The following is a 284923-nucleotide window of genomic DNA, read 5'->3' on the forward strand; positions in this document are numbered from 1 at the left end:
CTCATGTCACATAAATCTTACGTTAAATAAATGTGTGCTTTTCTAAACCACAATCTAATGCAAAAGAGAAAGTAAGCAATTCCTAAGAAAGTAAGGAAACCCAAGTCCTTTGAGTAAAGGCTTACCCATACACTGTTTTCCTTAAAGTTAAATTCTAACATCTAAAGAGATACACTACCCATATCTGTAGCAACCAAAGCAACAACTTTCAGTTTACATTGGCCTTTGGAATTCTCACATAAATAATCCTAAAAATTATAATAGCTTAAATGATTCAGATGCTAGCCCAATTATTATATTGACTAAGCCATTTGATTTTGATTGATTCTAAACCACATCTTTTTAGAGAACATGGATTTTGTTTTGAAACATTGGTATAAGAGAACCCTTAAAATTATTCGCTGCCTACAGTCAAAAAGACCTTCAGAGTCTGCTAAACTTACTGTAATATGCTATAGTTGTGATCAGTTAGATAATTTTTTTATGTATTTATTCATCTCATCCATCAAATACATATATTATCAGAATTTATTTTTTAGCATTAGAAGCAGTAATGTTGCTCGAAAGCTTTAAAAAGTAGCAGTAGAGTACTGAAGAACAACATAAATGGAGGTACATCTTTCTGAATACCAGGAAAACAATAAATATTAATTGCCTTTTTTAAAAAGTGTGTTTTTCTCCTGTTAATCTGTCTTTGTTAATCCTCAGGCCCAGATGAAATTTTTGCCTCCCCTGCATGAATCCAATAAGATAACAATGTATCTGAAACATACATGTGCAGAAGAAATGTTTACTATTATCTCCCAAACATGAGCACATTTATGGATATACATACAAAACAAATGATCTGAAAGGTAGCACACAAAACTAGAAATAGTGGTTATTCTAGGGAAGTGAGATTTTGGGGGAGGAGTCCAGAATGGTGGGTGACTTTCACCATTTACTCTGTGTGTTTCTGAATTTTAGGGTTTTTTGTGAGAATGTATTTATCAACTAATTATTTGTGGAGCTTTAAAAGTGATGTGCACGTATGAATGGTCTTTGAAGCACTGCTAGAAAACATCACATCGTATACTAAAAATACCCATCACTTCATTACATAATACAGGCTTTGTATTTTCTAAAATCACCTGAAAATATCTAGAAAAAATAAAAATGTGATTTAAAATCATATTGATTTTACCATCAGGGATTTTTGCTTTAGGACACCTAAAGCAGTGTCATAGAGACCCACGTTAATGTGCTCAAATCACATCATTTCAGAAATCTCATGTAGTGTAATTATAATGGAAGTCAAGTGCATGACGGTGTTATCCGTTTTCATTACCATGCTACAGAATAGCATGGTTACAGCCTTTATTCTGCCACAGTCATACCACGTATATTTGAGTTTCCACATCATAAACTTATATTCATATTACACAAACTGTTCTAGATATGTCATTATTTCACTGGGGCCACTGCTGTGAATTGTTATGTAGGACATTATCTTTTTATTTTATTTTTTTAAGATTTTATTTATTTATTTGAGAGAGAGTGAGCACAAGCAGGGGGTGCAGCAGGCAGAAGAAGAAGCAGATTCCCTGCTGAGCAGAGAGCCAGATGCAATGCTGGACCCAATCCCAGGATGCTGGGATCACAACCTGAACCCAAGGGAGATGCTTAACCAACTGGCCACCCAGATGCCCCTCTAAGACATTATCTATAAATAATAAAAGAAAGTTTCAACAAAAGTAAAACTTTTTAATTTAGAGCCAATGTTCTGCCCGTTACACAAAAATTTTTTGTGACTCTTGTGATTTTGTGACTCTTGTGTATTTGTGAATATTAGTAAGAACAATAATTTAACTCCTTCATCTCAAGGGCCCAAATGTAACTTAAGAAGTAAACTGGAAGAGATGCTTCTGGAGTCTCCCATTCAACAGATGGCATCTGAATGTTCCAACAGAGGTCTCTGTTGGCATCTCTTCTCCATCTTCTAGTGCATCAAGAAACTGCTGGGAGATTTTGGGTTCCACAGCTGGCAAAATTGAGTTTAAGATAACCGTTAAGACTTCTTCAGTATGGTAAGCCATTTACAGTATTCCAAAGGAAATAACGCCATTTCCAGAGGAATTTGAAGGGCAAGAAGGTGGGGGTGGGGCTAGAGGAATGGTTAAGAAGAAGAGGTAGAGGAGAGGGGGAGTGCTAAGCCAAAAGAAGGGGAAGCCTTTCCAGAACCAGACTAGGCAGAAGCTCCTGCCATTACAAGATATAACCATCAGGTGGAGCCTAGTGACGCATCAAATCCTGCCCTTAGGGAACTACGGGCTTGGACTAAAGCCCACCGGCCCACCAGGTTCATACCTGTAATCACATAAGGTAGGCTCTATTACCTGCTGCAGCAAATATAACTATAAACCTTGGGAACCGAGCAGTATCTAGATAAGAGGGAATTAGGAGGGGCTTATATTAGGATTAGGACTTCTGTTAGATAAAATGGGGGATGGTTCGGTAGAGGGAAGATTGCTCTGGATTTGGTGCTGTCAGAAAGTGGGGGTTCTTTGGTGATTGAGTATCTTGCTTTTTATCGAGGAGGTGGCAGGGGTCGGATCAGGCTAGCATTGTGTCGTTGATAAAGAAGTAGCAGTTGCACATAATGGCCAGGAGAGGGAGCTGTTTAGTCGTTTCTGAGGTTCACACCAGGATTTTGCTTTTGTGCTAAAGGCACGATTGGGGAGCGTGCTATTTTTTGTCTCAATTCATGGCAGTCACAGAGGGACCTTACTAGACAGGCTGCTGCACGAAATGGTTTGGGTTTGCTACGTGTTAAACCAGTTCCCACCTGTTAATGCCAGTCTAGTTCCCAACTTACTGGGACTCGTTTATCTTTTTACATGCTTCCTATCCACAGATAGGAAGACGCCAAGCGCCAGAAGGAGCAGCCGCACGAAGCTATTCCTGAGGAAAGCCCAAGGCTTGGGGGCTAAATTCCAAGCGGTAGCCTTGGACGGACTTGTGTCCCAGCTCTGCCACTCACTGGCTGTGTAAGCTTGAGTAGGTTATTTAACAGTTCTCTGTCTGCTTCCACTTTTGTAAAGCTGAACTAAAAATAATACCTAGCTCTAATGGAACTGGGGGGAATTGAATGAGATAATACATATAAGCACTATAACAGTGCCCAGCACATGATAAGCATTTAACTTATTTACCCTTTCCATCATTTGTGAGAGTCACCTTCTGTTGGTAAGCTGCAATCACGGTGGAAATCCATTCAGGGGACGAGAGAATCAAAGAATATTCGGTTTCTATAAACTTCTATAGATAGAAGGAACTCAGAAAAGGAGCTGATGGGTTGTCTTCCATTTCTGATTTGACAAAGAAAGAAAAAAAAAGTCCAGACTTAGTAGATACTTGTATTTAAAACGATTATTCCAAGAGGGGAGGGGGGCAGGGACTATTGCAGTAAGAGAATTCTATGACCATAACGTCTGCAAGGAGCATAAGGGTCAGGTAAAAGGAGTTTTTCTGTTACAGAGAAGAGTGAGCAAGGCTAGAAAGATGGGGACAGGGGATGAAACAGTGGCGAGGAAAGGGGATGAAAGAGACTGGCTAGGTCAGAGAACTTTGAACCTGAGGCCTGCCCACTCTCACAGGGAGCTACATGCCGGCCTCAAGGTGGGCCAAAGTTCAAAGACTTGAAGGTGGAGAAGTTTAAGCAAAATTTGGTTAACAGCATTTTGTTGCAATCGGGTCGATGGGGTCAAGCAGTTCAGCTAATCATTTATGAAGCAAACAAAGGGAATTTTGAGTTTGTGTCCAGCCTGGTCACAGGTAAACAAGGGGACATAAGTTGTAAATCATTTGGGGAAGGGTGGTTCTTTGCTGTAAGCCCTTTTCCAGAACACAAAGCATTGGGGATTTCTTAATCCCTGTTACTCTTTTCCAGGAACTCAGGAACTCAAATTCAACACGTTTCCTGTTTCTCTAATTGTTCTATTTCAGATAAAGGACAAAACTGGGGCTTTCAAATGACCTGAGAGAATCTAGATCCTTCCCCAGAGGCACAGGTCTGTAAGGGAGAGGGTTGGGGAGAGGGCTTGATAATTTGTAATGCCCTTGGCAAACCAACTGTTCCGAACATTCTCGTTTGCAGCACAGTGTGTGTGGCTCTTGAATTTCTTCTGATCCACTAGAGGATGAATGAGAAATAAAAAAAGGAGGCAACGTCCTCAAACGCTGAAACTGCTCTTTAGTTCAACCCATACTGAAGCAACAGCTCTTTCTCCGGGCGCTTTGGCCCTGCTCTGCCTTCAGCTCAGCATTGACAAGCCGCTCACCTGCCTGGTGGCTCACTTACCCTGCAGAGCTCCCCCTGCCTCATATGACTGAAGGGTCCTTCTGCTGCCTACTTCACTTCCCTTGGAGGAAGGCAAAAGTCTCACTTTGCAACATCTCCCGTCTCCTTCTCTTTTCATGGGCTTTTGTTTGCCATAAGGTGGCTTGAGGGCTGATCTTCCATTCCACAGTAGAGCTGGGCCATCTTGCAATTTCTACGACTTGCTGTGTGTTTGTGGAAGCCCGCCTGGATGGAAGGAGACCCTGAGAGATGGCTGGGGACCCTCAAGCCCGCCCCCAGCCCCAAGGAACATCTTTATTAAGTGTTCCTGCCAGGTTCTGAGCAGTCAAGCCCTGATTTACTTTAAGAGCCAAGGGAATAAAGCTGCCAAGCTCCTGCTGATGATGTGAACTAATTCTGAGGATTTGTGGAAATGCTCCCAGTCCACGCAGGAGCGAGGAGCAGCAGCCTGACACCCACAATTGGAATGGGGGCGGCGGGGGGTGGGGCAGTGTGCCTTTCTGCCTCCACTCACCCTTCTCTTCCTGCCCCTCCCATCTCTGCTGAAGACACTCCCTCCACCCCACCAGCCAGCTTCGAGAGCCAATGCCCTCTTCTCCTTCTTAAAAAGTGCCTCAACTGCCTGTTCTGGAAGAAAGGCGGTGAATCATAGACTCCTATACTGAGAAGGAGAGGTCTAAGGAGTGGTCTAACCCAACTCCACATTTTTGTATAAACAGTTGTCACTCCACATTCAGAAAGCTAGCTCCACCCTCTTCCCTCACATCTTGGAAAATTCTAATTATGCATTTTCCTAGGAGCAGAAGGAAAGAAGTAGCCTTTCATCTGCTGCCTTCCTTCCTTCCCCGGAGGCTGCTTCTCCTAAGAAAGAAGGGTATTTTGTGGCACCTCAAAGGAGAAATGACTAAACGTTTAGAAATGTCCTTGCATCCAGTGCACTAAAACAAAGCGGAGGTGGAGAGAACCGGGGGTGCAGAGATGACACTCCTAGAAAGGGGCACTGATTAAACAGGGGGAGGGGGAGCCCCAAATTTAGTCAAACACAGTTGTGAACTACTACTCTCTGTGACACCGTGCTGGCTGCAGAAAATTCCTGCATGGGAGTAGAGACAGCCGGATGTTCGGGTGTTCGCAGCGGTATCTGGGACAGCATCCGCCTACTGCCCCCTCCCTGGCTCTCAGGGCCTAGGATCTGGAAGAGGCGGACTCAGCGCCAGGATGGAACACAGGGTCCAGCCTCAGCCAATTGGCGTATCCTCCCCTCCCCCACTCCTGCTCCGGGCCATGGTGGCTGCTTCAGGAAGGGGCCCGAGGTCTGAGATGTTACAATCCTTGAATGCCAAGGCTTGTGCCCAGCACCACGGAAGAATCTCTCTCTTTCATTGAACTGGAACCCAAGAGGCTGTGAGGCTGGCGCTGCTGCTTCCACCAACTACTCAGAGCCTGAGAAAAGAGCCAGCAAGCTGAGGGGAGCAGAGTCAGCCAAAAATGGTGAAATCTGTTCCTGCTTCATGTTGTTTGAGACCTCCGGCAGTCTTCACCTGAAACCCATCCCCAATTGCACGTGCGAGTGAATTCCCTTTCCCGCAATCTGATTTCAGTGAGTTTCTACCACTAGAGACTCAGTCCTACCCAAGAGAATCCATATGCTTAGCACATAGTAGGGGCTCCGGAAGGTTTTGGAATGAATTTGTGAATCAAGCATATGTTTATCTTTACCAGACAGGTAGCCGCACACACTTCAGCCCTTCTCAGTTCCTTTTTTGGAGGAATTTCACATAGCTTCATATGTTTTAGTTCAAAGCAAGTGAATGGCAGGTATTATTTTTGTTTGAGGATGACCAGAACTTAAAATTGCCCCCGGGGGAGGGGGGGGGGCGGGGTGCGGGGACCAGAAGGAAGAAAGACATAAACCAGAGATGGTGAGGGTGAGAAAAGTGGAGGACTTCCCAAGTGAGAACAGAATCAAAGCAAAACTGAAATCCCCTCCAAAGAGTTGGACGCTGTTGCTCTCCCTTAAACGAAGCAATTCAGAAACAGTCCAGACAGCAAAATCCTTCTAAGGCATGCACCTCGAAAAGCACAGACTTTTTAAGGCACTGCAAATTGTACAAACTGGTCGAGTCGTGTTAGAAATGTTTTGCCAGCATTTGAGAAAAATTTTTTAATCTTTTGACCCATGTCAGGAAGAATTTCCTCTGCCCTTCAAGGTCCTTCTAGCTGGACTAAGAATTAAATTGATGTGAAACAGGGGAGCCTGGGTGGCTCAGTCTTTTGAGTCTGCCTTTGGCTCAGGTCATGATCCCAGGGTTCTGAAATCAAGTCCTACATGGGGCTCTGGGGCTCCCGCCACTCATGCGGAACAGCTCTCTCTCTCTCTCTCAAATAAATAAAATCTTTTTAAAAATTGACATGCGACAGATTAATGGGGAAAAAAATAAAATTTCATTTCCTGTGTAGGAGGAATCTACCCAGAAGACAGGCAAAATTAGGTCTGCAAGTCATTCTGAAATCAGGGCAAGTGGGTAGCGGTCTGGGTCTGCAAAGGGAAGGAATACAATTCAAGGGAAGTAGAAACAGAGTAAATGTTTGGCAAACAAATATTTACTGGCCCCAAAAGACCCAGTGGGATATAAGGGGTTTTGATCAAACTGGCCTTGCTAGGTTCCTCCCAGTCTACCGTACCTAGGTCCTCTCAAAATGTAGTTATCTATGGTGATAGCTCTCTTCCTATATCGGGTTGCCTCTCTAAATTCTTTTAAGGCAATTGAAGGGGAAGTAAAGAGTTTTCCTGATTCTGCTGGATTTTGATTACTTTTTAACTCAAAATAATCACACCAAAGTGGTCCGTCTTAGGACAGCCTGCCTTTGGTCCCTCCACTCATGCCTCAAACACCTATGACTAGGTAGCCATCACCAAACTTAGTGGCTTAATGCAACCATTTATTTTGCATGCAGTTCTGTTGGAAGGGCTCTGCTGGGCAGTTTCTCTGCCTGGCTTCATGTCGGATTGCAAGGTCTAAACGATACGTTTCCAAGGTGGTGTATTTGTTCGCATTTCCTATGTCTCGCTGCTGCTGTGCCTTTCTTGTTGTCCACTTGGCATCTCAGACCCCAGGGCTTCTTCATGGGGCTTGGGCCTCTCACATGGTGGTAATCTCAGGATAGCTGCACTTTCTAAAAGCAGGAAACAGATGTTATGAGGCCAATTAAGAGCTACACTTGAAACAAGTGTAGTGCCCCTATTGCCACTTTCTGTAGGTCAAAACAGTCACAGAGCTCACCCATGTTCAAGGGGGAGTCTCAAGGTCACACTGCAGAAGAGCAATGGGATTGGGAGGTGTTATTGTGGCCATCGTTAGAACATACACTCTGCCACAACTCATAATCTTAGGAATTTATCACATGGAAATTATGCCAAAGAGGTTATAAAAACAGAGATGTTCATTACAACTTCCATAGCCAAAGAAAAGAAAAAATGGAAACAGCCTTCATGTCTACTGAAAGACAAATGACTAGTTATCACACACCAACTGATAGGAATATGAAGCTATAATAATTAAGAGGATTATGAAACACCATCAACGAATGTTGTTTGTGATTTTTTTTTAAGTTTTTATTTATTTATTATTTATTTATTTATTTGATAGCGAGAGAGCACAAGCAGGGGGAGCAGCAAGCAAAGGGAGAAGCAGGCTCCCACTGAGCAGAGAGACCAGGACCCTGGGATCATGACCTGAGCTGAATGGGCTGAAGGCAGACACTTACCAACTGAGCCACCCAAGAGCTCCTAAAGAACATGAATAAAACGTTGCTATAAAAGGTGAAAGGTAAAATTGAAAAGCATGTGCACTGTGATGCTAATTATATAAAAACCTGTATACATCTGGACAAAGTCTGGAAGAAAATATGTAGAAATAAAGATAATTGCATTGAGGTGGTAAAATTACACATGCCTTCCATTTTCCCCTTTATTGTTATTAGTGGCACAAAAAAATGAAATTAGAAGAAAAGAGAAGGAAATCTTTGTTAGTGCTCAGTATTTGGCAGGTACATGTATACAAGAGGGACAGAGAAGACAACGGGAGCCCACTGACTCCCTATAATTTATTCGGATTCAGACAAACAGCCAGTCCAGAGGATCCACACATATTCTTATTTATAATTAACCTTCCACACTGACAGCCCCCCTCATCTTTGGAATGTTGATTGTCATGGAAGCAATAACTATTATATTAATCTTGTTATGTTTCTGAAGCTGTTCATGATATAAGACTGAAAACACCTAAGGGACACCTGGGTGGCTCAGTCAGTTGAGTGACTGACTCTTGATTTCAGCTCAGGTTGTGATCCTCCAGTGGTGAGATAGAGCCTGGCATGGGGCTCCCTCTTCAGAGCGGAGTCTGCTAAAGGTTCTCCCTCTCTCTCTGCCCCTCCCCTTGCTTTTTCTCTCTTTTCTCAAATAAAGAAATAAATCTTGAAAAAAAAAAAAAAGACAAAACCCTTTAAAAAGCCACTATGACACACAAACAGAGGTGATATTTCATTTTTTTCACAAGGAATCCATCTTACCCAGGCTTTCTAAAATTGTCAGTGGCAACTTGGCCGGCAAATTTACCCTGGAATGCTCCGGTGAGAACTAGATTAACTCGAGTCCCTCTTTTTACAGCTTTTGTTTCCCCAGGGACTCCAAGTTTTGTAGAGGAAGAGGCTGCGGGAGTCTGGAGTAGTCTATTGCTAATGAAGCTGTGAGCGAACTTCCTGGAGTGGCGGTGACCAGCCCTCTGGGGACTGTGACACTCACAGCTCTGAGTGACCTCCAACCCTGCACCATCAAACCCAACCTTTGAACAAGAATTGCTTTCTAATATTACTTTAACTTGCCAGTCATTATTGTGTCTTTTTTTTTTAAGGCTTTTCAAGGGAGCCATTAAGGAGGGTGAAAGAAAATGCAATAAAGGTCAAAGTCTTAAAATCAGATGAAGTAATTGCAAAAACAAATTTTAAAAAAACGCTATCTGATTAGCTGGAATGACCACTAGTTGTGTTTGTATAAGTTAATGATTGGAGAAAACTTGGAGGATGGGATGCCTGGGTGGCTCAATTGTTAAGCATCTGCCTTTGGCTCAGGTCATGGGATTGAGTCCCGCATTGGTTTCCCTGCTCACTGGGGGGCCTGCTTCTCCCTCTCCCACTCCCCTTGCTGGTGTTGCCTCTCTCACTGTCTCTCTCTTTGTCAAATAAATAAATGTAATCTTAAAAACAACAACAACTTGGAGGAGGGTAGGGTTTAGATTACATCCTGGTAAATTATTTTGATTTAGTTCAATTAACTTTTTGCAAGTTTAAAAAAAAAGGGTTATCTACTGTTTGAGAAATGTAACTACTGACATTGTTTGACTTAACGTTTCAGTATTTTTTCCTGAAATTTGTGCTTCATTTAACAAATGTTTACATACCAGTTACTATGTGGCATTATCCTGTACTTAATAGATACTAACCAAGTTTATTCTCAATAACCCACAATGTAGTTACCATTATTGCCCTTCTCATTTTACAGATGAGGAGACTGAAGCATGAAGAGGTTAAGCAAATCATACAAGATCACCAGCTAGTAAGCTCTCAAACCCAGGCCATCAGGCTCCAGAGTCCTGTGCTGTAACTATTATGCTATGCTGCCTGGGTAAGGTTTCCATCAGAATTCCATTTTAACAAATGTTGCTACAGAAATTCTTTAATAACATGTCCATCTCCAGGCATATGCTTTCTGATCAAGTTGCACCAAAGACTCCTATACTCAATCAGATTTCTCTTATTCTTGTTCATACAGCTCTGCATTAAGAAAGAGGCTCCAATGTGCAGTACAGCCAGCTCTTTGAGGAATTTCCTTCTCCAGCCACCAGATAATTTTAATAACAATGAGTAATATATACGAAGCCTTTGCATTGTGTGCTTGCCAATTTCATTGGTTCACTGCTCCCCCTCCCCCACCGCCCAGCACCTAACCATCTCTATGAAACACTCCTGGTACTCATGTCCTTGTGGAGTCCCTTGAATCTTGGCTGGCCTTGTTGACCCTATTAACCAACAGACTATGGTAGAAGGGATGCTGTGATAGTTTCAGGCTTAAGTCTTAAAAGGACCGCAGCTTCCATCTTTTCCCTCTTGGGAACCCCGAACTCCTGTGTAAGAAATCCAGCTACCTTGCTGTAGAGATCATATGCAGAGGCCATGTGGTGAGGGAGGGGGAGGTCCCACTGAGGCCAAGCCTCCAGTCACAAGGGACACCTGGCAAGACCAACAGAAAAATCACCCACCTGAGCCTTGTCGAAACCCTTGTTGCAGATCACTGTGTTTGGGGATAGCTTGTAGCAGAGCGATCACCCAGGGCCTTTTATTGCACTCATACCAAAATATTTATTGAATCTCTAGGAACTCAATGTAATGGTGGAAATTAACATAATGGCGGAAATTAATAGTTAAGCAGATAAGTAAAAAAGCAAGTACTCAATAAAATAGAGTCAGATAAAGGGATAAAGGGTGATTGGTGTGGATCATTATTTTAGATGGGGAGGCCAAGGAAGGCTGTTCTGAGGACGTTACTTTCAAGTAAAGATCTGAATGTAAATTAGAAGGGCCAAGGGCACAAAGATTAGTAGGAAGCAAGTTCCAGAAGAAGGGGATAAATTAAAGGGCACTGCGGTGGGAGAGGCTTGGCGTGTTTGAAAAGCAGAAGTCCCGGGGCTGGCCCACAGTGAGTGAGGGTGGAGAGGCGAGGAGAGGTAGTCAAAGAGGTAAGGAGGGACTAGATCATGTTCAAACCCTGGTAGAGTTTGGATTTTATTCTATGTGCGATGAAAGGCCATTGCAGGCTTTTACACAGTAAGGCAATGTGCTCTAATGTGAATTCTTAGCAAAATGGCAGTGGTAGTTATATGGAATGAAGCTTCAAGGGCACCAGGGTGAAACCAGGGAAGTCAGTTAGGTAAGTCTTGCAATAGTCCAGACAGTGAAAGTAGCTTAGACTAGGGAAGTGGTTCTCAAAATGTGCCTTCTCCATTTTGGTGGTTCCTCAAAGTAAGGTGTCCAGTTTCCATATGACCTAGCAGCTCTGCCCCTCAGTACATACCCAAGAGAATTGAAAACCTGTCCACGCAAACGGTTGTACACCAATATTCATAGTGACATTCCTGAGGATAGCCAAAAAGGAGAAGCTACCCAAGTGTCCATTAACTGATGAATAATTAAAATGTGATCCATCCACAGAATGGAATATTACTCAGCCTCAAAAAGAAATGAAGTATGATACACACTATAACATGAATGAGATTTGAAAATATTATGCTAAGTAAAAGAAGCCAGAAAGAAAAGATCGTATAGTGTATGGATTCACAACTTTCATGAAGTGTCTAGAATTAGCAAATTCATAGAAAAAGAAAGATTAGTGGTTATCAGGTGATGCCAGGGGATGATATGAGGGGGTGCTAATGGGAAGATGAAAATGTTTTGGGTTAGCTCATAGTGATTGTTGCACAACTTTGTAAATATGCTGAAAACCACTAAACTGTATAGCTTATGAGGGTGAAGTTTATGGTAGGTAACTCCTTTTTTTTAAGACTTTTAAATTATTTATTTGACAGACAGAGATCACAGGTAGGCAGAGAGACAAAGAGGAGGAAGCAGGATCCCCGCTGAGCAGAGAGCCTGATGCAGGGCTGGATCTCAGGACCCTGGGATCATGACCTGAGCGGAAGACAGAGGCTTTAACCCACTGAGCCACCCAGGCGCCCCTATGGTAGGTAACTTCTATCTCAGGTTAAGAAGAACACTAAGAAGTGTGGCCTGCGGACCTCTAGGAATCCCTAGGACATACTAGTAGGTCTGCAAGGTCAAAACTATTTTCTTTTTTTTTTTTTTTTTTTTTAAAGATTTTATTTATTTATCTGCCAGAGAGAAAGATCACAAGTAGGCAGAGAGGCAGGCAGAGAGAGAGGAAGCAGGCTCCCCACTGAGCAGAGAGCCCACTGCAGGGCTCAATCCCAGGACCCTGAGACCATGACCTGAGCCGAAGGCAGAGGCTTAACCCACTGAGCCACCCAGGTGCCCCAAAACTATTTTCATAATAACACTGAGACATTATTTGCCTTTCCTATCCTCATTCTTTCATGAGTATAGAGTTTTCCAGAGGCTACATGACATATGATACATTGAAGCAGAAGTTATTAATGGAGAAGTAGATACGAAAATCTACACTTTTTTTTAAAGCCAGACATTAAAGAGATTGGCAAAAAACCTAAATCAATGCCATTCTTCTCACTAACTTTTTTGGGAACATATAGGTACTTAAAATATACATATGTATATGTGTATATGTCTGGATATATGTATCTATATTTTTTATATTAATATGGTATGGACTTAATTATTTTTGGACTTAATATTTTTAATGAATACATATTTTACACTTGTTGCAGGTTTGAGTTCTAATAAAGATGATAAATATTAATATAACCCATATAAATAAAGGCTTTTGGAGTCCATAATAGTTTCCAAGAGTGGAAAGGGATTCTGAGACGGAAAAGTTTGAGGATTAATAAAGTTAGGATGATAGCAATGTAGGTCATACAAAATGGTCAGATTTAAGATATATATGAAGGCACACCCCAATACTGTGAGAATGTTAGTGGTGAGGGAAAGAAAAGAATAGAGAACGACTTCAGGTTTGGGGCCTAAGCAAATGTGGACGGTGGTGTCATGGGCTGAAGTAGGACAAACTCTCTGAGGAGCTTTGGTAGAGAGATAAAGTTGTGTATTGGAAATTTGCACCTTCGGACCTTGAAGGATGATCTTACTTAATCCTACCACCAATCTGATGAGTTAGATATTATTATTATCTCCATTTTGTAGATGCGAAGATTGTGACTCAGAGTTTGCCTAGAACACAGGTGATGGATTCTGATCTGAAGCAGGTCTGACTTGGAAATCCACACCAATCTCAGTTGCCCTAATTAAATTCATCTAAACCCCCAAACAAGAGAAAATAATAAAGGGATTTAGATAAAAGTGATACTTCAGATATGTAATAACGAGCTTGTTACCCTGAAGTTTGAAACAGAAGGTATACCTGTGAGATGGAAAGCTGGCAAACCAGGGTGGAGGGGACCAAATGGGCACCAAAGATCGCCTGCTCAAGTCACTCTGCAGAGGCCAGACCTGCTCTAGCTCCAAGCCAGAGAAGCCAGGGGTTGAATAGGAGAGAGAAGGAGGGTGAAAGTGGGTAGTAGTACCCACTTTTTCAGAGGAATTTTCGGGTTGTGTTTTCTGAGTGCAACACAGTAGTGTAAACAAGCTGAAAGTTAGCTATAGCATGAAAGAGGATATCTGAGTGGCTCAGTTAGGCATCTGCCTTAGGCCCTGGTCAAGATCCCAAGGTCCAGGGATCAAGCCCTGTATCTGCCTCTTTGCTTGGCAGGGAGCCTGTTTCTCCCTCTCCTTCTCCCTCTGCTGCTCCCCCTGCTTGGGCTCTCTCTCTCTATCAAATAAATAAGATCTTTCAAAAAAATAATGATCAACTTGTTCCATGTCTAGTCCTTAGATAAAATAAATCAACCAAATGACCTATTGAGTATAGGAATGTGATTTGTAAGATGTATTCTTTTTAACATAATTTCAACACAACAGAACAGTGCAAGTATTGCATAAAAATACTTTAACTCAAAAATTCAGATTCCTGTAAGGTTCAGTCTGAAAAAAAATGTTAAAAAATACTAAAATTATCTAAAAAATGTTAAAAAATGCTAAATATTATCTAAACTAGATGGCTATAAGTAAGACTTTTAATGTTACTGACTGTATATGATTTATATTAGGTGTTCATTTTTTTAAGTTTGAAAGTGGCCTCATGATTATACTTTAAAAAAAAGTCTTAATATCCTAGATAAACAGACCACAGTATTTTCTGGTGAAATAATACGATATCTGACAGTTTGTTTTATTTTATTGTTGAGGGTTTTCTTAATTCATTTTTTATTTAAATTCAATTAATTAACATATAGCATGTTAATTAACATATAATATATAGCATATTATTAGTTTCAGAGGTAGAGTTCAGTGATTCATCAGTCTGATAAAACACCTCATTTCATCGTGTGCCCTCTTTAATGCCTGTCACCCAGTTATCCCATCCTCTGACCCCCAGAGAGTTTTGGTTTTTTTTTAATTGAAATATATTTGGCACACATTAACTTCAGGTCTGACAGCTGGTTTTAGATCTAGTATGGTTGAGGTCAGGAGACAGGTTATAAACAAGATTGGTCATATGTTGGTAAATGTTGAACGCAGGTAATAGAGACATGAGGACTCATTATTCTATTCTTTCTACTCTGTGTATGTTTGGAAATTTCCATAACAAAAAGTTTAAGAAAAGAGTTCAATATTTATCCAATGTTTGGAGACTATGGCTGCTGTTCAAAAAAACACACAAGCTCCAAGACTGTAAATTGTTCTATATTTTACTCACTTTAGGTTTTTTTTTTCTTGAAAGGATTTTGTGCAATTGTACATTTCAAGATGAATATAAAAAGTAGTGTGTATTTATCCATAACCTCCTTTACAGTAGCTTCTAGGTACCTCCTATACACTTCCAATCATAGCAATGAGAGTAAATAATTCCCCCTAATTTGGTCTTAATGTTCAACTGCTGTCACATTAATTGCTACTTTTGTGTAGCTACTGCCTGCCTGTAGCCAGTGATAACATTTTAAAATACATCACTAGACAAGACAGACATTTTTACTGTCTAAATTCAGATACTATCTTTGCAAGCTTTCCATTTTTCAGTAATTTTTTTTAGGTTGGAATTTTTAATTTGTCCTTGACTTATTTATTATAAACCAACCATAATTTTGCCTTAGAGTAGTCTCCAAACTCACTTTTTACCTAACAATGCTGAAAAGGTCATCCAAAATATTTTAACATTTCTAGCTATAAGCTATATGATATTCATAGATATCAGTCACTAAATAAGGTATTCTGAACCCTTTTCACTGCTTCTCCAACTACTTTTGAGGACATACTGCAAAGATGGCTGCCTGCACACCAGGAAGAGGGCTCTTTCCAGACATCCAATCTGCTGGCGTTAATCTTAGGGCTCCCAGACTTCAGAACTCTGAGAAATAAATTTCTATTATGTAAGCTACCCCGTCTATGGTAATTTGTTGTAGCAGCCTGAGCTAAAACAAAGAGTTTGTGTTCTGATAATCTTGATAGTCAACAGTTTTGTGTAGTGATAAAGGGGTGAGCAAACTGAACCAAATTTAAGGATAGACCAGCTAAATACCAGGAGTTGAAGTTATTTAATCCGACTCAAACCTTGAAGAAATGAGAGTATAAATTTTCAAAGGTTGTTTCAAGCTCTTGACTCTTCACTACTAGATAATGCTCTTTCCTACTCTTAGTTAATAACATGCATGTCTAAAATTAAGCCTCTTGTGTTGCCTTGGATTCTGTTACTTTAAATAGTCACCCACCAGATTATAATTTTTACTTGTTTGAAGATTGTGGGAGTCTAATATTAATTCTTTTCCTGCCAAAAAAAAATCACAATGGGCAAGCTGGAAGTCAGAAACAATTATTCAGGCTAGTACAATTAAATTGGCTTTTCTCCCAGCATCTTTCTTGCTACCTTTAATTATTGTTTGAGTCTGCAGTTCAAGGAAATCGTCATAGCAGAAGAATTCTTTTAAAAAAAAGAGAGAGAGAGAAAGAAAGATTCCATAGTCTTCCTAAAACAAGATAGGTAATTTCCACAGTGTGTTCCAAAAACTATTATGTAAGCTAAAATTGCTCCCTAGAAATGATGCCTAACAAGGGGGCTATAAGTTTGAAGGATAATAGTTGCTTAGAAGCAAGCTAAAGTGAATAAACATCCTGAAATTTGTCTCTATGATCTGAAGCCTAATTCAATGATGGGATTAGGTCTAAATTGCTAAGCTTAAAATAATTACCTCATGAATAGTCATATTGATTATGACTGAAAACCACAGAAGATCTGCCTTCTATTTTTAGTTTAAATGTACATTCTTTGCTGAGGAAGCTGAAGGATGCATTTAGTCAATCAAATTTCTGAAAGCATGAACTGTGATGTATGATTGTGATGAAAGAGAAAACAGTTCCTGACCTCCAGAAGCTCTCAGCTGCACAAGCTGAAAAGGAAATATATCTGAATTAATTAATATTGCAATACTCGGGGCACCTGGGGGCGCAGTCAGTTAAGTATCTGACTCTTGATCTCAGCTCAGGTCTCAATTTCAGGGTTGTGAGTTCAAGCCCCAAGTTGGGCTCCATGGCATGGAACCTACTTAAAAAAAAGAAAAAGAAAAAGAAATTGTATGTCAAGTCTGGAACTGAGAACTCAAGTTTAAATTCTAGCATGCAGTAAGGGTCTAAAGATGTTGCACCCAAAATATACTTATTGGGCTATCCAGTTCAGTGCTTTCAACTATGAAGTTTATAAATGAAATTGCAAAATGTTACCAATTTATAACACGAAGTCCAGTTCATCACTGATTAACCAAATCAAATGTCTTTGATGACTGAAAATTATACATATATAAACATATATGGTTTTTGCTTCATGACAATATTCACTTCATTCTTAGTGTCTGACTCTTGATTTCTGCTCAGGTCATGATCTCAGGGTCGTGAGATGGAGCCCTGCACTGGGCTCTGCACTAGGCATGGAGCCTGCTAAAGATTCTCTCTCTCCCTCTTCCTTTGCCCAAGCCCCCCACGGCAAACTGCTCCCACATTCTCACACTCTCTCTCTCAAAAAAAAAAAAAATTTACTTACATTCTTGAGACTATTTTGGATCTATATATGTGCAGTACACTATATCTCTAGGACTTTTACTCATTGACATATGCCTAGAACACTGCCTGATTAATAGTAAGCACACAATAAGAATTGTTGAATAATGAATAATCATATGTATATATGCATACATGAATATATGTACAGTCATTTGAATTAGTCTCAATAAGTCATTAAAATAGTTACAAATTTATTTACATAATCGTAACCATGCCATGAGTCACAATGTTGATAATCTTTTCTCACAGAAAGATACATATCCACACTTAAAAAAGAAAGGTTTTTAATTACAAAAGCAATAGAGGCCTATTGTTCTATTTTTCACAATATAGAAACATGAAAAATAAAAGATAGAAGCCTTTCATTTTTTTTAAGCACAAACATGTAAAGAGTTTATGTTGGATACAATATGATCATACCATATGTTTTTATTTCTTGATTTTTCCATCCAATTATATATTAGATAATTGTTTCCTACCAGTGCAACCTCATTCTTCACATTGCATTGTACAGATATACCAGAATTTATACAATCATTTCCTCCTGGGGGAAATAAGAGTGCCTCCCCCTTTTTAATATCATGAACAATGTTTCAGGGAGCATCGTTGCACATATATCCTTTGCTTGTGTGTTTTTTTAAATACAATTTTTAAAAAAGATTTTATTTATTTATTTGACAGAGATCACAAGTAGGCAGAGAAGCAGGCAGAGAGAGAGGAGGAGCAGGCTCCACACTGAGCAGAGAGCCCGATGCAGGGCTCGATCCCAGGACCCTAGGATCATGACATGAGCTGAAGGCAAAGGCTTTAACCCACTGAGCCACCAAGGCACCCCTGCTTGTGTGTTTTCATAGAAGAGATTCTGAGAAGCAGAACTGAATCAAAGGGTATGAATGTTCTAAATTTTGTTAGAAAGTACACATTTTAATTAATATTCTTGTATTCTCGACCTTGGTTTGGTAAAAAGGAACCCAGCCAACCAAGGAAAATGTTTTCTATAGAGTATCTTACTTATCCTATGGGTCCTTAGCTGCCTAAGGCTTTAGTGGCATAATATTGTCACCTCCTTAAGAAGAAATGGCCCATGGGGTGCCTGAGTGGCTCTGTAGGTTAAGCCTCTGCCTTTGGCTCAGGTCATGATCTCAGGGGTCCTGGCATCAAGCCCCACGTTGGGCTTTCTGCTTAGCAGGAAGCCTGCTTTCCCCTCTCTCTCTCTGCCTGCCTCTGCTTACTTGTGATCTCTGTCAAATAAATAAATAAAATCTTTAAAAAAATTTTTTAATTAAAAAAAAAAGAGAGGTCCCTGGGATTTTTTCCCCAGAATATGTAATTATATATTTCTTTCCTATTAAATTTAGGATATAATTTTTTTAAATGAAAGAGAACTTAAAGATCAACCCCCTTATTTTGGGTGGGGAGGGGCATACTTTTACCTCCAAGTAAAAGAAGCAAGTCCTACTGGCTGAAACCATAGAAGGAACGTATTGGCTTACATTAACTGACAAATGATAGATATTGGGCAGGCTTCTTGTGTGATTTGATCCAGAGTTCATGATATACTCTGCTATGTATTGATTTGTTTATTTATGATTTTATTTATTTACTGGAGAACGGGGAGGGGGGGGATGCAGAGGGAGAAGCAGGCTCCCCACTGAGTAAGGAGCTGGATGCAGGGCTGATCCCCGGATCTGGAGGCAGCCACTTATCCAACTGAGCCACCCAGGTGCGCCATATGCTCTGCTTTTTAGAGTTTCTCTTGGCTCTGCCCTGTTCTGCATGTTGGCTTCATCCTTGGCCTGGCTTTCCTTATAGGGCTACCGGCAATTCTAGGGACTGAATACTTCCTTTTTATATCCAAGGCAAAAAGAGGGTATTCCTTGTTCCAGCTATCAAACAAAAGTCTGGAACTTCATACTAATTAGACCAACCTAGGATAACTGTCCATTCCTGAATCAATTCCTCTTACAAGTGACATAGGTTCACAAAGTGTCAGCCTAGAGCTAAGAATAAGGCCAGTCCCAATCAAACAGTATGAATACTACACAAGAGGGAGATGGGGAATGGATTCTGATTAAACAGCCACCTCTTAGGGAGGAACTTCCTTTCCTCTGGCCTCCTGTTTCCATAGGGAGGGACTTCTAAAGAAGTAACCCCCTACTTCCTCCTCTCCTGACTGGTGGATTCCAAACTCTGACATTCATGCTCATTTCTCCACTGGATGGAGCTAATCTAATTAAAGGTTGCAAGCACTGGAAATTTCGCTATTTTCTTTCTGCCTGGAGATTAAATGGGACAGCAAAACTAGGATAAATATAGATATTCTGTAGGTTCAAATATTCCCTATTGTGTGCCGTGCGAGGGTCTGGCCTAAGGGAAGAGGAGGTTGGAGGGACAAGGAGTAATATGACAAGTATTTCTTTTTTAAATTTTTATTTATTTGAGAGAGAGAGAGCACAAGCAGGGGTAGGGAAGGAGTAGAGAGAGAGAGAGAAGCAGGCTCCACAATGAGCAGGGAGCCAATGCAGGGATCCATCCCAGGACCCTGGGATCATGACCTGAGCTGAAGGCAGACACCAACTGACTGAGCCACCCAGGCTTATTTTCAAATTAAAATTTGTCCCTGCATTTTCTATTTAGAATTTGTTATTGTGCTTATGTTATTAGAATTAGACTCCTATCTTACATGCAAATCAGTCTCCCTTGATGAGCCCCCAGTCAGATGTAGCTTGCATCCAACTTTGGTAACCTAGGTCCCCAGTTCCTTTTTCAGACCCGGCCTTTGCCAGTTTCCTTCTGTGTTGATTTCCTAGGGCTGCTGCAACAAGTTACCACAAACTTGGGGGCCTGGAACAACAGAAATAGATGTCCTCAGTTCTGGAGGCCAGAAGATCAAAATTAAGGTACTGGCAGTGTTGGTTTCTTCTGGAGGCTGTGAGGGAGAATTCGTTCCATGGCTCTCTTTCCTGGCTTCAGGGATCTCCAGGCAAAACTCAGCATTCTTTGGCTGGTGGCAATGTCACTTCAACTTCTGCCTCTGTCTTCACATGGCCTCCCTCTTTATGTGTCTCCATATCCTACATCTTCCTTTCTCTTCTAAGGACATCAGAATTCAGTTAAGGAACCACCTTAGATCCAGAGGCCCTCATCTTGAGATCTTTAACTTAATTATACCGTCAATGACCCTACCTCCAAATAAAGTTGCATTCACAAGTAATAGGGATCAAGACTTGGACATATCTTTGGGGAAGACATGATTCAACCCATATACACTCTTCACTTCTTGCTTAGTCCAACTCTAGAGAATGTGACTCATATGACTTCTTGAGGCTCACTTCTTGCCCAGACTTTGGAATGCTACCTGTATTGGAGCCTCCCTTCTGCCCCCCTTTTCAAAACCTAAATCTTACGACCACTTTTGTTTATTGTCTAGACACCATCTAGAGGTGTGGCCCACCTTGGATCCCAAGTTTGTTGTTATCTGAGCAGGGACTCAGGGTTCTCCGAGTGTCCTTGTTCTCCATTGTTCATTGGACATCACTGAGTAAGGCCAGGTCTAGTGTCTGATGTCCCCACTGGCTGTGTGTGACTACAATTGGTCATGCCCCACTATATTCTGGGGTGCCACCTAAGAACCACTGGACCACCTAGAATTTTCATTAAGAATTTCAAATATTTAGGGGCACCTGGGTGGCTCAGGGGGTTAAAGTCTCTGCCTTTGGCTCAGGTCATGATCCCAGGGTCCTGGGATCCAGCCCCACATCAGGCTCTCTGCTGAGCAGAGAGCCTGCTTCCTCCTCTCTCTCTGCCTGCCTCTCTGCCTGCTTGTGATCTCTCTCAAATAAATAAATAAACAAACAAACAAATAAATAAATAAAATCTTAAAAAAAAAATTCAAATATTTATGGGTGCCTGGGTGGTTCAGTCAGTTAAGTGTCTGACTCTTGATTTTGGCTCAGGTCATTATCTCAGGGTTATGAGATGGAGCCTGTGTTGGGCTCCAGGCTGGGGGTGTGGAACCTGCTTAAGATTCTCCCTCTGACTCTTAATCTCACAAAACAAACTGAGGGTTGTCAGGATGGGGGGCAGAGGGGGGTAGAGGGGGTAGGGGGAGGGTTGTGGTGTTATGGACATTGGGGAAGGTATGTGCTATGGTGAATGCTGTGAAATGTATAAACAGACCTGTACCCCTGAAGCTAATAATACATTATATGTTAATTAAAAAAATTTTTAAAAATTTGCTGGCAAAAAAATAAAGATTCTCCCTCTGCCTCTTTCTCTCCACCCCTTCCCATTTTTAAAAAAGAAAAAGAAAGACAAGAATTTCAAATATTTATAATAATATCCAAACACTGGTTTTCTGATGCCATAACTCCTGTTAACAGTCAAATAATGAGATATTGTATGTTAAAATATTTACCTCAATGCCTGGCACATAGAAACAATATGTTCCATGTACTTTATACTTTCTGTGTACCAGGAACTAGACTAAGCACTCTATACCTATTACCTCCTTTGGACTTTATACTAACACTTTTTTTTTTTTAAGATTTTATTTATTTATTTATTTGACAGAGAGAGAGAGATCACAAGTAGGCAGGACCCTGGGATCATGACCTGAGCTGAAGGCAGATGCCCAATGACTTAGCCACCCAGGCACCCCCTATACCAACCCTGTTTTGATCCCTATTGTACAAATAAGGAAATTAAAGCTTAGTAACCTTAAATAAATTGTCTTATAGGTAAGGAAGAAGTGAGATCTGAGGACAGGCAGTGTGCCTCTGGAGGCCATCCCCATCACCAGCATACCTAACTACCTCAAAAAATGCCAGCTGGACATGAAAATTGAACAAGACTTTTGTAAGAATTTAAATCAGTTCTCATTAATCAACTAAAATAATTGAAACTTTAGAACTGCAAAGTTTTGAAATATAGAATGCAATTAAAAACCACCACACGTCTTTTGCCTTTTTTTTTCTTTTTAAATAGATTTTATTGAAGTATAATTGAAGTATAATTTATATATATTAAAATATATATATATTAAAATATATATAAATTATACTTCAATAAAATCTATTTTTAATAAAATACAGGATGTATTTTAATACATCCATTTTGAGAGGACAATTCAATGGGTTTTGACAAATGTATGTCACTGTGACATGCCACCATAATCAAGATATCAGATTTTTTTCATACTCTAGAAACTTCCCTTGTTGTCAGTTCCATATCCCACCCAACCTCTGGCCCCAGGCTGCCATTGATCTGCTTTCTGCCATTTTAGAACATCATATAAGTGCGCTAATACACCATGGACTCTTCTGCCTGTGGCGCATTTTGTTCAGCATATTTTTGACAGTCATCACCTGGTTGCATAAGTCAGTAGTTCATTCCTCTTTACTACTAATGAGTAGTAGCTCGTGGAATAAGTATACCAATCCACTTACACAGTTATCTGATGATAGCCATCTGGGTTGTACCTCTGTCAAAAGACAGGAACCCGGGGGACCCGGGAGGCTCAGTCATGAAGCATCTGCCTTCGGCTCAGGTCATGATCTCAGGGTCCCCTGATCAGAATCCCACATTGGGCTCCCTGCTTAGCGGGAAGCCTGCTTCTCCCTCTGCCTCTGCCTGCCACTCCCCCTGCTTGTGCTCTCTCTCTCTCCCTTTCTGCCAAATAAATAAATAAAATCTATAAAAGAAAACAAAGGACAGAAACCGCTCATTTGAACAGGAGAATTTAATATAATAAAGGTTGTTAATGACTTAAAGGGATACAAGAGGAACTAGAAATAGTAAGCAGGATGAAGGGGAGCAGACTCAGGAGGAAAGAAGGACTTAGAAAAGGATTCCTTGCCCCCCACAAGGCTTTGGTACTGACCTCTTTTTTTTTTTTTTTTTTCCTTTTTAAGATTCTATTTATTAGAGAGAGAGAACACAAGCAGGGGGAGTGCCAGGCAGAGGGAGAAGCAGGCTCCCCACTGAGCAAGAAGCCTGATGTGGGACTGGATCCCGGGACCCTGGGATCATGACCTAAGCATTGAGTTAGGTCCTCAGGACCTGACTGAGCCACCCAGGTATCCCTGATTCTAACCTCTTTGAAAAGAGTGTGGCCATCATAGGAATGGACAGCCTGCTTGTCAGTTGTGAAGAAACTTTCAAGGGACATGGGCTGGAGCTGCCCCCCTCAGTGGGCTGCAGATACAAGATGGTGCAGGTGGCCAGCAGCAGATCTGTAATAGCAGTCTGAGAAGGCAAAGAACAGGACCTGAGATTGTGGCTAGAACTAGGACTCAGAGGTGAGTGCTACCAAGTGTTAGCACCTATTCTAAATAAAAATATGGAAAAAAAGGAACCACAAACCAGAAGTTAAGTGCCTTCCTGCTGATACATTTCTTGTGGAGTCCCTCCAGTGCCCTCAATTTGACAAAAGCTGTCAGTTGGCAGAGGACAAATGCTTATAAGTTCCTGCTCTAATATCACAAACCAGGGTGAAGAAGGATGGATTCAAACCTGAGAGACAATAAATTGATAGTTAGCATCATTTTTTTTTCTAGTTTGGGACTAAAATGAATAATGCTGCTATGGACATTTGTAAGAACCAACCTTTGTGATCATATGTTTTCATTTTTTGGGGGGGAAGTCCATAGGAATGAATTTTTCCTGGACATATGCTAACTGTTTGCTTAACTTAATAAGAAGTGTTTGTTTAACTTGATTAGAAGCTACCACATGACAGCATTTTGCACACCCACTAACAATACCCACATCTTTCCCAGCACTTGGTATTGTCAGTCTTTTAAATTTTAGCCATTCTAGTGCATATGAAGGGCTATCTTTTTGTGGTTTTGTCATCCCTGATGTAATTTAGTCGTTCTTTTCATCTCTACATGTTGAAATAGGGATGTTGGGCCTTTTCTCCCTGTGCTTATGGGTCATTTGCATATTTTCTGTTGTGAAATGTTTGTTCAAATATTTTGCCAACTTGAAGAATGGACTTTTCTTACTTTTGAGTTGTAAGAATACTTTAAACATTCTGAATTAAAGTTCTTTGTCAGATAAATGCACTGCAAACATTGTAATATTGAGATTTTTGGTCACAAAATATGATCTACCAAAAAGAGGAAAAAATAAGCTTATAGTATTTTTAATATAAGTTTGCTATCACTTCAAAAAATAGATAAGGTACCATTAGTTTTTATAAGTTTATGTATTTAAATTCATGGAGAGACCTTGAAAATATAGTACAGTAATTACAGCTTCTCTTAAGTTTTTTGAATTTGGGTGGGGTGAATGTTTAGAGTGGTCTTATACATTTTAGCAGGGGGTAGCCTGAAGGTTTTGCCTGATTCTTCCTATTGATAATGTTCAAATCACACTTACATGTGTGCTCTTTTGGCTGCAAGTGCCAGAATTCCAATTTAAATTGGCTTAGGCAAAAAAGTTAAACTCGTGATCACAGTACAGGATGCTTGCTCTGTTTGTCTCTCTGTTCTGACCATCAGCCTCATTCTTCCTTCTCACTCTTTCTCTGTATATTAGAAGTGTGACTACTGATACCTAAGCTCTTCAGCTTGTATCGTTGGCTACCTGCAGAGAAACCATCTCAACTCTTGAGCCCTAAGTCCAAGACCAATGGGAAAGGGCTCATTGGCTCAGCCTGGGTCATAAGCCTTCTTCTAGATCAGTCAACTGAATAGAGAGGAGGGAGAAATAGGTGTGAAGTTGTATCATATCACTGTAGCTCCTGAGTGAACAATTTAGATAGAATGAAGGAAAGGGGTTCTCAGAAGGAGGAGGGAGTCCTAAGAAATGAATGGAATCTACGATAATATTATTGGGGAAAAAAATATGAGACCAAGACTAGATGATGAATGAAGACTAATTTTGACATTTTATGTGAGGTAAAGAGAGAATAAAAGGTCTAGGGATTTCATTGAGAAAGTAAGGAGACATTTATATGAAACTTCAGATAAACAGGCATAATCAAAATGTCGACAAATATGCCTCACTTTCAAATACTTCAGTAAAAAAACAAATAGATGAAACAAAAATGGCACAATGTAAAATATTAAAACTAGGTAATGGGTATATAGAGGTTCAGTATTCTAGTCTTTAATTTGAAATTTTTTCATCATAAAATGAAAAAATAATAATCAAATTCCAAAGGGATTACTAAAAAGACGTAAGCAGCATATAGGAGAAAGATTAGTCAACTCAGATAAAGAGATTTCATAGACTTACAGATATTAAAAATGAGAAGGCCTTTAAGATTGATCTGACAACGCTCCTTCCCCCTTATCTCTGCCTACCTGTGATCTCTGTCAAATAAATAAATAAAATCTTAAAAAAAAAAAAAAAGATCCTACAATGCTCACTACAATGCAATCTTTTAAACTTTGCTCCTGGGTCTGCCACTAACAATGTGTGTTTGGGTAAATCACCAAAATTCTGTGAGACTTAGATAATTTTATGCATAAAATGAGAAGACTGGTTTGGCTGATCTCAAATATTTTGTGTCAAACTTACTCAAAGCTAGCATTCAGGCATCAAATCCCTCAAGTGAGAAAAGAGTATAAAAAGGTGAGTCAGCCCTACTCGCCTGCTGTTCAAGACTCTTTCTGCTCTGGCTCCAACTGAATTACTGTTCTCTACACACTTTTTTTTATCTCCCTCTACACACTTTTCACCCCAGTCACTTCTTCTGTGCCTGGAATATCTCTCCTCCCATCTCTAACTCATGAATTCCTATTGCTCTTGTAAAGGCCCATTCCGAAAGTTATCACTTTCATACTATCTTACTGAATTCCATAGGAAGATTTGACATCTCTCCTCACTAAATCCTATATTGCTTTTTGAACTTGTCATGTGGAATATACCAGATTTTACTTCTTATTATCTCTTTTTGGTCTTTTAATTATCTTCAAGAAATATTTGCCTTTCTACTAGGCTATAAACTTCTGAAGAGATGGAGATTTTTTTTTTGAATGAAATATGAAATTTTTAAACTTCATATTCTCAAAGCATTAGCACAATAACTTACATAAAGGAGACTCTTAATAATATTGGATTCATTGTAAAAAGGTAGGAACAAGTTTAGGCAAAACTGTGAGTCAGCTATTTTGCTACCAAATTCTTATTGGCATAAATTAACCTTTTTTCCTGAAACTATAATGACAGAATATGATAATCAACTCTCCAAATAAACTTTTGTTGTGATAAGATTTTTCCCAGAAAGCTAAAACCCTGGCAGAAGAGAATGTCCCTCAGGATTTCCTTTTGTTGGAATCGTGATTATTTGGCACGTTTTGTGCTGTTTAGAAGTTAAAGTTAGGATTAGTACCTTGTCTGCATGTTCTCAATTCAGGCAGCAAACATACGAGGAACAACAGCAGAATGGAAGGCAATGCTCTAAATCTGAGCAATGATTTGCTACCTCTGAAGGACTCTGGTCAGTCCTCAAATGGAGGGCATGATTTAAGCTTGGAGTAGCTGAGCCTCTCTAGGGTCTGCTGTCTAAGGGAAGCTGAAGAATGAGTCCTTGACTGAGCAGTGCTCACCTAATGGCATATAGTGATCTGACTGTTAGTGAAGTGTGGTCCAATGAATGTCTGGGGATCCGAAGTTACTTTAGCAATTCCTTCGCTCTGGGTTTTGTGTATGTGTGGGTGTCCTGGTGGAGGTGAAGAATGGTATTGACAAGGGCTGTCTTAGCATGGGAAGAGGCATATGATCTCTCTCCTCCTTGACACAATTTAAATATTTTGGACAATTTATTTCAAGTCATTTTTTGTTTGCTTAGCTAAATTATTTCTACGTCATTATTTTAGAGGGAAAAATGTTTGCGATGATATATAGTTAATTCTTGATTATCCTTTTATTTCACTGCAATTTAATGCAGAATATACCTATACAGCATCCTTCTGAAGTGATCATTAGGAATGTACCCAGGTATTTTCAAGTTAAGTTTAATTTTATAATGTGTAACTATTCTCTTGAAAGCTTTAGGAAAGATTTTGGAGATTTTCTCTATTTTGATGAGATTTACACTCATAATTGAATGTATTCCGGGTTTCTTTCAATTTTTTCAGCTTAACATTAATGTAGGGCTTACAAACTCATAAATCAGTTGTTTTCTTTCTTTCTTTTTTTTCTTTTTAAGATTTTATTTATTTATTTAAGTGGAATGGGGGCCAAGAGTACAAGCAGGGGCAGGGGTAGAGGTAGAGGGAAAAGCAAACTCCCCACTGAACAGAGAAGCCTGACTTGGGGCTTGATCCCAGAACCCTGAGTTCATGATCTGAGCTAAAGGCAGACTGAGCCACCTAGGCACCCCTCAGTTGCTTTTCAAGTGAACAAGTGAACAAAAAATGACACGTCTCATGGTTAGTTCAGAGGTAAATTTTTTCCTTTGTTTGTTAGTCTAGAATCTAACAAACATCTTGTAAGAAGCAATCACCAAAAATAGTTAGGAGAAACACATACTCATGGCAGTCACTCCCTCTCCTCCTTATCAGTGAAATTGTGGTATGTATTTCAGTACCCTCTACAGGAGGAAAAACAATACTTGTACAACACCAAGTTAGCATATTTTCATGTTCATTAATACAGATATTAAAGTTTGTATATTTCCTAGAAGCATCAACAACTTTTTACTGCCTGGATAACCTTTCTTTCATTTAATAAAAATAAATTGAAGGGCTCAGTGGGACCAGGGTTCTGCTAGATACTAGAAATGAGACACAGAGCATGACTTCTGCTCTGTGGAGCTTACAATCCAGCTAAGACAAACAGAAAAAGTCATTACAAGTGCTTTGAAGAAAGAGGACAGGGTGCAGTAGGAGCAAAAGGTCAATTACCCAGGCTGTCCTTCACCCTGATTTCTTGATTCTTCTTACATTTCAAAATTGAGGAAAGAGAGAAAGGATAGAAGGTATAGTAAATGATGGTATGCACACGTACCTATCTTCCAGGCGGAACATTATTCAGTCAGAATAATAGTTTCTCAGTCCACGTGCCTGGAGGTTTGTGTGACTACCGGTGGTATTCGTGACGCCCCCCACCTACCCACCCACCCACATTATACCCAAATCCAAAATGAGTAGGGAATGGTGCTGAAGGCATGACAATGTGGAAATTGATCTATTCGATTTTTTATCTTTCAAAGACATAAAACCTGGTTGGTGAACTCCTGTAGAATGGAATCTCAGAGGGAAGAGCAGAGTCAGAAAGCCATGGCTTTGTGAGGAGCAGAGTTCAGGGTCTAATTCCTGTTGCCTTATCAGCCTCCAATTGTACCTGTAGGGAGAGCTGATAATATCAACTGAGTACAGAACTGGGGAACTGGAGTGCCTTGGCTACTTTACACTGACCTGAAAAGTGTCAGGATAAATTACAGAAAGGGAGGGGATGCGGGGGGATAGGCAATTGTCCTTTTAGAAGTCTCAACCCTTTGTGGTCATTGAGTTGACACGAATTCACTGAGTAAGGATGGCTCGTAGATGGGGGTGAGGGCTGAGAGAAAGATTCAAAGACTAAGATCTTAAAACGAGACAGGCATTTGCACATGTCACGGTTCAAAAGATGTTGATGGTCCAGGCCGTGATGGTAAACGATCTCAGACTTCCCCAAAGCTGCATTTTTTTTTTTTTTTTAAATTAGGATAGGTAGCATCTTCTTTGGAAGCCAGAATCCTGCGCCGCGGCTAACCCTCTCGGCTGGCAGAGGCCAGGAGGCGTGTGTGCGACCGCCCCTGCGCCGCGGCCCCGGCTGCCTAGCACTAATCCTGCCCGCGCTAGGCGCTCCCTCGCAGCCCGCGGGGCGCGCGCGCGCACACGGCCGGAGAGCGCGCTCCCGCCCCTCGCGAGCGCGCCCTCCTTTCAGCCCCCTCCCACCCTACGCGCTGGTCCTCAGCGCCCCCGCCCTCCCAGCGCTCCCACAGCCCGAGCGCCGCTCAGCTGACCCGCGGGCGCCAGACGCCGCGGCTTCCAGTTCGCGAGCGCAGCTGCGGCGGCGCGAGTCTCTCACGCCGACACTCCCCCTGCGCGCCCCTCCCCCACCCGGGACCGGGACTGGGACTGACTGGGCGCGAGCTCGCGGCCGCTTCTCCGGTGCCGAGCGGGGAGCGAGGCTGCGGTGACGAGCGGCGGCTGCGCGGCCATGGGCGCGCCGGTGTCGCCCTAGGACAGACGCGCGGGGACCGCAGGCGTAGCGGCGAGCCTTCCCGAGAGGCGGCGGCGGCAGGAGCAGCGCGGCGGGGATGAGCGGGAGCGGCGCGGCGCCCGGCCCGGGCTCGGGCTCCTCCCCGGCCGCCTGCCGCTTCGCGCACTACTTCGTGCTGTGCGGGATCGACGCAGACAGCGGGCTGGAGCCCGACGAGCTGGCGGGTAAGGCCAGGCCCCGGCGGCGCCGGGGGTCTCCTCAGGGACGCGAGGGACGCTGCGGGGACGCGCGGGAGGCGGGTTCTAGACAAAGTCGGCTCCCGGCGGCGCCCGCTCTCCATCCGGACCGGCGCCCGGGCGGCGATTTAATGACATTGTTATTTATTCCGCGTGCAGGGTGCGCTGCTGAGCCTGCGGGCGTCGCGCCGCTGAGGGCGCCAGCCTCAGGCTTTTGCCTCCCAGGCGCGGGGTTATTAATAACGGGGACGGGGGCGGCCTCCAGGGCACGGCCCCCACCCGGCACGCTGTCCCTCTCGCCCGCAGCTGCACGCGGAGGCGTCCGGTGAGTCACCGGGCGCGCTAACTCCCCGGCCTTGCCGCGATCCCGTGCATCCCACCCCCCCTCCACCCCCCGCCCGACTGCGAAGTTTCAGCCCTGGCACGTGACGCGGCGCTCTGGCCCCCTCGGGGGAGGCGGTGACAGACCCCGCTGGGCCGCGGGGGTGGCGTCCACCGCGGCGGTGACGGCCTGCAGGGCGAGTGCAGGCTGGTGGCTGGTCGGACTTCATCCTTGACTGTTCCGGGTCCGCGCTGCTTCCCGCCTCGCGTTCGGCGATGACGGTCGTCACCTTTTGGAATCCTGTCTATTTGGCGGTGTCACGGGACTAGGGAGGACCTTTGATCGCTTGGGACTTGGCACGACGCTTTGTTGGCACTGCCTACACTTTCTGAGTTTAATTGTTGGACGTTCTCCCCGCACTTGGGAGCACCGTGTGTTACTGTCGGGCTTTTCCTGGAGGGGCACCGGTCCCTCCTCTTCACCCATTTGATGGCGCACTGCAGGGCCGAGCTGGGAACCGATGCTGGCAAAACGGGCGGTTGAAGGATGATGGGGGGGGGGGGCGGTACGGAGTGCGCAGCGCCGGGATGAGGCCGGGGAGAAAGGACCGATTTCATTTATTCACGCCTCTTTCTGCTTACCTTCTTGGGATCTGAATCTTTATTTTTGTTGTTGTTAATGGGTGAGACAAGTGACATCTATCGCCTGAACTTTATCTGTGTCAGTGTTGAACACTTAGGTCATAGCTTTCCAGAACAGCTTGCTTTGGACATAGCATGCCTGATTGCTTGCACCAATGTGTATTTTTGTTTTCTCTTTTACTCTTTTGGGGGGTAATAGAGGGGACTGGGAGCGATGTGTTAAATAATAAACAATAGGAAAAGAATGTGTTCGACTGTAAGATACAGTACTGATCCACCCGTGTCTTAGCTAAGCAAGTATCTTTTTAAGCCAGGTTCACAGCAGAACATTTTCAACAAAAATTCTAAGTCTAGTTTTAGTTAAAGGTTTTTAGAAAAGAAGCATGAGTACCAGATTTTTCTGTATGTGTAGTTATATAGTCATGTTATTTCTTCAGTTAAGATTTCCTGTACATATTAAGAATCGCTTTGTTCGGTGGGGCGCCTGGGTGGCTCGGTGGGTTGAGGCCTCTGCCTTCAGCTCGGGTCATGATCTCAGGGTCCTGGGATTGAGCCCAACGTCGGGCTCTGTGCTCGGCAGGGAGCCTGCTTGCCCCTCTCTGTCTGCCTGCCTCTCTGCCTACTTGTGGTGTCTCTCTCTCTCTCTCTCTCAAATAAATAAATAAAATCTTTAAAAAAAAAAAAAAGAATCACTTTGTTAAGGGATATGAAGTTAGAAAACATGCCTTCAGAGAGATCTGGAGAGATTCCTCTTTGGGGATTGAAGGGATTATTTTTATTTTTCTAGAGTCCTTTCTCCCCTGAACATCCTAATCATTTGTAGTAAGGGTTCTCTTTGAGGCCTTTTGTTAGTAGTGACTGATGAAAGGAAAAAGCCTGTATTTTTTTCTGTCTGAAGTCTGTATGCTTAGTAAAACTAAAACAACACCGGTAGGTGTGGCCTGGGACTCTTAAGGCAAGTGCAGATGGCTTTAACAAAACTAAGCAGTAAAAAATTAATTTCTAATTCATTTTAAATTTCTAACTGGCTTCTCCTTTTGGAACACTATGCATGAGTGTGGATGCTTGAGAGTTCTGCTTATAATTGGTGTTTTGAAGTGATATTTTTGTCTGATGATATTTAAGTATCAGTGATTCATTCAACAAATAGTTTTGAAAACCTTAAGGTGTAGATTATGTTCCAGGCACTGGGGACAGCTGTGAACAAAGTAGTCATAAATCCCTGCTATCATAGTGCTTACATTTTAGAGTGAACAAAATGAAGACACATAGTTTGTTACATGTCAGTAAGTGCTGTGAAGGAAAATAAAGCAGGGAAATGAGACTGGGGTAGTGCTGAAAGAATGGTGGGATGGTGGGGTTGCAGATTTTAAATGAGATGGCTAGGGAAGGCTTCACAGAAATGGAGACCTTAGACTAGAACCTTGATGGAGGTGAGGAAGCAAGCCACGTAGATTGTCTTGGGGAACAAAATTGCAGGCAGGGGAGACAGTTCACAGGGAGGCTGAGTTTGAAGAGTGCCTAGTTTGTGCAGGTAACAGTAAGGAGGCCAAGGTAGTTGGAGCTGAGGGAGGAAGAAGGTAGTAGATATGAGCATAGAGAAAGGGGAGGGAAGATTGTGTAGGGCCTGATAGATAATTGTTGAGCTTTTACTCTAAAGTGGTAAGCTACTGTAAGGTTTCGAGCAGTGCAATGAGACTTGATCTCTAAAAGGATTGCTGGGCTGCCTTGTTGATTAGACTGTTAGGGGCAAGGTTAGAAGCGACCAGTTAGGAGGAGGTTCTTTTTTGGTATGTGAGGTGGGAGGTGTTCCTGGCTTAGACCAAAGCAGTAGCAGTGAAGTGGTGAGAAGCTGGATTATTTTGGCGGTAGAACCAGCAGGACTTGCTGATAAGTTGGATATGGTATTCATATTCAAAGAAAGTGATCAAAGATAACTGTAAGATTTTTGGCCTAAACAATTATAAGCACCTCTGTTTACTGAAATAAGACTGAGAGAAGCAGGTGGGAAAGATGAGTTCAGTTTTGGACATGTTAAGTTTGAGATATCCGTTAGACATTCAGATGGAGATGTCATGTAGGCAAGGCATCTCTCAGGGATCAAAATTTTTATATAGATGTAAGTTGAAAGCCATGAAATTGGATGACAATACCTAGGGAGTGAATATGGATAGAAAAGAGAAGAGGCTCAAGGGTTGAGTCCTAGAGACACTCCAACATTCAAGGTGAGGAGGATGAAGAGGAAACAACTGAAGAGATTAAGAAGTATGGCCAGTAAGATCAGATGAAAACAAGAGAATGTAGCATCACATTACCAACTAACCATCTTCTTGACTGTTTCCACAGAGCTTCATTGGAGAGGAGGAAACAAGGCCAGTGAGTTAGGCAAATTAATCAGGAGGTTGTTTCTGTTTTGCTGCATTAATTTCAAAGTTAAATATAGTTAAGTTTCTATTTTACTTTTATGGAACTGATCTATTTTTATCGCACTGTTTCTTAGCAAGTTGTCACCCTGCCTGTAGAAGGTCTAAGTTCACTTCTGTTAAATGTAAGTTCTACTGATTGCTTTATAGACATTTTCTTAGCATAGTCATGCTCCTGGAATTCACACTTCACAGGTGGTGAGGCATTGAAATAAAATTAAGGACACAAGACTTATGATGAAGTAACAGTTAATAGACTAAAACCTTATAATAAAGTTATTAGGACTGTAGATTTTTTTTTAGACGTTCCTCCTAGTGAAGCTGAGTTTTACCAACAGTGGAAAAAACTTCTTTGGTATATATATATATTTATATATATATACATATATATGTATACACACACACACACACACACACACATACACCCCTTGATATATTGATATTTCCTATTATCCTTTCTTTAGTTCATCTTAACTGTTGTGCTTTTCCTACTCACTGTATATTTTTAAAATGCACTTTATCCATAAATAATGTTCCTTTAGATATTAAAGTAGAAACATTTACATTTTCTTTGTTAAATATATGAAAAAGGTTTTAAATTGATTATTGCATAAAGAAGAAAGGAGGTATAAATGGAAGTTGTTGGAATTAGTTGACATGTTGGAAGGTAGTCATCATTTGAAATTTTCTTTCATGCTTCTCATTTCCTCGAAGACCTAGCTGTAGGAATTTACATTTTTTTTTTTTTTTTTTTTTTTTTACAGCACAAATCTTCTAGGCAGTGGAGAAATTAAGGACCTTTATTTAAGTAATATAAATGTGCAAGTCTCCATAGTACCTTATACTTATTGTTTAATCAGTGAATGAGTATAAAGTTTACATAGGAGTCCACAAATTATGTGGTGGCCAGAATATTCTTAAAGCATTGCAGTGGTAGTTTGGATTTAGTTCTGCTGAAGAGTATTGAAGTATGATGGGTGCAATCCCCGTCACAGGCCCTTTTTGAAATCTCTTCCTTGGTGCCTCTATTTATTTTTAGCTTTGGTTTTCTTGGGTGTGGTTTCCAGAAGAGCTTTGGGGCAGTGAAGACCATGGTGTAAATTCAAATACATTTAACCCTTGAACAGAGATGGGGGTTAGGAGTGCTGACCTGTCCAGTACAGTTGAAAATCTGCATATAACTTTGGCTCCTCCAAAACTTTAACTACTAGCGTACTGTTGACTAGAAGCCTTACCAATAACATAAACAGTCAAATAATACACATGGTATATGTTACATATATGCTGTATTCTTTTTTTTTTTGTTTTAAGATTTTTATTTATTTATTTATTTGATAGAGAGAGAAAGATCACAAGTGGCAGAAGGCAGGCAGAGAGAGGGGGAAGCAGGCTCCCCGCTGAGCAGAGAGCCCAATGTGGGGCTCGATCCCAGGACCCTGAGACCATGACCGGAGCTGAAGGCAGAGGCTTAACCCACTGAGCCACCCAGGCGCCCCTATATGCTGTATTCTTAAAGTAAGCTAAAAGAAACTTTTTTTTGAAGATTCATTTATTAGGGAGTGCGGGCAAGTGTGGGGGGGAAGGGCAGAAAGGAGGCAAGCTGACTCCCCACTAAGCAGGGAGCCTGACATGGGGCTCGATTCCAGGACCCCGAGATCCTGACCTGAGCCAAAATGAGGAGTCTGATGCTTAATTGACTGAGCCACCCAGGTGCCCCAGAAAAAAATATTTTCTTTAAAGATTTATTTATTTATTTTAGAGAGAGAGAGGAATGCACCCATGTCTTTGGGGCAAAGGAAGAGAATCTTAAGCAGACTCCCCACTGAGCAGGAAGCCTGCCGTCTCACCACTGTGAAATCATGACCTGAGTGGAAAGGAAGAGTCAGAGGCTTAACTGACTGAGCCACCCAGGCACCCTGAAAAGAAAACATCATTAAGAAAACCACAAGGAAGGGGCGCCTGGGTGGCTCAGAGGGTTAAGCCTCTGCCTTCTGTTCAGGTCATGATCTCAGGGTCTTGGGATCGAGCCCCACATCGGGCTCTCTGTTCAATGGGGAGCCTGCTTCCTCCTCTCCCTCTGCCTGCCTCTCTGCCTACTTGTGATCTCTGTCTGTCAAATAAATAAAATATTAAAAAAAAAAAAAAGAAAAGAAAACCATAAGGAAGAGAAAGTATATTTACAGAACTGTACTGTATTTAGTTTTTAAAATCTGCATGTAAGGGGACCTGTGTAGGTTTGAACTATATTGTTCAAAGGTCACCTGTACAAAATTTGGTTGATACTGACAATATCATTCCATAATAGTTCTGAAAGGGACCTTAGACATCATTTACAATGAAGAGACCAGGCTGAAAGATGAAGGATCCTCTCAGAGAACACATATGACAAGCAGCAGACAGCAGACTAGTTGTTCCAGTATACTATACTCTGTAGTTATTTTATTTAAGCTTAGAATTGAGATGAGTTTGACTTGAGTTTAACAAGCATTTTGTGCTTGTCTTTATTCCAGACTGCATGTCCTAGTTAAGACTGCTAAAGTATGCCTTTTAAAAACTGGCCTGCTGAGGCACCTAAGTGGCTCAGTGGGTTAAAGCCTCTGCCTTCCGCTCAGGTCGTGATCCCAGGATTTGGGGATCGAGCCCCAAATTGGGCTCTCTGCTCAGCAGGGAGCCTGCTTCCCTTCCTCATTCTCTGCGTGCCTCTCTGCCTACTTGTGATCTCTGTCAAATAAATAAATAAAATCTTTAAAGAAAAAATAAAGTATTAAAAAAAAAAAAAAAAACTTGGGACGCCTGGGTGGCTCAGTTGGTTGGACGACTGCCTTCGGCTCAGGTCATGATCCTGGAGTCCTGGGATCGAGTCCCTCATCAGGCTCCCAGCTTCATGGGGAGTCTGCTTCTCTTTCTGGCCTTCTCCTCGTTAATGCTCTCTCTCACTGTCTCTCTCTCAAGTAAATAAATAAAATCTTTAAAAAAAAAAAAAACAAAACTGGCTGGCTGTACAGGCTTCATGGGTTAGAGTTGCCCTGATCCGACCACCATTTATAGTATCTTAGTTGTTAATTATCTTATCATCATTAATCTTAAAAATAAAACTGCCAAGTTATTTTACCAGGAAAAGTGGATTTATTCAAGAATAGCAAAGAATTGTGATTCAGGACATGCAAACTACAGCAAAATCTTAGGCAAGTCTGGAGAAGAAAGAGTACCCCTCTTTTTGTAGAGGAAAGAGGAGAGTCAGGAGGGACTCTTATAAACAAAAAGTCCATTGGGGTAAACTGGGAGTTCAAAATGTAGTGGCTTTTCAGTGTCATTGAGTTGTGACAGTCTCTTATTGTCTGGGCTGTTGCCAGGTAAGGAGAAAATCTTTATTTCTCCTGCTGAGGTGGTAGTTGGATTTGCAAGGTCTCTCTGTTGGTTCTGCAAATGAAGACATTGGTGGGGTATGAGAGCTCCCTCTCCTGGCCTTTGGCCTCCAATTTAGTGAGGTTTCCCTTTATGCAATTCATACCACCCTTGGCCAACAGTGGATTATGTTTGGGAGTTTAAAATGTTTGGCCTGGTACCTAGAAGGCTGGGGAAGGAGAGGTACAAGGATCAGCCTCCATTCTAATGAGACCAAAGAAGATTCAAGGTCTAGTTATTATGATATGATACTAACTTGGTTTTAATATTATTAATATTTTAATAATATTAATAATATTATTATGATATGGTGCTAACTTGGTTTTAAAAATCCACTAGAAGGGCACCTGGGTGGCTCAGTGGGTTAAAGCCTCTGCCTTCAGCTCAGGTCGTGATTCCAGGGTCCTGGGATCGAGCCCCGCATAGGGCTCTCTGCTCAGCAGGGAGCCTGCTTCCTCCTCTCTCTCTCTCTCTCTGCCTGCCTCTCTGCCTACTTGTGATCTCTCTCTGTCAAATAAATAAATAAAATCTTTAAAAAAAAATAAAATAAATACACTGGAAATAAAACTCTTTATAGTGAAATTGGGCCACTAGTGAATGCAGCTAAACTTTCAGAAATAACCCCGGGGCTCCGGCTTCTGTTCCATTGGTTAATGCAGGACCAGCCATCATAGGGAGCTTAGAATATGAGATGATGAAACGGGAAGGGAAAGGGGATGAGAGGAGGATGTAAGTATCTTTGGAGAAGAATAAAATAGTAAGAGGGAAAGAAAAAGAGATTAGGAGAGACTGAAGAGGCTGGAGGAGTACTAGTAATATCTGCTAAGGTGTTAAGACAGAGTTTTCTAAAAGTTCCTAAGTATATCCTTTTGCTTGTACTAATTCCACTGGTCACAGATACGTTTGGAGTAATAAAAGTGTCTAGAATACAGTGCATTATTAGTCATAATTTTCGTGAGATTTCATAGAGAAGAAAACATTTTCTTCTGAAATTCATTGGAGGGTAAGAGACAGTATTCCTGTGTAAGATATTTTAGGAAACAAGTGCTGTTATATCCAAACCCATTTCTGATGGTTATATCCAAACCCATTTCTGATCCATCCATTTCTGATGGATAACAACCTAAATTTTGTTTTTAGGAATGCCATAACTAGCCAGTACACTTTTTGGATTAATCATTCAGTGTTAGTTGTTTACAGTGCCAGGTTGTATATAGGTGACAGTCACCATTTTGTAAGACTCTATAATGAAATAGCAATGATAACTAATATTTCCTGCCTGCTTTCCATGTGGTAAGTACTGGTAAATGCTTCATAGTTGTTGCTTCATTTAATCCTGACAGCCACCTTAGGAGGTGGCATTATTTTCTGTTTTGCAGGTGAGGAAATGGAAAATAGGGAGTTGAAGTGCTTCACCCAGATTCATATATTAAGTGATTATATGGGAGGAGGGATGGATATAATTGTCTTCTTCTCATTTTCTGAGCTTCTATGCTGATGTGTCCTGTATTAACAAATGAACAGAAGCCTGAGCCCTGGATTGAAAAGTCTGGTGTGATTCATTCATGTCCATAACCACTGCATTTGCCACCTCCTTAATAACATGCACTGTGTCATACAGGTTATAAAATCTACCAGTGTGGGGACCACATGGATAATCTTATAATCAAATGAGATTATCTTTTTTACAGGGAAGTTATTAAGAAGGAGACTAGTGGTCTTTTTGACTTTATGAACTGACCTGCATTGTCTCTTGTTGTGGTGAGCACTGATAATGTCTCTTCCATGAATGAATTCCTTTATTCATTCATCAAAAGATTAGAAGAGTATATATATGATGTTACTTTTGTTTTTATTAATGAATATATATATAAATAAATATAAGATTTTACCATATAAATACAAGGCATTTACTACATAAATAATCTTTCATCTTTTTAAAAATCTCTGCTCTTTTTTCTGGGATTTATCATCTGTCTTTTCTTAGCATAAATTGTTATTTGTCCTTAGATGAATTTATAGTTTTTAAAAGGAGTGAGTGATTGCTTGTGAAACCATAATTAGAGCTGGATGCACAGTTAGAAGCCAGGAGTCCAGTCCTGGCCTGTGACTTAGGTCTGTGGGCTCAGTGTTCGTGAAGTGACTGATTTCTGAAAATACTACTCCTCTCTTCCATGAGTCTGAACTTGTTTTTGAGTGAAAAAATGAAATATATCTGTTTTAAAAAAAACTAATCCTAAATGACATAGTGTACAAGGACTAATACATATCACATATGCCACATGAGGACTAGTTGAGTAATTATAATTTCAGCCACAAGGAAAGGAAAAAAAAAATCAATTAGTCTTTGCAGTTCCCTTTGCAGAAAAGGTGCAGTTTTTAATAAGCTTTTTGAAATATTAATATCAATTCACGGACTCTCAATTATTATCTACATTGGCCCTTAGGGAACCAGGGACCCCTCTTTGGAATCACTGTATTAGCTAATCTTTTGAAGTCTATACTAGCAGAATGAACCAACTATCTACAAATGGGATAGGCGGTGGGAACTTAGAATAATTTTTTCCACATAAAATTTTTTAGTAGCTTCCCTTGTATTTAGATTAAGATTCAACCTCTTTACCCTGTATCTTAGTTTGTTCAGGCTACTAGAATACCATAGACTGGGTGGCTTATAAATAGCAGAAATTTATTTCTCAGAGTTCTAGAGGCTGGAAGTCAAGTTCAAGGTGCGAGCAGATACCATGTCTAGGGAGGGCCCTCTTTCTGGTTTATAGATGGCCCTCTTGTGTGGAAGGGGTGAGGGAGCGCTCTAGGATCTTTTTTAACCCCATTGAGCCACCCAGGCACCCCATCTAGGATCTCTTTTATAAGGGCATGAATCCCATTCATGAGGGCTATACACTTCCCAAGGGCGCCACTTCCAAATACCATCACATGGGAGATTAAACTTCAATTTAATGAATTTTGGGAGGGACACGTATTTAGTTTATAGCCCCCTGGTTTGCAGAGTTGTTCATGATCTGGTCTTTGCCACTTTTCCAGCCTTTTGTGATTGGATTACTCTTTCCTGCTATGTTGGTTTTCTTAAAGGTCCTTAAAAACAGGAAGCTGTTTCTTGTCTCTGGTGTATTCATCTTCTCTTCTCTCCCTGGAATCCTCTTTCTAGACCAGCATTGTCCGTTATAAATGTAATATGAGACATATACTTGGTTTTTAATTTTCTAGTAGCCACATTCAAAAAAATAAAAAGAAATAGGTGATACTAATTTTAATGATACATTTTATTTATGTATCTAGGATATTGAAATAATATTATAATCAACATGAAAATTATTTTTTTTAAAGATTTTATTTATTTATTTGAGAGAGAGACAGGGAGAGAGAGCATGAGTGAGGAGAAGGGCAGAGAGAGAAGCAGACTCCCTGTGGAGCTGGGAGCCTGATGCGGGACTCGATCCCAGGACTCCGAGATCATGACCTGAGCCGAAGGCAGTTGTCCAACCAACTGAGCCACCCAGGCGTCCCCGACATGAAAATTATTAATGAGATACTTAACTCTCTTTTTTTCTTACTAAATCTTCAAAGTCCAGTGTGTCTTTTACACTTACCTCACATCTCATTTTGAACTAGTCACGTTTCAAGTGTTTAATAGCCACATGTGACTAGTGGCTGGCCTCTTGGGTAGTGCAGCCCCACATCTTTGCAAGATTGGCCTCTTCTCATCATTTAGATCTCTGCACAAGTGTTACCTCCTCAGATTGGCCTGTTTAAAATGGTATTCTTCCTCCCCTTGCCTGCCCCACTCTTTCCAGTAATGCTACTTTATTTTCCTTATAGCACTTCAGGGCACCTGACGATATACTATATAAATGCACTTGTTGGGTGCCTGGGTGGCTCAGTTGGTTGAGCAGCTGCCTTCAGCTCAGGTCACGGTCCTGGAGTCCTGGGATTGAGTCCCGCATCGGGCTCCCAGCTCCATGGGGAGTCTGCTTCTCCCTCTGACCTTCTTGCCTCTCATGCTCTCTCTTACTCTCTCTCAAATAAATAAATAAAATCTTTTAAAAAAATGCACTTGTTTACTTTTACTTTTTAATGTCAGTCTTCCCTCTTAGATTGTTGGTTCCTAAAGGGCAAGACCTTTGTCCTTCTTGTTTATCATTGTATATACAGTTACCAAAATAGTGGACTCAAATAGATTGTTTGAATAAATGAATGAGATAATTTTGAGATAATTTGAGATGGACAAAAAAAACCTTTTCCTTTTATTACTGACAATAAAAGTCAGTATATTTGATTTATGTGTGTGTGTGTGTGTGTGTTCTTTTTTAAGATTTTTGTTTATTTATTTGACAGAGATCACAAGTACACAGAGAGGCAGTCGGAGAGAAAGAGGGGAAGCAGGCTCCCTGCTGAGCAGAGAGCCCGATGTGAGACTGGACCCCAGGACCCTGAGATCATGACCTGAGCCGAAGGCAGAGGCTTAACTTAATCACTGAGCCACCCAGGTGCCCCAGATTTGTGTGTGTGTTTTTTAACCTCTAAAATGGAAACTAGTGGTTTTTTTTTTTTTTTTTTTTTTTAATGAGAAACTGGAGATTGATGAAAAAGCAAGAGAGTAGATGAATAATCAATTTTTTTGAAAGGTGGGGCGCCTGGGTGGCTCAGTGGGTTAAAGCCTCTGCCTTCGGCTCAGGTCATGATCCCAGGGTCCTGGGATCGAGTCCCACTTTGGGCTCTCTGCTGGGCAGGGAGCCTGCTTCCCTTCCTCTCCCTCTGCCTGTCTCTGTGCCTACTTGTGATCTCTGTCTTTCAAATAAATAAAATCTTAAAAAAAAAATTTTTTTTTTGAAGGTATAGATCAGTTTTCCAATGAGCTACTATAATTTATTATTAGCCTATTCTCTCTTGAAAGAAACTATGACAAATTAATCATTTTTTAAAAAAACAACTTCATGCAAGCACGTATGCAGGTAACAGCAAGGTTTTATTTGTTTTTCTGTTTTTTGTTTTTTTTTAAGATTTTATTTACTTATTTGACAGAGATTACAAGTAGGCAGAGGCAGGCAGAGAGAGGGGGGAAAGCAGGCTCCCCACTGAACAGAGAGCCCAATGCGGGTCTTGATCCCAGGACCCCGGGATCATGACCTGAGCGAAGGCTTTAAACAAGGTTAAAGCCGAGGCTTTAACCCACTGAGCCACCCGGGAGCCCCTGTTTTTGTTTTTTAAGCATGTAACATACTTATTTATAAAGTAATGCCAGGTGATAGCACATAAATGATGGCTAGTGTTTATAAAATTTCAGAAAATGTTGTACTAAAGATTACCTATAGCTTCCGTTGTGATTTTAGAGGAGTATCTTAGGAAACTGTATTCATAGTTTCCTTCTTCATGGGCATCCCTCATCAGCTTTGGACTTGGTCAGCCGGAACAGTTCCTCTATTATTTTTTCCCATGCATATTTTGTCTTTATTGTACCTTGTATAATATTCTTTTCTGCCTAAGGTTTGTCTTATTAAAATGGTACCATGTAGGGTTTACTGGGTGGCTCATTTGGGCAAGTGTTAGACTCTTGATTTCTGCTCAGGTCGTGATCTCAAGGCTGTGAGATTGAGCTCCACATCAGGCTCTGTGCTGGGGATGGAGTCTGATTGATTCTGTCTCTGTTTCCCTCTATCCCCTTCCCCTTGCCCCCTGCTCCTGCTCTTTCTCTCAAAAAATAATAAAATAAAATGCCACTACCTAATGACCTTTTAGGTGGAGATACCAAAAATTTTTAATATGAAATTATCTTTTTCACATTACTTTTCAAACAACAAGTTTAAGAAGTTAAGAAGTGAGAATTCTAGAAAAAAAAGTGGAGGTATTTTGTATGCTGCTGAGATAGTACATCATGATAAGTTGCTTTCTCAGATCCCTGCACCTTTTCCAAGAATCTGTGATTTGTACTAATTTTATTCTAAATTAAATATTATAACTGTTTTAACTAACATGAACTTTTTGAATTAATACCTTTCTTTTTTTTTTTTAAAGATTGTATTTATTTATTTGACAGACAGAGATCACAAACAAGTAGGCAGAGAGGCAGGCAGAGAGAGAGAAGAGGAAGCAGGCTCCCTGCTGAGCAGAGAGCCCGATGCGGGGCTTGATCCCAGGACTCTGGGATCATGACCTGAGCAGAAGGCAGAGGCTTAACCCACTGAGCCACCCAGACACCCCACCTTTCATTTTTCTTTTATAAACTTGTGTACATCACTGGTACAAAGTTATTTTTGACTTAATGCTTTCTTTAAGTGACTTTCAAGGATAAGTACTAGCACTATTAAGTCCGAAGTAGCTCTAGAAGTCACCTTTATATAATGAAGCTATGAAAATAGCTAACATTTATGGAGTCATGAATTGTGGTTGGTGATTTATAAACATTATTTTTAGTCTTCACAATAACTTAGAGGTGTTATTTTCCTCATTTTATGTGAGGTGTTCCCCAAAACTCACAGTTATTAGAAGCTGGGATTACCACCCAGGCTCTCTGGCTCCAGCATCGTCCTCTTCACTGCGCCTCGCTGCCCCTCCAGATCCTCTAGACCAGCTGTCCTCAACTCGTGGGTGGTGACACATTAGTGGGCCTGCCGCTTCCGAGCTGACTCACAGTAATTATTAACAATAGTTGAAATACTAGGTTGTAAATTATACAAGTTTTAAAATAAGTGGAGTGGAATCAAGATCTTTCCTCTGTGATGCTGTTCTCACTCAGTTCCATTCTCATGTGCGTTTATTGGATGGAAGAGAAAGAGGCGACATTATATGTACCACTGTAGTAATTGTGGACAGCTGATACATAATGGGAAATTTATCTAGTTAATGCTACTGCTAAGCGACTGTTGCAGATGAGCTATGAATGGTTTTCGCATATCCATACTCTCTTAGGAATACCACTGCAAAAGTAGTCCATTTGCTTCTCTTCCCTGTAGTTTTTCTTTTTTTTAAATTTGTCCATAATCTGAGGACACACAGGGAGTATGTTTTTCAGTGCTTATGCTGATCTAGACAACTAGATACTTTTCTAGATACTTTTCTCAATTATAAAATATGGCAGTGTCTTGGAAAGAACTTTAAAGTATGGAGTGCAATAAAAATAGGTGAAAGTACAATTTTAGAGTTGTAGAATCTTTCAGCTTCAACCCTGCTGTGAGGACAGGCATGTTGAATGCTTAGATATAGGTTCTAAACTTTGAGACCCGGTTTAAAGATTTTTTTTTTTTTTTTTTAATCACAGGTAGGCAGAGAGGCAGGCAGAGAGATAGAGAGGAGGGAACAGGCTCTCTGCCAAGTAGAGAGCCCGAAGCAGGACTGGGACTCGATCCCAGGACCCAGAGATCATGACCTGAGCTAAAGGCAGAGGCTTAACCCACTGAGCCATCCAGGCGCCCCTAAAGATATTTTTAAGTTGTCTGTTTTCTAAATCCCAAAGGCCTTTCGAAGTAAATCCACCTGTTTTATGTAATTTTCTCCTGCCCAAGCCTGGAGAATCTAGGTTTCTGCTTTGAAGACCATGTTTCCTTGCCTTTTCTTCTTGTCCTCTTGTCCAGCATAGCACGTTCTTACATTTATTTAACACAGGGACTTACTGTCTAGTTTGAGGAAACAGTATAGAAGTGATACATAAATTAAGATTTTAATGGTCTTTTTTAAAAAGATTTTATTTGACAGAGTGTGTATATGCACATGCGTGCAGTGGGGAGGAGCAGAGGGAAAGGGAGAAGCCGGCTCCCTGCTGAGCAGGGAGCTGGATGACAGGCTTAACTGACTGAGCCACCCAGGCACCCACTTTTTGACAGTCTTAATTCTTCTGTGCCGTTTGGCACAAATCCCTCAGACCAGGCTTTTTGTACATTTTTTTACCCCAATCCTTTCTTCAAAGATCATCTTTACTTTTACCTTAGTCCTCATGAAGCCACTTCCTATTGCCCTGTCAGTTGTCTCTTTTCTATAAAGAAGAAGAAATACTCTTTTTATAAAAATTTCCAGTGTCATAGGTAGTGAAGAGTTTTTAATGTCTGACTCCTCCAGTTACCTTCCTCCCCAGCAGAAACTGGGCAGAGTTTCTTATTTTCATGACTTTTCAGGTTTAATACTTTGTGTTTCTAGTATACTTTCAGATTTTCTTCTTTTCTCATAGTTTTTTGAGAAAACAGGGACAATTTGCTAGATCAACAATATTCTTTCTATGTAATAAATTTATATATATATTTTTTCTTTTTGCTATAGATTGGGACTAAAATAGCAAGGAAGAATTGTTTCCTTCTAGGTAGATGAGACAGGGATTGTTTTGAAGGGGAGTGACCATCTCGGACTCTTTTATGATTCCCTGATTTTATAAGAATCGGCATCAGCATATCAGATGGAATTCCATGAGTATCAGCTACAGACTTGGATAGTAATAGTTTGAGCAGCAGAAATTTAGGGCTGATAATAGGTTTAAAGATTATGGATGATTCACTTCCAGGACCACAGTCTTTTGTTTTATTTTCTAGGTTAATTTCTCTTCATTTCAACTTCAACCCTAACCTCTAAGGAAATTTAAATGGTTGGGGTAACAAGATAACAGATTGTTCAAGAATGTTTTCTATCTCTTGTCTCAAGTGAATTCTTTTTTCTTAATAAATAAACTTTTGTCTGGATTTCAGAATATTCTGGCTCAGCTCCAGGGAAATGAGCTTTCCAGTTTGACTTCATTTGCTTTGTGCCATTGTTCATGAGAACAATGACTGTTATTTCACAGTTTATTAAAACACAAGCATTGGTACCACTGAGGTGATTATGCCAAAATAGGTTATTTTGTTTAGTTGTTCTCACTCCTGTCTGGCGGTGCTTATTTTTCCATTGGCAGCCCTAGCTACCATTTTAAATAAATATGTGAAAGCTGTGTGTGCTTAAATGTAAAATTTTGTGTGTTCCTCACAGTGAAAAATGGACAGGCCTCGTTAACCACTTGTAACCTGTCTTATCCCTGATGGAAGGGGCCAGTGGGGAGAGTGTAAAATATGGGTGTATGGAGGGTGGAAGGCAGTAGAAAGTGACACCTCTTGTTCCAAAAATCCTCTTTTCCTGATCTTACTAATCTTTCTCTCACCTTCTCTTCTACTTGGAATAGATTTTACAGTTAGAGTGTGAGAAATTGTACAGAAATATACAGACGAGTGTCCAGGACCCTGGAGCTGGAGGAGTCATTATAAAGTCTCCTGCACAAATGTTGCACCTACTAAGGTTTAACAAAATCACATTCATTCTTCCCTGGAATGAAATTTCCTCTAAGCAGGAGTAAAAATTTAGCTTTTTCTCAATGTGGCCAAGAAGTAAACCTACTTCGTTGAATCATTAGGGGGCAAAGGCCTTGATGTGAAATGTCTGTTGACTTGTATGCACATTAAGTATTTATTTCTCTGCCCCATTGAACTCTGTTGAATAGATCAGGTGACAGCTTTTAACTATCTGGAGGTCAGTCTTGGAGGGACAGCTGAAGTATTTGTGTATGTGTGAGAGAGATTGGTGTGGTGTTTTTTTTTTTTTAATGTAAGAGAAATAACTTCTTAAATTCCTTGCTTTTAAAAATAAGAAACTCTTATAAAATACAGATTCTTCTTTGGGACTTAAAGGAGAGTGTAAATGGTTTTATTACTTCAGTAAATACAACCGGATAGTTTTTGAGCGTCCTCTGAAATGAGATCTAGTTTCCTCTCAAGTGTGGGAACTGTTTTATTCCCTGTTCCCCTGTTTCCTGACCTCTGCCTTTTGACCCTGCTGCTTTGTGATGAGATTATGGGCCTTTGAGCTTTTCCCCCAATGTACCCAAGGTTTCCTTACACAGCAGCATAAAACTTTGTGCTTCCTTAAATGATATTCTTAGAATTAATGAAAACATTCTGATTTAAATGTGGACATACATTTTATAAATTTTTTTTAAGAAGTCTATTTTTTCTTAACACTTTCCAAGTATCTGTGTATTTTCTAATAGGAACTTGAAAGTTCTGTGGGTATTTGTATGACTAAATATGTTTTTTCTTTGGAGTACAACTTTGTAATGTTTCTTATTTAGGGAGAGACTAAAAATTAGAGCTTTCTGGGATAACGGAACCCAAGAAAGACCCAACTGTTTACTCCCCATTGTTGTCTATTAGGTATGAAAATTTAAAATTTGAATTTGAAGGGTGACATGTAAGAGCAATAAATAGAATATTTTCAGAGGAAATCAGTGCATTAAGTGCTTGTTTTGTAATAAATGGTTTTTTACACCTTATTAGATTCTTAAAATAGAATAGGAAGAGAATCAGGGACAAACAAAAGGCGATGAGCCCATTTGGTTTTGCTGCTTATTGGTAGTGCATGCTTATAAGAGGTTTTTTTGTGGGTTTTTTCCCCCCCAGACATTTTAGTAGGACTTTCTGAGGAATGTCTATTTTACACACTGAAATATTCCACCGGGAATGAGGTAAATAAAATAATTGGTTTGAAATAATAAAAGACAGTAAGTGCTTTTAAAAAAATTGTGACTTTTAAATTATAAAAGTAATGTATGCTCATTTTGAAAACTGGAGAATACAGGATTGCATTAAAGAAAACAATGATCACCTGTTATCCCAGAGGGGTAGAATTTAAAATAAAAATAGAAGTTCTGATTTCTAGTCACTAATTAGAAGCCAGAGTGACCATTTTACTGAAGTTGTGTGACTAAATGAGCTGAGCAGTAATCTGAGAAACACAGTAGCATTTTTTTATGTCGAAGTCATTGCCGCTGATTTAGTATATGACATCTTTAAAGATTTCTGTAAACAATTATTGATTGAAAGACTGAATAAATAAATGAAATGGAGTTGTCCATCTCAAGTGTTTAATTTGAGGAATAAAAATTTAATTTTTAGTACTTGTAACAACTTTTTTTTTTAAACCCCAAATCCTTTATATTACCAGTAATTAAGGTGAAATGGGAAAAGAAAGAACAGCTTTGAAACTGAGGGGTTTAATGCTAAAATAATCTATCACCATTTTTTTTTCCCCCATTATGGAAAAAAAGGGAAAGCACTGGTGACAAATGAGATGGGCAGACAGAGGAAAGAAGCTAGTAAGCAAAATAGGCATTTCAGTGACAAGATAAACTCTTGATCGGGCACCTGGGTGGCTCAGTGGGTTAAGCCGCTGCCTTCAGCTCAGGTCATGATCTTGGGGTCCTGGGATCGAGGCCCGCATCGGGCTCTCTGCTCAGCAGGGAGCCTGCTTCCTCTCTCTCTCTCTCTCTGCCTGCCTCTCTGCCTACTTGTGATCTCTCTCTGTCAAATAAATAAATAAAATCTTTAAAAAAAAAAAAAGATAAACTCTTGATCTCTGTCTTAGTGAGAATCTGATTTATTTGTAGTCACGGCAGAGTGGAAATTTATTTATATGTTGGTATAAGATACCTCTGATGGAAAATCCGATTGTCTCTCTTCAGGTTGCTGGAAGTGGATAATATTTTAGGAAGGCTGAATCTAAAAGCAGCAGTAGATTTGACACTTGTCCCTTACACCTCCTTTCCTGTCTCTCATTGTAGGGGCTATGTAAACATTTCATGGTTAGTGCTGGCAGTAGTAACTGTAAAGAACACAGAGGAGGTCTGCAGTTTTTTTTTTTCATGTAATGGAATAATAAGAACAAGTACAGTTTTTTATTGTCTTGCAATCTTTTGGCTGTTTGTTGGTGCTTTTAGATCCCTTCTGTAAATGACTTTACTCCTAAAACATACTTATCATGACTTTCATATGTTTAAACCAAATGAAGACTTTAAGAAAGCAAAGAAGGGATATTTGTCATAGTAATTGGAAAAACTTATACAAGGGAAGATGTGCTTAGTAATTGGAAAAACTTTTATACAAGGGAAGATGTGCTTATCTCATTTTCTTTAAATCTGTCAATTTACTGACATGAATAGGACTTTTGTTAGTAATGACAGTGCTTTCTAAAAATTTTTTGAGTAAATGAAACAAACCTTCCAAAAAAGAAAAAATACTTAAAGCACAAAAAGAAGGGGTGAGAATAAAGAACCCTAGGTAGTTTTAATCTGGAGAGATATTATTTGCATTTTTGTTTCTTTTATTTTTTAGGCTGGGCTGAATTAAGGTGAACTTTAGTTGCTCTAAGTACTGTGACTGGCATTAGTTCTTAAAACATTTTTTGGAGCGTATAATGCAATAAAGAAGATAGAGGAGCAAACTGTGGGGAAGTGGGGGCTTGTTTTTTCCCACATATATGCTCACATTTTTTTTCTAGAACCAAGTGTATATATTACACACTTAAAAGATATGTAGACTAGCTTGCTTTAAGTATTGCATGGAGTGGGAGATGATTTGGGAAGAGAGATTGAATATAGCTTTTGGAATATTTTTCTGTCACAATGCTTAAAGTGATTATAGGTTAGAAAGGACCTAAGAAATAAAAGAATTTGGCTGCTTCACATTAAGTTTTTTTAGGGGTAGGATGTTCAGGTATAATTGGAGCAGAGCTCTAACTCTGTTTCGTTGCAGTTCTTTTTTTTTTTTTTTTAAAGATTTATTTATTTATTTATTTGACAGACAGAGATCACAAGTAGGCAGAGAGACAGGCAGAGAGAGAGGAAGGGAAGCAGGCTCTCTGCTGAGCAGAAAGCCCAATGCGGGGCTCGATCCCACGACCCTGGGATCATGACCTGAGCCAAAGGCAGAGACTTTAACCCACTGAGCCACCCAGGCGCCCCTCATTGCAGTTCTTTATGCTCTGTTTGTCCTTGGTGTTGACTTCGTTTTCAGTGTGGCTTCCTTCCTTCAAGGTAATAAAATGATGGTCTTATTTAGGCTTCACATTTGCATATCACACCTTCCCTAGAAAAGATTGAACTTTCCTCCTCCATTCCCTGTTCATATCATGAAACACAAATCTAGGTCTTTGCTGTCATCAGACCACTTAAGGTCACACTTCCCAAAGGACCATCTTTAATACATCAGTCTGTCAAGGAAGATGGGATTAAACTAGAGACCAGACCCCTGGGTGGCTCCTTTGGTTGAAGGTCTGACTCTTGATTTTCAGCCCTGGTTCTGATCTTGGAGTTGTGTGATTGAATCCTGCATGAGGCTCCGTGTCCAGTGCAGAATCTTCTTGTCTGTGTCCCTCTGCCCCTTCTCCTGCTTGGCTCTCTCTCTCTAAAATAAATGAGTAAAATATATTTTTTAAAGATTTTATTTATTTATTTACAGACAGAGATCACAAGTAGGCAGAGAGGCAGGCAGCGGCAGGGGGGAAGCAGGCTCCCCACTGAGCAGAGAGCCCGATGCGGGGTTCAATCCCAGGACCCCGAGATCATGACCTGAGCCGAAAGCAGAGGCTTTCCACTGAGCCACCCAGGCGCCCCTAAAATTTTTTTTTTTAAATTTACATATTTATTTGACAGGACACAAGCAGGGGGAGTGGGAGAGGGAGAAGGAGGCTCCCTACAGAGCAGGGAGCCCGATGTGGGGCTGCATCACAGGACTCTGGGATCATGATCCAAGCCAAAGGCAGATGTTTAAGCGACTGAGCCATCCAGGTGTCCTGAAAAAAAAAAAAATCTTAAAAAAAAAAAAAAACTGATTAGAGACAGTTTGGGATGAAACTAGGGCAGCTGCACAATGGAAGGGGAAAGGAAATGGCTGTTGGCAAGCAACCTAACTGAATGCCAGACTACGATGAAGGCCCTTTGAGAGGCAGAAAAGAGCCTCTCAAAAGTTTTGAACAAGAGAATGTCATGTTCAAAGCTATGCTTTAGGAGTATTACTCTGGATGAGGGGTGTGGAACAGAATTATACTGGGGAGGAACTAAAAGTGGCGAAACCAATTAGGAAACCATTATTCTGCAACTTTACTGAATTCATTTAGCCTAATAGTTTTTTGTCGGACTCTAGGATTTTCTATGTATAATATCATGCCTTCTGCAAATATTGACAGTTTAACTTCTTCCTTACTGATTTGGATGCTTTTTATTTCTTTTTCTTGTCTAATTGCTGTGGCTAGGACTTTCAGTGTTGTGCCAAATAAAAGTGGTGAGAGTCGGCATCCTTGTTTTGTTCCCGATCCTAGAGGAAAAGCTCTTTTGTTTTTCACTGTTAAGTGTGATACTGGTTGTGAGTTCTCCATTTATGGTAGGCTTTGTTATGTTGAGGAATGTTCCCTCTAAATGTACTTTGTTTCATTTCTATCATGAACAGATGCAGAATTTTGTCAAATATAGAAAACTCTTCTATAAAACAAACTAGAGGGGAAGGGCCTGAATTAGGGAGGTGGCAGTGGGAGTAAAGAAGAGAGGATGGATATGAGAGATAGGACAGATATTAGATGAATTGATTTGACAACTTTATTGTACGTGACACATTGGACTGAGATGTTGGGTACAGACAACAGGGATATGGTAATGTCATTCATAGAAGAAAGAAACACAGGAGGAAATAAATTTTAGAGGATGTTTAGGTTAATTTTCAATTTGCGGTAGTGATAGTGCTGGTGTAACTTTATTTTCCTTTACAGCAGGGAGGATTAAAACTACTTTCATCAGATCTTACTATTATGGAACTGTTTATGTTAAAGGTTGTGTATACAAATAAGTGGTGGAGCTAGAACTTGAATTCAGGTCTTCAGACCCAGAGTTCCATGTTCTTTCCATAATGTCACACTTACCTCTGTTTGGCTTATGAATTCTTTCTCTCCTTCCTTCCTTCCTTCTCTCCTTTCCTTCTTTCCTTCCCTCCTTTCCTTCCTTCCTTCGGTTGAGGAACCAAGAATAGGTGCATGTTAATTTGAATCTGTGTTTTTAAACACAAAGTATAAAAATTCTATAATTAAGGGAAGACAGAACCAGCCAGATACAAGCTGAGACTTATTTTTGAATTAGGATAGTTAGCTGGGCATAAATCAGTAAAAAGTTTACCTGTTTTCTGCAATGCTTCAGTTTATAGCTAAAATGTAGCTGTTTTTGTGACAGGCTTTAGTAGTGCATTTAGAATTCATCTGTATTCCTCAGCTACGAGGCAGACAGTGAACCATATGCCTGCCCTTTGATGTTTTGGACTTTGTATAGCAAAAAACTGCCTAACCAGTTTGAATGTCTGCAGGTGCTTACAGTAGGTTCTAGGCATTCCCATCTGAAATGTTCAGGCCATCTGGTACTACTCTAGAACTATGTGTACCAGTTGCTGATAATGCATATATGGTGCTTGCTTTAGAGCCTGGCAGGATGTAATTGCTTGGTAGACTTTAGCTATTATTGTCATTAACATAATTGTTTGGAGTAGCTTCAGACACTTTGATGAGATTTAAGGTGTTGATGGAACTCTCCTTCAATTCCAAGACAATCCTTGGGGTTGTGTCCTTTTTTCCTACAGTAGGTTCTAGGCATTCCCATCTGAAATGTTCAGGCCATCTGGTACTACTCTAGAACTATGTGTACCAGTTGCTGATAATGCATATATGGTGCTTGCTTTAGAGCCTGGCAGGATGTAATTGCTTGGTAGACTTTAGCTATTATTGTCATTAACATAATTGTTTGGAGTAGCTTCAGACACTTTGATGAGATTTAAGGTGTTGATGGAACTCTCCTTCAATTCCAAGACAATCCTTGGGGTTGTGTCCTTTTTTCCCCCGAGGGGATAATTTATCTGTTTAAAAAAAAATAGGTATGTTCATATTGTGTCATTTTTCAGAAGATAGAAAAAATTATGTCAAAGAAATGTAACTCATCCTTTTCTCTAGCTTTCCAGTTCCTTTCCCCAGACATGGTCATGTTACCACTTTCTTGCGTATACTTCTAGAGGTATTCTCTGCATTACGTGAGATGTGTTTTAATTAATCTTAGGTTATACTCTTATCTTTGGACTTTTATATATTTCTTTAGCCCATGTTATTGCCTTTTTACCTCACTTTATTTGATAACAATGATAAAGGTATTGCTCAAATTCTGTTTTTTATTGTTTCAATCAGGTGAGATACAGTCCCTAGTTTGCAGTTTGCATTAGTGTTAGAGATGTTAAATGAATTGCCTAAGTTTACATTGCTAGTGGCAGAATTAGAACCAGAGGGAAGGTTCTTCTGAGTCCAAATCCAGGCTTCTTTCATTACACAGGAACTTAGCCATTCTCTTGTGTCAAAGAGCCCACCTCCCTAATTTTATGGAGAGCAATGCACTTATACCTAAAAAGATAGTGACTGTCAACTAATTATCACCTGATCACCAGTATTATTTCATCTTTACCCCTCCTACCCTCCTCTACCCTCCTGAGTGGCTACAGCATTATTTTGTAACAAATTCCAGATTTTATGTCATTTCATCCATAATATTTTAGAATGTGTCTCTAAAGATAAGGACTCTTATATCCACTTTAATAAAACAAATTTTGATTTTCTATTTAATCTTTAGATCTCAGTTACAATTCGTGTATTGAATAAGTACTATGAAATGCCTTAGTCTTAATAACCAAATGCGATAATTAAATCAAGAAGTAAATTTATGTGTGTTTTTAACATTTTTAAAGTAATACTGGCAGAGGTGTTGAGGAAGTAACTGCTAAAAGTTATTCTAGCTCAGAAATGTTAGGAATCTTAAAAAGGCTCTTTTAACACCATTGTTATAAATAAGCTTGTCAATATGGCTGTTTTGTTATATTAGTTAACTATTGTTGAGAGACAAGATTATCCTAAAATACAGTGCTCAATACATGTTTATTATCTTGCATACTTTCTGAGGATCAGGAATCCAGGAACAGCTTTGCTGGGTGCTGCTGGCTCAGATTCTCTTAAAAGGTTGCAGTCAGGCTATTGGCAGGAGCTGTAGTCATCTCAGCGCCTGGTCCAACTGTGCCTGAAGAAGCCACTTCTAAACTCCCTGTGTGATTGTTAGAGGCCTCTCCGTTCCTCTCCACTTGGGCCTCCCTAGGCTGCCTGTGTGTCCTAATGATGTGGCTGCTGGTTTCCTTCAGAACAAGTGATGACAGAGGGAGAGAGACTGTGATAGAAGTTGAAAATTTTTACAGCCTGCTTTCAGAGGTGATACACCATCGTTTTTGCCCTATGCTTTTGGTCACACAGACTAACCCTGTGTGATACACTGTGAGAGGGTGTTCCGTAAGGCTGTGAGTGCTGGAGGCAGGGTCATTGAGAGCCATCCGGAGGCTAGCTACCACACTGACTTGAGCAGTGTTAAAACTTTTAAACCTCTGATTTAGGACTTACAGACTTCTAGAACAGTTTTACATAGAGTATACCAAAGGGGTAGTAGTGTGCAGGATTTTAAAGTAGTCTGTATTTGAAAGAAATAATACAGATCTGCTATTTTAGAGAAGCAGTGTTGTAGAGTTTGAGCATGGGCCGGGAAGCTGGACTGCTTTGGGCAAGTTACTTAAATTCTCTTTACCTAATAGTAATAGTACTCTTAAGTCCTCTTGGGATGTGCTGGTCAAATGCATAGTTGGTACTCAAATGTTATTATTTTTATTGTTAAAAGAACTTGAGAATACAAGTGAACTCAGCTGCTTCTGTATCTGGAATATCCAGTAGAATGTTGAAAGTTGAGTTTGGAGAGATGGGCGGGACAATGTGCTCTGGGAAAGATGAGCCTTCACCTCTGATGGCTATGCAGAGTTGATTAGTATTTGTGCTGTTGCTAACCCTTAGCAATTAGTGTTTATTTTAAACTACTTTCTTTAAAAAAGAGTGGTTAGCTTTTGTAGCACTTCTTTGTCCGTTTTTGCTTTTTGCTTCTGTGGTAACACCTGCGTTTATGCTTCAGACACAGCAGTACATGGCACACAGGTGTTCTTTTCTTTTCTCTTCTTATACTTTTATGTAATAGTCCTAATTTGAAAGGGAAGTAATGGTGGTATTGCTTTTTAAAAACAGAAAAGAAAAAAAAAAAGAATGGATAGGGTTGTAGTGGAGGGGAACTAAAAAGTGCTTGATAAATTATGTAAGGAAGCATTTGGCTTTGGTCAGAATTTAGTTGTTAGCCAGCTGCAAGCAGACCCATCTGGCACACTTTTTCATTATTCTTCTGAAATATTCATGGACTCCAACAGCCCCTGCCTTGTTTCCATTAGATCCTCACATATTCTCATCTTCCGGTGGCCAATCTGGAGTTGCAGTGAGTTACCCTTGTTTTGTTTCCTTATTGCTGTGGATGTAATCGATAAAGAATAGACACTCAAAGAAAAGTTTGCATATACTCAAATCTCTTAAAAAATAAACTGTGGGACAAATGAAATAAGGTAGGATTGAGAACAGACTGACTAAAGTAATCACTACTGTTTATTATGCTTAAACATCTCTGAATTATGAATCTCTTCTGATTATTAAGCAGTGGCCTTCATTTTTATTAAAGAAATTTTATTTTGATTTAGAGAGCATGTGATTAGTAAACTTAAATTTTTTATTTATAACAGACATTTGCATGTTTCTTACTAATATTCTGGAGATCTCTTGGAATCATATAGGATGCAGATCATGGGAGATCATAAATAATCCTTTTATATTTTAAAATTTAACTTGTTTTACTTCAGATCATTTATAATAAGAATTATTATTGAGCATTCAAAAGTTCTGAAAATTGGTCTTATAAATCCCTCTCAAAGCTCATGAGACTGCTTTTTTACTCAATAGTAACTTGAGAGTCACCTGGTTATTTCTGCTTCTTTTTTTAAGAAAAAACTTTGCCACTATTTAAGAATATCTTCAGTGTACAAATATGATTTTTTTGCCGTTAGCTCCCTGTTTTACATGGGAAGAGAGCCCTCTTCTTTTTTTTTTTCTTTAAAGGAGATTTGGCAGTTTGTGTTCATACCATCTGCTGAGATTTTACCTAGTTTACTGATAAATTAAGATTTTAAAAACAGAGTGGGGTCAGTCTTTTCATTTTTGTAGGTTAACATTGTGACAGCAGTGTTGAAAAATAGGGGCTGTTTGTGTCAAATTTGTACAGCATGGACTTTAATGTTTAAATCTACTCTTACTTCGGTTTCTCTTCTTTTAGTTTTGGCACTTTTGTCTGCTCTTGCTTTGCAAGATAAAGAAACATAATGTCTTTATTGGGGTCAGTGCTTCCCAGAAACCTGGCTGACTTTAATGGTCAATAGGACCCATTTGCCACCTTTTAAACAAAAGGATGTGAAGGCCTTGCCGGCTGCCCATCTGTCTTGGGAAGCTTTGTGCAGCCAGTGTGCAAAAAGTAGTTTTACTTGGCAGAAGGAAGCCTTTTCTACATAAGTACATAGAATTCATAAGAAACAGTTTTTGGTATATACTTAAAAGTGTATTTAGTGGGGCGCCTGGGTGGCTCAGTGGGTTAAGCCTCTCCCTTTGGCTCAGGTCATGATCTCAGGGTCCTGGGATCGAGCCCCGCATCAGGCTCTCTGCTCAGCAGGGAGCCTGCTTCCTCCTCTCTCTCTGCCTGCCTCTCTGCCTACATGTAATCTGTCTGTCAAATAAATAAACAAAATCTTTAAAAAAAAAAAAAAAGTGTATTTAGTTTTGTGCTATATTACAAATCATCTGATTTTTGTCCCCATGTTTAGAAAGAGACAAGTTGGACAGAATTAGAATTCTTACCACTGAAGTAATTGAAGCTATTATGCAGCAGTTTTTGAGTAGAAAGAAGCTGAAAATTAGTTGCTTGTATCACCTATTATTTAATTTATCTTATTTTTCTTGTAAAACTATCATTTTCCAGATCATATACAACTACAAGCCATTTATTTACGAAAAGTTAAATTTGTTCTGGGGTGCCTGGGTGGCTCAGTCAGTTAAGCATCTGCCTTCAGCTCAGGTCATGATCTCAGGGTCCTGGGATCAAGCCTCGAATCTGGCTCCCTTGCTCGGTGGAGAAGCTGCTTCCCTTCTCCTGCTCTCCCTGCTTGTGCTCTCTCTTTCAAGTAAATAAATAAAATCTTAAAAAAAATAATAATATTAAATGTGTTCTTTGAGGAGTAATTCTGTAGTATAAAATGTGTTTACTCTTTACCTGTGAGTACTTAATTTGCTTTTTTTGTCAGGTAGACTTTGGGCACTAATTAGGTAGAGCTGCTTAGGTTTATTAATATTATTTCTAAGCATATCTTTCTGCCCTCTAGACTTGAAGCTACTTGAGAGAAACAGGTTAGCATGGTAGTTAAGAGCATGGGTTCTAGAGTTTAAAGGACCTGAGATTGGATCCCTGTTCAGCTACTTGCTTGTTTTGCCTCTTAAACTTTCTAGACTTGGGGCACCTGGGTGGCTCAGTGGGTTAAGCCTCTGCTCATGATCTCAGGGTCCTGAGATCCAGCCCCGCAGCGGGCTCTCTGCTCAGCAGGGAGTCTGCTCCCCTCTCCCCCTCTGCCTGCCTCTCTGCCTGCTTGTGATCTCTCTCTCTGTAAAATAAATAAATAAAATCTTTAAAAAAAATTTTTTTTCTAGACCTTGTAGTTTATTATTTCTAAAACAGGAATGTATTTAACTCAAAAAGTTGGTGGGTTGATTAGTAAGGTAGTGCACTGTGTGTGGGATACACAGGAAACAATATAACCTATTATTCATCTTTATAACCTCTTAGCATCTAGTACAATGCCATGCACATAGTAGGGGTGTTCACTACACGTTTGTTGAAATGGAAAACTTCCAGAATATGTAGCCAACATAAAAATATTTGATAAATTTATTGAAAAGGGAAAAAATGCTGTTGTGTTTAGTATTTATTTATACCTCATTTCCACTGTACTCACTGGACTTGATGCCGCATCAGCTCCTATCAGGCCTAACATTTAGGTGCTCAGTATGTGTTTGAATAAATTATTGACTTTGCATTTCCCCATTGAAATGCATTTTTTTCTGTCACTTTATTTTAAGCTAAGCTGGAGTTTCAGGTATGTTTTTTGAAAACCAAAACTATGAATTCAGGATGTTAGATGCTGGCTAATCAGATTTAAATGATGAAATTCTTTTTTTTTTTTTTTTTTTTTAAAGAAGTAAGTCTCTTAGGGACAAGTTGTTATGGTTATATGAAGCAGAAATTATTATTTATTTGCATATTCCTGGAATTGGAGTATATTTTCTTGTTGTTTCTGTATCCCATGTGTGGGTAAGGAAATGCTTTGCTGTGCTTAATTGTGTTTTGTTTTTTCCCCATGACGCGATTAACATTAGTGTGTAGCAGCTGTATATTTATGACTCAGATAGGGCCTCTGAATATATACGGATTCTTTTTTGGTAACTGACCTTTTTTCTTCATCCTTTGTATGTGGAGTTATCTTTTCAAATCCCTAAACATGAGTGCAAACTTGACAAAAGGCTCTGGCTAATCCCTTACTCCATTTTCTCATGCAAATACTTTTGTAATTCTAGTATTTTTTTCTGTAGTCTTTGCTAGGTGAGAGGAGTTCACTAAGGCTAAGTCACCCCCAACATATGCACTTTTTTTGTTGATGGGAGGGAACTGGTTGCAACTGCATGGACAGGGTAAGCCTCACTGAGAAGTGATCTTTGAACAAATACTTGAGGGAAGTAAGGAAGTTAGCCAAGTAGATATTTGAGATACATCCCTTTCAGGCTGAGGTAACAGGAAGAGCAGAGACCTTCAAAGGGGCCATGATGATTGTCTGGTGACTTCAAGGAATCTTTAGGAGGCTGGGAGAATGAACAAGAGAGAGAGAATAATAGGGCAGAAGGGTTGCAGGAGTCCAGAAAGGCCTTGTATTACTGAAAGGGCATTGGTTTTTAACTCTAAGGAAGATCTGGAGCCATTACAGGATTTGAACACAGTAGAGACCCCTGACTTAGTTTTAAAAAGATAAATCTGACAGTTGTATAAAGACTAAATTTAGGGGTATAGGGAGATGTGTTAGGAAGCTTGCAGTAATGTAGATAAGATATTATGGCAGCTCAGAACAGATGGTGGGATATGATCAGTTTCTGGATATATTTGGAAGATTAAAGCAATAGGATTTCATTACCAAGTGGTGGGGTATGAGAGAAAGGGAGCAATCAAGGGCAGCTCCAAAGATTTTGACTTGACCAACTTGAGAAACGGAGCTGCCATCAGCTTAAATGGGGAAGACTGTGCGTTGCTCGGGTTAGAAAAGAAAGGGGTAGTACACATTAGGGATTCAGTTTTAAACATGCTGAATTTGAGATGCCTGTTAGATATCTTGGTCAAGTATGCAGTAAGATATGTAAGTTTGGAGTTAGAAAAGACCGAGCTAAAATTCTAAATTACGCATGTATATAAATCCTTGAGATTAGATAAGATCACAAAGGGAGACACTTTAGATAAGAGGAAAAGGGCCAAAGACAGTTCTTGGGCAATCTAATATTAAGACTGTATTAGTAAGCACACTTAAAGCATTTAGGTACAAAATTAAGAGTATTTTTTAATGGATAGTAAAGAAGATGGCAACAGCCCTCGGAGAATCTTTTTTTCTTCCCCCTTTTCCCTCTCTTACAAGTTTCTTTCTTTTTTTTTTTTTTAAAGATTTTGGTTATTTATTTGACAGAGAATCACACGCAGGCAGAGAGGCAGGCAAAGAGAGAGAGCGGGGGAAGCAGGTTCCCTGCTGAGCAGAGAGCCCGATGCAGGACTCGATCCCAGGACCCTGAGATCATGACTTGAGCCACCCAGGTGCCCCTCTTACAAATTTCTTAAATTTTTATTTAATAGTAAGCTCAAAGTCACAGTAAACACACAGCCGACTCTTTCTGATAGATTAACATCGTTTGATTTTGTTCCTTTCACTCTTGATATTCTTAAATTTTTTAAATTAAGCCTCAAGTATTTAATTGCTAACCAGATATAAATAAATGCTGTCAGATTCTTATATTTCCATGACACTTTCATTAAGCTGGACAATGAAACAAAATACAGGCAGAGTTTCCTTACTGCTAATAATATATTCATCTATAAATTCTGAAAATGTCCAGCTATTGGACATAGTAGGTTTAAATTTTTTTCCTTGTTTTTACTTCTTGTCAGATAATTCCAAAATATTTGTGTTTTGGCAACTTTATGTGCTAAGCAGTACATCATAATGAATGATAGAAGGTAGCTGATCTAGCTGATGGAAAGTTCTTGCTGATACTTTCAATTAGATTAATGGAGCAGATTCTGAACTATAATATTGCTTAGGAGAACGTGTCCTCCTTCTCTCTTCTTGCATTATGTGTTCCCTGTTCTTAAGCTTGTCTTGGAATTTGAGTTAAGGAAAAGTACCTTAATGGAGAGTAGCTTGATTTGCCATTTCCTCTACTAATGGAAAGGTTCAAGTAAAATAGGCTGGAGACTGATTATTTTCAATTTCCTTGGTAATAAGGATTATCTGTCAATACTAGGAAGGCAGAAAGTTTGCTTTTTGTTTTTCACCTGTGATTAAAATGTTTGTTCCAAATGATGTATGTACCATTGAATTAAAGTGTGTTTGGTGATTGATATTGGAAGGGACAAGTTTATACTTTTTTCCCCCCTCCATATAAATAATGCTTAAACAATGCTGAATAAGTGGCAGTCAAAAAACTTTTTTTTTTTAAAGGTGGGATTTCTTACCCCTCTCTTTATTTTATTATTATTTTTTTTAACCAAAGAGTTTCCTGTTTATTTTTTTTTTCATTTTTTTAAAATTTTTTTATTTTTTATAAACATATATTTTTATCCCCAGGGGTACAGGTCTGTGAATCGTGGCAGTCAAAAAACTTTTAAATCAGTCCTAGTGAGGGATGAAATAGTGTTAGTTGCATTTGTTAATAAAAATCAGTATCAGACTATATTCATGAGGTTTCTAGTTTGAAGAACCATGGAGTTTCAAATACTAAAGTAAACTTTCAGTTGCTAAATGAGCACATAATCAATTCTTATTCAGTAGATTGATTTGTGTCTGGGTTTTGCTCTGTAATTAAGCCAGTCCTTTTTAAGAGGGAAGTAAATGGGAGTTGATTTAGAGCATTGTGCAAAATGTGTTTTTATCCTCAGTTGGGTATTTTTCTTGTTTTGTTCATGGAGTATGGGTTCAGAGAACTGTTAATACAATACCCAGTTTTATTTACAGGGTCAAAATAAACCTTGCAAATAAAAATTTGTGACCCCTGGGTACTAAAAGACTAGGAGTCAAGTTATTTGGATCTTAGGTCTAAATTTTAGGAGTTAAAAGAAAAAACTTTTAGACCCAGGAGGTCTACAAGTTTTCATAGATCAAAGAACTGTGGTTCACTTTTTTGCCATTCTTTTGGTTTCACTGGAATAATCTTTGATGGGAGAACTGAGAACTCACGTCAGTGTGAAATGTCACCAGTGCAATTGCCGTTTCCTCCCAGACCCAGAAAAAGAAAAAAGAGGAGCAGTAAAGCTCTGATCTGTATTGGTACATCACAAAGAAGGAAATGTAGAATTACTCTATGAGGAATTACTGAGAACAGTAAAACTCTGTGGTGTGTGATGTACTTCCATGTTACTTAACACAGGGCTCACTGAGAACAGTTAGAGATAAGTGATCATGATAGTGAGCTCCTAAGACTAGAGTCTGTGGTTGGTTTTGGGGTTGGTAGACTTAAGAGCAGCTTTTCCTTGCACTGTTCTTGATGTGGCAAAAGTTGTGAGCATCTCTGGTTTTAACAGGTTGCAGGTTGTTCCCACCCTTTCATCTTTTTCTTATTTCTGCCTTTTCCCTACTCCAAAAAACCTGAAGTGGTAGTAGTCAGTGGGTAAGGTTTTTGCTTTTGTTTATTTCCATTGCTAAACTTCCTTAGGACCCCAAGCCTTGAATGTGTACATCTACTTTCAGTTTTTTTTTCTCTTTAAAGAATATAATTTTAATTTTAAGACTGATTGTAAATATACACCATTTTGTAGAAAATTCAAGCTATCTGTGACATTATATGGAAAGTAAGAATGAGTGGCAACCCAGCTATCTCTATGGAGAGTTAACTGCTGGTATGTTTCAGTGGACACCGTAGTTCTACCTACTGTATACATGAAAATACATTTATTTAATATGTAATAGTAATATATAATACATGATTTAAGTATTTTTATTTAATATATTTTAATAATATTTAATAATGATATAATTTCACAGTACACAAACACTGTCTTAATTCCTTACCTTTTAAAATTCAGTGATATGTTTTGGAGGTGATGCCGTTTTATTTTATTTTTATTTTTAAAAACTTATTTATTATTTTAGAGAGAGTATGCAGTGTGTGGGGGGGGTGTTGGCAGAGGGGAAAGAAGGGAAGGGAGAGTCTCCAGCAGACTCCCTGCCAAGCATGGAGCCTGACGTGGGGCTGAAGTCATAAACTGAGCCAAAGTCAAGTTTTGGACACTTACCGACTAAGCCACCCAGAGGCAAGAAGATGATTCCATTTCAGATCTACTTTATCCTTTTTTTTTTAGGATTTTATTTATTTATTTGACAGAGAGAGGGATCATAAGTAGGCAGAGCAGCAGACAGAGAGAGAGGGAGAAGCAGGCTCCTTGCTGAGCAGAGAGCCCGATGCGGGGCTCAATCTTAGTACCCTGAGATCATGACCCAAGCTGAAGGCAGAGGCTTAATGCACTGAGCCACCCAGGCACCCCTACATTATCCTTTTAATGGTGAAACACCATATACTTTATAATGCACTTTTATTTACATATTACATTCCTGTAGGTTCTTAGCTCGTTTCACAATTCTTAAAAAAGATTTATTTATTTGTGAGAGAGCGAGTGAGAGAGAGTGCAAGCACGAGCAGGGGGAGGGGCAGAGGGAGCAGAAGGCTCCCCACTGAACAGGGAGCCTGATGGGGGGCTCAGGGATTGATCACCCAGTACCTCCAGGATCATGACCTGAGCTGAAGGCAGACGCTTAATTGGATGAATCACGCAGGCACCCCTCACTTTTTTTTTTTTAATATACTCAGTATTGCACACACCCTCCAGTAGGAAGATCTTTGCACACAGTTTTAATTATTTCTTTAGGTCACATTTCTGAGGGAAACTACTGAGTCAAGTGGCATGCATAATTTATTTTTTTAATGCATATTACCAAACTGTGCTCTGTAAAGGCTGTATCAATTGACTCTTCTTCCAGTATTTTTGAAGGAATAGTACTGGTTTTGACCATTTTTTACCCTCCAGTGTGTATTGTTAAGAAAACACACCCCACTGAAAGATTCAGGAGCTCCTTATTTTATAAACAATAGGCATTTTAATATTGTTCTACAGAAACCTCTGGAATTCCTAAATGTCATAAAATTCTCTTCTGAAAATTAGTAACACCTCTTTTGAAAGCCTGTATGGCTTTTAAATAATACATAGGTACCATAATTAATATCTGCTTTTAAAATAATTTTAATCTGAGAATTTATTCACAGTCTTCCTTGATAAAATCATAACTTCTTAGCATCAAAAAAAAAAAAAAAAAAGGCAGTGCCTTTTCAGTGTAACAAGATGACTTGGTTATCATTGCTGTGGAGGTAGGTGGTAACATTTTAATGCATTTCTGAATTTTCCTACTGAAGCCACATTTAGAAAATGAGCCTGGGTTTCAGTATTGTGTTTATTGATCGTATGCTAAAAGACCCAAGGCTTCAGCTACACTTGATAATATATTCTCTGCATAAGGAAACTATAGTGTACTGACCTTTGAAAAAATACATAGCCATTAATTAATTAAATTGGTCTTTTTGAAGGCACTCTTACTGAAAAGATCTGTCCTTTTACCCAAAGAAGGAAGAAGTTTGATTAATTTACAGATTCTGCTCCTGTATATAATACAGTATTTGGGAAAATGTCAGGTTCTCATGAATTTTAAAAAATATATGGGAAATTCACTTGTTAATTGAATTCATTTCCAGAAAGATGTGGTGGGAATCAGGTTTGTTTAATGGCAATGTGTTATGTAAGGAAAAAAACCAAACACACACCTGGTGTCAGAATCAGATATTCAGCTCTTGTTGGGAGAGTCACTTATCCTCTCTAGGCCTCAGTTTTCTCAAATGAGTCCAGTAGATTCAGCTGCCCTTCAAAAAGTTTAATGAGCATACCACTCTCCCTAAAGTTCTTGTTAAAATGCAGAGTCTGGTTAAGTTGGTCTGGGCCCAAGGTCCTGCATGCCTAAGAATCTCATGGGTATGCCAGTCCTATTGGCTCGAGTATCACAATTTGAAGAGCAAGAAATTACATGATTTCTAGGTTTCCTTGTAGTTCTAAAGTCTGTTTCTAACTTAAGCTATTGTAGACATTAAGTTTAGTATCTTAACATTTTAGATATTTTTAATATGGTCAGGTTTAAGTGAAGACAAAGTTTACAACTTTTAAGTTTGCTAGGAAGAATTTTTTTCTGGTCACCTCCAAGACTTGTTTTAAAATGCTTCAGCACTCACTTCTCCCCTTAAGTTGGGAGAGGAATAGATAAAACAAAAATAACAAAATACTAATATTGTTGAAGCTGGGTGACAAGTACATGGGGTTTTATTATACTTTTCCTTATTCTCTGTCCCTAGGTATGTTTGACAATGTATTTAATGAAAAAGAAAGAGTAAAATACAAAAAAAAAATGTGAATCTACCAGGATTATAGAGTGAGGTATGTATATACATATACACATATATACATACACACCCATGTGTATGTGTAGCTTCAGGCACCCAGTACTGTCTTGTGTAACAGGAAGCAACATGGCAATGACCCAAGAGAAACTCTTTGAAGCAAAAAAATATAATGGCTATTGAAGCACATTTGCTGCAAACAGAGAAAGTCAGAGCTACTCTTCTCCATGTGCGTGTCTTAGGCTGTTTTGTTTCTGTTAAACATTGCAAATGTGTCTATGCCAACTAAATTTGAATCTGTTACGGTGATATTTTTGGAAATTCACTTTGAAAACTGTAAACTCAACATAGATTTTGGTTGCCGTTGTTGAATATCAATCAGATATTTCTGTATTTTTATAGGCTGGAGATCCTTAAAATAGGATACAGGAAGTGCACATTAAGCAAATTTTTTCAGCTATTCAAAGGGTCTCTCAGACGTAGGGTTATAATGTTGCTTTTAAATCCAGAATAAGTTTACACTCTGCCATAAAATGTTGATTACTACTAAATAGGTATTTTTCAGGGAGGAGTTGAAAACAAGTAAAACGGAGACAGAATGTAAGTTGAGCTTTTTAAAGATTTAGGGAAATGATGAGAAAATGGTTATATAGAATGACACCTCTTTAGAAATAACATTTTGATATGAGATAAACAGGTATTTAATATAAAGCTAACTTGGTTAATTATTATAGGTCACATATACATTTTATGATTTGAAATTAATATTTAAAAAACATGAATTATGCAGGCTATTAAAGAGAACTAGAAAATAAAGTAAATATTTTAGAAATGTAAACCCCAGCTATAACCATTGTTAATGTTCTATTGTATTTCCTTTCATTTTCTAATGTGATCTTTTGTAATTTTTCTTCTACCTTATATATCCTTTTACCATATTTTTTCATTGAACATTATAAAATATGCACTTTTCATTATTCATTCTTCTGTAAACATTACATGAGTGAATAATTTATCTGTCGAGTCTGGGTGAAGACCTTCATGGTCCCCAAGTGGGAAGTCTAGAAATATCTTTCTACTTTGATTTATTTTAGGCTAGTACAGGTTGTCTATTATGGTGAGTAGAATGAACATAGAAAGTCATTTTCTGCTGAAGAGATCAAGGCAGTTGCATGGTCCACCTGATAGGTGAATGACTTCTAAACTGAGTAAGATGCTTCTGTGCGTCCTGAAAAAGAATATAGTCCCTGGTTGAACAGAGCCACAATAGGACCTTTAGTACAGACCTGTGATAGCTCTGATGCTGGGATTCAGGACTTCAAAGACTCTTAAGAAAATCATACTTTTGAATCAAACCCCAAAATGAACCTTCTGGAATAATTGGGATTTTATACTGGTAATTCTTTTTTTTTTTTTTTTAAAGATTTTATTTATTTATTTGACAGAGAGAAATCACAAGTAGTTGGAGAGGCAGGCAGAGAGAGAGAGAGAGGGAAGCAGGCTCCCTGCTGAGCAGAGAGCCCGATGCGGGACTCGATCCCAGGACCCTGAGATCATGACCCGAGCCGAAGGCAGCGGCCTAACCCACTGAGCCACCCAGGCGCCCCTATACTGGTAATTCTTATCAGTCCAGGGAATTTCTCAGCAAAAATCAGGTTGCCATTGGCCTTCAGGACAAAACAAAGCAAATATATTCATACATACACATGTGGATTAAGTGAGCTAATACAAATAAGGTGCTAAGAACAGTTCTTACCACATAAGAATATAAATGTTTGGTATTGTATATAGAACTGAAGAGACTTTAAGCCAGCTTTTATGTATAATGTTAAATGTATCAGGAGCTTTTTGATTCAGGAAAGTGTGAATTTCTTTCAATACTGAATAAACTGAACCAGTTTGAAAGTAATGATTAAACTTGTTTCTGCCTCTCCTTCCCTTTCACGTTTTACCCATTTAACCAAGGACCTTTCTCAGTTTTATCCATATCTCTAATTTAAAGGCCTTTTTTCAGATGCCTGGAGTAAAATAGCAGATGAATGGTGACTAATTATAAGAAGCAGGAAAAACTAGTTAATAACCTCATTGGTAACAGACAGTAACAGTTTGAATTTAAGGCCATAGGTTTGTGTTCCTCTAAAGTTTAAAGCTTTCAGAAATATAAATGTGCTGCTTCTTTTAAGGAAATTCTTTGGAGCATGTTCTCAGAGAATTTTCATCATGTTTGAATGTAGGTTGAATTTGACAAATTTCTATTCTTATATCATCAGTGTAATTGCTTCTGTTTTTGATTGATTGATTGATTTTAAATATTTATTTGTGTGTGAGAGAGAGGTAGAGACAGGGAGCACAAGCAGAGGGAGTGGCAGGCACAGGGAGAAGCAGGCTCCCTATTGAGCTAGCCTGAAGTAGGACTTGATTCCAGGACCCTGGGATCATGACCTGAGCCGAAGGCAGAGGCTTTAACTGGTTGAGCCACCCAGGCATCCCTCTAAGTTTATTTTTTGGTGGGTCAAGTCGCACTGTCCTCTGCTTATCTTAAGTTGGCATTGCTCAAATTTCAAGGATATTCTTTATTTTGTAAATGTCAGAAAGTATTTTAGTAGTTCATTGGATTGATTCATTCAACCCTAAATAAAGAATTATTGAGAGTCTGCTTCATTGCAAGTGTTCTAAGCCCCCGAAGGGAGGAGGGATAAATCAGTGAAAATAGACAAGGTCCTTCGTTTCCGTGGAGCTTCTTTTTGAGTGGGAATGATTTTGTACCAATGAAAAACTCTTCTTAGAGTCTGTCTTTATCCCAGCATTTCAGGGTTTGGTAGACAAATCCAGGTGTGCTTTGTTCATGCTGTGGCTGATTTTGTTTAACCTGGGTCCCAGCTCCTTTCAGCTTTCACCTTTTCAGACTCAAGTTTTAATCTTTAACCACCCTTTACACAGCAGCATCCTGAAATCCCTTTTAGCATCCTTGTTTCTTTTTTGGGGACTGTTGCAGCCCAAGTCCTTTTTTTCTACTGTAATTGGTACCAGTTAATCAAAAAGTCTGATAAACTATAAAGAAAAGTTGCATGCGTATTTTAAACCTTTTCTCTTAAAACCTGAGTATGTATGTTTCATCAATCTGTTTTAGGACCAAGGCTTTTCCTTTGAAGAAGGATCTTCTGACTATATGTTTTTGGAGATGTTTCTTATATAAACCCCACATATAATGAATCATGGATGATTCTTTGTTTCTTTAAAGTGGAGTGAGGATTTAAAACCATTTCAAAGAAATCTGAGTGCAAAATCCTTCTAAAGTTTTATGATTTTCTGCCCTAATCTTTGGTCTTCCTAACCTAATTAGACAGCAGTTTTGTGTTTAGCAACTTGGCTAAATGTCTATTCAGCATCAGAATCTTATTTGAATTCACTATCATGTTATATCTATATAAAGAGTTTGGAAATGGGTGTGATGAGCAAATTCAAGGAGAGGAAGCACAATTGCTACTGGCCATGAGCATTTTTGGTCTACTGGGGAAACAACCAGTACAGTCCAGGTTATTAGTTAGGACAGCTTCTACAGTATATTACGTACTCTTCCGCTTTGTTCTCCTAGCCCTCTGTAGATACCCCTTATAATGCTTATCTCACTGCTCTATAGCTTTCTACTTGTCTTCCTTATGGGATATCATATTCTTTGAAGGCAGGAGTATACTCTTGTTATTCATAGTTCCTAGTATATACTTGGCATATAATTATATACTTATTTTTTAAAAAAGATTTTATCTATTTGGGAGAGAGTTGTGTGTATGGAGAGTTGTGTGTATGAGCAGGGGGATGGCAGGGGGAGAAGCAGACTCCCTGCTGACCAGAGAGCCTGATGCAGAACTCAATCCCAAGATCCCAGGATTATGTGAGCTGAAGGCAGATGCTTTAAACTGCCTGAGTCACCCAGGCACTCCTGTGTATTCATTTAAAAAAAAGATGAATTGACTATAGACTCAGTATAACTCAACAAAATGACTATAAAAATAAGTTTAATGTGACTTCTCAGTTGCTTATTATATTATTAATGTTTAGAATAATTCCTCATACTGTGTTAATAGTAGATTTCAAGATACACATTGATTAACTGGAACATATACCCTAAAATGTTAATTTTATGACATTAGGACTATGTGTTAGTCATTGCCATATCTCTAGTACCTACAATATGGAATATTAATGCCTATCAGACAATATGTGCTCAGTGCATTTAAAAAAAAAATTATGGAATCCACAGGTAATAGAGAATAGGATGGAGAAGGTTCTTTACTGTTTGTTCAGAAATGGTAAAATGAGTACAGGGTGTGCTTCATTAGAAGAGGAAATAAATGAATCAGTCAGTTTTGAAAATTGAGTCCTGGTCATATAGAAGAAAATGTAGACCTCAGTAGGTCTGGAGAGCCAAACTGGGACTAGAGAATTATAGGAAAGTTATAGAACAGTAGATTGCATCTTAAATTTTTTTTTCTGATTTATTAAGAATTTTTGTTTAAAAAAAATAGGATATATTACTTCATGAGTTCATTTGAACAGAAGTTTAATGACTTACATCAGGGATATAAAAAAAAAAGTTTTGTATGAGATGTCAGATTGGTCTAGATAACTCTAAGTTCATCTTTTAGGCTCTGTAAACAGTAATCTCTTGCTTCAGTCTTCTGTTAACGTTAATATTCTTTATGAGAATATTATATTTGTCACATAAGTTATATAGGTCTTATAGCATTAAGAAGAAATAATGATTCCTTATCTACATTTAATTTTTCTTTTTTTAATTTAAAAAACTTTTAAAAGATTTTATTTATTCATTCGTTAGAGGGAAAGAGAGCAGAAGCAGGGTCAACAGCAGGCAGAGAGAGAAGCAGGCTCCCAGCTGAGCGAGGAGCCCAATGTGGGACTTTATCCCAGGACCCTGAGATTATAATTTAAGCCAAAGGGAGATGTTTAACCAACTGAGCCACCCAGGCATCCCATCTCTTTAGGTTTTTTTGGTGGAAAGCAGATACAGCAGATATTATATAATATTACAGAACAAAATAATTTTTAATGGCATTCTTATGGTTCAGAAGTCTTGATGTACTGGCATTTGATGGATTAGATAGATTTTGAAAAATCCCAATAGTCTGCTTCATTTGTTAGTTGTACAGACGACTGTGTATATTAATCTGGCATCAGATTGCTGATAGTACAGTAACATTTGTTGAATTTGCTGAGTATAGTAGTCATTATATTCCTGCAAATTATATATAATGAATCTGAATGTTATAATGAATAAGTTCTATAATAAGTCTCCTATTACTAGGAGATAGTACTGTAGAATTCTGGATCTTTATATCTTTGCTGCCTCCTATCTCTCATAGCACATTGCATGTCTTATTCATATAAGTATCCTATTCATATAAGCTATTCAGTAGCTTCAAAGGTGGAAAAATATCTTGAGTCTTTAAAAAAAAACCAGTCACCTTTATGAGGAATTATTTTTTGTTACACAAAAAGTTGATAAACCAAAAGTGTTTTGGTTCAAATATCGAGGTTATTAAATTACCTTGTTAATTTACTGTTGTTATATGAACAAAGCTTAGTTAATGATGTTTTATTCTTTTTTTTTTTTTTTTTTTTGAGAGAGAGAGAGAGTGTGCATGCATGCAGGGTGGGGAGGGAAGAGCACCGGAAGATGGGGAGAGAGAATCTTAAGCAAGTTCCATGCCCGTTGTAGAGCCCTCATGAGGCTGAAACTCAGGTCCCTGAGATCATGGCCTTAGCTGAAATGAAGAGTTGGTTGCTTAATAGACTGAACCCTCCAGGTGCCCCCAACCTAAACTTTAATGATACATAACTAGAAAAATAATTTTCCTTTTTGCATAACTGCCAAAAAACTTACTTGGTTATGTGCTTCCTTTGCTTTCTTCAGATCAGCTTTTTTCAGTTTTGCCATGTTAACATTTGCGGGACATTTCTTTTTGAATAGTGCCCATTCCCTTCATATCTACAATATTATCATTCTTGTAGACTCGTGTGTATGTCACCAAAAGAACAATTCTGTGTTTTCTAAAAGGACTAGAGGACATACAGCTGGTACCTTTCCTGTTTCCCTTTGTGTTGATCATTTTGACTTGGATGGGGCTTCTAGCCGATAGGATCATGCATTAGTTCTTAAATGTCAGAGGGAATCTTTTTTCCGGCTTCTTCCACTCAACAAAATGTCACTAAGATTCATCCACATTATTGCATGCACTAGTAGCTTATCCTTTTCATTACTGACTTGTGTTACATTGAATGAATATATTACAATTGGTATATCTGTTTGCTTGTTGGTGGGCATTTGAGTTCGCTTTCTAGTTCTTTTGCATTATGAGTAAAGTTGCCGTTTTGTACACAGCGTCTTGTGGGTATATGTTTTCCTAGTAGAACTGTAGGCAAATAGATAGGGCATATGTTTAATTTTATAAGATAAATTGCCCAGCAGTTTCATTTTTAAAGATTTTATTTATTTATTTGAGAGAGAGAGTGTGAGAGAGAGAATGAGCATGAGAAGTGGGAGGGTCAGAGGGAGAAGCAGACTCCCTGCCGAGCAGGGAGCCCAATATGGGTGGGACTCAATCCCGGAACTCCAGGATCATGACCTGAGCCGAAGGCAGTCGCTTAACCAACTGAGCCACCCAGCTTGCCCAGCAGTTTTCTAACATTGTTTTACCTTTTTTTTTTCTTTTTTCTTTTTTTTTTAAGATTTTATCTATTTATTTGACAGACAGAGATCACAAGTAGGCAGAGAGGCAGGCAGAGAGAGATAGGGGGAAGCAGGTTCCCCACTGAGCAGAGAGCCTGATGCGGGGCTCAATCCCAGGACCCTGGGATCATGACCTGAGCCAAAGGCAGAGGCTTTAACCCACTGAGCCACCCAGGTGCCCCTGGTTTTACCATTTTTATTTTATTTAAAAATTTTTAAAAAGTTTTTTTTCTGGGGTGCCTGGGTAGCTCAGTGGGTTAAGCCTCTGCCTTCAGCTCAGGTCATGATCTCAGGGTCCTGGGATTGAGCCCCGCATCAGGCTCTCTGCTCAGTGGGGAGCCTGCTTCCCCACCTCTCTCTCTCTGCCTGCCTCTTTGCCTACTTGTGATCTCTGTCTAATAAATAAAATCTTTAAAAAAATAATAAAATTTAAAAAATTAAAAATTTTTTCTAATTATTGTGGGAAATCTCTCAAGGGCTGGAATTTTTCTTGGCCATTTTTTGGTGACATTTTACCACAGGGGAATAGATGCTTAGAATTTACTAATAAATAATAATTTCATTTAAAATATGATAATTTATGTTATTCCTATGCTTACTGCTAAGTGTTCTTCCAGTTCTTTTTTTATTCCATGCATTTGTTTATCAGAGCTCACTGAGCTATTACAGATGTTAATTAGGATTCATTTCCTTTAATATGCTAGAAAGAATGTTATGATTCCACTTTACTGATGAACAAAATGAGCTTAATCACATCCTAAGAGCTAAGTATTCTGACATTATAATCTCTTCTCTCAGAGCAGCACATCACAGAATCACACAGATTCAAGATCTATTTCCGGACAACACTGTAGAACCCAGTGTGTTGTGTATACATATTGAAGGAATTTGTGAAAGCTCTGGTAATCCTGTACTATTCTTTTCATCATACACTTTTCCATTTTTTTAAAAGTTGATATAAAAATTTGCATAACATAAAGTTAGCCATTGATCATTTTAAAGTACATAATTTAGTGGCATGTAGTACATTTACAGTGTTGTACAATTCTTCATATACTTTTTAAAGGAAGAGTTTAGGGGCAGCTGACTGGCTCAGTTCGTAGAGCATGTGACTCTTGATCTCAGGGTCATGAGTTTCAGCCCCATGTTGGGTGTGCAATATACTTTAAAAAATAATAAAATAAAAGGCACCCAGGGGTGCCTGGGTGGCTCAGTGGGTTAAGCCTCTGCCTTCAGCTCAGGTCATGATCTCAGGGTCCTGGGACTGAGCCCTACATCAGGCTCTCTGACTGCCTCTCTGCCCACCTGTGATCTCTCTCTCTCTCTCTCTCTCTCTCTCTCTCTGTGTGTCAAATAAATAAATAAAAATCTTTAAAAAAAAAAAAAAGGCACCTGCCTGGCTCAGTCATTTGGGCATCTGATGGGATGATTCTAGGGTAGGTCATGATCTAGTGAGTCATGATCTCATGGGTCAATCTCCTGGGTGGTGGAATCGAGCCTCATATTGAGCTCTGCACTCAGCTAGGAGTCTACTGCTTCTCCCTCTCCTCCTCTTCCCCTTTCTCATCTGCACTTTCTCTTTCTCTCTCTCTCTCTCTCTCTCTCTCATAAATAAATAAATAAATAAATAGATGTTATAAAATAAAGGAAGAGTTTATTTTCAGGGAAATAAAATTATGGCAAAACAATTTGCAACAACATGGATGGAACTAGAGTGTATTATGCTAAGTGAAGAATGTCAATCAGAGAAAGACAATTACCATATGACCTCTCTAATATGAGGAGTTTGAGAGGCAGGGTGGGGGATGTGGGGGGGTTGGGAGGAATAAAAAGAAACAAGATGTCTTTTTTTTTTTTTAAGATTTTATTTATTAATTTGACTGACAGAGATCACAAGTAGGCAGAGAGGCAGGCAGAGAGAGAGGGGGAAGCAGGCTCTCTGCTGAGCAGAGAGCCCAATGGGGGGCTCGATCCCAGGACTCTGCGATCATTATCTGTGCTAAAGACAGAGGCTTTAACCCACTGAACTACCCAGGCTCTTAATCTCAGGAAACTGAGGGTTGCTGGGGGGTGGGGCGGAGGAGGGGACTGGGTGGCTGAGTGATGGACATTGGGGAGGGTATGTGCTATGGTGAATGATGTGAATTGTGTAAGACTGATGAATCACAGACCTGTACTTCTGAAACAAATAATACATTTATGTGTTGTTTAAAAAATTATGGCAAAACAGACTAATAAGGTGTCCAAACATCAACTCAAAAATAATGTTTCTTTGGTGGAATGCTGTAAGAGATATGCCAACTTACACTAGGGCCACCACATTCCCACTTAAGTGCCAGTGTCTGGACAGGAACCAGGATGGCCTAAGCAATCAGCCCTCTTTCCTGGTGCCAGCCTTCTGAATTCTCCCAAATTGCAAGAATAGATCAGTTTTATCTTAACTTCCCTCTTTTAGGGATGATAAGCATGCTCAGGGAATCCACCAAACTGGCCAGCTGTACCCTAAGACTTTGGGAGTTTCACAGAGACAGTCCAGACCTGGGAAAAGCCTTTTTTCTGGGAGTAGGGAATTCGTGCATTCCTTAACTTCTCCTGTAGAATGACACACAACTTGTCCTGAGGGCTAAAGCCATGTCTAGTCAACTGGAAGTCGTAGGGTGCCTATCCGCCCTGCTCCCTGCCTCCTAAAAATGGAGAAGTATTTAGTTATTTTTGTCATTGATGCTTTACTGGGATCAGGTAAGAAGTTATGAGAGATTTAAAGATTTTTTTTTTTTTCAAATTTTGATGTAGTCTTCCCACACCATCTTTCTTGACCTAAAAAGGAATGGAGGAATAGGAGGAGGGAGACGTCCGTGGGAAAAAAAATACTCTGCCCAGAAAAAATGATCATTTCAACATCCGTCTTAATGATGAGAATGAGAAAGAATAAAAGCAAGAAGTTGAAACCGAAAAATAACCTCCTTAGATAGTAGTATCCCAGTAATTTTTTTTTAAAGCAAGTTTTGGAAGAGCAGTGCTGATGATTATGGGTACACTAAAGATAATGTTATCAGCCTTACTATTTGAACCATCATACCAGCAATAAGCTCTTTGATACTTTCTCATCCGTGGAGTAGAGATCTGCCCTATTACCAGAGGAGGGTGCATTTAGGGCTGCAGAATATAGCAAATTTCAGTTCCCACTATGGCCATGCTTTCCTAAGAAATTTCTGAAGGTAATTTGACTTTGATTTTAGCTTTCCAGGATCCTGTTAGAGTGAGAACCTTATAAAATCTGACTCTAGTGCACATTGTGACAGATGCTGTAAAAGGGAGTTTAGAGCAATACATCTTTAACTTTCCCTAGTGGCTAAAGGGGGGAGATTTTCACTGAGAATGTAACACTGAACCAGGAGCAGATGTTTGTTAAATGTGAGGGATTGAGGTGAGGATGTCTTAAATTTAGGGAGAACATTTAAAGTCAGGAAGGAGAATATGACAGCAAGAAATTTACTATAGCCAACATGGGAGAGAAGAGTAGTAGTTAGTAGAACTGGAACGGTAGTCAGGGCCAAAATAAGTTCTATATTACAGCTAAGGAATTTAGATTTTTATCCAGCCATAAAGAACAACTGAAGGATTTTATGCAGGGCATTGTAATGATAGACTATCATATACACATATGATCATTTTTTGGCAGCAGTATAGAGGCTAGATTGACAAGGAGAGCTATTAGGAGTCTACTGGAATAATTTGGGCAAGAGATGATGAGTACTTAAGCTAAGGCAATCCCTTTCAATTAATTCAAACAATAATTTCAATAATCTAAGGCTATGCTGTTCAGTATGGAGCCACTTAGCCATGTGTGGTTTTTGAACTCTTATGTGTTGATTACTCCAAAATGAGATATGCTGTAAGAACAAAATACTCACCAGATTTTGAAGACTTAGTATCCCATTGAAATTTTTTGTATATTGATTACAAGTTGAAGCAATATTTTGGATACATTGGGTTCATATCATTACTGTTACTTTCTCCTATTTCTTTTTACTATTCTAAATATGTGGCTAGTAGAAAATTTTAAATTATATATGGCTCATGTTATATTTCTACTTTTTAAATTGCTGGCCAAAAACATTTCAATTCAGTTACCTGCTTAACTTTTATATTGTTTAAGTAGAAATTGTTTCATTTTAATTCATATAGGTGTCTGGAAACAGTGATAATGCAAAATTGTTTTCATATATTTGGGAAACAAGGTTGAAAGTTCTGTAGGACCTTATAGCTAATTTTATTATTAAGAGCCTCAACACAGAGTATCTTTGGGAAACTGGCTTTTGCAGGTGAGACAACAATGAATTTTGAAATCTTTAAGTTTGATCATGTTTATTCACTCTTCCTACAAATAAAATTTTTTTAAGACAGTTCTTAAGTTGATGAATGGATAAACTAGACTTAAAAAGTTTATGTGAAAAACATTTTTGAGACTTTTAATGTGTTATCTGAATACTCTTAAAGGGTTTTTGTTTGTTTGTTTGCCGTGTTCCAGCTGACAAAGGTCAAGAAATGCTTGTGCAGGTAATACTACTAGCAATTAGGGATGGCTGCCTTATCCAAAACTATCTACTAATGGGCATAGGATTTCTTTTTGGGGTGGTGAAATGTCGTGGTAGTGATGATACACAACTCTGTGCCTACTGTAAACCACTGAGTTGTGTGTCTTTTTTTAAGAGGTTAGTAAATCATTTATTTTACACATGATAACAGATGATACACAAGCTTTAATCCCATCTTTAATTTTATCTGATACCATAATTCAATTTAGATATATTGCATAAGATGTGGCAACAGTCCTATTAATAACCAAATAAACTACATGATTTTGCTTGTGTGACCCTTTTAATGGTGAACTCTAGGTCAAAACATGGTAACTGTCAGTTCATCCACATCAAGACAGTGATTTCTTTGCCCTGCGGGTTGCAGATAAATTTCAAATGGAACCTGACATCCCCCTGAAGAAATTCTAACTTCACACTGTTGGGGTAGTTAACTGAGATGGCTTCAGAGTAGACTAACTTTAAACAGCACATTTTAAAAAAGACACATTTTTTTCACTGCCATGATCATGCTATTACACTTAGCAGTTAAGAGCATGAGTGCAAAAAATCTATATTTTTTAATATATTTTAAATATATTTTATATTTAATATATTCATTTTTAAATTTTAATCTACGTTAAAACCCTTTGTTGGAATGCTTTACACTTTCCATAGAACGGAAACTAAAATAACCTGTTACACAGTTTGTCGCAAATACAGTCCTCAAGTTTCTTGCCCATGCACCTGAGTATTGTCTAAAACATGTCTTCTTTGTAGCAGCTAGTCCCTGCCTCCAGTATTTTTGGCTGAGTTCACAAATCTGTTGTAGCCTATAGCTTCCCTGTCACTTCTCTGGCTCTTCTCTCCTGCTAAGCTCTCTTTCCTGGCAGTAATTAAAACCTTCTGCCACTGCCGTAGCTACTGCTGCAGCTGGAACCACCACAGGGACCTTGGTTTCATGGTTTGGCAAAGTATTGGCCTCTACCGCCATAGGGGTCAGAGCTCTGCCTCCAAAATTTCCTCCTTTCATGGATCCAAAATTTAAAGATTGATTGTTGGGCCACCTGGGTGGCTCAGTGGGTTAAGCCTCTCCCTTTGGCTCAGGTCATGATCTCAGGGTCCTGGGATTGAGCCTGGCATCACCCTCTCTGCTCAGCAGGGAACCTGCTTCCCCCTCTCTCTTTGCCTGTCTCTCCACCTAGTTGTGATCTCTCTCTCTCTCTCTCTGTCAAATAAATAAATAAAATCTTTAAAAAAGATTAAAAAAAAATAAAGATTGTTATAATTGCCAAAATCATCATAACTTCTACTTCCTCCAAAATGGCTTCCCTCATTACCAAATCCATTATAACCATTCTCACTGCCACGGTATCCACCATCACCTCAACTGCCACCAAAGCCACCTCACCCACTGAAGTTCCAAACCTCCATGACCAAAGTTGTCATTCCCACCAAAACCATCTCCACGACCACCACCAGTTTCCAGAACCACTTGGACCTCGTTGGCTGAATGAAGCCCTAGCCATCTCTTGCTTCAGTGGGGCTTTCCTTATTTCACAGAATGGTATTTTTGAATGACAATCTTGTCATGGTCCTGAGATGTTAACAAAAAGCAAGGCCTCTCTTCCTGTCACTGCCTCGATAAGTCAGTTATGGTTTCAGTCACTTTAATGTTCCCTTAATGTTCAAAATGATCTCTTAGATAATATTCTTCAGTATTTTATTTAATGCCAACAACAAAAAACTTTTTCAGTTACGTGAGCATCAGGTCTTTGAAAATCTTCTCCTGAGAGTTGGTTCCATAACTCTTCGATCCACCCTGTGTGGCCTTGCATTCATGGCTGCATCCCCTCCTCCACAGTGGGATATGTGACAAACCTAAAGCCTCTGGAACACTTGGTGTTTGGATTTCTCATTACCACACAGTCCGTTAGCATTTTCCATTGCTCAGAATGGATCCTCAGACTCTTACCAGGTTTCAAAGCTCAAACCTCCAATGACGAGCTTCTGTTGCTGTTGACTCTTTGGGAAACTCTGTCTTAGATATGATGGTAGTGGCAGGAGGGGAGTCTTTAACAATAATTACTCAGTGACATCCATGGGCAAAAAAGCTGAATTGTGTACTTTAAGAGGGTGAATGTTAGGGTATATGAAATCTATCTCAGTAAAGCTATTTTTAAAAAACTCTTGCACTTACTGACTTTCCAGCCGTTTAATGAGAATTATATAAGGAGACAAGCAAAAAGCAACCTAAAAATGGTCTACCCTTTTTTGGCTCCTTACCAGCCCCACAGAGTTGGTGGTAAATATTTAGGAAAGACCAGTGTCCTATTAAATATGTGTGTAGATAACAGGATTGAAAGTCTGACTGAGTACACTTCATTCTCATTTAAGTTCTAGTACAGAACGAATCTGGTTCTCTGAAAGGTGAAGACTGAATCCCACAAGTGAGTTGAAAAAATACTCCCAATATTTGATCATTTGATGTTTATGTATTTATTCCTTAACAAATTTTTTAGTCAGATTTAGATTTGTTTGTGTCTACTCTGAATCTTATTAGGTATATCTCCTAACACAAACCTATTTTTCTTGCACGTCAGGTTCATCCTGTAGAAAACCACACCGCTTAACTCACTAGATACCCAAAGAAAAGCAATGCAGTATTTTCAACTAAGAGTGACAAAAGATGCATTTCTTTCTTTCCCATTTGCTACCACCTGAAGTAAGGAACATTTCCTGGCTAGCCACCAAGCACCCAACATCCCAGAAAGCTAGCAAGCAAGAAAGAAAATTTGGTGGATCTCTCTTCTCCTCGTATTCTCTTTCCACGTCATTTCCACGTCATTTCCACAGAAGCATGGAAAGGAAGTTGGGTCCCAGTTTTACTGTCATGACCAGAACTTTCCACATAGATTTTTCCACAGTTGCTGCATTTGTCCTCATCCCTTTCCTACAGTCTTGTTACTGCCGCCTTGCTCTAGGGCTTCTTTCAGTAACCTTTCTGACACAGGTTTAATGTTGATTAGTCCCCAAACAATTCTAGGGCAAGGCTCCCTGCCAGGATAAGGACTGAACAAAATTGGTTTGCACACAGGCCACCAGTTGCTGCAGCTAGAGCCTGTCAAATGTGGACCATTTTTTTGTTTACCGAAAAGAGGTTAAATTAGCACAGCATGAAGCAAAGGGATTTAAAAAAAAAAAACAACAACGAGCTATGCTAGTTAAATATGATACAGTGAGTATGGAATTGAAGTGATTTTAAAAATGTGTTTGAGAAGAGAAGGTAATATACAGCACTAAGAGTTTTATTAAGGGCGCCTGGGTGGCTCAGTGGGTTAAGCCGCTGCCTGAGGCTCGGGTCATGATCTCAGGGTCCTGGGATCGAGTCCCGCATCGGGCTCTCTGCTCGGCAGGGAGCCTGCTTCCCTCTCTCTCTCTCTCTGCCTGCCTCTCCATCTACTTGTGATCTCTCTCTGTCAAATAAATAAATAAAATCTTAAAAAAAAAAAAGAGTTTTATTAAAAGCTGCTTGGAAGATTTGCTTGCTCTAAATGGGGGAGAGGGTAGATGGACTGCATAATCTCTTAAAGATTATTCAAATCTGGCATGTTATGAATTATTCATTTATGCAGTATTATTTTCTAAAATATTTAAATTAGCATGTATATGTTTATAGAGCCATCTTTGGTAGAGAGACTTCCAGTCTGGACAGGGAGGTAAGATGAACCATGGAAGGAGAGAGACCAAACCCAAGAGGTTTCTGACTTTCAAGCTTCAGTTTACCAGGCTCTCTTTCCCTTCCAGTCTGGACAGGGAGGTAAGATGAACCATGGAAGGAGAGAGACCAGACCCAAAAGGTTTCTGACTTTCAAGCTTTAGTTTACCAGGCTCTCTTTCCCTACTGTCCATCTCTCTGCACGGCTCTTATTGCAGAGCCTGCCAACTGGGAACCTAGGCTTCTTGCAAGGCTGAGTTGTGGAAAGAAGTGCCCCCTTGGAGCCTGCCAGGGCAGAGCAAATAGCAGAGGTTAAAGAAGACGAGGTATAGGAAGGGGGAAAGGCAAAGAAAAGGCAAATACAGAGGAGAAAAGAGTGAAACCGGTGCTGTGAAGGATGAAGTCCATGAGATGATGCTCTGCAGTCTGCTCAGATTCCCGGGGCCTCTGTGCTTCACCTCCTAGCTCTTCCACAGCTGTGCATTCAAGACTTCCCAACTCTTACCTGTGCCTCGCTCTCCCTCTGACCCTCCCAGATCCCTGTCCTGGGTTCTTAGAAGTACCCCTGTTTTAGGGCTAGGGAGATAGACTTATTAATCACTTTGACCACTTACAACACTTACAACAATGTTCCTGTGGGGAATGAATTCTCTTCTAGACCAACCTCTAAAACAACTATCAGTGAAACTAAGGCTATTAACTTAAACTGCAGTTTGGATAGTTAGAGAGGGATCCTTCTTTTTTTTCACTGTGCACTTTTCATTCAGCGTGGTACTGTACTTTTCACTACCCTTCACCTCTGCTGATTTGGTTTTTACCTTATGTCTCAAGACCAAGGCAGTAAAAACAGTACCGAATCAGGACATAGAGAGTGTAGTTAGGGTGTTAACTAACTCACAGGCTTATTACAGAAAAAATAAAGACCTGCCTATATTAGATATAAAGTGGTTGGGGTTTAGAGAAAAGAGGAGTCACTGTGACAATGGTGGGATAGTTTATACAAGTAGGATTTAAGCTGAGCTCTGAAAGATAGGATGGACAAAGATGAGGACGGGCTGGTGTTCTGAGCGTCAAGCCTAAAGGGTTCATTGAAGGGTACAAAGAGAATTTTTGTTATATCTCTTAAAGTTTTATTTCTGTTTTTAAAAATTATAAAGCAAATATAGCACGTTAACATAAATTGAATTTGGGTGGAAGATACTTACATGCAGGTATTCATTATTTCTGTTGTACTTTTCTGTATGACTGAAATATTTTTTTTAAGATTTTATTTATTTATTTGAGACAGAGAGCACTCAGGAGCAGGGGGAGGGGCAGAAGGAGGAGCAGGCTCCATGGTGAGCAGGGAAGCAGATGCGGGACTCTATCCCAGGACTCTGGAGTCATGACCTGAGACAAAGGCAGACTCTTGACTGACTGAGCCACCCAGACAGCCCTAAGATATATTTTTAATTACAAACAGGGAAAATGGCCTTAAAGCTGAGCAGCACAAGAAGAAAAGGAGATAATTTAAATAATATACAAATTGATAGCCAGCCCTTAAGCAGACAAATGATAACGGTAGTCACTTATTTTAATCAGAGTCTTGAAGGAACACAAAAATAGTATATTTTTATGCAACGAAAGAACTGAAAAGTGACTAAGATCATACATATGAATGAATAAATTAATGGGAGAAGTGTAAAAAATAAGTAACAGGACAAAACTTCCTCTTGGGTTGGGGTTAACCTCTTTTAAGTGTGAGATATACTAATACAGAAAACAGGTTGTACATCACTAGAAAAATTTTAATGTAAATAAATGACTTATTTTAGTCATTAACACCAAAAGGAGCAAGTTCAGGAGTATTACACAAGAAATAAGGTTTATCTGTACACCTAGTTTTTATACCCTGTATCTACATGAAAAAATATAAACACTTTTTTGAAAGAGTGGCTTTAATGCATGTATTTAAGTTCTTATAAAATATACTATTACAGTCTCTCTTTTGATGTAATTGTGTTCACCAGCTTGAATTATTGCCTTCCCAAGAATTTCTTCTTATAAGCATTGAGGGAAGAACCATTATTAATAATTTTTTATATTCCTAGAATGGTTGGTTAACCTTATAGCAAGAACTGAATATATTTGTTGATTGGCAGTATAGAATTTTGAACAGTCTGTTCACCTCCAGTAAAATTGTGTTCCTAGTGAATAAATTTAATCTCAGCATAAAAAGTATTTCTATATAACATGGTTTTTCTAAACCACAGCCATTAATTATTTATATGTAATTGAAGTTCAGGTTTGTTGAGTTCTTGTTCATTCATTCATATAAAATAGAAAAGCCTTTAAAACTCATCCTACAGGGCACCTGGGTGGCTCAGTGGGTTAAAGCCTCTGCCTTCCGCTCAGGTCATGGTCCCGGGGTCCTGGGATCGAGCCCCGCATCAGGCTCTCTGCTCAGCAGGGAGCCTGCTTCCTCCTCTCTGCCTGCTTCTTTGCTTACTTGTGATCTCTGTCTGTCAAATAAATAAATAAAATCTTTAAAAAAAAAAAAAAAAACTTACCCTAAAGAGTTTAACTTACTATATTCACTCACAGAAGTATAATTTAACAAACTTAGCAGCAGTAACATTTATCTACCATTTAAGTGTGTTTGCAGAATTATAAGTATCTGGAATGGTCTTACAGGGGCACAAAGTCCGTAATGCAACTTTCCTGTTATTTCTCAGCTCTTTTTACATCATTTGTTAAAAAACAAACCATATTTTTACAATAATAGTAATGATAACTTTAAAAAATTTATTTATAGTGTTATATTAGTTTTAGGTGTACAGTATAGTGATTCAGCAGTTCTATATTACTCAGTTATTACTCAGTGCTCATCATGGTAAGTGTACTCTTACCCCCTTCACTTCTTTCACCCATTCCCCCTCCTCTCCTCTGATAACCATCACTTTGTTCTTTACTGTGTTGTTGTTGTTTTCCATATTTAAGAGTGTTTTTTTTTTTTTTTTGGTTTGTCTTTTTTCCCTCCCCATTGTTTGTTTGTTTTCTTTATTAAATTCCGTATTATCAGTGAAGTCATATGGTATATTTCTTCTTTGATGCATTTTACTTAGCATTATACTGTCTGGCTCCATCCATGTTGTTGCAAATGGCAAGATTTCATTCTTTTTTATTGTTGAATAATATTCCATTGTGTGTGTGTGTTTGTGTATGTGTGTGTATTTCATTTTCTTTACCCATTCATCTGTTGGTAGACACTTGAGCTGTTTCCATAATTTAGCTGTTGTAAATACTGCTGCAGTAGACATAGGGGTGTGTATATCCTTTTGAATTAGTGTTTTTATATTCTTTGAGTAAATATCCAGTAGTGCAAACAGTGCATCATAAGTTAGTTCTCTTTTTAATATTTTGAGGAACCTCCTGTTTTCCGCAGTGGCTGCACTGCATTTTGCATTCCTACCAATATTGTATGAGGGTTCCTTTTTCTCCACATCCTTGTCAACACTTCTTGTTGCTTTTGTGTTTGATCTTAGCCATTCTGACATGTGTATCTCATTGTAGTTTTGATTGGCATTTCCCTGATGATGAGTGATACTGAGTATCTGTCCATTTGTCTGTTGGACATCTGTCTTTTGTCTTCAGAGAAATGTCTGTTCATGTCTTGTACCCTTTTTAAATAGGATTTTTTTTTTTTGGTGGTGAGTTGTATAAGTTCTTTATATATTTTGGAGACTAGCCCCTTAGGACATATGTCATTTGCAAGTATCTTCTCCCATTCAGTAGGTTGTCTTCTAGTTTTGGTGATTATTTCTTTTGCTGTGCAGAAACTTTTTATTTTGATGCAATTCCAAGAGTTTATTTTTGCTTTTGTTTCTCTTGCCTTAAGAGACATTTCTAGAAAAATACTGTTATGGGTCATGTCAGAGAAATTACTGCCTGTGCTCTGTTCTAGGATTTTTATGGTTTCAGGCCTCACATTTAGGTCCTTATCCATTCTGAGTTAATTTTTATGTTTGGTGTAAGGAAGTGGTCCAGTTCCATTCTTTTGTGTGTGGCTGTCCAGTTTTCCCTACATCATTTGTTGAAAAGACAGTCTTCTCCCATTGCATGTTTTTTGCCTCCTTTGTCAAAGACTAATTGACCAGTATAATCTTGGCTTTGTTTTTGGGCTTTCTGTCCTGTTCTGTTATCTGTGTGTCTGTTTTATGCTGATACCATATCATTGTAATTACTACAGTTTTGTAGTATAACTTGAAATAGGAATTGTGATTTCTTCACCTTTATTTTTCAAGATGGATTTGGCTGCGTGGGGCCTTTCGTGGTTCCCTAAAAATCTCAGGATTATTTGTTCTAGTTCTCTGAGAAATGCTGTTGGTATTTTGATAGGGATTACATTAAATGACTATATTGCTTTGATTAATATGGACATTTTAACAATATTTGTTCTTCCAATCCATGAGGATATCTTTCTATTTGTTTGTGTCATCTTTTTCATCAAAGTTTTATACATTTCAGAGTACAGGTCTTTTCCCTCCTCAGTTAAGTTTACTTCTAGGTTTTTTATTATTTTTGGTACAATTATAAATGGGATTGTTTTCTTAGCTTCTCTTTCTGCTGTTTCATTGTTAGTGTATGGAAATGCAGTGGATTTCTGTACATTGTTTTTGTATCCTGCAAACTTACTAAAATCATTTATCAATTCTAGTAGTTTTTGGTGATGTCTTTTGACTTTTCTGTATATAGTATCATGTCATCTGCAAACAGTGAAAGTTTTACTTCTTAACTTAATTTGGATGCCTTTTATTCCTTTTTCTTGTCTAATTGCTATAGCTAAGACTTCCAGTACTGTGTTGAATAAAAGTGGTGAAAGTGGACATCCTTGTCTTGTTCCTGACCTTAGGGGAAAAGCTCTCAGTTTTTCACCATTGAATATCGTGTTAGCTGTGGGTTTTTCATATATGGCCTTTATTGTGTGGAGGTATATCCTTCTCAACCTACTTGTTGAGGGTTTTTATCATGAGTAGATGTAATACTTTGTCACATGCTTTTTCTGCATTTATTGAAATGACCATTTGGTTTTTAATCCTCTTATTGATGCCATGTATCACATTGATTGATTTGTGTATATTGAACCACTCTTGTATCTTGAGAATAAATTCCACTTGATCATTATTAATCATTTTCTTAAATGTATTTTGGATTCATTTTGCTAATACTATATTGAGAATTGTTGCATTTGTGTTCCTCAGAGATATTAGCCTTACATAATCCTGGCCATATAGGCTGAATTTGGAAGTTTTCCTTCCTCTTTTGTTTTTTTGGAATAGTTTGAGAAGAACATTCTTTAAATGTTTGGTAGAATTTGCCTGTGAAGGCATTTGGTACTGGACATTTTTGTTGAGACTTTGATTGCTGATTCAATTTCATTGCTGGTAATGTGTCTGTTTAAATTTCCAATTTCTTCCTGCTTCAGTTTTGGTTGGTTATATGTTTCTAAGAATTCATCCATTCCTTCTAAGTTGTCCAGTTTGTTGGCATGTAGTTTTTCATAATATACTTCTATATTTATTTTCCTTTGGTATTTGTTGTTATTACCCCTTTCATTTTTTATTTTTAGTCCTCTCTCTCTCTTTTTTTTTCTTTTTTTTTTTGGTGGGGGGATCTGGCTAAAGCTGAATCAATTTATCAATTTTATTGACATTTTCAAACAACCAGCTCCTGTTCTGTTGTTAAGTTTCTATTTCATTTTTTTTCCTGCTCTAATCTTTCTTTATTTCCTTCCCTCTACTGGTTTTGCATTTTGTTTGTTCTTTTTACTAGCTCCTTTAGGTATAAGGTTGCATTGTTTAAGATTTTTCTTTCTTCTTGAAGTAAGCCTATATTGCTATGAACTTTTGTCTTAGAACAGCCTTTGCTATGTCTCAAAGATTTTGGACTGTTGTGTTTTCATTTTCATTTATCCCCATACAAATTTTGACTTCCCCTTTGATTTCCTAGTTGACCCATTTATTGTTTAGTAGCATGTCATTTAACTTCAATGTAGTTGTGCTCTGTCCAGAGTTCTTGTGGTTGATTTCTGGTTTCATGATGTTGTAGTCAGAAAAGATGCATGGTATGACTTCAGTCATTTTGAATTTTTGAGACTTGTTTTGTGTCTTAATATTTGATCTCTTGTGGAGAATGCTCCATGTGCACTTGAAAAGAATGTGTATTCTGCTGTTTTAGGGTGGAATGTTCTGATAATATATGTTAAATCCATCTGGTCCAGTGTGTCATTCAAAGCCTTTGTTGCCTTGTTGATTTTCTGTTTGGATGATCTGTCCATTGATGTAAGTAGGGTGTTAAAGTCCCCTACTATTATTATATTACTTTTTGTTACTTCCCTTATGTTTGTTATTAACTGTTTTATGTATTTGGGTGCTCCCATATTGGGGCATAAATATTTACGATAATTATATCTTCTTGTTGGATTGTTCCATTTATGATTGTATAGTGTCCTCCTTTGTCTCTTGCTACAGTTTTGTTTTAAAGTCTGTTTTGTCCAAAGTAAGTATTGCTACCCAGCTTTCTTTTCACTTCCATTTTCATGATAAATGCTTCTCCATCCATTCACTTTCAGTCTCCGTGTGTCTTTAGGTCTGAAATGAGTTTCTTGTAGGCAGCATATAAATGGCTCTCGTTTTTGTTTGTTTGTTTGTTTTTTAAAGATTTCATTTATTTATTTGACAGAGAGAGATCACAAGTAGGCAGAGAAGCAGGCAGAGAGAGAGGAGGAAGCAGGCTCCCTGCCATTCAGAGAACCCAATGTGGGCCTTGATCCCAGGACCCTGGGATCATGACCTGAGCCGAAGGCAGAGGCTTTAACCCGCTGAACCACCCAGGTGCCCCTGTTTGGTTGTTTTTTTTTAATCCACTCTGTCACTCTGTGTCTTTGGTTGGACCATTTAGACCATTATGTTCAAAGTAGTTACTGGTAGGTATATATTTATTGACATTCTATTACTTGTTTTATGGTTGTTTTTGTAATTCTTCCCTGTACCTGTCTTCCCTTATTCTCCTTTCATGATTAGTTGGCTCTCTATAGTGATATACTTGGATTCCTTTCTCTTTATTTTTTGCTTTATTTTTCTCTTCATTTTTTTTGTATATTTATTAATGGTCTTTGATTTATGTTTAGCATTAGGTTTGTTTATGACATCTTTTTTTTTCCTTTTTATTAACATGTCGTATATTATTTGTTTCAGGGATACAGGTCTGTGAATCATCAGTCTTAACACAATTCACAGCATTCACCATAGCACATGCATATGACATCTTCTGCATATAGCAGTCCATACTAAGTTAATGGCCTCTTCAGTTTAAACCTGTTTACTCTTCTCCCACATTTTAGGTACATAGGTATATTTTACATCCTTTATTTTGTGAGTCCCTTGACTGATTTTTAGATTTTTACTGCTTTTTGCTTCCTCCTTGTTTTACTTTTGTTCTTCCCTTTCCACTCAGAGTCCCCTTTAACATTTCTCACCATGTCCTCCACTCTTTCCTCAAGTCCAGTGAGTATCTTTAGAATCATTACTTTAAATTCTCTATCAGTCATACTATATCTTTCTGTTTGCCTAGGTCTCTTGCTGTGATTTTGTTGTGTTCTTTCATTTGGGAAATGTTCTTCTGTGTCTTCATTTTTTTCTACCTCTTTGTATCTGTTTCTGTGCATTAGGAAAGTCAGCTGTGCCCCCTGCTCTTGAAAGTGTGGCCTTATGAAGCAGAGGTCCTGTAGCCCTGTAGTGCAGTATTCCCTGTTTACCAGAACCTGGTGCTTAAGGAGTGTCTCCTGTGTGTGTTGTGTGAGTGCTGGTATTGAAGCTGAGTCACTTTTTCCTTCAGTCCACTTGTCTGCAGTGGTTCTCTTTGCCTGTTATAGGCAGTGTTTGGTCTCTGTGCTGCTAGTGGGCAAGTCTGGGACTGCCATGGTTTGAATTGAATTTGCCAGAGATGACAGTAGCATCAGCTGCAGGACACTTTCCCTGTCTTGTCCCCTGAAAAACTTGTGTTGGTGGGTGGAACCTACAGTCAGACTAGATGTCTGCCTCCCATCCACTGCTAGAGCTGTAGTCTGACTGTTTATGGTTACCTTTTTCTTTCAACTGGGGCAGGAGTCACTTTGGAGTGTGGCTGGCCCCTGTCTGGCCTGCTGCACACTGCCAGGCCTGTGGTATGGCCCTGTATGGGCTCTGTCCAAGAACGTATTAGGGGAGAGGGGAAGGATCCACAAGGTGTAGTGGGGGAGGGTAGTGGTGATTGGTATAAGCAAGTTAGGTAATAAGTGGCACTGAGCTGGTTCCTGTGGCCATATGTTTATATTGGGGAGTGTGGGCAAGAAATGGCACCTCCCAGCTCCTCTGTTCTGGAGGAGTCTCTCAAGGATCTCTGCCCCTCCAGGACACCTCTGAGATGAGTAAACTACTCTTCCTTCTGTATGCCTGAGGGATTTTTCAAACTGCTGCTTCTGTGCTATATCCTCAGGGGCCGTTGTGCTATGGCCTTAAGGCTGGGACTCAATATCCTTTCACCCTCCAGGCTCTCCCAGAGCTGAAACTGCCAATTTTTTTTTTTTTTTAATTCCAGGTTTTAAGTCCCACTGGTTATAAGAACCCAACATTCAGCCCCTCTGATTTTCAAATCCTTATGGGGTTTATTTTCCCCATATAGGATTTCCTATATGAGGGTCTGTTTTTGTCCCCTCTCCATGCCCTAAGCTCCCTCCCTACCATGACTAACCCTGCAAGTCCCTTTAGCTCCCAACTGACTGTTTCCACCCTACCTACCCTTTTAAGTGTGGCCTCTTCTCTGCATTTAGTTATGGAGTCTGTTAGGCAGTGTTCAGGTCATTTTCTGGATTATTTATGCTGATAGGATTGTTATCTAGTTGTATCGGTGGGATGAGGTGAATTTAGGGTCATCTTGCCCCACTATCTCCTGGTAATAATAATTTGAATTTATAATTTCAGTACGATTATAATGACAAATCTTAAATTCTTACTAAATGACCTTTATTCTACGATAAAACTATTCTTCTAGAATTTGTGCAACCAAGATAAAAATCTTCACACAAAGTCAGTAGTATCCTCCCACGTTCATTCAGCTAGCCCATACTCTTAATTATTCATTTACTTAGCAAATGGTCCATGGATTTGTATCACATTAGACACTGTGTAGGCCCTAAGTAGTGAACAGGATACAGCTCTTATACTCAAAGATAGAGGTAAAGGCTTTTCCAGAAACAGTGCCTATAAGCTTAGAACTAAAGGGAGACCAAGAATTGGTGGGATGCAGGGGTGGGTTGGTGGGGGCAATACTGGAGGAAATATTTGTGGCAGAACAATGTAAGTAAAAGTTAGCTAATTTGAGAGAATACTGTGCATATGGTGAGCAGCTAGTAATTTCTGCATGGTTGGAATGCAGAATACAAAGGATATAGAAAATCCTGTGGAAAGGGTTAAGACATAAGCAGTCAGGTTGCGAAAAAGTTTGAAGCTATGTTAAGGAATTTGAGATTTTGAAAAATTTTGAAGGAGAACAACATCACATCTGTATTTAGAAAGATTTCTTGGCAGCATTATGGAGTAAGAGTTGGTGGGAAGTAAGCTTGGGGGCAGTTAGAACAGTGATGACGTGTAATAATTCAGATGAGAGATGAAATTAGATCAGACTACAGCAGTAGCAGTGGGGGTAGAAAGAGATAGATTTAAGAAAAATAGGAGGTTAAATTGGTAGGATGAAGTATTGGATTAGATGTGAAGAATAAGAGGGAAAGCGGAGTCAAGGATAATCAGCTGTCTGGCTTAAGCCACTGGGTCAGTGGTTATTACTCATTGACCTAGAGAAGTTAACCAGGTAGGGTTTTGGAAGTGATTCCTTCTCTGGTCTATAAAAACTCTTATTAGACCATTTTTACTGCCATTACTTAAAAGCAGAAAGAAAGTAAACATGTCATCCCCAAGATGTCCATATCCCTGGCTACTCAGAGACATCAAAATAATAGTTAAGATTCATTGTTAGAGTTCACTGGTTTATATGTTAGAATCTTGTTTTCTCTAGGCAATGTATACTTTTGTCTAGTTACATATGTAATTTCATTATATATAATCCTTTATAGTCAATATAGTCTTGTGTTAAATGACTCACAAAGTAGCTATAATGATGACAGAGCTGTTGTTGTCCAGGCTGACAACATAAATATAATATCTAACCAAATTAATACATGTTAAAAGAAAACATTTAATTTGTTGCCAATGGGAATACAACCACTTTGGAAAACAGTTTGACAGCTTCTTATAGAAGTAAACACACTTAACCATAGGATACAGAAATCATACTTCTTGATATTTACCCAAAGGAGTTGAAAACCTATACTACATAAAAACCTCACATTTATAGCAGCTCTGTTCATAATGGCCCAAACTTGAAAGCCTAGAAGGGTTGCTTCCAAGATACCCTTTAGTGCTTGCTTTGGCAGCACATATACAAAGATACCCTTTAGTAAGTGAATGGATAAGTAGACTTTAGTAGGTGAATGGATAAATAGATATGGTATAGCCATACAGTGGACTACTAGTCACTGCAAAGAGAAATGAGCTACCAAGACATGAAAAGACATGGAGTAACCTTAAATGCGTATTACTAAGTGAAAGAAGCCAATCTGGAAAGGCTATATATATATATTATATGATTCCAACTATATGACTTTATGGAAAAGGCAGAAGGATGGAGACAGCAGAAGGTAGGTGGTTGTCTCAGGCTGCGGGGAGAAAGGGGTGAATAGGCAGAGCGCAGAGGACTTTTAGGACAGAGAAACTCTTCTGTACAATACTATAAAGATAGATACCTGTCATTGCAAATTTGTTAAAACCCTGAGAATGTATATCACCAAGAGTGAACCCTAGTATAAATTGTGGACTTTAGATAATGATGTGTGGATCTTCTTTTATTCAGGGTTACCTTTTATTCAGAAACACACAGACACACATACAAAAATTTTTTCTTGGCTTTTACAGTATTTGTTGGAAATGCTGCTTACATCATTTTACATTAGTAAATGTAAGGTATTTCTTCCAACTTGAAATCAGTACTTAATAATAGATTCATTTTACTAAAGGGTTTGGGTGGGTTGTTTGTTTTTTTTTTTTAATGAAAAATTGATGCAAGCAGATGGAGAACTAACTCTGCAAGTCTAGAATGCTGTTAGGCATGCTGCTGTCATGCTTACTTTTCCTAATATTTGAAGGAGGATTTTGAAAATAGCCTTGATGATTGGTACAGCCACTGTAAAAAAAAAAAAAAAAAACAGTATGGAGTTTCCTCAAAAATAGAAATATCATTTGTTTGGGTTATTTTTTTTTAATTTTATTTATTTTTGTGAGAGAGCATGAGCATGACTTGGGGTGGGGGGCAGAGGGAGAAGCAGGCTCCCCCTGAGCAGAGAACTGATACAGGACTCAATCCCAGGACCCTGGATCATGACCTGAGCCGAAGGTGGACACTTAACCAACTGAGCCACCCAAGCGCCCTAGGTATTTACCTAAGGAAAACAAAAACACTAATTCAAAAAGATATATATTATGCAGCATTACTTAAAGAAGCCAAGATAATGAAAGCAACCTAGGTATCTGTCAATAGACAAATGGATAAGGAAGATGTGGGGTGAAAAATGATGGAATATTACACGGCCATAAAAAAGAATGAGAATATGCCATTTGCAACAATATGGATAGACCTATGGGTATTATGTTAGATGAAATAAGTCAGAGAAAGACAGATGCCATATGATTTTACTCATGTGGAATCTAAAAACAAATGAATAAATGAACAAAAGGCAAAATCAGACCTATAAATATAAAGAACAGAGTTATGGTTTCCAGAGTGAGAGGATATGGGGATGAAGGGTATTGGGAGACGCAACCTTCCAATTATGGAATGAATAAATCACAGGAATAAAAGGCACATAGGGAATACAGTCAATGATACTGTAATAGTGTTACATGGTGATGTTGGTGGCTACACTTGTGCTGAGCATAGGATAGCATATGAAGTTGTCCAATCAATATGTTGTATACCCGAAACCAATATAACACTGTAAACTATGCTCAAAATTATTTTCTTTTTTTTCAAAATTATTTTCTTAAAAAAGAATCTTTATGATAGTTACTGTTTTCATAACATAACTTCATTTATCATTGCCATTCTCCTTCCCAGAAAACAGACTAAGCAATTTACTGAAGGTCACATGTAGCTTGGTTTATATTTTATAAACTAAATATTTATATCCTATATTTATGTTCAGAAACAGAACAGCTGAAGATTCTCCATGTTATGAGGATATTGAAGCCTCTTTATTACAGAAGACACTTTGTACACTAAAAGGAATTTCTTTCATTCCATTTTATTTTCCACAGCCTTTTTTAGAGAGAAGGAGTCAGTCCCAGGTTTTGACTTTGGTGAGTCTTGGTATCAATTTTTTAAAAAGATTTTATTTATTTGAGAAAGAGCATGCATAAGTTGGGGAGTGTAGAAGGAGAGGGAGAAGCAGGGAGCCTGATGCAGGGCTTGATCCGAGGACCCCGAGATCACGACCCAAGCCAAAGTCAGACACACAAATGACTGAGCCACCCAGGCACTCTGAATCATCATTAATTGACAGAAGGAATGGAGGAAGAAGAGATAGTCTGGGAGACATATAAGGAGTGCAAGTTAGAATACATTGAATTTTAACAGCTTGTGGTAAAGATTTCTTATAGGCACTTGAAAATGTTGACCTGGATGATTAGACTACAGATACTTATTTGGAAGTCATTTAATATAGGTGGTAGTATGAGCTGTGGAGAATAGTATGTAGAGGAAGAAAAAATGAGCAAAGATAGAATCTGGTGGAAAACATGGTATGGGGAACAGCAGAAGAGAAACCCATGGAGGTAACTGATAGTAAGTTCCCTTAGCAACTGCCCAGTCCATAAGAATTGGTAGAGAAGAGAGAATACGACCTTGGATATGAGCAGCTGAACTTTCCAACCCCAAATCTTTTGGGGAATCTCACCAGTCATTGCTGCTATTACTATACTGGTCTTGTGGAGTATAGTTTTCTCTTTACTGCACTGGTCTCTCCCAAAATACTTAAGAGATGATAGAAGAAAATCATAAATGGAAAGTAACATAGCCAGTTTAGGAAAATATCTGTGTGGCTGCTCTCACTTATTATAGAATCAGTTGACCCTTTGGGGCCCTTTACAGAATTACGTTCTTTTCTAGGGCTGCCTCCTTGCTGAAGTAAAGATTTGCTTCCACATGGCAGAAATTTCCTTTTTCCCCAAAAGTGGGGAGAGTCGTTAGGCACATCTGAACTGCTTTATACTCTAGGCTCAAGGGAATAAGAGAGAAGAGTTTCTTCTTCATACCTAAGTTTGATCTTCCATGGTTTCTTTTCATGTCATGAGGTATTTTTTCCCAAGCTGTTTAATAATGGCAGTGCCCACCTCCTTCAAGTGAGAAAATACCCTTTACTTACAAGGGTATGATCTTAGTTTGTGGACCTACACAAGTAACCATCTTGGAATATATTTGTCCAACAAATGAATAAGATAAATACATACTAGAGCAAAAGACTCTTGCAATAATGATTGAATATAAAAGAACTTAGATTTGTTATCACAGAATATAGGGAGCAAGGAGATTCAAGTGTCACATGCTCTAGAAAGCCCAAGTAGGGTGAGAGCTGAAACAGTGTTTAACTTTTTAAATTATATTTGAAAGTTGGGGCACCGGTGTGGCTCTGTTGGTTAAGTATGTCTGTCTGCCTTTGGCTCTGGTCATGATACTTGGGTCCTGGTATTAAGCCCCAGGTCGGGCTCCCTGCTCAGCAGGGAGTCTGCTTCTCCCTCTCCCTTTGCCCCTCCCCACCACATGTGGTCTCTTTGTCTTTCTCTCTCTCTCTTTCAAATATATAAAATCATTTTATAAAATAATAAAATTTTATAAAATATATAAAATCTCTTTCAAATTATATGAAATCTTTTTTTAAAAGATTTAAACATGAAAGTCATTGACATGTAGGAAAAGAATTAAACATTTATCTGGTCTTCCTATACAAATGAACTCCTGGGTAATGAAATAGAATGCTAGACATTATATGCTTTCTGATGGAAGTATATAGCCACACCCTTTGCCAAGTAGTCTTGGCAAAAAAAGTTAAACTTGAATTTGGTCAAGCTTCTAGATCAGTACTATCCAATAGAAGTTTCTGTGGTCATGGAAATGTCTATACTCCCCTGTCCAATATGATAGCCTCTAGAAGTGTGTGGTATGCAGCTAAGAGCTGAATTTTAAATTTTATTTCTTTTTAAGTAATTAAAATTAAAATTTAAATAAACACTTTAGTGGCCACTTTTTTGTACAGTGCAAGTCTTTATTACCAGTTAGAAGACAGAGCATGTTAAACCATAGTATGGGGATGCAATCAGCAAAATCCAAACTGTGGAAAACTCTGTCAAGTACTTCAGCAAAGAAACCCCAACGTGGAGAAAAAGAGACATGGAGGGGATGCCCTAAGATTGAAAGAGATATGAAAGACATATCAACAAATTACAGTTTATGGATTTCAGTTGGGTCCTCATACAAACTGTTAAAGAAAATAATGACAGTTATGAGATAATTGGAAATTTGAATAATGGTTGAATGATATTAGGAAATTATTTTTTTAGGTATCGTAATGGTATTATGGTTGTCTTATTTTTTTTTTTAAGATTTTATTTATTTGTCAGAGACAGAGGGAGAGAGAGCGAGCGAGCACAGGCAGACAGAGAGGCAGGCAGAGGCAGAGGGAGAAGCAGGCTCCCTCCTGAGCAAGGAGCCTGATGTGGGACTGGATCCCACATCATGGGATCATGACCTGAGCCGAAGGCAGCTGCTTAACCAACTGAGCCACCCAGGCGTCCCTATGGTTGTCTTATAAAAGGAGGGGAGCAAGCCATTGTCTTTTAGAGAGACACATTGAAACATTTACTTTCTGTCCTCTGAAGCTATGCTTACACTTACTAACCTTAACATTAATAACCTCTTTTCTTTTGGCAATAGTGACTTTAAAAAAAACTTCTTACATGGAGAATTTTGAACACATACAGAGGTAGCTAGAGTAGTAGTATCCTGCTTCAAAAATTATCAATGCATTGTTTCTTCTACCCCCTACCCCAGTATTATTTTTAAGCAAATCCCAGCTATCATATGATTTTATTTAAAATATTTTATTATTCCCAAAAATATAGATGTAGTAGTGATCCCAGAGGGTACTTGCACCCCAATGTTAATAGCGGTAATGTCCACAATAGCCAAACTATGGAAAGAGCCTAGATGTCCATCAGCAGATGAATGGATAAAGAAGATGTGGGGTGTGTGTGTACACACACACACACACACACACACACACTCTCAATGCAATATTATTTAGCCATCAGAAAAACCAAAATCTTGCCATATGCTACATACGACATGGTTGGAACTAGAGGGTATTATGCTAAGCGAAATAAGTCAATCAGAGAAAGGCAATTATCATATGATCTCACTGATATGAGGAATTTGAGAAACAAGATGGAGGATCATAGGGGAAAGGAGGGAAAAATGAAACGACAAAATCAGAGAAGGAGACAAACCATAAGAGACTCAATCTCAGGAAACAAACTGAGGGTTGTTGGGGGTGTAGGGATAGGGTGGGGGGGTGATGGACATTGGGGAGGGTATGTGCTTTGGGGAGCTCTGTGAATTCTGTAAGACTGATGAATCACAGACCTGTACCCCTGAAACAAATAATATATGTTAATTTTAAAAAATGAAAAAAAAATTTCAGTATATATGTTTAAAAAGTAAAGCCTCAGGGTGCCTGGGTGGCTCAGTGGGTTAAAGCCTCTGCTGTCGGCTCAGGTCATGATCTCAGGGTCCTAGGATCGAGCCCCGCATCTTGTCTGCTCAGCGGAAACAAGAGCCTGCTTCTCCCTCTCTCTCTGCCTGCCTCTCTGCCTACTTGTGATCTCTGTCTGTCAAATAAATAAATAAAATCTTTTAAAAATAAAAAGTAAAAAAATAGTAAAGCCTCATTGTTTTTACATTGTCCTGAAACAATTCTTAAACCCCCTAAATTTTAAATAATTCTTTAATTTTATTAGCTTTTTACTTAATTTTGAATTCCCACTTAGGTTCATAGTTTATATCTAAATAAACAAACACAATTCTGTTTATAAACAGAGTTCAACAGTACATTTTTTTTTAAAGATTATTTATTTATTTATTTATTTGACAGAGAGAAATCACAAGTAGGCAGAGAGGCAGGCAGAGAGAGAGAGAGGAGGAAGCAGGCTCCCTGCTGAGCAGAGAGCCCGATGTGGGACTCGATCCCAGGACCCTGAGATCATGACCTGAGCCGAAGGCAGCGGCTTAACCACTGAGCCACCCAGGCGCCCATCCACAGTACATTTTATATTCACAAAGTGACAATGTAAAATGCATAGAGGTATGAATTGTGAAGAGGGATGGCATAAGAGTGCAATCTGTACACATTGTGAATTTAGCCAAAAGTAAAGTAAGGTAACATGAAATTTGTCAAGTTGATAAATGTCTGCAAAAATATTTGTAATGTAATGGGAAAACTTCTTTAAAAAAAAAAAAAAATACGATATGGGAGGAGTGCCTGGATGGCACAGTGGTTTAAGCATCTGCCTTCAGCTCAGGTCATAGTCTTGGTCCTGGGATCAAGCCTCACATCAGGTTCTCTGCTCGGTGGGGAGCCTGCTTCTCCCTCTCCCTCTGCCTGCCGCTCTGCCTGCTTGTGCTCTTTCTCTGTGTCAAATAAATAAATAAAATCTTAAAAAAAAAAAAAAGAGATGGGAGTGGAAACTACTCTAAGATCTTCTATAAAGCTTTTTAATTGAGACAACTTGAATTGTAGAGTTTGTGAGAAATTGGATATGAGCAGCCGAGCTTTCCAACCCCACATCTTTTGGGGGATCTCACCAGTATTGCTGCTATTACTATACTGGTCTTGTGGAGTATAGTTTTCTCTTTACTGCACTGGTCTCTCATTTCTTACAGCTGAAAACTACTTGTCAGCTATAAATATTTTAATGGCAGGTGCCTTTCTTTTGTTCCTGAAGGCAAAGGGTAGCTCTCTTATTGTCATTTTAGCAGAGACTAAGTTTTTAGCAGTAGGGAAAATTTGTTTTATACTGTATAACATGCAGCATCAAATAATAACATTAATATGCTTTCCCAGAAATACATTGCATAAATGATCCTCATGTAAGACAGGCAAGAGAATGAGGTAAAGTGAATAACTGCCCAAGTAATATTTACTTTGAGTGTTCTGAAAGAACATAGTGAAAAAAGACTTCCTAGGGATAGGAAATTTTTTTTTCTTTAAAATAACCTCTTATTAATAAAACATAAATTTTTAGTATTTGAAAGATTTCAAACCATCCAAAATTTTTAAAATTCTGAAAAATACAAGAATTCCACAGAAATACATACTTAGTTCTTGTCTCCTTTATCTGGGATGGATCAGATACATGGAGTCTTAACTTACCACATGTGTGCAGTGTATGGTAAAGTTTTTTGTGTTTGACAGTTGTACCTATTTTGCAACTACATTTGTACACAGAACTTAAAAAATCAGCAGATAATAAATCTCTAAAAATATACTTGGCATATGTTTTCCAAAGATCTAAACAAAAATACTAAAAACTGTATCTCCCATTGCCCTTCTAGGTTGAGAGTTGAGGTATAGAGGTAGGCTGGTAGAGTGGAGGGGAAAGGCAAAGTCATAATATGAGGCAACTACTAAAAATATTTTTTTAGAAGCCGAAAATACCTAACAAAATATTGTTATAAAGAGGTTTAAAAATTTGTTTATAAGCTAGTATTAGCAACCTTCCTTTATTTCTGAATCTTTAAGTAGAAAGTAAAAATAAATTAACCTGTAAGGCCTAGAAGCAGTGATACCTCAGTAGAAATGAGCACACCTGGAACCCAGACCTTGGTTTCTAAATCCATTCTCCATTTAAAGGATTGAGGAATCCTTGGAGAATGGTTGATTCTAGAAGGGGGCAGGAAATATATAAGATGAACCTAGAGCATATTACAGTGCTGGAAAGTAAGGAAGTGCTAAATACAAAAAACAATACGTAGATAGAGGTATGTCATAGAGACAGAGGAGCCAAATGAAAGAGTTCCCAGATGTTAAAAATGGAATGATTTGAGCAACAAGATAGAAGTATATTGGATTATGACCCAAAATACAAAATAAATATCCATAAGCCCATAATGATTTAAATAAATTGTTAAGTAACATAGTAATTGGGGAAGAGAATTGAATCTTCCTGACAGAAGAATTCCAAGTAATTTATGTAAATTCTCCACCCCAGCTTTTCCTTTTTAAGTGTGGGCTGGGTATAGTGATTTTCTTTTAAAAATTAGAGTATGGAAAAGGAAAGAAGAAGAGGAACTATACAGTAGAGAAACGCAACAAGCACTATCTCAGCCAGGTGATATAGGTGAACATCAATAATGAAAAGTCATGTTGATAGTACGTAACTTGATATGATGTGATAAAAATGGCACCTTACCTCTATGATCTTCCTCCCCTGAGCCTAATCCTTAGAAAAACATCAGACAAATTGCATTTGAGGGACATCCTATAAAATAGCTGACCAGTACTCTTTAAACTGCCAATGTCCTCTTTTTCATGGCACCTCAGAGGTGGTAGGCTGCTTTAAAATGAAGCTACTTCATTCTTTAGAATGAAGCTTTCTTCATTCTTTAGAATGAAGAAACTTACTGAAGTGGACATTGAATACAAATTTCATACCTCTTATGAGTAGCATATGGCCACAGAAGTTGCCGCTGTTGCTCTGAGTGAAGAATTGGAAGGGTTATGTGGTCCACATAACTGGTGGCAATGACAAACAAGGCTTCCACATGAAGCAAGATGTCTTGACCCATGACTGTGTCCACCACTGCTGAGTGAGGGGCATTTCTGCTACAGATCAAGGAGGATAGAGAAAGAAAGCCACAAATCTGTTCGGGGTTGCACTGTGGATGTGAGTCTCAGTGTTCTCAGCTTGGTCATTTTTAAAAGGGAGAAGGATATTTCTGGACTCACTGATACTACTGTACCTTGTCACCTCAGGCCCAAAAGAGCTAGCAGGGTCTGCAAACTTTTCTAAAGAAGATTATCTACCAGTATGTTGTGAGAAAGTCCCTAACAAAGAAGGAAAGAAACCTAGAACCGAAGCACCCAAGATTCAGTGTCTTGTTACTCCACACATCCTGCAATACAAATGTCAGCATATTGTTCTGAAGAAACAGTATACTAAAAAAAATAAGGAAGAGCTGCAGAATAGGCTAAACTTTCACCAAGAGAATGAAGGAGGCCTAAGAACAGATGGCCAAGAGATGGAGGCTGTCCTCTCTGAAGGCTTCTACCTCTAAGTAAGTCCAGTCAAAAATGAGATTTTCTAAGAAGAAATAAATAAGGTCAGACATTAGAAAACAAAACCAAAAACTGTCAAGTGTCATCTAAAACAAGGAAAGTCAGAGAAACTGTCACAGCCAGGAAGAGCTTAAGGAGACATCATGGCTGAATAGAGCGTGGTGTTTTGGATGGGATTCCGGAATGAAAAAAGGACCTGAGGTAAAAACTCAGGAAATCTGACTAAAGTATATACTTTAGTTAATAATAATGTATAAATACTGTTTCATTAATTGTAACAGATGTATTATTCTTTTTTTGTTTTAAGTAGGCTCTACACCCAGCATGGAGCCCAACTCGGGGCTTGACCTCATGACTCTGAGATCAAGACCTGAGATCAAGAGTCAGACACTTAACCTGACTGAGCCACCCAGGCACTCCACAAATGTACTATTCTAATGTGGTATGTTACTAATAGGGATTACTGCTTGGTGGGGATATAGAAACACTCTGAACTATCTTCCCAGTTTTTCTGTAGGTCCTAAAACCATTCTTCTTTTTTTTTCTTTTTAACATATAACGTATTATGGTCTTAAAACCATTCTAAAAACTAAAGTTTACTTTTTAAAAAGTTAGCCACGAAATCTAAGATTCAAAGAGAATAATAAAATTCTGATCAAGTGATACCACAGGAGACAGTCATATAATAATCATGTTTTTATGTTCTTTTCTTTGAAATAAGGTAGGTATCAGGTTCTAATTTACAGGTAATATGAATTGAAAAAGAAATAAAACACTCTAAAGAAATTGGGCTAATTTTGTTTCTTAAATTGCATTTCAGTTTTCATAAAGTACAATATAAAATGTTAAAATAAATCATTTTTATTTTAAGTATTGGTACTTAAGTAAGTCTTACAAACTCTGGAATATATGATTCAGACCAGAGAGTACAGTTTACATTCATTTGTCCACTTACTTAACAACCTTTATTGAACATGTGTAAGAATGTAAGGATGAAGAATATGTTGAAGAGCTTAAAATCTAAAGGAGGAGGTAAAATTTAACAGTTTTAATATGATATGGTAAGTAGATAGCAATATGTATAGGAATTATGAGAACACAGTTCCAAAAACTTAACACTACTATTTCCTTTTTCAAAAATGTGGAGGGGAGAACATTATTCATTCATGTATGCTAACCACGAAAAGGAGAAGTGCTTTGTCCTGAACTTTACCATCAAGGAATATTTTTATTTTAACACATCAGCTAATAAATATTTAGTACAGTGTTTATACAGCAGTGGTTCATTTAAAAATTAAGCTCATGGAATTTTAAAATGTCAGGCCATAAAAATTATCATTCTAATTTGTGGATTTTAAGTTGTATTATAGAAGAAACTCCTTACTTTTCCTTGTACATGTCAAGAAAGTTTTCCCAAAGTTTCTCCTAAGGAGAATCTTAAAGACTTGTAGGAGCCTAGCAGACAGACAAGGAGGGAGCTGTGTAGTAGGCAGAATTCTAAAAATATTCCCCCAAGATTCCTGTCTCCTCTTTATTTAGTCGACCAATATAGGTAGTGCTGTTAGCCGACCATGAAATAGAGTAGATTGGATTATCCAGGTTTCCCCAGTGTGATCCCATGAATCCTTACAAGAGAAACTCAGATTTGGCAGAAGAGATTTGGTAGAAAGGCACTCAGAGGATTCCAAGGATGAGAAGAGTTCATCGTGTCCTTGCCAGTTCAGAGATGTCAGGGCTACATGTCCGCCTGAGATGTCGGGCTACTCCCTGAGAGTAGGTGCAAGGGGCAGCCTTGCTCATAGCTAACAAGGGAATAAGGACCTTAGCCCTATAACTTCAGGGAACTGAATTCTGCCAACAACATGGGTGAACTTGGAAAGGATTCTTCCCCAGAGCCTCCAGAAAGGAAGGAAGTCCTTAACAACAGGATGGTTTCAGTACTGTGAGACCTGGAACAAAGGAACCAGCAGAGCCACTCTATGCCCAGACTTCCGACCCACAGAAACTATGAGATAATAAATGTAGGAGTTATTTTAAAGTCACCAAGTTTGTCAGAATTTATTAAGGGAATAGTAGAAAACTATCATGTCTTTAAAAGGGGGGAAGCTGTGTGGAGCAGTTGGTTGAGCATCCGACTCTTGGTTTTGGGTCAGGTTGTGATCTCTGGGTCATGAGATCAAGCCTCATGTTGGGCTCCACACTCAGATTGGGATTCTCTCTCCCTCTCCCCCTCCCACTCGTGTGTTCACACAACCCACATTCTCCCTCTCTCTCTCAAATAAATAAATCTTTAAAAAAGAAAAAAAACTATTATTTTTATCTAGGAAGGAATACATCCTCTGTATAGGAGGCCTTGCAAAGACCCAGAGAGCATGGTACTTAAAAGGGAACTGCAGGTCATCTGGCATGGCTCAAGTACAGGGTGTGTAGAGAGCAGGGGAGTCTCAGAGATTGGAGCTGGAAATGGAGGGCTGGATCATGGTGTGGTTCTCAAGTGCTGTTTCAGGAAATTGGATTCTAGGTGACAGGGGACTAAATTTTAAGATTGGTGCCTTAGTTCACTTTGATTTTCTGAGGAGATAAGATAAATTCCTTTATCTCTTTCAAATTTTGCTCAGACATCACTTTCTCAGTGAGAGACCCACTCTGACCTCCAAGTGTATTATTGCAACCTATGCTCCGTACTGCTGACCTTCCTTACTCTGTTATTTTTTAACTTTCCATTGCACTTTTTATCTTCCAACATACTATATAATTTTTTTTAAGATTTATTTATTTATTTATTTTACAGAGAGAGAGAGATCACAAGTAGGCAGAGAGGCAGGCAGAGAGAGAGGAGGAAGCAGGTTCCCCGCTGAGCAGAGAGCCCGATGTGGGTCTTGATCCCAGGACCCTGAGATCATGACCTGAGCCGAAGGCAGCGGCTTAACCCACTGAGCCACCCAGGCGCCCCCAACATACTGAGGTAAACTCCATGAAGGCAAGGATTTTTTGCCTTTCTGTTCCACTGTTTGTTCCAGTTATTTATTGTTGCTACCAAACTACCTCAGAATTACCAGGTGAAAGCATAGTCATTTATTCAGCTCACAGTTCTGCAATTTGGGCAGAGTGTGATGAGACCAATTTGTCTCTGCGTTGTTGACATAAGATGAGTAGTTTGACAGGGGTCCAGAGGACCAACTTCAATGTGGCTTACTCCCTGGCTGGCAGACAGGCTGTATTGCTTACTATTGGCTGGGACCTCAGTCTGCCTTGTGGGCTAAGACCCTCAGTTTCTGTCCTTATGGGCTTCTCCAGAGGGTGGATGGGCTTTCTGTAGCTATACTCTAAGGGCCTTTGTTCCAAGAGAGCAAGGTGGAAATGTGTGGCACTATTTATGACTGAGCCATGGAAGCCATCTGCTTAAGGCCTTTCCAGGTTTAAGGACCTGGGACAGGGACTGTACTTTCTTCCTTTCTTTTTTTAAGATTTTTATTTATTTATTTGACAGAGATCACAAGGAGAGAGGCAGGCAGTTGGGGGTGGGGGAAGCAGGCTCCCCACTTAGCGGAGAGCCTGATGTAGGGCTCCATCCCAGGACCCTGGGATCATGACCTGAGGTGAAGGCAGACGCCTTAACCCACTGAGCCACCCAGGCGCCCCGGGACTATACTTTCTGATGAAATTTTAAAAGCTCATGTAAGACAGGAGATATTGTTGTGGCTATTTTTGAAGAATGCAGTCTGCTATTCTATCTCAAGAGCCTAGAATAGTGCCTTGGCTCATAGAGCTTCAAAAATACTTGAGTGAAAGAAAAAGAAAGGGGCAGAGAGAAAAGAGACAATGAGATATGAATTAGGGGAGTTTAATGTATAGTGTATGGCAGGGAAACAAGTTAGGAAGCTGGAGCAATATTCTGAGTCTGGCTTGAGGTTCAGTTAACAGTGTAGCTATTAAAATAAAAAGGAAAGGCTGATTTGGAGGGATATTAAGGAAGTATAAATTGCAAAATATAGTGACTCTCTGAATATGGAAGGAAAGGAGATGGATTCAGGTGGGGGGAGAGGAGAAGTCCAGAATCTAAAATCTAGAAATCTAGCATGACTTCTAATTAAAGATCCTGGCTAAATACCAGATAATACTCTGAGCACTAGGGTGAAAACAGTAAATTTGAATCCCTTTTGATGGGATTACTTTTAGTGTTAACCCTTCTTTTAAAAAAATAAAATTTAAAATAAAATTTAAAAAATAACTCAGGGCTTTGAGATCATCTTGAGGGTTTTCTTCTGTGTTTGTCCTATGGTGGGAGGAAGGAAGACTTTGTTTTTCCTATAAGGAAGAGAAAAATTCTACTCTCCCCTCCCATTTTTAATCCTTGGTTTTAGTCTTCTTTTAATTTTGAAAACTTCAGAAAGTGGTTAAAATGTTTTTCCCCCCACTATAGGTGACATGACTTTTTTCTTAACTTTTTAAAATACGCTAGACAGTAACTCTGGGAATCACAGCCTTGTGTGGAACTGGGAAGTTCCTCATCATCTGACAGGTCCCACTGTCTTCCTCCGAGGATACATGGACCATGATTTTATAGGTCTGTGCTATCCCCCAATTCCATTTAAGAACTGGAATCCAAGCAGTTCATTTTAAAGCCTGAATGTTCTAGCTAACAGTCAGCATATTAGGGGAGGGCCTTCGGATAAAAGTGTGTACTGATGAAGCAACTCAGAGGCCACTTTTGCTTAGCAATAGTTACATCAGCCGCAGAAAACTTCAGGTGATTGTTGGAATAATAATGCTTCTGTTTGATTCTTAAAGGAAGAGTTTCTTTCTTGATGAATCTTACTAACATTTTTTGCCCTATTTTGCTCATATTATGATAATTCCATAGACCAGAGGTAAGGGAGCATTAGTAAAACACATGTAACCCTTGTGTATTCCTACGTTGTGATTTATATATTTTATTTAGAGAACTTTGTTGATTTCTTATGCAGGTTTTTTGTTTTATTTTGTTGAAGAGGGTAAGAGGGAAAAAGTGGCATTCTTGTATATGTCCCTTGGTATCCCTGTGTAAACTAAACTGTGTTACTTGTTTCTGACTCCTTGTAAATTTGTTTTGTTTTGTTTTTTGTTTTCTGTTTTTTTGGTGAGAGTATTGGCAGCAAAAAGTAATGAATGGAAACGAAGGGAAAAGTCTGTGTTAGCGCTGAGCAAATAACTGCTTCTTTGAGTCATACAGCAGAACTGTTTCAGTTTGAATCATCTTAGAAATCTAGCACTATAGTGTTACTTGTCAGCTATGGATATTTTAATGGCAGGTGCCTTTCTTTTGTTCCTGAAGGCAAAGGGTAGCTCTCTCTTGTTGTCATTTTAGCAGAGACTAAGTTTTTAGCAATAGGGAAGATTTTTCTTATACTGTATAACATGCAGCATCAAATAGTAACATTAATATGCTTTCCCAGAAATACATTGCATAAATGATCCTCATATAAGATAGATCTCTAATAAACTAATATGTTATTATGTAATCTGTATTTTATGTATGAGGAAACCTTTGCTCAAAGAATGTATGATTTGTCCTAAGCTACTAGAGAACCCAGGGTATTTCAACTAGAACTAGAACCTTGTTTTCTTGGCTATGCTTATTATTTGAAAATCGCTGTTACATTTTTCAGAAAACTAAAATCATTTACTAAGCACTGATAAACACATGGTACTTACTATTTACTGAAAAATTATAGACCCTTTCCTCTTAGCGGGTCTTATAAAATCAGTTACAATACTTCGATGACTTTTAAGTTTTTCTTGTTTCACATTTTACTAGAAAAGGGATAGGATGTAAAGCATGGCTTAGAAGCCAAGCTTTGTTTATTTCTCATTATCAGAGGACTGTTCATCTTGAATTCATTGCTAAGGTTATTTTTGCAAATAAATAACCTGGTACTATGTTCTATGCTTGGTGGTGGAATGCATAGTGCCTGATACGAATTTGTGTGGTCTCTGTCCAGTCCTGGCACAGAACTTCTAGAACCATGGTGATTTCTTAAGTAATAGGAGTGTTACCCTATTGTAGTAAAGATGAGCCCCTAGATAGCTTCAGGATAGGGGCTGGTTACCAGAGGGTCAGCCAGGCCTCTAGGGAAGGGAAGAGGTTATAGAGATTTGAGTTCAGTCACATGGCCAGTGATCAAATCAGTCCTGTGTATGTAGTGAACCCCATTAAAAACTCTACATATCAGAGGCTCCTGGGTAGTGCAGTCAGTTAAGCCTCTGACTTTTTGTTTCGGCTCAGGTCATGATCTCAGGGTCATGAGATGGAGCCCTAAGTCGGACTCTGCACTGACTGCTTGGGACTCTTTCTCTCTCTCACCCCTCCCCCACCTAAAGTAAATAAATAGATCTTTAAAACAAAAACCAGCTCTAGATACCAAAGATTAGTGGAGCTTCTTGGTTGATAAACACATTGTATATGTGTATGGTGGTGGCAAGTGACACACCCTGATTCCACAGGAGAGAGCAGGAAAGCACTACATTCCCTTCCAGACCTCACCCTGTGTGTGTCTTTTGTCTGGTGCTCCTGATCTGTAGCTCTTGTAATGAAACCGCAGTCAGAAGTAATAGTGCTTTCCTGAGTTCCATGAGCTGTTCTAGTGAATTATCAAACCTGATAGTCATGGAAGCTCCTAGATGTATAGCCAGCATGTCAGAAGAGCTGGTGGGCTGGGGACCTCTGAAGTCAGAGCAGTCCTTTTGGGGTCTGTGCCCTTTAACGAGTTACATCTGTCCCACCTCCAGGTGATGAGTGACAGAGTTAAATGCAGGTAAGTCAACTCTCCTTGTTAAAAACATTTTCTTTACTTGGCTTCCATGCTGCCCATGCTTCTGGTCTTTCTCTTTCCTCACTGATTGTACTTTTCATTTACTTTTTTGCCTGTTTTTCTTTCTCTTCCTATCCTCTTAATGTTTATACTTGAGCCTCCCAGGAACCTGACCCAGGCCTTTCTCTCTTTTTTTTTTCTTTTTTTAAAGATTTTATTTATTTATTTGACAGAGAGAGATCACAAGTAGGCAGAGAGAGAGGAGGAAGCAGGCTCCCTGCTGAGCAGAGAGCCCGATGCGGGACTCGATCCCAGGACCCTGAGATCATGACCTGAGCCGAAGGCAGCGGCTTAACCCACTGAGCCACCCAGGCGCCCTTCATCTACATTCATTTCCTCGGTGATCTTACCCAGCCCTGTGATGTTAAATACCATCTATTTGATGCTGAATTTTCTAATGTCCCCTGAATTTTATTTTTTTTAATGATGTATTCCTTTTTTCTTTTTATTATTATTTTTTTAAGATTTTATTTATCTATTAGAGAGAGAGCACGCACAAGCAGAGGGAGCAGTAGGCAGAAGGAGATGCAGGCTCCATCCCAGGACCCTGGATCATGACCTGAGCTGAAGGCAGACCCTTTACCAACTGAGCCACCCAGGCAACCCAGCCCCCGATTTTTAAATTCATATTTCTAAATGCTTGCTGAAAAATTTCACATGGATATCCAATACACATGACAGACTTAATGTATCCCAAAATGAATTTTTTTATTCCAGCTTCCCAGCCCTCCAGCAAAAACCCTCTCCTTGTGCCTTGTTCCTCATTTCAGTAAGTAACTACACTACTCATCCAGGTGCTCAGACTAGAAACTGTAGTACCATGATTTCCTTCTTGACTGACTACTCCTTTCTCTCACATCTAATTTGTTAGCAAATATCTCTTATGTCTTCAAAATATATTTAGAATCTTACCACTTCTCACTACCCTGACACTGTTTCCCTGATCCATACCATGATCATCTCTTGCCTAGATTATTACAGAAGTCTCCTAACTGGTCTCTCCATTTCCTTTCTTACCCTCTATAGTCTGTTCTCGCAGCTGCCAGAGTAAGCTTGTTCAAGCTTGTTCAAGTGTTTAAAACACTTCAGTTACTTCCCTTGAAGAAAGAGCTTACCATGGTCTACAAGGCTCTGTCTTATGTGGCCATGGTAACCTCTCTGATTTAATTTTCTACCACCTCACTTAAATACACTGTACTGGCCTCCTTGCTGCTTCTCTGTGGTGACAAGTTCATGGATGCCTCAGGGATTCTGTACTTGCTGTTTCCCCATCCCCAAATACCCTTTTCTGAGATGACCTCTTATGTAGAATTGAGAGCATACTCTGGAGCCAAACTGTGTAAGTTTAAATTTTAGAGTTGTCTGACCTTGGGCAAGCTATTTAACCTTTTTATGCCTCAGTTTCTACATCTGGAAAATGATAAAATAGTAACTACTTTATAGAGTAATTGTGATGATGAAATGATTTAATGTATGTAGAACACTTAGAATAACACCTGCTGTATAGTAAGCACCATGTGTTATCTGTGAGGATTATTGTTACTTCCATCAGGTCACCTTAAATGTAACCTGCTCAGAGATTATTTAAATCATGGTAGAATCATTAGAATGAATCATGAATATGCAGCCTCCTGGGGGATCTGTTTTGAAGAGGACAGCTCACTGTGATGTAGAGACAACTCATGTGTAGGAAATGTATTTCTGTGAGTGTCACAGGAAGTACACCTTCATTTTTTTTTTTTTAACTAACATGTGGGATCCCCCTGCCCCAGGTTCCCTTTCCCTAGTCAGTCTCTCTTACAGGATCCACTGTTGTCCAGTATTCCTTCTACTACTCTAGCTCATGTCAATTTAGACAGGGGTCTATGGAAACAGACAGTTGGGGACCTATAGTGATAGACATAGGAGGGAGAAAAACTACCTCACCACCACATCCTCCCTTCTTCGCCTCAGCATGGATTTCATAGGGAGCATTTATAGTTCTTCATTTCCTCCTCTCACCTTTATCAAAATACTGAGAAAAAATTATTGATTCTAAGTTTTCTGTCCACCATTATCTCTGTGCACGCACGTGTGTGTGTGTGTGTGTGTGTGTGTGTGTGTGAACTTTCCCTTTAGAGAGAAAAGGAACAAAATTTTAAAAGGACAGGACAAAAGAGATTACCTTTTAACTTCCCATCTGTTTTCATTATTCCTATCAGCAAGCTTTCTTTAAAACGTCTAGACTTCTGTGGTATCCTTCCGGGACAGGAAGATAGGGAAGTGTTGTGAGCCCTGCCCTTGTTTTGTGGAGAAAATACCTAGGTCAGACACAGGCCACAGTGGAAATGGATAATGAGGGAGGGAACTCATTGAATCCCTAGGAGCAAGGAGGTTTAGAGAAAGGGGATAATGGGACCACTCCGGCTGACAAATAGCTGCAAGGTTCACACATCTCACAAATCTTTCTCCACTTGGAACCCCACTCACAGGCTATTGAAATTCTCGCCAGTGGCTTGGAGCTTGAGGGTACCAACTCCCAGTGCCAACTGAGAGGAAGCATGGAGTCACCAAAAAAACAGATCTTATGCTCCCAGCCACGGTGAGAACTGGTGTGTTCTTGGTATTCTAACATCCTCTACAAACATAATAGCAGACTCTGTATTATAACATATTTTAGATGCTTTATGGGAGTTAAATTTTTGGAGCTCAGTCCTTCTAGAACTACCTAGTATATTAGGTAAAAATATCTGTTACATTTCTTTTTTAGTTATACATTATGTTTTTAAATATATGTGCTATACAGTGGGCTTTGAAATCCAAATTTGACCTAATGGTGATTCACGTTATAACTTTACATGAAGCAGATGCTCTTATTTCACTGGAAATTCTCTGAAATATTTAGATATCATTTATTGGACTTCGGTAATCTGGAGGCAAGGATAAAATAATTGAATATCTAAATCTACTAAAAAGATCTTTGCTTATATATAATTCTGTGTAAGTTGACCTGAACTAACTTTCATATTTTTTCCTTTTTTTTTTTTCTTTTTCTTTGGTAAAACAAGAAACGGGAGCTATGTGAAGTAATTGAACTATTGGTAAATATTCTTAGTGATACCCTAAATGCATCCAAGAGTTTCTACCTTAATCAGGGCAAAATGCCTTTAGATGAGAGCTAGATAAGATTGTTAGACCAGATAATGGATTAGTTTCCCTACTTTGTATCTCATTTTTGTGAGAGTGATATTCATTGTCAGTTGTAAAGTTGATACTTGCTTTTTTCCAGATGGGGAGATTTTTGTGTCATGGCCTAATAATTCTCCACTCTGCTACTTCTGTACTCTAATGAGTAGTTATTCCTATAAACTAGAAAGGTAAAAAATATGTATAGTATATATTGAATGAGTGAGGTCTGCTTCTCAAATTCTTCCTTACTAGACCCAGTCATAACAATTCTTTGCATCCCAGAAGTGTTCAGTATCCTAGAGGGAAGTATACTGACTTGAGTGCCCACTGGGGCACTCTCAGGCAGTGACCTTGCACACTGCTTGGGTATATGTGTGGGGGCTTTTCCAAGGTCTGTTTTGGCCCATCTATACCTGATGGTAAATGTCAGTATACTATCTGGCTGTCTGGAAAGATCCAAATAACCTCCTTGGTGATTTCAGGGTGTCTTTGGCCTTTTATAGTGGATCATTTAGTTCCTTTTTCCCTTTCAATCCAGGAGTTCCATAGGCTAACTTCCCCAGTTCTTTGTCTTTGTTGTTGTTTTGTGAAGGGAGAGTGTACATAGGTTCTGCAAACCCTGATTGGAATATAGAAATCTTAGAATATCTGTGAGCACATATCCCCCCAGAGTAGAAGTTTAGCCTTTGTCCTGAGATCATTCAGACCTTTGAGGTATAGATAGGAAGATTCCCTGACTATTAGGATCCTACATCATCATTATTTAGCTCTTTAAAGAGAATATTGGATGTCTAAAAGTTGTAGACAATTGGGTAACCTATTCGGAAGTTTTTATACTCTTCAAAATTGCAGAGTTGTAGAGAACTAGTGTGAATTTCCTTATGTCCTTACTGTGGTAAACTGCCCTCCAAGAGTTGATACTTCCTAGTCAATAACACATGAAGGTATTAAGTTGATTAAATGGAATCTCAGTACAGAGCCTGTTTCAGTTTGTGTTTGCATACAATGATTTCTAAAAAGTAGATTACTTACAAATTTGGATATAATATGATTTGTCCTTATCTTACATATTGGAACGCTTTTTTAAAAATTTATTTATTTATTTTTAAAGATTTTATTTATTTATTTGACAGCGAGAGAGAGATCACAAGTAGGGAGAGAGGCAGGCGGGGGGGCAGGGGGCAGGGGGAGCAGGCTCCCTGCTGAGCAGAGAGCCTGATACAGGCCTCGATCCCAGGACCCTGAGACCATGACCCGAGCTGAAGGCAGAGGCTTAACCCACTGAGCCACTCAGGCACCCTGGAATGCTTTTTAAAACAGAATTGACTTTTAGAGGAGTTTCAGGTTTTAGAAAAATTGAGAAGATAATGGTGTTCCCGTATACCTCATACCCTCCCCATCCACACAAACACAGTTTTTCCTGTCATTAACATCTTACCATAGTATATTTGTTAGAGTTAACAAATCAGTTGATACATAATTGTTAACTAAAGTCTATATATATCCTATTCAGATTTCCTAAGTGTTTACTTGAAGTCCTTTTTTCTGTTGGTGGCTCTCGTCCAGTATACCACATTATATTCCGGTATCATATCTCTTTAGGCCCCTCTTGGCTGTGACTGCTTCTCAGACTTCCCTTCTTTTTGAGGTCCGTGATAGTTTGGCAAGTATTCACCAGGTATATTGTAGGTTGCTTCTCTTGGGATTTGTCTGATGTTTTCCCCCAGATTAAAGTAGAGCTATGGGATCCTGTGGTAAGACTGTGCTTAGCTTTATAAGAAACTGCCACGCTGTCTTTCAAAGTGGCTGTACCAATTTGGATTCCTTGTGTTGAATGAATGAATGAGAGTTACTGTCACTTCATGTACTTGTCAGCATTTGGTGTAGTCCATTTTTTTGGACTAAAGCCATTCTGATAGGTATGTAGAAGTTGGGATGTAATTTTTAAAATTGGTCATTTTGTCTTACTATCTTATTTGACTATGGAAACATTAGCTTTCTCCTGATACTTCTCTTCAAATCATCATTGAGAAGAGTATATGTGCTTTTTTCCCATATGAATAACTGGTACAGATGTTTAAGTAGTATTTCACTTCTTACATTAAAATACAATTACCCATTCTCTATGCCTTCTTATTACTAATAGCTTATAAGCTGCATACTGTTGGTGTTAAGCTACATTCCATTGATGTTAATGCCTCATGTTTTTTGCTTTTGTTTAATTTGTTATTCTCATTTTCCATTTTTCAAAGTCATTTTGCTTTTGTGTTTGTGTTTCATTGTTTATAAAGTTTTTTGTTTCTGTTACATTATGTAGTTTTGTACCAATGGCTAGAAGCAGATCGTCATGGCAAGAGCCAAGATGCTGCAAATACGACTTCAGGTAAAAATAAAAATAAAATTAAAAATGAGGTTTAGAAATCACTATTTTAAATCATCCCAAGCCCATCATAATTGGTTTTTTCCCCCAGTTTTGTTTGGGCAAAAATAGGTATTATTTTATATTTCTTTTCTCTCATCTGCATCTTAATTTTTTTTAAGACCTTATTTGCTTCAAGCCTTGAAAAAATTATTCACTAGTCTTAAGCTCTCTTGGCAGATATATCCTATTTTCTTCAAAGGAAAGGCTGAATTGCAGCTTAAATTTAGTAGCAGATTACTTGGCAGTATTACCTGGAATTAAGTTTATATATATTTGTAATGAGGGATATTAATATTTTCCCAAGTTTATAATCTTTGTTCATTTCAGGATAGTGTTTAAGAGGTGGATTTTAAGTTGAGTAAAAAATGCTTATGTATCATATCAGTTTCCTGGGAACCCAAATTCTTAGACTGATTTCATTTCTCCTGCTACATCCTAGAGTAAATTCTAAATTAGAAGTCATTTATAATATGGGTTTAAAAAGGAGAAGACTAGGTTTTTCCCCTCACCTCTCATCTCCAAAAGGCATCATCAGGATTCTCTTCTTTGGTAATAGTAGTGATAACTATATCCACTCATGTCTAAATCCTTAACAGTGTTATCAGAATTTCTACATAATTGGTTCTTCCATGAATTTACGTCAAAACAGTATTTGCCAAGACAGCTATATATACAGCAATGACCTTTCCTCTTGCCCCCCTTTCATGGCAGTCTAGTAGGTGGTGTGTTGGCAGCAGTGGTGGTGGTTCTGTTTTTCTTAGATTCGTGTTTCTGTTTCATGAGTCTTTCCATTTTCTTGTTTTTATAAAAAAAATTTTTGTCTTTGAAAAGGGTGGTTTTCCTTCTCTATCTTCTGGGTGATTCCATTGTGCTTCAGGAGGGTGTGATGTTCTTTAGTTAACAGAATGTTATATTGAAAATGGTACTGTCATGGCTTTTCTGATTTATCCTCTGTCCCGTAAATAACTTGATATATGAATGAAGATAATGTTACTATTTTAACCAGACTTAGGCAGGACGTCATTAAAAAAAGGTAAGTGTTGGAAGGAGTTATATCTTGCATTATGTGCTGTTTCTTCTGCTATGATAGTATTTCACATTTTATTTATACTTAGATAAAAATAAACATTTCTGGTATATGTTGGTGGGTGGAGAGGCATTATTGTTTGCTGTATATTGTCTGAGGATGTCCTGTTCCTGTGTCAGTAGCAGCGTCAGCAGTATAGACCTTTAGAACCAAGTTTTGTGTTTTCTGTGACTTAAAGTGAAGTGAAAAGTGGTCTTTTTTTTTTTTTTAAAGATTTTATTTATCCATTTGAGAGAGTGTGAGAGCAGGAGAGATCACTGAGGGAGAAGAAGAGGGAGTAGCAAACTCACTGCTGAGCAGGGAGCCCGACATAGGTAGGGCTCGATCCCAGGACCCTGAGATCATGACCTAAGCTGAAGGCAGACGCTTAACCAGCTGAGCCACCCAGGTGCCCCTGGTCTTTTTCTTTTCTTTTCTTTCCTTTTCTTTTCTCTTAATGAAGAAATGAATAACCTAAAAATTCTTAGTGTTTCCCTGAGAATCTAGTGTCAGCTTAAAGAATGTAATTTGCCCTTCCTGAAGTCAGGTATTCTGAACGCTGACTCTTTCTTGAGGCACACTGACTCATGGACAGGTCCACATTTTTCCATTGACTTTGTAAGCTTACTCAAGAGGCATATTGCCAAAACTCATAAACTATCCTCAGGGATACTTTTGACAGTTTTTCTTCTAGAAGTGAAAGCTTTCTATCTATCTCTTAGAAGATAGAAATATGGAGTAGAAAGATACAGATGAAACATTTGCCTGGGTAAGTAAGAAATATCCAAAGGAAAATGGTCATTAGCCAGGGCTTAAATTAGAAACAGTACATTAGTTGCTGCAGCAAATCTATTTAAACTATGTGCCTTTATTCAGAAAAGCTTCTGTGTATTTTATATTGCAGTTTCCAACAAGATTTTAGAGTGTAACTTTTCCCTCCTTTTGTGGTCTGTTAAGTTTCGCACTAAAAGGTGTTTTATATCCATCTTTTCATATCTTTACCAAAAATGGAAACTGAGTCTGACTAGATGCCCAATTGTGATTTATAAATTTCTTGGTATTTTTACTTCTACAAATAGTGGTAAGTAGCGTTTATCTCTTGATATTAATAGTTTGTGTTTTACACTTAATTAGAACTTAAATAGAAAAAAAACACGAGGCAGAATGATATTCCAACATCTTCTAATTCTTCATTCTCAACTTTTTGGCATTGAGAATTTAAGAGCCATTAATTTTAACATATTTTATGGAACTAAGGCATTTGGGGAAAACAGGTTTCATGGGAATTAATTTGGTCAAGGAGATAAAGAACTGAGCTGACAGCTATAATTGAGGTTTTTTATATGTAATAATCAAATATAGCCTGCCTTTGTCTTTCCCAAATTTTGACAGGTGAGGAATTTGGCTTAGAATAGCTTGTTTCTTTTCATAGGTTTGGTGTTGTCTACTAAACTAGACAACTCAGTATGATGTTTCTGATTCTGTTAATTCTGTTACTTGTAAAAGCCTGGATATAATTACATTTGTTAGATTTCTATGGGAGCTCAAGCAGAATTGCCTTATGTGAACACAGCAGCATTGTGTCTGTCCAGGTACAGAATCTCAGGATCAGAAGTATGATTCAGGATGCTCAATTCAGGATGTTCTGTTAAAAAATTAGATGTTTCCAAGTAAGTTTTTTTTATCACCACCTACTGAAATGAGGACAGTAATTAGGTTACAACAAAGATTATTTGAATAGATCTTTATTTTTAGTACAGTTGTCTGGCCAAGATGTTGAAATTCAGATTCTGAAGTTTTAAATGCAGATCTTTTATTAACAGTTCCTTTTCAGTTGTCCACTGAGAATTTTTACAACTCAGACTGTTAGAGGTAGAAATTGAATCCAATTTCAGCATTATCAGTCAGTATATCTACAAAATAAAGATAAAACTACTACATGCTTTTGAAAAAATTCTAGGTATCAACTAATTAATTATTTGTTTTAGGTGAAAATTTTGACCAGAGTCCTTTGAGAAGAACATTCAAATCCAAAGTGCTGGCCCACTATCCTGAGAATATAGAATGGAACCCTTTTGATCAAGATGCAGTGAACATGGTATGTATTTTTTTTTTTTTAATCTTTAACCTTCTTTTTATTTTGTTAAGAATGACAGTGTTGGGCGCCTGGGTGGCTCAGTGGGTTAAGCCTCTGCCTTTGGCTCAGGTCATGATCTCAGGGTCCTGGGATCAAGACCCACATCAGGCTCTCTGCTCGGCAGAGAGCCTGCTTCCTCCCCCTCTCTCTGCCTGTCTCTCTGCCTACTTGTGATTGCTCTCTGTCAAATAAATAAATAAAATCTTTAAAAAAAAAAAAAAGAATGACAGTGTTTACTTTATTTCATTTAATGTTTTAAATAAACAATTCTTTAAGATCAGTAATATTTTTTTTAAGATTTTATTTATTTGACACAGAGAGAGATCACAAATAGGCAGAGAGGCAGGCAGAGAGAGGAGGAAGCAGGCTCCCCACCAAGCAGGGAGCCCAATGTGGGACTCGATCCCAGGACCCTGAGATCATGACCTGAGCCGAAGGCAGAGGCTTTAACCCACTGAGCCACCCAGGCGCCCTAAGATCAGTAATATTGTCCTTGTTTTATAGATGTGGAAAATGAAGCTCATAGAACTTAAGTTACTTTTCCCACAGTCCCCAGGGCAGATAAGTGTGTATAACGGAATCTCAAAGCCCATTTTCTTTTTTTAAAGTTTTTATTTAAATTCCAGTTAGTTAACATATAGTGTAATATTGGTTTCAAGTGTACAATATAGTGATTCAGTACTTAAATACATCACCCAGTGCTCATGACAAGTGCATTGCACTCCTTAATCCCCCTCACCTGTTTCACCCACCTCCCCTCTGGTAACCATCAGTTGGCTCTCTATAGTTAAGAGTCTGTTTCTTGGTTTATCTCTTTTTTTCCCCCTAGGCATGTTTATTTTGTTTCTTAATTCCACAGATGGGTAAAATTATATGGTTTTTGTCTTTCTGTGACTGACTTATTTCACTTAGCATAATGCTCTCTAGCTCCATCCATGTTGTTGCAAATGGCAAGATCTGTATATATATATATATATATATGTAGATCTGTGTGTATATATAAAACTTCCTTATCCATTCGTCAGTTGATGAACACATGGGCTGTTTCCATCATCTGGCTTTTGTAGATAGTGCTGCTATGAACATCTGGGTGCATGAATTCCTCAAAGCCCATTTTCTTTTCCTACTGTTAAGCTGTGTTTGTGTCCGTATTAATTCATACATAGATCATTTGATGAATGGTAATATTTGTTTGCCTGGAGAGTTGCCAGATAGAAGGAATACAGTTACAGTTTTCTTACTTCAAGGAATGTTGTATGATGGGCCTTTAATGTGTCATATTCACAAAGTAAGGAGGAAAAGGAACCTGAATTCATCATTTAGACATTCGTAGGAATTTTTTAGACATTAGTAGGGATTTATTTATAAGGAATTTGAATTAATGCAGTGAGTTACCATTGGTGGTTATAAGTCCCTTTAGAGAGTCTTAGAAATAATCATAGTTTTCAGATTATTTAAGAAGGGTCCCGCTAGATGCCTGGGTAATATTTTGGGATTCCATGAATGGAATTCTGTAATTATAAAAATCAGGGTGCTCCAAAGTGAGCAAATCAGAGATCAGGCATACTAGGCACAGAAATAATTAAAAGTGGACTGAGACACTGGTAAGTATAGTTCTTTTTTAATATTTTAAAGGTAGAGCTAAAAGATGCCATTATGATATGATACTGTAAGGGAAGGAAATTAATAGATAGTAGATACCTGCTAGGTATCTCATGTACGTTACTTCACATACATGCTGACATGCCCCCTGTAAGAGTTTTTTCTCATATTTTACAGAGATTACTAACCCAGAATTATACAGGGAGTTTCAGGTTAAATCCAGATAATTTTTACTCTGTAGCTCACTTTTCCCCATCTACATGCTGCGTCCCTCAAAGAAAAATGATGTAACTTAGTTTTGACCTATACCAAAATGATGTGGGTCACATTGGACCTTTTGTAGTATTTCTGTATCACAGTAAATTCATTCCAGTCTGAGTTTGACAAAGAGGGAGTAGCGTGGTACTTTTTCTAATAAGTACAAATGCACTCTGACTTTGATTCTTCACAGAACATAGTGTAGTTATTTCTTTAATCAGAGATGCCATTTTGCTGGAAGTTAATACTGTGGGGCCTAGCCTCATCTTTGGTGAAGACCGTACCATAAATATTAAGTGGAACACAACTGTTTGTCATATTTATGACACTTGGAGGAGCACAGGGAAGCTTCTGACTAAAATAGTCAACAAACAGCAGTGATGAAAAATAATTTATTAGCTGCTACGCCAGCAGATTAATAGAAAAATATTTTTAAAAAGAGTGAATGAAGCAAAGGAAACCTAGATAAGAATGTAAATAGATTACAACACTTGACTTCTTAAATTTGAAGATATTCAAAATACAAATTCATCTGTGACAAATTAGAATGGTTTTTACTACAGTACAAATCCATAGTCGTTTGGAACAAAATGCCACACTTAGGGTGTTTCCTTTCTGTTAATTATTTGAATGCATTAGTAGTGAGACATCCATGATAGTTTTAGCCTTGGTCTGTAAAGCATTCATCTTTAAAGCAGTTACCAGCTTCCTTAATCTGTTTTTGTTATTTTCTTTCTTCTTGCCTCTGGGATTATTTTATGTAGGCAGCCAGAGTCTCCTATGAAGAATAAACACATAGGCTTGTGTTTTGACAGTTAAGCATCACATAGCATTTTGGTTATTGCTGCAGATTTAAAAGGATTTGCTGACATTCCATGAAAATCTCTGAAAAACATCCCATTAAACTAGTCTGCATTTGGGTCATAGATTTACTGCCCTTACTTTCCTCTGATTTTTTAGCAAATACGCTTGTATGAAGCTATAATTTATTCCCATCTAAAGGTGTAAAGCTTTCTTCTTGCCTTTAGCAAAATCCTACTCCATCAAGTCACCACCTTCTATAATATCAGTCATTTCTTTTCTTTTCTTTTCTTTAATTTATTTAACAGACAGAGATCACAAGTAGGCAGAAAGGCAGGCAGAGAGAGGGAAGAGAAGCAGGCTTCCCACTGAGCAGAGAGCCTGATGTGGGGCTCAATCCCAGGACCCTGGGATCATGTCCTGAGCCGAAGGCAGAGGCTTTAACCCACTGAGCCACCCAGGCGCCCCTCAGTCATTTCTTTAACAAGCAACAGTGGTACTTTGAAAAAGGGTCATTAATTTCATACAGAAATTAAATCCTCCAAAGCAGTGAACTTTGTTAAATTAAAAAAAAAAAAGAAAGAAAGAAAGAAATTCCATGAGTGCCGTGCAAATATAATAGAAAATAAATGTAAATGACGGGTGAAATTGTTTTGAATTAATTGTTTCTTTATATCTCTTTTGATTACTAATTGAGAGATTTTCATGAAAAAAAAAAAAGGGAAGGGGGAAGTATCATAAAGCAAAACAGTACAACAATCCTATACCTAGAACTAACACATTTCAACATTAACAGATTTGCTTCAGATCAGTTCTTTTTCTCTGAAGCAGAGAATTGCAAGTGGAACTGAAGTTCCCCTGCCTCCCCCTACCCCATTTCAGATCTCTTTGAGATAATCTGCATATTGGCATTCATGACTATTTAATGTTCTGGTCAGTAGATTTTATCCTTAAGAATGTAGTAAACCTAGGGATTGTTAGAAAGAAAATATGATCAATACCTTTTTAAGCAACCTATATGAAATATAAAGGTTCTGTTTCATTAGTCAATTCTAAATTAAACATCTGATATATGACATTTTAAGTAACTAAAAGACTCGTAACTGTTAAAAGCTTTAAGTTTATAATTTACTGTTTACTTTGATCACAAGGGTAGGGTGGAGTATCGAGTAAAGGGTAAAGGGTTGACCGAAAAAAAGCCATTCAGATGCCCATCTTGTAAGATTCAAAGGAAAAAGAGCTATATATACTTTTTTTTTTTTGAAGATTTTATTTATTTGAAAGAGTGAGAAAGAAGGGCATGAGCAGGGTGGAGGGGCAGGGGAAGAGGGAGAAGCTGGTTCTTCATTGAGCAGGAACAGACTCAGCAAGGACTTGAATTTTAGATGGATAACCCTTAATTAGATTAATAGTTTTGACATTAGAATGAAATAAGACCTCATTTTCATCCAAGTTTAATTTCTTGTCCCACAATGAAACCATAGGAATGAGGCTTTAATCCAGCCATTACCAGGGGAGCCCAGTTTTCTTATCTTTGCAGCTAGAATAGTCACAGACATCTCAAACTTAGCATGTCCAAAATTGAACTCACAGTCTTCCCACCAGCCTTGGTCAGTGAATGGTACAGCCACCTACCTAGTTGCCTAAGCTGAAAATCTGGCATTATCGTTGAAAGTTCTCATTTTCTTAACTTCTCCTTTGTGCAATCAGTTATCTATCTACTTCTCTCTGTTTTTATACACCCACCTTAGTCCAAACCCTCGAAGTCTCTTACTGGACTTCTGCTCCTATCCTTTCCATTCTTCACACTAACGCTGCTTCTTCTGTGGACACTTCTCTTGGGAAGCCTCTTCTACTTCTCTTTCCCCTGCTGAATTCTTACTGACCCTTCAGGTTTTTTAAACACTATTTTTTCAGAGAGGCATCCCTGACCACCTTTCTACCATTGTCAGTTCCCTTCAGGTTCTCTTAGGACCTGTTAGCTCCTTGTACCTTTTTGTACCTCCTTGTACCTTGCAACCTATCATGGTTGCAAGTAAGTAATTGATTATGTAGGTAGTTATCAGCTCTGTGTCTCCTGCTGTAATGTAAGCATGGTGAAGACAGGCACACTCTCTCTTATTTGTTGCTGTATCCCTACTTTCAGACATGGTAGAGGCTGAAGTCACTAAATAAATGAAAGAATGTTTGCTTACTTACAATACTTCCCCTTCCTGTCTTCCTGTCTTTTCAGGTGTTACTTCCTCTGCAAAACCATCTTAAGCAGGAGTAGTTAGGTGCTCTCTCTTCTCAATTTCTATAATGTCTTGAACATATCCTGTAGCAGCATTGATCACGTTATTTTATAACATTATTTTATAATTTATAATATAAATATTTTATAATATTTTATAATGTATATTTTATTTTTAGAATTTATCTTTATTTAGCATTTTACTGTCTCAAGTGGCTTCACAGCTATTACAACTATGAAACAGAGTAAGAAGTTGTCACTTTTCTAGATTAAAACTAGATGTTATATGTTGGAGCTGGAGTTATTCTTCAAGGTGTAGAACTCTGTAACTTTTACTTAAAAATCTTGTCAGTCCTTATGCCTATCAATATTTTGGAACTGAGGTTTTTTTTCTCTACCACCATATGTTTGATTTTTCAAAGCAAGAGATTGTGATTTTGGCCTCATCACAGTCTTCACACATAGAATATGTTGTTGGGAGTTTTTTAGTCACTAGAGTCTTCCCTGTTTTAAATTCAGCACCATTTTATATTATATATCACATTATTTTATTGGTTTGTGTGTTTGTCTTTTTTACCAGACTGTGAACTTTTTTTTTTTTTAAAGATTTTATTTATTCATTTGACACAGAGAGATCACAAGTAGGCAGAGAGGCAGGCAGAGAGAGAGAGAGGAGGAAGCAGGCTCCCCGCGGAGCAGAGAACCTGATGCGGGACTCGATCCCAGGACCCTGAGATCATGACCTGAGCCGAAGGCAGCGGCTTAACCCACTGAGCCACCCAGGCGCCCCAGACTGTGAACTTTTTGAAGAGATTATTTCCATATTTGTCTTTTGAATTACCAAGATCTAATGTAATATATGACATAAATATTTATTAAAGGAAAAAGGAGGGAGAGAGGGAATGAAGGGAGGAGTAAGGAGGAGCAAACAGACCTATAATTTATCTTTCATTTGTATAATAAGAGAAGGCATAGAAGTCATAACACTATAGGAGATGGAAAAAGGAATTGTAAAAATTCTAGCCAAACCACCTGAAATAGTCCAGAGAGATAATAAGGACATGTAGTCACTCAAGGATGGGGAAACACAGCACTGTGAGCTTAATCAGATTACAAGTGGCAGTCAGGTAAACAATGACAACCCTAAATGTTCAGTTGTTTTATTGTAGGAGAGCAGGTTGGAGAGGGGAGTAAAAGTAAAAGACAGTATTAGGGATAAAAAGAGATTGTTGAATACCCTAGTGAATGAATCTTGATTTATGTCTCAGGTTTTCTGAAAAATAAACCTGACAATTCATACAAGAATTCCTACTTTTAAAAATGAAAAGGCAGTAGCATTTTCCAAGTCATGGTTCCCAGATTAGAAATTTAATTCTTTCTTTTTTGGATTTGTAGGAAGAGAATTTAAGAATTCTTACATCTGTTATCTGTAGCATAGAAAGTCATTCTTTACTTTGAGCACAACTTTTGGCAAGCTTTTCCTGTAAATGTTTGAATGCATGCTCAAGAAAGCTACAAAACCTTAAGGGAATATTTGGCAGCTGTGCAAAAGCAGTTGAAGCTGTAATTTTGTGGTTTATGATGTCAGGAAAGCCTATCAATTAAATCAAATCTTTATTTTTACTTTGGAGGTCACCACATTTCTGTATTGCCTACTACGTGTAAGAAGAAAACTATAGGCTTAACCAAGAGAGGAGCTAAATCTGATCCTACCTACCCCTAGCTGTTGTTTTTGTTTGTTTTCTTGTTCATTTGTTTATTTATTCATTCAACAAATATATATATGGCATGCACTATCCCAAATAAATATTTGAGCATAGCCTGGAGCAAGAGGGATTCAGAGCTTCTTCCTATAATCTTTATTGGCTATAGTAGATGTGTCAGATGAGGTTTTAGTCCTAAATCACCAGAGGATCTCCTCCTGTTATAATGAAAGCAGTTTTAATGTGAAGATATGACTATGAAAAGGTCCTGCCATGGCCTTTCCTTACACAGCTATTCCCAAGATTAGGAAAAACAATTTTCCTCTAACAAATTCAAGTATTTGTGTGTTTTACCTAACTGTGTGTCTTATTCTATCCAGATATACATAGTAGTTTAATTCTTTTCAGCATATATAAAAATAATTATGTAAAGCTACCTTAGTTATTTCTATGTCTCATATTTAGTGATATGAAATACAAAGACATTTTCTCTAACCTAATAATAGTAACCTTCATGGTTTTTGCTTTTTATATCTATTATCAGTCACCATTTATGGCCCCAAATAGTGTATTGTTCTGTGTTTGGTACTCTTATATGTTTACAGTCATAGCACTATAGCACTAGTCCTTGAGTCATTTACAATCTAGAGATCCAAACTAAATAGAGGAACTAGTAATGTGTACCATTTTATAATGTAGCATCTGTATATAGCAGTCCAAGACTTTCATTTCTTGCCCCTTCACTAAAGACTTTCTAGAGGAAAAGTGACATTTTAATGGCATTTATAGGATGAAAACATTATTTTTTATGGAATGATAAAGGAAGGTTCTTTAAGATAGTATTTATGTGCAAACTTAAAGTAAGGGAGTGTCTCCATTACCTATTGCTATATAACAGACCACCCTAGTATGTACTATTTAAGAGGCTTAAAACATGGGCTGTGGGTTAGCAATTTTTTTTTTTTTTTTTTAAATAAAAGGCCAGGTAATAAGGTGCCTGGGTGGCTCAGTGGGGTAAGCCTATGCCTTCGGCTCAGGTTATGGAATGGAGCCCTGCATTGGGCTCTCTGCTCACAGGGAGTCTGCTTCTCTCCCCCCAACCTCGCTCCCCCCACCCCGCCTGCCTCTCTGCCTACTTGTGATCTCTCTGTCAAATAAATAAAAATAAAATCTTAAAAAAAAAAAGGCCAGGTAATAAATAGTTGAGGCATTTTTTAGGCCGTACCATTTCTGTCAGTTACTCATTCATCTCTGCGGCTGTAGTGCAAAAATAGACACGGACAGTCCTTAAATGGATGAGCACTGTTGTGTTCCAATAAAATTTTATTTACAAAAACAGATGGCAGGTTGGATTTGACCTAAGCCCTAAAGTTTTTTGACTCTTTCTTTTTTTAAAAAAATATTTTATTTATTTATTTGAGAGAGAGAGAGACTGCACAGGCAGGTAGAGGGAGAACCAAGCTCCCTGCTGAGCAAGGAGCCGGATCTGAGGACTTGATCCCAGCGTCCTGGGACCTTGATCAAGGACCTTGATCCCAGGACGCTGGGGTCATGACCTGAGCCGAAGGCAGCCACTTAACTAACTGAGTCACCCAGGTGTTCCAAGTTTGTTGACTCTTGATTTAAAACAACAAAACTATTAACTTAGCTTACAAATCTGCAATTTGGGTAGGGTTTAGCAACGTAACCCCTCTGCTCTACTGAGTATCAGTTAAGAGTGGCTCAAAGGGTAAAGACTGGAGTCATCTGAAGGTTCACTCACTCATAATATATCTCCAGGGCTGGGAACATCATTAGGGAATCCTGTCTCTGTGTGATCTAGAGACCATGTAGTCTCTAGCTTGGTAGCTTCAGGTTAGTTACATTTCTTACATGTTGGCTCAGAGCTCCTAGTGTCTGTGACCAGAGAGAGAGAGAGATGGAAGTTGTATTGCCTTTATAGCCTGAAAAGTCACTCATTTGTTACTTGTTACCTTCATTACATTTTACTTGACTAAACTAGGAGTGGGCAAACTAGCCCTTAGGCCAAATCCAACTGGCTACCTATTTATAAATAAAGTTTTGTTGGAACAAAGTCATGCCCATTCTTTTATGTATTGTCAGTGGCTGCTTTTACACTACAGTGGTAGTGCTGTGTAGCTGTGACTAACATTTTAAGGCCTGCAGAGACTAAAATATTTATTAGCTGGCTTTTTACAAAACAAGCTTTCCAGTCCTGGGTGTAGGCACTTTCAGTGAGCCATCCATGGTCTTTAAACATTGGGGTGCGTGTGCCCCTTTGGATCACTACGTTTGTATCTTTGGCATAAATTCCCAGTAGTGCAATTGCTGGGTCATAGGGTAGCTCTATTTTCAACTTTCTGAAGAACGTCCGTCCGTACTGTTTTCCAGAGTGGCTGCACCAGCTTGCATCCCTAACAACAGTGTAGGATAACCTCCCCTCATCTTGCATTCTGTTCCCACCCTCAGAAAACATGTGTCACTTCCTTAGACCTTCATGTTCTGTCTTGTGGGCTTCTGCACATGTGTCAGACTCTCTGCCTTCTCTTCATCTCACTAACACCTATACTCATCTTCAGGTTTCCACTTAGACTTTTATTTTTTTCTGGTAGCTCCTTCTTTTTTAAGTGATGTCATCCTGTGATGTTTTTCCCATGGCATTCTGCATTTACGCTATCATAGCACTTCCCATCCTTTATTTACAGTTCATTATTTTTTTAGTCATCTGCTGTCCTTACTGGACTGGAAGCTCCATAGGAGCAGGAACATGTATGTCTGTCTTTCTAACCTGTACCACCATCATAAGGTCTGGCTCATAAAGACACTTAATAAGTGTTTGTTGACAGTTTGAATGATGGACATGTGACTTTAAGATGAATTTCATTTTCTTAGTAACATGGGGAGAACAACTAAATTTCACATCAGATTCATTGTTAAGTCTGAACAAGAAAAATGTAATAACTGTGGTAAAATTATTTCTATGCAGAAAGCATATTACAGTACAAAAATATAGAAAATATAAAAATTAATAATGATCATTATGTTAGTATAGTTAAATTACAAGTTTTTTTCCTTTAGGATATTTCAGATTTTCTATAATTTTTAAAATTTCTTTTATTTAAAATGTTTTAAAAAATGAATTCAAATTGCATCTTAAGAATCTTAAAGACGGCATCTTCAGCTCCTCAGGTTTTTGTTCCCAAGTTTGACTGAATCCTAGGTCGTTACCAAGACCTAAAGCATAATACCTACTGGAACCAACCTAAAATGTCTTTCTTTATACTCTTCTTCTTCAGTAAATCCAAAAATCATTCCATTTTTAAGGTTTCTCTTTCTAAGATCAAGTTTCATATTGTTCAAAATAGTGAAAATGAGGGGCACTTGGGTGGCTCAGTTGTTAAGCATCTGCCTTCAGCTCCGTCCTGGGATCAAGCCCTGCATCAGGCTCCCTGCTTGGTGGGAAGCCTATTTCTTCCTCTTCCCACTCCCCCCGCTTGTGTTTCTCTCTCGCTTTCTCTCCCTCTCCGACAAATAAATAAAATCTTCAAAAAAAAAAAAAGTGAAAATGATACTCTTGTTTTTATTCGTCTTTTTTTCAATTTATCAAATGAGCCTTCGTGTACTTCCACATTTCTCTGAAATATTAACATCGTTGCTCAAAAAATGGTACTTATATTTAAGTATTTGTAAAGTGTCTTGGAATATTTTGCCTTCAAGTCATTGATAAAGTCAGGCTCAGGGAAGTCACATGCGGTGCTGAAGGTCAGAGGCTTGAGTAAGAGGTTTACTGGGAACAAGTTAAAGATCTTTCCATTCTTAGTCAGACCTCCTGAATGTAATACACAGTAAAGATGGTTCTCCTTGTATATATTTCTTTTAAAAAATAGTTTTATCAGTGTGTCAGTGAGGAACTTAAATTGTATTTCTAACTTAAGGCTGCTGCTAATAATATTAAATATGGATAAAACCTCTGTGTCATTTGGAGACCTGTTGTGTTAAAAACAACAAACATTTTTTCTAGTTTGAAGTTACTTGTGTACTGCATTCTGATCCTTTTCCCCCTTTCCTCCACAGTTGTGCATGCCTAAAGGGCTATCTTTCAGAACTCAGACTGACAATAAAGACCCTCAGTTCCACTCATTTATAATTACCCGGGAAGATGGCTCTCGTACCTATGGTTTTGTTCTGACTTTTTACGAAGAAGTTACCAGTAAGCAGATCTGCACAGCCATGCAGACGCTCTACCAGATGCACAATGCCGAGCATTACAGCAGTGTGTACGCTTCGTCCTCCTGCAGCATGGATTCGCTGGCCAGCAGTATTGATGAGGGAGACACCACTTCCCTTTTGAAACTCCAGCGGTACAACTCCTATGACATCAGCAGAGACACGCTGTATGTTTCAAAAAGTATATGCTTGATCACACCACTGCCTTTCATGCAGGCCTGCAAGAAGTTCCTCATCCAGCTTTATAAAGCAGTAACCTCCCAGCAGCCGCCACCCTTGCCACTTGAGAGCTACATCCATAACATTCTCTACGAGGTACCCCTTCCACCTCCAGGGAGATCACTGAAATTTTATGGTGTTTATGAACCCGTCATCTGCCAGAGACCTGGGCCCAGTGAACTCCCCCTTTCTGATTACCCTCTTCGAGAGGCCTTCGAGCTTCTGGGATTGGAGAACCTGGTGCAGGTGTTTACCTGTGTTCTTTTAGAGATGCAGATCCTTCTCTACTCACAAGGTAGGTCCTTCCTGGATTTTAAGTCTCCCCCAGAAAAGTGCACATGAATCCCAACTATTGCATTTCCATGGGGTATATTACTAGAACCAAATAATTAATGGTCAGAGGTCTTCTGTTTTGTGTAAAAGGAACACCTGTTTTAGGTGGGACCAGGGGCTAAGATATTACTTCTCTTTGAGGTGTCCGTGGCTGTGAAGAAAAACAGGAAAAGTATACAAAAGCCTGAATCTGGCTGACTTGAGTGTATTTATTTTTTAATGAAAATAGGCCCTTTTTTCCAGGTAGTACATAATCATAATAAAAGAAACATACTTGTTTTCATAATGGAAGTGAGAGAATGATGTTAGTACCAAGAACATGTAGCTGTCTTATTTTTTGCAGATGAGTAAAGGTTCCCATCAAAACTCAGTTGACATTGGAAAGGCATAAATGAAATTGTTGACTCTGAAGCTTCCTAAGGCAATCAATTTTGGACCTTTGCCTGTGGGAGATATCACTAGTTGTGGCTCTCTTGAGTCTAACAGTTCTAGTAGAGTTATGTGGGGTGTTTTTGTTTTATTTTGCTTTTATTGCCAAAAGGAAGTTATCTTTGTTTCTCATTCAACGTTCTCCCAGCACATACTTAAGAAACTTAACAGAATTTGGGTTTTATTTGATGAAAGCATTTATGATGGCTAATGTTGAGCTTAAACTTAGAGCACTGGCTCCAACCTGAACATGATTTTGCAGAGAAAATAGAGATGCTCTGTCTTAACGGATAGCGAGTTGAAGGAAAATATAAAATGGTTGCTGCACATCGATAGGTTCTTTGAAAAATGTGGCACAAATATTTGGGTTAGCTTTTTGCTAACTTGTATTTAGGCTAGCAGAATTGTAGTGCAGTCTCCTGATGGCTGCCATCAAGCTTATTTTACCACTTCCCTTTTTTTCTTTTCTGTTTTAAATTAGAAGTGAGGCTGAGCCAAGTAGGCTATATTTGTACTTCCCCATCTTGTGTGTATGTTGACACTATTTGTGTGTTGACAGCCCTTCACGAGGTTGTATTTTCTTCAGTTTATCCTATGAAATGTTCTTTGATAATGTGTTGTGATGTCTCTATTTTTGTTGTCAGGAAGTTCTCTAATGACCAGTCGAAATTCTCTTTTCCTCTTGCTCTTACTCTCTTAGGGTTTATCATTACCTGCAGGTCACTCGTTTGTATCTAAAACGTGTGACTTAGTAATTCTCTCTTCCTGTTTCTTTCTTTCTTGCTTTTTTCCCTGGAAACAGCGTATGGGGTAGGGGGTTAGAGAGTTGCTGGAAGGGGACAGGGTGTGGAACTAGATACCCTCAGGTGTATCTGTGAGAAAAAATAATTTCAGTCCTAGATTAACAAAGGATCTTCAAGGTCATTTGGTTCAGTTTTAGCTCTGCCTAGAGAAACAGTTTGGACCAGAAGGAATATCGGTTTTTAAGTCATAACAATCCTAGATTCAGATCTCTGTCGCATTACTCACTGTAACCATAGCCAAGTTATATAATCTTCCTGAGTGTCAGTTAATTCATCTTTATGGGGATAACAGGATTTTTTCCTTCTCTCTCACTGATTTATTGTGAAGGTTAACTAAGAAAACTACAGCCTACTTTGGGTATAATTGGCACTAAATGATAGCTGATTTATTGTAAGTATTATTCATTTTATTAGTCCTACACAATCCTCTATAAATTATGTATATTTTAGGGGGCGCCTGGGTGGCTCACTTGGTTGAGCAGCTGCCTTTGGCTCAGGTCATGATCCCAGGGTCCTGGGATCGAGTCCCACATCGGGCTTCCTGCTCAGTGGACAGCCTGCTTCTCCCTCTACCTCTGCCTGCTGCTCTGCCTACTTGTGCTCTCTATCTCTCTGTCAAATAAATAAATAAAATATTATGTATATTTTAAGTTGCATGGGTCCACCATATTACTGCATTTAAAGTATAGCTTTGTTAGATTAAATAAGGCATCTGTTACAGGGTTGAGAGCCTAATAAATGTTCTTTTATATTCATGTTAGGGCTTTTTTTTTCTTAGCAAAAAACCCTTTCATTGTCACACTTTCTCTTTTGAAAAGCACTATATGTCTCACTGCATATGGTCTGTCCTGAGCTCTCATCTTTCTGCTTTTGATTAGCTTATCCCAGGCAGTTCATGGAAGCTGTTGAAAAGTTATAGTTGATTAATATCTGCCAGTTTAATTCACTTTCAGATGAAGAAGCATGAACATGTTTTTGTACTAAATAAGGTGGTTTTTGTGTTTTTTTGTGGGATTTTTTGGTAATTTGGTTTTATCCCGAGAACAATGGTGAATCCTGAAGTTATAGGACTCTCTCTCTCTTTCTGTGCGCGCGCGCGCGCGCGCGCGCGCACACACACACACACACACACACACACACATTTTAAGTGTCCTACAAAAGAAAGCTTCATATGGTAATTTTATAACCATTCACTGAAATCACTGTTACAAATTGGCTATGCTTCTCTCTTCAACAATGAGTTATTGCTCTTATCTGTATTTTATTTAAGGGAAGTTGAGGCTCAGGGAAGCCAAATAACCTTCCTGAGATCACATTAGGTAGTGTTGTAGAGTTAAGAATGGGGCTTGGATCTGTCTTTCTCCAGAGCATTTAATAGCCATGTTAACTGTATTGGGCTCTGCACTTCACCTTTCCTTATCTGTCTCAATATTTCTTTTTAAATTATTAACTCACTCTACCAATCTGTTACAAAGGGATCATGTTAAATAACTATAGAGTATAAAATGAAAGCTCTGTATAAATGCAGATTTTAATACTGGCAATGTCTTTCCCATTAGAGAAAAAAGTTTCATTTAAATGAATAAAATAAGAGTCATTATGTTGATTTGTATCTGGTGCCCTCCTTCATTCTTACCGTGTTAAGGGGGTTTTAATAACACCCAATACTCCTGTTCTTATTCACTAATACAGCTATGCCATAAAATTTAAAAACATTGTAAGTGCTAAACAATTACCGTGAAAACCCAAAGTGAATCAGAATAGAAGGGTTTTAGTGATGAAAACTGTCCTTCTAGACTGATTTGAAATTCTGGTCCATAGCCCATTTAAACAGATTCAATCTGCTATTTAGAGAGTGTGTATATCACACTCACTTTGTGGTGGTAACTAGCTAGAAATTTTAAGTAGAGAATGCACCCAGGAGGTAGAGGCTCTTTTCCAGGACCCCAAATCAGAAAAGATCACTTTCATGAATTTGAATTTATTGGTCTTTTAACTTACAACTTAACTTTCTGTTTCAGAAATTCTCTATTCAGAGATCATAAAAATAGACATTTTTTTCTTAATGTTTTAAAGTTATATTTAGCATTTATGGCCTTAGTCATAAGAAATTGATTTTTTTAATCGATTTTTCCTTGTTGTAGGGAAGAGATCAAATTTAATATTTTAGAAATATCTCCAACTAGTTATCCTAGTCATTGGATAGACCTCTTTTTTCTTCTTCTGAGCAGGAATACCATTAATGTCATGTAGAAGTTCCTGTATGTGAGGGTATATTTCTGGTGTACTTCAGTTTATTCTGCCAGTCTTTTTGTCCCTCTACTAAATTACTGTAGCTTTAAAAGTACGTCTTGGCATCTGGTAGGATGGTTCCCTCATTACCTTATTTTTTTACCCAAGAAGTAGACTATTTGATTAAATATACATTTTTCACGTGTCTGTATGTATATTACAATACAAAATAATGACATCATTTTAGCACTTAGCTGAAAGAGAGCCTTCAGAATCATTAATCCTTCAAAGCCATACCATCATTAGAACTTTATAACCTAGATAATGCTGTGCTACAGATAATAACCACTACCTTCTTTTTATTAGAGTTGAGTCAAATCTAATATGAGGACAATGACATATTTAAAATATTGACTTTTCCCTTCCATGAAAATGCTGTATCTCTCTGTTCTAAGGGTCTTGTTTAATGTCTCTCAGTAAAGTTTTACAGTAGTAATTACAAATAATGACAGTTTTGTTTCTTCTATTCCAATATTTCTCACCTTTTATTTCTTTTTCTTGCCTTACTATACTAGGCTCTCCAGTACAATATAGAATAGAATTTATAGTAGCAGGCATCCTTGTCTTTTTCCTGATTTTAAAAAGAACACATTTTTTTTGTTTGTTTGTTTATATCTTGTTTATTGAGAGAGAGTGCATGGCGGGAGGGGCAGAGGAAGAGGGGAAGAAGAACCTCAAGCAGGCTCCACATCCAGCACAAGCACGAGGTGAGGGGTTGGCCTCAGTCTCACAACCCAGAGACTATGACCTGAGCAGAAACCAAGAGGTGGATGTGTAACCAACCTAGGTGCCACTGAAGAGAACACTTAATGTTTTACTGTTATATAACATTTTCTGTAGTGTTTTTGGTAAGTACCTTATACTAGGTTTAAGAAGTTCCTTTTTTTGTTTTAAAAGACTTTTTTTTAGGGTGCCTGGGTGGCTCATTGCTTTCGGCTCAGGTCATGATCTCAGGGTCCTGGGATCAAGTCCCACATCAGGCTCTCTGCTCAGTGGGGAGCCTGCTTCCCCCTCTCTCTCTGTCTGCCTCTCTGCCTACTTGTGGTCTCCATCTGTCAAATAAATAAATAAAATCTAAAAAAAAAAAAAAAAAAGATTTTTTAAAAAAATTTATTTATTTGACAGAGAGAGATCACAAGTAGGCAGTGTAGGGCTCAATCCCAGGACCCTGAGATCATGACCTGAGCCGAAGGCAGAGGCTTATCCCACTGCACCACCACCCAGGTGGCCCAAAGAAGTAACTTTTATTCCTAGTTTGTTCAAGTTTTTAAAAATCATGAATTCCTATTGTATTTTATTGGATGCTCTTTCTACATCAAATAAGATGATCGTGTTTTTCTTCTTTTGATCACCTAAGGTGAAAATCCATCCCTGTATTCCTGAGATAAACCTTACTTGGTTATGATGCATTATTATTTTTTAATTATGACTTGATTTGGTTGGCTAGTACTTCTATTAGAATTTTTTTTCATCTATGTGTGTGTGGTTTTTAAAAAGATTTTATTTATTTATTTGACAGACAGAGATCACAAGTAGGCAGAGAGGCAGGCAGAGGAGGGGGGAAGCAGGCTCCCCACTGAGCAGAGAGCCCAATGTGGGGCTCGGTCCCAGGGCCCTGGGATTATGACCTGAGCCGAAGGCAGAGGCTTAACCCACTGAGCCACCCAGGTGCCCCTGCATCTATGTGTTTTATTGATTAGCTTATAATGTTCATTTCTTGTACTATCTTTTCTGGTTTTAGTATTAAGGCTATTCTAGCTTTATACATTGAGTTGGAAAATGTTCTGTTTTTTTTCTGGGAGATAGAGATAACTTCATTTAAGGTTGTAAATATATGTTCCATGACTGTTTAAGAGAACTTGTCTGTAAACTGTTAGGTCTTGTTGGGAAGATGTAAGGTACCAGATCAGTCTCTTTAATAGTTTATGTAGGTTTTTTATCTCTCCCTCCGTTCCTGCCCCCCACCTTCTACCTTTTCTCCTCTTCCTCCTCCTCCTCCTCCTTCATCATCACCATCATCATTGTTGTCACCTATGGTGTTTTACTATACCACAGGCTACCCCCTGGTATTTGACCGTGGATCCCATATAGCAAAAGAACCCTGGTAGTTAAAAGATGCTGTTACATTACTAGTCCCATTCAGTCATTAACAGTTCAGTCCATCATTCTTATTGAATGAAAATGTTTCCTAGGCTAAGGTCACTCAGGTTTGCAGACTTCCATTTGGTCTTGTCAGGTTCCAAAAGCAGTAGTGGTCTAAGCAATACATGGTTTCACCTTTGAAGGCATCTGGTATAATTGAGGTAAGAGACAATATTATCTCTTACCTTAAGCCTCTTTTGAGGTGTCAATGTATATTGTATTTCCCTTACTGCATAACTCATTTATTCTTTCCTTTATCCTCAGCTACTAGTCCTCCTTTTTATTTCAACTCAGATGCTTCTACCTTTGGAAGGACACACCTTAGGTTCCTGCTTAGATTCAGCTACAGTACAGGTAGATTTCAGGATTCTACAAGTGACAATAGAATCTAGCAGCCTCTTATACATTTCAGAGTCAGTCCTGTGGGAAAAGAGGCAACAGTCTCCATTTGATTTTGGAATTCATCTAAACAGTTCCTTCTCCGTTAGAGTGTTTCTCCAACATTACCTAGGACATCATGAGTATTTCAAGTTTATTTCATGTCTTTCATTAATAAGAACAGTTTAATGTCCAGTAAGCAAGCTAGTAATTGCCTCTAGAAGTTCTCTACTCCAGCATCCTAATACTCGTCACTGGGAGGTGCTCACAATTTTTGCCATAGCCTCAGTCTGCACTGTGCATATAGGGCTATGGTGCGGAATTTGTCCATATCAGGACTCCTGCTACTTTTGTACACTGTGTAGGCTCAGGCAGTCTTATTCCCATGTGGCATGTCCAGTTAATATTGTTTGAAGGGCAATTTATGTGCTTTCTGTTTTACTTCTAGGGGAAGTGTTATACAGTCATACAAAATATCCATTGCCATAAAACATTCAGGTAAAGCCTATTTATTTACTTATTTTTTATTTATAGTTTAGGTAATTTACATATTCTAGAGTAGACTTCAGTGATTCATCACTTATGTACAACACTCAGTGCTCACACAAGTGCCCTCTTTAATACCCGTGACCCATCTAGCCCATGGCCCACCTGCCTCCCTTTATCAACCCTCAGTATGTTCTGTATTGTTAAGAGTCTCTTATGTTTTGTTTCCTTCTCCACTTCTGGTAAACTCACCTGTTTTCTTTATTAAATTCCACATATGAGTGAAATCATATGGTATTTGTCTGTTCTGACTGACTTATTTCACTTTAGCATAATACACTTTAGCTCCATCCACATTGTTGCAAATGGCAAATTTCACTTTCTTGATGGCTGAGTAATACTCCGTGGTGGGTGTGTGTGTGTGTGTGTGTGTGTGTACACACCACATCCTCTTTGTCCATTTGTTAGTCTATGGACATTAGAGCACTCCATAGTTTGGCTGTTGTTGATAACGCTTCTGTAAACATCATGGTATATGTATTCATTCAGATTTGTATTTTTTTATCCTTTGGGTAAATACCTAGTAGAGCAATTGCTGGGTTGTAGGATAGTTTTATTTTTAACTTTTTTTGAGGAACCTCCATACTGTTTTCCACAGTTGTTGCATCAGTTTGCATTCCCACCAACAGTGCAAGAGGGTTCCCCCTACTCTGCATCTTCGCCAACCCCTATTGTGTCTTGTGTTGTTAATTTTAGCCATTCTGACTGGTGTGAGGTGACATGGTGGTTTCAATTTGTATTTCTCTGAAGATGAGTGATGTTGAGCATCTTGTCATGTGTCTGTTAGCCATCTGGATGTCTCCTTTGGAAGGGTGTCTAGTTGTGTCTTCTGCCCATTTTTAAACTGATTGTTTTTTGGTTGTTGAGTTTGATAAGTTCTTTATAGATTTTGGATACTAACCCTTTATCAGGTATGTCATTAGCAAAATATCTTCTCCCATTCCATAGGCATCCTTTGCTCTGCAGAAGCTATTTATCTTGAGGAAGTCCCAATAGTTCATCTTTGCTTATTTCCCTTGCCTCCAGTAAAAAGTTGATGTGGCCAGGGTCACAGAGGTTGCTGCCTGTGTTCTCCTCTAGAATTTTGATGATTTCCTATCTCACATTTAGGTCTTTAATCCATTTTGAAATTATTTTTGTGTGTGGTATAAGAAAGTGGTTAGTTTCATTCTTCTGCATGTTACTAAAATGTTACTAATTGTGCATTCTTCTGCATGTTACTTCTGCGTGTTACTGCATGTTACTATAAGAAAGTATCTAGTGGAAAAAAGACAGTCTCTCCAACAAATGGTGTTGGGAAAACTAGACTGCTGTCTAGTTTTCTTGCTTTATCGAAGATTAGTGCTTGGTTTTCTATTCTGTTCCATTGATCTGTTTGTCTTTTTTTTCTGCCAGCACCACGCTGTCTTGATGACTATAGCTTGGTAATACAGCTTAAAATCTGGAATCATGATGCCTCCAGTTTTGTTTTTCTGAACTGCTTTGGCTATTTGTAGTCTTTTGTGGCTCCATAAAAGTTGTAGGATTGTTCATTCTATCTCTCTGAAAAAATGCTAGTGGTGTTTTGATAGGGATTGCATTAAATATGTAGTTTGAGGTAAAGCCTATTTAAACATTGTAATTTTTACCTTAAACTTTAATGCTTTCAACCTTTAAACTCTTATGTTCTTTCAATCTAATTGTAGCCCACATTATGACTTCACTAAAGGGTCTTGGTACCACAGTACATGAGGCTCCTATATAAAGGATTTCAGAAACTTCTCTTTTCTCACTGACCATTTTCTCCACTCTTGTGCGTTAGGTTTTGGGTTTCCACAAGGGGGTGAGCCAAGAGAACTTGGCCCTTTTGTCAATCTTTAGATTTTTTTTTAAAGATCTGTTTATTTATTTTAGTGATAGTGAGCACTTGTGTGCAAGTGGGGGAGGGGCAGAGGAAGAGAGAGAGAACAGCTACAAGCAGACTCCCTGGCTGAGCACGGAGCCCCACAGGCCTTAATCCCAGGACGCCTGAGATCATGACCCTAGCCACAGCCAAGAGTCGGACTCTGAACTGACTGAGCCACCCAGGTGCCCCTGTCGATCTTTGTCTTGATTACTCTGCCTGACTGTTGCCCTAGATGATTGCAGGTCTGGTTTCTCATTATAATCTTTGCCTTTCCCACATTTGAAATTTCTCCAAACAGGAGTAAATAGACCCAACTTGTTTGGCATCTTTTAATGTAAGGGTACCAACAAGGGGTTCCTTTGGTCTATCTAGCCTTAGAGAGTGTTATTATTACAACTCTGTTTCAGCCCCATCAATGTTTGTATTACTAATCCCATTTTTCAATAACCATCTAAAGATTTACACCCTGCTAGAATGAGTCACTTGACACTCATTTTCCTTTTCCTCTTTGTTTCACTCCTATCAATATTTGCTTTATTCACCCTATTTCTTAATAACTTACAAGATTTCCACCCTGCTGGGAAAAGTCCCTTGACTCCCCCCTGCCACTCCATGTATTCTTGTTAATTTAATACTTTTATTAGCACCTTTAAGATTCATGAGGAGCAAATTCATTCAGGATTGCAAATTTGAGAAGGCTTCTCTGACTGATTTTGTGGCAGTAAGGTTACATGAGGTATTTATGCAGAAGGGGCCCCTAGAATTTACCATGACCTGGGTAATGGGCATATTCAGTGGGTGAGTATCCCAGTTACTGTAAAGCCAATCCTACAGAGCTTGCATATGAAGCCTATTAACTGCTTTATCTAGGATGTTCCACTTGGTATTTAAGAGGGAGTCAGGCAGTCCCCTTTCCTCAGGATGAACAGACTTTACAGAAACTTTTATCTAGTCCACCAGACTATCTGTTCCTTCAGGAGTAACCTGCTATGTGTGTGGATCATGGATAGCTACCTGTGATCCTCTCATAGTTAGCTGTGGGTCTTAAATCAACCCAAACATGCTCTTCCACCCTGCAGCGTTTCAAAACAAAGATACCATTCCTGAATTACTCTCTCAATCCATTTTAAAAAGGGTTCTTTAAGAAGTTGATACTGAGGGCGCCTGGGTGGCTCAGTGGGTTAAGCCGCTGCCTTCGGCTCAGGTCATGATCTCAGAGTCCTGGGATCGAGTCCCGCATCGGGCTCTCTGCTCAGCGGAGAGCCTGCTTCCCTCTCTCTCTCTCTCTGCCTGCCTCTCCATCTACTTGTGATTTCTCTCTGTCAAATAAATAAAACCTTTAAAAAAAAAAAAAAAAAAAAAGAAGTTGATACTGATCTATAAAATGAGATAGCACCTTCACATTATACCCCCTGGTTTCAGTAGCTTCTTGGTTTTGCCCCACTCTGCAGTATAAACTTGAGTGACCAAAAGTCTCTTAGAAATGCTATTTGTTGGCCTCACATAATTTTTCCCTTTTGGGACAGCCTTAAGGATACTTAGCTGAAGTTCAGCTTGGTATAATGTCAAGTGTGACCCAGCACTCTCTTAATTTTATTTTTGTTATAGATAACAGTAGTGAAGGGATTGTATATTGCATTTTTTTTCTTACTGGTTTGCATTTCCTCAGGCATCTCATGAACCAGTTTCCCAGGAGTTGGATTCATCTATAAATTCCATTGGTAACTCTTGACTTCCATAACTTACCTCTCAGCTGCTGTTCCATAACTTTGGTGACCATCAGGCCACCTAGGAATCAAAGTTTTCTAATCCCCCACACTTCCCTCATTTCTCTTCCCAAATCACATATTTCTGTGAATCTGGGCCTTTCTAGTGAATCCTACATTTTCTGAAACCGAATGATAGTGTTTCCTGACACTAAACAAGAGCTGCTTTCTTTTTTACCACCAGTCAGTTTGACAGCAACTGAGTACGCAACAATTCAGTTCAGTTGTGATACTGATTACCTGGAGTTAACACCAGACTCCACAGGTTTAGGGGTTTGGTCTTCACTTCAGGCACTAGCTACAAATGGGGTGTCCAGGCAACCCTCATTGCTGCCTAGACAACTCCACATTCAGAAGTTTACACAACCCACCACTCAGACTCAGTAACTTGCTTAGAAGAACTCACAGAACTCTGGAAAGCATTTTCTTTACTATCACTGGTTTATTATAAAAACCTAAAACTCAGGAACAGGCAAATGGAAGAGATTTGTAGGAAATGCCCTGGGGGTGGGGGAGGGTGCTACAGAGTTTTCATGCTGCTCTTGGGACACAACACCTCAGTGTATCTCTCCAACCTTGAAGAAGCTCCTCTATCTCTTCTTGGATCAAAATATTTAATTTTTTTTCTTGAATCAATTTTTGTTCATTTATATTTTCTCTAGGAACAAGTTTCTAAAACTTTCAGCCTATTTGCCTTAAACTCTAAACTTATTGCCTAAGGTCTTAATATTTCCTTTTCTTCATAGTCTCTGCTTTATCTGTAGTTTTGTCTCCCTTTTTATTCTGAATGCTGTTTATTTGTGTCCTTTCTCCTTGCTTATTTTTACCTGAAGTGTGTTGATTATGTTACTCTTTTTTTTATTTTTTTAATTATTTATTTATTTATTTATTTGACAGAGAGAGAAATCACAAGTAGGCGGAGAGTCAGGCAGAGAGAGAGAGAGAAGCAGGCTCCCGCTGAGCAAAGAGCCCGATGCGGGGCTCGATCCCAGGACACTGAGATCATGACCTGAGCCGAAGGCAGCGGCTTAATCCACTGAGCCACCCAGGCGCCCCTATTATGTTACTCTTTTTAAAGAACTTTTACCCTTGTTAATATTCATGAAGAATATTTAGATAAAGATTTAATAAATACATCATTTTTTGTTTAGTTTCTAGTTCCATTATTGTTCTTCTCTTTCTGCTGTTTCCTTAGGACTTAATTTTTTCTTTTTTAAGATTTTTTTTTTTTTTTTTTTAATCTGACAGTGATCACAAGTAGGCAGAGACAGGCAGCGGGGTGGAAACAGGCTCCCCGGTGTGCAGAGAGCTTGATGTGGGGCTCCATCCCGGGACCTCAAGATCATGACCTGGGTCAAAGGCAGAGGCTTAACCCACTGAGCTACCCAGGCACCCCCTGGACTTAATTATTTTAAATCTTCCTTTTACCCCTCTCCCTAGATACTAACATTTGAGTCTTTGAGCATTTGGATCTTGTGTTGGCTACATCCCACAAGTCTTAGTCTTAGTGTTTTGATTATTTAATTCTAAGAATTTTTTTTTAATTTTTTATTTTTTATAAACATATGTTTTTATCCCCAGGGGTACAGGTCTGTGAATCACCAGGTTTACACACTTCACAGCACTCACCAAAGCACATACCCTCCCCAGTGTCCATAATCCCACCCCCTTCTCCCAAACCCCCTCCCCCCAGCAACCCTCAGTTTGTTTTGTGAGATTAAGAGTCACTTATGGTTTGTCTCCCTCCCAATCCCATCTTGTTTCATTTATTCTTCTCCTACCCACTTAAGCCCCCATGTTGCATCACCACTTCCTCATATCAGGGAGATCATATGATAGTTGTCTTTCTCTGCTTGACTTATTTCGCTAAGCATGATACACTCTAGTTCCATCCATGTTGTCACAAATGGCAAGATTTCATTTCTTTTGATGGCTGCATAGTATTCCATTGTGTATATATACCACATCTTCTTGATCCATTCATCTGTTGATGGACATCTAGGTTCTTTCCATAGTTTGGCTATTGTGGACATTGCTGCTATAAACATTCGGGTGCACGTGCCCCTTTGGATCACTACGTTTGTATCTTTAGGGTAAATACCCAATAGTGCAATTGCTGGGTCAGGCAAGGGAAGCAAGGGCAAAAATGAACTATTGGGATTTCATCAAGATCAAAAGCTTTTGCACAGCAAAGGAAACAGTTAACAAAATCAAAAGACAACTGACAGAATGGGAGAAGATATTTGCAAACGACATATCAGATAAAGGACTGGTGTCCAGAATCTATAAAGAACTTAGCAAACTCAACACCCAAAGAACAAATAATCCAATCAAGAAATGGGCAGAGGACATGAACAGACATTTCTGCAAAGAAGACATCCAGATGGCCAACAGACACATGAAAAAGTGTTCCATATCACTCGGCATCAGGGAAATACAAATCAAAACCACAATGAGATATCACCTCACACCAGTCAGAATGGCTAAAATCAACAAGTCAGGAAATGACAGATGCTGGCGAGGATGCGGAGAAAGGGGAACTCTCCTACACTGTTGGTGGGAATGCAAGCTGGTGCAGCCACTCTGGAAAACAGCATGGAGGTTCCTCAAAATGTTGAAAATAATTCTAAGAATTTTAAAATATTTTTATTTTGACCATTTGTCTGGCCATTCTTCCTTTTTTGCCTTTTTTTTTTTTGAAATAACTGAAATGGCTTTTTTTCTCATTGCAGTTTTTTTTCTGTGTTATCAGCTCTGTTTTCCTTTCTTAATGGTAAATTTTGGAATTTTAACATAAACAGTCTTATGTCAGTGAGAATCTTTAAAATATTAATACTGTGGGGTGCATGGGTGGCTCAGTCATTAGGCATTGCCCTTCAGCTCAGGTCATGATCCCAGGGCCCTGGGATTGATCCCTGCATCGGGTTCCCTGCTCAGTGGGAAGCCTACTTTTCCCTCTCCCACTTCGCCTGCTTATATTCCCTCTCTTGCTGTGTCTCTCTGTCAAATAAATAAAATCTTTAAAAATACATATTAATATCGTAAAATGCTTTAATAGCAGTCACCCCCCATCACAGCTTATTTGATAGTTATTCGAAATTTTGTTAATCCTTCATATAGGACATTTTTACTTTATACACCTGATTTTGTTTAACTTTACCAACTATTGATAATAAATTATAAAGTAAATTATAAAGATGTAATTGTTTTTATTAATTCATGTGTTGGGCAGTATCCCATCTAGCAAATACAGGAGTGCTCCAAAGGTCTATAGAAAGGGAAAGTCTTTTCTTTTGTTTTGTTTTTTGAAGATTTTATTTATTTATTTAAGAGAGAGAGTGACAGTAGTGAGAGAGAGCACAACTGGGGAGGAGAGGGAGAAGCACTCTTCCTCTGAGAAGGGAACCCGACTTGGGGCTTGATCCCAGAACTCCGGAATCATGACCTGAGCTGAAGTCAAACCCCTAATTCAGTAAGCCACCCAGGTGCCCCTAGAAAGGAAAAGGTTTTTAAATGCAGGACAAGGAAGTCATAAACCGAAGAAAGGATTATTTTGGGTGAGGTCACCTTCCTGTGGGGACAAAGGGTCTTACTAGGAGGATTACCTCTGCAGTGCTGACCAGGAAATTCCAGACTGACCAGTTAAGACTGCTTCTCTGGGGGAGGTTGAAACTGTAATTAGATTAGGTACTAAGTCCTGGGGTTGATAACATAGCCTACTATAAGTAACTCCATTTTAGATCTGTGGTTTTCTTTTTCTTTTCTTTTTTTAAATTTTTTTATTTTTTTAAAGGTTGTATTTATTTATTTTCCCTAGAGAGCGCAAGAGAGCACAAGTAGGGTAGGGGTTGGGAGGTAGGGAAGGGACAGAGGGAGCGAGAGAAGCAAACTCCCCACTGAGCAGGGAGCCCAATGCAGGACTCGATCCTAGGACTTTGGGCAGATGCTTAAGCAACTGAGCCACCAGGTTTCCATGTGGTTTTCTTTTTAATACCACAGTTGCCGTTTCTGGAAAATTCACATTCTATTTTGTATCTTAAATAGTTCTTGGTTCAGTCTTCTTCCTAAAGTACGTCCTTAGACATTCCCCAAATGAGGTGATATTTTCAGTGAGATTTTGTTCATCTGAAACTGTTTTCCCTTTGCCTGTGTTTTTCAATGATTTTATTAAATATTAAATACTAGGTTAAAACTGGTTTTTTATTTTCCTTCTCTTAGCACTTTGAGAGTAAGATGCTACCATCTTCTGGTTTCCAGTGTAGCTGTTGAGAGGTAACTTTTAACAGTCACCCTGATTGTCATTCCATGGCCAGAAATCTGTCTTTTCACTCCGGCTGTATATAAGATTTTCTTTTGGCCTTTGATGACCTGTATTTTGACTGTAATTTATCTAGATGAGCATTTTTTTATTTGTTCTTCTTATGATTCATTGTGAAATCTAAGGTTAATGTATTTCAGTAGTTTTTGGAAAAATTTCAACCGTCTTTCTAAATATTGCTTCCATCTACCTTTTTTCTATTTTTCCTCCTGATACTTTAATTAAACCTGTTAATCTGTTTCACTCAATTTTCCATATCTCTCAACCTCTCTTTTTGTCTTTTTGATGCATTCTGGGTGATTTCTCCATATCTGTTTCCCAGCTTAACTAATTCTCTTTTTACCTGTGTTTAGTCTGCAGTTAATCCTTCCTTTGACATTTTACTTTCAGTGGCCCTGAAACAGTTTTACTCCTTAATTCTTTCTTTAATTTCCATAAACATATTAAATATATGTATTTCATATTATTTATCAGATAAATTCAGTATCTAATGGGTTAAAGATTGAGGGTTTCTTCCTCTAGGAATAATTTATATTTTCTTTCACCAAGCATCTGAGTTCACTGGCAACACAGGTCTACTTTATTAGTATTTTTTTAAGTAGGCTTCACACCCAGCATGGAGCCTAACTTCATTTTAAAAAAATATAAATTTAATTAATTAACATGTAGTGTATTGTCAATTTCAGAGGTAGAATTCAGTGACTCATCAGTCTTATATAATACCCAGTGCTCATTACATCACCCAGTTACCCCATCCCCCGACCCCCGACCCTCCAGCAAAATTCTCACCTTTGTGTTTCTTTGGGCCATACAGATAGCATGAGTTTGGGCCCTAGACTTACCCAAAACGTGGATAGTAGATAGGAATTCTCAAGAGGCTTTCCCCCCGCCCCCTTCCAGAGTTAGGTAGGGGCAGGCCAGACAACTTTCCTGGCAGTGCGTTGTTTCTTTTATTATTCCTGTTTTGTTTTTCTTTTCTTGATCCCTTCTCCTTGAGGTTTCTCCCATGTAGGTCCTAGCTTTATGCAAGAGGATCTACTGTCTGAATCCCAGTCCTTCTTGGACTTTATTCTTTAACATGCATAGAAATAAAACAGAAGGTGTAGGCGTACCTTGGATCAGCACATGCCTCAAAGACCCCTAAATACTTCAGCTTTACCATACTGGACTCTTGTTCCCATTTTTTTTTTCCTGGCCTCTAATGACTTCTTCCCTTACTTTTTGCAAATCCACTCATTCATGAGTTTGGTGTTTTGAAATTATTTTATTTAGCATTTTTTAGTTTAGACTAGGCTCTAGTTTTTAGTTCTAGTCCATCATACTGCCATTAATACTGCATAATAGAAATACTATCACTGAACTAAATACTATCACTGAACTAAATACTAAATACTATCACTGAACTAAAATTAAAATGAACAGATTGTTTGTGTCAACTATTACAGAATGTAACAACTGCTAGGCATAATTTAACTATTAATAATATAAAATGGGAAAATAATCCATGTCTGTTTTCTCTTTTGCCAAGTTACCCATTATATTTAATCTACTTTAAACAATTTAAGTACATAGTTATATACATAGATACTTTGTTTTTTCTCTTAACTTCTGTTGAAATATTAAGAGATACCACTTTAGTAATGGATGTTAGAAAATTATATTCTCATGAATGAATAGAGAGGCATATTTTAGTGTTAAGTAATTTGCTTTAAAAATGCCTGATGTCAGTCCATTCCCAATGATTTTTGGAGGTTCTACAGAGTGTGATGGCTAACTTGTGATTAATGTACTTTTTGCTCTTAAAATTGTGAATTAAATAAGAATTTTTAGGGGCACCTGAGTTGATCAATCTGCCTTCAGCTCAGGTCATGATCTCAGGGTCCTGGGATCAAGCCCCACTTCGGGCTCCCCACTCAGTGGGGAGTTTGCTTGAGATTTTTTCCTTCTCCCTCTGCCCCTCCCCTACCATCCTCCCTCCCTCCCTCTCTCTCCCAAGTAAATAAATAAATAAAATCTTTTTTAAAAAAGAATTTTAATAAAAAGCAGTTCTCAATGAATACTTCGATCATTACCTATTTTTGAGAACCCTATTTGAATTTGAAACACATGTATATTTTTTTAAAGTCATCTAACATCAAATAAAACATCCTTTTTAAGTTAAATTCAAATTATTTATTCTCATAAATTATCCATTTTTTGTGGATTCTTTTGCCCACAAATTATTTTCAGGGTTTTAGGGTTTAACAAGTTGTTAAAGATTTATGTATTTATTTGAGAGAGAAAGGGAAAGTGGAGTGGGAGGGAGGGGCAGAGTTAGAGAGAGACTCTCAAGCCACCTCCGCACTGAGCATGGAGCCCCACACGGGACTTAATCACAGGACCCTGTGATCATGACCTAAGCCAAAATCAAGAGTCAGGATGCTTAACTGACTGAATCACCGAGGGGCTGACCCCTAGTTAAGAAAGTTTTTTAAAAATTATGTTTAAAGAAGTGCATACCAGGGTACCTGGGTGGCTTAGTTGGTTGAGCATCTGACTTTTAATTTCAGCTCATGTTGTGATCTCAAGGTAATGAGATAGAGCCCCAAGTTGGACTCTGTGCCCAGCGGGGAGTCTGTTTGAGATTTTCTCTCTCCCTTTCCCTCTGCCCAACCCCCAATGCACGCTCACTGGCTCTCTCTAAAATAAATAAATAAATCTTTTAAAAAAGAAATACATACCATTCACCGTCTTAATTACTCCTTAGTGAACAGTTCAGTAGGATTAAGTATATTCACATTGTTATGCAGTCAGTCTCTAGAATTTTTCATCTTGTAACACTGGAAGTCTGTACCTGTTGGACACTACCCCAGATCCCCCTCCTTCCAGGCCCCTAGCAACTACCATTCTACTCTATTTCTATGATTGACTGCTTTAGATACCTCATATAAGTAGATCACACAAGATTTGTCTTTTTGTGACTGGCTTATCATTTCACACAACGTAGGTGAACCTCAGTGAACCAACATGGTTCATCCATGTTGTACCATGTGTCAGAATTTCCTTCCTTTTTAGGGTTAATATTCCAGTGTGTATATACGCATTATGTTTATCCATTCACCCATTGATGGACACTTGAGTTGCTTTAACCTCTTAGCTACTGTGAGTAACGCTACTAAAAATGTGGATATGCAAATATCTTTTCAAATCTCTTCTTTCAGTTCTTTTGGGCATATACCCAGAAATGGAATTTTAGCAAATTCTTAATACCTAATTGCTGCCAAAGACAGTCGGTTTTCTCTGTTAATAATATAGATGTGCTTTTAATCACTCCAGTATATCCCATTATATAACCAGCCATAACTGTAGTAATCAGATTCCTCTTATTAGGTGTTTGGGATATTACAAACAGTTTACTGTTATAAATGACACTTTGTACGTAACATATCATGTACTTACGTTTTTGTATACTTAGATGATGAATTCTTAAAATTGTAATTGCTGGGTCAAAAATTCTGTATATTTGTAAGTTTTTGATAGATACTGCCAAATAGAAACCTCTAGCAACTTATGAAAACACTTTTTTCTCCACACCTTTGCTGTGATTTTCTTTTTAAATCTTTGTGAACCTGATAAGCAAAATGTGGCTCATTATGCTTGGGATTTTTGAGGTTGAATTTTTTTTATGTTGATTTGGATTTGTATTCTGTCTTTTGTGATGTCTTTGTGAGCTTTATGTAATTTTTATTGCTGTTACAATAGTTTATTAAGAAAACAGGTCAGTGTGGGGACGAGAGGACAAACAAGTACATTTAGGTTGGCTCAAGTGAAGTGTACTACAGCTTCTTCACATCATTGCCATACTTGCTGAGATCAGAGGTCAAGTTCTCTGCCATTAGAAAACTGGTTTAAAAAGAAAGAAAGAAAACTAGTAATCCTAGCTCTTGCTTTGGGAGCTTCCACAGGCTGTGCCCTTCATTTTGAAATGCTATAGGACGTTGTTGGCAATATCTGAGATGAATTTCCGGAGCCAGAGAGATGAACCGAATGATGCATGCACTGAAGGATTCAAAGCCAGCATCAGGGGGTGACCGGTCACAGTACCCAGGATTGTAGGTGTGTAATCTAGCCATATCATGATGTTCATCAGAGGTATGCTGGCCACCACCAGCTTCACACCTCCATCTGCAGCACCTTGCAGTATGCAAATCCCATTCGACATGGCCTCCTCCTCCTTGGAAACTAAGCTGCTGGCCAGCACTGGAGCTGCCTTATGCCACTGCTGGTCCTGTGCCCCTTACCTCAGGTGTAGCTGCGGGGCCATCAGCTGTCCTGGTGGGGCTGACCTTGTTCTCCACAATGATGCTGGTGAGACAAGACCTGGGATGGTGGAGTCAGGGCCCTCCCAGGGTCTGCATACAAGCCATTGCTAGGCAAATTTTTGACAGTATATTCTATATAATGTGGTAAAGCATAATTTTTTTAATGTCTAAATAGTTTTATTTTAATGCCTTAGATATTAACATAGTAATTTCTTTTTTTTTTTAAAGATTTTGTTTATTTCTTTGAGAGACAGAGATTACATGTAGGCAGAGAGGCAGGCAGAGAGAGAGGAGGAAGCAGGCTCCCTACTGAGCAGAGAGCCTGATGCAGGGCTCGATCCCAGGACCCTGAGATCATGACCTGAGCCGAAGGCAGAGGCTTAACCCACTGAGCCACCCAGGCGCCCCTTAACGTAGTAATTTCTTAACACACACTTAGTGACCACTTACTATGTATAAGCTGATATTTTAAATACTTAAAAATAGTTATTATATTTATTAATAATAGTATTGTGATATTATAATATTAATAATATAGTAATGTTGATATTATTATTGAAAAGATATTAAGATATAAAATATTTAAAATATTAAGTATTTTAAATATATTATATATTATATAGATCTATTTGTATATATTAGATATTAAATATTTATATTAAATAAAATATTAACTATTTTAAATTTTTAAGATATAAAAATATAAAATATTAATATTATTAATATTAAAAATACAGTCATTGCTCTCTGGCAGATGATGGTACAGTAAGGAAAAAGTGGAACTCAGCCAAGCCCTGAAAGGGGAAGTATGTCTTTGTATATACTAGACAGAGAAAAAGTATATACAAAGGCATAGAAACCTGTGAAAACATGTTAGGTTCAGTGAATTAATTACAGGCAAATGATTTGACTGTGTATAGGGTGGTGGTAAGAAATGAGGCAGGAAAGGACCAAGCCAGGAAGAGCCTCATATGCCATGCTGAGGCATGTCTTAAATATGAAAATAATGTCTTTCACACATTCTTCACTTTGCATATGAAACAAAAATAATTTTCCTTAAATTTTCCAAAACATACTTAAAGAAGAAAGCTCTTTTATTTCTTGATTCAGTTAAAAAGAATTATCTTGTTTCTGCTAAAAAATTGCATTATAAAAAAGGATGTGGCATTTCAACGAGTCTTGAAGAGAACACAGAACTGGCAAGAGTAGACGTAGAATACCCAAGCAAGTGCCTGGTCCAGAGCTGATCCTTAGTCGCTGGGCAAGGGGAAACAAACCTTTGAGGTACAACTGAGCTGTGGCTGGTTAGTGGGCACACAGGATCTGTCAGAACACCACTGTCAGTGTGAGATCTGAGTATACAATATCCATGTTGGGGGGGCCATGAGACGGTGACCACTGGCCCAGTCACTGAGGCTGCTCCCACTGGGCATATGGCTGAGGAAGTGTACCTACCAGATGTCTTCATACAACTACACCACTGATCAACCATGCAACAGGAGTATGAACAAACAAAACACTGCCGTTGTGCACTGGAACTGAGAAGAGAAACTCCTTCTTCCCAAAATTTCTCTGCATTGCCTTCTCCTGGCAGAGCTTAGCATTGTGCTCACTGTAAAAAGAAAATGCTTAGTTTAGTCCATTATCATAGACCAGTGCTGAGGGGTGATAAATATGTAAATGGTACAGGACCAGACTGCTTATAGTCTTGAGCCTTTTACCTCTGTCTGACTTACAATTGAGAAAGAAATATTAAAGTAGCCCCTGATAGCCAGGAACTGATCTAGTTCTCAAGCTAGGGCTCACTGTTACCGCATACTGATCTGATGCTCACAACTGAGCCATGTTGTTCTATAGAATTTAAATAGTCCAACAGGAACATCCAGTTCAAGCAACATCACTGTGCATCTCACAGAATATCAGACATCTTCTTTCACTGAATACAAACTGCTGCTTCACTTCCTTACCAAATACAGTTCTAAACCCGTATTAATCTGCCTTCCTTGTAGATCAGATTTATTGAGATACCCTGTCATAGAATTGCCTTGATTTGTGACAGTATCTAATGCAAAGCAAGTCTCTACTTCCTTATACCCTCCCTAAAATTACCCAAACCCAGCCCAGATGCTGTAATAGGTTATCTCTAAACCCTCTTATGAAGACACTCCACAGATCCCCAAGGTGTGTGTGCTCCCTGTCCATAAGGAGTAGTAAACCCACCTTGTTCAAACACAGGTGTGTTCCTGGGGCTTTTGACTGAAGAGCATTGTTAGAATAAATGATTACTATTTCTTAACCAGATGGATCTTCTCATTCCTCCTTTTCCTTAAAAACATTATTTTTTTTTTAAATGTGTTTATTTTTAGGGAGAGAGAGTATGTGTGCTTGTACATACAAGGGTTTGGGACTGGCGGGCAAAGGGAGAAAATCTTTCAAGTGGACTCCCTGCGGAGCAATGAGTCCATGACCCATGAGATCACCAAGAATCGGACCTTAACCAATGGAGCCACCCAGGCACCCGTTAAAAACATTATTCTTGGGGCACCTGAGTGGCTTGCAGTCAGTTAAACATCTGCCTTCAGCTCAGGTCATGATCTGTGTCCTGGGATTAAATCCCACATGGGTCTTCCTACTCTGCTAAGCGAGGAGTCAAGCTTCTCTGCCCCTGATCCATTCTCTCTCACTCAAATAAATAAATATATATATTTTTAAATTATTCCAGGGGCATCTGCGTGGCTCAGTGGATTAAAGCCTCTGCTTTCAGCTTAGGTCATGATCTCAGGGTCCTGGTATGGAGCCCCGCATCAGGCTCTCTGCTCCGTGGGGAGCCTGCTTCCCTCTCTGCCTACTTGTGATCTCTGTCTGTCAAATAAATGAATAAAATCTTCTTAAAAAAAATTATTCCGTTGGTTAAGCTGCTGCCATTGGCTCAGGTCATGATCTCACCCCCCCTCAGGCTCCCTGCTCAGTGGGGAGCCTGCTTCTCCCTCTCACCACTCTACCACCCCCTTGTGTGTTCGAGGTGCACTCTCTCTCAAATAAATAGGTAAAAATCTTCAAACAAAGAAACAAACATTATTCTTAAGTAAGTTATTCGTAAGCTAGAAATGTGTAAGGGATTGGAGGAAGAATATCCTTCAACATTAAATTACTTAAAAGACATTTAAGCAGTTTTTTTCCCATTTAATGTTATGTAAAAACTGTAGTTCTTTTTTAAAACTTTGATTTTAGTGTTACACTTTTTTTTCCCCTAAAGAAACTAGTTAAATTAGAAACATTGACTTTTTGAAGGAAGTGATTGTCTTAGAAAACTGATCTTTAACAATACCAAAAAAAACCCTGATAATAGTTTATTTTTATAACCTTTTACAACAGTAAAACTCTGTAGAACCCACAATGAAACTAAAGCAACTTTTATTTATTTTTTTTTAATTACATAATCTCTATACCCAATGTGAGTCTCAAACTCACCATCCCAAGATGAAGATTTGTTATACCCTTCTGACTAAGCCAGACAAGCACCCTAATAACAGTTTTTAAAAGTTAGCAAATAAATACCGGAACAATCAAGTTATTTTTCTATTAGCCCATCTACATAGTACATACTGTACATTTTGAATATAGTCAAATTGTAAAATATGTAAATGAGGTGACGGAAGTTAATTTTTTCTTACCCTTAATTTTTCTTTTCCTTCTTCCTTTTTTCCCCCCTTTCTCTTAATTTTTCAATGAGCTCTGGTTTCCTCAGACTTCAGGAGTGACATTGGGAATACATCTTCTGGTAGAGCAACAATGTGCTTTTTTTTTTTTTTTTAAGATTTTATTTATTTATTTGACAGAGATTACAAGTAGGCAGAGAGGCAGGCAGAGAGAGAAGAGGAAGCAGGCTCCCCACCGAGCAGAGAGCCCAACGTGGAGCTCGATCCCAGCACACTGGGATCATGACCTGAGCTAAAGACAGAGGCGTCAACCCACTGAGCCACTCAGGTGCCCCAACAATGTGCTTTAATTCTCTGGCCACTTCCAAAAGGCTGTGGAGGTTTCCTGAGAGTCCTTTTTTCTACTCTGAACAGACTTGGGAAACCCACATTATGTTTCACTATTAAAATCTTCACATTTTTAATATAAAGGAGAAAGAAATGTTTAAATCTGATAATTTTTTCTAGGAATCAGTAGTTCTGATCCCTACATGGTCTACTTAAACATAGTTAGAATGAGTCACTTGGTAAAAATTCTATGTGTAATGAACAGTATCCATGGCTTAGTAAATGGATATTTGAAATTATTTTTTTTTTAGATTTTATTTATTTATTTGACAGACAGAGATCACAAATAGGCAGAGAGGCAGGCAGAGAGAGAGGGGAGGAAGCAGGCTCCCTGCTGAGCATAGAGCCTGATGTGGGGCTCGATCCCAGGACCCTGAGATCATGACCTGAGCCGACAACAGAGGATTTAACCCACTGAGCCAGCCAGATGCCCCTTGAATTTTCTTTATAAGTGGGCATGCAGATAATTAACTGAATTATATGAACATCCAAGAAATACCATTTTTGAGTACACAGTTTCTTGTCTGAGTAATTACCATTTTCTCCTACTGAAAAATTAGTTCTTTAGTCTCTTGTGGGTAACATCTAATCTATTGTCTATTTGAGTTATGGCTATCCAGCAAAATTATGTAGTCTGATCCCACTAATTCATTTATTTGTTTAAAAAGTATTTTTACAGGGTCGCCTAAGTGGCTCGTTTGGTTAAGTGTCTACCTTCAGCTCAGGTCATGATCTCAGGGTCATGGGATCCAGCCCCATGTCGGGCTCCAGCTCTGCACTCAGCAAGGAGCCTGCTTCCCCTCTCCCTTTGACCCTTCCCCCTGTAGGCCCCCCCAAATAAATAAAATCTTTAAAAAATAGATTTTTTGAACATATGTTATATGTCGGATACTGGGATAAGGTGCCAAAGTTACAAAAATAAAAAAAACTCCAGTCCTTGGTTGAAATGGGTGACCAACAAAAGAGAATCTTAAAGACGGTTCCGTGAATTTGGCCTTTTCATAGTTTATTTGCATACCTTCTTACCCCTTATTTTTTTGTGTTTTGTTAGGACTTTTACAAGAAGAGGAGAAAATTATAACATTTGATAGCACATTAAATTTGGGCAGTAGGTGCTCTTGGCTGGCTCAGTCGGTTAAGCATCCAATTCTTGATTTCAGTTTAGGTCATGATCTCAGGGTTGTGAGATCGAGCCCCCCACATCAGGCTGCATGCTCAGTGTGGAGTCTGCTTGAGATTCTCTGTCTCCCTCTGCCCCTTCCCCTGTGCATGTGCTTGTGCACTCACACTTGCTCTAAAAAAAGAAATTTGGGGTCAGGGGGATGGTCAGTAAGTTTTGATCAGCTGATCAGCACTGCAATAAACTGGGCCCTGTGCTTTATGGGCAGAACAGGATAAAATGGGTACCATTCTGTCCTTACTTAGCCCACAGTGGAGAAAAAAGCCCACAGGGCAAGTGCCATTATAGAGTCCTGTCCTAGTTCAGAGCTACAGTTAGTAGGGACATTCAACAGATTCAGGGGTTTCAGGTCAGCTGTGCACCCATACCCGTGTGATGAAGACCCCCATCTCCTATGGCTCAGACATCTGCCTGTTGACTAGCAAAGTGTTAGGTAGCTGATTATCTGATCTTCTTTGACTACCCCATCTCCACTGAGTACTAGCAGTCTCAGCCCAGCTTCTCTGGACCTCAACTGGGGTGGGTGGGTGTGGGTGTGTTCATAGGAGTCCTTTGGGGTGTGTGTGTGTGTGTGTGTGCATGTGCACTCGTGTGTGAATCCATGTCCCCTCCCCACCTGAGGTAATTTGGTCAGCTCTTCATGTTCCTATGTCAGGTCACCTGGTATTTGTGTTTTGAAAGTATTCCTATAAACAGGTTTCACTTATAAGAATTTTTTAAGTAATCTCTACACCCAACATGGGACTCAAATCTAGAACTCCAGGATCAAGAGTCACATGCTCTACCCGCTGAGCCAGCCAGGTACCCCATAAAATTTAAGTCTTAATAGTGAATCACATAAAGAGACTTCTAAAGTTGGTATGGATAGCTGATGATTCATTACCAAAATCCTACTTTAGACTACTAAAGGTATTTGTCTGCAAAGTATAAAACAACATGAGAAAGTTTTTTAAGCAGAAAACATCCTGTTTATGTTTGGTCAGGTGTTCTTTGGGTTGATACGAACCAAATAGCATCTGATCATTTTTTTTAAACCTTTTTTAAAAGACTTCCCCAAAATCTTACTGCCCCATATTTTACTGTTTTTGTGCATAGTGAATTCTGTGAGAGCAAAATTACACGTCCATAATATCCTTTCTCTTCAATTTTTAAATCCAAAAAATTGCAGAAAACCAAAGATTCTTTTCGTAACTCATTTATTGAAAAAGCAGACCTGAACCAGAGTGACCCTATTTAAATTTTTTATCTGTCCTATTGGGACACTCAAAGTTTGCTGCAGAAATATTAATGTGTTTTATTACAGCGTGCTAACCTAGATATTTCATGTATATGGTATATGCCTAGTATTACCTTTTTTTTTTTTTTTAAGATCTTATTTATTTGTTTATTTATTTGAGGGAGAGAGTGAGAAAAAGAGCACGAGCGGGGGAAGGAGCAGGAGAGGGAGAAGCAGACTGTCTGTGAGGAGGGAGCCCTACTCGAGGCTCAGGGCTTGATCCTGTAACTTCAGGATCGTGACCTGAGTTGAAGCAGATGCATGCTTAACTGAGAGAGTCACCAGGCACCCCACAATACTACCTTTATAAAAAAAATAAATAAATAATAATGAATTCTAAACACATCTGTCTTTAAAGGCTTAAATAAGGATTATAGTCAATGGACGTATAAAGCACCCCCATGGCAGAGTAGTTTAAGAGGGTCACCTCTTGTTTGTAACTGTGTGAGGTAATGGATGTTAACCAAACTTACTGTGGTAATCATTTCACAGTTTATACATATATCATTGTGTCATACACCTAAAACTAATACAGTGTTATATGTCAATTATATCTCAATAAAATTGGGAGGGCACTTTAATATTATAAGCAGTTTGTAGTTTTGATTGATTCATGTGAAGAAAACACAAGCAAAAATCAACCTCTAATTTTCAGGTAACTTTCACTTTGTTTCTAGATTTTATAGTTATGTAGTTGGGGTTAAATACAGGTAGGATGATTATGAATGTATGTATCTTTGATTTCTTATACCTACAAAATGAAGGCTAAGATAAATACAATCAGGATAACCACAGGCCATAACCTTGATCATATATACAAGAAAAAAAGAGCCTCTGAATTGGGAATTATATTGATATGCATGTATACAAAAAGTGATCAATAGCAGTATCCTGGTACATCTTCAGTGGGAGACATACCAAAAGCAATTTTATTAGTTCTTCTTTTCCTCCACATTTTAAGGGAATGTAAACTTACATACCGGTGATTACAGAAGCAAGAATAAGATAATGTTTCCCACCTACTCAAACCCCCTTAGTACCATTCAAGTGAAACCAGTGAACTCTTTAATTGTGCTGGGAAAGAATTGACCTATTTTCTGCATGATCACAAAGAAATATTTTATTTATTATAATAAGATTTTTTTTCTGAAAATTAGTATTTTCAAGCTTAATGCTGTGATTATGTTTTTATTTGCAATCTTCCCCTCCTTTTTTCCTTGTTCTGTACAGATTATCAACGCTTGATGACTGTGGCGGAAGGCATCACCACACTTTTGTTCCCATTTCAGTGGCAGCATGTTTATGTGCCCATCCTCCCTGCTTCTCTGCTACATTTTCTTGATGCTCCTGTCCCTTATCTGATGGGCCTTCAGTCAAAAGAAGGAACTGACCGTTCTAAACTAGAACTTCCTCAAGAGGTAAAACTTACAATGAGTGATAAAGCATTTGCTATTTGTTGATTCAGGTCAAGGCCACTTTATTGTTAGACAGCATTGTCTTTGTCAAAACTGTGTCTCTGACCATCCTGAATCTTGAAAGTAGAGCCTGAGCCATAGAGCACAAATCCTGACTTCTGAGGGTTACCATGACTAGTTATTAATTCAGCATGGTTCAAACAGGATAGTAGCAAATGTTCATAGCTATAAATTTGTGAAGATGGAACAAAAGTAGCATGATCTAGTTGCTTCATTATTCTAATAACATTTAATTTCTTTTCCCCATTCATGTTATAAATTCTTCTTTTAAACAATATAGCCCAGGTTTTCATATGATTAAAATCTTTAAAGTCATTGTAATAATTGAGATGAATTTGATTCTTGACTTCCATCAAAGGAAAGTAACATCTCTCAGCAAGCTGTGGATAATGAAGATATCAAATACTTCTGCATTCTTTGTTTTCAGAGCTAAAGCTAGTTACCAACTTTTTCTAAATGTCAGTTTGACTAGGTGATTGAGATAAAAATTTTAACCTCTAGCTTTAAGACCTCCTTAAGGTTACCATGCTTTCTGTGGGTTGTATTTTCAGATGTTGTTTAAGAAGAATATAGGAATTCTTGGAAGCATTTTGAATCTTGTTTTTGGCTGTCCTTAAGGTACTCAGAATTGGAATGTAAAACCTTTGAAATGAAGTATTGGGGCGTCTGGGTGGCTTAGTCAGTTAAGCATCTGCCTTCCACTCAGGTCATAATCCCAGGTTCTGGGATCAAGCCACGTGTCAGTCTCCTTGCTCAGCGGGGCGCCTGCTTCTCTCTCTTCCTCTCCCTGCTACTCTCCCTGTTTGTGCTCTCTGTCAAATAAATAAATAAAATTTTTTAAAAAATAATAAATACTGATGAGAGTGGCATGGCCTATTACAAAACATTAAGTAGTTAACTACTTTATATTATTAGCTCTTTAATTAGCACCTTTCTTAATAAAATCTTTCATGCTGTGCTTTGCTTTTATTTGTTCTTATTTCCCATAGAGGTTTTCATTTTAATAAGTGAATTTAAAATAACACACTAAGCCACAGCCATTATACCCGACAATGATTCCTATAATCATTCATTGCTTATTTTATTCCAGTGAATGTTTCCCTCCCAAAATTAACATTTTTGTTCAGGGGAAAATAGCTTGATTCAGATAATATAAAATACATATGTAGTCTGTCTTGTTCTTTTTGAACTTATGCATGTTCTCTGCTTTTGCCTCCCCATTATATCTCTTTTCTCTGTTACCTGAACTCTCTTGCTTTCTCTTTAATCTAAGTATCTTGTTGGTTCAAAGAAGTAATCCTTTAAATTTTCAAGGAAAAAGAAATAAAATAGCTATATCTATCTTTTATTTATTATTTTTTTAGCTGTATATATTTTAAATGCAATTTAAGTTTAAGGACTTAAATAGTGAGGTGTTTTAGATTCCTGTTGAGTATCTGGTCTATTTATGTATCAACCAAATGATATTTTTATAAGATAATATGTTTAGGTACAAATATTCTTTCCATTTTTATATGAGTTTGTTGAGAGTTGAGAGTTTTTAAATGCCCGCTTGATATTTTTGTAATTGGGAAATCTTTTTCTCTCCATATCTGCATGTATTCTCTGACTCTAAAGATAAACTTAAAAATTCTGAATGCTCTTATAGCAATGTCTGATTTTCTAATTTTTTACTCATTAAATCACACTCTTTAATAAATGTACATGCCCATCTATTTGGAGAGTAGAATAACAGGAAATAAACTGGGTCAGCTGTGAAAAAGCATTGCTTCTGTATATATGTTAGTACATCATTATTTTAGAAGGAAATGCTAACAGTTGACTCTCTGAATAGATGAGCATGTACATTTATTGAAGTGTTGGTTTAATGAGTAAAAAATTAGAAAATCGCAGACATTGTTGCAAGAGCACTTAGAATTTTTAAGTTTATCTTTAGAATGCACACATACCACTTTGTGCTTGTAACATTTTACAATGAGATGAAGTAATCTACTTCACGTAATTTTGGAGAATAAGTAAGTATAAAAATAGCCATTTAAAAAAGTGATTTAATTATACTCACTCATAATATTCACCTCCTCTCTCCTTTCCCTGAAAACTGTAAAATAAAATAATAAGTAAAAATAGTGACAGGCAAAAAAAGAAAAATAGTGACAGGGTTTCTTAGAATAGTTATGAAAATGATAAGTTTACAAAATGATTATTTTAAGAAGGCATGATTTTAGTTGCTAGATAACTAAGTACATAGACTTATAATTAACCACCCACTTACTTTCCCCATAGTTCTAAAATGATAGGCACAGGTAGCCATTTTCTTATATTGTTTTTTGGGGGACTGGGGTGGGGAAAGTGATGGTAAAAGATATAGTACTGTGGATGAATTGAGGAGAACTGTACCTCACTTTCTCCCGTTCTTATCTTTATAGTATATCATGGGCAAAAAATAAAAAAACTAGGGGCGCCTGAGTGGCTCAGTGGGTTAAAGCCTCTGCCATCAGCTCAGGTCATGATCCCAGGGTCCTGGGGTCAAGCCCTGCATCAGGTTGTCCGCTTAGCAGGGAGTCTGCTTCCTCCTTTCTCTCTCTCTCTCTGCCTGCCTCTCTGCTTACTTGTGATCTGTGTCTGTCAAATAAATAAATAAAACCTTTAAAAAAAATCAAAAAACTAAATTAGAATGCTTTTCCACTTTTCTTTTTGTTGTATCTTACCCTGAGATTCTAGAGGACTATTTTATTTTATTTTATTTTATTTTATTTTATTTTATTTTATTTTATTTTATTTTATTGGAGAAGCATTCTTTATTTTTTAAATTATTTTTTATTAACATATAATGTATTGCCCCAGGGATACAGGTCTGTGAGTCATCAGGTTTACATATTTCACATCATTCACTCTATCACATACCCTCCCCAATGTCCATAACCCAACCACCCTGGCCCTACCATCCCAACCCCCCAACAACCCTCAGTCGGTTTTGTGAGAATAAGAGTATTTTATGTCTGTGGGAATATTTTACATATTCTCTTCCACCTTACCCTTTGCCAGTTTAACTTCAGCCTTTGAAAAACTATATCCCTTACTAAGCATGGAAAGAGCTGCCCTGGCCTCACATGCCTGGATACCTCCTCCTCCTGTGTACATTTTTGGGGTACCACAAAATGACCATCTCCTTAAACCTTACTTACTCATTCACCATACAGTTGTCTCATATACTACCAGTGTAGGAGACATTAAATAAGATAAAATTTCTGCTTTCCAAAAAAGAGAAAATAAGAGGAATAAGTGAACTAAATATATATGCAGAGAAAATCAGAATGCCTTTAGGGTAGGGACATAGGAAAGCTTCATGGCAGAAGAAATGATTGAACTTCAAGTCTTTGTTGCCTTTCCATTAAGGGAATGTTTTTCTTTTCTTTTTTTCTTTTCTTTTTTTTTTAAGACTTTTTTTTTTTTTTTTAATTTATTTGACAGAGGGAGAGCACAAATGGGGGGAACAGAGGCAGAGGGAGAAGCAGGCTTCCCCACTGAGCAAGAAGCCTGATGTGGTGTTCGATCTTAGGACCCTGAGCCAAAGGCAGCCACTTAACCATCTGAGCCACCCATGAGCCCATGTTTTCCATTTTTAACTAGAAGTGATAACTTACCATGAATGTGTGAGCAGCATCGATCAGTTAAGATACAGAAATAGTCCTAAAACAATGTAAAAATTAGAGACAAGTTTTTTTTTATTGTGTATATAAAATTTCTTGAGCTCTTCTGATTATTTTTTAGTTTAATGGTATTAAAATTTAAAAAGTGACGTATCCAAATGCCCGATTGTATGGACTTCTTTGTTTTAGGAAAAAAGGCTTTTTGGGTTTTCTTCATTAAGTCTTCATAACACAAGTTAACCCTGTTTTCATTTTGTGATAATAAAGGCCCCAACGGGCCCATCTACGCAGTCACGGGGAGGTATCAGAGACTCATGGGAACATTGAAGCCAGGTCAGTAGTGTGGTGCTGGAACATCCACCTTGCTCTACCCTTTCAGCTCAGCAGTAATTGTATGAGCATAACACGCTTTAAAATTTCCCAGATGTAGTGTTTTTTCATAGAAGAAGGATAGAAAAGGATAGCAGGAAGGCATTAATGAAGGAGACAGTACAAAATGTAAGTGGTGGGAGGTTGGTTGGCTAACATTTAGATTAGCAAGTTGGTTAATTTTTTTCTTCCATTTTTAAAGATACTGAATCATCCATTTGAATTGTAGTGACCTACTTTCTCCCCTAAGCCTTTCAACACATCCTGCTTTCTAGAGACTAGAGATACATATATAAAGATACGGATTTAAAGAAGGCTGTAGGCATGGGGCGCCTGGGTGGCTCAGTGGGTTAAGCCGCTGCCTTCGGCTCAGGTCATGATCTCAGAGTCCTGGGATCGAGTCCCACATCGGGCTCTCTGCTCAGCAGAGAGCCTGCTTCCCTCTCTCTTTCTCTCTGGCTGCCTCTCCGTCTACTTGTGATTTCTCTCTGTCAAATTAATAAATAAAAAAATCTTTAAAAAAAAAAAAAAAGAAGGCTGTAGGCAGCAGTACTGTCTTCAGAAAGATTTGACTTCATCTCTTATTTTATTTAGAGGAAACTGCTGATCTTAGAGATGAAGAAAATAGGAGAAAAAAATCTTTTAAGCCACCAGGCTGTTTGAGGGTGCTTACCTGGAACAGGTGTTAGGAAATCACCTAACTTCTTGGGCCTCAGTTTCTGCATCTGCAGAATTAAAGAGTTGAATTCAGAAATCACTTCAGGCTTGAGAAGAAGCATTGTTGATTCTCTGTTTTTAGATGGGGGGGAAATACGGAGTTTTGATTGAGCTAAATACAGAAATTTGTGCTTTCTGTGCATTAGCATCTGATATAAAAAGCAAGGATCAAAAGAGAAAAATAAAAACCCAACAGTTTGCTCTCCTCTTTTCACCTTATGTTGCCACACAGGATCAAAGGGCAGTGTGAATTGTCTCCTGGCTGACCTGGGTGACAGGGTTGTGGGAGAGAAGGGGAAACTCGAAGTGAAACTTCATATTCTATTGGTTAACTTTTACCCTTTGCCCTGTGTCCAGCCACTAATGTAGTCAGGATCAACTTTATGTGATGGGCTATACCTTTGGCTTCCCATCCTCCCACAGTCCATGAGCACAGTCTTCCTTTACACTGACAGCCTTTTTCTGGTTAAGAGAGTATGAACAGGAAAAGTACAGTGTTATTTTGGAGTCTACTATAATCACACACCTGAGGGATAATGAGAATTTCATACATGTACTTGGCTCCTTGAATTGTTCATTAACTACTTAGAAAATATTTAAAAGTCCTTTTATTCTATATAAATTCACAATCTATAGTGTAAGCAAGCTCAAAAAATTTTTCCTCTGATTTCTATTTTGTCTTTTTTTCAACTCAAAAATATCTCCAGAATCAACTCTTAATTATTCAAGGAGTAATCATTTGTAATTGTCTAAGCACTTATCTCTATCATTCTCTGCCTCCTGCTGTTTGTCTAATAACTTCTGAAATGGTTTTGCTAAGAGGTTGAAGCTAATTTTAGATAGGGTGGAAATTTGTGGATATTCTGTGAATTGGATTGTTCTTTGCCAGTTTCATCCCATTTGAGGGGACTACAACTGCTAAAATTTAGCAATTATTGTTAATTCTAAATTACAAATGTTGTCAGAGCAGTGGAATGGCATAGAAAGTTCTGACTGGATTCAGCCAGTGATCATTTTACCTAGTGCCTTCTGTTTCTAAGTTATTACAACTCTGTGCGCCTTTACTCATTTAGGAATGCCAGAGAGATGTCATATATTACAGAATCATATCCAGATGATAACACATTGCTAAGACCCAGAGAAAATTACCCATTTTTATTAATTATGGTATGGAATAATTACTCACATAGGGAAAAAATGGTGGAAAAAGAAATTTATTTTTAAAGAATAAAAATTCTTAGCCTTCAGAAAGCTAACATAAAAGGCATTGTAAGGTCTTAAAAGTTTTTGTCGTAAAAAAATAATTGTAATGATGTGTGGTGGTGGATGTTAACTAGACTTACTGTGGTGATCATTTCATAATATATATTGAATCACATACCTGAAGCAAAATGTTATATATCAGTTATATCTCCATTTAAAAAAAGGGAACATGTAATCTATGATTTTGTTTCTAATAGTTAGCAAGAATATTTTAGGATATAAAAATGTAATTTAAAAACCTTTGTATTACTTTTTCTTTCAGGCTAATTTGTGTTTTGTGGATATTGACAACCATTTTATTGAACTGCCTGAAGAATTTCCACAGTTCCCCAATAAGATGGATTTTATCCAGGAACTCTCTGAAGTGCTTCTTCAATTTGGGATCCCTCCTGAGGGTAGCCTCCATTGCAGTGAGAGTGCCACAAAACTGAAGAATCTGGTTCTGAAGGACTTGGTTAATGACAAGAAGAATGGTAATGTCTCCACTAACAACATCAGCATGTATGAGTTACTGAAAGGCAATGAAACCATAGCCCGCCTCCAAGCTCTGGCCAAGCGGACCGGTGTGACTGTGGAAAAAATGGACCTCTCTGGCACACTGAGTGAAAAAGAAAAGGATTTAAAACTGCAGTGTGAAGAGGCAGAACTAAGGGACTACCAGCTCAACGTGCAGCTCCGTGAGGTCTTTGCTAACCGCTTTACACAGATGTTTGCAGATTATGAAGCGTTTGTGATTCAGACTGCCCAGGACATGGAATCCTGGCTGACCAACCGAGAACAAATGCAGAACTTTGACAAAGTAAAAAAAAAAACCACTTCCTTTCCCTTTTTATGGCTCTTAGTGGGCTGTCTTACTGGTTTTGTTAATTTTTTTAACCACATATTTTTTCCTCTCTCCCTTCCCATTAAAAACTTATTCTTATATTTTGTCTTCATCCTATGATGACATCTCAACTTGTCCATGTAAAGATAACAGTTTAGTTTCAGAAGACAGTTTTACCTCATCTTAGGATCAAAAGAGAGAAAAAGTGAATGAATTAGGTTTTATGACTTTAAGATTCTGTTCCAAAGTTTGTGGGAAAGGGAGACAGAAAATGACACTGGCTTCCCATTGTCCTGCTGAAGTTGAAGCTTCTTTCTAAGGTTTACTATAGAGTCTTCTGGCAGATTCTCTGATCATATCCACCAGTTTTTTGGCTTGTTTTTGTTTTTGTTTTCCAGACAAAAGACTTAGAGGAGTGCATTAACTCTTCAGGTCAGGGTGTATTGCAGTCCTTTCCTGTGAGTGACAGGGCATCATCATATTGCTATTAAAATGCCTTACGGGTTTTTGCTGGATGGTAGCTTTGTGTCATGAAAGACCTCAGAGGGGCTAATGTATTCTAAGAGGCTGATCTACAATTATGGAGTCTCTGACAAGTAAATATTCATAAACTTTTTTTGTAAAGGTGGGTAGTATCAAAGATTATTTTCTGATTGCATCAGACATTTTTTGAGTTGAAGTTTCTATATTCAGAGGAAGTTCTGATGCATTTTATATTTGAGAAAACTTCTTTAATTAAGAAGCCTTCACTTCTCCAAATGTATTCCTGCTTCTAGGTTTTCCTTTCTTATTAAGCTTAACCATTTTTTCCTACCTTACTCAAAACTAATCTGTGTATACTCATGATTTATCCTTGGGGCAATTCAAATTCTTATCTAAATTGAGCGCTGGTACTCTCTTCCTTCTTAATCTTTATGTAGCTTCAGACTATAAATGGAATTCTTTTTATATAACCACTAGAGAAATGAAAATTTCATGTGGATTCCAGAAGGCTTGTAATCATTTCATTTTTCACTAGGAAAATGTACAGGACTATCACATACTAGTCCTCCAAGCCAAGTCTTTGCTGACTGAAGTGTTGTAGTCCATGAGGGTCTGAATATCAAAAGTCAGATATTTGGCCCATTTAAGGGGAGGGTGGAAGGTGTTTGCTCTAGAAAAAGTAAAATTGATATTTATCTATAAAATACCTTTTGAAGAGGCGAATTGATTTTTAGAGACTACTGTGAACCTTTAGCTGGCTATTTGGATTTATGTAAATACATCTGAATTGTGGAGACACTTAGATTAAATAAGTGGGTTTCTATAAGGAACTTTTTTAAAGGCTTCCTATGTTTTAGAATGAAAAATACATATGCTAGCCCAATGAGTATTAAGGAGACTAATCTTGTGTCAGAACTTACCCTTACGTCTTTCGCCTTCTAGTTTCTGCCACACTGCACCTACTCAAAAGAGTGAAGAGCAGAATCAACCCACCAGCTAAAATAGTAATTTACTTCCAAATTTCAGCTAATATCAGACTGTGACTAGAATTCCTATAACGTGTGGACCTGAAGAACCACAGAAAAACAAACACTTTGAATTAGGAACTGATCACTATTTACTGAACCATTCCATGCACCTGACAGCTGGTAACAGGAACATGCAGCTGGTTGTACATGTTTTCCAAAGGCTCAGCTTGCTTTGGTTGGTTTTTCAGGCAATACCTTTTTTTTTAGTTGTTAAGGCCCAGACTCTTTAATCAGCACAGGTCTGGCAGGAGTTTGATCTTGAATTAGCACTTATCCATCAGTCTCAAACTGTGTTGGGGACCTAGAAAAACATCTAATTGACAAAGATTTCACTCATAAGCATAAATTCCATGGTTTTTGTAAGGTTATTACTTATTTAGCTCAGTTGTAAACATTGATCCATCAGTGCCTTATGACTCAAAGGTATATTGCATAGGCTAGGAATAGTGAGCAGAAAAAAAATCACAGCTCACTGGGAAAGGGGTCAAAAATTCCTGGTAAGTGAAGAGGATGATTGACGATATTGCAGTAACTGATCCACCATCTTTCATTAATGATACCCTCTTTTCTACCTAATGATCACGAATACCAGAATGTAAATCAATTTTGAAAGGATCAAGCTAAAGGCCTAAGCAACCTAAATTCCATGAATTTAGAAGAAGGGATTTTTTTTTGAGATTTTTAAATATCTAGCATCAGTTTTGCATGTTACATAATTTTTTTAAAAACGACATCACCAGCAAATTTTCAGATTTATCACAAAGTACTAAGATAGTCACTTTGCACTAATAATTTCTAATTATCTCATTACAGGCTTCCTTTCTCTCTGACCAGCCTGAGCCTTACCTGCCATTTCTTTCACGCTTCATTGAAACACAGATGTTTGCCACCTTTATTGATAATAAAATTATGTCTCAGTGGGAAGAGAAGGATTCTTTGCTTCGGGTCTTTGACTCTCGGATTGAGAAGATGAGACTGTATAATGTAAGGGCGCCCACCTTGAGGACATCTATTTATCAGAAATGCAGCACTTTAAAAGAAGCAGGTACATTTGTCATGCCTTTTAAAATTAAAATCCATGATTGTTTCTTTTTACACATTATTAGCCTTATAAACCAAAAGTTAATTTTCAGTTTTATACTTCATGGCTAATCCTTTATACTGTATCAGGTGCTTTCTGTAGTTTTGTTTCCATGAGTTAATATCCATTCCATTCTTATGTGACATTCCTCTGATCTTAGAAAAAACAGGGGTACCTAGATGGCTTAGATAGGCATCCAACTCTTGATTTCAGCTAGGTCATGATCTTAGGTTCTTGAGATTGAGCCTTGTGTCTGGCTCCATGCTGGGCATGGAGATTGTTTCTCTCAAGATTCTTTCTCTCTCCCTCTGCTCTTTACACTCCAAAAAAGAAAAAAGAAGGAAAGAAGGGGGGAGAAGCAGTAACAAATTGAATGGAATATAATCATAAGGTTGCTGTGAATTTTGTCTTATTCTCTTTTATTGCCTTAATTGAAAAAATAAAAATTTTTCTTGCTGCTTATGTTGCCTTTTTACTTCTCACTTATTTTCTCTTCATTAAAGGAAAGATAAGTATTAATTTAAAGTAATAAATCTGAGACGTTGCCTAATTTACTTGACAGTATATTTGCTTTTTAGTGGTGCCATTAATTTTTAATAGTTTCACTTACTGAAATTAAATCTCTAGATTCCTGTACTCAAATTAGAGTTTTTCCAACTCTGACATAGTTTTTCCCTTAGAGGATCATGAGTCTTGACCAGTCTTGTCGGGCAGTAATATATATAGTTCATTAAATAAATAATCATATTAATAGCCAGTATTTACCAAGTACTTACTATGTGCCAAACATCATATCACATGTTTTACATGCATTTTGCATTTTATCTTAACAATGGGGGAGAATAGGCACATTTACTTCCTGTCTTATTTGTGTCCTCATTTTAAAGTTGAGAAAGCTGAGAGGTTAGGTAACATGCTATGATTGCACAGCTAGTGATTGATGGAGCATGATTTGAACTTAGATTTGACCAATTGTAGCACCTAGAGCCTTAATACCACATTAAACATTAAATTAAATGTATTTAGTAAAGAAACATTTGAAGTAGGATGCCTGGGTGACTCAGTCGGTTAAGTGTCTGCCTTCAGCTCAGATCATAATGCCAGGGTCCTGGAATCGAGGCCCACATTGGGCTCCTTGCTCAGCAGGGAGCCTGCTTCTCCCTCTGCCTGCCGCTCTCCCTGCTTGTGCTCTAACAAGTAATTTAATAAATAAGATCTTTTTAAAAAAATGTGAAGTGTACCAATCCACCCAATTTTATATGTTTATACCTTGTTACTAACACTTTCTTTGCCAGAAAAACGGATACCCATCACCTGAGTGCCACCCCCTTTTTTTTTTTTTTTCCATTTTTTTCACCTTTCTAATACAGAAGCTATTTGAGCAAGTTTTCCTCTGGAGGAAAAAAGAGGCAGGAAAGAATTTCTTGCTCTGTTTCCATGCTTGCCTTTCTCACTTTATTTAAATAGATCAGTCACAGGAGTGGTGATGCTGTAGTTATAACATATTCAAGGAAAGAAATATGTAAATGATGTCTTTATATAGTCTTAAAAGGTCTCTTTGATAACTCACTGAAACATCATACTGTTGTATTCCCACATACGAGGGTAGATCTTGGAGCCCCTTCCGAAGTGGCAGTTACCTCTGTGTTTCTGGAAAGTGAGGAAGTGGAGTGAATGAAATTGTCTATGCCTATCCAGAGAATAGTATGACTTTCAGTGCTTTAATAGCCATGTGAATAAGATAATGCTTTGTTAAGAAAATTTCAGTCCTCCCTTCCTAACAATTTTTTTAATGGAGCTAAGCACTGATTTCCTTTATTTGTGTGCTTCCTGAAAATCTTTTCAGTTAAAATAGATTTTGTCAGCCTCTCAAAAAGTTTGACATTCCCACTGTCATCACAGAAATTATATAATACTCTTGAAAATATACCATTATAGATTTAACATATGAAAATGAGATTAAGCTAAAGCTTAGACTCCCAGGAACCTAATTTATCAAAGACTTTTTTTTTTTTTTTTTTAAGTAAAAGGCAGCTGGCTGTAACTGTGTCTATCCCCCATAAATGGTGCAGTTATTTCTTTCATTAGGTAAAATTATCCTCTTCCCACCCACCCCCCACAACAAAAACTATAGAGATTGGCATTTTGTTGTTTTGTATAGATTTTTATTGTTTTTTGTCCTTTGTTATTTTGCTTTTATTTTTGTTTTGCCTCTAACTAAAAAGAATTTTGATTTGCAGGTGAACTCTTTAGGCAGAGGCTATCTGCTGTTGATACTGTGGCACCAGAACCTCATGATTTCTGTGCAGAAAGACAAGTTGATAGTAATGCAGAGTTTTTCTTTTTTTCTTACCAATCACATAAAATGAGTATTGGCACCAACCCTTGAAAATCTAACAGGCCCATGACCTCTCAAAGCAGGCATTTAATAATTTCTGAATGTTCAGTATTTACTGGTGGTATAATTACTGAAAAGTAACATTGCATTATGCTCCCTATGGCAATCTTCAGTATAAACCCCAGAGTAACTTATTTTGAATCATGCTTTTTGTTTTTAAAAAGCTTCCTGACTAAAGAAGAATAATTCAATATCAGATGGATTTCTCTGTCATTTTAAATCCAGCAGAAAAAACTGAAGCTACTTTTTTTCCCCCTTTCATAAAAACAGAAGCATTCATTGGCAGAGATGGAATTTTGTAGTATTTCATGGAACATAAAATTGGCAGGGACTTCAGACCATTCCGTGCCATGAATCTAAGCTTTATTTTGCCTGAACCATCTGTTAATTAAGTGTTTTATAAATATTAGGAAGCACGGAGACTATGGATAGGGTTGTGGAAAGCCAGAGGGCATCATTGAAAATTAAATACCATTTTACATTAAAACATGGCATTCTTTCACCCAATATAGACCATATGGACTATGTTTTAAGAGAAGTTGCAAGTTACACATTAAAAATAAAATGAAATTGAAGAAGTTTTTGAATAAATTCATGTGAATTATAAAGGAAAAAGTAGGGAAGTTTGAAGTAGGTATCTAATAATTGTGAAGTTTAAGCCATAGAGGGTAATAGTGGCATCTGCAAAAACATCCCTTAATGCTGTCATCAAGCACAAGGAACTGGCTTAGGTGAAGCATGAATCTCACAGAAGATGGTATTAAGCATGTTCATTTGACAGGTGTGGAATATGTCATGGACAGACCCCTCTCCACTCAAAAAGAAAGTTTTTAAGACTATGTATAGGGAATAACCAGCAGCACTCAATCTGCTGATATTGAAGTGGGCAAAATAAACTGGTTCCATGAAATACTTATAAAAATACCTCTTTACTTCTTTTAAATCCCAAGATTAGCAGTTCCCAGAGTGTGTTCTGTTTATGACACCACAACAATTACTGCTTGTTCTCTCCTTTTAGTAATCTGTAGGCAAAGGATTAAAAACCTAGTCTTGCTTCATAAATATATTTTCTCTTGAAAACTCAATCCATAAAAACATTTAAGATCAGATTTTTCTACTACAGAAATAGTTTGCTCTTTCTTGGGTCTTTGAGATATCCTCTTAACTTTAAATGGTTTAAAATAGAAATGTAAGTAGTTCTTATCTTTTAACTTCAGCCCAATTTATTCTTCAAAAGTCAGTTTCTTATCCTCTGGACATTTTCTAAATGCCTGCTTATTTTACAGTTCTCTGCATTACCCCTCTTGATCTAATAAACACTCCTAAATGACTCCTACTAATGAGAATGTGACTGTTGCTAAAAATGAAGTAATAAACTTTACACCATTTCTTGTGTATACAAATGGAGAACTATGGATATTTAATGGGTCTTTGTACAAAGAAGTAAAGTAATATAAGGCTACTCTTCTTGCTTTTCCTTCCCTGTCTTCCAGTTCAAGGCCAACATTTTGTTTGCCATCATTTTCTTAAATGTACTTAGAACCATATTTTCATTAAGAAAATATTTTTCTTAAATATTTACCATTGAAATATTGATGTATTAAAATACTGAATATCCCACTGAAAGGAAACTTGTTTCAATCTATAGATTTTTAACCCTGCTGCCCAGCTTTTGACAGAGGCAGCACATACCATGAAAATTAGTCATCTAATAGTCACTTAAAATTAGTCTTTTTATACTTAACATTACACTGATTTCTCAAGAGCTTTTATAAAAATTTATTTTAGAATGTCAGAAAGAATGAATTCCTTGGTGCATGACTGGAGGAAGCATTGTTTTAAGGTTTAGCCAATGAAATGCCTCTAATTTGTTATAAATTTAATTTATAGCCCAATCAATTGAGCAGCGACTAATGAAAATGGATCACACTGCAATCCACCCACATCTGCTTGATATGAAAATTGGTCAAGGCAAATATGAGCAAGGGTTCTTTCCAAAGTTACAGTCTGATGTCTTGGCAACAGGACCAACTAATAACAAGTAAGCAAGCACTTTCTTCACTTGAGCAATGGGTTGAAGGGATAAGTGAAGGGTGCAGTGCTGTGCAGCTCTAATGGGGCATTTTAATCATTAAATATCTTATCAGTCTGATCACTTTCTTCAAAGGCCAAATCAGTTCATTTGGAATATGAGTATTTGACTTTTTTAATTCCATCATGTAAAAAATCCAAAGACTAGAGGTTTTTTTCCTTTTTAATGTAATGTACACTTGGGGGTAGTTTCACTTTAAATGACTATTTAAATATAATGCTAATATTGTCTAATAGAATTTTTAAAATTATATTTTCACTGCCTGTATTAGTTTCCTAGGACTGCTATACAAAGTACTACAAATTTGGTGGCTTTTAAAACAACAGAAATTTGGGGCGCCTGGGTGGCTCAGTGGGTTAAAAGCCTCTGCCTTGACTCAGGTCATGATCCCAGGATCCTGGGGTCAAACCCTACATCAGGCTCTCTGCTCAGCAGGGAGCCTGCTTCCTCCTCTCTCTCTGCCTGCCTCTCTGTCTACTTGCGATCTCTATCAAGTAAATAAATAAAGTCTTTAAAAAAAACAAAAAAAAAAACAAATTTATTCTTTCAATTTTGGAAGCTGGAAGTCCAAAATTGAGATGTTGCCCGGGCCATTCTCCCTCTGAGACCTCTAAAGGAGGAACCTTACTTGCTTCTTCAACTTGTGCTGGCCTCGGGATTCCTTGACTTCTAGTAGTGCTAATTCCAGTCTCTGTCTCTGTCTTCATATCCCTCCATATCTGAGACCAAATTTCCTTTTTCTTACGATGACACCAGTCCTACTGGTTTAGGGCCCACCCTAGTGACCTCATCTTAACTTGATTACATGTGCAAAGACCCTGTTACCAAATAAGGTAACATTCATAGGTATTGAGTTTAAGACTTCATATCATGGAGGGGAGAGTGTGTGAGGAAAGGACACATTTCAACCCATAACACCACTTTTGTACTTTTTAAGTATCAAGTTCAAAAATTACAAAACAATCAAAAATAAAGATAAATCCTATCATTCTTTATGGTAGATGATTCCATTCAGAAAATAATCTGAATATGATTAAAATTGAAAAGAGTCCTAAAAAAAAAAAAAAAGTTCTTTGGGTTTAAGGGAATTCTTGATTTTGAGTGAATACAGTGTTTTATTAATGAGGAATAAAAGAGGATTTTACAAGAAAGGATATGAAGGTATTAAAGGGAAACACAGTTAAGTTGCAAAGAAAGAGCTTAAAATAGGAAATCAATAATTGTGGAATTTAGTTCATGCTTAACCGCTAACCAGGAACCTTGGACAGGTTGGAATCATTTTCCCCCTTTCTCACCTGAAAATATTCTTTTAATATTCTACAATACCTATCACCTTACAAAAGTGGCTCAGAGGTGGAAAGGAAAAAGCCAGGCTATGGCAAAGAAGCCTGAAGTAAAAGACTGGGTACACAAGATGAAAGTGGCATTGAGGTACCTGAATTTTCAGAAAGTAACTAGAGAATCAGTGAGGGGAATAAAAAGGAGGTAGAATGATGTCTTGATCTAAAAGGCCCATATTAAATAAGTAATGGAAAGGTTCTCGAAAGATGGTTTAAAAGTATGATGTTTCTATTTTCTAGATGAACTGCTAAACTTGCAAATTTTTGGTACTTGCCTCCTTATTTCCTAAGGTATTCGTCAGGTGTTTTCCTGTTAGTCAGGGAAAAGGAAAACATAGTAAGTTATCTATATAATAAGTGATGGTAAGAGTTGGTTTAATTTGATAAACACTGTTCTGAGGTAGGTAGTGTGGTATTTGGAGTTTCTTGGGGGTACATGTATGTGTGGCAGTATTTGTGTATTCTTGTGTTTGTACTGCTAATACCCTATTTTTAATAACCTGAAAGGAATGAACCCCTTACCATTTTCCAGCTGAAGGTGATCCTTTAAATGTTTCTTAAATGTGTTAGAATAATTGATTTGTTTAGTTCCAAATGTGAGAAAGCTTTTGTGATACCAAACACATCAAAAGGGAGTAAGTGGTGTGTATGGATTAAGGAAAACAGTTACAGTACCATTTACATTGCTGCTGCTTTTCCTTTCAGAGTCTAATATTTATCATCATAAATATATACCCCTTAACAGATGTCAGTCAGAAAACTTAGAATTTGGGGCACCTGGGTGGCTCAGTCATTAAGCATCTGCCTTACGCTTACTTAGGTCATGATCTCAGCATTGTGGGATCAGAGCCCTGCATCCGGCTCCCTGCTCAGCGGGAGGCCTGCTTCTCCCTCTCCCAACCCCCCTGCTTCTGTTCCCTCTCTCGCTGTCTCTCTCTCTGTCAAATACATATTATTTAAAAAAAAAAAAAAAACTTAGAAATTTTCATCAGTGCATCAAAGTAATTATTCTTCTTTCCTTTTTTCTGCTTCCAAATATACATTTCCTGCCAATGGGGGCTTTTCCACGCCAACAGGAGGGTGGTTATAGAATTGATCTGCTGATAATAATAACTAATATTAAGCTGGTTCTATACTGGTTTCTCTGCTGACTGCTCTGAGTACATTAGCTCCTTTTACAAGCCTGTCCCTATATATAAAACCTATATTGTTTTACCCATTTTATAAATGAAGTTCAGAGAGATTCAGCAACTTGCTCCAAGATCACTAAAATAGGAAGTGTTAAAACTAATATTTGAACCTAATTCTGCTGATTCGGAGGCTCAAGCTCTTTTAAGTGTTAAACCATGTATACATACCGTCTGGCCCAGTTACTTCAAAACGGGTGACAGATGCCTTTTGTTACTTTTGGAGTTGGAAACTGTGTTTGGTAGCCCCCAAGAAATTTTGAATGACCTAAAATATTGAACATAAATGTGTACTATGGGAAAGAGAGGTAAGTACCAAAAATTTTGTAATACATAGTTCCACAAGTGATCTGAAAGAAATACACATTTAAGCCACCTTTCAAGAACCATAATATGACTTACTCAGTTTGGGCCATTTAGGTCAAAAGGCATAATTCTAATTCTTTTTTATTGCCTTCATTGATCTCTTAAGTGCTTTCTGAAAATTCACGGCTCAATGCCACTTCCGTTCTGTGTATTCAGTGTAACAAGATCTTCCCAAATGAGAGAGCCCTCACATACCTCACTTTCTGCCTTAAACTGGACTCTCTTAAAAGGGTGGCCCCCAAGAAGATAGAACAATTCTCTTGAGAAGCAAGAGATTTGTAGGCAACATCTTCCCAGTGAAGAACTACATGAAGCCGTAGTTGAGGTCAAATAGCCTAACCCTGAAGACAGTGGCATTATTATGTGTTGGTAGGAGTCTGAGCCTGGGTTACTGGCAAAGGTAGCAGTGGAACTCAGGTCTCCATACTCCAGGTACTGTGTTCATGATTTCTCATTCATAAAGCCCAGAGGTCTGGAAAATTTTCAGTCAGTATCCGTTTACATATTTGGAAAAGGAGTGCTATAAATTACATCAGTGGAGCTTACGACTCTCGAAGAGATGTTGAACATTATGGGGTTCAAACTTTCCAGGTGATGGTACTGGATATAATGTTCCGTTTTTCAAAAATGAGAATTTTCCATCAGAATAGACTAATCATCAGTTCACTTATTTTTCCTGCGTTTGTAAAATACCCTAATTGTTTGAATTATTTCATATTAGTATTTAAATAGTTTTTATTTCCTTTTAATAGCATTAGATTACTCATGCGTTCATTTGGCAAAAATTTATGGAACCCTGACTGTATGTGAGGCAGTGTCCTATTCAGTGGGAGTTTAGCAGTGAACAAAACAACAAAAATCCCTGCTTTTAAGGAGGAGGAAACAAACTTAATATGTAAAATAAAAAAACTTAATAGTGATAAGATTTGTGAAGAAAAATGAAGCAGAAAGGGGAAGTAGGAGCATTAAGGAGGGAAGATTTCAACTTTAAATTTTACTGCCTTGTTTTCTTGCTTTTAATCTTGTATATAACCCCAAGGTCTCTCATTTTTAGACTGAGACCCAAGTATTACATTTTCAGGTAGATTTTAGTCTGAAAGAAAAAAGAACTAAGAACTTATTGCACAATAAGGAAATGTATAACCATGCTTCTGCAAATGGCTGATCAACTGTTAGAATTTCATATGCTGCTTACAAAGCCAAAGCAAATAAGCAGTCATTTGTATTTTAACAAATGTGATCATCTTCGATAAAAATAGAAATTTTGATAAAAATGAGATTTAATAATGAAAAGAAAAAAGTAATTCCTTAACAACACCAGGAATGTGTAGACTTCATAGTAACTTTCTTTTTTTTTTAATTCTTTTTTATTCATAGTAATTATCTTAAGCAGATGATCATATCCCTGTTTTGAAAATAAAATAGGGCATTTTGTCCCACAGCATGTATAGTGAGATGCTAAGTGTATCATGTAAGTTAGTATTTATCCTTTCCTTTACCTAAAGCCTTTTCCACTTTTGCCTGCCAAGGGAACTGTTCTGCCATTTGTATTCTACTCCTTTTCTTTACTCATTATAATAAGTTCATTAGCTGGTATTTCCTATTTTTACTATTTATTTGAACTACCCTGTCCAGTAACCCTAATTTACTGTCTCTCACTGACCTTTTTTGCTACATAGCTATTTCTAAGGCCTCCAGGTCTTTGTACATTTTATTTGTTACTTATATTTCCCCTTTGTTTATTATATGAATTTATCAGCTGGTATTTGTAATCTGCTTCAAAGTTGTTTAAAAAAGAATTCATTAAAAATTAAAAAAAAAAGAATTCATGACACTGTTGAAGATGGTAAGATAGACTTCATTCAAGGGGGGCCATGTAGGGACCATTGCAGTGAGCAAGATTGAAGTCTATTCCATACACAATGTGGGTAAGTAGCAATTTATAATCAAGTAGAGTGGAGAGAAAATTACTAAGAGGAAACATCAGAGTTAAGGGGGAGGATTTTGACTAAACCAACCTAATAAAATTCTTACTGAAGATAGGCCTGGGTGATAAAGGGTAATAGATGGTGTAGAAGCTGATTAGATATGAAGAACGATCATATGTGGAGGTTGGTGGGGCGGGGTAAGGGGGTGGTTCCCCCTGAACTGACTTAGCAAGGTTCTTGTTAAAAGTGGATTTTATAAGGAAGTGCACAGATGGACCTGGGAGAAGGTTCAGGAGCCTAACTAGAGTTCGATCAAGCAAAGAATCTCTGCCTGTGTCCTAATAGGCTTTTTTCTGGATATTCTTTCTCAGTCACCCTAGTTTTCTTTGTATCTATTTTACAGTCTTACTTTGATCCTTTACTGTTGAGAAAGTTCCAGGGATTCTGTTTCAAAGATCTATCACTAGGACTTTGTACTTTTTGTCCCAATATAAGCCTATTTTTCTTAACTATTTTAAGAGGGACCACCTTTCTTGCTATTATTTTTATCATAATTATTCAGTGTTCCTTTAAGTACCAGACTGAAATGAGATGATTCAGAAACTTGAAACCAAAGGCATGCATAAATTATTTTAAGCAACAAAAGAACCCACATTCTCATTTCAAGCTTTTTGTGAATTACTTACTTTAATAAATAAAAATTTAAAAATAATGAACTGGCAGTAATACAGTATGACTTTTTCTGAGTGGCAAAAGCATAAATTCATTTTTTAAGTTGTATATAGCTCTGTGCTGGCAAGGATATATTCAAGAATGGATATTCTTAGAAAAGTGTGATGAATACATAGTCATGGGGATAATAAGTCAAGATTTGAAAATTTTTTTGAAATAATTTGATATAAAATAATATATGCTCATTAGAAAATTTAGAATATTTGAAAGTTTTAGGGTAGATTTTAAAACACTCATAATACCATCACCATGAGATGCTAACATTTGCTGTTAGACCTTCCATTGCATGTATCCTAGTGTTCATGTCCACACTTTTTAAAAACAAAATTAATATGTTATTTATACAGTGTTTGTCTTGTTTTGTCATTCATTAGTGTACCATGAATGTTCTCCCAAATTAATATTCCTAGCAACTTAATTTTTTTTAATGACTGTGTGATATTTCATAATGTAGAGTACACCCTCTACTCTTGAACATTTAGGTTGTTTTGAGCACATTTACTTGATTCTGAGTAACTATTGGTTGTGAGATCTTCTGCTAACTCAAAAGCGTTTTGGAAATATTATACTTTAAACATGCATATGGAATAGAGACACATCCTAATATCAGGAACATTTCGAAGTCAAAATGTGAGTCTTGGAATCAAGGAAACAATTTTTTATTACATACATGCTGTGAGGAATATTCATAAACTTTAATCTTGGGCTGCATCTCTGATTATTTATTTGGAGTATATTTATAGAAGGACCAGGTCATGTACAGACAGCCAGTAAAACAGCTTACAGGGACTCCTGGGTGGCTCAGTCAGTTAAGCATGCAACTGTTGGTTTTGGCTCAGGTCTTGATCTCAGGGTCCTGAGATCGAGCCCCACAATGGGCTCCTTACTCAGCACAGAGTCTGCTTGAAATTCTCTCTTTCCCTCTGCCCATCCCACTTGTGCTCTCTCCCTCTCCTGCTCTAAAGTAAATAAATAAATAAATCTTAAAAAAACAAAAGCAAAAACAAAAACACAGCTGACAGACAAGATACCAGCCCTTCAAGAGTTTATAGTAGAATTTTGTAGAAAATAGAGGTAAGTGCTTAGAATACACTGTGACGGGTAATAAAATTGAGGAGTTTAAGAGGGATAGACGGTTTAGATTTGGAGGAATCAATGAACACTTTCGGTGTGGCATTGAAGTTATTTGACGAATAGAAGTCAGGGGGAAACTTCATGAAGTTTCAGAAAAACTAAAGATCCAAAGGTAAATAAGTGGAGGCCTTACATGTCATGTTTTCTTTTTAAGAATTTTTTCATAAGAAGAGTGAAGAAAGAAACTTAGTGATAACTGTAGAGGGTTGAGAGAGACCAGTGTGCTTGTAAGCTGAAGGGAAATACTCAGTTGAGAGAGAAAAATTGGAGATATAGAAAAATAGATTACTTAGTGCAGCAGGTTGAAGAAGTCAAGAGAGAATTGGTCATGGAGTTTCTTCTAGGTGACAGAATTAGTTTTGAGCCATAGCCGATATATTTTATACTTTGGGATTAAAAGAAAGATGAGGAGTCTGTGTGTACATCATGTCAGTAGAGAGCAGGAAGAAGGGGTCAAGGGTGGGTTATCAGTTGAGGGGAGGCACTTGAGGATAAAGCAAAAGGTTTGAAATTGTTTTTGAGGGGAGCGGGAGAGAGTTGAAGGGCAGGTAAAGTGATTCATGAGGAGTCATGACAGAAATCAAGAACTAATCCACATAAATAGAATAGAGAAGTAAGAGGATGGTATTCAGGGGCGCCTGGGTGGCTCAGTGTGTTAAGCCTCTGCCTTCGGCTCAGGTCATGATCTCAGGGTCCTGGGATCGAGTCCCGCATCAGGCTCTCTGCTCAGCAGGGAGCCTGCTTCCCTTCCTCTCTCTCTGCCTGCCCCTCTGCCTAATTGTGATCTCTCTCTGTCAAATAAATAAATAAAATCTTTAAAAAAAAAAAAAAAGAGGATGGTATTCACCCAGGATTTGGGGCTCTGTTGGACAGTAAAGTGGGAAGGAGAGGAGGAGATAGTGTGTATTTTTTTAACCTCAGTTTTTAAAAAGTATTGATTGTAGTGATGGTTGCATGTCTTGGAATATAATAAAAACCACTAAATTATATGCTTTAAATGGGTGAACTATATGGTATTCAATGTATCACAGTAAACCTTTCTGTATTTAAAGAATTGATTGAAAATAAGTAGTCTTTTGTTTTAAAGAGTACATTTTTTCTATTTTAAAAATAAGTTACCACATTTTTGTATGTTTGTTTCAGTTTTTGTTTTAACCTGTACCTTCTTGGGTGTGGCTCTTTTTCCAGTCGCTGGGTAAGTCGGAGTGCCAATGCACAGCGCAGGAAAGACCGCCTTCGCCAACACTCAGAGCACATTGGATTGGACAACGACCTGAGGGAGGTATGTGGGCAGCCTTCCCAGGATGCCTTATTCGGTCCACAGTTCTCACTGTGCAGGTTCTTCCGCATTCTTTTGCAAAATGTCTCAGTTTTATTTTAATATAGTAATCCTTTTGTACTGACATACAGCAGAAGACACCTCTTTTTTCCCCATTTTTGTAATTTTAAGACACCTAAAACCAGGTTTTAAAACAAATCTCCCTGTATACCACAAGTAAAAGCTAAGTTTAAGAGAAATTTTTGGTCAGTATCTCTCCTCTAGAGAAAAAAAATATACAAGAAACAGATTTTTTTAAGTTTCAAGCGTAATTGAAACTTAGTATAATTAAAGATGTATTTGTGCTTTATCCTTGGCTTGCTGACACCATTTTTTAAAGTGTTTAGATGGGCTCCTGGGTGGCTTAGTGGGTTAAAGTGTTTAGAAATTATTTTTGAACTAAAATCCTTATGCTTTATTTATACTACTTGAAAATAAAACCATAATTATACATTTGAATAATTTTAAGTACGTTTTGACTATTGTGATCAAAGAAAAATGCAATCAGAAGATCTGTTAACTATTTTCTAAACTCAGGTGTGTAGAAATAAAGCAGAAAACATCATCCCAAATATATATTGCTTTTTTGCTGAAATGTTCATACATTTATGATTTTAAACATTTTCTTTAAAACCGAAGCATAATTTGTCTAGTGCTTTTCTTTGTGCTACCATATTTTTTTCTCTCCCCTTTTGCTGTGACTTTTTCATATGCATGCATGTTTTGCTTGTCTCTTTCTCTCTATCCTTTTCTTTTTTGCTTTTCTGTCATTGGCACTTCTCCATCCTCTTAGCCTTCCGGGGAACTTTTGGTCTGTCAGAACTCCATGGCATTCTGGGAGTGGGATCAGGGTCCACCTCCTCCTGCACGACTTCCTAAAAAATCCTTCTCTGAGTGCTGCCTGGTATGTTCTTTGCCTGAAAGTGCTTTGCAGATGTTCCTGAATCTTGTCTTTGGTGTTCCTTGAGTTAACCACATGAGTGTGTGCACATAGCTGTAGAATGCCTCACTTCACCTTGTGGCGTGAACTGTCAGCCTCTACATTTTGCTCTCTACTTCCTCTTGTGTTTCTTACCTGTTCCTGGTGGTGTGTGCTAACAGAAGCACTTCTATACTGTTGGCAGGTAAAACTGATCACTTGAATTCCTAACTAGTGGTATTTTGAAAGGTGGGGGGGTGTAGAGGGGCCAGAGATGCAGCACATTGTTGTTCTTCCAAAGGAGAAATATATTAAATGATCAGACTCCCTTTTATTTAACCATTTTGCAGAAATAAATAATTCATTTGAACAGCTTTTCTTTTCTTTTCTTGCTGGGTTTTATCTCCATGTTTTAATAAACCCTTCCTGATCTGTTCGGGGGGGGGGGGGGTTGTTGTTTTGTTTGGGGGGTTTTTTATTGTTTTTGGTTTGAAATTTATTTCCTTTGTTCATGGTCTGTATTTTATGTGGTCAGAAAATCAGGTCACCAGTATAGGATCTTAGTTCTAAGAGAAACCTTTGCGGTCATCTTGTCTAACATGACATGAAGTCCGAGAGACTTGCCCAAAGTCAAATGGACACTCAAAGGCAGAGCTGGGCCTGTAGCCCAGGACTGCTGATAGCCAGAATGGTACTCTTCCCAGTACCCTTGTATATGAGATTACACACAACAGCTACTCATCTGAGGGCAAGAGTAACTTAAGACTCCTGGTTTGTTGTTTTTGGCTATAACAGAAATGAAAAAGAGCATGGTAGAAATCTCAGAAATCTGGGGTCACTTCCTTCTAGTAGTGAAATGGACTTTCTTACAAAAACATTCCCTGTGAAAGGTTTCTCTTTCTTCTCCATTTTTTACCTTAAAATTTACCTTTTCCTCCAGCTTCCCCAAAGAAAATTACATTTTTATCATCACTTGTTTACTATAAAGGCAAGTGTTCTATTTTTGCAATATACAGAGGCTACATCACTTTTTAATGTGAGGAAGGGGCTCATATCCTTTGTGTGTATGTGCAAAGAATGTTGCTCATTCCATGGCTTCAGCAGAGCTGCTCTCAGGAGGAGACGTGGCCCTGTGGAGTTCACTGTTGGCTAATAATTATATGTAATCTGCTATGTGCTTAGTAAATATGGCCAGTCAGAGGATAACCTATTCTGGCTTGTTTTCATTTATAAAATAGAACCATAAACTTTAACAGTGCTTAAATTACTTATCCAGTTATGGACTTAAACGTCTAATTATTCATAGATTTCAGAAAAAAGAGAAATACCAACACCTCTTCCTAGCCTCTTGCCTGTGTTTCTTACTCTTCTTCTAGCCAGTGTGTTTCTTCCTCAGCTAAATTGGATCCTTACCTCTTCTTGAAATCTGAGTCTTAGTAGTTCTCTCTGCCTTTGCACAAGTCCAAAGGTTGAGGAACTAAGGCAGGGGAGAAATAACCCCTTCAACATTTGAAAGTTAACATTTGTTTTTAATATTTGTACCACCTTAAATGTTAGGAAATGTAGGTGTTACAGTTCTCAAATAGGATCTCTGCCTCATATCTCAAGTTGGTTTTTCTGAAACTTTTCATTCCTTGCTTTTTATTTTTTCGAAAACGAACTTTCAGGATGTTTTGATAGACCTTATGTAATAAGGTAATAAACTTGATTTCCCCAGGTGATAGTTGGCTTTCATTCTCAGTTTTCCTTGTTTATTGGACCCTCTAAAAGAGATTTAAGCAGAAAGATGTATACATAAATATTATAGAAACTAAATTCTTAAAGCTTTCCTTTTTTAAAAATCTGCCCTTAAAATGATTGCATTGGAAAGGAAACAGATTATTTTGTTTATGTAGCAGCAGGTAAACTGATCAGTTGAATCCCTAATCAGTGGGATTTTTTAGAAATTTGTACAAGATTTAGTAGATTATTTTTCTTCCAAAGAGGAAATATTGTAAATGCACAAACTCCCTTTTATATAAAGAATGTAAAGGATTTTATACATTTTTCCTTGTAATATCAAATTCTCTTCCCTTAAGGTAGTAAAGATAGATTTCACATATGTGCCTGTGGGAGGATGTGCTGGCTCACAATCTCTCTCTCCCCTCAACAAACTGCTAGTTTTACTATATAACTTAGGGTAGTTATTCTCTAACTATGGCCCTGAGACACTTGGGCTTCTTGGAGATTCTGCCCTGTGGTCCTGATGCAAACATAAAGCATCTGGATGAGCATTGCAGGTAGCACAGAAAGAAGAGATATAACAGGTATCCTGTGGTCATCACCTGTGTGATTTATTTTTCCTGGACATTCACTAACTAAAGCTCAAGAGTGGTGGACTGGGTTTCTGAGTGTCTAGGTTTCTCTCTGAGCCATCACTGTCTCTGAAAGTAATATAATATTCCCACTTTCTCTCAATTGTGGAACAAGGCAAGGGAGGGAATGTAGCAAACGTGTTCAGAGAGAGTTCACAGTCTTTCTTGTGAGGTAGGGGGGCGTGTTTTATGCCCATTTTACAAATAAACAAATATGCCTAAGTTTATAAAATTAGTTGCAGACAGATTCTAGAGCTCCTGATTTTACTGTTGTGACTTGACTAGAGCAGAGGGTTGGTTCAGAGAGTGTTGTCTAAGAGGCTAGAAGTTTGCTAAGTGTCTTTATCTGTGGGGAGAGGAAGAAATCACTGATCTGAGAATCACTGGGTTCTTGAAGAAACTTTGGTAAACCAGAAACCTAAATTTTTTTCATCCCTATTATGATCCTGACTAATCACAGCCTTGGGTACTCCCAATAAAATTATTAAACTAGGTGAGCTCTATCTTGTTATGAATGTTTTAACCTGACACGATTTCTGTTGCCCTCATTTTCACAGGAATTAACAACGGCGGGAGAGGGCGCGTACAAATGTCCTCTGCCTATTGGTGGCGCTAAAACTTGAATTGCTATTGCATGAGTACATTTACAGCCTTTTCCGCATCTTGTTTTTCCTCACTTTTTTGTGTAATGTTAAGAAAGAAGACTATCTGATGTTTATATATTAAAAATGCTCTTTAATTTTTAGAAATATATGCAAGAGGCACGAAGTTTAGGAAAAAACCTGAGGCAACCCAAATTGTCAGACCTCTCTCCTGCAGTGATTGCACAAACCAACTGCAAATTTGTAGAAGGCTTATTAAAAGAATGTAGAATGAAGGTACGTATTATTCACTGATGTGAGACACTATGCACTCAGCTTCCACTTGGACTGGTAGATATCCTAGAAGACTTTTACTGGGGCATAAAGCTAATGTTCTCTTTACTGAGCTCATGAACTTTCAGTTCTCCAGTACCCACAGAATCAGTGACATGGGAGCCCTGCACAGTTTTTCCTCAACCTTTTCAGCCATTGCTGTCTTCCTCTAAAACATGAACAGATATTAAGCCAGTCAAAAGTTGTAGGGCACTGGCTGGCTGAGTTGGTAGAGCATGCAACTCTTTGGGGATTTTTTGTTTGTTTTGTTTTGTTATTTAGAGAGAGAGAGAGTGTGTGGGGAGGGGCAGAGGGAAAGAATCTTGCAGCAGCCTTCTCACTGAGCGCAGAGCCCGGTGTGGGACTCAATTTCATGACCCTGAGATCATGACTTAAGCTGAAATCAAGAGTTGGACACTTAACTGACTGAGCCACTCAGGCACCTGGCACATATGACTCTAAATCTCAGGGTCATGTGCTTGAGCCCTATGTTGGATGTGGAGCCTACTTTAAAAAGTGTGCAAGAATGTGGTTGTTTTATATGAAAAGTAACACATTTTTTTGTATAGAACCTTGTCCACCCCCATACATGTATGTATACCCATACAGAAGAAGACCTTGGCTGTGTTGTAGGTTTGTATATATTACACACTAGTCTCTTCTTAGATACCATGTTTATCAAAGTAGTAATACAGATTGACAAAATTCAGGACATCATTTTAGCCAGTAATTTCATTCTTTTATTTTATATTTCTTGAGTACCTTCTGTGCATTCAATGAATGCACTATTTTCAGCATCAGCATACAGTGTGGAGTCAGAGAGACAAGGTCCCCCACCTAAAGGAACTAGATTCTCTCTCGCTTTACATTTTATAAGTACAGCTGAGACTGCTGTAAATTACTTACTTGAAACTGATTTCCATTTCCCTTCCATTTTCTGGTGCATACTCATGAGCAGAGACAAGATAAAAGAGGAAAACAGGAAGTAAATAGAGGCCCGGTTCACTCACAATTTAGGGAGTTCTGAAAAAATTTAGAGCTGCCTGTTTGTGTTACGGTTTTTGCCTAAGTGCAATCAAAACTAACTGCAGATATCTTCTGTATGCCTAGATACAGGGGCAGTGGAGGGTTAGTTGTGGCAGGGTGGGATTCCGATTCTCAGTACATTTTCTGGGTCTGCTGTAATTCCCCAGTGTTACTCAAGTTAGTAAACTGAAAATTGTCAATCATAAGTGTTTACATGGGGATACTTTAAAATGGTGTTGTGGGGAGGCAAAATATAAATAGATAGGTAGATAGATAGAACAGTTTCATAATCTCCCCCTAGTGACCCCCTATTTATCTGACAAAATACAAAAGTACATGTGATATTACTGCAGTTAGTTGACCACAGAGATTAAAATGCTTTTCCAAAAGTGATTAAAAGTCTACAATTAGAAGTATATGGGGACACCTGGGTGGCTCAGTGGGTTAAGCCGCTGCCTTCGGCTCGGGTCATGATCGCAGGGTCCTGGGATCGAGCCCCGCATCGGGCTCTCTGCTCAGCAGGGAGCCTGCTTCCTTCTCTCTCTCTCTCTGCCTGCCTCTCTGCCTACTTGTGATCTCTCTCTGTCAAATCAATAAATAAAATCTTTTTAAAAAAAAAAAAAAGAAGTATATGAAGGGAGGCGCCTGGCTGGCTCAGTTGGTAGAGTGTGTGATATTTGATCTTGGGGTTGTGGGTTCAAGCCCCACGTTAGGTATAGAGATTACTTAAAAATAACATCTTCAAAAAAAAAAAAAAAGTATAATGGAGGGAAGACTCTGATCTAGTGGTTGAATTGTTGGTCTTTGGCTTCATTGCGGGGATAACACTTGTGACCACACATGATGCTTTCAGACAAAGCGCATGTTGGTGGAGAAGATGGGACACGAAGCAGTGGAACTGGGCCATGGAGAAGCAAACATAACCGGCTTGGAAGAGAACACCTTGATCGCCAGCCTCTGTGACCTACTGGAAAGGATATGGAGCCACGGCTTGCAGATTAAGCAGGTAATAGTCTCAGAAGGCCCTGGTGATGTGGTTGGTTAGGGACCCTGTCAGGAAATATAAGGAGGGGCACCTGGCTGGTTCATTTGGTTGTGCTTCTGACTTTTCAGCTCAGGTCATGATGTCAGGGTCATGAATTCAAGCCCTGTGTTGGACTCCATGCTCAGTATGGGGTCTGCTTGAGTTTCTCTCTCCCTCTCCTGCCCCTCTAGCCCATCTATCTGACTGTCTGTCTCTCTCAAATAAATAAATAAATCTTTAAAAGAAAGAAGGAAATGAACAAGGAGAAAAAGATAAAAATTAAAGGATATGTTCCTTTGTCACAGGATGACTAGAAATGCACCACAGGCTTTTTAATTCCAGAAAAAGAAAATAAAACCCATGATTAAGAGGTGGTTTGGTGCTCTTTCCTGGTAAACAGGAAAGGATAAAACAGCACATTTACTGCAGAGGGTATATCCCGTTGAGTCCATTGTCTGCTTTTGTTGCTGTCCACACAAAAAATCTGTTAGCCAAAATTAACAGTTCTTTGCCATTTTAATTTATGTAGTTATTCAGGGTGGAAAAAAAATCAAATGGTTTCTTTGCTTTTGTCCCTCTTACGTCCTATTCTGATTTTTTTTTTTTCCCTCTTGTGTGCATGTTCTTTCTTCCTCCCCTTTCCTCTTTCTTTTTTGGCTCCAGTGTTCTTCTCCCCTCACTGCCATTCCATACATCCAAGCATATTTTGCCTATAGGTGTACCCAAATACATTATGTGCTGCTAGAGTCTTTTAATTCTGTGGTTATTAGTGTGGCCAGTGTAGACAGTCCTAATTACATACAACTAAGTAACAGCCCAACTGAAGTCAGAAATCTCCATGCCTGTACTTCTGGCCTTTTGTTCTGCTGCCCTTCCCCAGGCTATTGCTTATCTTTCCAGTAAGGCAAAGGATGACTCATTTCACACGGAGTGAGTTGCTCAGAATATTACACAGCTAAGAATGGATGATCTCCAAACTTCAGAATGACCATTTTGATGTGAATGGTTTTGATGAGAAATTTTTTTCATTATTGCTTATAAAATGAAAAACTTTTTTATACCTTGTTATTTCAGGGGAAGTCAGCTTTGTGGTCACATTTAATTCAGTTTCAGGACAGAGAAGAGAAGCAAGAGCACCTTGCAGAATCTCCAGGTGAGAGTTTGTTAGATTATTTCTGCAGAACTGGCAGCATTAGACCACATGAAGAAACAGTACCATGTTTTGTCTTTAAATCTCTCTCAGGCTGAAATTTACCCACCTTGCCAGTAATGGGATAAAGTAGAAGAAGCAAAATAAATTACTAGCTGTGAGATGTGAGAAAAGTCGCTCGACCTTTCTGACTATCAGCTTCCTCATCCATAAGACAGGGAAAATAACGTTAAGCTATGTAAAACTATAATGTTGACTAAGTAAGATAACATGTGGAAACACCTAATGAATTGTAAAGGATCATACAAGTATACCTTACTCTTGCCAGTGTTAGAGTGTAGTGTATACTGGGTTTTTTTTCTTAAAGGAGTTTTACAACCATCATTAATAATACGTATATATGTCTCAAAAGTCTTCAGGAGTCAGATTTCTTCAGTTTCTAGCAAAACATCGCATAATAGAAGTGTTATTATACTTCAGCTCATTAGAGTTATGTGGGGTTCCTAGATGTTCTACCTTCCATATATTTTTCTTTATGTAAAATAACCATCTATTTCACAAAAAGTAGTAGTAATGGTGGAAAGCTAATAGATAAAAAATGTTTTATACTGAATCAGCAATTTGGGAACCTTTTCTAAAATTATGGATAATTTTAGACATTCAGAAATATAAAAAAAAATAATACTTAAAAGCCAACCACCAGCTTAAGAAAGCATTGCAAATATGATTGAAGCATAGCCTATTTCCATTCCCCTCATTGCACTACTACCCTAAATGTGGTGTTGATTGTTGGAAACCTAGTTTTTAAAGGTATTTACTGAGACAGCTAGGAATATGAACTTGATACTGCATTAACATGAAATTCCACTAAACAGAATGTCAAGGTTCTGATGTCCCAAGATATAGCTACATTTGTAAAAATTGAAATCAAGTTTAAAAGCATTTTGTAGTAACCATCTCCTTTGCCCCTTTTTCTGTTGAGAAAAGTAAAAACACATTGGTGTACGCCCTGAAACCATCTCTAACACTTAGCTGTGTTCATAGAAAATTTAGCTCTTCAGATCATAAGATCATAACCCAGATAGCTTACCCTAATTAGAAAAAATAACTTTCTAGGAAGAAGTAGCTATTTGTAGGGATGAAACATTGGAAAACCAAGCTTACTTAAGTAAGGCAGGGAGATGGAAGTATTTGGCTCTTTCACCAAAGATGGCATGCAGAATGTCCAGCTGTTAAGGCGAGCAGCTGCCAGGCAACACCAGCAGCTTCATGGCTCTGGCTGGTCAAATGTTGGGTGGTTGAGGTGGCTACCAGAGACTCAGCTGTTAGCAGTTCCCTTTTATTAGTCAGTAGAGGGATCAGCAAAACTCTGAAGTCAAGGCTAAGAAGTATCAAATATGTCAAAGCTTCATGCAGTAACTTATTTGTGCTGCACTATCAAGTGTTGATGAAGGGCTAGTGAGAATACAGTAAACACATGAAGTATGAACAACAGGCTGAATATTTTACTGATCCTAAGTGGGATTAATGTAAGCCATGTAGCTTTTGAAATCAAATTTACTGACTGTTAGGAAGAGTGTGTTTTATTATAAATATTGCCCTAACACTTCTGATGATTCAGCCCACAAAGTTAGGATTTTTTAAATATGACAGTATGAAATATAAAAACATTAGCTTAAAAATAAAATACTTCATTATTGAGAAGCAGTGTGTCTAATTATATAGAAATTAGCAGTTTATTGATTTTTCTGCTTTTAAATCTGGGTGGGTTTTTTTTTCCCAAAAATTACTTCTGTTTACCAACTGTTAAGCATCCTAATTAATGGTAATAAACAGTCTGTATTTTCATATCAAGGAGAGTACTCTGTGTGCTTAGAAATTCACAATAGGTTTGGACACTGCTGTTACTAACATTGAGCCAGGATGAGATTTGGGGATAGATCATTATTCTTCCTTCTGAAGCAACACAAAACAGGAGTCAGAGATATTCTAAGGGCTGTAGAAGAAAGGAAAAAGTCTGTCTTAACAAGAAGACCATAGCGGGTAGATTACCTTAATTTCTTTTAATGGACTTTATTTTTTAGAACAGTTTTAGGTTCGTGGCAAGATTGAGCAGACAGTACAGAGATTTCCCATATACTTCCCCATATATGCGTAGCCTCCCTCATATCAAAGTGGTGTACCAAAGTGGTACATTTCTTATAGTTGATAACATTGACACATCATCACCCAGAGCCCATAGGGTTCACTCTTGGTATTGTACCTTCTGTGGATTTAAACAAATGTATAGTAGTGTGGATTCACCATTATAGTATCAGTGTAGTTTTGCCACCGTAATAATACTCTCTGTGCTCTACTTATTTATCCATGTCTTTCCCCTAATCATTGGCAACCACTGGCCTTTTTATTCTCTCCGTAGTTTTGCTATTTCCAGAATGCCATATAGTTAAGAATCATGTAGTATGTAGCCTTTTCAGATTGGCTTCACTTAGTAACAAATTATTTCACTTAGTAACACAGATTTAAGTTTCCTCCATGTCTTTGAGACTGTCTTAATTTTGACCGAGTCACTGCATCTAGAAGTTCACAGTCCTATTGCAGGGACAAGATCTCAGAATGCAGTTGATCCTAGAAAGAAGACTGTTCTTGACATATTACCCAGAAGTTTCTGCCTTAAAAGTGTTGGCCACTTAGACATAGGTGGTGTTCTTAAACCTTGCATCTTTGGACAAGGTTCCACTAAACTTTAAATGGATTTTTAAATCAGTTGGCAGGGAGTGGAGTAGGATGCCAGAGAGGGTGGGAAACTGCTTTTAAATGTTATTCTGGGTCTAGCCCAAGAATTTGAGATATTCTTCAATTATCTTCATCAAAATTTTTCTATTTTAGAGGGGTGCCTGGCTGGCTCAGTCAATTAAGCATCTCCCTTCGACTCAGGTCATGATCTCAGGGTCGTGGAATTGAGATCCTAGTCTAGCAGACTCCCTGTTCAGTGGGGAGTGTGCATCTCCCTCTGGAACACCCCCCCACACACATTGGCTCGCTTGCATACTCTTTCTCTCTCTCAAATAAATTTTTTTTTCTGTTGGGGTGCCTAGCATTCAGTAGAGTATGCAGCTCTTGATCTCAGGATCCTGAGTTCAAACCCCACATTGGACGTAGAACTCACTTTACAAAAAGTTTTTCTTTACTTACCAGCCTATAGACTATAGATGATTCTATAAAAACAATACATACAGTGTCTGTGCTCTGCAAACTTGCTGCCTCTGTAGCAGCTTTGATTCACGCAGACACACAAAAAGAATTCCTGTGGCTAAATATTAAATCCCCAAGTGTTTATACTGAAGGAGAAAGTGGCCTATTACATTTAAGTTTGTTGAAATGAGAAGTAGGAATATATGTATACATTTAAATAGTGTATAGATTTCTCTTCTGGAGTAGACTTCATATAAATTTCTCTTCTGGAGTAGACTTCATGGAAACCTTAGAATTTAGATCTCTAAGTGAAATGTATGGCTTCCCTCATTTCAACTGCTTTGGGCTCACAGACTTCTGAATTGTTCCTTCCAGAGTCACTAATAAATTACTGTATTGGTTTCCTGGGGCTGCCATAATAAAGTACCATAAACTGGGTGGCTTACACAACAGAAATTTATTGTCTCACAGTTCCGGAGGCTAGAAGTCTAAAATCAAGGTGTCAGCAAGGGTGGTCTCTTCTGAGGCTTGTGAAGGAGAATCTGTCCCATGCTCCCCTTCTAGCTTCTGGTCATCTCAGAAATTCCTTGGCCCTTAAATGTCATATTCCAAGTATCCTTACATCATCTTTTCTCTACTTGTGTCTTTGTGTCCACATTTCCCTTTTATAAGGTCATCTACCAGTCACACTGGATTAAGGCACACCCTAATGACCTCATCTTAACTTGATCATCTGCAGAGACCCTATTTCCGAATAAGATGGAACTTCTCTGTCTTCTCGAGGGACATAATTCAAACCATAATATAACTACTATTGACTACCTCCCATGTCATCCTCCAACTTTCTGGTTAGCAGATTATTCACTAATCTCTTTCTCCGGCCCTAGTTCCTACACATCCATTTGTGATATCCAGTGCGATGTCAAACTCACCAAATTTGAAAACAAACTAACTATCTCAGTACCTCTCCCTCTGTCCCTCTTAGGCTTTCTGCTTCTCTCCACATAATTTAATGGCATCAGTACTCTTCTTTCAATCAAGCTTCAAAGCCAGAAAGTCATTTGTAATATAACAGAAAGCCCAGTGGACATGACATCAGAACATTCTGTCCCTTTTGATGAACGTGTACAACTGGGCGGGTTTCTTGACCTCTTTGAGGTTTGGCATCTTCATTTGCAACATTGAGATGAACAGATCCAAAGGAAAGTAATAATTCAATGAGATAATTTTTATTAAATCATTTCATATTCATACTTAATTGTTTTTGACTCTTGAGTCTTGCTCACTTTCTATATCAAGTCATTAAGTTCTGGGGTTTTTTTCCACTGCATATTTCTCCTCTTTGTTCTCCCTGGCTGCCATGGTCTTACTTCATCCATAAGCTGGCCTGAAATAACTTCTAGATCATCTCCCTTATTTCTCTAGTTAACTAATTTCTTTAGTTAACTAACTAAAAAAGCACTCAGGAGCATAGCATTCTTTTTAGAATCCTTCCTGCCATCCTAGGAGTACTGCAGATTTCTAATTTGTCATTTAAGTCTCCGCCATCTGGCCCTGAGTAATCTTACCTTCCTCCATGAGTGTTTGTTGAGCACATATGTAGTGTGTGGTCTCCACCAGGCCCTGTAGGTATTCCTCCCCACCCCCCGTAGGTATTCTAAGAAAAGGATATGACTGAGCTTCAAGAGACATACAGTTTAATAGTAACAGAAATGTTAAATTATGCTAAGGTTATATTATGTGTTCAGTTTCACAGGTCCTATTAGAGGGAACAACATCTAACAGTGTACCTTGGGAAGGGAGAATATTTAGGAAAGATTGCACAAAGAGGCAAAACTAAAGCTAAGTTTCATTTTATTTTATTTATTGACAACTTACTTGGAGCCAGGCAATATTCTTAAGTGCTTTGCATCTGTTTGAATAAGGTAGGTATTGCTATTGACCCCAGTTTTCAGATGAGAAAACAGACCCTGGAGAGGTTAAATTACTCACCCAAAGTTGTTGAGCTGTTAAGTTCTCTGTAGGGTTTGAGAAAGCCATGTTCTTAACTGTTAAGCTAAAGTGCTCCCTATCTAAAATGGCTAAATAGGCTGTAAACAAGGAGAAAGATACAGAAGTGTTAAAAGGATGAGCTAAAGACTTCAACCAATTACATGGAGACGTAAAAAGTATATCATATGGGGGAGCCTAAGTGGCTCAGGTGGTTAAGGGGCTGCCTTCAGCTCAGACCTGGGATCAAGTTACCCATCATAGGACTCCTTGCTCAGCAGGGAGCCTGCTTCTCCCTCTGTCTGCCTGCCTCTTTGGCAAGTAAATAAATAAAATATTTTTAAAAAGGTTTTTAAAGAAGTACATCATATGTTTAAGAAACATTGATCAGCAAAGAGTGGAGAAAATAGGGTTCCAAAATAGAATGCCCGGAAGATGCTTGGGCCTGTGAGTGCTCTTACTGTGGGTGCTGCTGCTCTTTAAATGACAGGCCCCTCTTTTATTAAGCCTCTTGCCTGCTCTCAGCTTCCAGAGGCAAGATTGCTTCTTCTAGTCATGTCTCCCTCTAGCCACATTGCTGATTATGATTTCAGTTCCTTTCACCTGCCTCATGATTTTTTTTTTCTCTTTTCCACCTATTTCTTACCACTGATGTGGCCCTCTTTTATGCTATCTAGTCATCTGGAGTGTAGAAGTGTTCTCTCTACTATTTCACTTTCTCCTCAGAAAGAGAGGTGTGCTTTCATTAACAACATACTTCAGTGGTGAGAGTCTCAGACAGGAAGACTAACATAGCACATTTTCCACAAGCCACTGAACAGTTTCCTTGGTGTCTGTTACCTCCTGGATACCAAGATAATCAAGATAAAGCCGTGTTTTTGGTGACCCATGGAAAACTCCATGGCCTATTTATCACCCACCTGGTGTGGAAGGCCCTCAAAAGAACTGCCTCTTGGTTGGCTTGGCCACAGTCTCTTTGTCCTGGCAGCCCTATCAGTGCTCATTCATACCTGCTAAGTATCAGCCCAGCCACTTTCACCGGTACCAAAACACAGGAAACATGTAGATCCTAAGACCCCAGAATGTTCAGTGCCAGCTTCATATACCTGTGTGTTTCGGCACTGGACCATAGCTTCTCCAAAGCTGAATGGATCTAAAAACTGAGAAAATGTATGTTTACTATAGAGTAAAGCCCACAACTTAAATTCTAATGTTATCAGTGTATTTGCAAAGTGTGATGTTGCAATTTCCTTTTCGTTCACAGATAGGAAAATGGAGATAAAGGGGGCACAGGATTCCACAGCGTTCCATTTAAAGTGAGATGGAGCTCTCCCAACTGCAATACATTAGCTAACAAATGATTGCTTAGCTATGGCTGTATAAGGGAACAATCTTTCCTTCTTTTATAAATGTTAACCATTCAAGCTCCAAAGAGAATGACTCACAGACATTATACTTCTTAATGTCCATTTAGATTACTCACTTTGCATGATACACTGTACTTTGGATTCTGAACTTTGAAGTAGAAACTTACCAGACCAAAGAGTACCAGACTCTTAGATTTTCCATTTTAAGCACTCTTTCACAGTGAAGGAAATTACGTGATTGCAGTTCATGAGCCCAGAGATAATTGACATACTTAGTAACTTACAGACATTGCTTTCTTATAGTTAGCCAGAGCTATTAGAATGAGTAAGTTTAGAAAATAACTGGTCTTCATGGCCAGACTTTGCACACATTGCATTATTTGCTAAATGGGCTTTTATGACTCATTTTAAATTTGCAAATGCAGCCTCAGATTAATTAGAAAGAATATTGCTTTTACTGTATTAATAAAGGAGCACCATTCAGATGGGGAAAATTGAGCTTAGTTCTTATCAAAGTAAATTGAAAATATAAAATAAATTTATTTATAGAATGTGAACCATGTAGTTGTTTTGTTTTGGTTTTTTTTTTTTTGTCTTTGCTATTATTTTTCTAATACTTTGCTGATTTTTTTTTTTTTTTTTTACATAGTTGCCCTTGGACCAGAAAGAAGAAAATCTGACTCAGGAGTTATGTTGCCAACACTCAGGGTCTCTCTTATCCAAGACATGAGGTATATATGCTAGCATTTGATGATAACTGTCAAATATTTATGGCTTTCATTACATTACTCAAATGATTATGGCTATGTGTTTTTTTTTGCTTATATATTCTGAGGAAAACATTTTTTATAAACTTGCTTATTTTACTTTTATACTATTATTTTTCTCCTGACATTAAATTCAAAGGGAAAATGAACTGAGAAGAGTTTTAAAGTAGCTCAATTATTTTCTGAGTTCTTTGTTCATTTTTTAAAACCTCCTTAAATACCTGTTGCCACAGACACAGACCAAAAAAATAATGACAAGTTACTTGGCAGAGAAACTGCTCTTAAGTAGGTTTAATTTGAAGCAAATGCAAATCTGAGAATTATCAGTTGCAATTACTGGTCATAGAAATCACTAGAAAGCATTGAGCTATCTAAAATAGATTTATTGGGGCACCTGGGTGGCTGGCTCAGTGGGTTAAAGCCTCTGCCTTCGGCTCAGGTCATGATTCCAGGGTCCTGGGATCGAGACCCAAATCGGGCTCTCTGCTCAGTGGGCAGTCAGCTTCCTCCCCCCTGCCTCTCCACCTACTTGTGATCTCTGTCTGTCAAATAAATAAATAAAATCTTTTAAAAAAATAAAATAAAATAGATTTATTGAATGAGGAAGACAGAGGCTTTTTTCTTTTAAACATTTTAGGTACAACACTTAACTCTTAAAATATGTAGTCAATGTTACAACATTAGAACACTTAACTTTCCTTTTATGGTTTATTGCTTTCTTAATATTAATTATTGATGTTTATTTGATTTGTCGGATACTTGCAACTGAAAAGCACAGCTCTTAAGAGTGGTAGCTTAGTGCAGTGGTTATATATCCTGGCTTTACTGCTTGAACTGTGTGACTTTGGGCAACTTTTATAACTTCTCTGTGCCTCAATTTTCCCATCTCTGAAACAGAGATAAAAACCGTTCTCTATTTTATAGGATTGTTACGAGAATTAAATGAGTCAGTCCACTACTATAAAAAGTTTTAAGAAATACTTGGCTCATAGTAAGGTTCAGTGAATGTTAGGGGCACCTGGGTGGCTCAGCCATTAATTGTCTGCCTTTAGCTTGTGTGGTGATCCTAGAGTCCTGGGATAGAGCCCCTCATCAGGCTCCCCGCTCGGTGACAAGCCTGCTTCTCGCTTTCCCTCTCTCTGCTTGTCTTTCTTCTCTCACTGCCTCTCTCTGTCAAATAAATAAATAAAATCTTTAAAACAAACAAAAAATAAATAAATGTTAGTTTTTGTTGTCTTAATTAATTTATATATTCATATCTTTATACCTTTTTCCTTGCTAGACAAACTATAGTTGCTCTCAAGGAATCCTGTGATTCCTTTTGATGGCCAGCATGAGAAGAATAGTTGTAACTATGAGAGGAAAATGATTTCTAGATATCTTAATGGGAAAATGAAACAATATGTATTCTACAGTGATTTCATAGTAGATCCAGACTTTTAAAACTTTAATTAGGAGATGGTCACATCACACAAGGCTGTCCTACTCCTTCTGGTTTCCTGCTTATTTACCTTTATCTCCTTCATGATGTTGTTCTTCAGGGAGGGGGTGTCCTACTTAGATATACTCCTTTACATCATAAGAGACAGTATAGCTTCCTGGTTAAGACCTCAGGCTCTGGAACCAGCCTGCAGAGGTTGCTGTTTGAGCTCTGTCAAACAGTCCTCCATATCCCCAATTACTTATACTCCCAGTTTTCTCACCTGTAAAATGGGATAGTAACAGTCTCTCTCTCAAAAGGTTGGTGTAAAGATTCAATGAGGGACACTGGGTGGCTCACTTAAGTTAACACAGTTAAGTGTCTGACACTTGGTTTCACCTCAGCCCGTGATCTCAGGGTTGTGAGATTGAGCCTCCTGTTGGGGTCCAGTGTGCAATCTGCTTGTCCCTCTTCCTCCCCCTTTGCTGCTCTCCTGACCTGTGCAAGCACGTCTCTCTCTTTCTCTCTCTTTCAGTCTCTCTTTCTAAAATAAATTTTAAAATCTTAAAAAAAAAATAAAATAAAATAAAAATATTCAGTGAGGTAGTAAATGTAAAGAACCCAAAATAGGACTAGAAACAAATGTGTGTATACTTACACATGTATATGTGTGTGTCTGTGTGTTTATATTTATTGTTTCTAACTTTGTTATATGTTTTCTATATACCACACGGACCATTCTTTTTATTTTATTATTTTTTTAAGATTTTATTTTTTGTTTGTGAGAGAGCGAGTGAGAAAGAGCATGAACAGAGGGGAGAGGGAGAAGCAGGATCCCCACAGAGCAAGGAGCCCAACACAGGCTCAACCACAGGACCCTGAAATCATGACCTGAGCCTAAGGCAGACACTTAACCAACTGAGCCACACAGGCACCCCAGACAATTCTTTTTAAACCATGAATTCATAGTGATATCTAGGATTCCAGTTCGATACCACAGGGACCATTCAAGCCTTCTTACTTGTTTTTTGGCTTTTTTTTGTTTTTTGGTTTTTGTTTTTTTATTTATTTGACAGAGACACCGTGAGAGGGAACATAAGCTGGGGGAGTGGGAGAGGGAGAAGCAGGTTTCCAAGCCTGGGAGCCCCAATGGGGAGCTTCATCCCAGAACCTTAGGATCATTACCTGAGCCAAAGAAAAATGCTTAAGGACTGAGCCACCCACGTGCCCCTAGCCTTCTTATTTGTAATTTCTTTCTCCCCTCATGAGAAACTTGGCTTTCATTATCTACGCTATATTTACTTATTTGTGCAATCCTAGTATATCCATAAGAATTTCAGAATTACTAACCTATAACCCTGTAAGAAGAAGAAACAAGTTTACTAAATAAGTATAGTGCGTGTATACTATTCTAGTTTTCTGTGTTTAGCTTTTCAGCATACAGTCAAAATACTGATTTCCAAAATTCAGATTTTTTTTTTCTCCTCTATCTTCAGCGTAGTTATATTACTCATTTGTAATACAGTTAGATTCATTTGTTAATCTGTATTCCATTTTTGTTCTCCTTATATTCTGGTTGTTTTTGTTTTTAATGTAGGTGCAGTAAAATTCATACTTTCTTAGTGTGTAGTTCTGTGCATTTTCACAAATGCACAGTCATGATACAGAATAGTTCCATTACCCCAGAATTCTCTGGTGCTACTTCTTGAGTCATTCCTTCCCCCCAGTTTCCTACCCCTGTCAATCACTGATATATTTCCAAGCTCTTTCCACCTAGAAGGCCTAAAAGTAGTTATGCCCTAAAATAGCAGTGAGTACATCTAGCACCCTTATACTGATTTCTAAATACCATCCTCCAATGAAAGGAATCAGGGATCCCCAGAGCAGTGACTGATTCCAGGACTGGGGAATGGAAAATACTGGATGAGCCTAGTGAATATTCAGTGTCAAAAAGTAAGAAAGTTCTCAGAAAGAAGGGCATCATATATTAAAGACACAGGAGCCAGCCTAAAAGAGCTCCCAGTGGCTAAAGCTGAAGCAGTTCGAGCAACATAATAACTAACAGTACTGGCACATATTCTGTAGAGTAAAATAAATATCCATGAGTCTATTATGATATAAAGAAGTAAGTGAAAAAAAAATAAGAGCAGCAGGATAGCTTTTATTTTTTTTAAGATTTTATTTATTTATTTATTTGACAGAGAGAGAGAGCGAGAGAGGGAATACAAGCAGGGGGAGTGGGAGAGGGAGAAGTAGGCTTCCCAAGGAGCCTGATTCCCAGGATACTGGGATCATGACCTGAGCCGAAGGCAGACATTTAACGACTGAGGCACCCAGGTGCCCCAGGATAGCTCTTTCATACAGAAACCTCCAATTAATAAATGTAGGAGAATGAAGTAGAAAAATTTATGGTTGAAAGCTTAAGGTGAAACCAGGATGTTTGCATAATCTCAAAGTATCTCTGCCAAGAATTTAATAATTAAAAGGAAAAAATAATCTTACAGTAGAGAAACCCAGCAGGCACCACCTTAACCAAGTGCTCAAGATTAACATCACTAGTAATAAGACATAACATCATGTACCCCCTGCTGTGATACACTGAAAACAGTATATCACTTCTGTAGTATTCTTGTCATAAATGTATAACTACAATCTAACCATAGGAATACATCAGAAATATCCAAACTGAGGAATAATCCACCTAATAATTGACTAATACTCTTCAAAAATGCCAATGTCATGAAAAATGGGGAAAGGCTAGGGAACTGTCATAGACTGGAGAAGACTAAAATGACAGCCAAATGCAGTTTGGGATCCTGGATTAGATCCTGGAAGAGAAAAAGGACATAAGGGGGGAAACTGGTGAAATCAGTCTATAGTTCAGTTAATAGTATTGTAGCAATATTCATGTCTTAGTTTGGTTACATGTAATGTTAGCATTAGGGGAAGCTGTGAATATGGGAACTCTCTGTACTGTTTTTACAACATTTTTGTGAGACTAATTATTTAAAAATGAAGCATAAACTCTATCTAGTGTGTGTGTTTCAACCAGGTCCTACAAAGGAGATGTATAGGGACCGTTTTTGATAGGCATAGATAGCATATCATGCTTGCTTTATTGTAATTCATCCTCCCTATAGGTAGTATGGTAATCTTAGAATAAAATCCAAATCCCTTGGGCTGCCTGTGTGGCTCAGCTATTGAAGCGCCTGATCTCAGGGTTCTGGGATGGAGCCCTGCATCAGGCTCTCTGCTCAGACGGGGGCCTGCTTCTCTCTCTCCCTTTGCCTCTTCCCCTCCTTGTGCTCGCTCGCTCGCTCACTCTCTCTCACAGTCTCTCAAATAAATAAAATCTTAAAAAAAAAAAAAAAAAAAGCACCCAACTCCAAATCCCTTGCCCTGGTTGGCAGAGCCTACTTGATTTGATAGTGATATCTTCTACCATCCTCCTTGCTTCCTGCCGTGGAGCTTTTTCTACCTATTCCCTTCACCTGATAGCTTTCCTCTGACACCTGCCCCAGAAAAATTTCCACAGGCCAACCTCCATCTTTTCATTTGCATCTTAGTTCAAATGTTGCTTCCTCCAAGAAGCCTCCCAGGTCACCTGTATAAAGCAGCCACCCAGGCACTCTCGTTCACACCCCTGTTTTAATCCTCTCCATAGCAGTTAGTTATTTGTTCTTCTCACACTGTTTGTAAACTTCATGAGAGAGGCAATCTATCTGTGAAAACTGTTGAATTGCTAGTAAGTGCTAATGGAGTCCAACACATAATTGGTGCTCAATTAATTGTTAAATGAAGGATTTGCCTATTTTAAACTCGGTGAGTATGCATGAGAGTGGGTTTGGCTGGGGTGGGGGGGGGCTTATCTAACATTTTTGCATATATCTTTATACCTTTACCTGATTCAACTGGCCAGACAACTATTCAGTTATTTTGGTTACAGTTTCAAAGCCTTAAAAAGGTAGTGATTGCTAAGATACTTTTTCCTAATTGATTTAAATTTTAGAATATAGAAGGAACTTAAGAAGTCCTATTGCGTATCTGCTTTTTACAGATAGGGAAGCTCAGGCCCAGGCTGGTTAAGTCTAAGACCATATCACTAATCCTTTTTTCAAGATTTTATTTATTTATTTATTTGACAGAGATAGCACAAGCAGGGGGAGCTGCAGGCAGAGGGAAAAGCTGATTCCCACACAAGGAGCCCCATGTGAGGCTCAATCCCAGGACCTTGGGATCATGACCTGAGCCAAAGACAGACGCTTAACCAACCGAGCCACCCTGGCATCCCGACCATATTGCCAATCAATAGCAAAAATGGAACTAGAACTAAGGTTTCCTGACCATAGGTCAGGTCTCTTTCTAACTAGATACAAGCTGTCAGCCTTTGTCAACATTGCAAGGAAAATAGCAGCTGTGACTAGACACAGATGTGCAGATAAGTCTGCACATCAGTTTAAATATAATTTAGTATAACCTGGACTAAATCTGTATTTGTTCAGGATATTCAATTGCAAAATTGATGTCATGTGACTTAACACATAAGGGTTACTTTGGCTTTCAATTTTCGTCTTCTAAAAAATCTGAAGACGACTTCCGAGTATCCTAAAGTGATGTTTTGACCAAATGATAGATGCTTTTAATAAAACTTGATTGGTTGGCAAGATGCCTGGCTGGCTCAGTAGAGCATTCAGCTCTTGATCTCGGGTCATGAGTTCAAGCCCCACATTGGGCATCGAGTTTACTTCAAAAAGAGAAAATTTGAGGGGCGCCTGAGTGGCTCAGTGGATTAAGCCTCTGCCTTCAGCTCAGGTCATGATCCCAGGGTCATGGGATCAAGCCCCGCATCGGGCTCTCTGCTCAGCAGAGCCTGCTTCCTCCTCTCTCTCTGCCTGCCTCTCTGCCTATTTGTGATCTCTGTCTGTCAAATACATAAATAAAATCTTTTAAAAAAAAAAGAAAAAGAAAGAATGAAAAAATTTGAAGCATGTGGGTGGCTCAGTCATTAAGCATCAGCCTTCAGCTTAGGCCCTGATGGGATCGAGCCCCGCATGGGGCTCCCTGCTCAGTGGCAAGCCTGCTTCTCCCTCTCCTACTCCCCTTGCTTGTGCTCTCTCTCTCTTGCTGTCTCTATCAAATAAATAAATAAAATCTTAAAATTTTGACTGATTGATTGCTTTTTAAGAAGTGTTTCATAAGGTAGAAAGGAGTTGTGAAGAAAAGACTTCTCAGGGTTTTCCCTAACATTTTATCATAAAAAATTTTAACCATACAACAAACTCAAAAGATGAACACGTTCTTATACCCATCACATAGATTCTGCCATCTGTCTCTGGATTTTTTTTTTTTTTAAGATTTATTTATGTGACAGAGAGAGCAAGCACACGTGTGAGCAGAGGAGCAGCAGAGGGAGACGAAGGCAAGCAGATTCCCCACTGAGCAGGGAGTCCCATGTGGGTCTTGATACCAGAACCCTGAGATCATGATCAGAGCTGAAATCAAGAGGCAGATGCTAAACTGACTGAGCCACCCACACTCACCTTTTAAAAAAAAACAAAGTAATATGATAAAAACAAAGTAAACCTTGCCATTTGCAACAATAAGGATGGAGCTAGAGAGTGTAATGCTAAACAAAACAGGGGAAGACAGATACCATAGGATTTCACTTCCATGTTGAATTTAAGAAACTAAACAGATGAACAAAGGGGGAAAAAAGAGACAAGCCAAAAAAACTAGACTCAACTGTGGAGAACAAACAGATGGTTACCAGAGGGGAGATGGGTGAGAGGATGGGTGAAATAGGTAAAGGAAGGTAAGAGGACACTGATCGTGATGAGCACTGAGAAATAGAATTGCTGAATCTCACTATATTGTACACCTGAAGTTAATACAATACTGTATGTGAATACTGGCATTAAAATTTTCTAAATTATTTAAGAAAAAATACCTATGTATTAATTTTATATATGTTTTATATATATATAAAACATAAAACTTACCATTAAGTGTATTCACATTGTTGTGGAACCCATCACCACTGTCAATCTCCAGAACTCTTTTGTCATCCCAAACTGAAACTCTTTGCCCATTGAACAGTAAATAATTCCCCATTCTCCCTCCTCTCCCAGCCCCTGGTACCCACTATTTAATTTTCTGCCTCTCTGAATTTGACTGTTCTAGGTACCTCATTTAAGAAGAACCATGCTGGGCGCCTGGGTGGCTCAGTGGGTTAAGCCGCTGCCTTCGGCTCAGGTCATGATCTCAGGGTCCTGGGATCGAGTCCCGCATCGGGCTCTCTGCTCAGCAGGGAGCCTGCTTCCTCCTCTCTCTCTCTCTGCCTACCTCTCTGCCTACTTGTGATCTCTCTCTGTCAAATAAATAAAATAAAATTAAAAATCTTTAAAAAAAAAATAAAAAAAAAAAAAAGAAGAACCATGCTTTTTGCATCTGGTTTGTTTCACGTGGTCTTTTTTTTTTTTTTTTAAAGATTTTATTTATTTATTTGACAGAGAGAGATCACAAGTAGGCAGAGAGGCAGGCAGAGAGAGAGAGAAGGAAACAGGCTCCCTGCTGAGCAGAGATCCCGATGCGGGACTCGATCCCAGGACCTTGAGATCATGACCTGAGCCAAAGGCAGTGGCTTAACCTACTGAGCCACCAGGCGCCCTGTTTCACATAGTCTTAACAGCTTTTGAAATGTTCATTATCAGATGTTTATAATGTTTACCCATGTGTAGCATGTGTCAGAATTTCCTTCCTTTTCTAGGTAAGAATTCCATCTTACATATACACATTTTGTTTATTCATTTATCTATCAGTAGACATTTGGGTTGTTTCCATCCTTTGGCTATTGTGAATACCATCGATGTGGGTATACATGTATATGTTCACGCCCTGCTTTGAGTTCTTTTGGGCAAGTACCCAGAAATGGAATTACTTGATCATATGGTAATTCCATGTTTAATTTCTTGAAGAACCACCATACTTTTTCCACAGTGGCTGTACCATTTTATATTCCTACCAGCAACGCACGAGGATTCCAGTTTCTCTACCTCCTCACCCGCACTTATTATTTTCTGGTTTTTTGACAGTAGCCATTCTGATGGGTATGACTTCCCAGTTTATTTTGACATAAAACCAGCACTCTTTTCGAGGTCTTCACAGTCCACATGAGGTTTATGAGCTCAGAAACCAAATAATTAGTAAACCAAAATGTAGACATTTACTTCAAAGACCTAAGGGAGCTGTAAAAATAATGGGCTGGAGTTCAGTCATTGTCAGCTCTGGTCACATCAAGGACCAAGTGAGGAGAGGATCACAGGAAGCCAGTCAAACCAAAACATTATTTCCCTAACCAGATAAATTGATACTCTTTCACCAATATGGATATTCTCCCGCCTGGAAGCTAGGTAAAGATCAGAAGACTGCTTGCTGTCTTCCGAAGCAGAGAGTTATCCTCATGTTCCTGGCACTGCCATCATCTCAGGAAGCCCTGAAGAAAACATTGCCTGTGGTTGTCTCTCCCTTTTCTCTGCTTCTATTCTGCCCCTTTATGCTGACATTTTTTTTTTTAAGATTTTATTTATTTATTTGACGGAGACACAGGGAGAGAGGGAACACAAGCAGGGGGAGAGGCAGAGGGAGAAGCAGGCTTCCTGCCAAGCAGGGAGCCCAATCCAGGGCTCGATCCCAGGACCCTGGGATCATGACCCAAGCTGAAGGCAGACACACAATGACTGAGCCACCCAGGGCCCCTTCAGTTGACATTTTATACATTATTGTTCTTAATCAAGATATATTTACTTCAAAGTTTTACTCTCAGTGGACAGGATTATTTTTACTCTCAGTGGACAGGTTCCCTGTTTTCAGGTTCTTTACAAGTGTTTCGTTTTAGTCCTTGATCATTATCTACATAGTTGATATAGATGCTTTTGCTTAAAGAAAAACACCCAAGTAATATTCTAAACCTTGATTTCTAGGGGTACCTGGGTGGTTCAGTCAGTTAATAAGGCCCTTCCTTTGGCTCAGGTCATGATCCCAGAGTTCTGGGACTGAGCCCCACGTCAGGGTCCCTGCTCAGCAGCGAGCCTGCTTTTTCCTATTCTCTCACTATCCCTGTCGCTGTCTCTGTCACTATTTCTGTCTCTATCAAATAAATAAAATCTTTTTTAAAAAATTAAAATAAACAAAAATAAACCTTGACTTTTTTCAGTCTAGACAGAGAAAAAGAAAGATCATGTAAGAAAAAACTTATTTTCTAAGATCAGTATACCTTTCTGAGTCCCCTGTTCTCTGTAGGGCACATGACTCTGTTAGTACCTCCTATCTTTCCAGGTTTATCTCTTGAGGCAAAAAGACATGGGCACTTTGAGTCCTCATAATTGTCAAGAGTCTTGACACCAGATTGCTTAGCTTTGAGTCCAGGACAGATATATCTAAAAGCTTTCCTCTTTGTCTTAGTATTGTAGACAACTCCCAAGACCTTGTAGAAGCCGAGTGTCACCAGTCTGTCAGTTGTAGAATGATTTTTTTGTTCCATAGAGAAAGGCTGGGTACAGTAAATAATGTACAAATTATCTACATTTAAAAGAGCTTATCATGGTGTTACCAATATTACCAGTTTCTTTCCAGAGTAGCCATGTACATGTCATCTGACTATTCAAACAGTCTTTTTACCAGTAATGTCTACTTATGTGCTTATGAGCATCTGGCTTTATTCTACACTAAAATTAAGTAGTTATGATTGATTTTATTACCCTAAGAAGAAATATTTTGAGGAATTTTTATGGCTGTACAGAATATGAACTTAAATCAGCTACCCCTTAATTTCTCTAATAAATAATACCAGGTTTGAATGAATGAATAAAACTGGGTTTTGTTAATGATACATATTGTGAGGTAAGCACTGGTTTTGGATTCAGGAAATGTGGATTCAAATTTAGAGGTACTGCCATTCCTAAAAATCATTTGATTTTAGGGAACACAAGCCCATTCAAACCAACTTCAGTAAAAAGGGATGGATTTGTTAGAGATAAAGGTGAGGGTATCTTTCAGAATCCAAGAACAGAAACAACTGCTAACAGTCTTGTCACAGATTACTCTCACTGTCTCACTGGAAGCATATCATTGCTGTTTCTCCTTTCACATCTGCTCTTCTTCCCCTACCCTTCCCTTGCCTCCCTTCCCCTTTCTTTCTGTTTCATTGTGTACATGCTTGACTGCCCAAGCCCTGGCTTTAACATTGTTTCTTAATTTTAGCATTCAAAAACAACTAACACAATTTTCTTCTAGTATACTAATTCCTAGTTTCTGATCTAGTGAGCTCAGTTTAGATCAGACACATTCCTATTTGGTCCATTGTAGCTGAAGGATTGGGATTATGGGGCCATAGGTCATGGTGGTAAGTAGAGTTGTGTGTTCTGGGTTTGTGGAAGGGGAGATTCTCTAAAAGTGTGAGTGTGCGGGAAAAGTAATTGGTAGAAAATGGATGATATCTCTAGAATAATATTATCTCTGTGACCTTAAATGGATCACTTAGTCTCAGTTACTCTGTTTTCTCATTCTTACAGTGAAATAATGATGATATGGGGCGCCTGGGTGGCTCAGTTGGTTAGGCGACTGCCTTTGGCTCAGGTCATTATCTCAGGGTCCTGGGATCAAGCCCTGCATTGGGCTCCCTGCCCTGTGGGTAGCCTGCTTCTCCCTCTCCCACTCCTCCTGCTTATGTTCCCTCTCCTGCTGTCTCTGTCTCTGTCAAATAAATAAAATATTTAAAGAAAAAAAACTTAATTAGAAAGTTTTGTAGAAGCATTAGAAATAAATCAGGTAAATAAGTTATTTAAGCCATGCCATATATGCTTTTCTGTGAATTAACAGGTTCTGTTTTGGAAGTAATACTTATGTAATATTATGCTGAATTCCATTCTAGTTATCTATAATAAATTATTCCAGTTAAAAGCAGATTTAAATGGTACAGCTACACAGAAGATTTTAGATAGATTTGGATTACAGTTAAATAACATATAAAAATTGTTTTAAAGCATAAAGTTAGATAGAGATTTACAAAGCAACAGAGTTTTTGTTGTTGTTGTTGTTAAGATTTTATTTATTTGACAGAGAGAGACCACAAGTAGTTAGAGACACAGGCAGAGAGAGAGAGGAGGCAGCAGGCTCCCTGCCAAGCAGAGAGCCCGATGCGGGGATCGATCCCAGGACCCTGAGATCATGACCTGAGCCGAAGGCAGTGGCTTAACCCACTGAGCCACCCAGGCGCCCAGCAACAGAGTTTTTGAGCTCCTGTTATGTGCTAGCCCCTATAGGGTACCAAGAAGGCTGCCAGGCTGCTGAGGAATAGTGGGCTCCTTTTCCCAGATAGCTTTTACAGCTGAGAAAAATGTATACCAAGAGAGAATGACAAAAGTAATAAGCAGTACAAGGCAAATTCAGATTAGACTATAGGATTTTGTAAATTGAAGAGGTCATGGGAGGCTGTCGTGGTCATGGAAAGGTATCTAGAAGAAGCTGAGATCTCAGACACAAATAGAATTAAATAGGGAAACGAGAAGAAAGTACTTCAAGTAATGGAATGCAAAGTCTTATGAGTTAGCTGTCTAGAATGGAATTTTTTTCAATAGGAAGATAGGTTGAGACTGAGGGGTAGTAAGTCTTAAATGTGAGCCTGCACAGTTCGGACTGTATCCTGTGAGTTTTTGAAAGTTCTGGAACAAAGGAATTATATTAAGGAGCCAGTATTTTTTTTTTAAAGATTTTATTTATTTATTTGACAGAGATCACAAGAAGGCAGAGAGATAGGCAGAGAGAGAGGAGGAAGCAAGCTCCCCGCAGAGCAGAGAGCCTGATGTGGGGCTTGATCCCAGGACCCCAAGATCTTCACCTGAGCCGAAGGTGGACTTGAGGAAAAGAGTCAGGAGTCCTCATTTCCCAACTCCTAACCCTCTTTCCAAAAAAAGCCTAGTGTAAATAATTCTATGGTGGGAATGCTGATTGCTACCTAAAATAGACTGCACATTATGTATTCCAGTTCTTCTCATTTTCCTTAAACATAGATTGTTTTATCAAATTATAATTATTTTTCACTTTGTCATTCTTACCTACTGTGTCTCCAGATAACTTGCTTAAGGCCAACATAAAATTTATTTCAGTAGGTCTTACTGTTTCGTGTTTTTTGTTTGTTTGGTTGGTTGGTTTTTTGTGTGGACTTTTTTTGTTTGTTTTTGTTCTTGTTTTTTTTTTTTTTTTTTTTTTTTTTTTTTTTTTTTTTTTTAGATAGAGACAGTAAGGGGAGGGGTGAGGGAGGAGGGACAGATGGGGAGAGAGAATCCTAAGCAGGCTCCACACCCAGCGTGGAGCCAACACAGGGCTCCATCTCAGGACCCTGAGATCATGATCTGAGCCGAAATCAAGAGTCAGATGCTCAATCAATTGAGCAGCCTGTGTACCTGATTTTACTTTATAGAGTAGAAAGAATACTGAGGAAAGGATTATACAACATAAGTGCTTATCAGACTTAGTGTAGATTCATTTTCAGTAAATACACTTTGAATCAACTTGGTATTCCTCAGTTATGTGAGCTCTGACTTGGCACTGCACTCACAGGGTACCTTATAAATACTGCTGAACTCTAAGTGGTAAATGCCTGAGCATTTTCCCTCTGTTGCTTTTACTCAGCTGTGTCATCATTGGAGAAATGACAGCAGGGTAGAGGAAGAGCCAGTGCCGCTTCATAGGCTCATGCTAGGGGTGCCAGATTGGGTTGTCAAGTGTCCCCCCACTACCAGCACCATCCGTAAGAACCGCTTGCCTGGCAACAGCTTTTGCCATTCGTGACCTTGTATACTGGTATGAGCCCTTAAAGATAAATCAGTGTATCATAAATCTGAAAAAATTCTGAGAAATGAGTTGAGGTAGGATAAGCCCTACAAAAATGGCCACAGAATTTTCTTTTAATACCTCATTCTGACTTGTTTTTAAGCTACCTCATCAATGTGTCTGTGTAATGTGATATAATGCTTTGCATCTTGTTATTAAGAGTCTTTGATCACATATAAGCACTGAGGCTTGAAGGTCTAAACCTTCAGATCCAGGGATTAAGAGAGGAAGGGAAGGAGAAAGGGAGAAAAGGAAAGGATAAAAGAGGGGCATCTAGCTGACTTGGTTGGTGAGGTGTGTGACTCTTCATCTCAGGGTTATGAGTTTGAGTCCCATGTTGGGTGTAGAGACTACTTAAAAATTAAATATTTTTAAAAAGAGAATATGTGTATATTTTATGGGGAGGATATTCCTTATTCTTAATTCTTAAAATCAATAGAGAAAAGGGTTTGTTGTAATACTTAATTACAACTAGGATGAGTCATTCTGGATGTTAAAAAAAAAAAAAAATCAGAGGAAGGGATGGTGGGTCACAATCACAAAAAGACTTTCTTGACCCATTATAGTTGCTTTAAAATTACCCTGCCCCTTAGGCTAGCCTTTCCTGCCCAATTCTTCTTCCCTTTTAGGAGGAAAATCATTGAGGAAGATAAACTCAGGGGAGCCTACGTGGATCAATTGGTTAAGTGTCTGCCTTTGGCTTAGGTCATGATCCCCAGGTCCTGTGGTTGAACCGCACGTCAGGCTCTCTGCTCCATGGAGAGTGTGCTTCTCCCTCCCTCTGCCTGCCTCTCCCCCTGCTTATGCTCGATTGCTCACTCTCTTTCAGGTAAATAAATAAAATCTCCTTTATTTTAAGATTTTACTTATTTGAGAGAGAGTGGCAGAGAGAGCACAAGGAGGGTGGGCAGAGGGAGAGGGAGAAGCAGGCTCCCCACTGAGCAGAGAGCCTGACATCCTAGGACCCTGGGATCATGACCCAAACCGAAGGCAGCCACTTAACCAACTGAGCTGCCCAGGTACCCCAGTAAGTAAAATCTTTAGGAAAAAAAAAAAATAAGATAAACTCAGTCTTTCTGGGTATAGCATTGACTTTTACACAGAATATTAATCTATACATGTAACATTCAGTTGGGGTTTGACCAAACAATTTCTTTTGTGGCCGCACAATTTTCAAAGTCTTTTAAAAGCTTAAGAATTTTGAATTTATAAGTTAAAAAAAAAAAGGTGTCTTAAAGTGCCATGGAAAGTAGATTTCATATTTTCCATATGTTGTCCAGAAACTACTTTTTTTTTTTTTTTTTAAAGATTTTATTTATTTATCAGAGAGAGGGAGAGAGCGAGCACAGGCAGACAGAATGGCAGGCAGAGGCAGAGGGAGAAGCAGGCTCCCCGCTGAGCAAGGAGCCCGATGTGGGACTCGATCCCAGGACGCTGGGATCATGACCTGAGCCGAAGGCAGCTGCTTAACCAACTGAGCCACCCAGGCGTCCCCAGAAACTACTTGAAAAACAATTCAGTGGATTAAAGTTGTGACAGATAGTCAAACTAGACCAATTAATTTGAATAAAAACTTCAATATTCAACATGGATTATTACTTTTATTTTCTTGATGGTCAAGAATAACCAGGTTACAGGTAACCATGAGGGTGAAACAAGAACATAATAAAATCTGAAAGAAGAAAGGAGTGTTAACTGCTTTATCTGAGGGCATTGCCCATGTGCATGTGTTGTAGTGGTGATTCTGATGTGGGGCTGAATTCATTATTCAGATGGAATCTTTGAGCAGTTTAATCAACTTAAAGTGTGTATCACCCGTTCACACTTTTGCTAAGTATGAAAGAAATATTCTGTGCAAAGGTGCTGTAATGCGTTAGTTCTTTTCCAGCTCAAGGTTATTCTTAGGATCTATATCTTTACTGTTTGTTGCTCCTGTTCTGTAGGCATATTCAGAACATGAGTGAGATCAAGACAGACGTCGGACGAGCTCGGGCATGGATAAGACTATCTCTAGAAAAGAAGCTCTTGTCCCAGCATCTGAAGCAGTTGCTCTCCAACCAGCCACTCACCAAGTAAGAGACAGCCTCTTAGAGATTTCTGCTTCTGTGACCTGTGTCTGCAAAACAGAGTGCATAAGCTGGCAGACTGACTTCTTCAGCACAAATTGCTGATTCCTGTGCATGCGTGTTCTTCCTTTCTAACTGGCATGTGCTTTGGAAACTCCATGGTTTAACATAGTATTTGATTTTACCTGGGAGGACACACACCAGGCTTGACAGCCAAAGGCCAGATTGCTCTGTTCTCAACCAGAAAAAAACCTAACTAGTTCTCACAGGCTGACAGTAACATCCAAAAGATAGGTTGAATTTATGTAAACCTTATATTGTAAAGATCACAACAAAACCTGAAGTAGCAAAAAAAAAAAAGTCCACATTAAGAGGTTTCTTCTGAGAGTCTTGGCGAATGCTTACATTCAATCGTTTAGAGCCAGGAAAGCAATCAGTTGCATGTTACTTAATTGTTAACTGTTTACATAGGTCTCCCTTTACTCCCTCAGGAAACCCTCTTAGTTAAAATGCATCATCTGCATAATATATATGTTAGAGCTAATTTGAAGCCTGAGGACTTAGGTCTCTAGAGCAAAGCTACACAAAAAACAAAGTTCTCAGACTTGACCTTGCATTGAAATCTCATCATGATAACAATTCTTTTTATAGTTTTGTATTTGTACACATCATCACTGGGCTGCTTACTCCCCCCATCCCCAGACCCCGGAGCATTTAAGATGAGTAGGTTTGATAAAGAATACAAAGTTAGATACAGGCTGTGAACCTAGTCTTGTTCTCTGAAACTAGTTACTCCCCTTACCCATCCCTGCCCATTATAAATCATTCATGTCTACTATGTCCAAAGTACATAAAGTGCTATGTAAAGGTTGTGTGCCTTGGGGTGACTGGCTGGCTTAGTAAGTAGAGCCATGCAACTCTTGATATCAGGGTCATGGGTTCAAGCCCCACATGTGGTGCAGAGTTTTATAAATACATACTTGTATATAGTTGCACACCTGGGTGTTAGTAGAGCATGAAACTCTTGATCTTGGGTCATAAGTTCAAGCCCCATGTTGGGTGTACAGGTACTTGAAAAAGAAGAAAATCCCACTATATAACGGTAAATACCAAGTATTTTGCATGTTTTCTTCTGTACTTTCTTCTATGCATGCTCTCTTAGTTAAGATTATACTGTATTCACAATTCAGTGTCCTTTTTTTTTAAGATTTTATTTATTTATTTGACAGAAGGAGAAAGATCACAAGTAGGTAGAGAGAGTGGGGGAAGTAGGCTCCCCACTAAGCAGAGAGGCTCAATACAGTGCTTGATCCCAGGACGCTGAGATCATGACCTGGGCTGGAGGCAGAGGCTTAACCCACTGAGCCACCCAGGCGCCCCTTCAGTATCATTTTTTTAAGATTTTATTTTTAAGTAATCTCTGCACCCAACCTAGGGCTCAGACTCACAACCCCAATAGTCAAGAGTTACATGGTCTTCTCACTGAGCCAGCCAGGAGCCCCGGTATCATCCTTTTTTTTAGCTTGGTGTGTTATAAACATTTCACTGTAAGAGTTTAAGCTCAGAAGACTGAATGCCTTTGTTCATATACTGCCTTTACTATTTACTATTTGAATGACTTTGGACAAGATATTTTTTTTGTATGTCTGTTTTCCTAATTTATAAAATGAGAATGCCAGTAGACTTACTTCAAAGGGTAACCATGAGGATTAATATATTAATATAATACACTTGGAAAAGTGCTTTAATGTATGTGCTTAATTAAAATTACTTATTTTTAGTAGTAGTTTTGTTTTTGTTGTTAAAACACTTTAGGGGCGCCTGGGTGGTTCATGGGTTAAGCAGCTGCCTTCAGCTCAGGTCATGATCCCACGGTCCTGGATTGAGTCCCATATGGGGCTCCCTGCTCAGCAGAGAACCTTATTCTCCCTCTCGCTCTGCCTGCCACTCTGCCTACTTGTGCACTCTCACTCTCTCTCTGTCAAATAAATAAGTAAAATCTTAAAAAAAAAATTTTATAAACTTTATTTTCAATGCTCAGACAGTATTCCAGTGTATGCATATACCATGATACATTTTTCCTTTTACAAATAACATTTTAGTGGACATCTGTGAGTAAGCCTTGCCTGTAATTCATATTATACTCTTAGGACTGAGTCCCAAAAGTAAAACAAATGCATTTGACTTTGACTAAATGAATGTGTTTATTTTTAGTACAAGACATAATGAAAAGCATGAAAAATAAACTTATTTTGTGCTTGTCTTACCCATTCCTAGGAAGCTTTATAAGCGTTATGCTTTTCTACGCTGTGAAGAAGAAAGAGAGCAGTTTCTTTACCATCTTCTTTCCCTCAATGCAGTTGACTACTTCTGCTTCACCAGTGTGTTCACCACTATCAGTAAGTCTGGAGAATTGGCTAATAAGTGAAGAGTTGCTCAGGCGACTAATGGAATAAGAGTTTATATTTTTACAAGTGACATATATGACAGTACAGTGAAATGGACTGTTTGTGAGGCAGGCCCCAGACCTCTATTTAGGAATGAAGCTTGTGCCCCAGCAGCTGGGACTGCTTTGGGAAGGCAGTCCTCAGCTGCCAGCCTCTGTGGGGAGTGCCTCACCAGAACAAACTACCTTCCCCTTCCCAACCCTCCCAAGATGATCCCTCCTTAGCAGGGCCAGCCAGCATCCTAGGACTATCATAGGGCTGTTCTAGAACTTAACTGTGGCATCAGCTGAGGACTTCACTGCACTGTATCACAGTTCAGCTTCTCTCAGCCACATGGTGATCCCAGGAGCAACATCTTGCATGCTGACTTCTGACTTCATCTGCTTTCCAGGAACCCCAGTCTACAGTAGGAAATGGGCTGGAGGTTAAAAAGGAATGTTTGATTAGGGGCCCCTGACTGGCTCAGTCTGTGGAGCATGCAATTCTTGATCTCAGGGTCATGAGTTCAAGCCCCATGTTGGGCCTAAAGCTTACTTCAAAAAAAAAAGTTTTATTAAACAAATCATCCAGTATCTTACATAAAACACATAAAATTTTAAAAATCAGCATACCATAATAAATGTATGGAACTGTGAACATCATTAAACTTTGATGATTCAGAAAGACTTTAAGACCTTACGGAATAATGTAGGATTGTAGAAGGAGGAAATGCTGATTGGAGATGTGTTTTTGATGGAAAGTCAAATTATCGCATTTATTCACTAGTACTAATTCTTAGGTGCAGTGGCTCCCCTTACCCACTTTGGAGAATTTTTACTTGTATCAGAAATTGTGTTTAGCTGCAAGAATCAGAAACTTGGAAAACAGTGCTTTAAACAAATAGGTGGTTTCATATTTCTTATATAATGAGAAGTTTAAAAATAGCCTATGGTATGTTCAGGGACCCAGAGTCTTTGTCCTTCTCTTCTAGACAGTCCTCAGTTTGTGCTAATCATCTCATGGTCATAAGATGGCTGTTCTCATTCCACCTTCTAGCAGGGAAGAAGGAAGGAGTGCCAAGGAGTAAGGGGCAGAACCTGTGCTAGAAAAACGGGATTTTCTAAGAAATCCCAATAAATATAACATGTCACTGGCTAAAAATTAGTAGGTTTTGGCTTTCTAGTCTCTGATAGAAGCAGACAAGGAAACATTGAGCTGAACTGGGTATTGGGCCAACCAGTAGTATCTGCCAATTATCCATTAGTATCTAAACTATCAGTTTAAAGATTTTATTCATTTATTTAACAGAGAGAGAGAGATTATAAGTAGCCGGAGAGGCAGGCAAAGAGAGAGGGGAAAGCAGGCTTCTTGCTGAGCAGAAGGCCTGATGCGGGGCTTGATCCCAGGACCCTGAGATCACGAAAAGAGCCGAAGGCAGAGTCCCAACCCACTGAGCCACCCAAGCACCCCAAAACTATCAGTCAGTTTAGTACATTACTGCCGGTGTAAGAAGCTAAGATGTTAGGGGTGCCCAGGTGGCTTAGTGGGTTAAGCGCCCAACTCGATTTCAGCTCAGGTTATGACCTCAGGGTTGTGACCTCAAGCCCTGTGTTGGGCTCCCCACCCAGTGGGGAGTCTGCTTGAGATATTCTCTCCCTCTCCCTCTGCCCTTCCCTTACCATCCCCCCGCTTTCTCTCAAATAATAAATAAATAAATCTTTTTTTAAAATAGAGCCTAAGATGTTATGTACAGTCTTAAAAGAAGTAGCCCAGGTAGTTAGGACTCCTAAGATCCTACTTGTGTCTATAGATTCCATGTAAGTAACTCTGAAGAATTGAGATCTTCATGAAAGAAATAATTTTAGGTTTAATAATATTACTCCTTTTTATACTTGATGTAATCACAGTTGTGCATCTGACCCTAAACCCTTTTTTTTTTTGTAGCTTTTCTAATCCTCTCAGTGAAAGGACTGAGAGAAGCCTCTGGCACCTAAAATAAAGTCTTGTACTAACCTCTTCTGCTTTCCGTTTCAAAACCCATTTGATTCTTATGATTACTAAACCATGAAAGTATGGCTTTTTCTCTGACATTTTCCTTTCCTTCAGCCAAAATGAAAAGACCAAAAGGGAGGTTATTCACCTAACATAAAGAAAGTCATTTATGTAAAATTAGGGAAATGAACCGTTAATCCCATTCAGTTTCCTTATCTAAGAGTGCATTGAACCATGATCTCATTTTCTGAGGCTATATCTGGGCACCTTGTCCAATAAATGTGTATCATCGTATGTGTAGATCTTTCAAGGAGGACTTCTGAGACCCTTTCTTTTGACTAAAGGAGCAGAAATTCCAAGGATACAAAAAAAAATTGATTCTACCCTGCTTTAAAAAAAAAACAAACAAGTATGACTCTGAGGGATAAAATTACGCCCGTGTTTGAACCATCCCCATTTTTAAAAGAGAATGGAGGGAGTGCAATGTCTTTATTGTGCCACCCTGTTTGAGCAAAAGACAGTGATAGTACAGTGACATCTAGTGGTGTGCCTTCTAAAGAGCCTTAGGGCTCTTTAGAGGAAAAGGAAAAAGTTGCACACAGATTGCTTTGTACATCTTAATTCTTCCCCAGGGCTCCTCTTGTACCTGAGTGGCCTCAATAGCTTTCCAAATTGTGGTTTATACACTTTATTATATCCAGAATGGTACTGTTTATTACTCTTGGCTTTGCATAACGAGCTGTACAGTTGGGATGGGAACATTCTGAAACATTGCCTTGAGGAAATTAGCAATAAGGCAGTAGTGTCCAAGAAGCAATTCACCCCCTTTTACATATGAACCCACATCAGGAACCATGTTCCCTAGTATACTTGATTTTAGAACAAAATTTAAAACATTAAAGCAATGAAAATTTGTATAGGAGTCAGTTCTGGTATTAATGTCTGGGATTGCTTTTTGTGAATGTAGAGGTTGCATATGTCACCATGGTGATACTCTGCATGTCGTGCATACCTGGTGATAAATATGCCATGGAAACCGTCACAAGCTTGGACTTGTGATTTATAAACTGGGCCTCATTTATAGACTGGAAGAGGTAATCTCATCTTCTGTGTAAGCACATCTTGAAAGATCATAACAAGCAAACTGTCTGTGCAAGCCAACAAAGTCATTACTATATATTTCCCTTATTATCAGGAGGATTTTATTGTGATTTTTAATTTCAACATTGTTCTTCCAGTGATTCCATATAGGTCTGTGATCATCCCCATCAAAAAGCTGAGCAATGCGATCATCACATCGAACCCTTGGATCTGTGTGTCAGGAGAGCTAGGAGACACGGGAGTAATGCAGATTCCCAAAAACCTCCTTGAAATGACTTTTGAGGTAGGTTCAGGTAATACCTTTCTTAGCAGAAAATGTCATACATAGTTCTACACAAGGATTCCGGTTTTACTTCTTCATGTGTCCTCAAATCAAATAATACAAAGGAGTACTCAAGCATGCAGGATCATTTTTGTGAGTATACACCTAAAGTTGTCTTAAACACAGTTATTTGTTTTATATTTTTATTGCTATAATTTTAGTTATTAAGCTCTATTTTTCTACTTGTAATGGAATACTTTGGGGCTTTGCTAGGTTCTATTCCATGATTGCTGGTGCTTTGCACAGAAGTGGGCAAGTAGGGAACATTCAAGTAAATGCTTTTCCCACAGTGTTTCTCTTTCTTACTGTAAAATGCTCTCTGCCACCTGAACAGAGGGACAGGAGAGCTGACACCCAGGCTTATGGCTTGTAAACCACATGGTGACATTTGTAGAGTGATCTATAAAAATATTTTTTGATATTGTAGTCAGTTTTCAGGTCTCACCTGCTGAAATTCTTCAGCAGGTGAGACCTGCTGTAATTCTTCAGCAGGTGAGACCTGCTGTCTCACCCCTGTCTTTGAGCCCCCCTGCAGGCTGATCCTGGAATGTAGGAGGAAGACAAACTCCTGCTCTTGTTTCAGGAGAGAAGTAGTACTGACTGAGTATCCTGTTTCCATGTTCCTTGGGGTCAAGGAATAGCAGTTTCCACTTAGTCATAACACACCCAAGAGCCCCTTTTAGCCCTCTTTATCTAAAATAGACTCACTATACACAAAAGATTAAAATGCTTGGGTTTTCTTTGACTAGCAAGTATGAAACATAAACTCTATTATAAGTTCCATCATTACTGTTTCCAGACTCTCTCATTTCTGCTTACTTCTTTCCATCTTTCCTGCCACAGCTAATTCAAGACACCATGCTCCCTCATGTGAATGACTGTGATGTCTTCTCACCTTGATACAAAGTCAAGGGCTTTAAGAATTCATAGCTGTGATGTTCCTAACCATATATAGTCATTTGGGGGTTCTGTGATATTTTGCCAGAATTTAAAACTCAGAATTTAATTGACATTTATTTTTACTATTCCTTTTATTGCTTTCTTTTGTATTTGTCCACTGATGGCCAGGAAGGATATTGATAACTGTATTTTTTTTTTTATGATAGCTTCAAAGGCTTCTAGTAGGTGAGATTTCAGGTCAGTTCTGCCTTGGCATTTTATTAGAAACAGAAAAACAGCTATGTCAGTGATTATTTATTTATTTATTTATTTTCCTGGCTTCACTGTAACTGAATCTAAATAGCATCCTTTTGCCACTTCTTGAAATTATTCTCTCCATAAAGGCGCAAATTCTGGGTTCCCCAGTTAGAAATAACTTTTCCTTTTCCAGTGTTTTTATAATACTTGTTTACATCTCTAGCACCTTATATAGTCCCCTCATTTGATGGTTACTGTTCATATGTGTCCTAGCTCATTAGATGGGATATATTGGATGTGAATATATTTCTCTACTACAAAGCAGAGCACATTATGCAGGATGAGTCTTCTGCAGTTGTTAAATTAGATGAAACCAAAGTGCCACCACTAAAACTAAGCAGTAGTGGGAGTGGGATCAAGCTCTGAATAACCTGTGGTCCTGTCCCTCCAGTGCCAGAACTTGGGGAAGCTGACCACAGTTCAGATTGGTCACGATAACTCAGGACTATTAGCCAAATGGCTAGTGGATTGTGTCATGGTCAGAAATGAGATCACAGGACATACATACAGGTAAGTAAATGTCCTTGGTAGTTCAGAATTCTTTCTTTGAGATTTTTTAGACAAGAAAAGGTTTAAGAATTGCTTCCTTCTGGGGTGCCTATCTGGCTCAGTCGGAAGAGTGTGTGACTCCTGATCTCAGGGTACTGATTTTGGGCCCCATGTTGGATGTAGAGATTACTAAAACAAACTTTAAAAAAAGAATTATTTTCTTTCTAAAGCTTTCTCACTGCCTTCTGAATCTTAGTTTAGGTTGTTGTGTTGTTTAGTCTTACTTTTTTTTTTTTTTTTTTTAATATTTTCTACATATTTGAGAGAGTGAGAGCAGAGTCAAGAGACAACAAGAGTGGAGGGAGTAGCTGCAGGGGAAGAAGGAGAAGCAGGCCCCCTGCTGAGCAGGGAGTTTGGGGGTGGGTACCTGACCCCAGGACTCTGGAATCATGACCTGAGCTGAAAGCAGACACTTAACTGACTGAGCCACCTAGGTGCCCCTTAGTTTTACCTTTTATGTAATACAAAATTGCCCCCAGAAAACCTCTAAAAAATTATTTGTGTGTGCTATCAATGCGTAGTCCGCAAGTGTTAGAAAATATATAACTCTGTTTAAAAAAAAAAAAATTAAAAAGGGCAGCTTGAAGTAATTAATTTAGTAGGAGGAAAGGATCTTTTGGACTCTACTGATTAGAGCTGGTACTCCTCTTTGGAAACACTGTTTTTCTTTTCTCCTATAACTCAACTTCCATATTAGCTTCTAGTTTGAAAATATTCTTGTCAGAACTAACCACAGTATTTTAATATAGGTGAGGTATAAGAAAAGAGTGAACCAATTTAATTTGTTTGAATGTGGTAACAATTTCTGGCTATATAAGAGAGAATGTCTTTATTCTTCAGAGATTCATACTGAAGTGTTTTTAGGGGTAAAATGTCCTGATGTGTGCAATGTACTGTAAAATACTTCCAACATAAAATAAAAACAAAGCATATGGCAAAACATAAAGAATATGGGTGTCTGTTATACAATTCTCTCTACTTTTCTGTATGTTTGAAATTTTAAAATTAAATTTAAAATACAACCCATAGGCACTAAAATGATGGGCTTCACCCATGGTGCCATTTTAAAAATTCTGATTAAAACTAGTGAAGTACTGGTGATGGAGAAGTTGTTTTTCTGACCTATAAGGTTCCCATGCGGGCGGTGGTTGGGGAAAGGCATTGATGATGGAAGCCTGGAGAGAATCCTTATTGGGGAATTGATGACCTCGGTGGCAGATGAGGATCTGGTAAAGCAGTGTCGGACTCCACCCCAGCAGAAATCCCCCACCTCGGCTCGGAGACTGAGCATCACTTCACTGACAGGAAAAACCACCAGTAAGTACCATCACTGATTGTTAAATTTGCAGTATGCCTCAGATGTTGCAGACATCATGGGGCCATTTCACAGGGAACATACATTAATGAAATGTGGCAAGATTAAAAAGAAGAAAGTGGAGGAAAATTAATTTGGGCAAACAGAATTTGAAAGAGCAAGGAGAGAGGAAAGGGAAAAAATAAGGTAAGAATTAACAAATAATTAAAAACCTGAAGAATTTAGATATTAAAGTCAAATAAAAACTGCATGTTCTGTTTTAATTAAGCTATGGAAATGTGACTAAGTAATATTTTGACTGAAACTTAAAGGAGGAAAGGTACCTGGCTGGCTCAGTTAGTAGAGCATGAGACTCTTGATATTGGGGTTATGCGTTCAAGCCCCATGTTGTGGGGTAGATTATACTTCTAAAAAAAAAGGGGGGGGCTGTTTGGGTGGCTCAGTGGATTAAGCCTCTGCCTTCGGCTCAGGTCATGATCTCAGAGTCCTAGGATCCCTAGGATCGAGCTCCGCATCAGCAGGGAGCCTGCTTCCCCCTCTCTCTCTGCCTGCCTCTCTGCCTACTTGTGATCTCTCTCTGTCAAATAAATAAATAAAATTTTTTTTTAAATAAAATAAATAAAAATTCCTCTCCAGGGGCACCTGGGTGGCTCAGTTAGTTAAGCAGCTGCCTTAGGCTCAGGTCATGATCCTGGAGTCCCAGGACTGAGTCCCACATTAGGCTCCCTGCACAGCGGGGAGTCTCCTTCTCCCTCTGACCTCTATCCTCTCGTGCTCTCTCTCTGTCTCTCTCAAATAAATAGAAAATCTAAAAATTCCTGTCCCTACGCCTGTGTTCCTACAGAAGTAATAAAATACTATAGAGGAGTGACTTCTATGGATAGGATGCTGTATTTACATGCCATTTTTAATACTACCATAAACTTCCAATTTATGTTAATATGGTCTTTAGTAGGCTGAATAATGTCTCCCGAGAGTATTAGATCCTAATCCCAGAATCAGTAAATGTTACTTTATTTGGAAAAAAGATCTTTGTAAATGTGATTGACTTAAGGATTTTGGGATGGGCAGATTACCCTGGATTATCTAGGTAGGCCCTAAATGCAGTCACCCATATTCTTAAAAGAGGGAGGCAGAAATTGGAGTGATGCAGCCACAAGCCGGAGAATGCCAGCAGCTGACAGAAGCTTGAAGAGGTGAGGAGTGTGTTCTTCCTTTGAGCCTCAGAGCTGCCCTGATTTCTGCCCGGCGATAATTTCTGATTCCTGGCACTCTGGAGCAATGAGTGAATAGATGTATGTTGTTTTAAGTCATCAACTTTGTGATAATCTATTACAGGAGCCACAGAAAACTAAAACAGAGGCAGTATGATTTAGTGAAAAATTACAGAAGTTTATCATGGAAGTGGTTTTATTTCAGCCATAGACAATAAAGCCATAAGTAGAATATAACAGAACCTGAGAGGTCTTCAGTTTACCAACAAAGAGCTTTCTTTAAATATCTTTAGTCCCCGTCCATTTATTAGCACATGGCAGTATATTAACTATTAGATATAGCCTAAAAATTCTCCTTACTCTTTTTTTTTTTTAAGATTTTATTTATTTCTTTGACAGAGCACAAGTAGGCAGAGTGATAGGCAGAGAGATGGGGAGAAGCAGGCTCCCAGCTGAGCAGGGAGTCCTGGGATCATGACCTGAGCTGAAAGCAGAGGCTTAACCAACTGAACCACCCAGCACCCCCCCCATTCTTTCTCAAAATATTCCCCTGATTCATAATTCCTTGTTGCCTTCAGAATTAGACTTCACATACTTACTAGATAAGCTAAAATTATAAAGACTGATAATACCAAATGTTGGTGAGGATGGAGAGCAGTGGAATGCTCAGAGGAATGTTAGTAGGAATGACAAAGGAAAAACAGTTTGGTACTTTATTCTAAAGACATGCACACCTTTAGCATACACTTGACACAGAATCCCACTCTTCAGTATTTACTCAAGAGAAATGAACATGTGGAGCTACACTAATACTTGCAGTCCTATGTTCATAGGAGCTTCATTCATAACAGTCAAAATAGAAATAATCCAGTATCTACCAGCTGGTGATCAGATAAGGAGAATGTGCTGTATCTATTCAGTGGCATAGTACTCAGCGGTATCTAAAAATGAACAAACTACTGATGTATCTAACAATATGGGTGACTCTCAGAAGCATTATGCTAAAGTAAAAGAGAACAGACACAAAAGACTAAATGTTCTATGATTCCATCTAGACCAAATTCTAGAAAAGGCAGTATAATAATGATAGAAAGCAGAGCTTCAGTTGCCAGGAGTTGAGAGTTAGGGAAGGGGATTGACTGAAAAGGGACACAGGGGAACTTTTGGGGTTGATAGGAATTTTCTGCATTATGATTGCGGTAGTTTTGTGACTATACATCTCTCTGAGCTCATCAAATTGTACACTTAAAATTGGTGAACTTATTGTATGTTATCCTAAACTGACTTAGAAGACTGACTTAAGGGGGCACCTGGGTGGCTTAGTTGGTTAAGCATCTGCATTCCAGTCAGGTCATGATCCCAGAGCCCTGGGATCAAGCCCTGCATCTAGCTCCCTGCTCAGGTAGGAGCTGGTGTCTCTCTCTCCCTCTGCCACTCCTTCTGCTTGTGCTCTCTCACTCTCTGTGTTATCAAATAAATAAATTTTTTTTTAAAAAGACATAAAAGGGGGCGCCTGGGTGGCTCAGTGGGTTAAAGCCTCTGCCTTCGGCTCAGGTCATGATCCCATGGTCCTGGGATGGAGCCCCGCATCGGGCTCTCTGCTCAGCAGGGAGCCTGCTTCCTCCTCTGTCTCTCCCTGCCTCTCTGCCTACCTGGGATCTCTGTCTGTCAAATAAATAAATAAAATCTTTTAAAAAAAAATAAAAAATAAAAATAAAAAAGACATAAAAGATTTTAGCCCAGTCCATCCAAATTATTAGAACTTCTAAAACAGTCCCAGTTTATTTGGATATTACTGTTTTAGGAGGCCTTACTCCCTACTTTGGTCATATTCTTTCCTTACTCAATAGGTAGAAATTGTTAAATAACCTGAAATTCAGAGATGGGTGATTGGCATTTTCTCACAGTGTGTGCAAGGTGATATTTAGAGAACTAAAAGCTTTAAATCAGTTTTAAAATACTTCTGATTAGAGGCTCCTGGCTAGCTCAGTTGGTAAAGCATGAGACTCTTGATCTTGGGGTTGTAAGTTTGAGCCCAATGTTGGGTGTAGAGATTACTTAATTTTTTTTTCTAAGAGTTTATTTATTTGACAGACAGAGATCACAAGTATAGAGATTACTTAAAAAAATAAAATCTTTAAAAATAAATAAAATAGGGGTGCCTGGGTGGCTCAGTGGGTTAAGCCTCTACCTTCAGCTCGGGTCATGATCTCAGGGTCCTGGGATCGAGTCCCGCATCAGGCTCTCTGCTCAGTGGGGAGACTGGGCTTCCTCCTCTCTCTCTCTCTCTCTCTGCCTGCCTCTCTGCCTACCTGTGATCTCTCGCTGTCAAATAAATAAAATCTTTTAAAAAATTAAAAAGTAAATAAAATACGACTGATTAGTACAGTGCTATTTTAGAATGAATAAAAGTTTTCAAAATAAGTCTTCATATTTACTTTTTTTAAAATATTGTATTTTTTTCATTTGAGACAGAGAAATACAGAGAGAGAGCGTGCGCGCATAAGTGGGGCAGACAGAGAAACAGACTGTCCACTGAGCAGGGAGCCTGATGTGGGACTTGATCCCAGAACCATGGGATCATGACCTGAGCTGAAGGCAGGCACTTAACCAACTGAGCGACCCAGGTGTCCCAAGATCATCATGTTTAAAAAAATAAAATATTCAGGGTTGCCTGACTGGCTTAGTTGGTAGAGCATATGACTCTTGATCTGAGGGTCATGATTTTGAACCCCACATTGGACATAGGGATTACTGGGAAAAAAAATGAATATTTAAAAAATATATTCAGAGAAAGGAAAAAAATAACTAGCAGCTGAAGAAGCCACAGTATCAGTCCTTCAATCATTAGAGGTTCCCATTTTAACAATTTTTATGCATTGGTGTGGAAAAAAATTACTTGAGTTTTACCTGGAGAATGTTTTATGCAAGAAATCCTCCAGAAGTACGAATTCAAAGATTCTAAAACACTAGAATGTGTAGCGTGTCCTTTACAATATGACATATAAATTAAATAGTTCATCTCCATAAGACATTATCAAAAATTAAATTTTTTCTCTTATTACCTACCTACTTCTATCCCTAGAATCTGTTTACCATCTTTTTTTTTTTTTTTTTAAACATTTTTGGGTTTTGGGAGGCAAAGGCAGTTTAGATGCCAATCAAGCAATCCACCACAGTCTCCCCCAAGAACAAGGCCCTAAGCATGTGGGGGGGGGGGTCATGCAAATGAAGCAGTGCTCAGATGGACTGAGTATCAGAAAAGGAAGCAGTTCTGGGCTTTGACTGCTGCAGCATACCAGGCATCATCCCTTTCTTTTCTTTTCTTTTTTTTTAAAGATTTTATTTATTTATTTGACAGAGGTCACAAGTAGGCAGAAAGGCAGGCAGAGAGAGAGGAAGGGAAGCAGGCTCCCCGCAGAGCCCGATGTGGGGCTCAGTCCCAGCACCCTGGGATCATGACCTGAGCTGAAGGCAGAGGCTTTAACCCACTGAGCCACCCAGATGCCCCCATCCCTTTATTTTCAACACAATAGCAAAAACACAGATTTCAGGTTAGCCCTTCAGAGCTTCACAAACCTGGGTGTGTGCCCACTAATGGACTCAGAGGTAGATAGGATAAGGGGGTACCTGTGAGTGATGCTGTGAGTCTTTCCCACCTCACTCCTCAGATCCAGGGGTTTGCTAGCTCTTTGTGACAGGTACCATGCCAGATGATTTATACCTGTAATATCTCATTCACCTTTCCCAGTGACCCATAAGGTGTATATTTTCCCTGTTTTAAGGCTGAGGAAATTCAGAGTCAGAGGAAGTTAGACATCTAACTAAGGTTATAGATTGCAAGTGGTAAGGTTGGAATTTGAATCTAAGGATCTCTTGGATTCTTTTCCTTTGTGCCAAGATGCCTCCCACTTAGCTGAACTGGCCTGAGGCAAATTTCACAGGGGTCCTGACAAGCCAGCCTACTGTGGTGAAGTGTTTTCCTGTCTGGTGGATACAAGCGATACCCCATAGTACTTTAGTTTATTTCCCTTGCATGAGAATTCAGCCACTGTTCATTATTTTTTCAGAACCCAATGCTGGACAGATCCAAGAAGGAATTGGAGAAGCTGTGAATAATATTGTGAAACATTTTCATAAACCTGAAAAAGAGGTATGATCTGTAAAACTTAATATGTAGGATTTTAAAGCCATTTTTATACATGATACATAAGGCAGTAGAGGGTACGTTAGTTTTTATTTGTAAGCTTTCTGAGAGCTACAAAAACATGCTTCATAGCTGTTCTCAGCACCTATTTCTCTAGCATTTTCTTAAACATAGAAGCAGCAGATTATTCTTTGGCACTGTGTGTTTTGCTCCACAGAGAGGAAGCCTCACGGTGTTGCTGTGTGGAGAAAATGGACTGGTTGTGGCACTTGAACAAGTCTTTCATCATGGATTCAAATCTGCCCGCATCTTCCACAAGAATGTCTTCATCTGGGATTTCATAGGTAAGTTAAAGCAGGTATATGTTATTATAAGGTCATTGAAATGTTTCTTACAAAACTCAAAGACCCCAGAGTTTAAGCAAATAAGGGGTAGTAACAAGGGAGTACATTTTTTAAAATAAATATCAAATTAGCACTATCTTTTCATTCATCCAACAAGTATTTATGGTGTCCATAATATTCCAGACACTATTCTAGATGCTCAAGATCTACATCAAGGGGCACCTGGCTGTCTCAGTCAGTAGAGCATGGGACTCTTGATCTCAGGGTCATGAGTTCAAGCCTCACATTGGGCATAGAGCTTACGTTTTAAAAAAAAAAAAAAAAAAGATATACATCAAGAGATAAGTAAAACACAAAAATTCCTATGGTTGACGTACTTAGATTCTGGTGGGGGCAGGAACCCAGACAATACACAAAAACATAACAAGTATGCAGCTTATCTAGTATGTTATAAAGCTATGTTTGATGTGGAAAAAAATAGAGCAGAGTGACAGGACATGGAGTGGAGGGTACTCTTCTAAGTGGGGACGCTTTGTGGACAAGGTGATATTTGATCAAAGACTAAGGAAGTGAGGAATCGAGCCATGTGACTGTCTGGGAGAAGAATACTGCTAGCTGAGAGCATTGCCACGGAGAGGCCCCAAGCTCGGAGTACCCTTGGCCTTTTCATAGAATGGCAAGACTAATGTGACTGGGCCAGAGTGAGGGAGACAGAAAGTAAGAGGATACTGGGGAGAGAGGGCTGTTTATTGCCAGAGTCAGGTGTTTCAGGGCCATCTAGGCCATTGGAACAACTTTGGTCTTTATCATGATTGAAATAGGAAGTCATTGGAAGGCTTTGAGCCAAGGAGTGGGTGACATAATATACCTTCTGCTTTAGAAGGATTACTCTAACTTTATGCTGTCCAGTATGGTAACCACTAGCTACTTGTGGCTATTTAAATTTAAACCGATTTAATGTAAATTAAATTTAAAATTTACTTCCTTAGTCATACGTACCTTACCTAGGAGCTACTAAGTTGAACCTACAGCTACAGAACATTTCATTCATCACAGAAAATTCTGTTGGGAGTGTGCTGCTGTAGCTTGCTAAATAAGCTTTGTAATCTGTATTTTGGTATGTAGTTCTTCTAGAATTCCCAGCTTTTTTTAAAGGGATGATTAATCATTTTTTGTCTTGTAAATATAGTCTAGATGAAGTAGTTGATTTTATCCAACTTAGAATTTTTAGACAAAGAAGAGGTTAACAGAGCTAGGCCTCCAGGAGTGATTTTTTTTTTTCTTTTCTTTTGGAATGCCTAGAATCTTAAGCTCCTATTTCTAATACGTGTATACATATCCCTTCCTTAGAGTTCCTGAATCAGTTCTATATCAAGGATTTTGTTGTGAAGTGTTAGTCAGCCATTTTGTAACAGAACAGAGGGTACCATTTCAGTGGCTCCTAAATATTTACTGGTTACTCATAGAAGGTTCTAGCCTTGACAGAGGGAGTCTGGTTTTCTGTTTGTTTGTTTCCAAATTCCATTGCTTGAAGGTATTCTAAAGAGAGTAAACTTTCTACCCTTCTGGAGTGCAGTCTAGATTAGGAAATAAACTGCTGGGAGTATATTGTTCCACTGTGAAATATGGACCTCTGAAATTCATCTTGAAACCAGTGATAAAATAATGATTTTGGTTTCTGGACTGGCTATAATACAAAGCATCATTAGTGTTTCCAGAATAAACTAAATGATATTCTTTCTGTACATGAAGTATTAATGTGTATTGTGATTTGATTCTGACTTCTTTCCCCAGAGAAAGCAGTTGCTTATTTTGAAACCACTGACCAGATTCTAGACAATGAAGATGATGTCCTTATTCAGAAATCATCCTGCAAAACCTTTTGCCACTATGTAAATGCTATTAATACTGCACCCAGGAACATTGGGAAGGACGGCAAATTTCAGATTTTAGTTTGCCTTGGAACACGGTAAAAAGCCAATTCTTAACTTTCACTATCTTTGTTACATGTTGAACAAGAGTCCAGAAGCAATTATACCAGATCATGCCCCTTCCAGCGCTCTCCTATGGGCCTCTTTCATTCCTGATTTTATGATGAGACTATCTTTATTGGGTACTTGATATATGTTGCCACGATGCTAAGTACATTACATTCATTATCTCATTTAATCCTCCTGTCACTTCACTACTACACTACATGAAGTAGCAACTGGTACCCTCATTGTGTAGATGAGAAAACAGAAAATAGATGAGGCATAACTAAGTTAACCAACTTTCCCAAGGTCACACAGTTAGAAAAAATCAGAGCCAAGATTCATACCCAGTCTCATTCAAGAGCCCATACTTTCAACCATTACATTACTTGGGCTCCGAAGTTGGGCAGGTGGGTAAAAGGTAGTTTGATAGGGAATTTGACACACCACCACATACATGCACATATATTTACAGTATACCACCATATTGCTTTAAATTTGATAACATTGTAGAATTCATACTATATAAATAATTCTTTTTTCTATATAAATAATTCTTAACTATATAAAGTCTTCTCTTTTTTTTTTTTTTTTTTTTTTTTTTAAGATTTTGACCCAGAACCCTGAGATCATGACCTGAGCCGAAGGCAGAGGCCTTAACCCACTGAGCCACCCAGGTGCCCCATAAAGTCTTCTCTTTAAGACAGTTTCCTACCCTGGTATTTTTTGAAAATGACACATAAGAGCTGTACAATCCATTAATTTTAAAACAGCTATCAGAATTATACGAAATAAAACACATAGACCTTTAGAATAAGCTTTTTTTTTTTTTTAATGATTTTTTTATTTAAGAGTACAGGGGAGGGGCAGAGGGTGAGGGAGAGAGAATTTCAGACTACCCGCTGAGGGCAGAGCCTAACACAGGGCTAAGTCTCACAACCCTGAGATCATGACCTGAGCCAAGATCAAGTGTCAGACGCTCAATGGACTGAGCCACCCAGGCGCCCCAAGAATAAGATTTTTTTTAAGTTACTTGTGCAGTGTTTGTTATTTTCTACCACCCCAACAAGAGATTCAGCATGCCTAGTTATGGCTGCTCTTGTCAGGAAAGGCATATTGTGGGGTGCCTGGCTGGCTCAGAAGAGCATGCGACTCTTGATCTCAGGGTTTATAAATTCAAGCCCCACGTTGGGTGTAGAGATTACTACAAAAATTAACTTTAAAAGAAAAAGAAGGGGGACGCCTGGGTGGCTCAGTTGGTTAAGCCGCTGCCTTTGGCTCAGGTCACGATCCCAGTATCCTGGGATCAAGTCCCACATTGGGCTCCTTGCTCAGCGGGAGCCTGCTTCTCTGTCTGCCTCTGCCTGCCACTCTGTCTGCCTGTGCTCACTCTGACAAATAAATAAATAAAATCTTTTTAAAAAAAAAAAGGGCACCTGGGTGGTCAGTGGGTTAAAGCCTCTGCCTTCAGCTCAGGTCATGATCTCAGGGTTCTGGGATCAAGCCCCACATCAGGCTCTCTGCTCAGCGGGGAGCCTACTTCCCCCTTTCCTCTCTCTGCCTGCCTCTCTGCCTACTTGTGACCTCTGTCAAATAAATAAATATCTTAAAAAAAAAAAAAAAAAGAGGAGGGGCTCCTGAGTGGCTCAGTCAATTAAGCATCTGCCTTTGGCTAGGGTCATGATCCAAGGGTCCGGGGATGGAGCCCCAAGTTGGGCTCCCTGCACAGCGGGAAGTCTGCTTCTGTCTCTCTCTCTCTCTCCTTCCCTTGCTCGTGGTCTTTATCTTTATCTCTCTCTCTCAAAGAAATAAATAAAATCTTATAAATTAATTAATTAAGAGGAAAGAAAGGCATATTGAGAGATGCTTAGTAAGAACATTTTAGATACTTAGTGACAGATAACTAATGTCTGAGTTTAATCAGTACACACTGAAGGTTGGGCCCCTGGGTGGCTCAGTTGGTTAAGCAAATGCCTTTGGCTCATTCATGATCCTGGATCCCAGTCCTGTATCTGGCTCCCTGCTCAGTGGGGAGTCTGCTGCTCTCTCTGACCCTCCCTCCTCTCTTCTGCTTTCTCTCATTCTCTCTCTCTCTCAAAAAAAAAAAAAAAAACACCTGCAGGTTGAGATGTCCTCCTGAAACAACTGGTTCACAGAACTAAGTTCTGTATTCTTAATAAGTGGGGCCAGTTTCACCTATATTTTTAAAATTCCTTTTGAGTGGGGCGCCTGCGTGGCTCAGTGGGTTAAGCCTCTGCCTTCGGCTCGGGTCATAGTCTCTGGGTCCTGGGATCGAGCCCCGCATGGGGCTCTCTGCTCAGCGGGGAGCCTGCTCTCCCCTCTCTCTGCCTACCTCACTGCCTATTTGTGATTTCTGTCTGTCAAATAAATAAATAAAATCTTAAAAAAAAAATTCCTTTTGAGCATGATCCTTATCTTCTTTTATATCTATGCTGTTTTGATTAATTAGACCAGTGCCTCCCTGCTTTTGGTTTATAAAATCTACTTAACCTTTTTCTGCTTTGATTTTATTTCTTACCTTGTTATGTTGTATTCGTTTTTTTTAAAATGTTAGTCCCAACTATTTAATGTAGTGTTTGTTCCCAAAGAGTCAGTATACTTTGGCATGCCTTGCCACAGATGTCTGAGTAACAACCCTGTAAAAAAAAAAGATACAAAATGACATTCTGCCTCTTTTTAAAAGTGTTCAGAGTACAGAATCCCTTTAATATGGGTAAGTCCTTAAGGCCAATTTGTCCAGACTTACTTTTACAATCTCTTACGTTTTCCCTTTAGCTGACACTGTCTCTTTACTGTATCTTTTTAACCAGCAAATTCCTGACTTTGGTTTCCTCTCTGCTGACCTCAGAACATGGATCGTTTTGCTCTGTCCAGCCCCACACCTTCCTGCTGAAAGCTCTAGCATTTGTATTGTTCTGTAGCAAGGTCAGCAGGGCTCAGGACTTCTTTCTCTTTGAATCTCTAGGGATCGCCTGCTCCCACAGTGGATCCCACTCTTAGCCGAGTGTCCTGCTATTACCCGAATGTACGAGGAGAGCGCCCTCCTGCGTGACCGCATGACTGTCAACTCTCTCATCCGCATTCTGCAGACCATTCAGGACTTCACCATAGTCTTGGAAGGATCACTCATCAAAGGAGTGGATGTGTAACCAACGTGACTAGAAACTCTCAGTCCAGACCCCTTGTTCCCGAACCTTCCCCAGCTATGGGGACTGATTTGGACTTGTCTGACAAGATAGTGAGTCACTGCTGGGGCAACACACTGTATTCCCCAATTTGAACAATCCTCACACTACAGACAAGGGAAAATGCTGTATTGTAGTTCATTTGAACCTGGAATTTAGTATAAAATAGAGTATTTTCATGTGTTAGATGTGTGTAAATATGCTATCTTCTTTAAGAAATTATATTACTCTAATAAGATACTTTTCTTAGATTAAATATTCCTGTGATTTAAAATAAGTTGCTTAACCGCATTGGGAGTTGGGGAGGGGAAGAGTGGTGCTAGCCAGGAAGAAGCCAGTAAACATGTAATTACAGTGCAACCGAGTCGGGCCTTTTTTTTCCCTCCAGGTATTACAAAGGATCCCAGAATGCATTGTTATGTCGTAGCCATCTGTCCTGGTGTGTCCGAGTCTTTGTATTGTGAAAGTGAACAGCTTTACCTACTGTACGTGACAGTCCACACTTAAATGTTTTTTTTAAGTTACAAATGGTTTCATACATTTGAATTGAGTCACTTTTCCAGTCTTTTGGAAAAATTTTTCCATCCGCACAAGCTAAAGATATGATTCAAATATTTTAAATACTGGACCCCAGGAGCTTGGCTGAACTGGAAAGAGAACACACAAAGCCCTGAGAAGTATGTTAAATTGTAGGATTATAACTTCTTTACACTTTGGAAAGATTAGCCTAGACTAACTTCATTCTTCACATTTTTATTCTTGTTATGTGAGGTACTTTGCAGAGATGTGAATTTCAAAGTGTTGGTCTCAGAGTTCTAAGAACTGCAAACAGCAGTTTGATTCTGTACTTAAAATTTGGCCATCTAATCCCTGCAGCAGTTCCTTACCTCAAGGATTATCTCAAACCCTCTCTTTGTTAGGTTCCAGTCCCCACTCCCCTCCCCTCTTCCTGAGCCCATCCCCCTTCTCAGGAAATGGAAGGAATGTCTAAGAAGGAGGAGGGCTCTGTGTAACTTGGAATGTTTTTGTGAAAGTATTTGTTGACGAAGATAATGCAAATAACAGAGGGAAAGAGCAAGAATGAACCCTTTCTGGGTGTTTCAGGGCAAGTTTTTATGTTCCTTTTTTAAGAAAGGGTAATAATATAAAACAACTGGCCTGGAGAAGGTAAAAGCTAGGGCCGCACAGACTGACAAAAATGGAAGCAGAATGAGAGGCAACAGTTTTGAAAGACCAAACATTGTGAGTAGCTTTCCAGCTTGGGATTTTATAAGGAAGTTAAATAAATGTGGTGTTAGCTAGTTACCTTGAGTCTTCACTTAAGGTAGGTCCTGTAACTAATTAGGAATTTGCATACTGTTAGCAGTGAAATTGCCTCACAGAGCTCTGAGTTTTATCCCCAGTTGTGGCTGAGAAGCAAAGCCATGGCCTCTCAGGACCCTTGTACAATCTTGAGGGTCCTGGGCTTTAGCCAACAGTATTGTTTCCCTTATTTCCTGGAGGAAGAAATTAAACAAACAAGTGCTTCACTCCCTTTATCAAACACTGTATTCAACTGGGGTGACTAAGGCACAAACCCTTTTAATCTGTGACTTAGTACTTGAGGAGCACCAGGGGAGCTGAAGGCAGCATTTAGAAACCCAGGGAAGGGCTTCAGAAAGATGATTCTGGGTGACCTGGGCACACAGGAGATGTGTTCCCTGAGGCCAAGGGCTGTCTGCCTTGGTGTAGCTCTTCAAGGACCTAGAAGGTCTTTCATGGGAGGTATCCAGAACCTACTTCACACGGGGTTCTTGTGTTGCAGTGATTAAAGACCACAGAATGATGAGTGTAGCGTTTTATTCCTGTACCTTTCTTAGAAGGCCATCATTCTGGCACACTCTGGGCAGCTGAGAGATGACTTACGTGAGCATGCTAGCATTGAGCCATCATTTTGTAGATGGGAACACTTGAGGATCAGAGGGTTTAAATACTTAACCCCACAGCTGGTCAGTGACAAAACAGAGTCTAGAGCTCATGTCTTTTATTACACCAAGGCTGTGTGAGACTGAGCACCAAGGAGGCATTCATATTAATAGTCTTTCTACCCCTGGATCTTTATCCATCCACCTAAACAGATAGGAAATAACTGTTAACATTCATTTATAATAATCATTTATAAGGATTAATTTAACATTCATTTTAACACATGGTTCTCAAGTGGTAGAGAATTACATCCGTTACAAAAACCGGGAGCAAAATTGGATTTGGGGCCTGTGAATAAAGCTATTACTTTAAAAAGTAGTACCCCCCAAAAGAGTTATACCTAAAGTCTTATCCCACTTTGTGTAGTATGACCACAACAATGGAAGTGACCAATTTCAAAAGAGATAATCACACCAGAACTGACCCCTCCTCTAGAATGCTGGAGCCTTTAAATTGATCACCTGGGGAGCCCATATAGTTATTCCAGTGACAACAACCATGTCTCATACATGTGGGGACCTCCTTGCAAGCTGCTTGAATGGCCTACAGCCCATTCTTCTGACTATTGCCAGTTATGGTAAATCTTGACTTTTTTTTTTTTTTTAATCTTGGCATTTTAAAAGAAATTTAGTATTTGCAAACAAAAAGTCCTTAGGAACCGAGTTGATGAATAAAAATGATGTTTAAGCAGAGTTTGAGGTCACAAAAGAAACAGTTTTAAAGAAATAAGACTTACAGTTCTTATGTGGCTTATAGCTGCTAATACCAGAATATTTTGAGCAGGACAGTAGCAGAACCCTTAGAATAAGTTGTTATAGCTGGCTTTTGGAAGGACCATACCCAGTGAGAGGTATCCTTTTTGCTGTATTAATTTTTTTAATTAGTATATTGCTTCATAATCATACCTTAGAGTTTAAGTAAAAATCAATTTTGTAATTGACTTTTTTTCTTCAAAATAAACCAAAAATAATGCCTGGAATTACAATTAGTATTTTCAAATAACGATAGCTTGAGAAGAAATTGTTTTAAAATGAAATTGCCAAAAGTATTACCTCTTGAAACATCTAATTTCCAAGCGTTTTTCAAATGCCCGGAAACTCCGAATCTCAGCCTTTCTGACACAGTGGCAGCACACTGTTGTTGCTACTGTGTGTGAGCCCAGTTAGCAGTGCCCTGGGTCGGGCTCATTAGCTCCTTAAAACTGCCTGAGGCTTGGTGTGGGGTGTGGAGTAGCTTAAAGTGGAGGGTAGGGTGTGGAATAGCTTAAAGTGGGATTCTAGTTGTTGTGAAATAGGGCTACAGAGAACAAACGTTCCTCCTCTTCCCCTCTCCCACTGGGAGCAAGAGTTTGATACAAGAAACCTGAAACATGCAAAAGTTTGCAGTTTCCCTCTAAAATTTATTTTCAGTGTTTCACACATTTTTGAACCTTTGTAACCCTGTGGTATTTACTTTAACATGCCTTTTTAAAAAGTCGTTTTCATGAACTTCTGTCACACTACATGAATGATATAGGGGAAATAACTGAATTGCTTGTATTTCCTTTTTTGGGAATAAAGCACTGTTATATGTAAATGTAATGAAAGAGAGGTAGAGACAATACTTAACGGTTTGTGTGTAGTATATGTTGACACCTCTAAGATATTTTGAAACATGAGGCAACAGATGAGGATCTCAGATCCCCAGGGAAATATTTATTTGACATCATTGAGAATGTAGCTCTTAATTGAAATACCTTCTTTCTGCTAAGACTTAAGATTTTTCAGTGGGTTTTCATTTTGAGAATTTTATTTTTCTCTCTGAGGTTTACCATAACTGTCCTTTTCACCATGTTGAAAGGACAATCTGAAACTTTGCAATTTATATTTCAGTATTAACACACCTTCGTTGATTGTGAATGGAGTCTCGAGCTCCTCTCTACTTTAGTGAATCCTGTTTCCAAGTCATCAGCTTCTTTTGAAGCCCCTGTTCCTTACATAAGTATTTGTTACTTATTTAGCTTAAAGGGAGACGGAAAAAATAATAAACGTCTAGGTCCCTTATTTCTATTTAAATACATTTATAAATCTGTTGAATTTCCAAGCTTTTTTGAAGACTGCTGATGATGTGATCAGAGGAATGCAAGAAACTCATCCTCCCAGATCTTCCCTGAGATGATCATCCTCTCAAGGACAGAAACAAGATTAGCTCCAGAAATGTATCACATTGAACAGTTGACAGCAGAGTCAAAAAAAATACATATTGAAAAGTTTCTCTTCATTTGAAGGAACCCAGGGCATCCTTGGGTTATGTAGGAGAGAATCACACTTCATCCGGTTTCCCAAATGGATTTGTGTGTAGCTCCGGGTCTATTCCAAACCAAATCTTGTTGACAGTAGAGAGGAGTTCCTGTTGTCAATCAAATGAGGGTGTTAAACATAGACAAAATCTTCTGTGTTACACTTGAACCTTGAACCTGTATAAATGTACCCAGTGTATCTTTTTAAACAGTGAACATTTCTGCATTTAAATTATATTGTGTTTCTTTATATTGTTGACAGTGCATCAGAACTGGATTTTTTTTTTCCCTCATCTGAACATAATATAAAATTTAAAGAGTATTGTGATATCAAGCACTTTAACATACATATCAGAGAAACTGACGTGGGTTTTTCAGGTTTTGGAGTACATTTAAATATGACTTTTCATGCTTTGTTCTTTACAAATAAAACTGTGGGATTGATACTTTGTTTTGCTTGGTTATTACAGAATCTTAATACTGAGCAGCAAGGGACTTCAGAAAGTAGAGAGATAAACCAAAACCATTATGTAGTAAAAATACAGCCTGCTCAGCACCTGGCTATCCAGAAGAGGTTTAAAAAATATTTTTTTGAACCTATCTCATATCATACAGAAAAATCAATTCTTGATCTAATAGTCTGATTAAAAAAGGAAAAACAAGTTTTAGAAGGAAATACAGAATGTATTTATGAACTTGGGAAAGGAAAGTATTTCTTACAACAATCAAAAATAACTAGCATTATAGTCTACAGTAAAAATAGAAAACTAAGATTCATTGACTACCCACTATAGGCATTACCTAAATTGTTGCATTGTTATGGGCACATAGCATTTTATTTTATTTTATTTTATTTTATTTTTATTTTATTTTTGCAAATAGCATTTTAAACACACATCAAATTCCTGCTGTAACAGAATTTATATTCTTTTTTTTTAAAATTTATATTCTAATGGAGGAGTTACACAGTAAACAGAAGTAATACACATTGTAGTTAGATAATAAGATACAAGCAAAGAAGAGATGGAAAGTGTGATTGAGGCCGCTTGGAGGGGGACTGCAGTTGTTGAATGGCTTAGCCAGAGAAGGCCTCACTGAAAATGGAGTTTCGCTAACTGAGATTGGAAAAAGTGTAGGAGAAACAAGTTTGGAGGATCAACATCAAGAGCTTACTTTTGGGGGCACCTGGGTGGCTCAGTTGGTTAAACATCCAACTATTGATTTCTGCTCAGGTCATGATCTTGGGTGGTGAGATCAAAGCTCTGTGCCCCTCCCCATGTGCTGTCTCCTTCTCTCTCAAATAAATAAATCTTTTTGGGGGGGTAAGATTTTATTTTTTTTGAGAGAGAGCAAACAGGTTGGTGGGAGGAAGTGTGTGCAGAAGGAGAAGCAGACTCCCTTCTGAGCAGGAAGCCCAATGCAGGGCTCTATCACAGGACCTCAGAATCATGACTTGAGCTGAAGGCAGATGCTTAGCCAACTGAGCCACCCAGGCACCCCTATAAATAAATAAATCTTAAAAAAATAAAAAGCTTACTTTTGAACCTAAGTTTGTAATACCTGTTAAACATCCAAGTAGAGAAGCTTAGTAGATACTTGCACATATAGATTAGGAATTCAGGGCAGAACAATGGTGTATTTGTCAGGGTTCGGTCAAAAGTCAGAAACCACACAGCTATTTGAAGAAGGGTGATTGACTGATTGATTTTTGAGTAAGCTCTGTGCTAACTGTGGGGTTTGAACTTGTGACCTTGAGATGGAGAGTTTTATTCTCTACCAGCTGAGCCAGCCAGGTGCCCCAAAAGGGGTGGTTTAATGTAAAATATGAGAGTTCTCTAGAGAAATAGAACCAAGAGGTCCTCTGTGTGTGTGTGTGTGTGTGTGTGTGTGTGTGTGTGTGTACATAGATTTTAAGGAATTGGCTCATGTAATTGTAGAGATTTGGTAAATCCAAAATCTGTAGGGTAGGCTAGCAAGCTAGACACCCTGGGAAGAGTTGTAGTTCAAGTCCAAAGGCAGTCCGCTGGCAGAATTCTTTCTTACTCAGAGGAGGTCCGTCCATATTCTATTTAGGCCTTCAACTGATTTGATGGGGCCCACCCACATTATGAAGAATAACCTGCTTTACTTGAAGGCTACCAATGTAAAGCTTAATTTCATCCAAAAAACATTTTCACAAACATTTTTTTTTAATTTCTTTTTAAAGATTTTGTTTATCTTTGTGACAGAGAGAGTGCGCAAGTAGAGGGAGAATCAGGTTTCCTGCTGAGCAAGGAGCCCAATGCAGGGCTTGATCCCAGGACCCTGGGATCACAACCTGAGCCGAAGACAGACATTTCACCAACCGAGCCACCCAGGCTTCCCTCACAGAAACCTTTAGAATAATGTTTGATTAAATACCTGACCACCATGGCCCAGCTAGATGGATACATAACTAATTTGATCATCACAAACTATAACAAGAAATTAGAACAGTGGAGAATTTGGTGCTAAGCACTAAAAAGAACTCAAAAATATAAGAATTTAAAAAAAAAAAAAAAGGAGCATCTATATAAGCAGCGACTAACGCTAGGCCTGAGGCCAGACAAAACTAAAATACCACCTTTCTGTCAGGCCGAGAGCCAGATTTTGTTGGGGCACAACCATAGCCCATCAGATGTCAAAAATGTTTATTAAAACGCCGTACCAGTAGCACTTACGAATCTACCCTAGGTTCCAGAGAAGCATGCATGGGGAGGTACCATATCCCAGAACTCAGTAGGATGCCGTCCATGGAGAAGTGCTGTACCAGTAAGACTCATTGAAGAGCCACCCAAGGGAATGCTATATGAGGTTAGCTGCTGAGCACCTGAGAGGCCAGGACCTCCTGCTGCAGGAGCTTGCAGAAGGGAGCACAGCAGAACCAGAAAGAGAAGCTCTTTCTTCCAGTGCATTCTGCTGACAAAGGTGAACATTGTGCCAGCTGGCAAAGGAGAAATGTTTACAAAAGGGTCTAGCTTCATTATTGCAGAACAGGCAATAAAGGGTAGATTTGGAGCTGAGAGGCAATAAACTGATAACTGTCCCAGTTCCTGATACTCAGTTACAGAGGAAACAAAGGAGGGGAGAAGGAAAATGCAGAAAGAAAGATGAGACAATAAAGCAAGTATCTCCAAACTTTATGGTGCAGTGCTTTAAAGCAGATATTGTCTGCCATGTCTATTTGAACTTGATCCAGATATTTCTATACAATTTTCATCACTATCCTTTAAAATAGTAACTTTTAAAAATACTGATTAACTGCAGTTAAAAGGTTAGGAGGCCTTTGCAGTTTAAGGGAAATACGACCACAGGGGTAACAATGAAGGTGATGAGAAGTTTTGGGTACTGGGTAAATCTTGAAACTAAAGCCAAGAACTTCCTGATAGATTGAATGTGGGCCATGAGCAAAAGTAAAGTCAGGAATGACTTTTGATCTTGGCCTGAACGACTGGAAGGATGAAGCTAGAATTTCTGTTAAACTAGATGAGTATGGATCAGGGGAGAACAGGCTTTGGAGACAAGTCAGAAGTTCAAGTTTGGACATAATAAATTTCAAATATTAAATATCCAAGTGAAAATGGTGAGCAGGAAATTGAATGAGTCTGGAGTTTGTGAACAATTGGACTTCAGGTATAAATTTGGGAGTGCCAGCATACATAGATGGAATTTAATGTCCTAAAACTGGATGAGAACATAAAGGGAATGAGTTATTAAATAATCTCCCAAAACATCCCTTTTAATTCCATGATATGGATGTGGTATGACATTGTGTGACATTTAGATTTACCTCCCAATTTTTCACTATTCTAAGAAATGCTATGATGAAGAACATCTGTATTTCCCAATGTTTCACTATTCTGAATACCATAATGAACAAAAATCCTTGCTTTGTGAAAAATTACCATTTTTGTAGGTCAAAGGCAAATGTAGACAACTTTATATGATTCAACCTAATATTTGTGATACTTCTTTTGGTTCTTTATCCTGATGTGTTATAATTTGATTAAATAGATACTGTAACCTAGATGGAGCAATTAATCTCTCGGCTGCAAAATCTAAAAATAAATCACTCTAGTTTGAGCTACCATGTGAGGCCAGATGTTTCCTAAACTCCGGTAAAACATAATCCTGAGGTTTCTCTTTTACCTATGCATAACTTGTGTTCTTAAATGACCCCAAAACTTTTCCTGGGTTTCTCATATTAACATCCTATTCAGAAATAACAGAGTTTTAAAATACATGAAATAAAAAGTAATGGAATCAATGAGAAAGAAACAAAGTCCCAAGTGTAATAGGAAAAGCACTCCTTGGGCGCCTGGGTAGCTCAGTGCATTAAGCCTCTGCCTTTGGCTCAGGTCATGATCTCAGGGTCCTGGGATCAAGTCCTGCATGGGGCTCTCTGCTTGGCAGGGAGCTTGCTTCCTCCTCTCTCTACCTGCCTCTCTGCCTACTTGTGATCTCTTTCAAATAAATAAAATCTTTAAAAAAAAAAAAAGCACTCCTTTCTCAATAATTGAAAGAGCAAATAAATAGGAAGTCAGTAGAGACATTGAGGACTTGGACAATACTGTCAACCAACTTAACCAGATTGACATTTACAGAACATTTTCACCAACAGCAAGACACAAATTCCCTCCAAGTACACAAAGAACACTTAACCAAAACTGACAATATTTGGGGCCATAAAACATGTATCAATAAATTTAACAAGATTCAAATTGTGTATAGTATGTTTTCTGGCCACAAGGGTCAAAAAAATGAATCAAAAGTAAAAGCAAAAAGAGTATCTAAAACAGATTTTAAAGAGAGATTAATAGCGCTGAACACCTACTTAGAAAAAGTGTTTTGGGCTCAGTAGGTCAAGTGTCTTGATTTTGGCTCAGGTCATAATCTGAGGATTTTGAGATCAAGGCCAAATTGGGCTCCTCACTGGGTGTGGAGCCTGCTTAAGATTCTCTCACTCTGCCTCTGCCCCTTCCTTCTCCATTTCTCTTTCACTCTCTCAAAAAAAGAAAGAAAGAAAGATAGAAAGAGAAAAATTTGTCTATGATACATATATAACATGTTAACTAACCTATGTTAATTAGAAACTGCTTAGAAACTAAAAAAACAAACAAGACAAATTAATAATAAAGATTAGAGCAGAAATCAATGAATTAGAAAACAGGAAAAGAAAAATCAATGAAGCCAGAAGGTGATTGAGAAAACAATAAAATTGATAAACCTGTAACCAGACTGAGTAGAGAAAAAAGAAAAAGAACACAAATTGCCAATATCAGGAATGATAGACTTGACATAAATACAGATCCTACAGATATTTTTTAAAAATCACAAGGGAAAAAAAATCATAAGGGATTAACATGAACAACTTTTGGGCTATAAATTCTACAATTTATATGAAATGGAAAAGTTTCTTAAAGACATCAACTACCAAAGCTCACTTGAGAAGAAATAGATAACCTGAATAGCCCATGTCTATTAAAGAAATTGAATTTGTTATTCCATTTGAATTGAATAGTTAGACTTCTCAACAAGACGATCCCAGGCCTAGATAACTTCAGTGGTGGTCCTGGAATTGAGCCCCATATGAGGCTCTCTGCTCAGCAGGGAGCCTGCTTCCCCTCCTCTCTCTGCCTGCCTCTCTGCCTACTTGTGATCTCTGTCTGTCAAATAAATAAATAAAATCTTTAAAAAAATGTTTTTAGAAAAAAATAATGAAAATACTACACAAACTCTTCCAGAAAATTGATGAAATATGTGTTAATTTGCTAAAGCTTCTGTAATAAAGTACGACAGACTAGGTGGCTTAAACAACCGAAATTTATTTTCTCACAATTCTGGAGGCTACAAATCTGAGATTAATGTGTTAGCAGTGGTTTCTCCTGAGGTCTCTCTCCTTAGCTTGTAGATGATCATCATCTGTGTCTTCACATTGTCTTCTTTCTTCTGTGCATGTCTGTTACCTAATTTTCTCTTATAAAGACACCAGTTAATATTAGATTGAAGTCCACCCTAATGATCTCATTTTAACTTAATTACCTCTTTAAAGACCTTATCTCCAAATATAATCATTCCTAGGTACTAGGGGTCAGGGCTTCAATATATAAAATTTGAGAGGACACAATTCAACCCATAACAAGGTAATAACTTCCCAACTAATTCCATGAGCCAGCATTATCCTAATACTTTTACCAACCAAAGAAATTACAAGAAAAGAAAAATATAGATCAACAACTGTCATGAACATAGATGTAAAAATTCTTTCTTTTTTTTTAAAGGTTTTTATTTATTTATTTGACAGAGAGAGATCGCAAGTAGGCAGAGAGGCAGGCAGAGAGGAAGGGAAGCAGGCTCCCCGCCGAGCAGAGAACCCGACTCGGGGCTCGATCCCAGGACCCCAAGATCATGACCCGAGCCAAAGGCAGAGGCTTTAACCCACTGAGCCACCCAGGCGCCCCTAGATGTAAAAATTCTTAACAAAATGTTATCAATTCAAATCTGGTGATAAAAATGGGGCGCCTGGGTGGCTCAGTGGGTTAAAGCCTCTGCCTTCAGCTCAGGTCATGATCCCTGTGTCCTGAGATCGAGCCTCCCGTCGGGCTCTCTGCTCAGCAGGGAGCCTGCTTCCTCCTTTCTGCCTGCCTCTCTGCCTACTTGTAATCTCTGTCTGTCAAATAAATAAATAAAATCTTTTTAAAAAAATCTGGTGATAAAAATATGTCTTAACTAATTGGGCTGTATCAAGGAAAGTAAGGTATTTGATATTCAAAAATTAAAAATCAAGCAATGTAATTCACCACATTTACAGACCAAAAAATAAAAGCAAATTATATGCACATCCCCATAGATATGAAAAAAATGTTTGACAAATTCTAGCATTTATTTATGATTTAGGAAAAAAATAAACTCAGCAAATTTCTTCACCTTAAATATACTATGTTCATGGGTCAGAAAATGCTAATGGGCATCTATAAAACACCTATAGCTAAACACCTATAGCTAAAGGCAAAGATGGGGTACCTGGGTGGCTCAGTTGTTCAGTGTCTGCCTTCGGCTGGGGTCATGGTCCCGGGGTCTTGGGATCGAATCCCACATCGGCCTCTCTGCTCCGCGGGAAGCCTGCTTCTCCCTCTCCCACTTCCTCTGCTGTGTCTCTCTCTGTCAAATAAATAAATAAAATCTTAAAAAAAAAAAAAAAAACCAAGGCAAAGATCTCCAGTCTTAACACGTCAACTCTGTACTAGTTTCTAGCCAGTGCAATGAGAAAAAGAAAAAGCTTCAACTTTAGAAAGGAAGAAGTAAAACTGTCTATTTACAAATGACATGATTGCCCACGTAGAAAATCCTATGGATTTTACTAAAAAGTTACTAAAACTAAATGAGTTCAGCAAGGTTGCAGGACACAACGTTAATGTACAAAAATCAGTTGTACTTCTATATGCAATAGTGTTACAAATCTGAAATACTTGGGAATAAGTCTGACCAAAAAATGTTTAAGATCTACTCACTGAAAACTACTGAGGGAAATTAAAGAGGCCCTAAATACATGGAAAGATATGGTGTGAAGGAAAAAAAAAAAGATAATGGTGGGTTCATAGGTTAGAACAGTCAATATTATTAAGAAGTCAGTTCTCCTGAAATTGATCTATAGCGCCAAAGCAATCCCATCCAAAATCCTAAGTCTTTTTTGTGGAAATTAACAAATTAATTCTAAAATTTACTTTGAAGAAAAGAGACAAATTTGGAAGACTATATTAAACTGATTTCAATACTTATAATAAAACTACAGTAATTAATTCAGTGTGGGGGAAAATTGAGGTAGATGAATAGATCAATTGAACAGAATAGAAAGTTTGGTAACAGACCCACACATATATGGTCAATTGCTTCAGGGAAGTTGCAAGGGCAATTAAATGGCAAAAAGAATAGCCTTTTCAGTGAATGTTTACACGCAACAGAAATGAAGTTCAATCCACAATTACACCATATACAAAAATTAACTCAAATGCATCACAGAGGGTTCACAGCTCTTTGCTTTCCTGCTAGTGTGCTCCTTCAGAGTCATTGCTGATTCACAGAGCTTGAAGGATACATTGGCTTTTTGTTTCAACAAAACTTAAAACTTAGAAACAAAACAATGTAACAGTATGGTTAAAGGTAATTTTGAAAAAGTTCTCAGCAAGGAGGTGACTAAGTTCAACCGGCCAGAGAACAAACAGAGATACTACTTTGTTAAACAGTTAGTGGGTCAGGTGCCTGGGTGGCTCTGTGGGTTAAGTCTCTGCCTGCAGCTCAGGTCATGATCTCAGGGTCCTGAAATCAAGTCCTGCATCAGGCTCTCTGCTCAGCAAGGGGCCTGCTTCTCCCCCATCTCTCTCTGCCTGCCTCTCTGTCTACTTGTGATCTCTGTCAAATAAATAAAATCTTAAAAAATTAAAAAAAAAAAAGTTAGTTGGGGCACCTGGGTGGCTCAGTGGGTTAAGGCTCTGCCTTTGGCTCGGGTCATGATCTCAGGGTCCTGGGATCAAGCCCCGCATCGGGCTCTCTGCTCAGCAGGGAGCCTGCTTCCCCCTCTCTCTCTGCCTGCTTCTCTGCCTACTTGTGATCTCTGTCAAATAAATAAATAAAATCTTTAAGAAAAAAAAAAAAAGTTAGTGGATCAACATCAGCCTCAGAAGGTTGCAGATTTGGGCTTTAGGGTTTTAGTGATGCCACATTTAGATGGACACTAAAATTCTATTGTTGGATTGAACATGTTAGAGTTGATATTATTGCTGCCAATTCCCTACAATGGGAAGGAACTAAATTGACTCCAACAATGGGGGAACAGTGGGGGATTATCTAGCTCCTCCGGACCTAGAGTTGACTATGATCGTGTGTCGTTGCTCTGCTATTCAGAAAGACTCGTTTGCTTAGATTTGACTTGATAACATATATTGAATTGATAGAACACTTAGATCCTGGATATCTGGCCAAATTTCCTGAAGTCATATTTGGGTACTTTTCTCCAGGTATGGTTGTCAACAGCACACCAAACTCTGAATTCAATCCCATTTCCGCCTTCAACCTTTAGATATCCAGATGACAAATCTGAGTGGAACAGAATGCAGTTTCAGACATAGCCAGTCTCTACAGTGACTCTGTCAAGTTTACCAGTGTGGGCGCTCCACCAGCAAGAGCTGAGCATGCTGGATACTGTACCCAGTTAGGGGTCTTCCAGAAAAACATAGCAAAGGCAACTGATTTGTGCATTTCAGAGCTCCAGGAACATGTTTATAAAGCTGTTTTTACAACCTCATACCCAAGTTTACAGCAAAAAGAGTACCTCCAGCTTGTTCTGAGTGTTGACATGTTAAAAGAAGTCAACTTTATGAAACTCAGGTTTCTCCTGGATCCAAAGAAAAAGGAAAGTGGCCGAGTGGTACCAGAAAGCGCAGATTAACCCTCACGGAAGCTCAAAGAGCCCATACAAAGCAGCCCCTCAAAACTTACAGTGTGGGAAAGAAGTTCTCTGTACCCCCTAAGAAAGACTCACTGGTTATCCAGAGGTGAACTGCCCAGTGGAGAGCATGGAAAAGCTGAGAACACTGCTTGCTGAAGCAATTCGACTGAACAGGTATCAGACCGCAGTGCAGGCGGACTTGATTACCATACATGAAACCTCCTTGGGTCTTCATGATAGGCTCATGTAGACAACTTTGTGTAGTCTAAGTTAGGCAACTTAGTTTTGCACTTCTCTAACCTTGTTCTTATTTTTCATATGCTTTTGCGGGGTGATGGAGGGTTCATAATGTGCTTGTTCATGTTTCTGTTAGACCCATGTTGAATGTGACTTTAAAAAATTTTAAAGCAAATTGGATTATCAAAAATTTTTCCCAGGAAAAATTTGGGGGGGGGGAGTGAATAAAAGATATAAATGTAAATCCTATGTAAAATATAAAACCTTAAAAGAAAACAAAGGTAAATGGCCTTGGGTAAGGCAAAGATTTCTTAGATATGACAATAAAAGATACAGTCCATAAAAGAAAAAACTGATAAACTGGACTTCATAAAAATTAATGTATGCTCTTCTTTTTTTCAAGTTTGAGATGTTTTTTAAACAATGTAAAACTGCAACATAGCACATCAAGATGACTTTGAGCATTCAGACGGGAAATAGTTCTTGGTTAAGCAGGAAATTGTACAAATGACTTCTGGAAGACCTTCATTCTAAGCAGTTTTATAGTCAAACATTGCATTTAGAAGTCTGAACCCTTCTTTTTCAGTTTGCTGTAATTTACATTCACTGAGCAGAACTTGCATTGATCATTAGGACACACTTTATTCTGGGCTCTGGGTTACTATCTTCATTCCAACAGATACATGATTGAACAATGACAGACACAAGAGGTACACTGCTGCTCCAGTACCTCCAATAAATATGATGAGAGAAATCAAGCTTGAATGCCTTCTTGGCCTAATCAAGGACCTAGGACCTAGGGGAGCATATTTGTACCAAAGGCCTCAGGTGTGAAAGGAGAGGAAACTAAGGCCAGGTCTGGGACTAAATAGTCTCTGTCAAAAAATAAACTCTTTGAAAGATACTATTAGGAGAATGCAAAGGTGAGTCACAGACTGGGAGAAAATACTAGCAAATCACATATCTGATGAAGAACTTGTATGCAGTGTACATAAAAAACCCTCAAAAAGCAGTAAGACTGGGATGCCTGGGTGGCTCAGTCAGTTAAGCATCTGCCTTTGGCTCAGGTCATGATCCCAGGGTCCCAGGATTGAGTCCCATGTCTTCAGTGGGGAGCCTGCTTCTCCCTCTGCCTGCCGCACCTGCTGTTTGTGTTCGCTCTCTGGCAAATAAATAAATAAAATCTTTAAAAAGAGAGAGAGAGAAGTCAATAAAATAAACAGTCCAACAACAACAAGAAGGGGGAAAGAATTTGAATGGACACTAACAAAGAAGATATGTGGATATCAAAAAAGCACACAAAAAGATGCTTATAACCTTCAGTTATCTCAGAAATGCAAATTAAAACTAAAATGAGATACTAATATACACTTCTGAGAACGGCTAAAATTATACCAAAGGTTGGTAAAGATGTAGAAAATTGAAAGGAGATTATACCAAAGGTTGGTAAGTAAGGATGTAGAGCAGCTGGAATTCTCATATAATGCAGCTGGGAAGGTAAAATGGAACCACTTTGGAAAACAGTTTAGCAGTTTCTTAAAAAATGACATACACTTATCATACGACTAAGCCATTCTATTCCTAGGTAATTAATTACCAAAGAGAAGTAAAAGCATGTATCTGTATAAATATGTGTACATGAATGTTCATAACAGTCTTATTTGTAATAGACAAAAACTGGTATTAACCCAATCAGTATCAACAGATGAGTGGGTAAACAACCTATGATATATCCACACAATGGAATACTACTAGCAATAAAAAGGAAAAAAAAACTACAGATACATGCAACAACACCGATGAATCTCAAAGTAATTATTCTGAGTAAAAAAGGCAAAAATGAATACATACTATAAATTACATTTGTATAAAATCAAACAAAATGCAAAGAATCTGCAGTGACAGAAGACAAATGGGGTCGTTGCTTGGAGATGGGGGCCACTGAGTGGTTGGGATGACAAAGAGGCACAATAATCTGGGGGTGACAGATATATTCATAATCCAGATTGTGGTGATAGTTTCACAGGTATATACATGTGTCAGAACTTACCAAAACTGCACACTTTTCAGTATGTGAAATTTGTTGAATGTCATTGATAGCTCAATAAAGCTCAATAAAGGCTTTTTAAATCTAAGTGAAAAGAATAGGGGTGCCCTTGTGGCTCTGTCTGCCTTTGGCTCAGGTCCTGGGATCTTTACTCTGTGGGAAGCCTGCTTCTTCCTCTCCCACTCCCCCAGCTTATGTTCCCTGTCAAATAAATAAGTAAAAAAATCAAGAAAGAAGAAAAGTGAGAGAGAAAGAAAGAGAGGGAGGGAGGGAGAGAGGGAAGAAGGGAGGAAGAGAAAAGAAAAGAAGGAAAAGGGAGGGAAGGAATGAAGAAAGACTGATTGAAAACCCAGACATTGAAACTAAATTTAGAGGAAAAAAGAAAAGGTAGGGGGAACCCAGTAACTTGATTTATCCATCATTCCCTTCTACCTCATTCAGTGGCCCCCATCTCCAAGCAAGTGGTTATCCACAAGCGCTTCAAACATCTTAAGATTTTGTGCACTCTATGCCAAAGGCTGGAATCAGGTCAGGTAAACCTGGACAAACCCAACAAGTGCCTAAAGAAACACACGTGAGGGGCGCCTGGGTGGCTCAGTGGGTTAAGCCTCTGCCTTCGGCTCAGGTCATGATCTCAGGGTCCTGGAATGGAGTCCCTAGTCGAGCTCTCTGCTCAGTGGGGAGCCTGCTTCCCCCTTTCTCTCTCTGCCTGCCTCTCTGCCTACTTGTGATCTCTCTCTCTGTCAAATAAATAAATAGATGTCTTTAATAAATAAATAAATAAAATCTAAAAAAAAAAAAAGAAAGAAAGAAACACAGGTGACTGCAGTCACGGTCACACACTCCTTCAAAGAACGCCAAATGGCATTTTAGCTTCTAGGTTTCCACCTGTCATGCTGTTAGGACTCCTGAAACACCTCCCCTTTAACACCTCCCCTGCCGGGTTGTTCCTCAACTCTAAGGTATTTTATCAGGATCTCCCACCCCCACTGAAAGATCCACCTTAGACCAGGCTTCAAAAGCTCAGTAAATACCTAGACTTTGCCCTTTGCCCTCTGCCCTCTGATAGGCTGCGCAGGCTAGTCAAGGTAAGACTTCCTCACAGTGCAAGCAATAAACATTTTCTTAATGATAATTCAGGAAGCCAGGATTCACCATTACTGATCACTCATATTTTCTCTTCCAAATTATTTTAGTGATCTTTGCCCATTTCTTCCTTTTAAATGTAGACTTTCGGTTTCGATTTGTAGTTTGAAAACTATTTTCTCACTTTCCTTTTATCTTTTTGGTGGTTTGTTGTTGCTGTTGCACAGAAATTTTTAGTTTTCAGTATAAATGTTTAGAGTCATTATAAAAATAAATAAGTAAAACAGCTTCCGGTGCTATACCGCCTAGGTTCAAATGTCTACCGCTTACTAGCTGAGGACCCTTGTGTAACTCTCTCTGAACCCAAGTTCCTCATCCGCCTCCCACCAGAATGTAAACTCTGAAAGGAGGTATTTTGGGCTGTTTTACTGCTGTTTCCCCACCTCTGGGGACAGTGCCTGATACATAATAAATGCTCAATAAGTGTTTACCGATGAGTGAATCTATGAAGTCAGAACAACATTATTTACCGCATGGGATTGTTACAAGAATTCATTCATTCTCATCAACTGTAGTCTAAAACAGTGCCCCGCACACAGTAAGAGTAGAGGGAATGTTCCCCTCCATCCCCCATCCCCCATCCCCCAAGTCCTGCCTCTCAGAGTAAGTTTCACCTGATCATCTTCCCTCCTGCCCCCCACCTGCCCCCAGTTAAGTCTCTCCCTTTCCTGCTCCCTCTCCTCCTCCCACAGGATTTGCACCATTGTCCCCCTTCAGTGTGGCTCACTTGTCACTGGAAGTTCTTAACCTCTGGGCAGCTGGGAGCCCCTTTGAGAAACCAAGGAAAGTTATGAACACTCTCCCTAGAAAAATGCACCTCTGCACATACACAGAGACCTCTCCGTACAATAGGACGGAGCTCACAGAATCCTGCCACTAAACTGCCATTTTAGATCCTCCGAATTCAGTGGACAGGAATGTCAAAGACTCCCTCCTGGGAGCGAGCAGCAAACCTTAACAGGTCACAGGAAATTCCCAAAGCAGATCTTTAGTACAGGGGTCAGAGTCCAAACCGGGAGCCCTGGCCTGAGCTCCACTGAGATGCAAATCGCTGTCCGCCTTTCGGGGGAGGGCGCCTATTGTTCCTCGCAGACTGCACTTCAGAGCGGACCCCTCACCCTGGCGGGGGAGGGGCGCTGTGGGGCACCCGGGCGGGGAGAAAGGGAGTTTCTGAATGGAAGCAGGGGGGCTCCAGTAGAGTCTAAGGTCGCGTGTAAACTGCGGCGACCGTCCCCTAGTTGGGAGACAACAAACCCTCAGCACCATAACGACCCCGTTCCCGTGTTCCGCGATAGTGGGAGCCCGTCCCACTGCCTTTTCCGGAAGCGAGGAAGACGGTCCTGTGAGAAGGTGAAGAGCCGGGGCCCAGGGCGAGCCACGTGACTTCGTGTAACTGCCGTAACCGTCCTGAGCCCCAGCGGGCCGCCGCGCGGACCTGCTTCGCCGGCGGGAAAGGGAGCCGACTCGGTCGGTCGTCCGCACCGTGCGTGGCACGGAGAAGCGCCCACAGTTGGGAGCTGTTACGCATTAATACTGAGGAGCACCACAGAGCGCGGGGGTCGCGCGGGTCTGGCGTCGGCGGCGGGGGGAGGGGAGAGCGGGGTGCGTGGAGCCGAGCCCCGACCCCCGCGCCCCCCGCAGGCCCGGCTGTCTGCTCGCTATCTGGGTGGTCCCTCGCCTTCTTTGTGTTCTGGAGCTCCCCCAAACAGACACGCACACACCCTCCGGGAGGCCACAGCCGCCTCCCCTCCCCCCGCCCTCCCACGCGGGCTCGGCCTCCCTCACAGACGGAGGCCGCCGTCCCACGTGGGAGTGCACGCCGAGAACCTGGAGGCTGCACGCAGCCCTTCCTTTCACTCTTCTGATTAGAAACAGTCCCAGGGGCGATGGGATTTGCCCCAAGTCGGCAACTTCCTGGAACTGGAAACCAATCGGAAGACTTCCGCGTCGCGGCTCTTTCCGCGGTGATCAGGTTACTCAACGCCTCGGGACCCGCTTTTGAAAAAGGAAAGGAGAGGAGAGGTCGACCCGAGAGCGCCCCTGAGGGGAATGCCCTTCGTACTCGGGAACTGCTCGTGGCAGGCGGTGAGAGAGTGGGGGCGACACATTGTGTAACCTGCTTCCCCCCCAAAACAGAACGTCCGCAGTTTCAAATGGTTTTCCGAGTTTTCGTGGGTACATCTAACAGGGGGCTGGGAGCATCCGCGTCTTGTTTACCGACCGAGTGCCTGACGCAGAGTGGGCGCCTAATAAATATTTGCGGAGCGGAGGGAGGACCGCACGGCTGCAGGCGCCCGGTTGCATCGGAGGGATGTGAGGGTTTGCGGAGCCCAGCCCCACCTGGGAGGCACGTCAGCCCTCGCCAGTTTTTCTCAATTATGGCTCTGCAACGAATATCCTCTGTGCGTAAATCCTTGACTGCATCTCTTGATTATTTCCTTAGGATATTTTCCTCGAAGAGGGATTACTGGGTTGAAGGGTAAGCGCATAGTTAAGTCCCTTGATTCAGAGTCGCTCCAGCAGCGCCAGAGTGACTCAGCTTACCAGCAAACTGGCCAAAACTCGGTATCACCAGGCTTCATTTTTATTTATTGTTTGGTATTTTTTTTGCCATCTTAATAGCAACGAAATGATAGCCCATTTTGTTTGCCTCTATTTGTGGGCTGATTAGGTGGAGATTGGGCTGATTTTAAAGACCTACTCTAAGGCGCCCAGAGAAATCCAGTGTGGTTTGAAAGGAGACCATTGACACCAGACACACTGCCCAGCAAGGTGAAGCCAAAGGGCGCCGAATGTCTGGTATGATTTGACATGAAGATGTAAACATCTGAGCGTTCCTTGTTCCAGAGGCTTCCCCTGAGCAAGGGAGGGGGAGCTGAGACTTCCTTGCTTCCCTGTGGTTTTTATTTTCATTGCCTGAGAAGGAGAGAATGTTGTACAACAAATGAAAAAGCTGTATGCTTTAAGGACAGCAAGAAAAAGTAGAAATGGGTTAGCGATTTCAACTTAAGGTCATGGGAAGGCAGGGGTGAGTGGTGAAGTTTGAAGGCTGTGTGAAGGAGGTGGGAGGGAAGTCCCTGAAGGTCTGAAGCCAGCCCGGTGGGGAGGGAGCGGGCAAGAGGCCTCGCAGGGCTCTGGAGACTCCCTGCTGGAAAGGCTGCTTTGTGTTTACGGCACTTACAAGGCCTGGGGTCTCTGGGGACCTGGAAGGGGCTTTTAATGCACTTGTGAGGATCAAACTTAAACTGCCAGGGACAAGGGAAAGTGGTGAGGAAGTGGAGGCTGAGATGCAGCTCAGGCTGTGCTCTGGGAATGGGGAGGAGGTAACTGGCATTTTCCAAAGGGGGGTGGTGGTGGTGGTTCCGGGAGCTTTGGGGGCTAGGAAACCGTTGGGACTTCTAGCCCAGAGCCACAGGCTGCTCCCCAGCCCTTCAGATAACCATTGGGTTCTTTTGCAAACCACACCCAAGAGGATAACCGATTTACCAGTGTTTACAGTCAGTTTTATTTACTAATCTAGCTCTCAGTTAACTCTACTAAATTTATAGTCCTAATGACAGTCATCGGCATTTTCCTGATAATAAACAGAGGGATGTGTTTTATGGTTTGTTTGTTTTTTTAACTTTGTGGGGGAGTTTTTCTTGACTACTTTAAATTTCCTATTAAGAGTTCTGGGGTTGGGGCGCCTGGGTGGCTCAGTGGGTTAAAGCCTCTGCCTTCAGCTCTGGTCATGGCCCCAGGGTCCTGGGATCGAGCCCCCTGTCGTGTGGGGCAGAGAGCCTGCTTCCTCCTCTCTCTCTCTCTGCTTCTCTGCCTGCCTCTCTGCCTACTTGGGATCTTTGTCTGTCAAATAAATAAATAAAATCTTTAAAAAAAAAAAAAAAGAGTTCTCAGGTTTTTTGGTTGTTTTGTTTGTTTTAGAGGAGAGAGGTAGGAGGAGCAGAGGGGGAGAGAGAGACTCCTAAGTAGGCTCCACACACAGTGCAGAGCCAGATGTGGGGCTTGAATTCATGACCCTGAGATGATGACCTGAGCTGAAATCAAGAATTCAGTTGCTTAACCAACTGACCACATAGGTACCCCCCTTTAATTTTTATATTTAAGGTCTTTTTTTTTTTTAAGATTGTATTTATTTATTTGAAAGAGATCGCAAGCAGAGAGGCCGGCGGGGGGGGGGGGGGGCAGGCTCCCTGCTGAGCAGAGAGCCTGATGTGGGGCTCGGTCTCAGGACCCTGGGATCATGACCTCAGCCTAAGGCAGAGGCTTAACCCACTGAGCCACCCAGGAGCCCCTCTATGAATTTTTCTTCCACTTGAATGTTTCTAAAAAGGCTCAAGCCAAATATGAACCAGGAATTCTTAGAGATTTCATTGAATGATTTCAAAACCTTGTCACACTTTAAAATTACTTGGTGGCTTTAAAAAAATTACACTTTTGGGGCACCTGGGTGACTCAGTGGGTTAAAGCCTCTGCCTTCGGCTCAGGTCATGATCCTGGTGGTGTGGGATCAAGCTGCATCGGGCTCTCTGCTCAGCAGGGAGCCTCCTTCCCCCTCTCTCTCTGCCTACTTGTGATCTCTGTCAAATAAATAAATAAAATCTTTATAAATAAATAAATTACACTTTTCCCTCTCTCCCTCTTAGGAGACTAATTTTTTAGGACTGGTATCTGAAGCTGGTCTTTTTGAAAAGCCTCCCTAGTGATTCTGAGTTACTGCTATGAAGGGGACTGATGTCCAAATGCTTATCTATTTTGTTTGTCTTTTTTTTTTTTTTGTCTTTTAATGAAATGATGAAATTTGGAAATGGCCGGGGGGGGCTTGTTTTTTGTTTTTTAAAGATTTTATTTATTTGACAGAGAGAGCAAAAGGGAATACAAGCAGGGGGAGTAGGAGAGGGAGAAGCAGGCTTCCCACTGAGGAGAGAGCTCGATGTGGGGCTCCATCCCAGGACCCTGGGACCATGACCCAAGCTGGAGGCAAATAACTGAGGAATGAGCCACCCAGGCACCCCTGGAAATGGCAGGGTTTTGTTTTTTGTTTTTTTTTAAAGATTTATTTATTCGACACAGATCACAAGTAGGCAGAGAGGCAGGAAGAGAGAGAGGGGGAAGCAGGCTCCCCGGCGAGCAGAGAGCCTGATGTGGGGCTCAATCCCAGGACTCCGAGATCATGACCTAAGCTGAAAGCAGAGGCTTAACCCACTGAGCCACCCAGGCGCCCCTATGGCAGTTTTAACTTCTAAAATGTTAAATAAAGCTTTGCATTTCTGGAAACATTCTTTTTGCCTCCCTCCCCACCCACTGGGGGCTTGAGCTTCCTTAGCTCTTCAGTCCTTCCTTACCTAATACTCCTGCTGGATGATGCCATTGCTGTCACCGCCCTGTGTCCTCTCTGGTTTTCCAAGATTCCTATTTTTCTCCCTTAGGCAGCATGTTTTGAGCTTTCTTGCTATGCTGTCTTTCGAAACCCTCTGCTATATAGGGCCCTGGAAACTGGAGGTATCAGCCCCCAGGCTATACTGTCCACTCGCACAGCTCACCTTAGGCACTGTGACTCTCAGATCCTCAGCACTTACTGTTTCTCCAGGAAGCCTCCAGATGCCCACATTTCAACTGCCTACTGGACATTTTTACTCTTAGGTATCCCATAAAGCACCTCAGACTCAGTGTTTCTCAAATATTACATTCCTAGCCGTGTTTGTTCTTTGTGGGTTTGTCTTTTGTTTATTTTTAGTAACCTCTACACTCAACGAAAATATGGGGCTCGAACCCACGACCCCAAGATCAAGAGTCACATGCTCTTCCTACTGAGCTGGCCAGGCATCCCTGTTCTTTGTGTTTTGTATCTCAGAGAAAGGCTCTACTATGTTAGTCAAGCCAGAAATGTGGGGATAACCCCATTCATTCATTTAAAGTCACTATTCTGGGAACTGGGAATACCAGAGACTACAAAAATCCCTGCCCTCTGACAACTGACATTCTAGAAGGGGAAGACAGACAATAATCAGTCCCTAGTTCTAACAGATCTCAACTTCTTCTTCTTCTTCTTCTTTTTTTTTTTAAAAAGCTTTTATTTATTTATTCATGAGAGAATGAGTGAGAGAGAGCATGAGAGAGGAGAAGGTCAGAGGGAGAAGCAGACTCCCCAAAGAGCCGGGAGCCCGATGTGGGACTCGATCCTGGAAGTCCGGGATCATGACCTGAGCTGAAGGCAGTCGTTCAACCAACTGAGCCACCCAGGCGCCCCCAGATCTCAACTTCTAATATCTCTAGGCAACACTTAGAATGTGGCAGAAGCTGCCATGTTGCACACTACGCTGTAAAGAGGTGAGGGCCATGTAACAAGGAACAGAGGGAGGCCTCCAGCCAAAAACCTGTGGGGAACTGAATCCTGTCAACAACCACATGAGTGAGCTTGGCATCTGCTCCTCCCCCAGCTGAGCCTTCAGATGAGCTGGTGGCCCAGGGGTCAGCGTTACCTGAGGAGTCCCCGAAGACCTTCTGCCCTTGAGGCAGCCAGTTAAGCCACGCCTGGATTCCTGACCCAGAGAAACCATGAGATAATAAACGTTTGTTGTTTTAAGCAGCTACACTTTTGTTAATTTGTTACTCAGAAATAGATAACAAATACAATCTCTGGACCCCTGCACCCCCCCCCCCAAATCCAGTGCCCTTCTGAGTTGTAAAGCCAAAGGTATTTCCACCTGTCATCCCCAGTACTTAGCTCTTAGTATTGATTAATTGAGGATTTATCCACAGCTCTACCCCTAGATTAGGGGCTCAGTAAGGAAAAGGAGGAAGAGAGAGAAGAAAGTCATCATTTTCCTTCCAAGACTTGAATACCAGTTCTGCCTCGGCCCCACCATTTGTGCAGCCACAGTGTCCACAGTGATTGCCCCTGAGTGCAGCTGCAGCCGCAGCCTGAGGAAGAGACTCCTGCCAGCTGTCTTCACCTTCCTGAGACACCCCCTCCAACACACATCCCCCCCCACACACACACACACGTGCACCGCATAGAAAGAAGAATGCACACTCAGACTTGGGCATGCTGCCCTTCACTCAGGAGGAGAGCAGGCGGAGTCTCTGCTTGTTCCTTCCACACACACCCTGAGGCTGTACTTTGTGGGTTTTCTCAATGAAAGGTGGGAGGGAGAGCTGCCTTCTGCCTTTGAACTGCCGGGTTCCTCCACCTTTTTTGCAGCCAGCTGAACTGTTCCAGGAAGACTATTGTGAGTCTCCTGAGGGAAACAAACAAACAAACAAAAAAAACCAGAAAAAGAGCCCACATACTTATTGCTGCTTTTATTTTCTGGTGTCTCAACCCACAGGCCACTCACTGTCTCTGACCTAACCCTGAGATCTGAACGAGGGGCCATCTCTCTGGGTTACCAGCGTCCTTGGTGGCACCTCCCTTGGGGCTGATAACAGCGCTGTCCTCTTGGCTCTGGTTCACTCTCCTGCCTTTTTTAGACAGAGGGCAGTGCCCTTGGCCTCCTGATGGCCCTCTGTTACCCGGTGCTGGCTTTACACCACAAGGGCGGCAACTTCCCCAGTCCCCCCGCAACCCCCCCCACTTCCTACTACCCTCCACCACCACCCCATCCCCTCAGCCAGTCTGCTGATGTGTCTGTTGTGTCCAAGCAGGATGAATGAATGGGTGGCATGCCTGGCTATGAACACACCTCTGTCTAGTTAAAAAAAGAAGCTTCTAATGACACTGCATCTATGGCGTATGCATCTGTCCCATAGGCCCTACTCCTGCATTCAGGGGCAGACTTCCTCGTGGCCTTCCTTCTGTGATTGCCTTCTGCTCAGCTGCTCACTGTTGCTGAGAAGGTTATACCCATCAGCTGTGCTCTATTTGTGTTGTGGTGTGACAACAGGAAGGACATGGATTTGGGGGCGGCAGATCTGCCACTGACCGTATTTGATCCTGGCTGTGTCACCTGGCCCTCATAGGCCTCATCCAGTGGGGTCTGCTAATATGCTGTTTCCCCCATTCTGAGATTACATTAAATAAACTACATACATGACTGCTCATTGTGTAGTAGTAGAAGTGGTCAGTGTTCAGTAATTATTCTTGTGTGTTCTAAAAAGCCCTTAACCATCTTTTAAGTTTTCCTCAGAAATGCAGAAAGCAAAGAGATTGTTGACATCTAGTTGAGAAAGTGCCGCTTGGTTTTGTTTTTTTGGCAGGAAACGGAGTAGGAGAAGGTTGAGGGTGATGTTAGGGGACTGCTGATTTACTGGTTTTTAATCTCACTCTTTCATTTCTGCTGTTCCGGAGTCATGCTGTGGAAACCAACTGCTCAAATGCCCGAGGAAGGGATGTGCCTGGACCTGCCACTGACTCCCAGGTGGTAAGGTGTTTTTCATGCTCATGTTCCAGTCTCTGGGCCTCTGCTCCGGCCCTGTCACAGTGGAGAGGGAAGTACCCCCGTTGCTAAGAGCCTGCCAGATGTAGTGGCCAATGTGCTGCCCAGTGTGGCCCCCCACATGCCACCCTATCAGTGCGGCTGACTCTTAGGACCCACAAATACCATTCAGTTTCCAGATCAACGAACACTTGTCTTCAAAATCAGATGTATCCAACTTTTCTTTCCATCACCCAGAGTACACAGTGGGTAGGATATCAAGTCATGCATTTCAGTGTTCTTTTCTTTCTTTCTTTTTTTTTAAAGTAAATTAATGAATTTATTTATTTATTTATTTGACAGCGAGAGACCACAAGTAGGCAGAGAGGCAGGCAGAGAGAAAGAGAGAAGGAAGTAGGCTCCCTGCCGAGCAGAGAGCCCCATGTGGGACTCGATCCCAGGACCCTGAGATCATGACCTGAGCCGAAGGCAGTGGCTCAACCCACTGAGCCACCCAGGCGCCCCTGAATTTATTTATTTTTAAAGAGTTTATTTATCTGTTGGACAGAGAGAGATCACAAGTAGGCAAAGAGGCAGGCAGAGAGAGAGGGGAAAGCAGGCTCCCTGCCAAGCAGAGAGCCCAATGGAGGGCTCAAATCCCAGGACCCTGAGATCATGACCTGAGCCAAAGGCAGAGTCTTAACCCACTGAGCCACCAAGGCGCCCTCTTTTTCTTATTTGTTTAAAGATTTTGTGTACTAATTTGAGAAAGAGAGAGCATGAAGCAGGAGTAGGGTGAGGGGCAACAGGAGAAGCAGACTCCCCGCTGAACAGAGAGCCCAGTTGGGGCTCTATCCCAGGACCCTGAGATCATGACCTGAACCAAACGCAGATGCCTAACCAACTGAGCCACCCAGGAACCATTCAGTGCTCTTTTCAAATCAATCATTTTATGATGTGGTGTGTACTAGACCTAGACTTTAAATGTTAATAAAAGAGGAGTCAAACACCTTGTTTTGAGATATTTCAATATTTAAGTCAACAATAGAAGGGTTTTTCTTTCTTTTAAAGATTTTATTTTTAATTAACCTCTACACCCAATATGAGGCTCAAACTCAAAACCCTGAGATCAGGAGTCCCATGCCCAACTGACTAAGCCAGTAATAATAGAAGGTGCCCCCCAAATAGAAGTTTCAATACCCACAGAACGTGCATCATTGTAACATTTCAACTTTTTCTCAAATGGAAAATTACCACAGTTTGGTAAACCAAGGTAGTCAAAAGCAGATCAAAATTTGAATTCTGAAGTGTACATATATCTTCCTTGCTAAGATAAACAGAAGTATAAAAAGGTAGTTTGACAGTAGGAGTAATTTGGCATTTTGTATGACTAAAGTCAGTATTTCAAATACTACTCCAAAGGGACATTTACTTTCAACCAGTTTCTTCCAGCAACAATATCTGAACCTGCCCTCCACCAGAGCCGCTCAGAGTTGTTTGCTATTTTAAATAAGAAATACTACTCATCAAGTATGATAATTAGTTAAGCGCTTAAAGTAAAAATAGGGGCATCCAGGGGTGCCTGACTGGCTCAGTCAGAAGAGCGTGTCAGTCTGAGCCCCACACTGGGTATAGAGATTACTTAAAAATTAAAAAGGAAGGAAGGGAGGAAGGGAGGGGAGAAAGGGAGGGAGAGAAGGAGGAAGGAGAAAGGAAGGAAGGAAAGACGTAGGGAAAGAGGTTGACAGGGTTTGGTTGTTCAGATAGGACTGTGATATGTTATTAAGGTCATAATGCCCACGGTTCTCAGCTCTGAAGATCCCTAAGACCCCTATTTTGCTATTTTGGGGGTGACCACTCAGGCTCACAGTGGGAGCTACTGGTAACCAAACTCCTAAAAAACTGATGTGCCAGCCAGCTGTCAATTTGTAGTTTCTCAGTAAGAAATACAATGCCAAGACCAGGTGGTCAGCAGAGTGTCCCTTAGGGGAAGAGCTATGAGGTGGTGGGAAGCACAAGTTAAACTAGGATAATAGAAGACAAGAGACCAAGAGTTCTGAGGTCAGAATCTTAGAAGTTGAGAAGCCCTTCATTATTATGATAAAGTGAAAATTCAGGTTATAAAACAGTATGTACAATATAACCCCAGCTTTGTTTAAGGACCCAATTAAACCTGGAAAAACACATCATAATGGTGCCTGCAGTTATAATCTCTGGGTAATGGTATTATGATGAATTTTTATTTTTATTTCCACTTCAAAATTTTCCACAAAATAATTGTGAGTTCCTTTTGAGGAAAGAAAATAAAGGATAAGTTAATATCCACCATTAGAGACTTGGTTAAATAAATCATGGTAATCCATATGGAATGGTATGCACTCATTAAAACCATGTTATAGAAAAGTTTTCAATGCTTGGAGAAGGAATAGTTAATATTTATGAGGTACCTACTGTGTGTGAGGCACCATTTTAAGTGTTTTTTGTGTCTGAATTCATTTAATCTTGTACCAAGCCTGCAAGGTAGATGAGAAACCTGAGGTGGAGAAACGATAAGAAATTTGCCCAAGGTCACACAACTGATTCCAAGGTCAGTTTCATTTTCTGTAAAATGAGTTCCCTTCTTGACATATCATCAGGTTGATACGTGAATTAAAGGAGATAATGAATATAAAGAAAATTATCCAGTGTCCAGAACAGGGGTCAGCAAACTTCGTTTGGCCCCCATGCCAAATCCAGCCCTGCCACCTATTTTGTTTTGTTTTTAATTATTTCTCAATTGGAGTATAATTAACATACTGTGTTTTATTAGTTTCAGGTGATTCAACAATTCTGTCATTACTCAGTGCTCATGGCAGTATGTGTACTCTTAATTCGCTTTATCTATTTCACCCCTGCCCCGACCAGCCTCCCCTGCCAATTGTTTTTGTGTGATTCATGAGCTAAGAAATGTTTTCACATTTTTAGAAAGTTAAAAAATTTTGAAAGGAAGGGAGCCTGAGTATCTCAGTCTGTTAAGTGTTGGACTCTTGGTTTCGGCTCAGGTCATGATCTCAGGGTCAAGAGCTTGAGCCCAAGTCAGGCTCTGTGGTCAGCTCCCCAGTCTGCTTGAGATTGTTTCCCGCTCCCCCCTGCTTCTCCTACCCCCCCACTCCCATGTAAACTGTCTCTCTCTCTAAAATAATAAATAAAAATCTTTTAAAAATATTTTTGACAGAATAATATTTCATGAATCATTGAAAATTATATGATATTCAAATGTAAGTGTCCAGAAAAAAGTTTTACTGGAACACTGTCAAGCCTATTTATTCACTGTCCGAATGCTTTTATGCTTTTCTGGGATGAGTAGTTGCAACAAGATATGAATTGCCAAGTTTAAAATATTTACTATCTGACCCTTTACAGAAAAAGTTTACCAAAAGCCCCAGTCAAGTTCCAGCAGTGATTATACAGTTATATGAAGAAAGGCTTTTATTACTCAGTTCAGGTAGCAGTCTCCAAATTTGGCCACACCTCAGAACCTTCCTTAGGTGCCCCACTGCCCTTCCTAACAGTTCCCCTTCACACCTGCAGCTTAGCCTGTAGCAAAGCAGGTATGAGGTTTATATTTTCTAGTGCACACTGTGTCTCAAATCTTCCATTTTACATATATCTTATCTAATTTCCACTGCAGTCCAATGACGGTGGTATTATGGCCCTCGTTTTACAGATGAGGAAACCAAGGCCCATAAAATGTAGGTAATTTGTGGGGCACCTGGGTGGCTCAGTGGTTTAGGCCTCTGCCTTTGGCTCGGGTCATGATCTCAGGGTCCTGGGATAGAGCCCCACATTGGGCTCTCTGCTCAGCAGGGAGTCTGTTTCCTCCTCTCTCTGCCTGCCTCTCTGCCTGCTTGTGATCTCTCTGTCAAATAAATAAATAAAATCTTTAAAAAAATAAAAAGGTAGGTAATTTGCTAAAAAATTATATAACTTAGGAAGCGGCAGTAATAACAGTTTTCTGAAGCAGACTCAATAAATAACCTCGCCATACATACAGCCTCTCTGTGACTCTCTTGCTTTGTTTATTCTACTCTATATGACTCACTTGGTCACTTCCTGTTTGGGGTGTGCACCTCAGTCCCACACAGAACTCAAACATCAGTCCCACATCTACCAAGATGAATGGCTAATTCTCTGGTCAACCGCAGTTCACGAAGCTCACCTCAGTGACTTCTTCCACTCCTTGGTAACATTTTAATCCCAGTATATTTCAACACCATTCTTCTGGAACCTACATTGCTATCTTTTGTGGAGAATCTCTGTTGGTGGACATTCTTTGTGGGAAGAGAGCACAATGGCAGGTTGATGGGAATTTCTATTTGGACAGGTGTGACTCCATAAGAATCACACTATGCAGACTTTCACATTTACACAGGGCCCTTGTGGTCATCGTGTGTGTTCATTTTTACGAAATAAAAAATGTTTCTTCCTTTGTACTTCTGCATTTGGGTGCCTCGTGCTGGCTGGTAATGCCAACTTACAGTGAGTGAAAGACCCATAGGTGATGTGAAATTCAATGGTTCGGTGTTTACTTTACACCAAGCTTATTAGTAAACGTTGGTGCTATTTTTTTTTCTTTCTTCTAACATCTAGACTTATTTTGTCTCTATTTTTGAAGTCCTTTTTTTTTTTTAAGATTTTATTTATTTATTTATTATTTTTTAAAAATTTTTTTTAAAGATTTTATTTATTTATCAGAGAGAGAGAGAGGGAGAGAGAGCGAGCACAGGCAGACAGAATGGCAGGCAGAGGCAGAGGGAGAAGCAGGCTCCCTGCCGAGCGAGGAGCCCCATGTGGGACTCGATCCCAGGACGCGGATCATGACCTGAGCCAAAGGCAGCTGCTTAACCAACTGAGCCACCCAGGCGTCCCTTTTTAAAAAAAAATTTTTTTTAAAGATTTTATTTATTTATCAGAGAGAGAGGGAGAGAGAGCGAAGATTTTATTTATTTGACAGAGATCACAAGTAGGCAGAGAGGCAGGCAGAGAGAGAAGGAAGCAGGCTCCCTGCTGAGCAGAGAGCCTGATTGGGGAGCGGGGGGCTTGATCCCAGGACCCTGAGATCATGACCTGAGCCAAAAACAAGGCTTAACCCACTGAGCCACACAGGTGCCCCTTGAAATCCTTTTTAGACTATTACTTCAATTCTATCTTTTCCCTTCTGGGCCCATTAATTTCTCCTCCATTGAGCCCATCCCTGTGTGGCCAGTCAGAAGCCAGGGCAGGCCAAGGGGAGAAGGGTCTTGGGCTCCTCTCTTGAACCAAAGACTTGCAGTGACTATAACTTTCAGGAAGGATGCTGTGATTCCTCAGGGTCCCAGATCTAGTCCAAGAGCCTGAGAGACCCAGTGGAAGGTGTCTTGCCAAGTTTCTGCTCTCCTGGAATAGCAAGTTTTAAATAGTAAATAATTTGAAAGAACCTCATTAGGCAAGGCGTATTTTACCTCCTTTTCTGTCATCGTTCTAATAGAGGATTCAGTCAGGTTTAATTTATTCAGCCAGGTGCCTATGGAAGCTGCCTTGCTTGTTTGGCTTTGTTTTCACGAAATCCCTTGTCAGCTGTGTTCCCAGCGTCAGCGAGCTAATCCTGCCCCTCTGTCAGATCCGAGGTAGACAAAGGCCACTAACACAAAGTCTCCACAATGAGAACGGCAGAGGATCTATTAATGTGTCAGTTGCCTGTGAATTATGGCCAAGATATTTGCCCAACATATGGCACAAGGTTATCACGTTGTAAAAGCAACTCATTTGAAGCCAAACATCCATGCATGCACACAGACGCTCACAACTACTTAGGGGTATAAAAACATTATGCTCAAGGACAAGTATTTGTAGGGATTTGAAGCAACCCCTGAATAACAGTGGAGTTGATCTATCGGGAGTATTTTATTTTCCATAGGATAAAAATAAAGTAGAGATAAAATAAAATCAGGGCAGCTTCTGGGGATAAAGTAGGAAAACCACCACATTTAGTTCTAATCCTCAGGACTGAGGGGCGTGGCGCATGGGCAGGAAAGAGTTCTTTATAACTGGAGTCCATTTTACCCATGAGGACACTTCAATGGAAAGGAACAATGTGAGGCCCTGGAGGAGTGTCACCTGGCCTTCTGTCAGACAGGGTCCAGGAAGTTTGGGTCTCACCTTTGCAGATTCAGAATCTTAAATTATTCAGTAGCCCGAACAGGACCCAAAAACTAACTCCCTAACAAAGCTCAAAGACAGGAATGTAAAAAACAGAATGCCAAATTGTTCGTTTCCCATGAAAAATAGAACGACCCAACGTCCAGGGTACTGAGACAGCCTAATCCAAGAGCTCCCGCCCCGCCCCCCGCCCCCCAGCCAGTAGAAGGAGCCCAGAGCTGTGAGCGAGGCTGGAGCCGGAGCTCCCACTGCCCGAACCTGAGCCCCCCCCGCCACCCCGAGCCTGAGGGGACCGTGGTTGCTGGGCAGAGGAGAGACGTGGGCACAGTGGAGCGGGTGCAACGCCAATGGCGTCCGTGTCTCCTTCCGGACTCCTGGACTAGGTTTCGAAGGCCCACAGGGAGTCAGGTATGGTCCGAAGCCAGTCAAAAGGTATAGGGAGGTTTTGTGACAAAGTCCGTGTGATTCTGATGAAATCCTGTGTTAGTTCCCAGGGCTGTTGTAACAAAGTCCCTCAAACTGGGTGGCTGACCGTGACAGAAAGTGATTCTCTCGTGATTCTGGGTGGCTGACCGTGACAGAAAGTGATTCTCTCGTGATTCTGGAGGCCAAAACTTCCAACTCAAGGCCTCGGCGAGGTGGGTTCCTTCCCCGGACGCGGGGGAACAGTCTGTTCCGTGCTTCCGTCCTCGTCCTCGCTGCTGCGGACAACTGGCAATCCTTGGCGTCCCTCAGCCTACAGATATGACGCTCTCATCAATCTCCTTAGCGTGGTGTCCTCCCTGGGAAAGATTCTCCCCCGACCACCTCCAGACAGGCTTTGAACTCTCCTCTCAACGAGGCCACGACGTTCCCAGTCCCGGGTACTTATGTGCATCACCCAGTTTTAGCCACAGTCCCCCCCATCCTCCATATCTGACTGGGTCCGTCATCCTCCACCACCCCCGGCTCACCCCGGCCTGCCTGTGGCAAGAATCTCCTTACGTGAGCCTGACAAAAAAATCCCTCCTTCCCTCTGATGTTCCCTCTGAGGAATTAGCCATCTCCTGACTCCCACCCTGCTCTGCTCCCTGGCTATACATTCTCAGTTTACCTTATTGTGTGTTTGACGTCCTGCTTAACCTCTCTCCCCCAACAATGCCATTGCAGTGGTCTCTACAGCTATTGCCATAGTACTCCTAAATGAAATCTGCCTTACTGTTGTTTAGCAAGTAGCACAAATAATATTTTCTTTTCTTTTTTTTTTTTTCCTTTTTTAAAGATTTTATTTATTAGAGAGAGAGAGAATACAAGCAGGGGGAGACGTAGAGGGAGAAGCAGGCTTCCTGCTGAACAGGCAGCTGGATGCAGGGCTCCATCCCAGGACCCCAGGGAGCTGAAGGCAGACACTTACCCTACTGAGACACCCAAAGAGCCCACAAATAATATTTCTTACAAAGTCAACAGGTTAGATTAGTGGTTCCTACTAGTCCACTGTGACCCCATCTTAACTAAGTACATCCGCAATGCTTTTATTCCCAAGTAAGATTGCATTCTGAGGTACTGGGGGATGAAGACGTCAATGTACCTTTTTCCTTTTCTTCTTCTTTTTTTTTTTTTAGGATTTTTATTTGACAGAGAGAGACAGTGAGAGGGGGAACACAAACAGGGGGAGTGGGAGAGGGAGAAGCAGGCTTCCCACCAAGCAGGGAGCCCAATGTGGGGCTCAATCCCAGGACCCTGGGACCATGACCTGAGCTGAAGGCCGATGCCCAATGACTGAGCCACCCAGGCGCCCGCCCTTTTCAATTCAACCCGTAACAAGCAGCCTCACTGCTACACATGAAACATAGTGTAGTAGACATTCTAATGTCACCTCATACACTTTTATCCCTTTTCTGATAGTGCTCCTTGTTCTTTTCCTCCTATGGGAGAGTATTCCCCCACACTCCAAACCCAGGACTTCATACCTCTAAGCACACAGGACTTCGATGTCACTCAAGCAGGGCATATGGCTGGTCAACTGATACCCTTCATTCAGGTATTTCTAAGGAGAGCTAATAGCTAAAGAGAGCTAATAGGAGAAAGCTCTCCCTCTCTGGAATGGGGGGCCGGGGCACAGAACCCTGCACCTGCTACAGCTATTTCCCCAAATCCATAGAGAGAACTTGTCTGCATAAAGAGGAAATGAAGCCAGCAAGAGAGGAACTGAGATGAAAGGCAGAGAGCCAGAGCCAGATAGCTTAGGGGTTCCTGCTTCCAGCTCTCCCCTTCACTCAGCCCCGGCTCTTCCAGGCTCACAGAATGGATGAGGCCCCCTTTGTGCTTGGACTAGTTTGATTTCGGTTCTGTGACTTGGAAGGAAAGGAGTACTAGGAGATACATGCAGCATAGCACAAACAAAAGAGAAAGAGCACTATTAAGGTGACCCTTGAGGATTTTTACTGTGTGGGAACCTCCCGAGGAGAACTCCCAAGGAGGATGATGTCTTCCCAGAGGACTAGAGGGACTGAGTGGAGAAGAGAGGTAGATTCTGAGAAATACTTGCTGGCACTTTGGGGGGCTGAGGTGTGTGTCTCTACAGAGGAGACACCAAATCAGGAATTTTGGTGTTAACGCTCAACTGACTTCATTATGCCCCCATGGGACCCCAAGATATTTGAATTAGAAATGAGAAGGACTACTAAAAGACTGGTTGGCGAGTCTAGAATCTTAGCCGGGGGGAATCTACACAAGCTGTATGATGTAAATATTTACTGATATCAGGCACTGATGTCTGTTTTCACAGTGTAACATGCCTGTCAGGAGGGTATTAATTTATTCATCATTCAACAAATATTTATTAAGGGCCTATTACATCTCAGGCGCACTGGTAAGGATGGGTCTACAGTGGTACACTGAAGACCCGTGGTTTCTGCTCCCATGGAGCTTTCAGTCCATGGGGGGAAAGATAGTCAACAAATAAATATACTAGTAAATATATAATTACAAGTTATAGTAAGTGTTATGAAGGAAAGTTATGAGAAGAAATTATGAGAGTCCTACTTTATTTTTTTAAGATTTTATTTATTTAGGGGCACCTGGGTAGCTCAGTGGGTTAAAGCCTCTACCTTCGGCCCAGGTCATGATCCCGGGGTCCTGGGATCGAGCCCCGCATCGGGCTCGCTGCTCAGCGGGGAGCCTGCTTCCTCCTCTGTCTCTGCCTGCCTCTCTGCCTACTTGGGATCTCTGTCTGTCAAATAAATAAATAAAATCTTATTTTATTTTATTTTAATTTATATTAAGCAGGCTCCCCGCTGAGCAGCGAGCCCAATGCGGGTCTCTATCCCAGGACCCCGGGATCATGACCTGAGCCGAAGGCAGAGGCTTAACTCACCGAGCCACCCTGGCGCCCCAAGATTTTATTTTTAAGTAACCTCTACACCCAACATGGGGCTCAAACTCACAACCCTGAGATGGAGAGTTGCATGCTGTACTGACTGAGCCAGCCAGACGCCCCCAGAAATCTATTTCAGATCAGAAGATTTAGAAAGGCCTCTCTGAGGAGGGAACATTGAGATTTGCAGGTGAGTAGAAATTAGTCAGGCAACAAATGCATGGGGGATAAATGAAAGTCATGGCAAGAGAAGGAAAAAGAATTCCATGCAAAGGAAATAGTGTATGCCAAGGTCCTATGGCTAGAAAGAGCTTGACTAGAAAGGAAGGTGAGGCAGGGCAGTAAGGGAGGGAAGAGAGAGGCTTGAAAAGAGCCCAGACAGATAGACAATGGCCCTATGTGAGGATTCCAGATTCTGTCCTAACTGCCACTACAGAACTTTCCATAATACAAAGCCACTGAATAATTTTTTTTAACAACTTTAATTAATGTTCCAAATTACCTCAAGAAGAAAAAGAATTAATTGAATCAGGACAAGAGAGAAAAGAGAGACCAGTTAGGAGGCGATTTGCAATAGTTCAGAGGAGAGAAGATGGAGCTTGGACTAGGTGGTGGCAGAGAAGCCTGGATTTGAGCTACATGTGGGAGGTATCGCTGACGGTGCCAGGCCTGGTATGGGTAAAGTAGGTGATGGAGAGGGAGCCATCAAGAATAACTTTCAGGTTACTGGCTTGAGCTTCTGGCAGTTGGGACTGCCATTAACTGAATTGAGAAATAATGAAGAAGAATGTTGCAAGGAGAAGGGCAAGGAAGATCAAAGAGTGATTTTGGTTTTAACATGTTAGGTAGAAGATGCCTGTAGCACTTCCAAGTGGAGATATTAAATACCAGTTGGATATGTGAGTCTCTTATGCTCTATGAAAGATCTGAGCTGGTGATACAAATCTGTGAACCACCTGAAAAAAAACAATAGGAGGGTGTGAGACTGCCTAAGAAAGGGGCGTAGGGGCTGAGCTCGGAGGAACTCCTTACACTTCGTTGTTGGTTACAAGTCAATGTGTTAACAATGGAAGCTGAAAATGTACCACCAGGCAGTGGCAGAAAAAACAAGAGTGTGGTGTCACAGAGTCCAAAAAGAGAGTGTTAGAAGGAGCCACCCATCACATCTATCAGTGACTGAGAAGTCTAGTAGGATGAGGATGGAAATATTTACTGGACTTAGCAAACAGAAGGGCTAATGATGACCTCATCAAGAGTTTCCCCAATGGGAGTTGAGGGCATCAGCTAGACTGGATGGGTTGAAGGGTGAATAGGAGGTGGCCATTGGAGACAGGATGGGCCCACAATGCTTTCAAAATCATATTTACAGGGCACCTGGGTGGCTCAGTTGGTTGGATATCTGCCTTTGGCTCAGATCATGATCTCAGGGACCAGGGATTGACTCCCGAAACAAGCTCCCTGCTCAGCGGGGGTCTGTTTCTCCCTCTCCGTCTGCCCCCCTCCCTCCTACTTAATCAATTTCTCTCTCTCTCTCAGGTAAATAAATAAAATCTTAAAAGAAAAATCTGTATTTACTATGGGGAGCAGAGCAATGGGACAGTAACTCCAAAGGAAATGTGAGGTCGAGAAGGGCAGGATTTAAAGATGGGAGATACAGCCATATGTATGACTGCATATGGGAATAATTCCAACTGAGCAAGGGGATAAAGATACGAGAGACCTAAGAGGACACACTCTCCTCTGCACGGGGCTCAGGTGAGCAACATCTGCCTCCAGTTTCACTCTGCTTTTCTTTGCTGATCCACAACCTTCCCTCCTCACTGACTCCTTCAGCTTGACTTCAGAAAGCTTCACTCACATTAACATTTTTCATTTTCTTCATTTAAACTGTGAGCTGGGATCTTTATGGAGGGCAGCTTATTTTGCGTTCATTCCACTGCATTTTGATTTCACACTTTAGCTCTTTGGAAAATATGTCCATCTTTTTTAGGCACTATACAGATGAGAAATCTTCTGTCCCAATGTACCAACTCTATTCCATAGGCAATTGCCTAAGTGGCATGATTGGAGTGACCTTGTAAAATTTATCCTTGCCCCAAAGTATCATTTAGTAAGAAATAATAATAATTAAAGTATAAGAGTTACCTTTAATATGCATCTTAAGTTCACAGTTTTTACCTCATTTAATCTTCCTAAGAGTTCTGTAAGGTAGGTTTTGTTATCTACATTTATTTTTTTATTTGAGAGAGAGAGAGAAAGAGAGCATGAGCAGGGGAGTATATGGAGAGGGAGAGAGAACCCCAAGCCAACTCTCCCCTGAGCACACAGCTGGATGCGGGGCTGATCTCATGACCCTGAGATGAGGACTCTAAGATCATGACCTGAGCTGAAACCAAGAGTTGGATGCTCAACCGACCGCACCGTCCAGGTGCCCCTTGTTACCTTGGTTTAGAAATGAAGAAACAGACACCAGGAGATGTTAAGTGATTCACAAGGTTTCATGGTTAATAAATGACAGATCTTGGGTAGTCTACATCCAAAGTTTTAAGAAAAGCTCTAGTTGGAGCTTTGCGTGTGTAGTTTCATGGACCTTGAGACTGATGTAGAGGATGAGATAATCACAGATGTTCTGGCCACATTCCTCAGTCCTGAGCCCTAGGAACAGGAATAGGGAGTGAGAGTGGAAGCAAAGAAGCACAAATACAAAGTACAGCTCCAGGAGCACCTGGCTGGCTCAGTCGGAAGAAGCAACACAACTCTTGATCTCGGGGTCATGAGTTCAAGCACCATGTAAGATGTAGATATTACTTAAGTAAATATTAAAAGAAAAAAAAATAAAACAGCTCTGAAAGACACTCTCAAGGGCCCAGAATTAATCATTTGAGCATTTTTCATAGATTAATTGTCATTTCACATAATTCAGCTCATGTCCTCACAAGTCAAATGAGATTGAGAAACAACCTGTTTCCTGTGGACAATCAGACTGAAATCATGCATTTATTAACTGCAATTAACCAGGAACAGGCTAATGTTATTCCTCGTCTCGTTCCAGCACACAGACTGGAGGGTAGAATAAGAATTTCCTGCAACTTAATTTTCTGAGAATGGTGTTTGGAGTTGAGATGAGATCGTGAATATGAAATCCCCTTGAAAATGGTACTGCTGGGGCACCTGGCTGGCTCAGTGGGTTAATCCTCTGCCTTAGGCTCAGGTTATTATCTCAGGGTCCTGGGATAGAGCCCAAATGGGACTCTCTGCTCAGTGGGGATCCTGCTTCCTCCTCCCCCTCTGCCTGCCTCTCTGCCTATTTGTGATCTCTCTCTCTCTCTCTGTGTGTGTGTGTCAAATAAATAAATAAAATCTTTAAAAAAAGAAAAAGAAAAATGGTACTGCTGGGGCACCTAGGTGGTTAAGCATCTGGCTTCGGCTCAGGTCATGAGCTCAGAGATCTGGGATCCAAGCCCTGCATGGGACTCCCTCCTCACCAGGGAGTCTGCTTGTCCCTCTCCCTCTGCCCCTCCTCCTCCCCCTGCTTATGATCTCTCTATCTCTCAAACAAATAAATAAAACCTTAAAAAAAATAAAGAAAGTGAAAACGGTACTGCCACTTTACTGTATGATGTATTCGTGGTTGTGTTGGAAGAGAACTGGCAGCTCATTCTATTATCTCAGAACTCAGGACCTTGTGAGCCAGTGACTTGGACTCCTACAGAAGGTGACGGCTGCCTGGCTCCTGCGTCCCCCAGCTGTAGTGCCCCGCTTGCTGAATAGCCCCTTCCTCTTCTATCACACTAAGGAGATTCAAACAGAAGATGGATCATGTCCTTTGGAAGCGGTAAAAACAGTTCAGGGGCCTAAATTGATTCTTCCTTGTTTGTACCAAGTAAACAGATGTTTACATCTATCACTTAGTGATAGATAAATGGAGAAGAGGCATCCCTTTCTCAGGAAATTATCCTGATAAACTAAGTAGGCAAAATGACAGTTTGTAATGCAACTCGATCAAAGGATCAATATTTGGAATCAAAACGACCAGGGTAAAATCCCATTTCCATTACTTATTAGCTGTGAGATTTCATTTCTCTCAAGTTCATTTTGCTCACTGATAAGATGGGTATGATAATAATAATGCTTAGCTCACAGGGTTAAGTAAAGAGATAAAGCAGATAAAATGGATAATGTAGATAAAAGGTATGTGGAGTCTTCCATCGCGGGGGCCCAAATCAAACGTTAATTCCCTCCCTCCTTGGCCTCTAGCTTAGACATTGGTCTACAGGTGCAATTTAGACATCCTTGAGGAAATGTGGAATCAGGCAAGGTGTTGAAAACGTTTCTCCAGAGTGAATGAAGCACGATTCTGGAGAACTGAGGAGTTGTACATGTAGTGGAGAGGGGGGCGGGGGGTGGGGGGTAGGCTTGGTGTCCTTTGGGCTGTAGAAAGCTGGCGTAGTAAGAATTTGGACTGGAGGCTATGAAGCTTGTGTCACCGATCATTTCCAACACATTAAATCAAGTCTGTCATACTGGCTTCTAAGTTCGAGGTTTTAATTCACCTTGGAAGGCAAAGCGTTTTGCAGCTAGATTCACTGCTTGGTTGTATTCTCTTTCAGGAGCTCCTATGCTTTTCATTTCTCAGAACCAGTTTATCAAGACTATAGACTGATGCCTGTGCTGTTAGCTTGTCTGGAGAAAACAAAGCCATTAACGATACTTAACATATTAATTGCAGAAAGTGCTTCTTTAAGTTTCTGTTGGCAACAAGTTACCAGTCTAACAGAGTAAGTGAAGTGCATCCAAGGCTCACTTGAAAACCTGGCCAGGCAGGATTTTTAATCTTCATACTTCAGGTTTTCTTTATTACAGTTGCCAAAACGCCAAGCTTATAATTTACAAGTAGAACCCATGTGTCACTGGGAAAGAAACCCAAACCTAAAAATAGAAATGAAACTCAGGAAAACACCAACCCAGATAAATAAATCTTATGTCCAATGTAGAAAGCTCGTAAACCTGTGCTCAAGGTTACACCAATTGTTTAAATTTCAATGGACTGAAGCAAGTGCATTTACCAGTCAGCATGTCAATGCCCAGGGGAAAGTGACAGTTTTTTTCACATTTCAGAAAATCTTTTCACATCATTTCTTGCTTTTTTCTTCTGACTGATTATTCAATTCTTAGGTAACAGACTGCTTTTTCTGTAACGGTCAGGTTAGTATTTCCATTGGGATTACTTTTACCTAAAGCATCACACCTATAGGGCCAAGGCCATTGGTCATTGCTATACAGACCTTTGTTACATTGCCCTGCACTGCATCTGGAACCCCATCCAGTCCTTGGAAACTTGTGTACCATTGTTAAGGGTAGGACAGATGTAATATGGGTAGTTGCAAATCGTTGACTCCAAGCCTAAAACTGTGGACCTCCTTTTCACTTTTCCCCATACCCCAGCCAACCATCAAATCCTGCTAATATTTCCTTAATTTTTTTTTTTCTTACATTATCCATCCTTTCTCTCTCTGGTATGATGTTTAGTTTTATGTGTGACCTGGGCTAGGCTATAGTATGCAGTTATTTAATCAAACAATCTGTGTTGCTGTGAAGATATTTCATAGATGTGGTTAGCATCTACAATCAGTAGACTTCAAGAAGATTATCTTTGATAATGTGGGTAGACTTCATCCAATCAGTTTAAGGTATAGCAGAGGAAAAATTTTTTCCTACTATCTGAAGTTAAGTGCACAGGAGCGGCAAATTAAACTGACAAAGGACAGATTAACAGGAGGGGGGAAAATGGAGTTTATTTACCCACACACTGTGTGTATAGTGGGAGACCCCAGTGATAAGTCTTTAGAATTGGGGGCTTATATACCATCTTAATGAATGAAGGAGATGGGGAGAAAGGCATTTATGGGAAACCAAAGACTTTTGTAAAGATAAATGAATTTTCAGGAGAATAAACAGCAGATAAGAAAGTTTGTGATAATGTTTGTCTCTACAGGTAGGAGTAGTCTCTCTTTCTCCTTCAGGGCCATAGAAAACCTCCCTTGTACTAGAGATTTGGGGTAAGTTTTTAATTTACTTTCTCCCTTCTGGGAATAGAGCTGCCCTGAAGAGGAATTTATGGCAGCTTCATTTTCCCGGAAGTTGCTGTTCTTAGTCAGATAAGGGGAACTCTGAGAAAGCCTTTTTCTCTATCTGTTGAATCTCAAATATCTTCAGCTCATGATCACCTTTATACCAACTCTGGGGTTCCAAATGGGTCTCCACAGAAGACTGTTAGAGCAAAAACTCAAGTTTTCCAGAGAGGAAGTAATTCTCCCTCAAGACTGCAGAATCAGTTTCTTAAGTTCTGAGTCTCCAACGTGCAGTACCAACTTTGAACCTGTCAGCCCCGGCAAGCATCTGAGCCAATTCCCTGAAATAAATCTCTGTCTGTCTCTGTCTTTCTCTGTAGGTACATAGGTGATAGATAGATTGATAGGTATATAGGTAGTTCTCTATCTCATCTATCTATCTATCATCTATCTCTTATTTCTTCTGTTTCTATGGAGAAGAACCTTGAAAGACGCACCGTGCCACTATCCTTAGTCAAAGATCATTGGAAACTTAACTAGTCTTTGTATTTGAAGTGTTTATCTGTTCCAAATCTTATAAATCAATTTTTTTTTAAAAAGGATTTCACTTATTTGTTTGACAGATAGAGAGACAGTGAGAGAGGGAACACAAGCAGGGGGAGTGGGAGAGGGAGAAGCAGGCTTCCTGCTAAGTGGGGACCCCAGTGACTCGGGGCTGGATCCCAGGACCCTGGGATCATTACCTGAGTCGAAGGCAGACGCTTAATGACTGAGCCACTCAGGCACTCCTTATAAATTAATTTTAAATTCATCTTCCTTCAGCTTCTCCACAAAGCCTGAAGCAGGACACAGCCTTAATCATTAAGGAGGCTATCCAGGCCCTCAGCATTTTGGCCCTCCCTACCAATCTAGCCTCGTTTCCCAGCATTATCTTGTGTTCTTGAAAGCAGGCTTCCTGGTTCCCGAGTATGCTGTGGACATTGTCATCTGCTGCCTATCTGCATTTTTCATTGCCCATTTTCTGATCCCCTCATCTGTGTTTATACATATCCTACCTTTCTTCCAAGGTCCAGATTTTCTGACAAGTCTTCTTTGGAAAGTAATATTATATTACTTTCCAATCGCTGCTGTAACAAATTACCACCAACAGAGCAGCTTAAAAGAACACAAATTTGTTCTGTTACAATTCTGGAAGTCAAAGTGAAAACCCATTTCACTGGGCTAGGATCCAGTTGTCAGGAAGGTATATTCTTTCTGGAGGCTGAAGGGGAATCTGTTAGTTTGTCTTTTTTCAGCTTTTAGTGACACCTATATTCCTTGGCTTGTGGCCCCTTCTTCCATCTCCAAAGTGCTTCACTCAGTGCTCTGCTTCTGTTATTGTCAAATGGCCTTCTCCATTGTCAAGAGGCCTTTCTCCCTCTCTATCCAAGAGTAAAATCTCCCTCTGCCTCCCTCTTGTAAGGACACGTGTGATATGGAGGGCCCACCAAGATAACCAGAATAATCTCTCTCTTTTTCTTTTTTAAGTAAACTCTATGCCTAATGTAGGGCTTGAACTCATGACCCCAAGATCAAGGGCCGCATGCTCTACAGACTGAACCAGTCAGGTGGCTAAACACCCCCCCACCCCCCCACCCCGTCTTAAAGTCCTTAATGTAATCTCATCCATAAAGTCCCTTTTGTCCTGTAAGGGAACATTCACAGGTTCTGTGGATTAGGATATCTCTGAGGGCCATGATTCAGCCTATCATATTGCCTATCTTTTCTACCTCCTTAACTTCAACCAGCATAGTTGATTATTTAAACCACTCTCTCCGACATCCTCCCCACTTCTTTGTACCATGTCTTCTCTCTCCCACCTAGCCCAGTAACTTATTATCTCTAGAACTCCTGATTCCTGCTAGGGAGGAAAAATTAGGCAACTACAGATCATCACCACTGCACATTTATGATGTCTAATCTCAGCTGAATCCCCAAACCCCTCAACAGTCCTTTGAAAGCCCTCTATCTCAGTCCACTCAGCAATGGTTCCTTCACAATTCTGCTCAATCTACTCAAGCACAGGACTTTGACTCTTAAACAGACTAACTGGCTTCCATTTCATAGAGAAAAATCAATGTCATTAAGCAACAGATAACTGATCTCTCCCATTCCTAAAAATGTGACTTTATTTTCTACCATGGCTACAACCTTCCCACAAATCTTAGAGGATGAGATAATCATTCTACTGTTTCAGACTCAGTCATCCACCTTTGCTCCTGATTCTCCTCTGTTGTTTCCCCCAGGACCTTATTTCACCAGACACGCTCTCTCTTTATCTCCAATTTCTTCCTCTCAACTCACTCATCCTTGGGCCTCAGCCTAGGAGCATGACCAAGTTATTCACACACCAATACAAGACAAAACAAAACAAAACAAAGCATATAAACAAAACACTTCCCTCAACCTTTCATCCCCTTCCAGCTTCTACTCTTTCTCCTTCCCCTTCTTAAATCAGATGGGATTATTTTCTGCTCTAGTTTTCTTAATCTCAGTTCTTGTGACCACCATCCAAATAAGAAACAAGGGGCTTATTCTAGGCTCTGTGTTCTCCTTCATATACATCCAGTCAATAACAAAGTACTTGTTGTTTTCCCTCCTTGAAATCTCCCAAATATGTCCTGTTTTGTTCATTGCCTTCCAGTTATGGTCCTTACTGATATTTTGCCTAAATTATAGCATCATAATCTTAAGTGATCAGCCTGCCTCTGGTCTTATTTCTCTTATTTCTTTTAATACTTCTACCATACTACACCTAGAATTGGACACTTGAAAACATTAAATCTAATCATGTCACTCCCCTGTTTAAATGCTTTTAATGACTCCCATTGCCTAGAGCCTAAGTCCAAACTCTTTATTAACAGGGCTCACAGGCCCTCAATAACCTGACCAGACTTATTCCCCATAAATCCCAATCATGCACTTGACACTGTAATAATTCTGCATGTTCCTTCACCATGGCATGCTTTTTCCCGCTTATGGGCTCTTGCTTGTGCTGTTTCTATGGGATGCAAAGCCCTGCCCATGTTTGCTCACCTGTCAACCTCATATCCATCCTCCCAGATCGACTCAAGCAATATTTTCTGCAAGCATTCTCTGAACACCAGATGGGACTAAATACTCCAACTTTGTGTGCCCTTAGTACCTTGCACATACTTTATTATGTTATGCTGAAATTATCTATTTACCTAGGTGGTTTCCTTACAAACTCCTTAACTTCAGGGCACAGACCATCTGAACTCACATAGGAATAATGGTGAATTTATTTCATTTAATACAGAACTTGTTTTATTTATGTTTTATTTTGAGTGTTTGGGTATTTAATTTTTATGTCACTGTTATGTCTCCCTGATGGGTCTGGAAACCCATTAAGAGTAGGGAGTATAGGGTACCTGGGTGGCTCAGTTGGTTAAGCAACTGCCTTCAGCTCAGGTCATGATCCTGGAGCCCCAGGACCAAGTCCCACATCGGGCTCCCTGCACAGCAGGGAGTCTGCTTCTCCCTCTGACCTTCTCCCCCTCATGCTCTCTCTCTCTCTCTCACATAAATAAATAAGATCTTTAAAGATAAAAAAAAGGGCAGGGATTATATTTTATGACATATCCTTATCATATAGCAGGTTATGTACATAAAGATATTTATTAATGACTGTTATTGTGAACACTATGAAAAACAACTCAGGCATATACTTTACTAATAACTCTATATCATTTCTGTATGATAATAGCAAAGCTAATTACAACAAATTACAACAAGATTTCTAAATTCTTATACTGAAAGTTAATATAATATGACACAGATTTTTTTGTTGTTGTTTTTATTGTAAAAGTATCTGGCTAACAGGCAGATATATTAACAAAAATATTTTCCCTTAATAGGCAATACCTCAGGTAAGGAACAGTATATTTTATGAGGCATAGGTAGTCAGTCCTGTTTGACTACATTCCTGCTGTAGTCCCCTTAAGTCCTCTTTCCCATCCCAGATAAATGCATCCTTTTTCAAAGCACTTCTAGCACTAGCCAGTCCTCTTTTGCTATCTCATAAATTCAAGGGAATTTGGGGGGAGCCAAGGCAGACTCTTTTAATATTTCCACTATAGCACAGTCATTTTTATTCAAGTGTGATATGGATAAAATAAGGTTGGTTTTCAAAGGAAAAGAAAGAGCAGAGCCATCATTAAAGGCAGTGTATAACCTGAGGGAATGACCTAAAAAGCCTGTTCTCCTCACTCCTTCTGGCTGTTTTTATGTTAACATCTGAGGTGTGTTTGAGTATACCTTTGTACTCCAATTGTTTTACCTGTTATCCACACAGCACACTACTTCCTTTGAGCTTGTGCCCAGCTGATCCTTACAGTGTTCCCCCCATCATCACCCAACCTCTCCGACTTTTCTTCCTGTACAGGTAGCTCTGATTTACATTTGGATTTACAAAAATCATGAATGATTATTTGTACTTTGACAAATACTTATTGGACATCTGTTTTTCACATGAGGCACTATGAACACTCAAAGGTGAATCAGGTGTGGATAAGCTGAACAGTCCTCAACCCTTGGTGTGAACCAAAATGACCTCTGCAGGTTTTTAAATATTTGGTTAATCAGGCATTGACTGCAGAAATTCCAATTCCATCAGTTGAAGGTATGAACATTTTTTAAAAGTTCACAGGTATGTTGATACCAAGTCAGGCAAAGGCACTATAAGTAAAGAAAACTATAGCCCAGTATCCCTTATGAACATTGATGCAAAAATCCTCAACAAAATTATAGAAAACCGGGGCACCTGGGTGGCTCAGTGGGTTAAAGCCTCTGCCTTCGGCTCAGGTCATGATCTCAGGGTCCTGGAATCGAGCCCCACATCGGGCTCTCTGCTCAGCGGGGAGCCTGCTTCCCCCTCTCTCTCTGCCTGCCTCTCTGCCTACTTGTGATTTCTGTCAAATAAATAAATAAAATCTTTAAAAAAAATTATAGAAAACCAAATTCAGCAGCATATTAAAAAGTATTACACACCATGACCCAGAGGGAGTTATTCCTGGAATTCAAAGATAGTTCAACATTTTTTTTTTAATTTTTTATTTTTTATAAAGATAGTTCAACATTTTAAAAAACAAAACAATATACATGATTATCTCAATTGATGCACCAAAAGCATCTGATAAAATTAAACACTTTTTTATGATAAAAACAATCAATTAACTAGGAATAGAAGGAAACTACCTCAACATAATAAAAGTCATATATGAAAAACCCACAGTAAAGATCATACTCAATGGTGAAAGACCGAAAGTTTTTCTTCTAAGATCAGGAATAAGGCAAGGATGCCTACTTTGTGATTTCCATTCAACATAGCACTGGAAGGTCTAACCAGAACAAAGGGGCAAGAGAAAGCAATAAAAAGTATCCATACTGGAAAGGAAGAAGTACAATTATCTCTACCTGCAAGATACAGGGGAGAAAAAGATTTCCTTTTGGTCCTCTTAGGGTCCCTAGCGGCATCTGAAAATTAAAAGGACAAAGATTAAGGGGAGACAAATTTATTTAAGTCTTATGTAACGTAAGAGTTTCATAAGAAGACTCAAACAGTTAAACCTGAGTATTTTTCTGCTAAAAAGTGTGAACAGTCTTGAAGATATAGGGTAGGTCAGAGAGTATGAAGTAAGTGTAATAAACTGAGGGAAACTTGTTATGGTCTGCTTGTTCAGGTCCTTCTTAGCATCTCTTTATCTCTGAAAATAAGGGTGCTCCTTTCCTCTAGGTAAGGAAGGACATCTTTCACATGAGAGTTCTATGATCTGTTTCAGGGGAGAAGGATGAGAAGGTCAGAATAAACTTCCTGTTTCTCCCATTCTGTCAACCTCCTTTACCTTAAAATACTCAATATGCCAAAGTGCCATATTTGGGGTAGTATTCCTTAAATCTCATCATAGATGATATGAACTTTCACGTAGAAAATTCTAAAGATTCCACGAAAAGAATTATTTGTTAGTTAGACTTAGGAAATGAACTTGGCAAAATAGCAGCATACAAAGTCAATGTGCAAAAATCAGTTGCATTTCTATACACTAACAATAAGCAATCTGAAAAGGAAATCATGAAAATAATTCTGTTTACAATAGCATCAAAAAGAATAAAATACTTATAAACTAAGTTAATCAGTGAAATGAAAAATCTGTACAATAAAAACTATAGAATATTAGGGAAAAAAATTAAGGAAAATATAAGTAAATGGAAATACATCCCATGTACATGGATGTACGTTCATGGATATTCATGGATGGATAGTTGGTTGAGAGTCAAAGCCTTGGGTTTGGGCTCAGGTCATGATCTCATGGGCTGTGCGATCGAGCCCCACCTCTGGTGCTCAGCAGGGAGATTGCTTGAGGATTCTATCCCTCTGCCACACCACCAACTCGTGTGTGCATGTGTGTGCATGTGTGAGTGCACATTCTTTCTCTCTCTCTCTCAAATAAATAAATCTTAAAAAAGATGCCAATACTATCCAAAGTGATCTACAAATTGAATAAATCCCTATTAAAATCCCAATTTTTCAGATATAGAAAAATTCATCCTAAAAATCATATGAAATCATAAAGGACACTGAATAGCTAAAATAATCTTGAAACAAAGCTGAAGGACTCATATTCCTTGATTCAAAAATTTACTACAAAACTCCAGTAATCAAAACAGTGCAACACTGGCATAAAAACAGACATATAGACCAGTGAAATAGAACTGACAGCCCAGAAAATAAACCCTCACATATTTGGTCAAACGATTTTTGACAGCAGTGCCAAGACTATTCAATGGGAAAAGGACAATCTTTGTAACAAATGGTGCTTGGAAGACTCTGTATCCACATGCAAGAGAATGAAGTTGGTTCCTTTCCTAACACCATATGCAAAAAGTTGACTCAAAATGAATCAAGGACTTAAATGTAAGACTTACACTTAAAGAACTCTTGCAATAAAACCAAGGACAAATCTTCACGACATTTGGTTTAGTAGTGATTTCTTGGATATGACAACAAAGGCATAGTTAATAGAAGAAGACAGGCAAATTGGACTTCATAAAAATTTAAACACTTTCTGTATCAAAAGACAATTTAAAAAAAAAAGATTTTATTTATTTATTTGACAGACAGAGATCACAAGTAGGCAGAGAGGCAGGCAGAGAGAGAGGAGGAAGCAGGATCCCTGCCAAGCAGAGAGTCTGATGCAGGGTCGATCCCAGGACCCTGGGATCATGACAGGAGCTGAAGGCAGAGGCTTTAACCCACTGAGCCACCCAGGCGCCCCTCAAAAGACAATTTCAACAGCAAAAGGCAACCTAAAGAATGGGAGAAAATATTTGCAAATCATGTATCTAATAAAGAGTAATATCTATAATATATTAAGAATTTCTAAAACTCAGTAACGAACACCAAACAACCTGATTCAAAAATGGGTAAAGAACTTAAACAGTTATTTTTCCAAAGAAGATACACAAATGGCCAATAAGCACATGAAAAGATGCTCAGTCTTACAATTTTCAGGGAAATGCAAATCAAAAGTACAATGAGATACCAGTTCACACCCATTACAATGGCTACTATCAAAAGACAGAAAATAGGGTGCCTGGGTGGCTCAGTTCATTGCCTGCCTTGGGCTCAGGTCATGATCCCAGGGTCCTGGGATCCAGCCCCAGTTGGGCCCCTACTCAATAAGGAGCCCTTCTTCTCCCTCTCCTCCTGGCTCATTCTCTCTGTGGCTATCTCTGTCTCTCTCAAATAAATAAATAAATAAATAAAATCTTTAAAAATAAAAAAAATTTAAAAACTGGATAATTAAAAAAGAAAGAAGACAACAAATGTTGGTGAGGATGTAGAGAAATTGGAACCCTTGTGCACTGTTGTTGAGAATGCAAAATAATATAGTTCCTGTGGCTAACAGTATGGTAGTTCCTCAAAAAAATTAAAAATAGAATTACCACATGTTCTAGCAATTCTACTTTTGAGTATATACCCCCCCAAAATTGAAAACAGTTTTTTTTAAAAGATAGATTTATTTATTTATTTGACATATGTATAGAGAGAGAGACAGGGAAAGAGGGAACACAAGCAGGGGGAGTGGGAGAGGGAGAAGCAGGCTTTCTGCTGAGCAGGAAGTGGGATGTAGGGCTGGATCCTAGGACTCTGGGATCATCACCTGAGCCAAAGGCAGATGCTTAATGACTAAGCCACCCAGGCATCCCCAAAAACAGGTTCTTTTTTTTTTTAATTTATTTTTAAAGATTTTATTTATTTATTTGACAGAGAGAGATCACAAGTAGGCAGAGAGAGAGGAGGAAGCAGGCTCCCTGCTGAGCAGAGAGCCCGATGCGGGACTCGATCCCAGGACCCTGAGATCATGACCTCATGACCTGAGCCGAAGGCAGCGGCTTAACCCACTGAGCCACGCAGGCGCCCCTGAAAACAGGTTCTTGAAGAGATATTTGTATATCAGGCATCCATTATTCCCAATTACTAAAACATTGAAGTAATATGAATGTCAACTGATAAGCTAAATGTGGAATATACTACAATGGAATATTATTTGGCCTTAAAAAGGAAGAAAAGCTTCATATATTCTATGACATGAATGAACCATGAGGATATTATGCATGTCAAATAAGCCAGCTGCAAAAGAAAAATACTTCATGATTCCACTTATATGAGGTGGTTAGAGTAGTCAATATAGTAGAAACAGAAAATAGAATGGTGGTTGCCACGGCTGGGAGGAGGGGGAGAATAGAATGTTATTTTTTAATGGATAGAGTGTTAGTTTTACAAGATGAAAAGAATTATGGAGATACATGGTGATAATATGCATAACATTATAAATGTATTTAACATCACTGAGTTTTACACTTAAAATCATTAGGATGATACATTTTTTATGTCATATGTATTTTACCACACTAAAAAAAATTGGAAAAAAGAAGTTTACAGATGATTTTCATGCCCTTCAAGGATTGAAACTATTAGGTTCTCATTGTCATATAGAGATACAAGGCTGCATATGAATAATTGAAATAAACTGAAACAAAGCAGAAATTGATGGGTGTCTTAAGATACACTGACAACATGTTAGAAGGGTTTGAGGGGAAGGAAACACTACTTTCTGTTTGAGAAGTCAGTGCAAAGTCCGTGGAAGAGTAAGGAGAAAGAATCTGGAATTTGAACTCAAGAGACCTGGTTTCCCTGCACCTCTACCACTTCCTATGATACTGATTAAGCCCCATTAGGGCTAAGGACTATTATTTCTTATGTAAATGAGAAGGACTCACATCTATGTCACAGGATTATCACTAGGATTTTAAACAATGAAGAGAAGAAATAAAACATGTACATAGCATAATGCTATATCCAGAGCTGGAAATCAATAAATGATAAATATGTCTAAATCTGAACTGACATTTGAGTCAAGCCTTGAAGCATGAGTAGGATTTAAACATTCAGGGATGAAGGGGAAGAGAATTCAGGTAGAAGAAAGGAGTGTTTATAGGTTGTATGGTTTTATACCTATTTATATGCACACATCATACAAAGTATTTTGGAAACTTTAAAGCCAAATTGGATATAGATCTTGGGTTCAAGAAGCTAATAGTTACCTCAGCGATTTGTCAAACTAATACAGACACTTTTCTTTTTTGTATTCCTAATATGCTCCATGTGTTTTATTTATTTATTTTTTTTTAAAAAGATTTTATTCGGGGTGCCTGGGTGGCTCAGTGGGTTAAAGCCTCTGCCTTCGGCTCAGGTCATGATCCCAGAGTCCTGGGATCGAGTCCCGCATCGGGCTCTCTGCTCAGCAGGGAGACTGTTTCCTCCTCTCTCTCTCTCTCTCTCTCTGCCTGCCTCTCTGCCTGCCTCTCTGCCTACTTGTGATCTCTCTGTCAAATAAATAAATAAATAAAATCTTTTTTAAAAAATTTAAAAAATAAAAAGATTTTATTCATTTATTCGACAGAGAGAGAGCGATCACAAATAGAGAGGCAGGCAGAGAGAGAGGGGGAAGCAGGCTCCCTGCTGAGCAGAGAGCCCGATGTGAGGCTCAATCCCAGGACCCCGAGATCATGACCTGTGCGGAAGGTAGAGGCTTAAACCACTGAGCCACCCAGGCACCTCTTTCCATGTGTTTTATTATTTATTTATTTATTTATTTAAGATGTTATTTATTTATTTGACAGAGAGATCACAGGTAGGTAGAGAGGCTGGCAGAGAGAGAGAGAGAGAGAAGCAGGCTCCCCGCCAAGCGGAGAGCCCGATGTGGGACTCGATTCCAGGACCCTGAGATCATGACCTGAGCCAAAGGCAGCGGCTTAACCCACTGAGCCACCCAGGCGCCCCCTTCCATGTGTTTTAATAGATGTTTTTCTACTTTAACCTTTTATATTATAAAACTAATTGATGCTCATAAAAGTTCAAAGAGGAAAAAATTATATAAAAATTATTTAAAATAAAAATCACTACTCCCACTTGCTTTCTGACTTCTATCCTCAGAGGTAATTGTGATTAACATAGTAGTATGTCTCCTTGCAATCACTTTTTATGCACACACAAACATGTGAGATATATATATATGTATATATATACATAAATATGTACACTTTCTCCATATATTATTCTTTTCTCCTCAAATGAAATCATACTTTACCTACTATTTTGAAAAGTTTCTTTTTCTCCACAAACCTGTGTGTCCTGTGTGAATATGTCTTAGGGAAATTTCCTAGGAATGGAACCAAACAAAAGGTTTTATGTTTCAATAGATAATGTTTAAAACTGGTATCTTATTTTTATTTATTTATTTTTATTTTCATTTTATTTATTTATTTATTTATTTATTTTCTTTAAACTGGTGTCTTAATGGAATGAATATTTTATAGTCCCAATAAAAGAGTATGAAATTATTTTTTCCTACACAGTCATCAACCCTGGATATTATCAAACAAATTTGTTTACAGTCAAATCTAGATAAAAAATGGTAGATTCCATTTACATTAAAATTATTAATAAAGTTTTTATTATAAAATTTATTTTTAAAATAGTTTATTTATCTGAGAGAGAGAGAGAGAGCATGCACCAGAGTGAGGGAGAGGTAGACGGAGAAGGAGAAGCAGGCTCCCTGCTGAGCAGGGAGACCTATATGGGGCTTCTCCCTCTCCCTTTGTTCCTCCCTGCCCTGCTCTTTCTCTCTCTCAAATAAATAAATAAAATCCTCCTTTTTAAAAGATATTATTTATTTATTTGAGAGAGAGAAGGAAATAGTAAGAGAGAGCATGAGTTCATGGCCTGAGCCTAAGGCAGACGCTTAACCAACTGAGCCACCCAGGCGTCCATTGATACAAATTTTTAATTCCATCTTTTATTTGCAATATTCTTTCTTTTCTTTTCTTTTTTCTTTTTTTTTTTTAGATTTTATTTAATTGATAGGGACACAGTAAGAGAGGGAACACAAGCAGGGTAAGTAGGAGAGGGAGAAGCAGGCTTCCTGCAGAGCAGGGAGCCTGATGCAGGGTTCAATCCCAGGACCCTGGGATCATGACCTGAGCTGAAGGCAGACACTTAACGACTAAGCCACCCAGGTGCCCTCCTCCTTTTTAAAGATTCTATTTATTAGCTTGAGAGAAAGAGAGACAGAGAGAATGAGCTGGGTGCAGGGGAGAAGGAGAAGCAGACTCCCCACAGAGCAAGGAGCCCGATGTGGAGCTTGATTCCAGGACCCCGAGATCATGACCCAAGCCGAAGGCAGATGCCCAACCGTCTGAGCCACCTGCAATATTCTTTTTTTTTTTTTGTCAGAGAGAGAGGGAGAGAGAGCGAGCACAGGCGGACAGAATGGCAGGGAGAGGCAGAGGGAGAAGCAGGCTCCCTGCCGAGCAAGAAGCCCGATGTGGGACTCGATCCCAGGACGCTGGGATCATGACCTGAGCCGAAGGCAGCTGCTTAACCAACTGAGCCACCCAGGCGTCCCTGCAATATCCTTTTTAAGTAATATTTATGACATGCCAAAAAGAGAAAAATGTTTATAAATTTTCTCTTTTGACATTATAACAGTGTAGAAGTTAATAGGAATACTTTTATTTTTAAGATTTTATTTACTCGACAGAGAGAGACATAGCTAGGGAGGGAACACAGGAGGAGGGGTTGCGGAAGAGGGAGAAGCAGGCTTCCCAGTGCGGAGCAGGGAGTCCGATGCAGAGCTCAATTCCAGGACCCTGGGATCATGACCTGAGCTAAGGCAGATGCTTAAGGACTGAGCCACCCAGGGGCCCCACTGGATACTTGTGATGAGCACTGGGTGTGGCATGTAAATGATAAATCACAAAATTCTACTACTGAAACAAATATAACACTATTAGCTAATATAACACTGTTAGCTAACTGGAATTTAAATAAAAACTTAAAAAAGAAAAAAGTTCATAAGAATGTTTTGTTTATGTTCAGTTTTCCAAATCAAGAATTTGAATAAAAATTAATTAATTAATACCTGAAACTCATTCTAGCATAACTGGCCAATGTTCTGATTTGAAGAAATGAGAGGGGGCACCTGGGTGGCTTAGTCATTAAGTATCTGCCTTCAGCTCAGGTCATGATCCCAGGGTCCTGGGATGGAGCCCTGCACGGGGCTCCCTGCTCAGCAGGAAGCCTGCTTCTCCCTCTACCACTTCCCTTGCTTGTGTTCCCTCTCTCACCGTGTCTCTGTCAAATAAATAAAATCTAAAAAAAAAAAAGAATATTGCAAACAAAAGATGGGATTAAAAATTTATATCAATGGACCCCTGGGCTCCCTGCTCCGTGGGAAGCCTGCTCCCTCTCGCACTCTCCCTGCTTGTATTCCCTCTCTTGCTGTGTCTCTGACAAATGAACAAAATCTTAAAAAAAAAAAAAAAAAAAGAGGAAGGAAAGAAAAGAAAGAAAGAAGGAATGAGAGAAGGTAAAATTTTTAAAAATGAATTTTTTCAGAAAAAAAATTTTTTTAAAGTGGGCTCCACATGAAGCCCAGCATGTGCTTGAACTCACAACCCTGAGATCAAGAACTGGGCTGAAATAAACAGCTGCCCACTTAACCAACTGAGCCACCCAGGTCCCCCCAGCAATTACTTTATTTTTTATTTTTTAAAGTGTTTTTTTTTTTTTTTTTTTAGTCAGAGAGAGAGTGAGAGAGCACAAGCAGGGTGAGCTACAAGCTGAGGGAGAAGCATTCTCCCTGCTGAGCAAGGAGCCTGATCTGGGGACTGGACACCAGGACTCCAGGATCATGACCTGAGCGAAGGCCAAAGCTTCACTGACTGAGCCACCCAGGTGTCCAAATGCCTTTAAATATCTTGGAATTCTCTATTCTCCTCCATAAAATCTTATTTTTGTAAATTATTAGTTTAAGTGTAAATTACATTATTGACATTATATTAGCACTTAAGTTTTCAACAAACTGAGTACCAGTACCCTTCCCTATTTTTAACACACCCAAGGGTGTTTCCCAATTTTATTCCTTAAAAAAATTTAAATTATGTTCATATACTAAATTTTGCCTGCTAAGAAGATAGTATGCAGTATGTTTTACTCTCTGATGATACCATCTTCTCTAATCACTGCCATAAGTGCAGTGTGGTACATTAATTACTTATTTCATCTGCTTTGTATTTCCATTTCTGGAACACTACAGCACTACTAAATTAACAATATATCTAGATAAACTATTTTTTAAGTTTGTTTTTTTTTTTTTAGTAATCTCTATACCCAACATGGGGCTTGAACTCACAACCCTGAGATCAAGAGTGATATGCTCTCACCGCTGAGCCAGCCAGGAACCTCTAGATAAACTATTAATGTTTGTACCATCTAAGCTATGAGATTGCATTCTATTTTTTAAATTAATGTATAAGCATTCAAATTCTTAAAATATAGATTTATACATTTTTTAAAATAACTAGAAACAAAATATTAAATTCTTCTTTATTACTGGATATTTTATTCCCAAGGCTCTTAGAAATGGCAATCCAGCATGTTTCTTTGACTTTCTGCACCATGCGTCTGCTTGTTCACTTGTTTATCTGTTGATGGTGTGGAATGCTAACCTTCAGGAATGATTTGAATAATTAGAACAAGGATTCTTCCAGGAAATGGACTCTATGGGGGGGGGGATCAATATCTTATTGACATTTAGAAAAATAAATTTTCATAGAAGAAAAATATAGTGATTAAACCAACTGTAATCCAATTATACAGGGTTTGATTCTAGACTACTTTTGCACGTATCGACTTCTGACTCAATGTACATACTTCCAAATGCAGAGGGCTTAAATCCTGATTTCTCTGGGTCTGCAACACCTGACACCAAATTTTCCCTGAAACAGGATTCATATATGACTTTTATCAATCACAGACATGAGTCTTCTTCTAGTCATATCTTTCCCACCACCCCGAGTACCATGGCTAAGAATTTGTTCTTGATGTTGCCGCTTCAAATTCTCCATCTGCTCCTGCTAATAATTCAACTTTACTTCCTCTAAGATGATTTTTCTTACTTCCAATTTAGATCAGATTCCCTTGCTATCCATAATTAGGCTCACAGTACTTTTTTCCCCTTCTATTCTCACAGTTCATAATTATATTTGCATGGTGATTTGGAATGCCTGCGTCCCACATTCCATAAGAGACTGTTTCTGTATTTCATATCATTTTATTGTCAGAGACTGGCAATTAGTAGAAACTCAGGAAGTATTTATTTAATGAATTAGTGAATGAATGAATGAAGTTCAAGCTCAAATCCCATCCTCTCTAAAAAGACATTCCTAACCTCTTCAGCCACAGTGATAAATCCCTCTCTTGAACTTTAGGCACTTATTGATGGTACCACTCGTTTATCCCATGGAATCATAGATCCATAGACTTCTATAGGAGTTTAGAGATAGCAGGCTTTATTTTGTAAATAATGTATGTAATTCACTGAAATAAAATTTTTGCTTTTACTTCTGTGAATACTGTCATTAGTGCTGGGGAGTTAACCTATGAAGTATTTTGAACAATCTTTGGACTATTTGTATGTGTGGAGATTTTTCTGATGTTTCACAGAAGTCTACATTCTTACGATTTTCAAAACAATTTGGTTCCTGGGCATAAAAGAATAAGCCTATTGGTTCTACTAATGATGGTCCCTCAGATTGTCAGATTATTCTCTTGCACAATCAAAACACAGTCCCTCCTTCAATTACTGCCTTTATGCTCTGGTTTTCAGCTCTTTCCTCATCCTGATTCATTCTCTTGTGAACTGACTCTAGTTTGCCAATGTTATTTTTAAAAAAATATTTTATTTATGTATTTGACAGAAAGAGAGAGCACAAGCGGGGGGAGCTGGAGAGGGAGAAACAGGCTCCCCACTGAGCAGGGAGCCCCCCCCACTTGATCCCAGCATCCTGGGATCATGACCTGAGCCAAAGGCAGATGCTTACTGACTGAGCCACCCAGGCACCCCTGTCAATGTCCTTCTTAAAATAAAATTACTTTTGTAACCAGTAATTTTATTTTTTAAATTATGCTATTCAAATGTCACAAGATAGTATAAGACTTAAAATTTCTATAAATTTAGAGGTTCCTCTAAGAATAAATTTGTGACAATTCTTCAAATCTTTAAGTTCAAAAAATTTAAAAAGCTAACTTTAAGTAATAGCTATCTTTTTCTGGTAGCTGTCTAACCGTTGTTGGAGGATTGCTTAGATTACAAAGCCAATTCTATTCATTATATCTTAAAATTTTCTGGCTTGCTCTGACCACTTGCTATTTGAACTTCAAAAGGATTTGAACAAATAAGTAACAAAATGCCATGCTTGTTTTGGTGTGAGAAAAAAGTTTAGTTCTATGGCTATTACCTGCTAGGAACTAAACCAAATGTTTAATAATAATAATCAGCCCTTTCCTGGGCTCAACAAATTGTTTTGATGTGGTTGGTACCAGCGTCTGATGAGAGTATTAGCTTTCATTTAAAAAATGATCACTGGGGCGCCTGGGTGGCTCAGATGGTTAAGCGTCTGCCTTGGACTCAGGTCATGATCCCAGGGTCCTAGGATTGAGCCCTGTGTTGGGCTCCCTGCTTAGTAAAGAGGCTGCTTCTCCTTCTCCCTCTGCCATTCCTTCCACTTGGGCTCTCTGGCTCTATCTCTCTCTCAAATAAATAAATAAGATTTTAAGAAATAACAAAAATAGGGGCGCCTGGGTGGCTCAGTGGGTTAAAGCTTCTGCCTTCGGCTCAGGTCATGATCCCAGGGTCCTGGGACAGAGCCCAGGGTCCTGGGATCCAGCCCCGCATCAGGCTCTCTGCTCAGCAGGGAGCCTGCTTCCTCCTCTCTCTTCTCTGCCTGACTCTCTGCCTACTTGTGATGTCTGTCAAATAAATAAATTAATTAATTAAAAAAAAACCACCCAATAATAAAGTAAATAAAAAATGATAATTAGTTTGAGTTGATATTACAAACATTACTAAATTGCTAATAATATAATATCCTTCATTACCAGGCAAGAATTGTCCTTTTCAGTCCTCTACATATAATTTACCATCCATGCCAAGAATGTTATAAGAAATTGTAAAGTAGCTTAATCGTTCAGTCTTAAAAGAAGGCAATGAATGCTACAGAAGAAAAAGTTAACAAATAAAATAGAATTATATAGAAATAAGTTAGAAGATGTAAGGAGGGCTTGAGCTCCTCTACTTCTGAAATAGTTTTACTATCTGACACATAGTTATGACCATTAAACGTTTGCTAAATGAATAAAAATGTTCAAGCACTAGGGATAATTCTACAGTGGGGACAACAAATTATAAGAAGGTAGTTGGCTTAACCAGAATATCTTGTAATTTATTTTCAATTTCAATTTCTGTATTTTTTATTTTTTGCTGTATTTTTACTGTATTTTTTTACTGTATTTTAAATTTCAATATTTTTGAGAACTCAGTATGAGTTCAACATAGCATTATAGTCATTAAAAATACTCAAATAGTTTTTTTTTTTTTTTTAAAGATTTTATTTATTTATTTGACAGAGAGAGACACAGAGAGGGAGCACAAGCAGGGGGAGTGGGAGAGGGAGAAGAAGGCTTCCCACCAAGCAGGGAGCCAGACGTGGGGCTCCATCCCAGGACCCTAGGATCATGACCGGAGCCTAAGGCAGATGCCTAATGACTGAGCCACCCAGGTGCCCGAAAATACTCAGATAGTTTAAACATTGTGTAATTCAATCTCCTATTATCCAAATTTATATATTATAAATTACTTCTTTCTTTCTCTTTCCCTTTCCTTTTCTCTCTCTCCCTTTCTCTTTCCCTCTCTCTTTCTCTTCCTTCCTCTTTCCTTCCTTCCTTCCTTCCTTCCTCTCTCTCTCCCCTCCTTCCTTCTCCTTCCCTCCCTCCTTCCTTTCCTTCCTTCCATGAAAAATTCACTTGGGATATTTAGGTAATAGTATTTTAAAGTAGCCCATAAATGAGCTATAGCACCTGAATAGAGACGGCCATACAACAAGTTAAAGAAACGAATAAACAAAAGAACCTTTGGAATGCATCTAGTTGTTCAAAACTAGGAGGGTTTTTTTTTGTTGTTTTTTTGCTGTTTTTTTTTTTTTTTTTTAATTACTCTAAGAAACTCAAATTCCTCTTTAAGGATTTTGTTGCTACCTTTCCTACAAAAATTACCCAGATTACTTCTTGACTTCTACTTTGAGAGCACAGGAAGTCTTGCTGTGCAGTATTAGGTAACTCTAGCTCTGAAGCTTACAGGTACTTTTTTATCTGAACAGTATATCCTAAATACTATATGTAATTTCTACATAGCTTGTTCGTTGAACCTATTCCATCCTTGGATTACATTATATATATATTCTTTATATAAACTTTCTAGAGAAAAGGCATTCAAGGCACATTTTTATTTTTATATAATATATAATATGTAGATAGATAGATCCTGTAAGCAATAATTGAAGTTTGAAAAATATTATCACACTTGCAACTTTCATATTTGTAAAAGTATATGTCAATTTGAAATTATTTTTGGAAGATCTGTCATAAACCAAATAAGTACATGAGACAATCCAGGACAACTTATAAAAACTTTCTTCAAAAAGAAGGCAGGGGCGCCTGGGTGGCTCAGTGGGTTAAAGCCTCTGCTTTCCACTCAGGTCATGATCCCAGGGTCCTGGGATCTAGCCCCACATCGGGCTCTCTGCTCAGCAGGGAGCCTGCTTCCTCCTCTCTCTATGCCTGCCTCTCTGCCTACTTGTGATTTCTGTCTGTCAAATAAATAAATAAAATCTTAAAAAAAACCCCAAAAAACCAAAAAGAAGGTAGGTGTTTGTTACCAATGAAAGTCCAGAAACAGCTAGGAAGCCTACTCCATCCACTTTATTATGCTAAGAACTGTTTGAGCATCATAGGCATCATATTAATTGAGGTGATCACTATAACTTCTAAAATCATTTTAGATTACATACAAAAATTCTACACTAAAGTAAAGCTGCTGACTTGAGGTAAGTCTTATAAATAACTTTGAAAACGTCCATCAATTTATTATTTTACAAGCAATTTTTCAATTTTTCTGCTATGTACTGTTTTAGGCACTGAAGTACAAAAATGAATACAATATAAAATTCTTGCCCTGAGGGAGTTCACATTTTAGTGAGAGGTGTCTTTTTTTTTTCTCTTTTTTTGCGGGTATTTAATATATGGTTTTCATATACAGTTAGGGAAACAGTATGTTATAGGATCCAAAGAAAAAAAGAAACATTACTTGAAAGAGGTTGGAAGTGGGTTTGTCTTGACTGTACTATGAATTGTTTGTTGAATTAAATTAGTGTTTCAGAAGTATCTATTTAATTCCATATTGTTGACATTACAGTGAAAGCAGTGAAACTTGTCAGCAGATGATTAAGTTTTATGGTTGATGTCCACACTTTTGTAGCTTGGGAACAATATCAAGTTTCTGGGAAAAACATCCTTCCTCTCTCCCCACCCTCCCTCTATCATTTCATCAGGGGCTCAATCTGCTGGTGTTTGGTGTGTTCTCCAAACAAAGGTGTATCACAGTTCTTCTTTTTTCATTTTTTACTTAACATGAGAAGAGTTACTGCAATTTTTCAGTTGTTTTTTTTTTTTTTTTTCTTTCCTCCTGGGACAGGAAGCTTTTAAATTGTTGGTTTATTATACATTAGGGAAAGTCTGCACTTGATGGCTACTTTTTCCATTACCAGGACCACCAGTTAGTGGTATTAGTTCTGGGTGAGTGGAACACCCTTTACAAGCAGCTGGAGGAGGTATGCATGTTTCTAGATTACTGACTTCCACCGACTAGTCGTTTAGGAAAGCTACACTGTTCCCACGGAAGTTAACTATTCAATCAGACAGGGTTGAAATCTTAAGGTCGAAGTGGGGGAAAAATTGGATAGTTATTGGTTGGGTTACTGCTTGAGGAAGGCGGGCGGGAGTTAATGAATGAATAGAGTGTCAAAATGGGACTTTATTAAACGACTCATTAAAACTGCACGAAAAACGAAAACGAATCTCTCCTGGTTCCAGAGGACTAAAAAAACAAAACAAAACAAAAAACCTTCAAAAACCCAACTCCAAACAAAATTTAGGAAATATAG

At 39.1% G+C, this 284923-nt stretch overlaps 1 protein-coding gene, 1 long non-coding RNA gene and 1 pseudogene across 6 annotated transcripts; 2 read left to right on the plus strand and 1 right to left on the minus strand.

Annotated features, from left to right (window-relative positions):
- The first annotated feature begins 29098 nt into the window (after positions 1-29098).
- On the plus strand, positions 29099-226780 carry DENND5B (DENN domain containing 5B). Of its 5 annotated transcripts, none has more exons than XM_032347512.1 (22): positions 29103-29595; positions 110852-110917; positions 114011-114120; positions 124831-125497; positions 152128-152315; positions 158634-159170; positions 161519-161750; positions 166075-166225; positions 174152-174245; positions 178301-178432; positions 180348-180500; positions 181593-181671; positions 188869-188950; positions 204239-204367; positions 206639-206760; positions 210018-210163; positions 211791-211909; positions 213078-213265; positions 218548-218630; positions 218842-218968; positions 220763-220937; positions 223928-226780. In XM_032347512.1, exons 1-22 carry the CDS (start codon positions 29469-29471, stop codon positions 224109-224111), a joined length of 3891 nt encoding a protein of 1296 aa, XP_032203403.1. In that variant the 5' UTR covers positions 29103-29468; the 3' UTR covers positions 224112-226780. The 5 variants fall into 5 exon arrangements, 4 of the variants coding, with proteins under 4 accessions (XP_032203403.1, XP_032203405.1, XP_032203406.1 ...); XM_032347515.1 differs by lacking the exon at positions 29103-29595 and adding an exon at positions 31514-31557; XM_032347513.1 differs by lacking the exon at positions 29103-29595 and adding an exon at positions 54114-54564.
- Positions 226781-234213: 7433 nt separating this feature from the next.
- LOC116593361 lies at positions 234214-235461 on the minus strand. Its single transcript, XR_004286874.1, has 2 exons — positions 235432-235461; positions 234214-234384 (listed from the first exon to the last, which is right to left on the minus strand). It is a non-coding gene; the product is annotated as an uncharacterized LOC116593361 (long non-coding RNA).
- Positions 235462-236558: 1097 nt separating this feature from the next.
- Positions 236559-238286, plus strand: LOC116593501 (annotated as a pseudogene).
- The last annotated feature ends 46637 nt before the right edge of the window (positions 238287-284923 follow it).

Source organism: Mustela erminea, chromosome 6 (genome assembly GCF_009829155.1).
Source record: "Mustela erminea isolate mMusErm1 chromosome 6, mMusErm1.Pri, whole genome shotgun sequence".
Lineage (NCBI taxonomy): Eukaryota > Metazoa > Chordata > Mammalia > Carnivora > Mustelidae > Mustela > Mustela erminea.

What these genes read in the sequence shown, in the direction of transcription:
- DENND5B (XM_032347512.1), top strand. Translation starts at nt 29,469, where the DNA reads ATGAGCGGGAGCGGCGCGGCGCCCGGCCCGGGCTCGGGCTCCTCCCCG. An exon ending in ATCAAGATGCAGTGAACATG is followed by an intron (nt 114,121 to 124,830) that starts GTATGTATTTTT and finishes TTTCCTCCACAG; the next exon opens with TTGTGCATGCCTAAAGGGCT. An exon ending in ATCACAGGACATACATACAG is followed by an intron (nt 211,910 to 213,077) that starts GTAAGTAAATGT and finishes CTGACCTATAAG; the next exon opens with GTTCCCATGCGGGCGGTGGT.